Source organism: Pogoniulus pusillus, chromosome 15, assembly GCF_015220805.1.
Source record: "Pogoniulus pusillus isolate bPogPus1 chromosome 15, bPogPus1.pri, whole genome shotgun sequence".
Taxonomy (NCBI): Eukaryota; Metazoa; Chordata; class Aves; order Piciformes; family Lybiidae; genus Pogoniulus; species Pogoniulus pusillus.
The window spans coordinates 78,384-347,028 of NC_087278.1; the positions used below are offsets into that span (position 1 = coordinate 78,384).

General features: G+C 50.8%; 3 protein-coding genes across 4 annotated transcripts; 2 read left to right on the forward strand and 1 right to left on the reverse strand.

Moving 5' to 3' along the window:
- Window positions 1-9,090: 9,090 nt before the first annotated feature.
- Window positions 9,091-213,734, forward strand: ITPR2 (inositol 1,4,5-trisphosphate receptor type 2). The gene is given in 64 exon segments (XM_064154862.1): window positions 9,091-9,316; window positions 34,557-34,627; window positions 39,970-40,085; window positions 41,284-41,370; window positions 41,923-42,081; window positions 48,015-48,113; window positions 48,593-48,676; window positions 49,701-49,847; window positions 51,042-51,137; window positions 62,736-62,780; window positions 71,576-71,730; window positions 73,036-73,135; window positions 73,281-73,441; window positions 73,795-73,936; window positions 74,688-74,846; window positions 75,681-75,807; window positions 75,810-75,852; window positions 78,611-78,712; window positions 78,714-78,728; window positions 78,830-78,936; window positions 78,939-79,014; window positions 79,238-79,290; window positions 79,293-79,349; window positions 79,352-79,425; window positions 79,427-79,453; window positions 79,455-79,489; window positions 80,447-80,591; window positions 80,888-81,038; window positions 91,088-91,281; window positions 93,684-93,816; window positions 94,541-94,598; window positions 96,366-96,531; window positions 98,380-98,553; window positions 102,890-102,979; window positions 103,126-103,251; window positions 103,410-103,532; window positions 104,121-104,321; window positions 108,394-108,645; window positions 109,324-109,449; window positions 113,584-113,712; window positions 114,260-114,380; window positions 123,089-123,279; window positions 124,496-124,638; window positions 126,453-126,561; window positions 152,896-153,004; window positions 154,625-154,812; window positions 156,341-156,524; window positions 157,084-157,340; window positions 157,896-158,096; window positions 159,724-159,834; window positions 161,854-161,949; window positions 162,951-163,070; window positions 174,489-174,596; window positions 176,710-176,902; window positions 178,883-179,008; window positions 182,180-182,355; window positions 183,460-183,624; window positions 186,199-186,394; window positions 188,260-188,352; window positions 190,976-191,103; window positions 191,457-191,622; window positions 192,722-192,882; window positions 211,199-211,360; window positions 212,662-213,734. Coding segments are annotated over 64 exon segments (8,088 nt in total). The 5' UTR covers window positions 9,091-9,224; the 3' UTR covers window positions 212,749-213,734.
- A 13,766-nt stretch (window positions 213,735-227,500) lies between these two features.
- SSPN (sarcospan) lies at window positions 227,501-242,621 on the reverse strand. Of its 2 annotated transcripts, none has more exons than XM_064154863.1 (3): window positions 242,328-242,621; window positions 234,927-235,013; window positions 227,501-230,809 (listed from the first exon to the last, which is right to left on the reverse strand). In XM_064154863.1, the coding sequence occupies exons 1-3, from the start codon at window positions 242,535-242,537 to the stop codon at window positions 230,444-230,446; spliced, it is 663 nt and encodes a 220-aa protein (XP_064010933.1). In that variant the 5' UTR covers window positions 242,538-242,621; the 3' UTR covers window positions 227,501-230,443. The 2 variants fall into 2 exon arrangements, with proteins under 2 accessions (XP_064010933.1, XP_064010934.1); XM_064154864.1 differs by lacking the exon at window positions 242,328-242,621 and adding an exon at window positions 241,027-241,092.
- A 15,485-nt stretch (window positions 242,622-258,106) lies between these two features.
- BHLHE41 (basic helix-loop-helix family member e41) lies at window positions 258,107-262,115 on the forward strand. The gene is made up of 5 exons (XM_064154865.1): window positions 258,107-258,282; window positions 258,538-258,601; window positions 258,866-258,973; window positions 259,276-259,387; window positions 259,504-262,115. The coding sequence occupies exons 1-5, from the start codon at window positions 258,140-258,142 to the stop codon at window positions 260,481-260,483; spliced, it is 1,407 nt and encodes a 468-aa protein (XP_064010935.1). The 5' UTR covers window positions 258,107-258,139; the 3' UTR covers window positions 260,484-262,115.
- Window positions 262,116-268,645: the final 6,530 nt, after the last annotated feature.

A 268,645-nucleotide genomic window follows, 5' to 3' on the forward strand; every position in this document is an offset into this window, starting at 1 on the left:
AGGGTTAGGCTGGACATCAGGAACAACTTCTTGGCTGAAAGGGTTTTCAAAGCCTGGCACAGGCTGCGTCCCCATCTCTGAAGCTATTTCAGAGAAGCAGAGATGTGGTGCTGAAGGACACGGGTTAGCAGAGGACTTGGTAGTTAGTGAATGGTTGGATGTGATGATGTTAAAAGTCTTTTGCATGTGAAACAATTCTATGATTCTATTTAAATATTATGATGCTAGTAGCTATGAAATTGCATGCTTCGGCCTTCCAGAAGTCAGCTTTTAAAATATTTAAGGAAGACACCCAAATGAGGAACTTTTTTGTCAATAAACAAACCCAAAGAAAGAAAAACATCATCCCCTTAGGGACAAGATATAAACTCAATGCAGACCTTCTTTGTTATCACCTACTTGGTGACTCATGACTTAACACCATTAGTGCAATGTCAGGTATTGGTGTGTCACACTCATAATGAAGAAGCAGCTGGGGCATTTCCATGTAGTTAGTGCAAAGCCTTTTTTATTTAAAAAAAAAAATCTTCCAGATCAGTGTAGCAGCTTAGAGTTCAATAGGCTTTTAGACAAGACTTCTCAATCCACTGCCTTCTAGATCAGTAGAAAGAGGCAAACTCCAGTCTGGGGATTCAAGTGTGCAGTAATATTTTTATGATGACCATAATTCCATTTTTTTCTATTTTATGGTTTAGCACCAGAGTTTGTACACTTAGATCATGGTTAGATAGGACACCATGATCTTAAGGGTCTTTTCCAACCAGAAAGATTCTCTGATTCTGTAACTGCTGTATATTAGCTATGCTGTTTCCATGCTGCAGACACAGCCAGTAAGTAAGTTGATATGAGCTGGCTGGACCCAAAGCACAATTTCTTTGTACCTGCAGTTGCTGCACTGTGCAGATCTGCTGACTTTTCTGTTGCGTATGTCATGGCCAGCAGCAGGTCAGGACAGAAAAAGAGGCTGCTTTGTGGTGCCTCTTTTTTTTTTCCTCTCTGAAGATGATACCTTTTTTTCCTCTGTGTTTTCAATTTTGAAGCTTTTGGAGTCTTGTGACGACGAGGAGAAAAATTCAAATGAAGGGCTGTCTCTATTTCCTAGGGAAAGGCTTCATTTTTACACAGCCATGCAGAAAGGAAACCCCAGGAGACACTGCCTGATTAATAAGTCCACAGGGGCTGGCAGCAAGTTCTGCAAGGTTGAAAGCAAAGCTTGTTCTGCGTAGGAAGAGTAACTTCATTTTTGTGTGCTTCCTGATGCCTGCTCTGTGGTTGCGAGCTGGTAGAAGGCAGTGCTTCAACTTCCTGAGTCCTTTAAATAAAGCATCCTTTCTAAAGAGGTGTTGGCAAAGAAAGGCACTTTGTGCTTTCTGCTTCAGCCGAGTCTTCATGCTCAGCTCTTTGAATGACCAGTTTTGGCTGCTAAACAGTCAGAAGGCTTTAATGTATCGCAAGGAAAAATATCTTGAGCTGCTCTCAAAAGTTTATTTACATAGCTGGTGTACTGTGCCACCATCTGAAGGGCTTCCAGGTTTCCTCTTTAATTTAAACTCCTATTACTTAATTCGCAAATAACTTCAGCTTTGATAATTTCCAAGTTTGTTTTTTTCAAGAGATTATTATAGGAAACCAACAAGACTTACTTACTTGACTTGAATTAAGATCTATATTGTCTTTCGTAAGGAGACATAGTAGCAGCAAGTCAGCCAGACCCTGTCCATGCATGAGGATAGCAAGGATGCAAAGCTCAAACCTTGGCCTAGGGAGATCTCCAAAAGTCACTTGTGACAGCTGTTCACCTTCAGAGACCCCTCCACTGCTGAGAAACATGTGCTCCCCTCCAGCAGGAAGCAAGGTAGGCGTTATGCATTTAGCTGGAATTCTCTGTTCCTACTCAGCCAGGTGGGATCAGGTGGGTAGGCCATCACTGAGTGCTCCGTATTCTGCTTTAGCCATCCTCAATCAAATAACAACACTTGTCTTGTACGATTCACTGCACTCTTGTTTTGCTGTGTTACTAAATCACACCGATCTCTATCAGGCTTCTTTTTCTCCAGGGCATTCTGCTGTTGGTTCGTTGTTTTTTCTTACCAGGTGCTTAGTATTTTGTTTGACACAAACACCAGCATATTGTTTGAAACCATATCAGTTAAGAGTTAACTCCCACAATGAGAAGAAAGGGCAAAATGAGGCTCTTCAGCTCTCTGTCGAGAAATCAGCTAGTGCTCTGGCGTTTGCCATGGGCAAGATAAAGCACTGCCAGCAATAATTCCATTCCTGGAGAGGGGGTATTTTCCAAGCAGGATGTTCTGCTGCCATCCGATCCAATGTGCAGGGCGAGGAATGCTGTCTCTGAGACATCCAAGTGGCTTGAAATGCTTTTGTGCTCAAGGAAGAACTAGACTGTCTCAAATATTAACATCCACTGGGTAATGGGCATCTCTGGCTTCTGTGGGAAACTTCATTACGTGCCTTTATGTGCCAGGCCTCCTTCAAGTGAGCTGTTAATCCTGTGTGGCTTGAGATGAGTATATGTAAAATATTGCAACTGGAGGTGGGATTTTAAATCAAAGTTGGATTTTAACTATCAGAATGTCTGGAATGCTCTTATCTTCCTGCTTGGGGTCCAAACTTCCATACACTTGCATGATAGAGCTCTGTTGTGCCTGCCTGGGTCTTGGCCTGGTCCTGTCTACATCTACTGTACTGAAGAAGTCAAAGGCACTCTTCTCTTTCCCCCTTTCCCCTGCAGCTGAAAAGCTCTATCCTCTGCTTCCAGGAAAACAAACATCAGTGCTGCCTCTTAGATAAGTCTTCAGCTGCTCTGCTTTTTTTGCTGTTTGCTGAAGTGGCCTAACATGTCTCTAGCTTCATACAAGAGGTAGGTTGTGACAATTTTCAAATCCATAGAAAATCTCAGCTTCTGCCAGGAGCCTCCCCTGTTTAGGCAAGATGAGCAGGAGATTCAGGCATCTTCCTAAGACACAAGGGGTAGAAAAGGAGAAAGGAGACAGTGTTGTCAGCCTGTTTATTTGGTGGGTTTTTTGACTGTGAAGTCATTCTAACCTCGTGTATTTCCACATCTGAAGTGGATGCTCAGTGCTGCAATGCGGTGTTTCTGCTGACCCCTCTGTGGATAAAGTGCTTCTTTGCTATGCCTCAGCACTGGAATGAACATCAAGATCTAGGGCGTAGAGATTGTGGTAAAGCTTTCCTGTGCTAAATTACTGCCAAATAGTTTTATATGGAGATCTAATTTGAGATCTAATCACTATAAATGCTTTCTTCCCTGAAAATAAGTAATAGAATAGAATTAAATGTCATGAAAGACTTCTCCAGGTGCAAAGTAACATAAGCACTGGGGCAGTCTGTCAGCACTGGCTGATGGTTTTTGGATTGTAGTCCTGTTTTATGGTGAAGCTTTGGAACAGAAGATTACCAGAGACAGCTGATGGAACACATTTTTCCAGTTACTGACAAGGCAGCCTTGCCCTCACCCTGCAGCTAATTGCAAGGTTAAGAATGGTAGTAAGAATCTGCTATTATCAACCGGTTGGGTTTATTTCTGCTCCAGATAAATGAAGCAATATTCCATTGCCATCTCTGACCATGCTTTCCTTTTTTCCTTTGTAGAACTTGTGGCAAAATCTCTTTCATTTTAATTATTTTTTCCAGATACCATCTCATAAAACTAGAACTCACAGAGACACAATCATTATTTTTAATAGAAGAGGGTTAATGCTTGTTAAAAATGATAAAAGAGCTTTCATCACTAAAGTTTTCTGTCTGCAAGGAGAGAATCAGCAAGGGTTCCTCAGATCTGCTTTTCCAGAGTGATCTTTCTACAATTTGGAGACCACAAAAGTGGGTAAGTGCTCACTTATTTCAATGTCCAAGTAACCTGGCAATTCCAATGAGATGGCTGGGCAGTTTCACAGAGGCAGTTAAACAGCTGACTGCCTTCTGTGTTTGACCTTCCCTGTTTTCCCAAAGCTGCCGATTTCAAACAACTTGTTCCTAGTTGATAGCCATCACTGCTCACAATTGGATCAAGCTCTGCAAGTTGCTTTCATAGATATCATTAGAGAGCTATGAAGTGGTAGCATCTTTCAGCTGCTGCTGTGCTCCAGCCTGAGCCAAGAAGGAGCAAGCCTAGAGATGAAGGGGAATGCAGCCTGTGCCATGATTTTCTGGGGCAGGGTGGGGGTGGTGAAGAGTCAAAGCCTGCTGCAAGTTTAGGATTCAAGCTTTGCAACAGCAAGCAAATGCTAAATATTTTCTGAAGTGACCTGAATTAACCACCTCCTTGTAGTGCCAAAACTGGCAGGCCCCTTTCAGCTGCTCACGTTCAGGAAGAGCTGCCAAAGGCATAGCAGGGCTGCTTCCCAGCTGGTGACCTACACGAATGTCTACAGTATCAAAGGCCACTTCGGATGGCCCCAGTCACCTATGTTTAGGCAAATGTAGTTGAACCATCCCGACAGTGAGTGCTTCCAAAAGGGAATTTGCTTCTAGACACACAAAGAACAGGAACATTTGCTTCTCAACCAAGTTCTACAGGAAAACTCCCACTTGTCTGAGGCATGCCAGGATTTCATTTACTGCTGGGAAACCTGAAACTTTGCCTCTAAAGTATCTTAATTAGACCATTAAAACCTGGTAGAAAATGGCTGAGATAAACAGAGTGGGGGGGGGCAGAGGATTTGACAATGCATTACAAAGCCTTTGACGCTCAGCCCTGAGTTCAAACTGTCCAAAACCACTTTTGCATGGAAAAAAAAACCACCTGAGGTCTCTTCGTGATGGCTCCCACAAGGGACTCTGGGTCAGTGCTCCTTTGCTTGGATGGCATGTGAGCTGAGAGCCTCAGCTTCTCTTTCCCCTTTAGTGCCCTGTGCTGCTTTGGCTTGACTTTCAGTTTCTGGTGCTGATGTGGTTTAATTTAGCTCACCTTTGAGATGTAGTATGGGGGTGCTGATTGATACCCGCCTGAACATGAGCCAGCAGTGTGCCCAGGTGGCCAAGAGAGCCAGTGGCATCCTGGCCTGCATCAGGAATGGTGTGGTCAGCAGGAGCAGGGAGGTCATTCTGCCCCTGTACTCTGCACTGGTTAGACCTCACCTTGAGTGCTGTGTTCAGTTCTGGGCCCCTCAGTTTAGGAGGGACATTGAGATGCTTGAGCGTGTCCAGAGAAGGGCGACAAGGCTGGGGAGAGGCCCTGAGCATAGCCCTATGAGGAGAGGCTGAGGGAGCTGGGATTGGTTAGCCTGGAGAAGAGGAGGCTCAGGGGAGACCTTATTGCTGTCTACAACTACCTGAGGGGAGGTTGTGGCCAGGAGGAGGTTGCTCTCTTCTCTCAGGTGGCCAGCACCAGAACAAGAGGACACAGCCTCAGGCTGTGCCAGGGGAGATTTAGGCTGGAGGTGAGGAGAAAGTTCTTCACTGAGAGAGTCATTGGACACTGGAATGGGCTGCCCGGGGAGGTGGTGGAGTCGCCGTCCCTGGAGCTGTTCAAGGCAGGACTGGATGTGGCACTTGGTGCCATGGTCTGGCCTTGAGCTCTGTGGTAAAGGGTTGGACTTGGTGATCTGTGAGGTCTCTGCCAACCTTGGTGATACTGTGTGATACTGATAGTGTGATACTGTAGTGTGTGTGTTTTGGGCGTTTGTTTTTGCCGTGCAGGGGCTGGTTCCAGAAGAAGGAGTCTGGCACCCGCTGTCTTCACATTCCTTTCCCAGAAATGCTTTCATGACTGCGGTCAGGCCAGGGAGCAGAACCAGCAGTGCCTGGTGCAGCGTCGGGCACCAGGCCTGCGTATGCAGGTGTGCATGAGCAGAATGCAAGCCCAGGTCTTTGATCATGGCTTTGTGTCCTGGTGAGTATGGAAAGGAGACAAATCCAAACCAGTGCTGCTGAAAGAGGGAGCTCTAGAACAGAGCAACAGTTTTTTGTGTGAAGCTTTTTCAGCGTTGAGAACTCAGCATTTCTGAAGTCACGAATTTGTGCTCAGAAGTGAGATAAGACTGGAAGCTGTCCATGTGGGAAATTAAATACAAGTGTGAAACCCTGATCTTATTACTTACCTCCAGCAGTCTGCACATTCCTGCAACCAGATTTATAGTCTTTTCAGAATTGATATTTGGTCAGGCTGTTAGACCTGGATGAGTTACTGGGTTTTTTTGGGTGGGTTTTTGTGGGTTTTTTTTTGGTGGTGTGTTTTGGTTGTTTGCCTGTAATTAGAAGGGTTGTCTTGTGAAGGTAAAATATGGCCGAGGCAGGACATGTGTAGCTGCAGGGCTCTCTTCCAGTGTGCTGGGCAGGGAGTGCTATGGCCCCCCACTCTGCTGTACCCCTTCTTTCCGTGGCAGAAAGGTTTTCAAGTGTGGTCTGTAACTTGAGAGTGTATTTTTGTTAAATTATTGGCAACTTTCTCATGGAAATATATGCTGTGGGAATTCCTGCACAGGACTGCAGCATGGTTAACTTCTGATTAAAACAAATATCTCATAGAACCATAGAATGCTTTCAGTTGGAGGAAACCTTTAAAGGTTATCTAGAGCAATGCACAGCCCTGTCCCAACTTGACCGTGACTGCTATCAGAAATGGAGAACCCAGAATGTTTCTGGGCAACCTGTGCCAGTGTTTCCCCACCCTCATTGGAAAAAGTTTCCTCTTTATATCTAGTCTCTATCTCCCTCTTTTAGTTTGAAGCAATTACTGCTTGCCTTGTGTTACAGCCCTGTGACAGGGAGCAGCTGGTTATCCCTGCACTGCAGGGAATAATTCCTGAGAAGTTTGTGAGGTGTCTCTGGAGCAGCTCTCCTGGCTAACAGGTGAGCAAAGTTGTCCTGACCTGCAACTCTAAGGTATGGCCCCACTTTGGTTCCAATAAAGCCAGATCCATGGGACCCCATGGGATACAGCCATGGGTGCTGAGGGAACTGGCAGATGAGGCTGCTAACCCCCTCTCTATTCTATTCCCAATGTCATGGCAGTCTGGGGCAGTCCTCACTGACTGGAAAGGGGAAACAGCACTCCTATTGTCAAATGGGGTAGGAAGGAGGAGACAGGGAACTCTAGGCCAGACAGTCTCACCTCTGTGCCCACTAAGATCATGGAGCAGATCCTCCTGGAGGCACTGCTGAGACAGGAGAACAGTAAAGAGGCGATAGGGTACAATCAGCATGGCTGCAGCAAGGGCACATCCTGCCTGACAACCTTGGTGGCCTTCTATGAACAGGTCACAACATTCCTAGATGAGGGGCAAGCAACTGATGTAATTTACCTGGCCCTGAGCAAGGCCTTTGGCACTGTCCCTCATCATGTCCTGGTCTCCAAGCTGGTGACACAGGGGTTTGAGGGGTGCACCACCAGATGGATAAAGAACTGCCTTGATGGCCGCACCCAAAGAGTGGCTCTCAGCAGGTGTCAAGCGGAGGCCAGTGACAAATGGAGTCACTCAGGGGTCCTGGGACTAGTCTGGTTCAACATCTTTGTGGGTGCCATGGGCAGAGGCACTGAGTGCAGCCTCAGCAAGTTTGCTGACCACACCAAGCTGTGTGGTGCAGCAGCCAGGCTGGAGGGCAGGGATCCATCCAGAGGGACCTGGGCAGGCTGCAGAGGTGGGCACAAGCCAAGCTCAGGAGGTGCAACAAGACCAAGGGCAAGGTCCTGCATCTGGGTCAGGGCAATGCCAAGCACCAGTGCAGGCTGGGCAGTGAGTGGCTGGAGAGCAGCTCTGAGGAGAGGGACTTGGGGGTGCTGCTGGAAGAAAAGCTCAGCAGGAGCCAGCAGTGTGCACTTCCAGCCCAGAAAGCCAAGCAGAGCCTGGGCTGCAGCAGCAGCAGTGTGGCCAGCAGGGCCAGGGAGGGGATTCTCCCCCTCTGCTGTGCTCTGCTGAGACCCCACCTGGAGTCCTGCATCCAGCTCTGGAGCCCCTGGGACAAGAGGGCTGTGGAGATGCTGGAGAGTGTCCAGAGCAGGGCCAGGAGGATGCTCAGAGGGCTGCAGCAGCTCTGCTGTGAGCACAGACTGAAAGAGTTGGGGCTGTGCAGGCTGGAGCAGAGGAGGCTCCCAGGGGACCTTCTTGTGGCCTTCCAGGATCTGAAGGGGGCTATAAGAAAGCTGGGGAGGGACTTTTTAGGCTCTGAGGGAGTGACAGGACTGGGGGGAATGGAGCGAAGCTGGAGGTGGGTAGGTTCAGGCTGGCCATGAGGAGGAAGTTGTTGAGCATGAGAGTGGTGAGGGCCTGGAATGGGTTGGCCCAGGGAGGCAGTTGAGGCCCTGTCCCTGGAGGCGTTCAAGGCCAGGCTGGAGGGGCTCTGACCAGCCTGCTCTAGGGTAGGGTGTCTCAGGGCATGGCAGGGGCGTTGGAACTGGCTGATTTTTGTGGTCCCTTCCAACCCTGAGTGATTCCATGTTTCTAAAGTTCTGTGTCCTGCCCTTGAATCACAGCAACCCCTTGAATACGCCAGGCTTGGGCAGAGTGGCTGCAAACTGCCCAGCAGAGAAAACCAGAGGCTGCTGTGTGACCGCAGTTGATGGACTAGGATGTGCCTAGGTGGCCCAAACACAGGCCACAGCTTGAGTGCTGGGTTCTGTTTACACTCTGCCGCTCCGCCGAGACACTGAGGGTCTGGAGCAGGCCCAGAGAAGGGCAACACTGCTGGGGAAGTGTCTGGAGAACAGGGCTGGGGAGGGGCAGCTGAGGGAGCTGGGGGTGGTTAGTCTGAGGGAGATTGAGGGGAGCCTTCATTGCTCAGACATGTGAAGAATTCTTTTTCCCCTGAAAGTCTTCTCAAAGCCTGGAACGGATCCCTCAAAGAGGTGGTGGAGTCCTCATCCCCGGAGGTATTTCAGGTATGAGGCTGAAGGGACACCAGCCCCGTTAGAGTTACGAAGTGTTTGGACTTAATCAGAAAGGTCTTTTCCAGCTGAAACAACTCCGTGCCCCGGGGGTTACGACCCCTGTCCGGGGTCGGCTGCGGCGTGCGGGGCGGTGCCGGGAGGCGGGCCGCGGGCGGAGGCGCAGGAGCGGGGCCCGGCCGCCGCGGGCCGCGGAGGGCAGCGGCGCCGCGCTCGTGTCAGACTGCGCCCTGCTGAGTGCGCCGCGCTGTGCGCCCTGTCCGCACGCACCTCCCGCAGCCACTTTGTTTTGGTTTGCTTTATTTCATTTTCTTTGGTAAGGAGAGGAGGTGCGAAATCCAACTGAAAATGAGCCAAAATGACTGAGAAAATGTCCAGCTTTCTGTACATCGGGGACATCGTGTCCCTGTACGCCGAGGGCTCTGTTAACGGCTTCATCAGCACGCTGGGGTGAGTGGGGTCTGAGGTCGGTGCGTGCCGTGTGTGTGGCGGCTGCGGGGCCATGCTGGGCCGTGCCACGCGGGGTCCGACCGCGAGTCGCGCCGGCTGCAGCGCAGGAAGCGGCCGGCAGCGCTACCGTCGCCTCGGCACAGCGGAGAGCAAAGTAGGAAGTGATGGGAGAGCGGAGGAACCAGAGTTGCGCTCAGGGGCACAGGCCTGGGGCCGCAGGACCCGGGCAGCGGCAGCGGCTGGCGGCTTCTACCGAGACTGCAGCTCCGGGCCAGCCCAAACCGGAATGCCCGGCGTCTGACCCCCTGTGCTGTGCCCAAGTGCGTTAGCGCAGTCATCGCTTACGGTCAACTCCTTAGGTTTGAGATTGTGTTTCATGGGGGTGAAGGAGGCAGTGAAACAAACTTCTTCCTTTAAAGAGTTCTCAACCACTGTCACAGGCTGCCCAAGGAGGTGGTTGAATCCCCATCCTCGGGGGGGTTTCAGATGTGGTGCTGTGGGACATGGTTTAGCAGCAGCCTTGGTGGAGTTAGAGAATGGTTGGATTCAGTGACCCTGAAGGCCTTTTCCAGTGGTCCTAGGTGTCTTATTGCGTGTCTGAGAATTCTTGATCACGATGTGAAGGGCAGAGTTTTGTTTTCTTGCTTACATTGTCATTATGCTCCTTAAACATGTATCACTTTTTTCTGTGTTGTGTTTGCCTGAAGTCCTGTCTGCAGTTGTTAATGATCAGTAATTTATAATCAGATATTTAATTTGTTGGGGATGCTTTTTTCACAAACTCTTCTTTTTGTGAGGTGAGGACATGTGGTTTAGCTGTGGATGCTGCACTGAACTACTTGTGCTTGCTTTTCTGTTAGCCTTGACTGCTACAAATCTCCTTTAAATTCCAAAGGAATCCAGGACAGAAAACCATAATTAGTGATTGTAGTGAAACTTGATCTTTAAACCATGTAGCACTTTGGTTGCAATGACATGTCACCAGGCTGCAGCTGATCACTCTGGTGTTCATGGAGTAGCAGCTGAACCTGTTAAGGTCGACCCGCTGCTGATCACCGTGTCTGAGTCTCACTCCCGTCTGTTGTATTAGGATGTCCTGAGATCTGTTCAGTGGGTGATTGTAGGGTGAAGTAAGGCCAGCGTTAAAATGCAAACAGAGACTAAGTTACTTTGTATACTAAGGATGCTTTTTCTAGGGAGGAGTTGGTGCTCCTTGTCTGTCAGATTTTTTTTTTAATCTTGCCGTTACTTGCTGTCCTTGCTGCTCACTCATTTCATCTCTTATCAAGCGTTTTTCACTGGTTTGTTCCTCTATTTGTTAATTATACCCCTTTTCTCTGTGCCTCCTTTGTCTCACATCCCCTTTTGTTTTGCTGATTTGTAATTTTAAATCCCGTCTGAAAATGTTTGCTCTCTACAGCTAGTAATGACTGGATACTTTTTCTTATGCTCTTAACTCCAGCATTTCTTTTTTGTTGGCATAATTTGCTGCTGAGTAGTTCGGTTTTGCTGGTTCTCATTGCTGTGTTCTGTTCTCTGAGAATATTTGCCATGCTTTTACTTTTCTTGATGTTGAGGAATGTTCCTAATTTCTGAGCACAGCTGCTTGTCTAGAGTCATAGCTATTTCTTCTGGGACCAGTGGTTATACAACTGCATGTCACTTGCATACATGTTGGAATGCCTATGGTGTGATCTTTAGGCTATGCTGATTCCCTCTTCTTCTCTTGGAGTTAGGGCTGGATGTTTATGCTCAGTTTTATAGATGGGAAGACAAGGTCAAAGTTTGCTGAAGGTAGGTGGGAACTCTTTACCAGAAGAAATGACTGAACTCAAGCTGATACCCTGCTTGACAGGTATGCATAATCTCTTTTGGCCAACTGCCTCAGCTCAAGAAAACTGAGATGAGACAGGGCTCCTCCGTGTGTCTCTCCTTCAGCAGAAGGCTAGAAGTTCAGGAATGCTGATATAGCTGTTACCTTTTCAATGCAGATGCTTTCTGCTCTGCTCCTTGACATGGGAGATTTGCTGCACAGCCAGGAGGCTTGAGTTTAAGAGCTGAAGGCCTTGAAGGAAATGCGAAGTCACCAGCTCAAAATGTCTATGTCTGCCTAAATGTTAATGCTGACCACTCTGCTGGTGGTATAAGAACTTGGACTGAAACCTAAAGTTGCGATGCTAAGTTGTGTTAGCCGTGCCAGCTCTTGCAGTTATTGTCCATGGACCAAAGGCAGGAACGCAAGAGGCAGAAGAAACAACTGAATGTTCAGGGGAAAATTTTGCCCTGCTGCACACTGGTTGTGCAACCATTGCTAAACTCCTGCATCTCCTGTGTTCTGGCAGATTCTCTGTTTGCAAACACCTGACAAGAAGTAGACTTGTCTTTTGGAGCTCTCTCTTGCCAGTGAGGACAAAGTGGGGTAGAAGCAGGAACAATTGCTTGTTAGCTTCATTTGTCTCATGTGAGTCCTGGCTCTTGCCTGTGGCCCTTGCCTGTATTGTTTAGGGTGCTGCTTTGAAACGTGCTGGACCAGCTAATATGGCTTACATGGCTGAACCCATCGGGCAAGTCTCCTGTGGCTGCAAGAACTTGAAATCCAGCTCAGGTCTAGTGACTGCAGCAGGCAGAGTCCTGTTTATTTTAAGCTGTCAAAGGCTAATTGTTTCTTAAACAAAGCATGAGTGAGGCCATTCTATAAATAAGATAAAATGCACAGCACCTCTCCAAGCAGGGGAGGACTGTCACATCAGCGGACCTTACTCTTTGAAATATGAAACCAGCTCAACAGATGTGTTTTGAGGGGGATTTCCAAGCCCAGGCTGTTTTGTGCACTTCAGAATATCTTGTTTTACTTGCTTGCTAGTGCATACATTTTGACATGTTCAGTTTCCTCAGAAAACATAAAGCCAAGAGAAGGATGTGGCTGAGCTAACCAAGTGTAGTGTCAGGTTAATATCTACTATAACTTAAGTGTGCAGCTTAGGAGGGTCCTAACGTCCCTGTTTAGGAGATGAAGGATTTGTGCCTTTTGGCCCTGTGTCCAGGTGAGCATGTTGAGTGGTACTAGATGAAGGCAGGGGTGCATCTCCAAACCTACTTCTGTAAAAAAGGGTTTGAGAATTGTTGGAATGAAGAGGTTCTGTAAATGTAACCTGAAAGACTGGGGCTCTTCTTTGAGCTGGAAGAAACCCATGCTCCTGCCCTTGTTCCTGGACTGTTTCCTTGCTGTAGATAGCTGTTGGATGTGTGTGTGAGGGCTCTGCTTTCAGATTTGATCCTTCTTAGCCAGAAGAGGAAACTGAACCTCTCTTCTGCAGCTGAGGGTAGTGCTGTAGTGTGGAATGGAGGCTGGAGGAGTCAGGCAGTCCTGCTCCAAATTCTTCCTCCTGTATCCTTATTTTAAGAGAAAGTGGTTGTACTCAGTTTGTGCAAGAAGTATAATCACCTTGTCTCCAGGAGGATGTTCCAGGATGTGGATCCCAAGTGGAGGGGGGCATCTTTGGTTTAGAGCCCAGGAGAAGGTTTTAGGGCTCTGTTGGCTACTGCAGGTCTCTGGATACTTGAGATGCTGAGAGTCCAAGCAGTCCCCTGCTGTCTGTTCTGCTTGGCTTTGGGCTTACTCTGAGTTTGAATGCTGCTCTGATGTGCAATTCCCCCCCCCCCCCAGTGCCAAGGTTCTCTGAGCTTCCTTCTCCCTGCTTTCCTTCTGTAAAGGAGAGTGCTTTTCAACGTGGATAAACAGAAAAGTAAATGTCTGGGAGAAAGTTTACATCCATGGGTAGCTTTCTGCTGTTCCAACATATACTTAGTACTGCATTATGGAATTCTGCTAATAATGTGGGTTTTCCCCCATTTTTGAGCCTTTAGTATGCTTCAGCTTGTGCACACTTGGTGGGTTTGTGCCCCACAGGAAGTATCTACCAATCTAGGCAGTGAATCCAGGCATCTGAAGTTGTCCTAGACCAGTGTATGAACCTTGAAACCACCTTCCCCAGTACTGTGGCTGTAATGTTGGCAATGATGGATCCTGGGACTTAGAGCTGCTATTGGTCACCTACCAGTGCAGTGAGGGGAAGAAGTATTCTTTACTTAAGAGGTGGGAGAATATTACCAACAACAGCCAACATCAGCTGCTGGGAAGTGTGAGGATGGGCTTGTTAGTGACCTGCAGTGGCTGCATTCCTGCCTCACTTCGACAAATGCAGCTCTGTGCCACAGCAGTGAGAAACCTCGTGCACCGTAGTTCATGGAGCATGCAGCAAGGCTTTCCTGCTGGGTGTTGTATGGCTGTGGGTGACGAGGTGCTAAGAGCAGTTTCTTATAAGCAGCAAGAAGCCTGCTGTAGAGTATTTGGACTCATTTTCTTGAGCTTAAGGTTGTTTTTTCTTAACAGCTTCTCTCAGTTTGGAGAAGAGGTTGACAGAACTTTCTTATTTGAAGTGAGTATCACAGTTTTATCTGGGCTCCTTCACTGGGCTGTTGTGCATTAGAGGTCCTACTGAAGTTGAACTTCATACGCGGATTCAAACAGTCGTGCTTTGTGAGTAGATAAGATGAAGTCGAAAGTACTTATGGAGCAGTACAAATCAAAACCTTCCAGATATAGTGAAGGCTAATGTGTTGTCTTGGTGGCCTCACAAATGGTGCTAAGGGAAAAAAAATCTTAGCATTGTTTTGATTGGAAGAGACCTTTAACATCATCAAGTCCAACCATTCTCTAACTCTACCAAGGCTGAAGCTAGCCCACAGCCCTCAGCACCACATCTCTGCCTCCCTGAAACACCTCTAGGCATGGGACCATCCAGAGAGACCTGGACTGACTGTAGAGCTGGGCACAGAGGAACCAGATGAAGTTCAACAAGGACAAGTGCAGAGTCCTGCATCTGGGGAGGAATAACAAACTGCAGCAGTACAGGCTGGGAGGTGATCTGCTGGAAAGCAGACCTGTGGAGAGGGACCTTGGGGTCCTGGTGGATAGTAAGTTAATCATGGCACAGCAATGTGCCCTTGTAGCCAAGAAGGCCAGTGGGATCCTGGGGTGTATTAGGAAGGGTGTGTCCAGCAGATCCAGGGAGGTTCTCCTCCCCCTCTACTCTGCCCTGCTGAGACCTTATCTTGAATACTGTGTACAGTTTTGGGTTCCCCAGTTTGAGGGACATGAATCTGCTGGGGAGGGTCCAGCAGAGGGCTACGAGGATGATGAGGGGGCTGGAGGGCATAGCTTATGAGGAGAGGCTGAGGGACCTGGGGCTTTTTAGTCTGGAGAAGAGAAGACTTAGAGAGGATTTGATAAAAGTTTGTAAGTATCTGAAGGCTGGTCAGGAGTGGGGGGACAGGCTCTGCTCACTGCTCCCTGGGACAGGACAAGGAGCAATGGGTGTAAGTTGCAGCTGAAGAGATTCTGCCTCAACACAAGGGGGAACTTCTTTACTGTAAGAGTCACAGAGCACTGAAACAGGCTCCCCAGGGAGGTTATGGGGTCTCCTTCTCTGGAGACTTTCAAGGCCTGTCTGGATGTGTTCCTCTGTGATCTGTGTTAGATAGTATTGTCCTGCTCTGGCAGAGGGGTTGGACTCTTTGGGTCCCTTTCAGCCCCTAACATCCTGTGATCCTGTGGTGGGGATTCAACCACCTCTCTGGGAACCTGATCCGGTGTTTGAGAACCCTTTCAAGACAGAAGTTTCTTCTAATATCCAACATAGTGCAACTTAAGGCCATTTTCTCTCCCGTCTCTTGTTACTAGGGAGATGAGACCAACACCTCCTGGTCTTTGCTGGGCAGTTTCCATCCATTCTGCCCCTATCCTGGAGCATTCATGAGGTTGTTGTGACCCAGGTGCAGGACCCAGCATTTGACTTTGATAAATCTCATCTCATTGGCCTCAGACCATTGACCCAGCCTGTCTAGGTCCAATTCTTCCAGCTTAGTGTCATTAGATGTAGTGACTGCTTACAGTGATGTTGCTTACAACACACCAATGCAGTATTTTCATCAGTGTGCTTTTTTGTTTTGTTTGCTGTTGTTACTCTAGTCTCCTTCTGTCTGGAACTGTAAGCAATGGTTAAGGAGATTGTGTGTGCTTTAACAGCAGAATTTTCCTTCTCTTGCCAGCTGACCAAGTGGAGTTAGTCAGGAAAGAAGAAAAAGTCTCAAAGTGAAAGTGGCATAACTAGAGTGGCTCAGTTCAGTTGTGGTACATACAGAATCAACACTTAGGAAAAGGAAGCAGAGGTGTAGGCACAGGAATACGGCTGTGCATCTTGCATTCCTCGCCATTCACTGCGCGTGGCAAAGCTCATATCCTCCACAGCCATCCACTCCATTAGCAATTAGGCCCTGCTCAGCTTTGCCGTTCATAACAAACTTACTTTGATGCTCATTTCAAATATTCAAACAGTGCTGGCTTTAAATAAATGAGACAAAAGCTTTCTACAGAGCACCCTTGTGGGAGTGCAGCAAGTAATGAGCCCTGGAGGAGGCTGCTTTGTGTCAGAAGTTTTGCTCACACATGGAGCACAGCCTGGGTGTGAAGGAACATAGGATTAGACTTAATTATGGTATTGTGATTTATGAGACTCTGTTAAAAAGTAATATCCTTGGTTCAAAGAGCTCATTATCAAGCAGAAGTGGAGAGAAGGCTGGGGCTAGGAAAACACCCAATTTAATTTGATTTAATGTCAAAATGCGTTCACTTGTAATCTGTGAGCTAGTAAAAGGAAATAGGAGAGAATCTGAAATTTAAATTGAGATAAGTGGTGTGGCTCTTAGAACTTCTGTAGTCCTCAGCTGGGCTATGGGTAATGCGTGAAGCAGTCAGGAAAGAGAGGGGAGCTTGTTTGACTTGCATGACTTCGAGTCTGATTTCACTTCCTTTTACACCATGCGATTAACTTGACAGTATTTACGTGGTTCTTGGATTTACTGCAAATCAAGGTCCTCCTCTGTTTTAAAAGTGCCAGAGAAGAAGGATTCAGATGAGTCTTTGAGTTAGTTTGGAACACTATCTCCTAAGAAGCACGGGGACCTTTGTTCAGCCAGGTGCTTTACTGCACAGCGATGTATCCAAAAGTCACCAGCCTCTGCTGTTCCTGGTGTGGGCTGCTGCCACTGAGCTGAGGCAGCAGCACCAAGCTATGCCCTCTACACATGTAGCTCATGTGCTGGAAGTCTGGTTGCTTCTTGTACTGAAGGCAGGCTGATGAAGCTCCTGTGACTTTGAGAGACTTGATTAGGGATATTCATGACAAAAAGGAGACAGGAAAAGGAACAGTAGTTAAGGATTTTGCCTTTTTCCTTGTCTGCTTTGTGTTTTGCCACTTATCCAGAGATGCATATTTCAAGTATATTCTATGAAAAGGCCACAACATTAATCGATGAGGGGCCAGCAACTGATGTCACTTACCTGGACCTGAGCAAGGCCTCTGACACTGTCCTGCATGACATCCTAATCTCTAGGCTGGTGAGACATGGGTTTGATGGATGGACCACCAGATGGATGAAGAACTGGGTTGATGGCCATGCTCAAAGAGTGGCTGTCAATGGCTCCACGTCCCAGTGGAGGCCAGTGACAAGTGGAGTCTCTTGGAGATCAGTCCTGGGTGGACCAGTCTTGTTTGATCTTTGTTGACCACATGGGCAGTGACATTGAGTGCACCCTCAGCAAGTTTGCCGATGACACCAAGCTGCATGGTGTGGCTGATAGCTGGAGGGAGGGGACCTGGAGAGGCTGGAGAGGTGGGCACAAGCCAACCTCATGAAGTTCAACAAGACCAAATTCAGAGTCCTGCATCTGGGTTGGGGCAATCACAAGCACCAATATAGGCTGAGCAGTGACTGGCTTGAGAGTAGCCCTGAGGAGAGGGACTTGGGGGTGCTGGTGGATGAGAAGCTCAATATGAGCTGTTAGTGTTGCTCTTGCAACTCAGAGACCAACCAGAGCCTGGTGCTGCAGCAAGAGAAGTGTGGCCAGCAGGGTGAAGAAAGTGATCCCCCTGCTTTGCTCTACACTGGTGAGATCCCACCTGCAGTACTGCGTCCAGTTCTGGAGCCACTGTTACGAGAGGGGTATGGGTGTGCTGGAAGGTGTCCAGAGAAGGCCCACGAGGCTGATCAGAGGGCTGGAGCTGCTCTGCTGTGAGGAGAGACTGAGGGAATTGGGGTTGTGCAGGCTGCAGAGGTGAAGGCTCCCAGGTGACCTTCTTGTGGCCTTGCAGCGTCTGAAGGGGGCTACAAGAAAGCTGGGGGGGGGGGACTTTTTAGGATATCAGGCAGTGACAGGACTAGGCGGAATGAAACAAAGCTGGAAATGCTTATGTGAATTACCTGCCAAAAATTTAGTGGGTTTTTGTTTTGAGGTGCTGAGGAGGTGATTTGTGTCAGGCTGTAGGCGACTGCTATATATCTTTTTACTTACAAAAAATAACTAATAAAGTAGTGGCAAAGTTTCACAACAGTTTCTTTATAGGTGGTCTGAGGTGTGGGTCCTACACTTGCAAAGCTGTGGTGTTAAACACAAATGTGCCACCAGGTAATTTTTTTAAAGTAACCTCCTTGAAGAGGATCTGAGTTAAGACTTCTGCTTCCCTTGTTAGATCTTCAGGAGTACTGAATGATAAATGAGGATTTGATCATAAAATCATTGGCAGGCACCTGGCTTTTCAGAGAGGGACTGCTGTGGGTGCTGAGCAGTGGCAGGGTTTGGGTTAAAAGCTATGCTCAGTTTGCATTAGTGATGGCTTCTCTTCAAAAACATTTAAAACAAGGTCAGGGTCTGGCAGGCAGTGAGTCTTGTCTCTGTTAACTTCTGTAGTTGAACAGGTTTTTCTGCCACTGAATGTAAGCACTAATTGCTGCATTTCTAGAGTGTCCTGTAATGTCTAGGGTATAGTAAAACTGGTACATGTAAAGTTCTGGTGTAACACCTCACCTGAAGCAATGCTGTGCCTTAGGCTGGTGGCGTCAAATGCCTGCTCTGTGGGACCATTTCATCTGGTCTGTTTCTGTTCTGTGGCAGATTAAACTGTCTACTGTGATTATGCTGCTCTTAGTACCCACAGACGCTGGCACAAGCTGCCCAGGGAGGTGGCTGAATCCTGATCCTTGGAGGTGTTTGAAAGAGGCAGAGATGTGGTGCTGAGACATGTTGTTTACCCCAGCCTTGGCAGAGTTAGAGAATGGTTGAACTCAATGGTCTTGAAGGTCATTTCCAACCCATATTGTTCTGTGATCATTACGGTCACTTTACTTGAGCAGAAGTGGAAATGGGATGGTTCTAGTCTGGGTTTTCAACCATGGTTTGGTGAGTTCTTTACTTTGAGGGTGGTGGAACACTGGAATGTTGCCCAGGGAGGTGATAGAAATGCTGTCCCTGGAGGCATTCAAGTTCAGGCTGGATGGGGCTCTGAGTGACCTGAATTAGTTGGTAATGTCCGTGCATGCTGCAGGAGGGTTGTACTAGATGACTGTAAAGTTCTCTTGCAACCCAGTGTGTTTTATGATTCTATGGATCTAAAGTAGGCTTAAGGGGCAATGTTGTAGTAAGGGATTGGGCACAAGCAGTGGTGTGACTTGCACAAGGTCATTGGCAAGTTGTGGATTGGTAAAGATGTTCAGAGTGAAGCTGTAGAAATTAAACTGCTTTATCTTCAGCCTGATGCTAAGTCACTTGTGACAAAAATCAATTTATTAAAGTTTCCACGTGTCAGGTTTGGTTTTAAAAAATATATATATAACTAAAGATGCAGCATAAGGGTTTGCCATTACAAGAAGTGTGCTGAAAGGAATTTTACATTTCCTGGCACTATTGTCTTGTTTATACACCAGGTGGAACCTCATGGACACTGGTAAGCATAGTTACCAATCTTAATTTGTAGTGGATGTGCAAGGTAAAATCCTTCCTCCTTTATGCAAACAGACAGCTGAAGCAGTAGAAGTCACCATCCAAGGCACACAGGCTTGATAAAGTCTGAGTAAAATCAGAGTCCTGTTTCCACAGAAGCTTCTTAGAAAGGAATCCATCATCGATAAGGTCAGCTGGACAGACCTGAGCGAGTAGAGATAGAGAGAACATAGGACAAAACCCAGGCACAGCCAAAGAAAACCTGATGTGTTGGCTGAAGGAGCACAGAAAGGACTCTGAAAACTGTAACCACAGGAACTCCTGATGTTTGGTGTCTATGTCCAGGAAAACAACAACTTACAAATTCTTTCCAAGTAAATGATCAAGAAAATACTTGGAACCATCTCAAGCTTTTCTGTGTAGTGGAAACAGCCCTTGAGGCTCTGGCACTGATGTCATTGCTTGAGACTAAAGATATCCTGGAATCATGAGATGAATCTAACTTCCAAGATGGAAATTTGTGACTGGTCTTCTTGTGGAACTGTGGTGCAAGAAGCAATATGAGCTAAAAAACCTGCACCCTCAAAAGACACCAGAGACAATTTATATGATTTCTAATATATGGAGTTGGAATTCCTGCATAAAATACAAGTGGTAACAAAACTACTGTCTGAAAGAAGAACTGAGTGTATCAGGAGGAGTCAAATTAGAGAGGCTTCCCTTTGAATGATGATTTGCAGGTGAAGGCAATTAAGAAGTGGACAAGGCTGGGAGATAGGCAAACAAGATGCCCACTCTCAAACAGCAATGTGGGCCCATGTGATGGTAAAAAATACATTTGTTGGGGTCCTGGTCTGCTTTTTCATAAAGTACAGATGAGGAAAGCTTTAGATTGTTTTGTGCTTGTGCCTCACTGCCTTACCCCAATGAAGTCTTTCAAGGCTTGTTGGCATAGGCAGAAGATCAAAGGATTATTGAAGGAATGACTCCTGTGAAGGAGATGACTTTTTCTTTCCCTCTCGTAACTTACAAAACCTCACGAATAGGTTGCAGAACTTCCTGATCCACTTGAAGAATGTTTTGTCCCTGGGTTGGACAATACGAGAGCATTTGGGGAGGTAGTTGGCTCTTGTGGCCACCGTAAATGTGCTTCAAACTAGCACAATCCCCTCAGAATGGCAAGATCAAGGTGTTCGGGTCGCACGAGGCAAACTTGGAGTTCAGCAGTGTGGCAGTACCTGAGAAGTTGTGTTCCTTCAGGAACTGTATCATAGCCTTGAAACAACTGCGGCTGGGGGTGCTGCAGGAGTCACAGCTGATCTGGAAAAGTGTGGTTTGGTGAGGTGTAAGTAGGATGTGGAAAATGGTGCAGGAAATGTGATCTTTGCAAGATACATGAGAGGGAGCCTCACTGCAACAGTCCCTTGTGGAGACATCAATGGAGTGTATTGATGAAGAACCTAGGTAGGGTTTTCTTCTGACAGAAGTGGTAGTTCTGACTGCACAAAGACACTGATTTATGGAAAAGTCTCACCTACAGCTTGTGAAGCCAGGCATTGAAGGGCACTGGGAATAGGAAGAACTTGGTTTAATGATTTTTGTAGGTGTAGAGTCAAGAGTAAGCCATCTGTGGATCCAAGGGAACTTTTAAACTCAAAGTATTACACAGAGTCTTTGAGGCTGTAGGCTTCCATCAAAGCTGTGCTGTGTCAGTGTGCTCACAGGCTGGTTGATGAGCGTAGTAGGAAGGATTGTTCTGGACACACACCTTCAATTGCTTCATTGTAGAGACCCCAGGAAATTAGGGCACTAGATCCCATTGCCTTTGAGTGACTTCAGACAGAAGTGGATGTGAATGTGAATTATACTCCAGAAGTTACTTGCTTCCAATATAAAGGAATTATTATAAAGACATTTTGGGGTGGTATGGACAGTGCAGAAGATTAAACACTGGACTGGAGAAGCTCAGTCAGACGTCTTTGCTAACATGAACATCTGTTGGACATGTTTTTACAGGAAAATGTATGGATCCCGGGGACTGACTCTCTGAGTGAGACATAAGGCATCAAGGAGACTTCTGTCTCAGTTGCACTTCGTGCCTCCTTTTTTGTATGTCATTGAGATATGCAGAATAGAATCCTAGAATTGTTTTGGCTGGAAAAGACCTTTCAGATCATCCACTCCAACCATTCTCCTAACTCTGCCACAGCTGGCATGAAACCACAGCCCTCAGCAACCACATCTGCCTTTCTGAAAAACCCCCAGGGATGGGGATTCAGCCACCTCCCTGAGCAGCCTGTGCCAGGCTTTCAAAACACGTTCAATCAAGAAGTTTCTTCCCATAGACAGCCTAAACCTGCCCTGATGCCCTTTTCCAGTCACTTGTTGCCAGGGAGAAGAGACCAGCCCCCACCTGGCTCCAACCTCCTTTCAGGGAATAGTAAAAAGCGAGGTCTCCTCTCAGCCTCGAGACTAGACAACCCCAACATGTGTTATAATAGTGTAGCTTGCCGGGATAAGTGCATGGTCTAAAGAGACCAAGCTACTTTCTAGATCAAAGAATTAAGATCTCCAGGAAGCTGGGGTGAAGGAAGGTGTTTTTTCAGTAACCGATTTTCATCTATTATCTCTCTTTAGCAGAAGTTGTAGAAGGCTTAGATGCATTTTATCCCTTTAGCCCCAAAGGACTGAAAATATCTTGTCAGCTTTTCTTTCCAATCACTTCATTCCTCCATGGATACTGAAGATGCAGTATTCCCAGACTTACCTAAGCGATGGAAAGTCTTCCGGTATCTTCAGATACTGTCAGAGTAGTGACTTGGCTGCAGGTATGGTGGAAGAGTTTTGGAGCTTCTGTATTCTGGCTGATTTTGCTCAAGAACAGGATCTTTTTATGTGATGGTAGTTTGAGGGATCAGATCTGGGTGCTTGTTTTCTAAGAACTGGTAAAGGCAGGCATTGTTTCTGTCAAAAACAAGTGTGGTTTTCTCCCTGACTTGGGCAGAAGAAATATGGCTCTTAAGCTGAGTCTTAAATATCTTACACAAGTTTCATGTTAGGTGGGACTGAATTCTTCAGTGGTAGGTTATTTAGCTGATGAGAAGCAGAGGACAGGCAGTTTTCTTAATGCATACCATGAGATATGTTGGTAGCTCTTTCTGTGCAGTATCTGTTCTGGTCTCTGGGCTGTGTGGCCTGAGGTGGTTCACTGCATTTCCCTGTTTCCAGCATTTTGTCTCTTGTGCTAGGTGTGGTGCAGCAGGAAGCCCATTTCATCCCTGTTACTGAGCTCTGATGTTCTGAAAGAGCAGTTTGTGCTGGCAGTGGCATCGTTTGTGCCACTGGCACTGCCTCTGCTGCAGCAGCACTTGTAGTTTCTGTGCTTGGTGGGAGGACGTTGAAGGGAAAATGTGAGCAGTAAGGTGTTCACACAGCCCAAAGAGTAGATAACAAATGATTATTTGCTGTCACTAAAGAGACAGTCTCATAATGCAGAGTTTCTGCTTCTAGAGTGGTTTGCATGATGAATCAAGTCTGAACATTGAGATGTCAATGAGCCTTGGTGTCCTGCAGGCTTGCAGGATGTTCTTGGTCTTTGCCTACAGCAGACATTTATCTCACCACCCCCTGCTTTGTGGATTGAAGGTAGGGTCTTCTAGGATAGACAGTGCACACGAAGGGCTTGAGCATTGCCTAGAAGAAGATAACAGGGTGTCTATAAACAACTTGAGATCCTTTCCGTAGAAGCTGAACTCTCCAAGGAGTGGTGACAGGTAGGACTTCAGCACTAACCCAGCTGGCTAGTGGCTCTGTTTCTGGTGATGATGTATTTTCTTCTTGGAGGCTAGCAGGGCCACTGGAAACCTCAACCTAACACCTTGTAGGCCAGATGAATTTTGGTGTGTCTGGACTTCTGATTTGTACTAGCCCTAGTGTGGAGCAACTGCTTTCAAAGGAGTCTTGGTTGGAGAGGCTTACAGGGGACTACTGGGGTGTCTTATTTTACTTCTGCCACCTTTGCTGCCATGTATTAAGAGGAGGGGCAGTAAGGTATTTGTGCCATCCCTTGCAGGTGGTGAATTGAGTGCTTGCCCATTGGATGTTTCCTGGGAGCTGCAATACCAGTCACCAGAGAATCTGATCCAAATGCCTGCTCAAAGTTTGTGCTGCAGCTAAGACAAGATCTGTACAAAGTTCACTGGCCGGAACTTGTGAGCAAAGTGCTGTGGTACTTTCTCCTGATTTCGGGATGAGAAGTTAGATACAAACTTCTGGTTTGTATAAACACAGAGCTTTATATGCAAACAAATAATTATTTTTGGTGTTTGTTTTCTAGAAAAAATAGATGTAAAAATAAACCAAAAAAGTCTTCTAAAACCTCTTCAGACTGAAGATCAGAAGAAAGAACTGACAAAGACTCATGCTGGCTATAAATCCCATAACTGCTAACACAGAGCTGTGGAGCAGCCAGAGGAGCTGCACTGTGGCAAGGCACAGGAATAATTTGTACTACCAGAGCAGTGAGCAGCACATGGGTGCAGTGTGATAAATCCTTGCTTCCTTGTCTGTTTATGCCCGTTCAGGTTTAACCAATATCTGTTTATATCTTAATGGATCCCAGATCTTATTTAGGGCACTGTACTGATGGGAGAATTTAGATATGAATAGCCTGCAGCATCACAGGTTACTATGCCTTCTGACTTGAGGGCCAGTGTTTCCAGCCACTGAGGCTGTGGAGATACACTTACCCTGCAAGCTGTTTTTTTATCAGTGGCTGCACATCACTGTTCACTGTCAATACAGTTTATGTGAGTGCTTCTTAGCTCTCTCTAGGCAACATGAGTTCATATACTTAAACAATTTAGTAGATGAGTTGTGCTAAGGGAGTTGATTGTTGCTTAGAGGCAGGCTCAATTTGGAGTTTTTATGGAATCTTTGAATCTTCTAACTTGAGGAAGGGTCAGGCATCACCTAGACACATATTTTATTTCCATGTGTCATAATGGAAAATAATGGAGAGTTCTGCTTCAGAAGTACTTGGAGGAAGGTTGGCAGCTATGGTTTCAAACCAGAGAGAAAGCTTGAGGAGAGAATGTTTGCTTAGCAGGAGGCCAGACCTTCTGCCACTCAGGCTGAAGCATCTCGATGTCCTCTTAAACGGAAGTGTTAATCAAAATATATCAGGCTAATTGTTTATGTCAGTGGGTGAGATTGTCCCAGACAATGAGGTGCTGTTTGACTTGGAGAAAGAACTGTCTAGCCATACACAAAGCTGCACCACAGAGATAGCCAGCTGGCTTTAATAAAATCTGCAAAGGTGATAAAAATGAAGCTGATTTTGGGGTGGAGTGCTGTGCTAATCTGTTCTGATCAGTTTATAGCTGAGCTGTATTGTTCACTATGCACAAATGAACAGAGAATGTGGCTAAGGCAGGGAACAGGCTTTTAATCTTAATGTGCCAGGCAGCAGGTTCTTTTCTTGTGATAAGGTGTCCAAGAGGGCTGTGGAGTGATAAGGAAAAGCTTAGAATAGTTTTACAGTGCTGGATATAATTGCACAATGTTAGCTTGACTTCAGCAGGGCTTTTTAAGTGGGGGTTGTGTACACCAATTAACTTGTTTAACTGGAAACTAAACGTGAACTTTGGTATGCTTTTTAGGGTCCAGGTTCACCTTTCAGGGAAACTGCAGTAGCAGGGCAGCCTTGCAGATGCAGAGAATCATGGAATCACAAAGTACCGTGACAGCTGGAGTGCGTTCTTCCTGGGAAGGATTCCGTTAAGAGAACAGAAAAGTGTAGCCTGAGAGAGCTGGAATCTCCAAAAAGAGAGCTGTGTCTTTCTATCTATTCTGGCCCAGGGGTGGTCATGGAAGAATAAGTAATGATGACTGCTTACTCCCTAATGCACCACATTTACACCTTGTGTGCTCATCCTCAGACCAGGTCTTGTCTTTCTTCCTGCCCCTGCTTACGTTGATTTTCCCCCTCCTCACTCCAATGGTGCAGGACTCCTCTCTCATGCCTCATCTCGCATCCCACTGCCTGCCTTTCTCGCATGTCAGATTTTGTCCCTTCCCCTCTCACCTATTGGTTAAGGGCATGGGTTGGGCACTTACGCTCATCCCAGTCTGCTTATTGTAGCAGGGCAAGCTGAAACTCTATCAGTGGTTCTTCATAGGCTGCCTTATAGCTGTGCTCAGGGTGCAGAGAAGCAGATCCTGAGGTCCTTCCTTTGCAGTGCCTCCTACCAGCCATCACTGAGAAGCTCCTTGCCCTGCTTTGTGGCAGGCTCTGCTGGTGAATAGAGAAGGGGAAATAATTTCTTTGTTTTTTTCCCCTGTGTGTACAATGAAAGGAAGCACTGTAATAAACTGAGTGAGGTGAAACAGCTTTCCTGGCACAGCACTTTCCAACACTTCTTCATCCTGTTTCTCTACTCCAAGCCCCACTCAGTGGGGCTACCCTGTGGGGAGATGCTGGGGAAGGTCACATCCAGTGCCCAGCCTCCAAGCAGCCAGCGGCTGCCTCTGACAGCCCCTAGGCTCCAGACTTCCTCCAGCAAAACAGCTTGGACAACCCCTGCTTGCTGCCAGCAAGGGGCTGCTGGCGTGGTACAGGGGCTGCAGTGGAGTGGAGCATAGTGGGGAGAGGCTTTGATTTCTCAGCTGGTATCGAGAAGGGGCTGTGTGAAAACCTCTCTTGGTCCTGTCGAGGGAAGGGAGGGCCCCTTGTCCTTTGACTTGGGCAAAAGAAGGTCTTGTCTGTCTTAGCATGCTGTAGCTGGTGTGGAGCAGCACTGTTTGATTACAGACACAGCAAAAGGAATGATAAAGTGTCCAGAAGTGAAGTAAAAAGAGGAGGGGAGATGGGTGATGGTGGGGGATAGGTGGGAGGGGTGAGCAGAGGAAATACTTGAAGATGTCTGCAGTTCTTCCTGTTTGTTTCTGAAAATTATGAGTCAGATCCCTCACAAACAACAGAGAGGACCTTGAAAAACTGAGAGGGTTTAATAAAGTGCTCATCCATGCATGTGTTCTCTTGATCTCCTGTCTTAGCCTTCAGAGCAGGAGGCCATTCTCATGTTTTTCACGTTTCTCTGCTTTTCAGTGGAAGTGGAGAGGGGTTTCATACCTGTATTCATACAGCATCAGGAAGTAAACAGGTAGAAAAGATAGCAAAAAGTCACAATTTTTGGAATAAAACCTGTGGTACCACTGTGGCTCTTCTAGAGCTGACTGCTTTGACTCCGATGTTTGCAACGTGAGTTGACAGTAGCCGTCACAGTTTGCCTTTGCTTTGTGAGGTGCACTGTGGCACAAGAGGGAGAAGGGGCACCACAGCTGTCTGCACTGTGTTGGAGAATAGCAGTGCTTTCCAGTCACTGATCCAGGAGGAACCATGCTTCTTTTTCCCAGGTCACACAGAGTCTGCACTTTTAAAGCAGATGGGATTATAAAATGAGCATTAAAAAGTGTGTGTGCAGCAGTAGTGCATGTGGAAGCAGACATAAAACAGATGCCATTCTTCTGCTGGTACCTCCGAGGTGCAGGCTTTTCTAAAGGACGTGGCTCCTTTGTTTCTCTGCCAGCTGATTCCCAGTAACTGTATAAGTGGGAAAGGACTCGGTTCTCCAAACACAGAATGCTTATTTGCCGGTGTTTGCCCTCTGTTCTAGTGTCAGAGTAGAATGGACAAGGAGACCTGGAAGCGTTTCCTGCAGCCGAGGAGAATGCTGCAGAACTGGAGGGCCTTCACATCAAAGGCCAAGCTCATTTTGTTCTAAGAGAGCTTGTTGTAAAGGCATGCCTAGTAGGTGACACAACACTTGGGCAGCTGACAGCACAGCCTGGCCAGTAGGGCCTCAGCTCTGATACCGATGTTGTGATGCAAATCCTCTCCTATCACGGCTCAGCATCGTGTCAGTACTTGGAGCACAGGTGGAAGTGCTAGGTCCAGGATGAGACCATCGTCACAGCATTTCTGCTGTGTCTGTGTTATGGAGCGAGCAAGGTGCTCATGTGTGGTCTGGGGTGCCTGGGTGCCGCTGCCTGAAACAGCAAATTGCTAAGGATGGTTCCTGGTGTGATTTTGGCCCTAACACTGCCTCTGGATCCTGTGCAGTCCTGGAAGTTCCTGCAGGACTGTGCAGCCATCCTGGCTTGAGCACTGTGGTCTGTTGAGGTGAATTTTTCTGTGCCACTTGGACCCTGGGAGTCTTCCAGGGCATGTTAAGTGTGCACTGAAACCAGAGAGGGAGCACCTGTATGGGGGTCAGCATGAGAAAGGTTGCACAACAGTGCACTGTCTCTCTTTCCACCTTTATCTTCATGCCTATAGACCCACATAGAAGCTGCAATTTTGCCATCTTGTGTATGGCTACTGTTTCTCAGCTTTCCTGCTTCCCAACCCCTTGCCCTGTGGAAGGAGCATTCTCAAGCATCTCCTCAGCACAGGTACGTGTGACTCTCTCAATTAGCTTCTACGAGTGTAGATGTGGCATAAGGCTCCAAGAACTGCTCCCAGCAACTGGGAAAGCAGCTCTAAGAGAATCTTGAATAGTTCCCAAAATGATCTCGCCTGGTAGGAAACTGGCTGTGCTCTGTTTGAAAACAAGTAGAGTCACTCATTTTTCAGCTTCCTCGTTGGGAAGGTGTTTTTTAACTTGCTTTAGAAGAAACGAAAAAGCAAAGAGAATATGCAACACACACACACACACAACTTAGAAACATTTATAAGTGCAAAATGAGAACAAAAATACAATCTTTTGTTGAGAGATCTGGGACAGGTGTTGATGTGAAGCTCTCTTATCCTACAGTAACTGTGCATATTTGTCATTAGCAGCAGTGAGAGCTGGGCACCTATTGAAGGGTGAGCAGGCATCATTCAAGGAATTCCTGTAAACCAAGTCACATCCCCTGGGGCAGAAGGAAATGCTGAAGGCAGCAGCAGGCTCTGGGGAGCTGAGTTACCTGTTGGCTACAGGCTTCAGTGGTGGTTCTGCAGTTAAACTGAAACTGAGATGGTAGTGGGTCTATGTTCTGCAAGCCAGAGCTACTTTCAGAAAGCTTTCCTAATAATAATTTTGTCCTTTCATTTTTTAATCTTTAAAAGAATGTCTTAATACAAATTGCATCCCAAAAAAAGTTTGTTTTGCTGTGCAGATTTTCTTCTATTGAAGGCTTTTAGGCTATCACAACATCCTTGCATGATAGTCTTATTTTTTGTAATCTGGTGGGGGGGAGAAGAGAAAAAAGGAAGAAATTACCCATTAGCCATTTCCTTGAGTTCATGGGAGTGCCTTTTGCTGTTCAGAGGAATTGAGACTGAAGCCAAAACAAGCCTAGGAGCAGAGCACCAGAGAGTCATAGCAGGACTCCTTGTAACTGTGTGGGGTGTCCTGGCATATCTCCCAGGTGCCCTCTGACAGCAGGAAGCAAGTACCCTTGGCCCCACTGAGAAGCATCTTGTCTGTAGTATTAGTGCGAGGATCTTGAAATACTGCACTTTTATCAGCACAAATCAGCCTGCCCCAGCTGAGCTCAGAACCATTTTCCTTGCCTAGGAGTAACTTGCTGAGAAAACTGAACAACTGAGACTGAAATGGTAGAACCATGCTTTCTGCCCTCCACTGCTATGTGTGCAGTGATTTGCACAGTGCCTCGAGCAGGCATCCCCTCTGAAGCTTTTACAGGCCAAAAGCGTGACTGGCTGTAATGCAACACAAGCAACAGCAGATTGACATTGAGAGTTTGTAGCTGGCTTCCCTACCTGAGCAGGTCAAGTGCCGTGTCTCACTGTCTGCCTTTCTGTCTCCATGGCGTTTGATATTGATAGCCTGGTGAGAAGGGCTGAGTGTTCCTGAGCTGTGTGGCTGAGACAAAATGCACCCAGTCTTCCTGTTTTGTGCTGTGGGTGGTCTACGGTGAAAGGTGTCTGCTGGTTTAGATGCTGTGAGAAGTGTGGAATGTTTTTGATCCATAGACAGTTGCTTTCCTAGAGTTAGTACTCATTTTGTAGCTTCTGTCAGCTCATGTTTGAAGCAATTAAAATTTGTTTGAAAAGGAAAGGGTAAAATGGCTAACATTTGAGGTGGGAATCAGATTTTCTAGCCTCTCTCTGTGCAGCTGCACCTCACTGTTGTGTAGCACAGTTCTTTAAATGCTGTGTGCTGCCGTGCACCATTCCTGGTAACAGGGGTTTTGACCATGGAGTCTTCCTAAAGGGTACTGCTGTCAGTGCAAGGAGGAGCCCATTTATTCCCTGTGCAAGCTAGGGTTAGTATAGCAGACCCTGAAAGGTCATGGATGTGAAAAGGTGAAAATTGTGGCTTTGAAAAGGAAGGAGACAAGAAAAAGGGCAAATTTCATGCAGTGGAGCTAAATCATAGAGCTGTAAATCACTTGAAGCAGGGACTGAGAGTCAAAAGGAGCATGAAGTCACCTTTGGGATGGGTGAGATGACTGTAGGGTTTTGGCAGGAGACTGGAGCAAGCAAGAAGAGGGCTGACCTAGATGCCTGATAAGAGAGTCGATGAAGTGAAAAGTGGAGGAGAACTGGGCGGACCTGGTTGTTTTGGCATTTAGGTGTTTGGTATTTGATTTCCAGGGCAGCAAAATTCTAATGACCTGTTGTTCCTTATTGGTCGGCTCCTTCATGACATGACTGGCACTTCACTTCCCAAGCAGTTACTGTGTGCTGAGATGTGTGGAATGTGGGAGAAGCTTTGGAAGTGAGAGCTGCAGTTAGGAAGGGAAGAAGTATGCTTCATGGAAGGTGCTCTGATAAGGAGGTTGTGTGTGCAAAGTGATGTCTGAGGAGCAGCAGAAGGGAGGCTTTGAGGCCTGGCGTCATGGGTCTTTGGGATGTAACCTCAGCATGATTTGTCATCTGATGTTGAGCAAAGATACCATTTGGCTCCACTGACAGTCAAAATGGCCAGCTCCTCTTGTCAATACTACCCTGTCTTTCTGCTACTGCCAGGCCTTGGGCTGTGCACAAAAGCAGTCAAGTGCTGAGACTATGAAGAGGGTAAAAGTTGAGCAGTGTAGCTATGTGTGAGAGACAGTCTGTGTGCTTGTATGCTTGCTCAGGTACTGTTTTGCTTAATAATATTGGCTGTGAAAAGTGGAAGTCTGTTGGTAGGAAGAGATAAAAGATGTTTCAGGATGGTGGCTCTTCCAAATCGAAGGCACAAAGCTGGAATACATGGATATATTGTGACTGCTTTCTTGGACAATCTGAAAAGTGTCTTATATTGTGAAAGATCCATAAAACCACTAACTCCATCATCATTCCTTTTCTTACACTGTTTTCTGTTCCTTCACAGTGCAGCTGTGTCTCAGTAGCAAACTTGAAACTGTTGCTAGGGTTATCCTTGGCCCTTGCCCTACATCTGCAAGTTCCTAGGAATCTTTGGTGCTTTTACCTTCAGAAGAGCTTTGTAATGGTTTGGGTGTTGTGTGTGTGTGTGTCCCACACACTTTGGAAATCACCCAGACTAGACTCAGCTGGCTCTGGAAATTGAATTAAGCTTTATATTTACAGCTTAGCACAATATACAAGCAGATATTTACAGTATGCACAGTTATAGGCAGAAATATACAAGGTAAAAGGCAATACAGAAACACAGCAGCCCTCCCAGAAACCTGAGTCCCCAGGAGGGGCTCCCAACCACCCTTACACCTTCTCCCACCCCTCTCTACCTTATCCCAGATGTTGCCTTGTGCCCAGGGAAGATTGGAGGGTCGGCCGGGGGGTTAGGAAGCAGGTGGATTAGTCAAAGAGACGGCAGGTTAGGTTAGAGAGAGAAATGCAGCCCATGGCCCAGACAGAGAGCGTCTGCCTTATCTGTGTTTGGATTTTTGGTCTTAATCTCAGCAAGTCTGTGAATGAAGTAGACATCACCATTGTTTCTCTCTCACAGCCTGGAATCTGATTCTTCTCACCAGAACACTCTAGCTAGCTTCAAACTAGCACGAGCTTGCAGGACATGCAGATTGATCCAGCACGTTGATCCATACCTGTACACCTGGGTGCTGTTGGCCCTTCCTGCTCTGTTGCTACACTGCAGCTGCTCAGTCCTGTACATCCTGCCTCCAGTCTGCCCAGGCACATGGGGAGTCCCCACTGATTCTTCACTGGCTCCTGATGTTCTTTTCCTACAAAAGCTTCTGCTCTGCTCAGGAGAAAGGTTTGGTGGGAATGACTGCAAGCTGATTCCTTGATTCTGCTGAGTGCCTAGGGAGCAGAGCGACACTAGGAGGGGTGTAGGAAGTTGGAAGTCATTTATGTTAGGCAAACTCTGAACACAAATGATGAATGGTATGGAGAGAGAGCTGATCCTGGCCTGTTGTTGCTGAAACAACAGAAATGAGAGGCACTGTTTCAAGCTGCTTCTAAATGCCTTAAACATGCCATTCATTGCTACAGGATATTACTACAGAATTACAGAGTAGTGGAGGCTGGAAAATACCTCTGGAGATCATCCAGTTCAACCACCTGCTTGAGCAGGATCACCCAAAGTAAATCTCACAGATATATGCTCAGGTGGATTTGGAATGCTGCAGAGAAGGAGACTTCACAGCCTCTCAGGGCAGCTTGCTCTAGGGCTCTGCTGCCCTTAAAGTGAAGAATTTCTTCTTTCTCCTTACATGGAACCACCTGGGTTCCAGTTTGTGTCCACTGCCCCTTACCCTCGTCCAAACTATATGTTTGGGTTTTTTTGTGGTGAGAAAGGACAGATTTAGCCCCACCAAATAACGGGAAAAATTAAGGGAGAGGAAGATAGGTGCAGCACTCTGTTTACGTTGGTATTTCGTCACAACTTCACGTGTTGTGGTGTACTGTCTTGACTAATGTTAACACAGTTGAAAGTTGCCTTTACTTTGTTCCCCTGCTTCTGCTGAGAAGCACCCCTTGACTCATGGGCAGTGCTTCAGATAGTCTAAACTCATGTACAGTGTGGCTTTGTACACTGCTGTGTGAGGTCCTAATGGCTTTAAACACTTGGTGATCTGAGAGACTGGCTGTGTGCAGCAGCATGGTGAGAAGCTGCCCTTGCAGCCAGTGGATTCAGTGGGAAATGACTGGGTAGCTCCCACAGGTGGTCCCATCAGTGTTGATCCTGTCACCTGAACACAAAGGGGTGTGCTTGACCTCCAGGGCTGTCATTGTTGTTCTGACTTCTCTGTGATTTATCTCAGCCCCCAGTGAGCTACTGTGCAACTGTGGTACTGTATTGTGCAACTCAATTACTACAGTACAACAATTACTTGGAGGCATAAACCAGCTGCTACTTGTGTTCAGGGGAGAAGTGGCACAAATCAAAGTTCTGTCACACGTGTACACAGAATTTCTTTGTCATGTGTGTGCTGCAGCATATGAAAACCTGAAATGCAGTCATGTTGGATCTGCCAGGCACTGACAGTGGACAAAAACTGTCCGCAGTCCAGCTGAAGAACAAAACCTTTTGAAGTTTGCCAAAGCTTTGATGATACAGTGGCTTGAACACTGGCTTAATAATTTCAGTCAGTACTGTGCTGGTTTGAGGCTAATGGGAATATTATAATGAGGTAAATTAGATCCTTGGCTGTGAGAAGAAAATAATAGTGACACCTATTTGTTCTGCTGAGAGACATAAGCAGTCAAAATGTAAGGTAAGGCACTCCTCCCTCACGTTTCCCTTCTTTGGTGTGTGTCTGATTGCATCTTGCCTTGACTGCTTTGCACAAAACCTGTGTAACCCAATCTAATCTTTCCCTCCTTCGACATCTCACCTCAGATCTCTGCAGATTTATCACGTGAGCTATACGGAGTTTGATCTGGTTGTTTCTGAGATTGGAGTGGGGAGGAAAGGAGGGGGATTGGTTGGGATCCCTCCTTGGCAGTCTGTCTATTCGGGAGGGATTTTGAATTTCTGTTTTACTTTTAACTTGTATATAGTTGTAAATATCTGTATATGTTATATATGTATGCTTGTATATTTGTGCACACTATAAAACATAGCTTCCACTCCTTAACTTCCAGTGGGCTGACAGTCTGGCTAATCTAGTGGGGGCAAACTCCCAAACCATGACAAGTATTTAAGTAAGTACCACATGTGATGGTCTTCTATAATAAATCCTGCCTTTATCAGAAAAGTCATGTCTGGCACACTTGGGCTACCTATGCAAACAAGCAGGCAAGTAATCTTACAATATGCAGTGCTGTGGTCTGATAGAAGCTGCAGGTGCCCAGCACCTTTTGTAGCTGAGCCCGTAGCTCAGTCTTACACACCTCAAGCAGGTTGTTTGCAAGTTACAAAGGTCATGAATTGCTGGTTGTTTAATGCACCCACCCAGCAGACTTCAGCAACAAACCAACAGCTGCCCTTCAGCTTGGGATAAAAAGTGGAATTTGAAGTTTTTGTGTGTCAGAGGAAGTGTTTGAAGAGCTCTTCTGTTGCAGTCTACAGAGCAGGCTGTGCAGTGTGCACCTTAGCTCTCACTGCAGTACCATAACAGCACTTTCACAGTAAACAAGATGCTGCTGTACTACTCAGTGGCCATGCTGGGGGAGCAGAGACTGGTGCCATCGTATGGACATCTCGAGGATTGGAGGGTTGGAAGGCTGCCCTACAGACAAAGCAATGCTTCAGTCAGGTTTCTGGCCTTGTTGTGAGGAGCTTTGTGAAAAGCCAGAGGTCTCCACAGCTGAAGCACAGAGCAAATGCTCCTGGGATGATGTTTCAGGTCTGTCATGCCACTGTCCTGCCACGTGATGATTGATCTTTTTGTACTGTCATCCCCTTGAAAGTCCTCAGTGGGCTTGCAGGTTCTCCATCCCAATGAGGACTATCAAGGAGATAACAGCACAGAAAGATGAATCATTGGGGACAACATGCAAGTGTAGAGCCAAGCTAACTACAGGGCTTTAAATGCCCTTTCTGCTGCCAGATACTAGTGTGCCTTTCTAACATTTTCCTGAGGCCTTTCTCTAGGGCTCATTTCAGTGGATGAGTCTCTATTGATTTTGGTGAATTTTGGAGCCATGGGGTAATGGCTGTGAAAAATCTGAAAGCTGCAGAGAAATAAACTGTTTCTGATTCAGAGTCATTGGGCTCTTAATGGAAGATGACAAGAATTTTACACCTACCATCGATGTGCAGAGTGCAACAGAAGGGACTTCAACAGTATTTAAACAAAAGAGGGTCTGAAACATCTAGGCCATTATTCAGTGCAGCAATAGAAATGTTCATTTCCAAAGGAAAGTACAGAGGTTTTTTTCTTGGCTGTGCTTAGTAGCTGCAAAATAGAGTGCCTAGGTTATGACACGGGGAGCTGTGTGTTGTGGCGTGTGCCTGCCCTTGCACACTGGTGTCACGTCCATGTTCCAGTGGGTGTAACCGCTTTTGTTTTTCCTAGGTTAGTGGATGATCGGTGTGTCGTTCAGCCGGAGGCAGGCGACCTTGCTAACCCTCCAAAGAAGTTCAGAGGTCAGTAAGTGAGGATAATATGTTTTTCTTCATGGCTGATGGATGCATGCTCTAACTCCTGAGGCACTTGGCCTTGCCAGACACTTAACTTCCCAGATGTGAACACATCGCCAAGGTTACAAGCTGGAATGCCAGTGACGTTTTGAGAACCTAATACCAGGTCAGCAAAGGCACAGAGGTGGATGGAAAACGTGGGGAAAGGGACTAATTTGCAGTACAAGAGTTGGTTGCTGTGACCACATCCCTTGCTGTGACCAGCTCTTTGCTCCAGCCCTGCTCTTACTGTAAGTGAGAAACAAGCTTGTGAAGGTTCAGAACTACTTGAGCTGCTGGTTTATGTTTTCAGAGATAAAATAATGTTTTCAGGATTACTCCCAGATATGTTTTGTCAACTTCTTGTTTTGCTGTTGCTTGAAAAAATGTATCTGATTTTTCTCGACTTTCTTAGACAGGGCCTTGTAGGTTTGGATAATTCTGCTGGTTTGCTTCTTGGAAAAAACAACAGTACAGTGACAACATGCAGTTTCTACTACCCAAATGCCAAAAAACACTCCTGTGGCATCAGAACTTCTGTGTGTTTAGATGTAGGGTAGGAAATAAAACCTCTCAGTCTTGTCTGAACTTGCTTTAAGCCATTGGCTCTAGTTGTACCAAAGCAGAGTCTTGCTGACTTCATCCAGATCTCTTTTATCTGGGTATTTTATGTCCAGTGTTTATTATACCATAGTATACATAGGCTATGGTTGCAAAAAAAAGATGTATTTAAAATCCTAAGAGATTGGAGGTCTGTTTTCTCAGTGTATTCAAGATTTTTTTTTCTCTGCTGTGTGTTCAGGAAGCACCAGCAGTCAGTTTCAGTTCCAGCTGTGAGCATTCATCGTGTTGGCAATGGCAAATGAGAAAGTGAGGATGTACACTTAGAAACCAACAGGAGTAAATTTCAGTCACTGGCATGATGTCACGGAGTAACTGCGGCAGTGGTGGAGATAGCATCAGGTTCTCCAGTGTGGCTTTCATGCTGCCTGTGATTTCAGCTTCTCACTGCCTGCGAATACATCTTTAATTTGCAACTTTCAGGTGGAGATTCTTTGGACAGCATTTCTGTCACTTCATCACCCTAGTTGTGTTCCCAAAGTAGGAGCATATCCATGTTTCTAGGTGAGGTGGGGGTCGTCAGAAAAGATTTGCATGTGATGGTGTAATTGCAGAATGCATCCAGATGCCTACAGTCAAGGAGCTGAACAGAGGTTAGAAAGACAATCTTGATTTTCACATTGTCTCACATCTGAGGATTTTATAACTTGACTACAGCAGAGTTCTTTTATTGCAGTTCTTTCCTAACTTGCAAAGTCAAAAAGAAAAAGAGTTGATGGTGTTGAGATGTAAAAAATAAACCAGAACAGCTGAATAGGTGATTTCGAGACCATCAAAAAGGTCTGGGCGCTCTGATCCAGGTTGTGGTATTGTTGACCCCTCAGTGCTAACAGCATGGCACTGTTGTATGGAGAGAAGGTGGCAGAAGGGGACAAGGCACAGACAAGATGTAGAGCTGTTGTCTGCTACTGAGGGACTGCAAGGACTGTGCTCCTGATTCCCATCCCAGTTTCTGCAGGGGAATGTTTTCTGTTAGTCATGGACAGTTTTGGCTCTGCTTCCTAGTGCAGCTTCTCTCTCTTGTTTGCATAACACATCCCTTTTTCTGTAGGTGCCTCTGCTCCTTCTACGCTTCTTGGGGATCCCCTCTTTAACCTTTCTGTCCCTGACACAAAATTTCTTACTAGATACTTTGTGGTAGCATGCAAATATAGACAACTACAGCATCTGTAGGAGGAGCTAAAATAGTGAAAAGGTGAGTTTTGTCACTTTAGGTGATGCAAACCAGCATGCTATAGCATTGTGGCTGTGTTGATCAGTGCTACATCCAGTAGCATTTTCCTGCTGTGTATCATCAAGTGGTATGCAGGAGAACAGCTGCAGCAAACATAAAGGCATAATTTGGTGCTTTTCTCCTTCAATTTACAAGCCACATTCTATGTGTGGGAACAGCAGGGGGTTTGCTGAGAGCACAACAAAAACTGCTTTCTAATTGGGATTTTGTGCCTGGTGCCAGAGGTGTCTGTATTCTGGGAGCAACAAAAAGCACATCTCTGGCACATTTTCTTAAATTTCTTAGCTCTGCTCAAGAGCACTGAGGCAAAAGAGCTGCTAAATCTTGTTCTTACAATGAAGAAACTTAAGCAAAACCTGTATTGCCCCCCTTGTCCTGCCCAAGAATCTTCTGGGAAATAGGATTCCGTTAAAATGTCTGAGTTAATAAAATAAACAAAAACTGCTTTAAGTAGGTTCTTGACATAAAAAAGAAGACTTAGGCATGAGTGATTAACTGAATGATTAGATAAAAGCACCTCAATACAGCATCTAAATACAGCATCTCACAGCAGGAAGAGTAGAGCCTCATTAGTAACAGGAGCTGCTCTCTGCATGGTTTGCAGTTTTGCTGTCACTGATGGCTGAACTGGTGTTGGTTTGAGGTTAGAGCATGACCTGAGAGACAAACAAGCATGAGAAAGGCATGTTTCTAACACGATGTTTAGATTCCAAGGGCTGACTGTGAACTCTCACATCAGACGTTTGCTCTTTTTCCCAGCAGCAGTCCAGAAGGACTGTGTTCTCTTCACTGCTTGTATCCCTCCTACAGCCTTCACTCAGATCAGATTTAGGTAGCGAGGTGCTGGCCTGAACTGAAAGCCTGCGTAAGGAGACGTCTCAAAACAGTAGTTTCAGTTTGGTGTTTACCTTTTTTGGTGGTTGTGGGTTTTTTGAGTGGGTGGGAGCTATTCTAGTTATTTCAGGACATCCTACAAAATGGAGTACTGTTAAACTAAGGAAGGCTGTGGTTGTATTCCATTTCATGCCAAAGAAGCTGTGGCCAGAGCAGCCCTGTGCTCGTCCACAGGTAAATCCAGAGCGGTAGCAGGCCAGATGAGGTCCCACCTGTTTCTTGCAAGCTGCTGAAAGCTTCCCAAAACCAGTGTTTATGTTTTGCAGCTGAACTGAGGGGATGATCAAGACAGGTGTTTCTTGTGCTGCTTCTGACTGGAGCTGGAAAGAGCTGCAGCACTCGTGTTTGGGGGGAACACTTGCCCTGCTGCAGGGCCATGCCATAGGCATTGGGCAGGACAGCGTGTGCCAGAGCAGCCATCAGGAGCAGCAGAACTGCAATTTGCCTTAGTCTGGGACCTTTAACACAGTTCAGCCTGATGCTGTTACTTGCAGTGGGGAACCCTTTCAGCTTCCAGGATAGAAAATGGCACAAAGAAGACCTGCTTGTTGATCAAATTCAGCAGCTCTGGAAAAGGAACACGACTCTTTTCCACTTTAAATATTGAATGATCCAAGTTCCTAAACAGATTTAAGCTTCCTGCACTTAATACCCCTTTTGTTGAGGCATCTGAAGTGAAAATCATGTTTGAGTTCCTAGATGTCTTCCTCTCACCTTTCGATCTTAGCATGTTCTGAACTTTTTCTGACCTTATTCTTTCCTCCTCCCTCCCTTCCATTTTGTTCCTGTGCACTCTCTTCTTTCACTCTCTTCTTTTTCTCAGTCATTTTCCTTTTATTTCTTGCCGCCTTCTACATGATTTGGGTTTGTCCTTGTGTTTTCTTCTTCTCTCTCTCTCAGTTCTGTAATTTCTTTCATTTACTTTGACTCCTGGTAGCTTTTTCTGTTGTTCTTAGCACTCCTCATTGCCCTACTGCTTGCTCACTCACATTCCTCCATTTCCATTCTTACTTAGCTCTTTTACCTTTCTGTATTTTCTCAAAGCATTTAGATTTTTACAACTGTGATTTTTAACAACCCTGTCACTTCCACTTACTCATTTGCCAGCCTGCTGGTTTAAGTAAAGCTATGTGATAATTTCATCATTTCTGTGAATTAGGGTGAGAGGAAATGGCTTGGGATGGCTTCGTGTTGCACCAGGGGAGGTTTATGTTGGACACAAGAAGATACTTCTTGATTTGAAAGGGTTCTCAAAACCTGGCACAGGCTGCCAAGGAGATGGTTGAATTCCCATCCCTGAAGGTGTTTCCAAGAGGCAAAGATGTGGTGCTGAGGCACATGGGTTAGCTCCAGCCTTGGTACAGTTAGAGAATGGTTGGACTGGGTGGTCTTAAAGGTCTTTTCTAACTGAAACAATTCTGTATCATGGAAATCTTCCATGATGAGTTAAGAACCATGACTAACTGAGAGGGTCTGAAGAGATTAGATGAGATGTTCTGGCTCGTGAGTGGGTCACTAGAGTGACTTCCTGGGGGGCCGAGCTTTTCATCTGCTGTGTGTGCTGAGAAGTTGCTTTATAATCTTATGCCTCAGTTTCTCTTTTGTCCTGTTTAATTAAACTACATCTTTTCTAGGGGTAGGTGTTGCTTTTTCCCCTCCTGGATATTTCGGACCACAAAGCTTGACTTTGTGTAGTTGCTACTCTAATCAAAGTCAGTGGGATGAAATCAGCAAAATATAATGAAATGACGTAACTATAATCACTGAATCACAGAATGGTGAGGCTTGGAAGGCGTGCCCGGAGATTACCCAGACCAATCCCTCTGCTAAAGCAGGTTCACCTAAATCAGCTTGCCCAGGATCACAATGTCTAGATGGATTTTGAAAGTTTCCAGAGAAGGGAACTCCACAACCTCTGGTCAGCCTGCTCCAGGGCTCCAGAATCCTCACCGGAAGAAAATTTCTCCTTAAGTTCAAGTGAAACCTCCTGTGTTCTAGTTTGTGCCCATTACCCCTTGTTCTGTCGCTGACCACCATTGAAAAAAGAGCCCAGCCCCAGCTTCTTGACTTCCACCCTTTAGGTACTGATCAGTATTAGCAAGATCCCCTCTCCGTCTTCTCCAGGTTACACAGCCCCAGGTCTCTGAATCTTTCCTCACAAGGTCAGTGTTCCAGTCTCCTTGGTATCTTAGTGGCTCTCTGCTGGACTTTCTCCAATACTTCCTTGTCCTTCTTGCACTGGGGATCCCAGAATGGGATGCAGTATTCCAGATGAGACCTGACCAGGGCAGGATAGAAGGTCAGGAGAACCCCTCTCCCAAAAGGCAGTTGTGTTTATAGCAGGCTCATGGATTGGGACTCTTATGAGGCTTGCAGAGGCTGTACAAAGTTGATGTGTTGGTTAGTGAAAGCTTCACGTTCAGCTGGGATGTTCTGCCACGCTCTCTATTGGTGCCATTGCCTGCAGGCTGTTGGATGACTGTGTTTGGGTACTGGGTGTCCAGGCACAATGGCAAGTGAGGGAAGTGCCTCTCAGAGTACCTCTGTTGCTGTTATGCAGACTGCCTGTTCAAGGTGTGCCCTATGAACCGTTACTCAGCCCAGAAGCAGTATTGGAAGGCCAAGCAAGCCAAACAAGGAAACCACACAGAAGCAGCCCTGCTGAAGAAACTTCAGGTAAAAGACATCTCTATTTGCAATCTTACCTCAATCTGCAGGCTGTAGAGCTACAATAGACTAAGAAAGAATAATATCAAGTGCCTCGGGAACCACCATGATGGGTGTCACTATGCCAGCTTTATGTTCTCCCTAGCTCTCCTACCTTCTGACTAGCATTTGTTGGTCCTGGTTTATGTCTGTCTGTGTGCTGGGGGCAGTGCTTTTACTATAAGCAAAATATGGTTTTCAGAAATGTTGCCACTTAAAAATGGAGTTGTTAATATCAGGACTGGCTCATAGTTTAACTCATGGTATTATTTTAGCAGTCCTTTCCAGGAGTTAGGTAGAGGTGTGGACAAAGAGATGTTTTCTATAGCTTTTGCCTGGAGATTCCTCATATTTACAGTTGTCTTTGCTTTTGGTGTGGGTGGTTCTTCTCTGAATTGTTGGGCAGACTTCTGTTTGCATCCAATACAGTGTGGATGGAGCAATTCCTTCTTGTCTGGAAAAGAGCTAGCTTGATGTTATAACTGAATGCATAAGGCTAGGTGAAAGCTAGGTCCTGTCAAAGCTGGTTGGTAGTTTCATGTGCAGTGGAGGGGCTGCCAGTGCTTCCAGAAGGGAAGGGCCATGGGATGTGGGCACAGCAGCTGGAGCCAGGGGCTGACAGTTTGTTCTGTGGCTGTGTTTGATGCAGACTGTTGTGCTCAGCTTTGATTGCATGTGGCCTGCCAGAGTTCTTTTGGTATGGGTCAAAGTCAGCGTGTCCCTTCACGGGTGAAAACACAACAAGTGGGAGGAATGGTGACAGAGCGAAACTGGACACAGGCCCTTGCTTTTCTACTTGCAGGATTATAGAATGCACTTGGGTGGAAGGGACCCTTTAAGGGTCATCGGGTCCAACCCCATGCAGCAGAACAGAGTGGCAGGATGAAGGCTGAAATAAAGCACTCAGAGTTGCTCTTTGTGCATCTGAGGTGAGATCCATAAGTTGTGACGAGGTAATTAAAGACCAGAGTCATCGGGGAGGTGATGTGAGTTCAGAAAAGGATACTGCAGCAGGATTTGGGTGCTAATGCTTTCAGTGAAATAATAATTGGAGTTTGGAAGAAGCATTTTATCTGTTGTGCTATTCCTTTTTTGCACTTTCTGTTGCAGTAGCTGAAGACAGGTGCTGATTTTACAGAGTTTAAAGCAATAAATGCTTCTCTTGCAGCATGCAGCAGAACTGGAACAGAAGCAGAATGAAAGTGAGAACAGGAAGCTGCTGGGTGAGATTGTCAAATACAGCAATGTCATACAGGTAAGGCCACTGGGATCCACCTGCCTTCCCTCGGGGATGCAAAGGGAGCAGCTGTTCCATCTCAGGGTGCAGTGAAAATGAAACCAGCCACCATAATTTGGGCTGGCAAGGGTCAGGTAAACAGGATGTGGTGAAGTTTACAGTGCTCTGGTTTTCTGTCTGTTTTAAAGCCTGCCAGAAATGCTGCATGTCCATCTTTAGATAATATGTCAGAATGTAAATTCCATGTGTAATTTTGGCTAAATAAAGAAATAAGACAGCAGCTATGTCGTGAAGTGCAGGACGCCCTTCCTGTGCTGGAGAGATTCAGAGACAGTTCGTGGACCCTCCCCTGCCCATGTAGCACATGCTGTAAAATTTATCACTGCCACCTTTCCCTCGAGCTGAGGCACAGCTCCTGTGCTACTCAGCTTCAGTGTGTCTGAGAGCTCTCCTCCAGGTTTGTTTTGTATTTATGAGCATTATCAAAGATCCCCCTGCACCTCCTCTCTGGACTGAAGGGAGACAAAGCAGCAGCCGCACTGATGGCTGGAAATGCTGCTGTGTTCGCAGCTGCTGCACATCAAGAGCAACAAGTACCTGACAGTCAACAAGAGGCTGCCAGCTCTGCTGGAGAAGAACGCTATGAGGGTGTCTCTGGATGCTGCAGGGAATGAGGGATCCTGGTTCTACATCCAGCCCTTCTGGAAGCTGAGGAGTGAAGGTGACAATGTAAGTGGAGATACTGAGTGTGTAAGTGGCAGAAGTGGGGAAGTTTCTAGAATTCACGGGATGTCTCTCCTGCAGGGATAAATCATGATATTTAGGGAAGAAAATAGTCTTTTAAACAGTGCTTGGCACTGGAAGTTTTATGTATAACTAGAAAGTGTTACTAAATTGTATGGTCTGGACTCTGGAATGTTGCCACATCTGTGTCACGTTTGCATCTCCAGGAAGTTTGCAGGTGGCACTAAGCTGAGGAAGAGTTGATATGCTGGAGAGCAGGAAGGCTGGGACATGGCCAGGCTGGATCCATGGACCAAGGCCAGTGGGATGAGATTCAACAAGGCCAAGTGCTGGCTCCTGCACTTTAGTCACAACAACCCCATGAATGCTCCAGTTTGGGGCCAATGGCTGGAACCTGCCCAGCAGAGAAAGCCCTGGGGGTGTTGGATGACAGCAGCTGAAGGTGGGTCAGGGTGTGCCCAGGTGGCCAAGAAGGCCAACAGCATCCTGGCCTGGATCAGCACTGGCGTGGCCAGCAGGAGCAGGTCAGAGATTGTCCTACTGGACTCAGCACTGGTGAAGGCCACAGGTTGAGTGCTGGGTTCAGTTTTGTCCCCTCATTCCAGGAAGGACACTGAGGTGCTGGAGCAGGTCCAGAGAAGGGCAACAAAGCTGGGGAAGAGTCTGGAGAACAGGGCTGGGGAGGAGCAGCTGAGGGAGCTGGGGGTATTTAGCCTGGAGGAGTCTGAGGGGAGACTTTCTGGCCCTCTTCAAGTCCCTGAAAGGAGGTTGGAGCCAGGTGGTGCTTGGTCTCTTCTAACAAGTGACAGGAGGAGGAGAAATGACCAGCGGAGGGGAGGTTTAGGCTTAACATCAGAAGAACTTTTTTGACTGAGAGTTCTGAAAGCCTGGCACAGGCTGCCCAGGAAGATGGCTGAATCCCCATCCGTGGAGGTCTTTCAGCAAGGCAGAGATGTGGTGCTGAGGGCCAGGGGTTAGCCCCAGCCTTGGCAGAGTTAGAGAATGGTTGAACCAGATGGTCTGAAAGGGCTTTTCTAACCTAAACGATTCTGTGATTCACCTGAGCCTTTGCTAACTTGTAGGGGGTCTTTGCTAAATCCACCTGTTGTGTGCAGATTTACAGAGGAGGCAGTAACTCATGGTTTAAGCTGGAGTAACAGTTTTGTTGAAAGTGGTTCTGTGAAAATATTCTGGCAAGGCTCTTTGTTAAAATATTGCTGGTTGTTTTTGAAAACATTGCAGGCACACTTGTTTTCAAGAGGCCAGCAGAGAATGTATCTAGGAGATACATCCCATTTCTTTACATCTGTGCCCCGCTCAACGTGAGAACGGTCCCTGTGCTTGGAACTGGGTTGAGCAGTTTGGGGAGTCTTTTCTGGATAGGTTTCATCAGAATTCTGTTGTGTGCTAGGAGAGGGAATGTGTAAGGGAAGCTCCTTGCTGAGGCTGTAAGTTTTGTGCCGTGATATCAAAACTCTGTTCAGCTGGCTGTGATTTGGTTAAGTGCCCACTGTGGAAAATTCAGATCAGCCTCTAGGAAGGCCATGCGATGAACTGGTGTGGATTTGGACATGTTGAGCCTCTCTGCCCTGTGAAGCAAGCAGCCAAAGATCCTCCTCAGCAGTGCAGACAGGAGCGGCTCTTCTCTCGTGTGTTTTCTCTCTTTCACTTTGTGGTTACCCAGATCCTGGGATGCACTCCAGGAGAAATGTAGTTGGTTGAAGCTCCTTTAGCCACTCCCTTGTGGGGAGAGCAGGGTCTGCATTCCCTGGTCAGGAATCCTGAGGACAGTCTTTTCCTGCTCCATGCAGCCACCTGAAGCCTGCTGTGGAGAAAAGCAGCAAACCTGTGTAGCCCTCTGGGCCACCTGTGCATGGCTTCTCAGCAGGGGAAAGTAAGTGTCATGAATCAAATGTGAACCTGGTCGTCCTCTTTGGAGAGAGAATAGAAAGGGGCTTACTGCCTTTAGATTTGGGCTTAATTTCTTAGAATAACATTAGATCAGCAGCTTCTTAATGTTTCATGCCCTCATGCTTAGGAAGTAGGTGCACGTCCTGCTCTCCAGAGGGGAACTGGGGTGCCTGGATTGTGACCTGCAAAGCTATCAGGAGTCATAAGGGCTGAAAGCAGCAGATTGATCTGAAGCCTTATCAGCCATTCTCAACACTATAGAGCTTTAGATTTACAGTAATGTGGGCACATAAGAGTTTGGAAGTGCATTTTCTGGTCTGGGGAGTCCTCAGATTGTGGCCGGGTTGCCTGTAATGTCGCACTCTGTGGTCCTCGCACCTAGTTTGTTCCCTGTGGGGCTGTATTTGATGGGCTTTGGCCTGTGTGAGAAAGTGGCAGGTTTACTCCTAACTTAATGGCCTCCTTTGGAATCTACCTGCTGCTCAATTTCTGTGACCAGGTGTTGCCTTCCAGAGCTGGGAGCTTGCCATTGTATTTTACAGGGAGAGATGTCCAGATCCAAGTTTTTCCTCCTTTTGATCAGGCTCCAAGAGATCTGATAATTTTCTGTACAAACTTCTGGTGTGAAGCATTACCCATTTTGCAGCTTTCCTGCAACTACTCTGAGAGATGACCTCATTGCCCTTGACAACTGCCTCAGAGAGGTGTGGAGCAAGGTGGGGCAAAGTCTCTTCTTGCACGCAAGCAGTGACAGGACGAGAGGAAACAGCCTCAAGGGAGGTTCAAGTTTGGTATTAGGAAAAAACTCTTCACAGATGAAATTCTCCAGCATTGGAACAGGCTGCCCCTAGAGGTGGTGGAGTCACCACCCCTGGAGGCATTTAAGAGGCAGAGATGTGGTTCTGAGGGATGTGGCTTAGCCCCAGCCTTGGTTGGGCTGGATGATCTGAAAGGGCTTTTTCAATCAAAACAATTCTGAGATTCTAAGTTAATGAAAGTAATGTAAAACTATGGCCCAAATCTTACAATAAACTGGCATGGCTGCAATGTTTTATGTAGGCTTCTGCTCCTCATACAGCAGCTCTTCTGCAGTGCATGATGTGACTGATGAAGGCTAGACTGTGCAGCTCAACTGCACAGCAACACCTGCACTGATAGCACTGGGTTGCATTTTCAGCTTCTACCATTCTAGTGATCTGAAAGGTTGATCTTGTAGCATGCCCAGAGGAGTGGGCTCCGACCTGGGGAGTGCCCAGCCAGCTGTGGGAAAGTTCTGTTCATCTCCTAATCTCTGAAGTGTTGTCAGCAATGCTACTAACAGATGTGGTTATAACATCATAGCAGTGGAGATGCAGTGGCACTGCCATCAGTGTGCCTGGGGACCTGCTAGAATAGTTAGCTGAAGTGAAAGTCATTGCTACTGCATCTTCACACCTACTGCAACCCTTTGTAACTGACAGCTTTGTGATCTGCTACACCTCTGCTAGAGTATTTGCTCCTGCTTCTTGGTTGTGGGGTAGGCGCAGTGGTGAGGTGGGCTGACTGAGTTTCTAGGAGTGGCAGAATCACTCTGGGTGAATGCCAGTGCTGGGCTCTCACCCAGAAGACAGAGTGCAGTCAGCTTTGACTGTGGCTTTTCCCGCTGCCCATGGACCCTCTCCACCAAGACATGGGAAAGTGGGGTTGCATGAATTTAGAAATTACCCTATGTGAGGAGGCACTGCATCCAGGACTGAAGGGCCGTGTAGGTTTAGGTTGAATTCAAAAGCTGATTTCTCATTGGCTTCACTATGAATTTAATCATTGGAGGTTTCTCATCTAGATTAGAAAGGAGTTTTGTCAAAGAAGTCTTATCGCTGTGTAAGGAAGAAGGCCTTGTAAGGGACCTGTCTGCCTGTTGCCCGTTGCTGGTCTGCAGCAGAGCTTGGCAAGATGTGTTTGTGGGTACTTAGGGAAAAGGAGGAGCTGATGCTGGACTTAGTGTTGCAGAGCAAACCCTTGGGAATTCATTGCTCTGTCTTCTACACTCTGTAGGGTTCTACAGGCAGAAATTGGGTCATCTGGGCATGCATGTCTTCAGCCTCCAGAGTTTTAGGCATGCTGGGGCAGTATTTGGAGCCAGAAACCAGCTGGGTAGGAGACAGGAGGCAGTGAGAAGAGCAGACCTGCAGCTTGCCCAAGGCAGTCAGGTATAAGAACAGGATTCCTTCTCTGGAAATTTTGCTTTCATTTGCTGCAGCAGTGTGCAGGAAACTTGTGAATGGGCTCTATCCCTTCCCAACCACACATGAAGGTTTGAAGCAGGAAACAGAAGGCAGGAAGAGAACACAGCATGTCTCATGGCTTCTGTGACAGCTGGAGAGCTGAGCAGCATTGAGAGCAGGTTACTGTGTGGACCTGGAGCAGGATAGGAGACTGAGGCAGAAACTGTCATGCCATGTAATGGTTCTTCCTCAGATGTGTACTTTACAGAGAAGCTCCTGTGTACATGTCATTTGGGTACTGCTGTGGTAGTCACAGGCTTAGTTCCAAAATTCCTTCCCTCTGTCCTTTTCACTCTTTAAATAAGATTCTCAATCATATGCTGTCTTGCTGGTTCCGTTGTTACAGTCCTGAGATACTTGCAACAATGCTGAAGTCCTGATTCCACTTTGCAGGATGCAAGCCTGGTGACTTTTTGATTAATGAATTGTCTGGTCATAACTTCTTAAAATGGGCTGTAAGTAATGTTTGTGTGAAGCATGGCATGCAGGAATGTGTTGCATAAGAGGTGTACTAAAGGCATATTGTCATTATTTGTGTTCCATTAGTGAACTTTTCCTGTCAGATCTCCCTGCGTAGTCTGAGCATGGTGATGCTGCCTTTGGCTGCTCTGTTGGTAAAAGCAGGCAACCTTCTCCTTCCTCTCTGCAGTGAGTGGGCCACATTCACACCAGGCTGAACTGGAGCTCTGCTTTCTTGTACGAAACCTGCTGATCAATGCAGAAAGTGGTTTTGTTACTTCACTTTGCCAAAGAAAGCATGGCTTGTGCAGCATTTCATGGAGCAAAAATCACATGTAGCCACTTGTCTGCCTGTGAGTGTGTGCTTAAAAGTGCTGTGGACCACATACGCAAATGAGAACCCAGTGCCAACCAATCTGTGTGGATTGATTAATAAAAAAATATTATTTATGCTTTTGTCCTTCCAGGTGTGAATTTAATTTTCCATATGCATATCTCAAGCGTTTTTTAGGTCAGATATCTTTATATACTGTTTTTTCCTGTCTTTATAGGTAAAGAATTGCAAGGGCATGAGAATTTGTTTACAGAGTGTTAGCTAGAAATTCCTCTTGTGTAGAGAACATGTCTCAGCTGAGGTACCTGCTGCTGTGCTGACCTCCAACCACTGCTTAGGGCCTGAGAGCAGAGGGAATGAGTGTGCTCACCTCTCCCTGGGTTTCCAGCACTTAATGTTCCTTTTCAGATTGCAGGCATACAGACTGCAGAGCTCCTGACCCTGGCATGACGTTCGCCAGATGTCCCACAGATCTGGGGAGTCATCGGGCTAAAGAAGTCTTGTCACAGGCAAATTAAGGCTTTTGTGAAAGACACATTGAGGGCAGAAGGCTGGCTGCCAGCAACGAAGGGAAGAAAGTCTTTGCTGTCTGACTGCATCTAAGCTTTCTTTGACTTTTGGCTGGCAGTAGGTGTGTGATAAAGTGTAGCTAATGTAACTTCTAGACAAACTGAGCTGCTCTTATAATTTCATGATCTGGAGTGTCTGCTGAATTGGGTGAGAAATTTACTGAGAACAGTTGAATTCGTTAGTACAAAATCTTGAACCTAGGCAATAGCAGAGGCACAGGCAAACAGAGCCCATGTGTGAATTAACTGAATTAACTGCCAATAAATTCACTGAGTGCCATTACTACACCATGCAGTTGAGTAATCTTCTGAAGAGGTTATATTACTTAATTTGTTGGATAGTTACATGGGTCTAAATTGCATTGTATTTCTGACTTCCAGGTTGTTGTGGGAGATAAAGTTGTTCTCATGCCTGTCAATGCAGGACAGCCTCTACATGCCAGCAACATTGAGCTTCTAGATAACCCTGGCTGCAAAGAGGTGAGTTCAGTGTGGGGAGGAGGTGTAATTACTGATCTCAGACATATTATTCATTGTTCTCTACTGGTAACCAGAACCCACCATCAGCCCAGCATAGGCTAGATGCCACTGTTAAATATTGGTTCCAGCTTGGCCTCAAAACACTGAGATATTCTTGGCGTTGTTCTGTGTGGCGCTGAAAGCTTTGTGAGGTTTGCCTGTGTATCTGAAACTCTACTGGTCAGAGTCCTCTTTCAGCAGTTCTTTGGGTCATCTGTGATAGGCTGTCAATAGACGGAATGGCATTTTGCTTATGGAGTCTTCTCCAACATCAGAATCATTCTCATAAACACTTGGAAGCTTCAGTGCCTGTGTCAGGAACTGTACAAGCCACTTCCCTTGCCATCCTAGATGTGGTATCTGAAAAGAACAGAATATCTCCAGAAGAAAAGAGCACACCTAAGACTGTCACTGTGGTGTTTGTTTGCTTTCTCCCAAAGGTGAATGCTGTCAACTGTAACACAAGCTGGAAAATCACTTTGTTCATGAAGTTCAGTAGTTATCGAGATGATGTGCTAAAGGGAGTAAGTATGCCTGAGCTCTTTTAAAATTGCTTTCCAAATCTGAAAATCCATTCTGGATTTGATAGCAGAGAGACATCACACAGTGAGTAACAGAGGAAGTGAGGATTTTGTGGAGCTCTTGAGGATCCCTCACTATTGTCCTTTGACAAACAGAATAGATTTCCTTTGCGTTATTGTCTTGCCAAGCAAAATTGTCTGGATTGTGCTTGCTTCCAGCCCCTTATCCCTCCCAGAGAGAATCCGTGAGAAAAGGTGAAGTTCAAGTTCAGGGTGATGGGGGCTCTGTACAGAATGGCTATGGCACTTCAGTTTGTGCCAAGGTGCTAAAAGAAGGTGCAGCAAACATATGGAAGCTGACAATAGCTGGAATAAGACAGCATAGCTTTAAGTGCTGAGAGATTGCACAGGCTCCAGATTGCTCCCTGAGATAAATTATGCTTTCACTTTACAGAAATACTTTTCATGTGTTCTCATTTGGACCTGAAGTTGTTATCAGCTGGCTATTTGCAGCAGGTATCATGGGTTTTGAGAAAGAATTTGAAAGGGAAAAGAGTCTATCTGTGTAGACCCCCTTGGCAAGGGGCAGAAAGAAGCAGAACTTATGCTTAAGCAGAAGAAATAGAGAGAGCATTGTTTTTGGTTGCAGAATAGAAGAAAGGAAGTAATGTGATGTTAAGAAAAATCTGTTTGCTTTCTCTAAATCCTAGGAGAGTTTAGAAATAAAGAATCCATTTAGTAAAGTTAGTCAGAATGAAAAAATCACCTTTAGGTTTATTGTTGCCCACTGTCCATTGCAGTGCTCTGAAACAAGTTGTGTTTTCACACAAGTGCACAGGCCTGCTGCAGAACTGAATCCTCTCAATGTGCTTCCAGACTCAGGGCCTGCTTTTTCTGCTCTGCCCTTGGCAGCTGCTTCAGCAAAAGCAAACGAACGCTCTTTGTTCACACCACCAGAGTTGATCAGAGAGAGGGTGAGTCTTGTGGCTTTGCCTACCAGCTGATAATGCTGCTTTTTCACTTTCAGGGAGATGTTGTTAGACTGTTTCATGCAGAGCAAGAGAAGTTTCTGACCTGTGACGAGTATGAGAAGAAACAACACATTTTCCTTCGTACTACACTACGTCAGTCAGCCACTTCTGCAACAAGCTCTAAGGCACTGTGGGAAATAGAGGTATCTCTTTTCTTTCTATAAATATTTTAGGGCCTGAGGACCAAGGTTCAGTAAAAATGCTTTACCATAACATGAATAATCACTGTGCATTGCCCCATAGCTATGATTCTTTTTGAAGCAGCTGGTGTCAGATGAGCGCTGCAGAGATGCTTCACTGCTGCACACCTGTGGAGAGGACATTTGCTTACTGTGTCTGCTTGTGCTAAAGTAACAGAGTCAAACTCAGACTTGATGGGAATGGTGTGAAGTTATCAAAGCCAATCCAATGATACTCACATATCCTGACTCCTGAGGGCTTATATTCCAGGACACTGGAATTCATGGCTGACAGGAACTTGCACAGATGTGGTCAAGTCCATTCTTCTGCAGCAGGGCACATCAACAGCTGTCTACAGTTAGGCTGGATAAATGTGTTGCTGCTGAGTGAGGCTGATTTTGAGATGATGACTGGCAAATATGTTTGTTGGGTTTTGCTTAACTGAGGAACATTAAAAACTGGTATGTCCCAGAGACTTGCTATTACAGTAATGCAAGTCCTGTAGCCAGAAGTTCTTACATGCTAAACAAGCAGCTCCAAGGAGTTGATTTTTGTCTGAGGAAGGACTGTGTGGAAGAGAGTATATTGCACTTGTAGTTATCTGAGACTACTCCTTAAGAGAGACAGGTGCTGCTAGGCTTGAAGGTACTAAATGACCTACTGCTAGATCAAAGGGAAAGAGAAATAATCTCAAACATTTCAAATTATATGGAGCAACTGTATCAATTGAATGAAAATTTGTTAGAATCCCCTGGAGTTGTCATGGAGCTGGTGTGAGTGCTGAAACAACTTAAGAGAGTTTTAGTTTTCCTTTCAAGTGGTGCTTGTGTGGGAGTAGAGCACCTCCACTATTTTCTAGAGATCCAGATTCACACCATGTCACTTTAATGCAAATCTTAGCTCATCATATTTGCAGGGGGCAGACTAATGACACCATGGAGAGTAATAAGAGGCAAATTTCTGCCACCTGACAAAACAGTGATGTGAGTGGCTGCTGCCTGTGGTGGGCCTAGTGTGAGCACAGAATTCCTCTCTGGGCTAGACAGTTTGTAATTAGGTAGCTTACATATTTTTTATTCTGAATTAACTGTAAGAAATGCTAATGATCTAAGTATGATCTTGAGGAGCACAACTGAAATCTGTACTACTTCTTCTAGGTTGTCCATCATGACCCTTGCCGGGGAGGGGCAGGACAGTGGAACAGCTTGTTTAGATTTAAGCATTTGGCAACTGGAAACTACTTAGCTGCAGAGGTAAGAATACTAGTTAAACAACTGGTCATGTACTGCCTGTCCAGACATTCTGCATGTCCTGCCAGTTCAGAAATTCTTTAGTAGCTAGGTCCATGATGTAATCCTCTGAAAAGATCTCATATCAGGTGTGAATGGGGAGACCTGGGTGTGCACTGCTGTCACATGCTGTGCTCCTGCAGCAAAACCTTGCAAGGAAAAGTTTTACGAGCTACAGAAATGCTAGTAGGTGACTTCTAGACAGCATCCAGTTCGTCTCTGCTGTTGAATCTTGGATCTGTATACCATTTGGCCTCCTTTGATTCCAGCTCGTACTGGAGTTCCAGCATGTCTGGCACAGCTGCACTCATGTCTGGAGTCACTTCGTTGAGGGCACGGAAGTCTCACCAGCCAGCTTAGGATTGGCTCTCCTGATTCCCTTGAATATTCCTTTCTAACTTCCCTGACCTCTTTGAGGGGACCACTGGAGTCCTGGATATCATCCTTCTCCTCTTCCTCTGGTTGTCCTAGTTGTCCCTGGCCTGGATACAGATCTTTCCAAACAGCACTCTTAAACTCCTCAGAGCCATCCTCCTTCTTGGCAGGCAATATCACATAGCTTTTCTTGTCAGAGTATTGAGACCTGAGTATATTGGTTAAGTCTCTAAGGCTGTATTTCTCCTCTTCTTCCTCTTGTGTACCAGAGGTCCTCTGCCCTAAATTCGCTCTCGAATCACTCTTTGTCAAATGTCTAGTTTTTGCCTGAGCTTTGGCTGGAGCCAAAAGGACAGTAGGTATTCTTTCTAGTGGATCTGAATCACTGAGGGTCTGAGTTGCTGCCTGTAAGTGTGAATTTGATTTAGGGTTAGAAACTGCTGCCTAAGGATTTGAACTAGGTGAAGAAACAGCAGAGACTTGAACAGCTGGACCTGATCTTTAGCTGCCTGCCACGTTTTTGTTAACAACTAAGACTTTGGCAGTTGTATTATTTCCTGACTTATTAAAAACAGAGTTGGTAACAGTTTCAGTAATATTAAAGCCTATCCAACCCAAACAGTAATCTCTGAAGTCCAAGAATATCCCTTGAATCTTTCTCCACGTTAAGTCAAACAGAAGGGAACTAAGCTTGGCAACAATCCAAAGGTGCAAGTACCATAGGCCTAATGGATAGAAAATAATACCAACTAACCAGATAAGCTTCATCATAACTTCCAGACTTAATTAGCAATCAATCAAGTTGAGTTTGCCCCACACTGGGCACCAAAATTAGATGTCATGGTTTGGGAATTACCTGCCTCCCCTGCTCTTAAGAAAATCACCCAGGCTAGACTCAGCTGGCTGGAAGTTAAGGAATGAAGCTATATTTACAGCTTAGCACAATTTACAAGCATATATAGACACAATATACACAAATATTTACAGTTATATATACCAATATGTAAGTTAAAAGTAATACAGAAACACAACACTCCTCCCAGAAATCAGAGTCCCCAGGAGGGACTCCCAACCCTTTCCACCCCCCACTCTTATCCCAGAATGTACCTTACATGCAAGGTGAGTTGTGAGGATCGGCAAGGGGGGTTAAAGCAGAATGGTTAGGTGGGTTACACAGAGCAGCAGAAGCCAGGGAGAAAACACAGACACTGACTCCAACAGACAGAGCTCTGTCTTATCTATGTTTGTGTCCTTGGGTTTATACATCTCAGCAAGCCTATGAATGAAGCAGACATCACCACTGTTTCCTTTTCACAGCCTATAATCTAATTGCTAATGAAAATATTCCAATTAGCCTCAAACCAGAGCATGTTGTCATGGCAGCTGGGGCAAACCCCATTGTTTAATATCCATCATATCCACATTGAAAATCCTTGGATTCCTTGATCTCTGTGCTCTTATTTGCCCTTGATTTGTAGCAAACACTCAGAACTGCTCTAATTCAGGAGTTGTATTCCTTCTTGACAGAATGTCTCCACGGTGCTGATTTCAGTGTACCGATCTCTCTGCCAGCTGCAATGTTGTCCAAAACACCTCTGTTCTGCAGCAGCCTGACAAAATTGTGTGTCGGTGTTCTGACTGTTGGTGTTGTTCTAGTGCATACACAGGGTGCAGCGTTCTGCTGCTCTGCTCTTGTCTTTTGACTCAAAGTTGAATAAGGAAAGGTCTGGGCAAGATTTTGCTTCTTTTGGTGGAACAGAAGGTCCAAGAGCAGAAGTAAGATCTTGCAACTTGTCTGATTATTACCTGTTACTCTATGTTAAGGCAAAATAGTGTTTTAACTTACCAGAAGAGCAGGTTAATGTCATTTAAACCCCTTAATTGTCTTTAGAAGTAAACTAGGGCTCTTGACAAGCTGTAGTAGATCTTATAATAACAAATTTATTAAATGACACCAGCTTTAGTATGGATTAGATATGACTTAAGAGGTTTACAGCTTCCTGCAACTAGGGAGAATCATAGAATCAGTCAGGCTTGGAAAGGACCACAAGGATCAGCCAGTTCAAACCCCCCTGCCGTGGGCAGGGACACCCTACCCTAGAGCAGGCTGCCCACAGCCTCAGCCAGCCTGGCCTTAAACACCTCCAGCCATGGGGCCTCAACCACCTCCCTGGGCAACCCATTCCAGCCTCTTACCACTCTCCTGCTCAACAACTTCCTCCTCATATCCACTCTGACTCTTTCCACCTCCAGTTTTGCTCCATTCCCCCCCAGTCCTGTCACTCCCTCAGAGCCTAAAAAGTCCCTCCCCAGCTTTTACGTAGCCCACTTCAGATCCTGGAAGGCCACAAGAAGGTCACCTGGGAGCCTCCTCTGCCCCAGCCTACACAGCCCCAACTCTTTCAGTCTGTGCTCACAGCAGAGCTGCTGCAGCCTCTTAGCATCCTCCTGGCCCTGCTCTGGACACTCTCCAGCATCTCCACAGCCCTCTTGTCCCAGGGGCTCCAGAGCTGGATGCAGGACTCCAGGTGGGGTCTCAGCAGAGCAGAGCAGAGCAGAGGGGGAGAATCCCCTCCCTGGCCCTGCTGGCCACACTGCTGCTGCTGCAGCCCAGGCTCTGCTTGGCTTTCTGGGCTGGAAGTGCACACTGCTGGCTCCTGCTGAGCTTTTCTTCCAGCAGCACCCCCAAGTCCCTCTCCTCAGAGCTGCTCTCCAGCCACTCACTGCCCAGCCTGCACTGGTGCTTGGCATTGCCCTGACCCAGATGCAGGACCTTGCCCTTGGTCTTGTTGCACCTCCTGAGCTTGGCTTGTGCCCACCTCTGCAGCCTGTCCAGGTCCCTCTGGATGGATCCCTGCCCTCCAGCCTGGCTGCTGCACCACACAGCTTGGTGTGGTCAGCAAACTTGCTGAGGCTGCACTCAGTGCCTCTGCCCATGACACCCACAAAGATGTTGAACCAGACTGGTCCCAGGACTGACCTCTGAGGGACTCCATTTGTCACTGGCCTCCGCTTGACACCTGCTGACAGCCACTCTTTGGGTGCGGCCATCAAGGCAGTTCTTTATACATCCAGTGGATGGTAAGCTTAGAATTTGGCCTCCTGGTTGCCCTGAGGATCTGAAATTCAACTGCTTTGTGGTCACTGCAGCCAAGGCTGTCCCTGAGCCTCACATCAGTCACCAGCCCTTCCCTGTTGGCCAGAACAAGGTCCAGCATAGCAGCTTTCCTTGTTGGTTCCTCTACCATTTGGAAGAGGAAGTTGTCATCTGTGCAATTCAGGAACATCCTGGATTGCTGATGCCTTGCTGTGTTGTCCCTCCATCAGGGACAACAGGGTGGTTGAAATCTCCCATATGAGGGCCAGGGCTTGTGACATGGAAGCTGCTTGGTTTTGCCTGTGAAGGGCTTCATCTGCTTGGTTCTGCTGGTCAGGTGGTCTGTAGCAGACTCCTACTGTAACACCACCCTCTCCTGTCTTCCCTTTAATTTTAACCCATACCCTCTCAACCAGCTCATCATCCTTCCCCAGGTGGAGCTCCACTGATTCTAGCTGGTCAGTGATACAGAGGGCAACGCCTCCTCCTCTCCTTCCCTGCCTATCCCTTCCCCTTTCAAATCTAGTTTAAAGCCCTGTCGATGAGCCTGGCCAATTCCTGCCCCAGGAACTGGGACAAGTGTATCCCATTAGTTGTTTGCAGCTCTGGTGCCTTGTAAACTGAGCCAGGACTACAGAATCCAAACCGCGGCTGATGACACCAGCCCTGGAGGACTTGTTTTCACCCTGAAGAACCGAGCCAGGTTCTCAGTGGAGGTTTAGACTCTAAGCCACCAGCTAAGATCCAGGCTGCTGAGTTTGGCTCTCATCTTCACAGTCAGCAGTCACTTAGAAAAAGTTCTGCAGAAGATTATTTTTTCAGTCCCAGTTACAGCAAAAGGACCCAAGTTATTTTGAAGTTTTGTATTTAGAGAGGTGGCAAGGTCAGGTGAAAAAGGCCTGCTTCAAAGTAACAAAGACATTCCTGATATTTTTTAAAAGTCTTTTCAGCTTGTGTGGCAGGTATAAAACACACCCAGTGTGTCTGTGTGTGGGAGCCAGCTGCAGTTTACTTGAACAGCTTTCAAAGGCTGCAGGTTGGGTCCACACAGCTGAGCATTTCTCATGAACACATCTCACCTTTCCAATGTTCTAATCACCAGGATAAAAGTCTCTTTGAACTGAATGTCAGCTTATTGATTGTGCTGAACCCAAACCTGCACCTTTGGTATTGGTCTACATCTGTGTGGCAGCTCCAGCTCTGTGATTTCTAAGCTGGATGCTTTGTACCATGCTGAAGTGACCAGGTGCCTGGGCCAAGACAGGCAGCACAGCTGGTTTGGTATCTGCAGTGCCCTATGTGAGCTAAGATAAAGCAGGGAAGAAGGCAGGCTTCATCTTTACCTCTGAGTCTGTGAAACAAGAAACAAGCGTGCAAATTCTTGCTGTCCCTTCCAAGCAGCACGTGCAGTACTGATGCTACTCCAGAAGGCTGGCTGTGCCCTGAGGGTCTTCCCCACAAAGGTGTGAAAACAGGCTGCCCATGCCAGCAGGGTGAAGCAAGGAGCTCAGAGATAATAGTGGCAGAACCAAACTTGTGTTTTCTGACTGGTAGTGTGCTTTGTTCTTTAAAGCAAATTGCTGCTCAGGTGAAGACCCTTCTTCAGCCAGGCTCTCAGAAGCAGCCTCATCTTTGATGCCAGCGGAACCTGAGCAGTTTTGGCTGCCTGGATGGGTCTGGACTTTTTCCAACATTTTTTCTCTTGTGCAGCCACCCCCCCTTGGATTTCTTAGACCATTGTAGGACTGAAGCCTCCTCAATAACCACTTCTGACTTCTATGTGTGACTACTTTGTAAGTGGCTTGTACAGGATAGTTTCTTTTTAGAGAAACTTATCAACCTCATTCACTTCAAATTCAGAACTGCTGTTAATCTTGGTTTAATATTCTTCTAAATGGATTTCTGTTACGTCTCAGTGTTAAAAAAATTCACCTGCCATATGATATACATCATCATAATATGCTTTTATGTGAGTGGGCAGAGCCATACTGTTCATAATAAATGTAATCCTGTTGTAATCACTGGAGAATGGATCACAGCGAAGGGGGCTGAGTGCATGTTCAAGTTAACATTGACACTGGGCAATACTCTCCTGCTTTCTGAAGAGGATGCAGTAAAGGAGTGGGACTGGCTGACACAAGAATAGAAACCAAAACATTTCATGGGGTTGGAATGAAAACTGCATATCTATGTGAGCGATAGTATCCTCAGATTAAAAAAAAAAGTGAAAGGGAAATGAGTTCTTAAACTTGATGTTATAAAGCAGGATTAACCCCTTGGAGCAATGCCCTTCAAGGGGCAATGGGTGGAAGCTGAGGCATAGAAAGTTCCATGTAAAGGTGAGGAAAAGTTTCTTCACTGTGAGGATAACAGAGCACTGGCACAGGCTGCTCAGGGGGGTTGTGGAGTCTCCTCTCCGGAGATATTCAAGACCTGCCTGGATGAGTTCCTGTGTGATGTGTATGGGTGTCCTGTGCTGGCAGCTTTCAAGGTCCCAGCCCTTGGCATTCTGTGATTCTGTGAGCCCTGGAGAAGCTTTCCCTGTATTTCCATGTACTTCTTTTTCTTTCATTTTTGTGAACTTTGTGAAAACTGAAGTGCTGCGTAGAATGTTTTGCTGAGGCAGTTGGAATGTTATGTGGAGGCAATTCGAAGGCCATAACTGAAGCCCTTCTGTAGCCAGTTCTTGGAAACTGACCACTGACGGTGAACTTCTGTGCTCAGGAAGCAAAGAGGGATCCCTGTTTGCAGTGTTATTTCTTAGGGTGACATGGAAGCAAGCCTTTGCAGAAAGATTTATTAACCTGCGGATCATACCAGCTCATGCACAGGAGGAAAGCAGGGTGGTGAATGCTCCGCGGCTCCTCCTGCCTGCAGAAACTGTGGCAGACAGCTGGGTGGAGAGGGCCTCGCTTAACCGGAAAGTGCCAGGATTTTGCTGCCCAACACCGATTTGCAATGGGCGAAGGGCCCAGCAGATGGCAGCATTCACCACCGGTGCTGGTTGTGATGGTGCTGCTGGGACCCCCCTGCACCTGCAGCAGCGTCTTTCACCCGAGTGGTGCTTTCACAGCCTCTCCTGTAAATGCTAACACATCACTCGGATGAGTTTGTGTCTGTTGTGCTCGGTGATTAAAGGTTCTTGCAAGAAAAAGGCCCTGCCAAGATGGCAGAGTGAACTGTGTATCGTAAGCCCTACTTCTGTTTTTCTCTCCTAGGAGGAGTGTGGATTTGTTTAGAGCTCTGTGAGGAGTGAAGGCTAATTCACAGCTATGTGTGAAGAGGTGGAAGAGCTCCAGGGAGTGGAAGAGAAGGAGGATATGTTACTGATTTGCCGAGGCAGTCTGACCGGTTCCACAGCCCCCTGAATGTGTTGTTTCACAGTGAGAGCATTTAGAAGATGTCCAATTAGCAAAATCCAAACCTAGATTCTCCAAGGTTTTTAAGAACCTTGATATTGCAGCAAAAATTCTTGGCCTGCCTTGCTTTCACTTTGGTGGTAGTTAGGAACTACATTGGCATCTATTGACATGCAAATACCTTCAGAGGTCTTGGCAGAAGGATGGTGTCCCACAGCCAGCTGGTTTGCAGCAGTGCTCTGTCCTCGGCTTGGCTTTTCCAAGCCTGCATGAATCCCGTTTGTGTGTGCAAGAGTCTAAGGAGGAGGGGAAGTGTGGAGCCATTGATGCATCAGTCGTTGTCATTAGGTAATCATAAGACCTGCTTCTGTTATTAAACAGCCAACGTCTGCTGGTACCACACTTCTGTCTAGCTCAAAACAGCACATGTGGATGTGTGCTCTGATCTTTGTGCATTGGATTTTTGCTTAGTATTTCTATTTCTTAAGCCTCTATTCAGTTATATTCATGCCTCTTTATTTTTTGATGCTCGATGGAGGCTTAGGAGACTTCTTTTTTTTGAGTTGGGAGTTTGTACATGCACAGGGTTTGTTGGTTTGGTGGCTGTGATGGTGGTGTTGGTTTGGATTTCGTTTTCCTATGACACGGCAAATACCTGGGTCAGGAAAGTGTCAGAGCTGCTGGTCTTCCCTGGTTTTGGCTAGCAGGTGATTCTGTTACTGAACAGGGCAAGAAAAGTTCCTCAGTCCAGTGAGGTGCTAGGAAGCAGCATCTCCATATTTTGGTGCTGGATATGTTGGGGATCACTCCACCTGAGTGAGCCAAAGGCAGCAAGGCTCAGAGGATGTCTGCTTGCATCTCAGAAATCATCACCACTGCTCTAAGCAGTGACTGCCATATTCATATTGGCTCATGGAATTCCTTACACAGGCAAACTCCTACATCCATACCTGTTATGTGCTGTGGGGGTCCTCTGGTGGTTTGTGGCATCCATCCTCTTCCTCTCCATGGCCTTTATCTGCAATTCTTTGTGCATGCTCTCTAGGCTGCCTGACATGGCTGATGAGACAGACTGGCCATAGAGTCAGGCTAAACCAGTTTGCTGCTCTTAACTACTTCCTTCTCAAGCTCACAGTTACAATCTCTTATTGTTTACACAGTTAATGAATCTTGGTGAGGATTCCAGATCCCTAAATGTTTCTGGGTCAGTCTGGTACCAGTTCTCCCCAGGCAGGGCTGGCTGTCTCTATACCCTTAAAGCTGCCTGTGCCTCCTGAAAAGACAGAAGCACACACGAACACCTCTCATCTGCTCTGCTAAGGCACCATTCATCAGCAAAAAGCAATCCTGATCTGTAAGACCTCTGAAGACTTAAGACTTTTTAATTTCCCCCTCCTGAAGCTGGTCAGGAGCTTTGTGCTGGTGCAGACTGCAGTTTGTTGGGGTGGAGTCACAGGCAGTCTTTCTCCAGGTAACAAGACAGCAGAAGTCCTTAGAACGCCTTTGCGGTCTTTGAAACTGTGCGAAAGTCCTTTGGATGCAGTGAAAACAAATCACTAGGACATTAACAGAGAGCCTAATAAAATTAAAGATCCAAGAAGTGGATTTTCTCTCTTTTGGCCTGAAAACTCTTGCTCTTGTTGATTGGGTAACATGTTAACAGGCTGGTTATCCAATTAGATGGGAACTGATTACATGTGTTGAGTTAGATTCTTTTATTCTTTGGCTGCCAGGGTTCCCTTCATAAATGCAGGCTTTAACCAAGGCATTAAAATGCTCATTTAGCTGAAATGTTGCAATCTAAATCTTCCTCTGACAAGTTGTTTCAAATACTCTTTACCTAGTGAATAAAATTTAATCAAGATCAACATGAGTGTTTCTCCAAGCTGCTCTCTCTCTCCTCCTTAATTGAGGGTCTGAAAATATCCTGCTTGGGTGCTTTCTGCGCAGGAAAGCAGCATTGGGTGTAGAGATGAAATGTCAAGCTGCCCACAGTATAGACTGAGGTTCAGAATTAAGGCTTTAGACTGCAGAGGACATCTCACCACGGGAAGATGCTAAACAATAGAATTAAAGTCAGTTATATCTTAAAGGTCTCCGTATGTTAGGCTTTAACATGGCTGAAACTCCTGAGATTCTACTCTTGAGCAGAACAACTTCTTACTAATTAGCATCATAGTCTTACTTTCTTAACACCTGCAAAGAGTTCTACTTGATTTCATCGGCAACAAAGGAAAAAAAGTAAAGCTGTTAATTTCAAGGATTCTTTTGTTTCGGAGGCCTGTTGAAGAAGGTGGGAGTGATCTTACAGAAGTCAGGAAGAGCAAGAGGTTTTGGAGTGGTAAGACTGTCACTTTGCTCATCCTGCTTTACTTGGGTGTTGGAAAGGACTCAGGACAGGTGAGTGGCCCTGAAGTGGCAGCTGCTCAGCACAGCTGAAAATGAGGCCATGAACATCAGCCCTAAACCATCATGCCACCATGTTTGTGGTTTAAGGTCAGCATCTCTGCACCTTCTCTAAACATCTTTTTGGGTTTATTATTTGTGTTACAGTGGGGCAAGGAAAAACATCATTAGAGATGTTAGTTTTCATTTGAGCTTTCTGTCTCAGCCTCAGTCTGAACTGTTTTGGAGATGTGAGGACATTTGTTTAGCTATTCTGAAGTGGGCAGAAGAAGTGCAGGAGAGTTTTCTAGTTTCACCTGTTGATGCTGTACGTTTTTTAGAAGCATCACTGAAGTGAAAACAAGCAGCTGAAGAACAGCAGAATTCAAAGCCAAATTCTTGCTCGGTAGACAACTGCCTTTGCTCAGGCTCTTCAGTGGAGCGTCATAGATTTGTTCATGTGAAGACTGAGTCCTCAGCGCTGAGTCTGGTAGCAAGCCCAAAATGACCCAGCGTTGTTCTTGATGGCTTACAACCCACAGAATCTGCAGGCAGGGTAGAAATTAAGCTTCCTGCACCTTCTCTGCCTCTAAGCTGGAAGGCTGCTGTGTCTGGCTGTGACTAAGGAGAGCTGCCTGATGATTTTCTCTGTTCTTCATGGAGGACCAAAGGTAGAGCTCAGCGTAGCTGTTAGAGTGGGCAACTGGAATTACTTTAAGGCGTCAGATGAACAAAGATGATGCTGAAAGAAATGTGAGAACTTAGGAAGAGCCCAAAGCTGTATGAAAAGAGTTGTGTGTGTGTGTATGCATACAGATGTGCACGTGTACCTTCCAGCCACCTGCTGTGAGGTGTCCATTTCCTGTCGCTGCTGTTGTACAACAAGGAGGCAGCAGTTGGGGCTGGGAGACTGTTAGAAAGCCACAGAGGAGCAAAATGTGGGCTTTGGGGTAGGTACTGGTGCAGGGAGGAAAGCAGGCTCTCCGAGTTAGATTTGTTGGAGGAGCACAGCGGCTAAACACTGAAGACAGGAGCATAAACTGCCGGTCACTTCTGTGTTAGCACACCAGGGCAGAGGAAGGGGATTTTCAGCTATTTTAGAAGTACCAGAAAGGTTTTGCTCTTTCCCTCAGGGTGGTGGTGTGGAGGGAGCTGTCTTTTCTCGAGTGAAGGGGCATAAAGGACACAGTATTAATGCAAGCCTTCTGTGCATAGGAAAGCCTCTTTACAGGAGTTGCCTGTGTGGTAGTAGATGCATGATCGTGTGACAGCGAAAGGTTCTGCTGGGTTTGCTCAGCTTGCCCCGTGCAATTCACTTCTGGTTTTGGCACGCTGGCAATGCTCAGTTCCAGCCGGGAGGGTGGCTACTTATCTGTGAGCTGCACGCGTGCCGTTGCTTGCTTAGGAGCTGCATTACCTTACATGACTAACAATGACACTTCAGCAATTGGGGCACTGGGATGGCATATCCTGTGTCAGGGAGCACGGTAAATATTGAGGCAAAGCTGTTTCATTATGTAAGTCAAATCTTGGAAGGTTTCATGGGTGTGGGTGTATATGTTTATTTGAGCATCTCTCCACCTACGTAATCCCTCATCCTCTAGCCTACATATTTCCTTTCTAAGAAGTGAAATCACATTAAACACTGTTAAATAGTAATGCTTTGCACTTGTTAGCATGGAATGTCTTTATCCAAACTTCTCATACTGCTTTAGTCATTAATTAATGCTTGATGTTCTGGGTATGGCATAGAAAATATTATCCCCCATTAATAATGGTTAAAGAGAATCATAGAATCAACCAAGTTGGAAGAGACGTCCAAGATCATCCAGTCCATCCTATCATCCAGCCCTGTCCAATCAACTAGAGTGAAAAGAGAATCAGAATATAGTTAAAGAGAATCAGAATGTAGTTCAAGACTCTAGTGTCATTGCCATTGCTGTTTCAAAGATGTATTTACTGTGAGTTCACTGCCTGCCTGTAAGACCTCAGCAGACATGAAGCACTCAGTTGTTATCTCACTGTACCTGCCCAAGGTCAGTCCTGGAAGCGGTGGTGTGTGTATGGATGTGGGTGTCTGTAACCTGCTGTCTGGGCCTTTTTCATCACTCTTCTGGGTTTGGTTTTTTGAGACCAAGCCCGATTGTAAGACACGCTTTTTAAAAGTGACTTGAGCAGTTACTCAGAAACTGGATCAGGAATTCTTGTACCCTCGTTCTCGTACTGCTTCTAAATGCTCCACACTGCTTTTGCAAGGGAACACATAGAACTGAGTCAAATCTGCTTCTTCAGTTCTGAAATGTCTAAAACCTGTCAAGATAGTATTTGACTTCTTTTCTTTTCTAGCTTAACCCACACTATCCAGAGAGTAAAAATGAAAGGAAGGCTTTGGTAAGTGGAATTTGTTTCATGTAATCTGGGAAATACTGTATCCTTAACCCAATATAGCCCAACACAGAATCACAGAAACATTTTGGTTGGAAAACACCTCCAAGATTATTGAGTCCAACCACCCTCTAACTCTAACAAGGCTGGGGCTAAACCATGTCACTCAGCACCACATCTTTGCCTCTTTGAAACACCTTCCTGGGCAAGTCTGTTCCAGTGCTTGAGAACCTTTTCAGGAGGAAGCTTCTTCTAATGTCCAACCTAAACCGCCTCTGGTGCAAATTGAGGACATTTCCTCTCACCCTGTCACTTAGGCAGAAGAGACTAACACCCATCTAGCTATAAATGAAGGTCCTTCATAGCTTTCATTTTACTGATGTGTTAATGCCTCTGGACTCTTTTCTCTCTCCTGTGAAGCTCGTAACTGGCACTGCAGAAACTTTTCCCTCGTGTAAGGCAAATGGTAGGAAACATTTGGACTCTGCATCAAACTGGCATTAGTGGAAGCTGTTCTGCTTGGTGACTGGAGGCAAGAAATGTATCAATTCTCCTCAAATCAGATGTATTTCTTCATGGCAAAACCCAGCATCCTCTTTAGCAAGAAAAAGAGACAGGCAAGTCTGGTTAGTTCTGTGCCAATACCAATTCAGAGGCTCTGGTTGTGGGGATATGCTTGTCAGGCAGCTGTGAGCCCAAGTCTAAGAATATGCTGAGACTCTGCACTGCCTGTACCAAGTTCATGCAGGCAGATTCTCAGGCACAGGCTGACTCTGAGCCTTGCCACATTTCAGGCAACTCTAGCATGGCATCTTCACAAGATCTGAGTTGTCCTTCTGCAGCGTGGGTAGGTTGGACCAAAGCCTTATGCCCTTTGCCTAGGAGGCAAAAAAGGCATGCTGGCTAATTCTGACTAATGAGGCAAGGCCTCATGCTGGAGTTCATAGCGTGTGAAGAAAAGGGAATTCAAACCCTGGGGGAGTCTTATTGTTACTGAGACAAACAGCCAAAAAAAGAATCGTTCCTCTGTCAGATGAATGAAATTGCCTTGCAAATGCTGAGACCACCTTCGAGACAATTCAGTTCCACCTCTTTCTGTTTGCCTTCTGGCTTTTGTTCTTGTAGAGGACACATTTCCCAGTTTTCCCTCTGCCTGGGGAAGAATCTTTTATATCTTGTGCAACGAAAGCCAAGTTTGTTACACAATCACATGCCTTCAGCACTGAGGTTTTAATAAGCGGAGGCTTGTGCAGGAGTCAGCAGCCGCGGTTTTCCATCCTGCCTGGTGTTCGGTGCTGACGGTACCAGAGCAGTGCTAGCTGAGCTGTCCAGAGAAATGAGAATTCTCTCTAGGGAACACACAGAGGTGCCACCACTTGTTTCTCTTTTGTGTTGGATTGGCCCGGGGCAGTTGGAGCTTTTGAATAGGGGCTGAAATAAATTCTGTAATATTCCAGTGTGCAGTGCTTGCCTGGTGACACTGCAGTTCTGCTCTAGCATCTGCGCCTCTGGAGCAACACTGTCGTGCGCGTCGTGGTGGCACTTCTCAGTCTGATCTCCACACTGTTCACTAATTAAGATGTTTCAGTGCCGTTTGTAGAGCAATCTTGTAAACTTGTATCCTGTTGAATGAAAGTGAGAATATACACACACCACAATCTAGGTGCTGCGGTGGCCCAGAGATCTATGAGGACAAGTCTAGGATAGTTATCTGGTCTCGTTGGAAACAGCATGAGTCAGCAATGGCTGCTTTAAGCCTTCACTCTGGCTTTGAGCAACCCAGGAAATAAGCTTCACGTTGCTGTGCAGGAATTTCTTCTCTGTTACCATGATGCAGTGTTTTGAGTCTTCCCTCACAAGTACAAGAATCTCACGTTTGGAGTTTTCTGGCGGCCTGGCATCCAAGGCACACACAGCCTGGAGCACGCAGGTGCTGCTCCTGTTCCTTCTGTCAGCTGACTGCCTGACTGCAGCAGTTCTTTCTGAAGCATTGCCTGTGAAGGAAACCTGCAGTAGAGAGGCAGCTGGGAGTGGACATACCCCAGCAAAATTTGACCCCTGGGTAGCAGGACAGTAGGAAATGCATTGTTGAGTCTTTTCAACTGAAGGGGAAAGTTGAGCTTGCAGCCTGTGGTTTGCTCCTCTCTGCTAGTCTGTGGCTAAAAAGCTCTCTGGGTTTGGAGGGCAGCACAGCCCTCTGTGCATGTCATGCCAGCCTTCACCTCCCAAACATGTGGCAGGGCTTCTCCTGCACGCTCCCTGCTTGGGTTACAAGCCCCGAGTGCAGTTGCTTAGGCAACTGAATCTTGAGAAGCAGAGCTGGTGCAACAGTGGACATGGGCACCTGGATTCTGCCTAAGTGCCTCTTTTCTGCCTTGCTTTAAGAGACTGGAAAGTCTGGCAGGATTTTGGCTTCAGAGAACATAAATATTTCTGGATGTTGCTGGGAGTTTTGCTCCCAAGTGTTAAGGCTGCATTTGGAATGCAGCTCATTATGCATTTATGGGCTGCTGCTCAAGATTGCAGCCAGGCTGTCTAGTTAAACACTGCTTGGGATTCTGGTAAAATCTGGCCTTACAGTGAGGTGATTCATGTCATCTAGGTGTTTTGTTTTTTTTCCTTCTCACTTCTAAGCTCCAGAAGGTTTATTTATTTACATGTAGCTGGGAAGACCTTTCTGTGGATTAAAGGCCTCATTAAAAAAAAAACAAAACAGAAAAACAACCAAGCTTGCTTCACCTCTTGAAGTTGAGGAGATCATGGAATTGTTTTGGATGGAAAAGACCTTTAAGGTCATTGAGTCTAACCATTATCTAGCTCTACTAAGGCTGTTTCTGCCCTACTGGGCATCAAAATGCAGTGCTCTGTGTTACGGTTCCCACTAAATCAAAGCTGGGTGTGTTTTGTGCTGGAAAGTAGCTTACTCTTTCTAATTAGAGAAATGGACAGCATCCAGAAGGGCACTATAAGCACTGAGGAAGTGGCAAGAGCAGCTGGGAACCTGGTGTTTGTAATCACCTTTGTCTCAAAGGCCATCTTGTGATAGGTGCCTCAAATGCATTTGTCTGCCTTCCGTGAGAGTGTTAACCCTAAACACCTCCAACCTGGGTCTTACTGGTGAGATTTTTATTAGGATGGAGACTGGTATGCATTTCCTTTTCTTAAAAAGAGGTTGGACAGTTACAGAATCACAAAATCTCAGACTGAGGGGGGTTGGAAGGGACCTCGGTAGATCATCCAGTCCAACACCCCGCCAAAGCAGGTTTGCCTAGAGCAGGTTGCACATCCAAGTGGGTTTGGATTCTCTCCAGAGAAGGAGATGCCACAGCCCCTATGGTAAGCCTGCTCCAGGGCTTCAGCACCCTCACACCAAAGAATTTTTTCTCCATGGTTAAGTGAAACCTCCTCAGTTGCCATTTAAGCCCATTGCCCCTTGTCCTGCCACTGGGCGTCATTGAAAAGAGTTCACTCCCATCCTCTTGCCCCCCACCCTTTAGCTATTGATCAGATCCCTTCTCAGGCTGTTCTTCTCCAGCCTAAAGAGCCTCAGGTCTCAGCCTCTCCTCTGGAACTGCAGGGCCTGGAACTGGAGACAATAATCCAGGTGTGGACTTTGCAGGGCAGAGCAGAGGTGGAGGAGAACCTCCCTTGGTCACGGACTGCTAGGTGCAGTTTGAGGTATCTTCTTTGACTTCTGTTTATCTATACTTATTAATTCTAAACAAGTCTACAGTTCAGTTTTCTTTCTGGCTTCCAAGCCAGGTGATTTTTTTCCCTGATAAACACTGTGAATTAAAGGTTCTTTAAATTTTATTTTACCTTCCATCAACTAAGTTTAATTAAAATTTTGTTATGTGAGGCACTGGTGATGCAGTTTAAACAAATTGAATAATCTTGGGACATTTATTGTGGGGTTTTTTAAAGGCTTGGTTAGGAACTAACCTGTCAATAAACAGCCTGGAAATTTTTCAAAGAAAAAAGAAAAGGATCTTCGGCCTTAAAGTGCCAGAGCCTCTGCTTCTGTGAAGCCAGCAGTCAGAGCACTGGGGAGACTGTGGGGAGGAGACACAGATGCCAGCACAGGAACATCAGCCTGCTGTGCACACAGCTCTGAGTCAGCTCTGCGAGTACCTCCTTCCTTACAGAACGTCTGGCTCCTGACAGCAGAGCTGCAACGTGATGTCTGTGCTGGAAATGGGTGACTCACAAATGAGTCAACAGCCAAGGTGCTGGAGGAGGCTAACTGCTGTGCTGGCTGCCAGGGCTTTGCCAACAGCAGGAGCAGGGCCGGCCATTCGTCTATACTACTTTCTTTTCATGCAGGATTTCTAAATCCTCTAACCTATGGAGTTCTGTTCATGTTGCCACTCTGTGCGAGTCTCTTAAACTGGGTTAGCACTGAGATATCACATTGTACTGAATTTAACAGGCATTTTCAGAACTCTGGCTGCTATTAAATGTGATTTCTGCTGAAATCTCTTGTGCAGTCTAATGCATTCATTCAGGAGCACGGCATTATCTGGGTCTGTCTGTGCCACAAGGTGTCTTCCAATTGGAATTGTAGATCGGGCTTCCCAAAAGAAGAGGAATTTCAGCACTGTTGTGTTTCTGTATTGCATTATCACAGTATCATCAGGGTTGGAAGATACCTCACAGATCATCAAGTCCAACCCTTTACCACAGAGCTCAAGGCTAGACCATGGCACCAAGTGCCATGTCCAATCTTGCCTTGAATAGCTCCAGGGACGTCGACTCCACCACCTCCCTGGGCAGCCCATTCCAGTGCCCAATGACTCTCTCAGTGAAGAACTTTCTCCTCACCTCCAGCCTAAATTTCCCCTGGCGAAAGAGGAAGGCCCCTCCTTAAGCTGAACTCCATGGAGCGCAGTGCCCAGCTGAGGTGGATAATGGGGCTTTGGGAGAGGTCACATTATGGGTTTTAACCCACGGAGAAGGGTTGTCATCTGCGGGCTACAAGTCCCAAAAAAGACCACTCCGCACCTGGAGATTTTGTCTGGGATTGTAGGATGGGAGCTGCCTCCCCTCGCATTTGCCCTTCACACTGCAAACACTGCGTGCTGGCTGTGCCAGAGTCTTGAGCTTCTTTGACTCACTGGAATGCACTGCAGTGCTGCTGGCTCAGGATGACGGACTTTGCTGTGAGCCTGGGTCTGTATTTCTTTGCTCACCAAAAGGGCTGTTTGCTTTCACTGGCTCAGATTCCTGCCTTCACCTCTCAGCCTTTGCTTTCCCAGACAAGTGGCTCTGTGGCAGGGGCATCTTCAGAGCTGTTTCTGGTGAGTGGTGAGCTTTGCTGCTGCAGAGTAAGGGACTAGCAGCCCTTGGGCTGGGCAGACACTTAGATTTGTTAAGCAGAAGGGGCTGAGTCTGCTCTGTGTTCTACCTGGAATTTGGGATGGGTCGTTCTTTTGGAAGGTGCAGGTCCAGCTCCTGCCAGGCAAAAGTGGAGCTGAATGTGAGCTTCGTCCTTGGAAGTGATTTTAACTTGGGCATGACAGAGTGAGGTGGTTTCACCTTCTGCACCTTGCACACGTACCTGGTTTGACTTGCTCAGCCTGTCACTGCTTTGCTAATGGGTTTGAGACAATCAAACCAGGTTTTTTCCTTGGTGACTTTACTATTTGCTAATATTGTTTTAGCCACAGTTCTTGCACTGTGAGCGTGCAGTCCACCCACATCTCCTTCCTGTCCTGAGAGTGCCCTCCTTAGCTGTCAGTGGTCGTGTCACTAACATCTCTGAAGCCATTCACTGACTTCCTTTTCATGTTGATCTAAGAATTTCCTTCTCGTATTGCTTGAAGAATTTCCTTCTCTCTGCATCTGAGTCCCTTTCTGGTTCTGTTTCTCCTTTCTGTTCGCTGGATCTGGCTTTGCTGGCTCCATCTGCTCATATGCCAGTTTCTTACCTGAGTAAATGTCACCTTGTTTTCCTCTGCTGTGGAAGGTAGTGCTCCTGACCTGATCACACCACCTAATTAACTGGAAATAGTTGAATTTCACATGCTCCTCCAGACTCACATGCTGATTCAGTGATGGCTTAGCTGAAGGGCAGATTCTGGTGGCTGCTTCCTGAATTTCTTTCATCAGAAGAAGCTTTCCACAGGCACATGTGTCGGTTCTTTCTCACAGACCTTGCACCTCCTTTCAGAAAGAAATTCAGACACAAGTGTGTGTCTGGCCATATGCAATATCACCATCGCTCTCTTGGGTGGGTTGTTTCAGAGCTTTCAAACTGAGGGTTGTTTTTTTAGTGTTTAACACCTATAATCCAGGTTGAGATCCTAAAATTACATTTCCAAAAGCATTCTGAGGTTTGTGCTGAAGTCTGGTCTGGAACAGTTATACAGTTCTTGTGCAGGTCCAGTTTTGCACAGCTGAGCATTGCCTTGCAGTTAGCAGTGCTGCAGACACTGTCTTGCTCTCTGAAGTGGACTGACTTTCTAGAGTGGAAATCAGCTCCTGTTCATATGCTAGGTCTGATTTGACAGATGCTAAGCCTGGTTGGCAGGAGTTTGGTCTGACAACCTAAGTCCATTGCTCTACTGCATCTGTGCAGTTGCTGGGGAGACTAGTGAGAGGATGGAGGCAGCCCCAGACTGAAGGCTGAACTCCACAGAGACAATGTTGGAGTGAACTACTAAAGCATGATGAGACTTTGCCTTTGCCTCCCAGCACCTGTAGGTGCTCACAGTGACCCACAGGGGTGGTCAGAAATCGAGAGCAAGCACAAACACTTCTTCATGACACAGCAGGACACAGGCTCATGTTTTGGTCTGTATTTTCCCCAGAGTCCTGGGGCGGGGGGAGCAGGGAAAGGCATAAAATTACAAAGTGTGCTGGAAAACCATAGCTAAATTTGAATGTAAGATATGAGAAGTACCCAGAAGTGTGGATACTGGCTTAACCTATCCTGTGCTCCCCACCCCTTTACAGACTTCTTGACATTTAAGCTAGCTTTCCAGTTGTCTGCTTCATTTGAGAATGTAGGAAGTAGATTTTAATTTGGTGTTAGACTCTGACCAACACCTGTGAAGCTCTGAAGAAGATTCTCTCACAGTTTGCTTGCCCTTCTGGTCTGGGTCTAATCCTGACTATATAAGCCAGAATATGTACAGAAATCACCAAAAATTAAGCTGTTTTCTCAATCCTTGCATACAGGTTAAGTTTCTTTGTGTGGTTTTGTTTAATATTTTGGGGGTTTGGGTGTAGGATATGGTAGCATTTGAGGGCTGCTGCATGAGACACAGGAGATGTGAGTCCCTTGTTTCGGCAAATTCCCACTTTAAAACTCAATGACTAGATGAGCCTAAGAAAAACTTTAGAGAAGATTGCCCAGAGAGGTGGCTGAATTCCCATCCCTGGAGATGTTTCACAGAGGCAGAGACGTGGTGCTGAGGGCCATGGTTCAGCTCCAGCCTTGGCAGAGTTGGAGAATGGCTGGACTGGGTGATTTTAAAAGGTCTTTTCCAGCCCAAACGATTCTGTGATGTTTTTTAGACATTATAGTGACAAAATGGGTTATGTTAGAAGGATTCAAGAAGTGCCTAGAAATGAGATGATCACTAGCTGCTTCTCCTGTAGTTGTACTCGCCCTTGATTTTGTTGCTCGATCTCAGTTGGCAATAATCAAAGCTTTGCCCTTGATTACCTCTCACAGTTTGGTTTTAATCAAGTCACTAAATGTAACCCAAGTCTCTTTACATTGCTGTGTCCTTCTCTTCCCAGGGGTGTGTTAGAAATCAGTGCAAATGTATTCCAGGTTTGCAGGGCTTGATTTTTTTTTTTCCTTTGGCTTTCTTCATTCCTCTTCCTCTGTGATCTGTATTGTCTATGTGAAGGGTGTGCCCTAGGCTGGCAGCCTTTTAATTGGTTCTTAGCCTTTTGTAATTTGTGTAAAACACCTTGGAGGAGCAGCTTTTACTTGTGCTGGTAATTCTGTTGGTTGCCATGTGGTTACATGCACCCACTCTGAATTACTCCTTCAAGCACAGACAGGTGCTTAGGTAAGGCAGCATTTGGACGCTGTGAAGGCTAAGGCATGTAGGAAACAAAAGATGAAGATGACTGCTTAGTGGTGCTGGATCACAAAATTCCCATGGGCATTCAACAGATGGTGGGAGGAGAATGGCCACTCCAGATTCCCCGCACCTCTTGTGAGCCGCTAACACAACTTTGCAGACATCAGCTGAAGGCTAGGCTTCTTGAAGGGAAGGAGCTTCTCCAGTTGCAATGGGCAAGTTCAGAGCTGTGTTGGATCCAGCCTCCAATGCATGGTCAGCCTTCTGCTATCACTTCTAAGGCAATCTAGCTGGTGCCTTCCAAGGAGAATTTAGTGGAGTGGATATTCCATCTCTTATTGTTTCACAAGTGCACTGCCATGATTCAGACCATGTGAGAGGGAGAAAATCAAACAACAGTGCATTTAGGCAAATGCCTTACTTTCCTAGTCCCCTCCCTCTTTTAAAATAATCCAGTTTTCAGTAACTCTTTTATCTTTGCCCCTTTCAAAACCAGCATTGTGTGGTTACATTTGTTGGGAGTGCAAGGTCTGCAGCTCCTGCAGGCTGTTTGAAGCTGTAGGTGTACACAGTCCTACAAGCTCTCCGCAGCTGCTGTAATGACTGCTGAGACCCAGTGTGCCTGGGGCAAAGTGCACCCTCTGTGTCCTTATTAGAGTATGAGAAAAAAAGGTACAGCTCAGATGTGTTCCTTGTCCAGGAGGTAATTGGAGAGTTTGTAATAGGCCCTGATGCAAGCAAATAACCCTTGTGCCTAATCAGCAGAGAGACGGCGACCTTCCTGCTTCAAAGAAGAAGCGCCAGGCAGGGGAGAAGATTATGTACACTTTGGTCTCTGTGCCGCATGGGAATGACATTGCTTCTCTCTTTGAACTGGATGCCACCACTCTTCAGAGAGCTGATTGCCTGGTTCCAAGGTAAAAAAAAAGAAAAAGGAAAAAAGGGGAAAAAATAGTGCTGCATTGGCAAGGTTTCGTCCTAGCATTATGCTGGTGAGTGAAGCAGGAAGAAATCAAACAGGAGCAAGAATTTTCCTTCAGTGAAAGTGAGGTGTAAACAAGGGATGTATAAAACATGATAGTGCTGCCATGGCTGGGCAAAGCAATTGCAAGGGTGAAACACATGGTGCTTAAAGAGAGCCTGCGAAGAGGAAAGTAATGGGCTAAATACTGCAGAGATCTGTGAGAAGGAAGCTGACTCTGCGTGCTGGTTGGAAAGAAACACCATCGCTAACAGATCTGCCGGGAGTCGTTCCACAGAGGTCAAACCTGTGGTGAGCTGCACCCATGTGTCTCTGACAGCCCATGGCACCACAGAGCACACTGCTCAGATCAATTCAGCAAGTGGCTTCTGCCTTTTAATCGTGAATATTTGACGTTTCCGACGTGTAGCCTGGCTGAGATTGGCTGGAGAAGTCCCATGGTGTTGGTTGTGACTAAACAGTTGTGAGACAGAAGGGCAGGTTGTGATGAGGCTGGGTTTTAGAGCTGGGTATCTGCAATACTGATGTGTGCAGCTTTGAAGTCTATTTGCTATGCGAAACTTTTCCAGGTAATTTGCTTACTTGAATACTCAAAGCCATCAGCGTGAAAGGGTGAGTGTGAATGAGGTCCACAGTGGAGCTATTTCAAAAGTAGAATTCAGAGTACAAATTGTAGTTGATTTCTCAGCTCTGCTTTTTGATAATACCACAGATTATCATATGGAAAGGATGTTAGAAAGAAACTCATATCTGCTCTTTGTTCACTTCATTTTCAGTTGAGAACTGGTACTGTAAATGCTTGCTCCCTGGAGCACTCACAATGGTGAAGCTGTGAAACCATGGCACATTTTACTTTCTGGCTTTTATGCTGTGACAGCTTGAAAGGTTTATTACTCTGCAGAAAAAAAAATAAGAATTGGGTGTTGTTTTTTTTCACTAGATGTATTTCTATTCAAATGGGTAACACCTTCCTTTTACATTCTTTTTCTTTAAGGAATATTTTACTCCTAGGCTTATATGATGCTTAAACCCAGCATTCTGCATAATCCCAGGATGCTGTTTGTTCTTGTTGCATCTCTCCTCTGGATGAGAAGGGAGGCCTGGAGGAGAAAGAAGTGACCAGTGTGACTCATGCCCTCACGCCTCATGCTGTGTTCATGTTGTGCTCATGTGTTGCACTTTGCCCACTCTGGGCTGGGAGTGATCCATCTCACCTGCCATGTGCTTTCCTCTCCTTTAGGAACTCCTATGTCCGGCTGAGGCATTTGTGCACCAACACCTGGGTCACTAGCACCAGTATTCCAATAGATGCTGATGAAGAGAGGCCTGTCATGCTAAAGGTAAACATCTGGAGGAGTTTGACCTCTTAGACTCCTTCCTGAAGCTCTGCACTGAGGATCTCAGTTCTAACACACAAAATACCAGTAATAACTAGGATACAGGTAAGAGGATTGCTCACTCACATTAAACCAAACACTCTTGCAGATTGGGACGTGCCAAACAAAAGAGGACAAGGAAGCTTTTGCTATTGTCTCTGTTCCTCTGTCTGAGGTTAGAGACTTGGACTTCGCCAATGATGCAAACAAGGTTCTAGCATCAACTGTTGCAAAGCTGGAGAACGGGGCAATAACCCAGAACGAAAGGAGGTTAGTGAGTTGGATTTTCACGCACTCCTAAGCTGATATTCCCTACTCCCTACCTGCTCTTCTGTTGGCATGGATCTGGGATTTCCGAGTACTCTGCATCAGAGCAGCATCCCACATTTTTCTTCTTTTTTGCCTTCTGGCTGTTGTGCGACAGCAGATGTTGGTAAACACCTGTGTGATGGATTTGAGCTTCTGCCGAGCCAAGGTTTGGAATCCTCAAGCTGAGCTCCCTGGTGGCTGAAGTTCACTGCTCTAGATAAAGTTTGTTCTGAACGGTGGCTTCTTTCTGATGCGTGCAGCGAGTGCAGAGGCACTGCCTGCAGGCCTGCAGCCTGCTTTTCTCTCCGCTCCAGGTTTGTCACCAAGCTGCTGGAGGACCTCATTTTCTTCGTTGCCGATGTGCCCAACAACGGGCAGGAAGTGTTGGATGTGGTTGTTACCAGGCCGAACCGGGAACGGCAGAAATTAATGAGGGAACAAAATATATTGGCTCAGGTATGGCCTGGTGTGTTGGTCACTTGCTACTTGTTAGAAACAGAATGTAGGAGTGCTTAAAAAAAAATAGTTTTGGCTAACTTGCCTTATGCCATGTTCGATTTGTGTCTGGTTGCATTGGATAGGTAGACAGGACTTAGGCAAGGCTCACCCCTTGGTCTGTGAATCAGATGGATGCACAGGGGGTAGCATCTGATAGCTCTTTAGTTTCCTGTGATTCTGATGCCTTTTAAGACTATATTTAATAGTTGATGAAGTCTGAAACAAGCTTGCAACGTGGTTGCAACCCTGTAAGTGTTTCCCCACATAGGAAAAATTCTAACGCCTTTGTAGATGCCTGACACTCTTCACATGAGGGCAAATTTGCATGTAAATAAAAATTAATAATCACTTTAGCCTGCCAAAATTTAAGAATGCAAAAAGGGTGAGGCTGGGCAGCAGCCACCACTGTCTTCCATTTTCATTCTTGATTTATCCAAAGTTAGGCACTAAAGCAGCATTGTTTGGAGCCTGGGGAGAGCAGCAAAGAGAAAGCAATGTCAGCCAAGGCGGTGGGAAATGTGAAGCTGAAGGCACAAAGCTGTGAGTCTGAGGCCATGCTCCCACATGTGTTCTGTCACATGTAAGTGAGTGCAGGGACTCACTTCAGACCCTGTGCTGTTCCTATCAGAGAACATTTCCATTGCCTGCTGGAAGCTAAGCAACAGCCTGAGTTTGCTTTTTTGTTCTTAGTGGTGTTGGTTTTGAACAGATCTTCGGCATCCTTAAAGCTCCTTTTAAGGACAAAGGAGAAGGATCGATGCTGAGACTTGAAGACCTGGGTGACCAGAGATATGCCCCATACAAATACATGTTAAGGCTGTGTTACAGAGTTCTCAGACACTCCCAGCAGGACTATAGGAAGAACCAGGTTAGTGGTGATCAAGATCATTTTTCTGCTGATTTCTGTAACTGTAAATGCTGGATTTGACATGACTGCACTTAGAAGTGGGATTCTGTGGTCAAAGGACTGGTTTTGGTGTAGGTGGTAGTAAGAAGTCAGTGTCCTCTACTGCCTCATGCTGAGGAACAGTGGCTTTGCTGTATAGGCGCTCCTGTAAGAATTGAGTGGCCAGCAATGACTATCAGTGGCTCCCCTTGCACTTCCACAGCCTCAGACTGAGTGGGCCCACTGCTTCTGTTATTAACAGATCCTCTTGGGCACTCTGGGTTATCAAGTGGGAAGTCTGAAAACCCAGCCATATTCCCATTGCTCAGATGCTTGTGGAGAGATGGCAGGGAATCAGACCAGAGGTTATTCTGTCACACAGCCTGAGATGTCCCACTGCCGGGGACTCTCTGTGAGTGAGAAATGTTTCAGAAGATGATGCTGATGCTTGGCACATTGCAGCAGGGAAAACTGTGCTCATGTCGTAGGACTAAAGGGTCTAGATAGAAGAGGGAACTGCCCTGTGTGGCCTCTTTGCTTTCCTTCTAGAGTTTTATAGGAGTATTCTGTCTTGCAGAGGGAGGGCTCAGGAAAGCATCTTGGAACATGGTAAAAACCAAGAAATTATCATTCCTAATACTGAGTCTGTTTATTGGGGTGCATACTTCAGGTCTGCAGGTGTTGCTTTGTTCAGGCCAGTTCAAAGAAGACAATTCTGAGAGTGACTTTGATTGCTAAGTGAGCTGGATGCTCCTGGTTCTGAACGAACAGCTTCTTTAACAGGTCATTGTGGGGAACGTTCTTGTTCTCTTTCAGGAGTACATTGCTAAGAACTTCTGCGTCATGCAGTCCCAGATTGGTTATGATATTCTGGCAGAAGACACCATCACAGCTTTGTTGCACAACAACAGAAAGCTCCTGGAGAAACACATCACAGCTAAAGAGATGAGACGTTTGTGAATTTACTCAGGAGAAATCGAGAGCCAAGGTTTGAAATGGCCCAGACCTGGTTCCTGCTCTGTGTTGACAGGCTTTGCTCCTGCAGTAGCACTGCATCTGCCTGCTGCGGCATTGTTCTGCTGTGTCATGCTACAGAACACCAGAATTACCTGGAGTTCTCAGGACATGACCATGGCTGCCGTTTCAGAACTGGAGCTTACTGAGAAGAGGGCTTACGCCTCTGCAGGGCAGTTCTGAAACAGCTTCTGTGTCAGATAAGAACAAATTGCATCACAGAAAGGTAGGAGTTGGGAGGGACCTCTGGAGATCATTGAGTGCAGTCCCTCGGACAAAGCAGGTTTGCCTAGGTCAGTTGGCTCAGGATCTCATCCAGGTGAGTTTGAAAGTCTCCCAGACAAGGAGACTCCACAAGCATTCTGGATACTCAGCTGCAGTGTTCCAGCACCCTCAAAGTGAAGAATTTGTCCTTATGATTAAGTGAAACCTCCCTAGTTCCAATTTGTACCTGGTTGCCCCTTGGCCTATCACTGAACTCCACTGGAAAGCGCCCGCCCAGCACCATCCTCTTGACCTCCACCCTTTTGATGTTGATCAGCACTGAGAAAATTTCTCTCAGCCTCAGGTCTCAGTCTCTCCTTGTCAGAGAGACACTCCAGTCCACTCATCATCTTTGTGGCCCTGTGTTGGACTCTCTGAGTTCCCTGATTCTCTTCAACTGGGGAGTCCAGAATTGAGTGTAATACCATAGGTTTGGCCTCAGCAGGACAGAGGAGAGGGAGAGGAGGAGAACCCTCAGCCTCCTGGCCACACTCTTCTTAATACATCCCAGGACACCACTGGCTTTCTTGGCCACAGGAGCACCATTCCTAATCCAGAGAGCTGCTTCCTAGCAGGTTACTCCTCTTGTGTACTGGCACACAGGGTTGTTCCTCCCCAGGGACAGGACTCTGTACTTGCCCTTTTGAGCTCTCCAGCCTAGCCAGGTCTCACTTGGATGACAGCACAGCCTGATGGGGTGTCAGCCACTCTTCCCATTTTGCCCTGTCAGCAGACTGGTGAGAGGACGCTGTCCATCATCTGGGTCATTGATGAGGATGTTGAATGAGACTGGGCCCAGTACTGACCCCTGAGGAACACCCCAGTAGCCACAGGCTCCAAGCCAAAGTGAAATATTAATCTCTCCTGGCTCTGCAGTTCTGCTGCTCTCTAGCTAATCTCTTGGTGCAGATGTTCCATTTTTCAAAGCTTTTGTTACCAGTTTTCCTGCAGGTTCTGGTTTCAGGTCAGACCTGATGAAAGGTGCCTAGGGCAGTGGAGATCCCAGGGCACATGTGTCCTAGGCCAGACCTTATGCCCAGTGGAAAATGATGGCCTTGAAATCACTCAGTGTGAATTTGTTTTAAAACTAGCTTCAGGTCAGAATGTAAAGGAAATGGATCTTTCAGTGGAAAATCTTACCCCAGTTTTGTTCTTTGGATTTTCATTTGTAAAATTACTGAAGTGTCAACAGTCTAAGGAGTGAATGTGCCAAGGGCCTGCCGTGTGCTCTGCGACTGTCAGCAGTGTTCTGTTGATGGGGAAGGGTCTTGCTCAAGACACTGGTTCTTCACAGCTTCAGTTGCTCTCCATGTCTGCTGCCACTCTGCCCTCACTCTGTAAGCTCTTTTTCCTCTCCCCGTGCTAAACCGTTTCAGACATACTACTGAAGAGGGAACTACATGAGATGGGCTCCTTCTGAGTGCTGAAGGGTCTTGGTCTTTGCTGACAGTGCCACACCACTGCTCTTGTGGTATTTGCTATGTAAACACATTGTGCAGCTGCTCTGCGTTCCCTTCTCTAAAGGCGAGGTCCAAGAAAGCACAGGACAGAATGTTAGCATTGTTTTTGGCTGGAAAAGACCTCAGGATCACCCAGCCCAACTGTTAGCTAACTCTGGCAAGGCTGGACCATCTTCCTCAACACATCATCTCTGCCTTGTGAAACACCTCCAGGATGGGGATTCAGCCACCTCCCTGGGCAGCTTGTGCCAGGCTTGGAGAACCGTTTCAGAGAAGTTTCTCCTAATACCCAACCTGAACCTCCCCTGGTACAACTTGAGGCCGTTTCTCCTCCTCCTGTCACTTGTTACTGGGGAAAAGAAACCAACCCCCCACCTCACTCCAGCCTCCTTTCAAGAAGCTGTAGAGAGTGAGAAGGTCCTGTCTACAGATCCTGCCAGATCTCCACTTCAGTAAGTGTTGGCCATGTCACTTCAAAGATTTTTAAGTGCCTCTTTAAAAGGTGGAGGCATGGGATTCTGCAGTTTAGTGGAGCTCCTCTGAGGGAACGTGGCCATCTTCCTGCATATGTAACGTCTCTGTGGTACTTGGGTTGGGGAACAGCTGTAACCTAATGGGGAGGAAGGAGGAGAATGTGGATTCCTACTTTTGATTGCTGACAAGGGTGAGTGCCTTCAATGGAGTTCCTCCGCCAGACAAACTTAATACAGCCTCAGGCTGTTCCTAAGTTCTGGCACAACCCTCTAGCCTTTGATGTGCTGGGAAGTGGCACACTTGGGATGTTTTTTCTCTTCTACTGCCTGATAGTTTAACACCATTGAGGGTGGCCCTTGGAGCTGTTACTCTTCTTTACCTGCTGTGAGCCCGCAAAGGTCCTGTGCTGATAAATCTCATGATCAATGCTCCCTTGAGTTCCTTAGTGATAGATGCTGGAGGTTCCTGCTGTGGTGTGTCTGTGTGGAGGTTTAAATCTCATATTATGTTGCACCTGTGGTTTTCTCACTGCAGATTCTTGGATTATCTGTCAGACCTGTGTGTATCTAACACCATGGCCATTACCAGTAACGCAGAACTGATCTGCCAGTTTATGCTGAGCCAGGGAATGCTGACATCTCATCCAGACCAAGTGAGCATCCATAGTCAGAAGATGCTGTTTTGTTATCTGCTGTGTTGTGTTGTTTGCAGTGCTTTGCTAGTGACTCCCTTGTGAATGCTCTGTGTTTCCAGGCTGGTTTCAACACAGATGGACAGCCTTTTCGAATGTTCAGCTATCTCAGAAGACATTGATGAGGAGGAAGTGTGGCTTTACTGGATCGACAGTAACAAGGAGCCTCATGCAAAGCTATCAGGCATCTGGCTCAGGAGGCAAAGGAGGGCACAAAAGCAGATTTAGAAGTTCTTACCTACTACAGGTAAACCTACTCATTTTAATGGATGGAAAGACTTGCAGAAGATTCTGGTGCTTCAGAGGGAGCCCAGTCCTCAAGTGAGAATTTCAAAGGGCAAGCTGACCCTTGCTCAGCAAAGCTGCTCTTGGGTTTAGAGTCTATCAGAAAGGCTGTGAGCTGGGGTTCTGAGGTGCACTGCTTCACACCCAGGAGCCTTCTGTGTTCCTCATGTTGCTGCCATTTTAAGGTACCAGCTGAACCTCTTTGCACGGATGTGCCTGGACCGCCAGTACCTTGCTATCACCAGATCTCCGCACAGCTGTCGGTGGACTTGATCCTGCGGTGCATGTCCGACGAGAGCCTCCCTACGACCTCCGTGCTTCCTTCTGCCGCCTGATGCTGCACATGCACGTGGACAGAGACCCCCAGGAGTCCAGTGGTGCCTGTCAGATATGCCAGGCTGTGAGACTGAAATTCCTACAAAGATCACGATTCATGAGTGAGTTGACAGTGTTTCAAATGAGAGTACAAACACTCTTTGGGGGGTCAGTCTCAGTTGCACATGTCTACTCTGATAAAAAGCATGTGTGAGTGTGCTGTGTTGTGAGCACAGAGCTGTACTTTATGGTTACTTTTGGGTGGCTTTAATGGAAAGATTTCAATTTCAGTTTTCCACTGTGTTCTTGTGGGGAACAAGCTGGGATAACGAAATGGCCTTTTCCCTCAGACCATCTGACCTTAGAATAACCCAGTTTTGTGTTAACATCACAGATGTGCTAGCTGGAACTGGTTTTTTATCTTTCAAGACTGAACAGAAAGACACAGTTGGAAAGTCAGAATTTGCAGTTAGGTACAGCTGCTGCCCCTGAAACAGTTCACAGAGGCTTTGGCCCCTATCCAGCAACAGTACTTAAGCACATGTTAAATTTTGAGCATGGGAGAAGGGACCTATTGACTTGAGTGGAACCCTGTCTGGCCTAATTGATTTGATGGAGCAGTGCCACTGGGTAGAACCAGGCAGGGAGAATCTGGCTGAAGAGGCAGAGAGGAACAAGTGCAGCTAGCAGGACTGCTTGTGCTGGTGAGAGGCAGGAGTCTCGTATCATATCTGAAACGTCAGCCCTAGGTGGTGGTGCAGAGGAGGAGCTGACTGCCTAGCACTGCCAGTCTTCCTCCTAGAAGCCAGTAACTGGCCAGCTCAGACTGAGCACCTTACTGAACTGCCACGGCAAGATCCCAGGGCGCTGCCTGCCACAACTGCAGCATTTCCCTGTCGCCTTGTTGGAGGGGAGGTTTGTGCCTCCTCTGTGCCTTATCTTTAAAGCATGAGCTGGCCTCTCCCCCTTCTCCCCCCTGACTGTCAGTCCACAGCATCAGCACTGCCTGGGGTTTCTTTAGTGGCAGCTGATCCTGATATAGAGCTAATTTTCACATCTTACTGTGCCTTGTGTTGCAGGTATGATTCTTTCACAGACTCTTCAAGGAATGAAATGAAGAGGAAGTTTGCTCTAACTATGGAGTTTGTAGAAGAGTACTGAAAGAGGTTGTCAATCAGGCCCTTTCCTTTTGGAGACAAAGAGAAAAACAAACTTACATTTGAGGTACTACTTGGCTCTCTGCATCCCACATGCTCTATCCTTTCAGACCTTCCTAACCCTCGTGTTGGTTTCTGCTCTCTGTTGTAATTTAACTGGCCAATTGTTTTGTCTGTCTCTGAAAATCATGCCATGTCACTGGCCTTAGTGCAAGGCCTGTCTTTAGATCAGTGGATCTAGATTGTTCTAATCTGAGTGCTCTCTGGACCTGAGTCTCTGTGAAAGTTGCAGTGTGCCTTGCACAGTCCAGTACCACAAAGGTTGCCGAGACTTCCTTCATTTTCCATTTCTCTTTCTCATAGGTGGTGCACCTGGCTCGAAACCTCATCTACTTTGGCTTTTACAGTTTCAGCGAGCTGCTCAGGCTGACCCGGACACTGTTGGCCATTCTGGACATCGTTCAGGTTCCTATCTCGTCGTACTTCGAACGCCTGAGCAGGTTTCAAGATGGAGGTGAGAGGAGCAGCCACCTTTGTTGTTCCAGTGTGCAATTCATTATTTGGATTGGAAATAGGTTATGGAATGTCTCACTGATCTTCCAAGGGTCTTTATTCACACCCAAAACCTCCTACACAAATATGTGACAGGATACATTAAGATGGTCAGCTGAAAAGGAGCCTCTTTGACCAGTGTCGCCTTCATGACTTGTGGCGGTGCAACTGCTCCTATGCTTGTTTGGAACTGAATTTCAGATCTGGATCTAAGTCTCGGTGTCCTTTGTGCTGAACCTTCCAGGCAAATGCAAACAGCATTTACCTGGGCACAGCAATTTATATAGGCTCCTGTGCCACAATCATTAATTTGTCATCTTAGCACTCCACACAGTGAACGTGGTGTTATGGTCCCACAGCTGCAGAAGCACTGGACACAAGTCCAGATGAGGCCACCCTCTGTGTGTATTTATCAGTTTAGAATATTCTTGACCCAGAGCAGAGTGCCTGTCTGAAAACCTCAGGACGCTACTGTATGTCCTACTGCCTTTCCTGCTGTGGCTTAAAGCTGGTTGAAGAGTGAGCATGCCAGAAAGGTGCTGAAGCACAGCGGTTTGGCTTTCCTGTCTGTGTGCAAGGACAGTCCCGTGGGTTGAGGGCTCAGGAGGCTGATTGATGGCAAAGTCTGGTTTGGTGTGTGGCTGCTGTAAGAGTCATTACACTGCCAGCTGGCCCACAGCACCTAAAAGGATGACTTGTTTTGCTTGAAACAACAGTTCCTTGGTATTTGCTCTGGAGGCTTTTTCTGTGATGTGGGTTTAAGGTGTTTCAGGACTCCTCTAACCACCGTTTTTGAGCACCCTGCTCTTTACACCCCAAGAGCATATTTCACATCTGGAAACTCCATTACTCAGTCCTACCAAGGAAGTGCTCTTCATTTTGTCGAGTCAGACAAGCCCAAATATTTCCATTAAGAAAAATCACGCAGAATCCAATCAACAGTAACATCAGTTGCAGAGAATCTTAGAAAGGCAGCTCAAGAAGAGAACCAGGTAGGGCAGTTGCTGACACTCTGAGACAACTGCTGTGACTGAAATTCCTGCTGCTGCCCTTCAGTGTTTCATGTGGAACCTTGCTGATGTGGAAGGAGAACCAGATAGCAGGGGCAAGAGTTTGGCTGGCATAAGTTGCACTCATTCCTGAGACTGAGAATTTATTCCAGCTGAGTTTTTTGATCCACTCTTCTTCCTTTTCCCTCCAGTTTTATGTTACAACACCCTTTTATCAGGCAGCTGTCCTACAAAATCAGCCCTGTGATTGTCCTGCACTCACACTCTGGTGTTGCTGCAGGGTAATGAGAAGGCTTGAACGGGTGCCCGACCTGCTTGTGTGCTCTCTACCTGTCAAGTATCACTCAGCTAGCTGTAGCTGAGGTGTGATGTGTCCACACTAAGCTAGAGAGAGCTGAGCTCAGGGAATCCGTGGGGCTGCTGCTGTAGCGTAGTTGGCTGCTTCTGTCCTTGGTCCTTTCAGACTTCTTGAACTTGTGCTTGAGCTTTCAGTAAGGTGCATCAAGTACCTATGTTTTGTATCTGAGTAATGTTGGTGGGCTGGGAATTCTGTGCCTCTGCATGGTGCTGGACTACAGATGATGCTAAGGAAAAGTGAGTCCAGCACTTGAAACTGGCCTTGAGTCTGTTTGACAGGGAAGTCTTGCTGTATCAAGGTTGCTGAAAGAGGCCTGTGAAGGAGATGATCACATGTCTGATGTTCTTGGACTTTTTTATCTTCTGGGGAAGGCGAGAGATTAGAGATGTGATTCTTCAGAGCTTTACACATGCCCAAGCAAGTCTGACCCGTAGGTCCTGTGGAGTTTGGATCTGCCTTGTCCATGATCTGCTAGGGATCGTGGGAAGTGAACAGGCCAGCAGAGAAATTTGGCTTGTGAATTTCATCTGGATCCTCCCTGACTCTGACATCAAGGAGTTAGGCAGAGCTGGAGATGTACTCACTGGTTTTCCAGCTTTAGAGTGCTCCTAAGATTGGTGCTCAGACATGCCCCTTGCCCTTTTCCACAGCTGTTCTCTCTCTGTTCCAGGCTGAGGTGAGAACACGTCTGCTGTTCTGTCACTTGCCTGCCCTTGGCTTTTTCAGCCCCTTCTCACTCATGCAGCTGCTCTCAGGCTGTTCATTACAAATGCCTGCAGAGAAGGTAGCTCAGCCTGGCTTTCTGGTGCTTTTTGGAGAACACGTTGGCATTTTCTGTTACTGGGGTGGCCTGCTGACATCTTCTGAAAGGGATTGCTGTTTGCTGACTTCCACAACACACAGAGAGGGGTTGTTCCCTCTTTTTGTGCACGGTGTCTGCTCACTTAGATTGGAGTCCAGCATTGAACAGACTGTGGAGACAGGCAGGATTGAGCTGCCTTTCCACTCAATTCCAGGTCCACAGCAAGCAAAGCTTCCAGCATCTGCAGCATTATCCCTGTAATATTTTAGGGAAGTTTTAGGGAACTGGTGAGCTTGGCCCTTTACTGTTTTGGCCACTGCTCCACATCATGAGAATTCTACCCAGGATTTTGAGAATGGGTGGGAATGTATTAATGATGGGTGAAAGAGTGAACTGGGTCTTGGCTGTGGGAAGCCTGCTTGGAGTTGAGCACCACAGAACTGAAGCAACTAAATTTAAAACCAGCAATCTGGCGCCTTCTTCCCTGTTTAATGTTTATCTCTTGAACAGACCCACTTATTTCAGTAGAAGTCCTTGCTAAGGAAGGAAACAAAGCTGACAAGTGTTGAACTGTTTCAGCAAATCTGCAGAGTGGGAGATACTTTAAGACACAGTAGAAGTTGCATGGAGACTTAATTACACTTTTACCTCAAGATGTTCTTTTCTGTCCTTTGCTTACGTTTTGAGTCACCTTGGTGGCTGAGGTAGCCCATGATGTTGAGTGTGAATTTCTCAGTCTTGGTTCTGCAAAGATGCGCGGAAGCTCCTGGTGTTACTGCAAACTTCATTCCTTACTCTGTTCAAAGTGCTTGGTTTGGATGCCATTGGCAGCTGCTTTGACCAGATCTAAGTCAGTGTGCTGAGACCTGGGCAGTGCAGCTTTCAGTGTCACCTTCCTCGGTGAAATCAGGTTAGGGGAAGTTGGCTAGAAGCACTGGTGGAATAACAAGAGATGCCTGGTTCTGGAGATGCTTCTTGCCTGAACTGCAACCTGAAAGTGAATTGACTTTTGGTTTTCTATTTGATTTGTTTGGGTTGTTGTGTTTGGTTTACAGTCAGAATGCACTAACTTTGAATTGATTTTAGAGGTTATTTGAAGCTTTTTCTGGTTGTTTTTGGTTGGTTTCTTGGTTGTTTTTTGCCCCTTTTGGATTCTAAAAAAATATGGGGTTTACAAATGCACTGCCTGTACCCTAAAGAGACATTTTCTCTTAAGGGGGAAGCAGGGACTTCATTTAGCAGTGCTGTCATTGTGGCACCTTTGAAGAGCATTGTAATCTCTTGCAGTATTAATTAAAGGGTAAATCATTGCTTCCCTATTAAGTGCATCATTCTATGCTGCATCATCCTGAGCCAGGGAAACAATCTGCCCTGTCCCATACTGGACATTTGTTCCATCTGAATTAACACCTTTCTCTAGATGCAACTTGGTGTTCCAGATAGTCAAACCATGCAGCTGCAGCATATGCCAGATCTGAAAGATGAAATGACATGGTGGCATTGGCAGGCAAACTGCAGATTTGCCATGCAGCTTAGAGCTACTTAGTTAACATTGCTTGGGAATTGGAATGATGACTTCAAGGGAATGCATCCTTGAATTTACACTGCATGTGTCTTAGGATGCAACTCCAGTGCCATATGTCAGTTTGACATAGTCCTTGTTGATCAGGTGGCTCAAGGCCCCATCCCACATGGCTCTCAACCCTTCCAGGCTTGGAGCCTCTAGAACTTCCCCGGGCAACCTGTTCCAGTGCCTCACCACCCTCATGAGGAAGAATTTCTTCCTTATGTCTGGTGTCAGTCCAGCCTCTTCCAGTTTGAAGATGTTACCCTCATCCTGTTGCTCTTTGCTTTTGTCAGCATTTCTACTCAGCAACAGCAGGTAGCTGCACCCGATGTCCTCAGACTGTGAAATGGATCATGAGACATCTGATCCCTGTGTCATGCTGCAGGCTCGGTTGCTTTGTTGTACTGTACCCCAGAGGACTTGACCTTGGCAGGTGTCAGGAACCCTCATTCTCTCCTGATGGGCTCCTCTCTCTGCAAAGGAGTGCTTGTACATAAGTGTCAGGGGACTCGCCCAGGTTCTGTCCCCCTGGTTATACCTGCCAGTCTGCTTAGTCCCTCAGCTTCCCCTCAGCCAGAAGATAGGTGATGTTGTCTTCCAGCCCTCTGGATGACAAGCAGAGATGCACGCCGCTTAGAAGCACAGAACAGAACAGAGCTGAGAACAAGGCTGCACCTGCTGTGTCTGTTGTGTTTGTGGCTCCTCTGACCAAGAAGAACCAGGTTTCTTGGCCAGGGTTGTGGCATTTCTCAGCCTCTCATCTGTGTCTGTAAGCTGCTTTTCTGTCTGGCTACCAATCTCAGACACCTTCTTGAAGCACCCTTTGATTAGCAGAGCTAATGAAACAGTGGCTGCCTGGCAGGCTGTGACCCTTGGCAAAGATACGTCAGCGAGCAGCTGCTGCTGGGTGCAGAATATTGTCAGGCCAAACAGGCAGGGCAGTCTGAGAGTTTGATTCTCCAACATGGACCGTTTCTCCTTCCTTCTTATTCTTTCTTCATCTGAGACCTGTGCATTGCTGTTGATTCCAGAGGCCATTGCTCTTCTAGGAATCAATATCCAATTCAGAACTGTAAGTCATTGAGGATCCTCAGGATATTTCTTACCCTCAAGGCCAGCATGCTGATGTGTGGCCTTTTTTTAATTCATCTAACATCTGGGGCAGGAAAGCTGCTCTGTGGTTTTGGGGATAGGCAACATCGAGAGAACCTGCAGTCTGTCAGAAGGTGAAGCTTGGTGGAGTTTCACCATGGCTGGCACCAGTGAGCTGGTGCACAGAACTGGGAGGGCTGGTGGCTGTGCTGTAGGTAAGCAGAGGTGAGGGTGGCTGCGTTCATCCTGTGAGTGGGTGGCAAAACTGTCTAGTGGGAACTGTGGGCTTTTGGGGTTGCTTTGCCTCATTAGATATAAGGGCTGTGTGAAATGTAGAAGTGATCTCACCTGCTGCCCATAATGTCCTGCATTAAGTTTTCTGTGAGGCTTACCTGAGGTCATCTAGTTACTGAGCTCTGAAAAATGGCTTAAGGAAGAAATAAAGTGTGGTTCTTGGCCTGTTTGTGGTAGCTTCTGCAGCCTTTACGAGCAAATTCTGTAGAGAACCTGTAAAAATTCATACCTTTTTCACAGAGAGAGCTGTAAGGTTTAATGCCTGTGGCAAGTAATAGATGGTTCTACAGGGTTTGAAAGGAAATGTGTTCCTTCAGGCACTGAAGGGTTGTTATATGTCTCAAAAAATGGCTGTAACTTCTCAGGCAGACAAATGAGACTGCATGGAGCAGTGTACTTAAATCAATAAAAGCAGGGACATGTAGAGCCCCAGGGCAATGATTTCCTGCCAGAGGGGCCCCAGGGACTGCCACTGTAACTTCTTAAGAGGACACTGACACTTGAAGAAGCCTGTGGTGGAGCAACAGTGTGGTTTTCACTGGAATCCACGAATTCAAGGCAGTTTGAAGTCCAGGTTCCCATTCAAGCACACATCTGGAAGTGTCTTGTGTTAACTGCTGCCTTAAAACCTGGCTGAGTGCACTTACACTGAGGCAAGGTCAGGTTTGATGAGTTCCCTCAGCTGCTGCTCCCCAGCTCTGCTCTTCAGTCCCTTTTCCAACTTTGTTGCTCTTCTCTGGACCTGCCCAGCACTTCAGTGTCCTTTTTGTAGGGAGGGCCCTCAAAACTGAACCCAGTACTCAAGCTGTGGCCTCTCTACTGCTGAGTCCCAGGCCACACCAGTGCTGATCCAAGCCAAGATGCTGGTGCCCTTCTTGGCCACCTGGGCACACCTTGGCTCATCTTCAGTGCTGTCAACCAACACCCCAAGATCTTTTTCTGCTGGGCAGTTTCCAGCCATTCTGCCTCCAGCCTGGAGCATTCATGGGGTTGCTGTGACCCAAGTGCAGGACCCAGCACTTGGCCTTATTGAATCTCAACCCACTCGCCTCAGCCCTGCAGAGCCTTCCTGTCCTCTATCAGATCAGCTCCCTCCCAGCCTGGTGTCACCTTCAGACTGATGAAGCCTTGATCCCCTTGTCCAGATCATTGATAAAGATGTACTGAGGTGGTGGAGTTGCTGTCCCTGGAGGTGCTCAAGAAAAGACTGGATGGGGCACTTAGTGCCATGGTCTAGTTGATTGGACAGGGCTGGGTGATAGGTTGGACTGCATGATCTTGGATGTCTCTTCCAACATACTTGATTCTGTGTTCCCTGGTGTCTTGGGTATATCTGTGGAGTAGAGGGCTACTGGCTTTGAGGGTATCTGCTAGCCTTTGAATCTGTCCATTGTGCATGGTTCTTGGCCCTGGCACTGGAGTGCTGAGGACACTGAGTAGGAGGAACAACCTGAAGGAAATGGATAAATTGCCAGCTGCCTTTGCAGTTGCTTTGCTTCCTCAGCCTGGTGTTCTGTCACTTACCATCCATTCTGCTGTTGGAAGTTTTGCAGCCAGTAAATGGCTTAGCAAGAGAATGTTTATGTAGAAAACGAAGTCTTAGATTATCCCCTGCTTTGATAATTTGGGTGGTTGTTATTTCCCTCCTCATAACCGACTCTTCCAAACAGTCTTTTCTTCCCAGAGAGGATGCTGTGCTGTCAGTTGTGCCAGATTGTATGAGATTTTGTGCTGGAAACTGATACTCAGTAGGAAGTTGTGCTGAGTGTAATAAAGCAATGGAAAGGAGAGGCACAGTTGTCTTTTCAGACCATGACAAGCATTCTCTTTTTCACTCTTCCACCAGTGCCCATCAGTCTGCAGCCCCTTTCAGTTACCGCTAGTGCACGCACACCATGACTGCACTTCCCCTGAACAGCCTCTGATGGCTTCCTTGCTATGGGGGGTTCTTGGCATCTGACCTGTCTTGGCAGATTGAGGAGCAGAGAGAAAGGGAAAACTGGAAGAGTGGAAGAAGATTCATGGAGATTGCCTCATGTTCTCCTCTATTGGTCAGCCACAGCTCTGAGTACTTGTGCAGTGCTTTGCTGGGCAGAGAAGTGGTTGGCCACGCTCTTCGTGCCACACTTCTCAGCCACATATCCTTTGAGGTCAAGGTATTCCAGTGAAGACAACAAATGGTGGAGGTCAGCAGGTTAAGGGTGGTAGGACCATGTGAAGCACAGTTCAAGTTTCTCTTCACTTGTCTCTAGCAAGAAACACACAAAAGCAGACAAGGACCACACCTACTTACTACCAGTCCTGGTTTAGCTCAGCTAACTCACTGAGGCAGCAAAGTCAATTTTCCCATGTTCACTGGTATACAAGAAGTACTTTGGAAATGCAGTTAAGGTCAGAGCCCTGTTACTTTAGTTGTTGTGTGCATATGTGCTAAGAGCTGGCATCTCTTTTACTGAGCTGATGGGGTTTGTCTTGCATTGTTGTAGGCTTAGCTGACATGAAGGCAGTGGCTGTTTAAGCCACAGTAAACTTTCTGCTTGCCTTACCTCAAAGACTCATCCCCTTTTCCTGCTGAAACAACTGTGTTAAAGCCAAGAGAGCACAAAAGCATAGCAAGAAAAAGCAACTCTGCTGCTGGGCCCTGATGCTTGTGAGTGACAGATTTAAATCCATGCTTAATGTGGTCTACACTTCTGAGGTTGGACAGATAACACTGAGCACCATGAGTGCTGATTGCTGGGGGACCTTTTGGAGGAGAAGCTACTGCCCACTCCTTATGTATCTGAGTGATCCCTGAGGCTTCTTCTGGAGAACCTCCCAGTCTTGAGATGCAGTTAGCTGCTTCATGCATGAATGTGTTGTTTGGCTGCTGCCTAACCCCAAGAGATGGTTGCGTTCCATAAACACCCTACAAAAAGTCTTCCATGAAAAGACTGCTGAAGTGCTCCAGATGCTGGATTGTTTTTACTCTGGGAATGTTCTCCGCAAGCCTGCTCCATGTTCATTGAAAACAAGAGTCACCATATCAGGCAGCTGCTTAAAAAGTCACAAACTGGATCATAGGAAGCTCCTCCTCAGCATGAGGTGACACTTCTTTACTGTGATTGTGCTGGAGCCCTGGAGCAGGCTGCCCAGAGATGTTGTGGAGTCTCTCTCTGGAGACTTTTGACCCACCTGGATGTGTGTTCCTGTGTGACCTGCCCGGGATGATCCTGCAGGGGGTTGGACTGGATGATCTTCAGAGGTCCTTTCCAACCCCTACTATTCTGTGATTCTAAGTTCTCCAAGATGAATTTACCCATTACACCTATCTTGCTGCACCTGTTGATAGGAGTCATGCAGTGCTGAGCCACTTCCCATCTCATCTGTGAATTGTAAACTGGATTAAGCAGAATGTTCTCTCACTGAGATCCTTTCCTGTGTGTCCATGAGATGCAAGTGGCAGTGACAATAAGCACCACCTTAATCCTCCTTTGCTGTGCTGACCTCCCTGTTCAGATTAGTTGTATGAAGGTCAATAATGAGGGAGTGTTATGGACAGTGCCATTGGGAAGTGGCTTCATAGCTACTGCTCACTGGTTTGTCCTGTCTGGTGTTTCATAGGTAAGGGAAAAGGACAGTGGCCATTTTTATTTCCCAGGTGCTTTTATAGGCACCCCATCATCACACTCCCTGTGTTAGATCAGGCCTCTCACTGCTCTTTTTAGAGATGGAGAAAGTAGTCTTCTTATTTATGGAGGAGATCCTGAAATACAGAGAGTGGCTAATTCCTTGATCCTGGAGGGAGTTGATTCCCATCCCCTGTGGTACCTGTGCAGCACCCCACTGATAGCTGAGTAGTAAGGAAGATGTATCCTGTAGACAAAACCTCAGCTTCTTTCTCCAAGAACGTGAAGTCCACCCAAAACATTGCCTAAGTCCTTGTGCAGAAGACATTGCCTTTTTGGATAACTTTACCCCAACTGGACTTCAGTCCTAAAGGATGGGCAGGAACTTTTCAAGATAAAATGGAGTTCCTGTCCCTCATCTGGAACAAACTGCAGTTGTGTCCAGTTTTTGAGAAGAGTATCTCCTGGGCTTGTCTTAAACTTGAGTGGTTTGTTATCAGCTGGTAACCCCACTGACTCAAGCTCTTCTAGCAACAATTCCTGAGCTCTGCTTATAGTCACCTCTACAGCTGAGTAGAAGGAACTTTGAAAACAGGCTGAGGGAGAGAGGTTGATGACTTCTCAGCTGAGATGCAGAGCAGGAGCATCACTGTCCACAAAGCAGCTGCACAGCCTTTAGGAGACTTCTCCATCAGCATGAAGGACAGGCTGGTATGAAAGAAGTAATTTATTTCATGGTTTGAAGATGCAGAAGATGCAGAAAGTCACTAACTGAAGCTACTCTATCCTCCACTTAGTGATCTAGCTTGACATGGGTGTACTGGACTGTGGTCAGCGCACACTGGGAGAAGGAGATGCCCATGCTATGCTATTCCCCAGCTGCTTGATGTGGTTTGAAAGGAAAATCTGCTGCTTTCAATTTGCAGCAGAAAGGGCATTTGAAATTATTCCATTTGTCTTAAGCTAGTGTGAGCAGTGAGGAGAACTCTGTACCTGCCTGATGCAAGGATCCAGCCCCTGGTTTGACTTAGAGTTTTGTTTTCTTTGTGTCATGCAAAGGCAGAAATAATTTTTCCCCTCCTTTGCAGGGACTTGAAGTGTTGTTTTCGGCAGACCAGTTCAGAGTGATTGCACACCAGACCAGATACCACATGGGCTTGTTTTTCAATATGCCTGTTAAGACTGTAAGAGGGTTTGGCAACATGCATCTAGGTGTGATATGCAGCTTGGCAAGCAAGCTTTACTCACAGCCAATACACACCTGTTTGTTTCCTGCACAGGGAACAATGTTATGAGGACTATCCATGGTGTAGGAGAGATGATGACCCAAATGGTGCTGAGCAGAGGATCTGTGTTTCCCATCAGTACCCCAGATGTACAGCCAAGCCTTCACCCAAGCAAGCAAACCAGCACCTCAGACAGTGAAGATGTGATTGTAATGGACACCAAACTGAAAATCATTGAGATTCTGCAGGTAATAATGGTTGGTGTGATGTCACACCACGGTCACTTCATGGTGCTTTGCTTATTCACAGTGGCCAGCTCTGTTACCTGCCTGCTTAGTGCTCACTGGGCAGGTTGCTGTGAGATATGAGGAAGAACACACCTCTGTGTGAACAATGCTCCAGCTGTGGTCCTCTGTCACACCTGCTTTGCTTCTGAAGGACAGCTGTAGACACTGCTTTTATAACTGTGCCAATAGAGGCACTTGTCCTTCCAGCTGCCTCTCTGAGGTTTTCTGGGCAGGGTGTCTGTTTCCAGTCTCAGAAGCACTCCTTTCACACTGGGGTGGCTTACTTGGCTACAGGGTTTTACTCTTCTGCTACAGCAGTTTGATGAAGGGCAGAAAGGACCTAGACCCTCTGAATGATACTGTAATGACAGAAGGGACCTCTGAAGACCACCCACTCCAACCTCCCCTGATAGAGCAGGGTCACCCAGAGTAAATCACCCAAGCCTTGCATGCTCTTTTAGAGTCCGTATCATGTTTGTACTCTCAGATTGAGAGCAGCCTGTGGGCTGCTGGGGCTCTGTCCCATCCTGAGATGGAATTGTCACTGCACTGCTGGTGAGTGAAGCAGCACCTGTTGCTCTGACATTGTTCCACAGAGCACATCCCAGCTGCTGCAGTGCAGATGCCCCAGAGGAACGAGCCAGTGCTTCCCATGAATTCTGCAGAGCTGTTGGTACCACTGTCACTCCTGAAGGACAGCATTTGTCCTGCCAGCCTGGAAAGGACTTAGTTCACCTCCTGTAGCTGTCATCTGAAAGGCTGTCAGTTGTGAGAGTTGCCTCAGTTCTGCATACTTGGTTCCAGAGCTCCCTTAGGTGGAGGTTTCTGGTGGAGGACAGTGAGGAAGTAATCCCAATGTGTTAATTTGTAGCTTGCTAGTTATGGTTCAGTAGTGGGGTGAAGTGGCTGTGGGTTAGCAAGCTGCGGGTTGGGTGATGGGTGCACATTTTGTGATGAGTATTTAAAGGACAAAATGAGTCCCTTTCATTCAATGTGCAGTAGAGGATTGACTGAAATCATGTCACCTTTCCTAACTCTGCTGTTACCCTAAAAGGCAAGGGAGAACAGCTTAGATTTGTTATGGTGCCATGCCCAGCTAATGCCACAGTGATTAAAACTATTCTTTTCTCAGAAACATTTCAGTCTACAGTTACAGAATTCTCGTGTGTCCTCTCCTTTAAGTCAGGGCACTTTGTACAGAGGAGCTTTCATTCTGCCACTGGGCAGCTGACTGTGCATAGACTTGGGAACTTTACATGGTAAAAATCTTCCAACTTTGGAGGAACTCGGTCAGGGAACCCAAATAAATCTGCCTTGTTGGTTGTTGGTTTGAAGATTTTAAAGAGAAGGAGTTGCTTTTAACCTGGTGTTTGACCTGCTTTAGAGGGATAGTCCTAGCCAAACCCTGCAACAGTGTTCTGGAGCTGAGAGCTTTGACTTTAGCTAGTGGTCAGAGAAACAGTCTGCTAAGTCATCCTCTGAGTCTTGGTAGCTTAACAAACATGCTTTCATCTGCATTCATTGTAACCTCTGTTAAGTGACCTGAGCCTTGTGTCGCTGCATGGCTGCAGGCAAGGCGCATGCATGTGGGAAGCGCTGAAAGGCAGCTGATGGGCATCCAGCTAGCGAAGTGCCAGTCCTTAAACTGTTTCCAGGCTGTTTATTTCCCTTGCTGTTCCAGTACACAAGCAGCCCTTCCAGCTAGGAGTTGTCCTCTGTGAGTTTCTGATCGACTGGTAAGGAACAGAAGGCAGCAACAATCAGAAGAAAGCAGAGTGTCAGCTGGGGGGATTGCTGCCACTATTGGAGTGGTAGCCTCCAAAGTCAGACTTTTTTTTGGCCACGCTACTAGCAGCTGATGGAGGAGATGCTCCTGACATCCTCATCTGGTCCTTAGTAACACAACAAAAGACACCCCCAGGCTTGTGCTTCACCCCATGGGAGCCTGGAGTTACTGCAGCACTGCAGCCCTTGGCTGTCTAAGAGGCTGAGCCTTGAGTCTGTTGTCTTTATTTTCAGCTCAACTCCACTTCTTGTCTTTATGGGGCATTACAAGTTAAGCTGAAACATGAAATAATTAGTTTGCCTGCAAGTCAGAGCACTACCTTCAATGAGGCCAAAGTAGTGTGCTGAAGGTTCCAAACGCATCCCATCTGGTCCTTGGTACTCAGCAATTGATAGGGTAGAGCTCAAAGTGTCTCAGCAGGGTGGGAGTGTGGAATGAAATCACAGAAGACTGTGACTGTAATAGATTCTAGTTTCATAGTGGACACATTTACTCAAAATAATTTACTTAATAACCAAAACCCACATTACCAGATGGCAGAGGAGACCTTTGATTGAAAACTGTCTGTTTCTTCTAGTTCATTCTCAGTGTGAGACTGGACTATCGGATATCCTACATGCTGTCCATCTACAAGAGGGAGTTTGGGGAAAGCACTGACAACATGGATTGCTCTGCAGCATCCCCACCTGACACACCAGGGACTGCCTCAGGTGGGTGGCACCCTTGTGTGGCTCTGTTAAGTGATTCTGTGCAGGCTGCAGCAAACAAGGAGCTTAGCCAGCCCTGAAAGGTGCATGCTGCCTAAAGCTGAAAAGCTTGTGGAGAAATGGCACTGCTCAGGACAAATGGAGTGGAGGGTAGATCATGAACAGATGTTAGAGGATGTTAAAGTCAGGCGAATGTGGTATGGAAATGGAGCTGTTTTCCCGGGAGCATTCCTGTGCACACAGAGGCACTGCACAGGCTGACTGATGTCTCTGTGGCCACCTGCAAGAAAGACATACCAAAGGGCGGCTAAGGTCTGCTGAAGCTATTCCAGAGCACAAGAGGTGTGCTGGTTTATCTGGGTGATGATAAATGTTCTAAAATCCACCTGTCTGCCTTGTGGGGAGTGGCTCCTCTAGCAAAAAATGGACAAGTTTCATGTTCTGTGTCATTCGTGGGTCATGGCTTGTGGTTTGTGCAGCCCCTGGCACTGTGGGGCTCTGGTTCATCACTGCAGTTTGGGTCTTCTCAGTGACAGTAATGCACAAGCTAATTCTGTCCATGTCCCAGTTTTTCCCTCCTGCTCTTGCAGAGAGTGAATTGCACCCAGCTGAGGATTGTGTGGTTGCTAATAGCTGCTTGAAAAGCAAGCAGAGTTCAGCTTTGCTGTGCTGATTAAACACTCAGCACTGGCTTCCTTTTGAAACTTGTATTTATGTTTTTTTGCAGCAATTGTTCCTGACATAGACGAGATTGCAGCTCAGGCTGAAACCATGTTTGCTGGCAGGTAAATGCTTTGAAGTTCTGCCTCTCTATACATTTATCTGCTTGCTCTCGTTGATATTTCTCATGGACAATCTCTGTTTGTTGTGTGCTTTCACACACTTTTCCTTACTTCCTACATGACACACACCTGGACATAAAAGTGCCAGGAAAGACCTGGATTTCAACAGGCAGACACCCCTGTTGGTATGGATCACAGAATCCTCCCAGCTGGAACAACCCTTTTGGATCATCCAGTCCAACCATTTTCTGACTTCACCAAGGGTGCTGCTAAACCACGGCCCTCAGCATCACATCTCTGCCTCTGAAACACCTGCAGGGATGAGGATTCAGCTTCCTTTTAGGAAGCTGTAGAGAGCAATGAGGTCTGCTCTCAGCTTCCTCTTCTCCAGGATAAACACCCCCAGCTCCTTCAGCTGCTCCTCTCCAGACCCTTACCCAGCTTTGTTGCCCTTCTCTGGACCTGCTCCAGCCCCTCAGAGTCTTTCTTATGGTGAGGATCCCAAAACTGGACCCAGTACTCAAGCTGTGGCCCTCCCAGTGCTGAGTCTAGGGGGACAATCCCTGCCCTGCCCTACTCCTACTGGCCACACCAGTGCCAACCCAGGCCAGGATGCTGTTTGCCTTCTTGGCCACCTGGGCACACCCTGGCCCATCTTCAGCTGCTGTCACCCAGCACCCACCAGGGCTTTCTCCACTGGGCAGTTTCCATCTACTGCCCCCAGCCTGGAACATTCATGGGGTTGTTGTGACCCCAGTGCAGAAGCCAGCACTTGGCCTTGTTGAATCTCATCCCACTGGCCTCAGCCCATGGATCCAGCCTGGCCAGGTCCCTCTGCAGAGCCTTCCTGCCCTCCATCAGATCAACTCACCCAGCTTGGTGTCACCTTCAGACTGAGGGAGCCTTTATCCCCTCCTTCATCTCACTGATAAAGATGTACTGATAACGTCCCCTGGTGTCTTTGGGATAGTTACAATTACAGCAGTAAAACTGAATTCCGTTTAGACAAGGCTGCAAGCTTTTTCTGGAGCTAGGGAGAAGGATCTGCCCCGTGGGGACTCTGATCTTTTCTCTCTCAGTCCCTTATGTGCTCCCAGTCTTTACCAGCACAAGCAGTGCCTGCAGTCTCTCTCCCTGAACTCCCTTAAGGTAAACCAACACACAGCCCTTGGCCTGCCTTTCAAGTGAGAAGAGAGACCCAGTGGCTTCTTGGAAACATTACTTCTGCTTTGATATGTTAAGTGTAAAGCTGCTTGCTGCCGTTCCAGATTACGAGTACTATTGCAGAGATAGGATGCTTTTGGCAATTCTCACTATTTTTGAGCTTATTTCTTCTCAAATGAAATGTTAGTAGCAGCTGAAGAGGGAAGGAGTGAGAAGGGCCAAATTAATCTCTGATGAAATTTTGTTCACTTGAATTAATGTGGACTGGGGATGAGCTTGGTACCGTTTCTAGGAGGCATAAGCGTGTCTTTGTGGTGTGCATTTTCATCGCAGCGCCTGACACCTCGCACACATTTCCAGCTGCCTTCCAACCCCTAACCCAATGTGATTCTGTGCTGGTCATTCTGCTACCAGGTTGCTGCAGCAGCAGAGGGCTGTAGGACTGAAGCCCTTATAAAACATTAAATTGGTGCTCACAGCTTCTGTCCTGCAGCATCCCTGACTTGATTTTAGGAGCTCTGTCAAATGAGGATTGTGTCTGGAGGCATACTCATGTCAAAAACCTCTTTTACTTGATTTGACCCTTTTTTCCAATATGTGTTGCAGAAAGGAGAAGAATGCAGTTCAGCTGGATGATGAAGGGGGCAGAACTTTCTTACGTGTGCTGATTCACCTTATCATGCATGACTACCCCCCTTTGCTCTCAGGAGCTCTTCACCTGCTGTTTAAGCACTTCAGCCAGAGAGCAGAAGTTCTGCAGGCATTCAAACAGGTACGGATGAGCAGAGTGTCACAGCAGGCAAAGGGTTTCCAAAGGCTGCTTTGCTTACCTCAGTTGGTGTGTGTAGCATGCCAGTGATCTTCCTTCGAGGCCTACATTCAGCAGAGGATTGTGTTTGTTTCCTTAGCTGAACACGTGTGGCAGTGTGTATGATAGCTGTGGACCCAGAAATGCTTCTTTCTGGCACTGCATCCATGACTCCTGAGATGGGTCTGTGGTGACAGTGGGTTCACACCCACCTCCCAGCAAGATGTGGTGCGGTGAGCCCTCAGGGCTGTTAGCAGCCCATGTGCTGCAGAGTCGGCAGCCAGACTCCCCAGCCTTTCAGGACTACTGAGGCTAGGTATAGAGTTCTCCTGTTATTCATGTGGTGGTTTTGGTTCCAATTCATGTGTCTCTGCATTGTGCTCTGCTGTCTGATACTGATATGCCCAAAGAACAGGAAGGCAGGAACAGAGCCAAGCCTGTTATCAGCTTGTTTTCTTTCTTCCTGATGTTGGTGCATGTGTAGGCTCCATGTGTCAGTGGATTAGGATGGGGGAGCTGAGTGAGAGACCTCTTAGTTATGTAACCCTGGGTAGCATATGTTGATAAGACCATCTGATGCTTGTTTCAGGGGTTTGATTGCTGCTTCTCTCGTTGTTATATAAGATGTGAAGGTTTCTCTTGTTTAAAAACAGCTGAATGAGAAGGACCTGGAAACCTTCACTTAATGGTGCTGCAGAGCAGCATCGTGGCCTCCCACCAGAGAGGGGGAGCTAGGCCATGCTGGGTGGTTGCACAAACAGCTGCTGTTCCCAGGGAGGCATGGATTCAGTAGCTGACCATCTCTTCATGAAGCATGCAAAGGTTAATTGACAAATAAACAAAAATATGCTGTGGAGAACATGGAATGTGAATGTCTCAGTTCTTGTCTGCCATGTAAAGAGGCAGAGGAGTAGTTTAGCACCAGCCTTGGGAGAGTTGGAGCATGGTTGGACATAGGCTCTCAAAGGTCTTTTTCAACTAAAACTGTTCTGTGATTCTTTGTCACTGTCACCTTCTACGTAAGTGTCATTTCTTACCTGTGCTCATTGCTGCCCTGCAAAGACTGCTGTTGGGTGTTTTGTAATATTATCTTCATTTTGCCTCAGTAGAGCAGAGAGCACTGCAAAGAATGGAAATATGTAGAGCATGCTAGATCAAGAACTACAAGCAGCAGTGAAAAAAAACATCAAATAATGTCAACAGTGCAGAAAAGTGAGGTTAATCTTAGTGAGAGGCAGCAAGTCAGGCGGTGGGAGATGACATGAAGCCAGGAGTCAGCTGGGGAGCTATATTCAAACATGCTTTTCTGTCTGTTACTCTGCAGTGTACTAGAGGTGAGCAGCAATGCTGCAGCCACCTGACTTCTCTTCTGCTGCCCTGACTGCTTCTCATATCATCTGCTTTTGGGTCTGTTCTGTGAAGCACTGTGTCAATGGGATAAGCTGTTTCTATCTGATCTGCTTTCACACCATTCAACTGCATAGGCTCGATACCGTGAGGATCTCAATCAGTGCATAGAGCTCAAGAGCCTGTAAAGCTGTGCTAGCACAGGAGAAGTTTCACAGTGTGCTGAAGGAGAGAGAGTATTGTGAAAGTTGTAACCTGTTTGGGGCAAGAACAGCCTCTGACTCTGTTAAAGGTTCTTTTGATGAATACGGACTAAAAAGGCTGCATGTGAGATGTTTCAGTTTCACAGAGGAGGTGACATAAAGCACCTGAGAAGGGCTCAGAATGGAAACTGTCAAGCAGACTGCCCAGGCATAAGTGCTGGTGCTACTGCTGTAAGAACTTTACAGTGTTCTCTATTTCCAGGTCCAACTGCTGGTATCTAATCAAGATGTTGATAACTACAAGCAAATCAAGGCTGATCTTGATCAGCTACGTCTGACTGTAGAAAAATCAGAATTGTGGGTTGAGAAGAACAGCAGTTATGAGAGTGGAGAGGTGGGTGACAATCAAACCAAAGGGGGAGAAGAGCCAATAGAGGTGAGTTTAAAACCTTTGCTCTTAGAACTGCTTCAGCATTGACAGGTCGTTTAATGAACAACTGCAAGTTTGTGGCTAGGTCAATCCAAGTAGCAGAGCAAGAATATGCAGTGCTCCAGCTGAGTGTCAGAAACAGACAGAATAGGAAATTCAGCCTTTTCCCTCAGTGCATTCAATGTTCCAGCTGCCTGCCCACGTCACAGAGCTGCCTGCCTGGCTAGGAGCAAGGCGCCGTGCTTGGCACATCTATGTGACCAAGGAGGTGATCCAGGGAACACAAGCTGCTGGTTGTGTTGACCTGCTGGAAGAAGGGAGTAGACAGTATCTGTTCCTACAGCTAAGGGAGAGGAGCACAATCAAACCTGCTTCTCAGACATCACAAGGAACTGCACAAAACATGAGACTGATCTGAGGACACTGGAGTTTTTTGACCCTTGCTGTACGACACTCCTGGCATGTGTTGTGGTTTCAGAACTTTAGAACTTGGATCTGGAACCATGAAGACCTGATTTTTAAAATAAAAATACTTAGTTTTGTTTTTCAGTGACAGGTGAAGGCTTTATACAAGCGTATGAAAATGAAAGAGTTGCCGTGGCCAAGGTGTGCACCATAACTGTAGATAGGTTTTTCCACCAATATTTAGTTCCACTTTTTCATCAGAGGAAATGGGGAGAAATGAACAACTGTGATTTCTGACACAGCACTTTCCTTATTCTTTTCCATGGTAGAGTCTTCCTTGGTGGCAAGAAAATGGGGGAAGTTTAGCAGGAAACCAGTTGGAGATTATGCAGCATTGCAAAGCCAATGCATTGAGGAAAAGTAGGAGCCTTTGAGAAGAAACAGGATGTTTGCAGGTATCTGTGACACATGCTTGGCCTTTCAGATGAGAAAGCAGATTTTAGGTGGCTTTATATGGTAGGAAATGCAGAGCTCCAAGAGAAATTCCCAATTTTTTGGGACAGTGTAGGTCCTACTCCTTCTCTAACTCATTTGAATTTAGTGGTGTCAGAACTGAGGAGGAATATGGACTTTGTGACGCTAAGTCTGTGGGATTTCCTTAAGCATAGCTCAAGTAAGAAGGAAAATGTTCCTTATAACGTTTAGTGACTGGAAAAGGAAATGGGGAAGCAGGACATGGGATTGTGGCAGGATGTTCACGAGGCTTTTTAGCTCTAACACGTTCCAAAGCGCAGTGAGACCCTTTGCGTTCCCGCCAATAGCAAAGAAACTCCATGAAGTGGGGAGAAACCAACGTGCTAGGAACAGAAGCATCTCCAAAGGGCAGTTTTCAGTGTTTTGTTCCTGTGAGGCATCCCTGTGCCTGCAGGGATTAGAAGATGCACAACATCATCTCTAGCAGATCACGAGACTTTTGTCTCAGGTCAGTAATCTGTATAACTGCATGGATCATCTGGTGGTGACTCAATCAGCTGTATTTCCAGTATTTTTTCCCACTGTGACATTATTCTTTTACACTCAGGAAGTGCTCTTACCTAGCAAAGCCACTTTGGGTAGTGAGTATTTTCTTGGAGATCTTAAGTCAAACGTAGGAGGTGAGATGCTGACCATAGCCTACACTGTGAGAAGCAGGTAGCTACCTTCCAGCAGATAAGCACCTCTGTGAGATTTGCTTTCTTGGCATGCATGCTGGCTGTTCATCACTGAGCTGGATCAGCCTCTAAGTCTTTAGGGAAAATGCTTCATATGCCTGGGTTTAATTTTTCCCAAACAATGTTAATGTGCACACAGGAGCTTAAATGGCATTCCAGAGCAGTCTTACATAAAGACCAAGATTTCGTCCTCTCTGAAGCCATTTTTGTCCTCACCGTTGCAAGAATCACATAACAGTTTAAAAAACAGATATATTTCTTTGCCCTTAGGCTTCTGAGTCTTTTCTTTCCACCTTTCTGTCACAGCCTGGTGGGGCTAGACACTCAACTTTTTTTTTCCAGTTGTATGACTCCAGGAATGGGATTTACAGAAGAAAAAGGCCATGTTCTTCTAGATAAAATATCCACGATTCTCCAGAGGAAAACCAACAAGTCTTACAGCCATTCAGGATCATCTTGACAGGAAAGAGTGCTTGGAGTTAGGTCAGACATAGATTAGACACCATACAGGATTAGGAAGAGATGGGAAAATTGGTCTGGCATACCTGGGCCTTGTCTGAGAAGGGAGAAGCAGCTGAAGCCTGTTTGCTTGGGTATCTCTAGTAAGGGAGTTATGAGTCTCTCTACGTGCCATTGGCCAGAGTGTGGTGTTTATTGTCCTGTCTCTGAAGAATGCATTGGTAGTGTAGCACTAGAATTGGATCTTAGAAGGAGAAATAGTCTTAGTGGAAGGACTCTCAGATGAAGCTGGAGTACAGTGGCACGTCTGGAGCTTCTCATCTTCACCATCCACCCTGAAAGGTCAGCAAGGTTTCAAGGAGTTCAAAACTTCAGCACCCTGAAGCGTGTGGTGTTCTCTAGCTCTCCTCCTTTGCTGGTCTGTGGCAGCTTGCTCTTATTCTGGCAATGTTTAAATAAACACCTCCTTGAAATGGTGACCTGGAGCTTCTGAGAGGAGCCCTCATTCCCCTAAGTAAGGAAATGCAGCCTGGGGAGGGCAAAACTGTGCTCGCATGGCACCGACTTGTGCCATGCTCAGCTGAGATGAGCCAGATCGATTCAGCAGCAGGAGCTGCTTGGGCTGGATGGTGGAATCTGAGCATCCACGTATTTCTTTTCTGTTGGCTTCCAGAAAACACCATTTCCTAAGGTGGGATAGTGAGATGAAAACCTTTCTCCTCACGATCTCCATGGTCCCTGTCCCCTACAGAAAAGTCTGTCATGGAGCGTAACTAGGCAAGATATGCGACTGAGTGTCTCTGGTGTCTCAATGGTGACATTGCCTCTTGATGACTACCTCCCTGGCATACTCCTATGGATTCAGTAAAGAAGGTTTTGCTTTGTTAAAAGAAAGGGTAGATTCAGCAGTTTAGTCCTGATTAGCATGTCCAGATAAGACATCATTCATGTGGATTATAAAACTACTTTGATCACGGAAGGATGCTGATAAAAGTAACAGGTAAATTAATCTTGGTTAACCCAAAGTCTCAGAACGAAAAAGGGTGGTTAATTATAGCAAAGAGTCTGAAGTGTCTTCCAAAGTACTGATTCCAGCAGCTAGAGAGAAGGCAGTGTGCATGCTAGCAACCTACGTGAGCAAAAAGCTACCGCTGTTGCTCAGATCAGGCTAAAGCAGTGGTGCTGACAGCCTCAGAAACAGCTTCCATGGCCAACTGGAAATTCAGACCAGATAGGATTTACAGAACTTCTCTTCTCCATCGACTGTCAAAGTTCAGAGAGAGGTTTCAGGAGGTACCAGATCAGTCTGGGCGCTTTAGCACAGTCCTCCAAATCAGCAGGGAGTGCAAGGGCCCAACAGAAACCAGAAGCAGACCTGGCTGGTCCTTTCCCACACTGAAACACTGGTTTGCAGCCTTGTTCTTACACTATGAGGCAGTCTCCAGGTTTACTACAGTTTTGCTATCTGATTAGTAATGTCAGCATTCAAAGCCCAGTCTTTCATTTCTTTGTGTTTCCAGTCAAGCCTTACCACAGAAGGCTGCAGAAGAAACCCACCACTGTCAGCATTCAAAGTTTGTGTAGAATTTTCCTCCTTGTGTTGACTGAGGCATGGTGGAAAGGTGTGGAGGTGTTGCAGGTACTTGCTGACTTTATTCATCATGCCCAGCCGAGGCTTTCCAGGAGTCGAGCATGCAGAGTCACAGCTAGATGCAGCAGTTTAACAGGAGGTTCCCATTTGTGTTTAAATCCTTTCTGTCATCATCCAGAGACACGGACAGAAGTGTCCTCTGCATAGGGGAGAATTATTCCTATTGTCCATGTGCTTCTTGTTCCTGTACAGCTGAGAACTCCACCCTACTTCTCTCAGATACAGAGGTCACCTTAAGCTATTTCTCCAGACCTCTGAAATGCTCCCACAGACTTTGTCGTCTTTCCAGCTGCATTAGAGAGTTTTGGAACCGAGCTACTGAAATTCACTTACGGGCTCTGCTCATCCTGTATCTAAATTCTTGTCTGATTTAGGGATTGTTCTCTTTTAGGAAGATCAGAAACATGAAGACACAGGGCAGTTTCCTCCAATCACACTGGAAATTTGAAACAAAGGAAGGACTTGGATGTGGTTGTTCAGACTGGATGGATGGCTGCACAAAGAACAAAGGAGTCTTTGTTATCTGTGTTATGTCTGTTCCCTTCACTTGCTGTTTTAAAGATACGGTTCATGTTCAGGCAATTGCAATAGATCTCTTGTTGTGTGTTTGTTACAGGAGTCAAACATTCTGAGTCCAATACAGGATGGGATCAAAAAGCCACAGATAGACAGCAACAAAAGCAATAACTACAACATCGTGAAGGAGGTGGGTACAGCTGCCAGGAAGCCGGCTTGACGCGCTTGCTTGATAAGTAGATTTAGTAATTAATTTGAAAGGAATGTTTTGCCTTGTCTGACAGAAATGGTTCTTTTCTTGCTTGCAGCCTTATTTATTTGTTCATTCATTTACAGATTTTGATTCGACTCAGCAAACTTTGTGTTCAGAATAAAAAGTGTCGGAGCCAACAGCAGCGACTGCTGAAAAATATGGGTGCCCACTTGGTAGTCTTGGACCTTCTGCAGATACCCTATGAAAAGGTTAGTCTCGTTGCTTCGGTGGTCAAGAAGATGAACTCAGTAAGGGGAAAGGCCTCCAGAGGCCCAAGAATCAATGTGTGGTTGCTTTTTAAAAGCTGAATTCAGTCAGCTCTTGTCTGCCTGGACATGCTCAGCTGACTTGGTCTGTCCCTCTGCAGAGTGATGAGAAGATGAATGAAGTCATGAATCTGGCACACACTTTCCTCCAGAACTTCTGTCGAGGAAATCCTCAGAATCAAGTTCTCCTCCACAAAAATCTCAACCTGTTCTTAACTCCAGGGGTAAGAAGTGCTTTTCAAAGAGACTGCTATACCAGGAAGTGAACTGGGACTTAGTGACAAATGATAGTGCTGAATAAATGAATTAATGAAGCTCCCTCTCTCTTCTCTGGCCCTGACTTTGTTCCCTCACTGTCTTCCCTTCTCTCTTCTGTGTTTTCTCCTTTGTCGTTGCTCTTTATGTCATTGTTTTTGATGTTGCCATTTAAGAGGTGGGCCTCCTGGGCTTTCTTTTTTGTTGTTGATGGAGTTGTAAAAACCTTTTCTGTTACCCCTCACAGCAGCAGCTGGGCTGAGTTTTAGCTGGCCTTTTGCCTTTTTGATGTTCTCTGCATGACCTAACTAGATGCCTGAACTCTTCTGGAGTTGCCAAGGGAGGTTAAGTTGGATATGAGAAGAAACTCTGTAACTGAAAGGGTTCTCCAAGCCTGGCACAGGCTGCCCAGGGAGGTGATTGAATCTCCACCCCTGGAGGTGTTTCAAACAGACAGAGATGTGGTGCTTAGGGCCATGGGTTGCCCCAGCCTTGGTAAAGTTAGGAAATTGGGTGATCTTAAAGACCTTTTCCAACCACACTTTTAATCCACGTAGCTCCTGGAAGCTGAAACCATGCGGCACATCTTCACCAACAACTACCTGCTCTGCAATGAGCTGAGTGACAGAGTGGTGCAGCACTTTGTGCACTGCATCGAGACCCACGGCCGCCATGTGGAGTACCTGCGCTTCCTGCAGACCATCGTGAAGGCAGATGGCAAGTATGTGAAGAAGTGCCAGGACATGGTCATGACAGAGGTGAGTCAAAGGGTCCAGATGTTAACTGCTTGTGTGCAGTCTGCTTAACACACAGGTGTTTTGAGGTTCTCTTTTCTGCTCTTGGTGCCACTGGGATGTAATGACATCAGCACATCAGAGTTCTGGGTGATAGCACAAGTGATGAATGTTTCAGCAGAGGTTTGGGGGAGTTCAGTTTTCTAAGGCCATATGCATACTTACTAGAAAGAAAACAGGAGTGTTGGCATGGTGCTAGAGAGGTGTCTATTTGTAGTTGGTGTAGCATGGGACTATCAGAGTTACATAACCCTAAAGTGTCCTCTGCTGTAGTTCAGGATCCCATCTATGCAGTGATCTTGCCACGCTGCAGCATGGGTTTGCCATATAAGAGGCTCTCCCCTCTATGGTTTGATTAAATGGGGCTGTAGCCTTTGGGGTTTTGGCACACAGCCATGTAACAATTCTAGGTATCAGTTTCTGCTTCTCTTTCTTTGGTTCAGGGCATTTATGTGAGTCAGTAAAACTACTGTAGCTTAAACAAGCTAGGTTTGGAGTCTGACCCAGTACACTCTTCAGAGAGGCTCATGGACAAACCTTTATGCCAGTAAAGGTGCTGAGAAAACACATAATTAGCTTTGAGATTTGGTACATAGAGTGCATGATAAATGAAGTCTTCAGACTGCATTTAACTGTGATTATAACAACAGCTCAGTGAGATTCATAAGTGGACAGAGATAAGTTCTAGTTGTGGTCACAGTATCACCTAAACCCTGTGTGATGGTTTGGGGGTTACCCCGCCCCCCACACTTTTGTATTTGCCCCAGCTAGCTCAGACGGACCCTGGGAATATAGATGAAGCAATTTATTTACAGCTAGCAGAATTTACAAGCAGCTATTTACAATATATACAGTTATATACAATTATATACAGAAATATACAAAGGATAAACAATATAAAAGCACAACTCCCCTCCCAGAAACCTGAGTCCCCAGGAGGGGCTCTCAAACCACCCCAACACCTCCCCCCGGCCCTCTCAACCTTACCCCAGTTCTCAGGAAGAAAAGAGGTGCAACCAAGAGGTTAGGGAGCAAGATTAGTAGGAGCAGGGTTAATGAGATGTGACCAGGTCTAAGGCAAAAGCAAGAGTGAGAAACAAAATGGAGAAAAAGTCTTTCTTCTTCCCAGAGTTCTCAGCAAGACTATGAGAGAAGTTGACACAATTGTTTTTCATTTCACTGCCCGTTATCTAGTTCTTCTACCAAAACATTCCAGCTTGCTTCAAACTAGCACACCCTGCTGAACTTTTGCTCCACAGCAACAAAGAATAAAAACTTCTAATTAAGAAAATACAGCTTCAGCTTACATGGATAACCTTTAATGGAATCCACCTCAACCTTTTCAGTTTGATTGAAGTGTTTTAACATGCAGCATCAATTTCAAGCCTTTGAAACAGTTCTTGTATCTTTGTACTTTTACATTTGCCCCCTTCCAGTACAGCTTCTTGAAGGCTTTTATTTTCTCCCTGAACAAATTGCTTAGATTTTTCTCAACTTAAATACTGTTACTGACCTATGACAGCACAAAGGTAAGTGGTCGTGTTACATTTCCAGGCTGGCCACATGATGAAAATCAAAATGAACTCAGATTTGGCATCATGAGTCCTACAGGATTGTGCAGGAGGAAGGGAGTGCCTCTGCATATCAGAGGGGCAGGATGCTGTAGGAAGTTTCAGGCAAGTGACTATGACTTGCTAGAGAAGGATGCCACCAGTGACCTTAGAAAGGCACCTGAATGGCAATCCAGGTACAGAGAACAGCGTACCCAAATGGCTGCGACTTGCCAAGGGGTTGGGAGAGTTTCTCAGCAGACAGCTGAGATGAGCTTGGTGACCTTAAACACTGTGGTGTAACTTTTTGTGTGCCTCCAGATGGGGCACATAAACAATTTACGAGGAGACAAGGCAGCCTGAGTGTACAGCTTGCCTCAACTGCTCCTATATTTTCTTTTACTCACGGGAAGTATATTGAAACATTCCTGTTTACTGGGAGCCAGGCAGAAACTGACCCTATTGACATGGTTTGGGAAGTGCACACAGATGGAGCACTGCTGCAAAGCTGTCCTTTCACAAACTGCATTCAGCACTCCCAGGCTGACCTATTCCCTCACTCTCATGTCTTTGGCCACCCTGTCTGCAATGCCAGCAATGATGTTTACTCACCTGAAAGATTCCTTAGGGTACTTTTTCTCCTTACAAGCATGCTTTGAGGCTCCTGGTGAAACAGTGCTTACCAGCGCAAGCATTACTGCAGAGAGGAGGGCAAGGTTTACCTTTGAACTAGACTAACGTGGCAGCAGAGTTCTGTTACCTGTAGTACTCTGGAGTGATCCACTGCAAGATGTCAGCAGCTGCTCCAGTGCTGACCAACCTTCGTTACTGTTGCACAGGGTTCTTAACCTGTTGAAAACGTACTGCAGTGGAAGAAAAGGCTGCTTTTTTTTTAGTTGGGGGGTTGTTTGATTGTCTTAAATTTCATATTCCTCATCACTGAGCACAGTCAGAGCCTTGGCTAACACTGGATGCTTCTCAGTTTCTCATTTAAAGGGACATTTTCCCTGCTACAGGGGTCACTGTTTGAATGCCCTTCAGAAATCACATTTAAAAGTGTTGCACAGGCTTGGGTTCGTCGGGGCCTCAGTGGCAGAGCATACAGGGCTGCTGTGCTGCAAGTGTTTTCTGGACAGGGAAGGGCTTGTGGAGCTGTGTTCCACCCACCCTCTATGCACTCAGAAGGAAAGAGATGGGAGAAGGCAGGGGCACTGTCCTGTCCCAGCTCCTGCCCAGCTTACTGAGCGGCGCTGGCAGTGGGTGTATTCAGGCTATGGGCAGTCAGAACAGGGTCAGAGCAGAGCTTCCTTAGGAGGTCTGCTGAGATGGAGCTGGCAACGTCCACCTCCACCCAGGGTGAACCATGGGCTTGCAGCAAAATCCAATACTTAGGGCATCCCCTGATTTTCTGTCCAGTGACACTGGCAATGTCAGGATACACCTGCCAGATCTGCATGAGTTGGGAAGAATCATCCTTTGCTTACAGTGCTGAGCAAGGACATAGAAGAGGTTGTTTGCATTCTGGTTGAGCCCCAGGTTTTTTTGTGAGGCAGCATAGAAGATTTAATCTCTCTATGCCTCAAGTCCCTGCATGAAACAGGAATGATGATGCATCCTGGTCTGACAAGAGAGGGGTGAAGGTAATTAGTTAACTCTAAACAAACACTGAGGTGGTAGAAATAAAGATGGCAAACTGGCTTAACAGAGAGCTATGCAGGAACTGAGATTGAAATTCACCTTGCATCAGAATCACAGAATCATAGAATCAACCAGGTTGGAAGAGACCTCCAAGATCATCCAGTCCAACCTATCGCCCAGCCCTATCCAATCAACGCCCAGCCCTATCCATGGCACCAAGTGCCTCATCCAGTCTTTTCTTGAAGACCCCCAGGGACAGTGCCTCCACCACCTCCCTGGGCAGCCCATTCCAATGGGAAATCACTCTCTCTGTGCAGAACTTCCTCCTAACATCCAGCCTATACCTACCCTGGCACAACTTGAGACTGTGTCCCCTTGTTCTATCAGCTCAATACTTGCTGAGTGGATCCAGGTTTGCAGTACCTGGATAAGAGCAGGAGCTGGCCTTGGGTGTTGTTTTCCCACCAATGCCTGGTAAGGCAGCGAGCACTCTCTAAGCAATTGGGAAGGCAGGGAGCACTTGATGAGCACTTGGCGAGCACCTCGGGAGTCAGGGAGCGCTTGGGGAGGCAGGGAGCACTTGGTGAGCACCTGGGGTGTCAGGGAGCGCTTGGGGAGGCAGGGAGCACTTGGTGAGGCAGGGAGTGCCTGGTGAGCACCTGGTGAGTACTTGGGGAGGCAGGGAGCGCTTGGTGAGCTGCTTCAGCAGGGGTTTTCTGTGGTGTGGTTTTTAGCTAGACAGTCTTTGCATGCTTAAAGATCAGACGAAGGAATGGAGAAGAGCTTTGGGATGCTTGAGCCTCGGTGAGCATGGCGCAGGGTGCTGAGGGGCTGATGGTGTCTTGCAGCTGATCAACGGCGGCGAGGACGTGCTGGTGTTCTACAACGACCGCGCCTCCTTCCCGCTGCTGCTGCAGATGATGTGCTCCGAGCGCGACCGCGCCGACGGCAGCGGGGCCCTGGCCTACCACATCACGCTGGTGGAGCTGCTGGCGGCCTGCACCGAGGGGAAGAACGTGTACACGGAGATCAAGTGCAACTCCCTGCTGCCCCTGGATGACATAGTGAGAGTGGTGACCCACGATGACTGCATTCCTGAGGTGAGAGTCCCTGAGGCAGCAGGCATGGCACTTCCAGAAGCTCAGGAGCTGGCCAGTCCAATAGTGTTGGCCAACAAGTTTTCCAGGAGCCAGCAATGTGCCCCCATGGTCAAGAAGGCCAGTGGCATCCTGGGGCACATTTCAAAGACTGTGGCCTGCAGGATGAGGGAGGTTCTCCTGCCCCTGTACCCTGCCCTGGTGAGGCCTTCTCTAGAGTACTGCATCCAGTTCTGGGCTCCCCAGTTCAAGACGAGCAAGGAAGTTCTGCAGAGTCCAACAGAGAGCCATGAAGATGCAGAGGGGACTGACAAGGAGAGACTGAGAGCTGTGCCAGCTGTTTAGCCTGCAGCAGAGCAGCCTGAGAGGGGATCTGATCAATAGCTAAAGGGTGGAGGCCAAGAGGATGGGGCTGGGCTCTTTCCAGTGGTGCCCAGTGACAGGACAAGGGGTGACAGGCCCTCCACTGGACTTTCTCCAGTAGTTGCCTGTCTCTTCTGCTTGGGAGAGTTTGTTGCTATACTCCATAATGCTCAGAACCAGACATGTGCGTGATTGCTGAGTTTGGTGTTTGTACTTGAAGGATCACCTTCATTGTTCAGTATTTTTGCAGACAGAAAAATTCACATTAATGGTTGCTGTTATTCCACTCCATACTGATTGCTTTTACTGTTCCTGCAGGTGAAAATTGCTTATGTTAACTTTGTTAACCACTGTTATGTGGACACTGAAGTGGAGATGAAAGAGATCTATGCCAGTAACCATATCTGGAAGCTATTTGAGAACTTCCTCATTGATATGGCAAGGGTAAGCTTCACGAGACATTAAATACTCCAGCAGACTAATTGATACATCAACCACAGCTGCAAGGGGATGACAACAGCTAGGACTGCAGGCATTCAGTTTCTGTGGACCCTTGGGAGGTCCATGGTGTCACTACTTGTTGAATTAAATTCCAAGTCAGAGGTTGAATTAAGGTCCCATTCCCTGGCATCTCAGAGGCAGGACTTCCAGGAGGATATAGTACAATGACAGAGCTGTGAGAAGCCAGAGTGACACAGTGATTGCTGCTTACATTACATGCCCTGTTCCAGGAGGTTACTGCTGCTTGGAAGAGCCTGATATTGATACCGCCTGATGGAGTCCTTCTTTCTGCTTGAGAAGTACAACAGTAGCATTTTGGTGGGTGGTGGACTGTGTTTGATCCTTGATGATGCAAAGTCTTCTGGAACTTGCTTTTGGTAGCATGTGCCTGGCTTTTCCCAGCCCACAGCCCATTAAAGAATCATTTTGGTTGGAAAAGGCTTTTAAGATCCTTGAGTCCAACCATCAACCCAGCACTGCTGGGTCACTACTAAACTGTGTCCCTCAGCACCACATCTCCAAGGCTTTTTAAGCCCTCCAGAGATGATGACTCCACCTCTGCCCTAGGCAGCCTGTTCCAAGGGCTTGACAACCCTTTGAGGAAATAAATTTTTCCTCATGTCTTTTGATTTCCTGTGAACAGGCTGACAGGGATGTTTGTGTTCTCTTTTCTTCTGGTGGTAGCCATTGTCAGCTGTAATGAAACCTCTGCAAACTCTCTTCTGCTGGTTGTCTTGTCTCTTAGGTAAACAAAGTTCACTTGCAGACTTAAGATCAGAAACCTCCTTGAAAGGGGATTCCGATTTTGAGCATTGCTGATTTTGCCCCAGGAAGTATTTCCTGCTCTTTTATTCCCTTCTTGGGTTGTCCTTTCTTGATGTGTCCTGGCTATCCCGTGTAGCCCTTGGACATGACCTGTTGTCTTTGCTCTTAAGCTAGAAGCAGATATGTAGAAGAGGGACTGTGCCCACAGTTCCTCTCCTGATCTGGGAGACAAACCATTCCGTCAGATGATGTGGGGCTGGCCTGATGCTCATGCTCGCAACTACTGAGGTTGTTTCCACATACAGAGAAATTAGACTCCTGGTCTTCATGCCAGGTTTTGTCTGGGCTCTTGGCACTGAATGGCAAAGTGCAGGTTTGTTTTGCTCTCCTGCAAAGCCCTATGGACAGATGCCTAATTAGTCCTCTGAATTTCCTGGGTAACAGCAAAAAGCAGTGCAAGAGGATGTCAGAAGTGCTCTGGCCTGGCCTGCTCTTTGGCCAGCTCCCTGTGGGCAGCGCTTGCTGACAGGTTAGTGAGTATATTTGCTCAGAATTGGTTTTCTGGGCCCAGACAGAGCCCCTGTATTGCAAACACAGCCGTGTTGTGAAGCTCTCAGGATGGCTAGAAGGCTGTCAGCCTGGTGAAAGGCATTACAATAGCTATAAAAGCAGTGAGGAGAAGAGCTCTTTGATCCTCGGTGTTCCAGGGAGCTACAAGGGATGGTTTGGCTGAGGGAAGGGGAAATGCTTTTCTACCAGCTGCTGCAAGTGCCTGTCAGTGGTGAGTTTGTGAGCTCTGTTACTGGACAGCACTAAAGTGACAGAGAGTGTTATCCTCAGTTACCATCCCTTCCCTTTTTAAAACCACTTTAAAAAAGGAACCCTGTTTTCAACCCTCTGTGTGTTGAGGAAGAACATGGTCCCCAGATGTCAGCTCTTCTAGTGTGCTGCAGAACAATGCTGAGGCAGGCTGCCATACTCAGCCAGGCTGCCAAGGCAGGTGAGCTTCCAAAGACACCATGGTCCTGCAGCTTCTGCCAGCTGTGTTCTCTCCTGCCTGTGGCTTGCAGCATTGCACTAAGCAAAGGGCTGCTGCTGCAGGAAAGCCTTCCCTCTGCTGTGTGTGGCCCAGCCTGGGAGTCAGCAGCTGTAGTCTGAGCAGGATTAAAGAGGGCCAGTGTCTGACAGCTGTAAAAGTCATCCTGGCTTTCTCTGCAGAATTTTTGAAGTGTTATTCATGTGAGTTTTGGCCCCAAAGCCTCTTAAGGGGTTTTCAAGCCCTGCTTTCTCAATCCTCATCTCCATTTCATGCGTTTCAGTTTTTTCTTCCACAGGGAAACATCTTTTAGTCCCCAAAGAGCAGAGGGATAAGAACAAATGAGAGGATTTCCAAATTCCTTCTGCACTGGGAATTCTTCAGACAGGAGGTGGAGCAGAGTAGCACCCCCACATATGGCTCTGCCTTTTAGAGAAGCAAAGGGGAAAGCTTTAAGGCTTTGTGGAATTTAGTTTTGGTGATTTCTGAACTGCCCATGCTAGCACTGCACAGCTCCTGTGTTCCCATTGGAATCACAAGGGCTGAGCCTCAGAGCTACTGGTTCCAGCCAAAATTGGCATGCAGATTAATTAAAGGCAGGAGAACTTCAAGAGGTTTTTATTTATATGATTGATTAAAGTTTTGCTCATTAACTCCATGAAAACTGGGAGAGAGCTGAGAGTGGAGATGGAGACACACTGTTACAAGAACTGAAGGGCTGAAGAGTTTGCTATTTCAGTTTAGCCACTGTTCTCTGATCAGAAATCTTTCCTTTCTGAGGTGATATAAAATGCACTGTGAGGGGGCATGACTTGATTGTCTGACACATTTTAGGAAAGCAGGCAAGCAAAGCTCCTCAAGATGTCTCATTTCTGGAGGTCTCCAGTTCTTTCAGTTTCTACCTCTGCCAGCCATGTGTTTGTGCTTATGTGTTAGGCTCCAGATGCTTCTGTGTTCCCTTGAGCAGGAGTGCCTTTGGATGGCATGTCAGTAACCTGCCTTGAAGCACTCCTGGTGAGCTTTCTGCCTTGCAGAGTCCAAGTGTGGCAGCAGCAGTGTGTAATTGAAGAGCAAATTTGCCCTCTGTCAGATTCAGGATGATCATTTTGATCCTGTCACCAGCTTGCCTCTATGACCCTGAGCAATTCACTCAGCTTCTCTGGACCTCAGTTACCCATCCAGAGAGTGATGCAGTGGTGAGTAGGTAGCCCACAGGTTCCTGAATGTGTTTAATGCTCAGAGGCAAGGAAAAGGCTACCCCAGAGATGCTTTTATGTAGATTCCCTAGAACACAGCAGCAGCCTGTGGCCTGCAGAGGTGAAAGGACAGCTCTGCCTTCCATTTCTTGCTGAGCATGACTAGAGCTGCCTAGTTAAAGGCTCCTGAAGAGGGGAGTGTGGCTCTAGAGTGTGCTCCTTGTTTGTCCAGTCTTGCCTTTCTCACCATGCTTGGCCCTTCGTAGAGTCCTTTCACCAGTGCAAAGTCAACATGACTGTAGGTGTTCACTGGCTTTGAAAAGAGGTCACACAAGTACTGAAGGATGAACCCACCTTGCTGCTCTTTTCCTTTTTTTAAGCCTGGCATCTTTATGCAGCAACAGACTTTCAGTGTTGTACCAAAGGGCCTCTTCAGGGATCTTTGGTGCAAAACTTCCCCATCCTCCCACCATTTAATCATCCTCCCGTGCTCCAGAGCTGTCCCAGTACTATTCATTCTCTTTTTTCACTGTTTCTAGCTTGTCTTTCAAGTTTTCCCCACATGGCTCTCCTGCTTTACAGCTTACAACCCTAAAGGCTGTTGGTGTTGACTCTGCTCCATCTCCTTTCTTTGCTTTTTTAAGAACAGCTTTCCTGCAAATGAGCTTTGCCTTTGCCACCTACCTGTGGTCACTGATTTCAGGGAGAAGTTAAACCTTACTTGAAGTGTTTCTGTCTCATCTGCCTCTCCCAACCAGCCCCACAGTGGGAGGAGAGGCCAATTTTATTGAATCTCTCTAAAGGTGCAAGTGGCAGCAATGTGCTAACTGAGCCAGGAGGAATAGCCAGCCAGAGAGCTGGTTCAGAGAGAAGGTACTCAAAAGACACTGTGGGCTGAGGAGGAAGATAGGCTATGGCAAATACAGCTTCAGCTCCAAGAGAGGTCTCTCTGGTGGATTTTATGTAAAAGTAATTTGGGTTTGCATCAAGAAGAAATGCTTCTGTGTTGTAATAAATACAAACTAATGAGGATGGCATGTTGGAAAGAGCTGAACCTCACTGCTTCCTCCCTCCCTATAGGTTTGCAACATGACCACAGATCGTAAGCATGCAGACACCTCTCTGGAGAAATATGTCACGGAGCCTGTGATGAGTATTGTGAGTGGCTTCTTCAACTCCCCGTTTTCAGATAACAGCACCAGCCTGCAGGTGAGGAGCAGAGGCACAAACAGGCAGGTTGGCCCATTAATGAGAGCCCTTCTGCTACCCAGACAGGAATGCTGTGTCTTTGCATACTTCTCTCATTTCTCTGTCTCCTCACATGGCACTGGCTTGCAGGCTAATTCCTCTTTCAAAACACTTAACTTTTATTACTCGCAGCTCTGAACCTGCAGATAGCTCCGAATGGTGAGATGTACTCCTGACTCTTGTGAACTCATTGGAGGAGATATCCTTGCAGAGCAATAGTATAAGAAAACTGCTGTGTCCTGAGAACTGGAGGGGATCAGCAGTCCTGCTGCTCTCTGCTGTGTTTGCTGGACACCAGTGATGACATGAGGAATGACTGCATGCTTTGGCCCTTTTGGAGCTGCAGCATGGATTTCTGTTCCCTCCAGTCCTGAAGAGCCAAATGAAAGTAACGGAGCTGTAACATGACTCTACAAAGCCAAAAACCCCTTTCTTGCGGTTTGCACCGTGTCAAACCCTAGGGCAGATGTGGGGAGATTTCAATCCCATCTTTCTCTTTTTATTTCAGACACACCAGCCTGTTTTTATTCAGCTTCTGCAGTCTGCTTTTAGAATTTACAACTGTACCTGGCCAAATCCAACGCAGAAAGCCGCAGTGGAGTCGTGTATCAAGACTTTGGCAGAAGTGGGTAGGTGCCAGGTTTTGCTTTCATTGTTCTTCTCTGTGGTTTAACATCAGACTTACACAAGGTTTAACAGATTATAATTTAATCCTGCCACCCAGAAATTGTGACACTGAGGATTTCAGAAATCCCACTTTCTGAGGCTAAATTCTTTCTCTTTTTAGAACTCCTTCCAATCTGCCTCATCAAATGCAGTCTTTGGGTGAAACCTGTAGGTCAGACAGACCTTTGCTGAGTGAGCCATGCTTGAACTTCACCCTTAGTCAGTGATGATGTTAAACGTAGCTCACGTTGTGCCAGGAGGCAGCCTCAGCATTTCTAGGTCTGCAGGGCTGGTGGTCTTTGGTAGGTGTCTTTTGTGTGCCTCCTGCTCCTGGGGAAGCCAAGGGGAAAGCCTGAATGGAAGGCAAGGCTGATGTCTGGAATTCTCTTTGTGACTTTCTTCCCTCTGTGCTGAATTTGCTTTCTGCCTCTACTTTTCTTCTTTTCTTTCATTCATTTATCTGGGTTTTGGAGCAGGTTTACAGTTGGGGTTTTTAATGAGTATGCTTTTGTACTGTTGTATGGGTCCAAGATTCTTGCTACTCTGGCTTACCATCCATGGGATCCCAGCCGTGCTTTAGGCACTTTCAGGAGTGGCAAAGTGGAGCTGAGCTGTCAGTGAGGGGCATCACCTCATATCCTTTTCCTGGAGTTTTCTGCAGTGGCAGCAGGGCAGGGAAGCTTTGCATCACCTAGGGGTGCCACGGGCCTTGCAGCCTCAGAGCTGTCCCCTGGTGCTGCTTTGATGACAGCCCTAACTCTTCACACCCCTGAGAGCAGGTGCTAGCAGAATCATTAAGGCTAGTAAAGCCCTCTGAGGTCTGCAGGTGCAGCCCTGGCTGCATGCACAGTGCCCAGTTCCTCGCCCATGTCACAGGAGCTGCTCAGAAGCTCCCCAAGGCAGAGAATGGAATGGGGAGAGTTGTGTTGTGTCAGCAAACTCCCACACGGCCCCCTTGGGGTCTGGGAGGGTGAGGGACCAGCCGAGGGTGATGTCCACAAAGAACAGAGCAACCAGAGAAGAGGGGGAGCAAAGCTTCCATCAGACTGCCTGTGCAAAGGCTCCTGTGGCTTGGGTGCAGGTCACTGCCCTGCTCTGCAGGTACCCAGTGCACACCACAGTGCATCTCGCTGGGTACCAGTTTCTGTTCCTCCATGACACAAACCAGGCAGGGTTTGCCTCTTTTGCTGGTGCTGTGTGTGCACGAGGGTTGGATTTTGGCTACCCATCTGTGAGCACCCTTCTGCCTCTTTTTTGTTCGACTTGAGAGTCTGACAGCTTTAATGTTAGGGCCTTCATGTTTCACAGCAGGGATTAAAAACAGACTTCTAGAAAGATTGTGTCTGTATCAGAGAGAGGATTGGACAGATTTACAGCAGGGACCAAAGACTTTTGATGGATAATAAATGCAGTGTGGAGTTGAAAGAACAAACATGGTTTTTTCTGTGTGCTAGAGCCCTAGATTTAGGCACAAATCTCAGGAGGAAGAAAGATCATAGACAGATTTCCTGGGATATCAAAGATCCATATAATAATGCACTTCTCAAATACCCCTCTCAGAGCAGATTTAAGCAACATGCGTTCTGCTCAGTGCTTGCTAGCATCTTGCTGGCAGGGGGATGTCAGGCTTGCCTCAAGAGCTGGAGCTATTACATCTTTCTTAGGAGTGCTGGAAGAGTGGGCATTGCCTTACAGGTCACAAAAAGAAACTAAATTCTTATAACCCTGGCACTTCAACTGTACTCGACCACTAGGGAAAAGCTTGATAAGCTTTTCAGGCTTCACTTGCTGCTGTGTCTCCAGGCAGTTGTCTGCCTCCAGTTGGTGGACAAGCATTGAGGCTTGCTGCTTTTCTTCAGCAGACCCCTCTGTGGCTCCAGAGATTTGGAGCACGCAGACACCCAATGCTGTCAGGGTTTTATTGCCCTGTAAGTGCTGGGCTACCTGGCACGGACAGAAACATACAGGAGATAACACATATTTACAGGGATCTTCTGGTTCAGGAGCAGATTACCAGGATGATCCATTAATATCTTCTGCCTTGCCTCTGCTGTGTACAGGGATGAGCCTTTGCTTGTAAACAGAGTCTAAGATATGGATGATAAAACAGCTTCCATCTCATTGGGAAAACAGCCACAAATGAAAAATGCTTAAAAGGCCCCCTGAGTTTTGTGAAAACAGAGGAGCTAAGATGTCTTAGTGGTTTCATTTATTTCAAATTACTTATCAAAGGCCTTTCAGTTCTAGCCTTGTATAATATTTGCAAGATTGAGATGGATGGAGACCAGTCTCAAAGCCTGGATTTTAAACCATCTGCTGTCTTCCACACAGGAAAACTGGGGAATATCATCTGTCCTCAAAACTAATAGATCTAGACTGTATATCTTAAATCATCCTAGAATCATCTCTGTTGGAGAAGCCCTTTCAGCTCACCCAGACCAACCCCAAGGCTGAGGCTAAACCATTGCCTTCAGTGCCACATCTCTGCCTCTTGGAAATACCTCTAGAGATTCAACCAGTTCCCTCTACAGCCTGTTCTTCCAGGCTTTGAGAACCCTTCCAGCCAAGACAGTTCTTCTGATGGCCAACCTAAATCTCCTCTGGTGCAACCTGAGGCATTTCCTCTCCTCCTGTCATTTGTTACCAAAACAGGCATAGAGGAAGGTCTCATGTGGTGGTCAGGGGAAGGGAGAAGTGGATTATAAGAAACTACAGAAGCCCCACAGCCAGTCTTGTTGCCCTTTAAAAAGGACTTAGGTAGATAAACAGTCACAAAGGAGAGACATTTAAGCTGAAAGAGGACAGTGCCAGCTCAGACAGCCAGATGTCAGTAGACAGTCTGAGGAGCAGAGAAGTCCTTTCTGGCTGCACATTTATTGCCCAGATCCAGCTCACCAACAGCCCTTTGTGCAGAACCCAAGGCACTCCCCTGTGCCACTCCTCACTCACTCACTCTATCCTGTGCTGCTCCTCACCCACCCTGTCCTGCCCTCTGGAGCCCTTTCCTTTCCCTGACCAGTCACCACAGGAATCATTGCACAGCAAATGTGGGTTACATTTGACTGCTGCCTTGGAGTTATTGTGCCTATTTGAACTTTTCTATAACAATTTCTCCAGCCGTGAAAATACTTTATTTCATTTCCCATTTGAGTTTTAATTTTTTCCCCTGTTCTATGAAGAGCCAGACCTTCATTTTCAGTTTTTAGTTCAAATACAGTAATTACCCTGTTGTTACTGCTTTGACAGCCAGAAGAATACGTTCAGATGAAGCACATATTTTATTCTATTTTAACTATTTGTGTTTCCCTAATTGCAAGGAAAATTGAGTGATGATCTTTTTACAGGCTGATAAATATTTTACTGTAGATTTTGTGCTGGGAAAAAAACTTCCAAGTGAAGGGTGGCAGATTGGCGGGGCTGTCTCTTGCCTGCAGAAAGCTGTTCTTGCCTGAGCAGCCTGGCTGTTGCCAGCATTTGTGTCTCCCCATCCAAAGGCATTTGTTCAGCAGTCAGGAAATGATTAAGGAGCTGGAGGGGCTGATTTATGGAGCAAAGTTAATTGAACTAAATACGCATCACTCCGTTAAGTGACAGCTGGACGGGTGGGGGAACACCACAAAGCTATCTGCAGCTGTCTGAGGGGCAGCAGCAGGGAGAAGGGGAATGGCTGCATGGGGCAGGTGTGACCCAAACTGCCTACCACACCCCTGCAGGAGGGGCTGGCTCTGAGGGGCAAAATGCCTGCGTGTCCCCCAAGAAACACGCACTAGGGTTGGCTTAAGGCACTGTAGAGTGTACTGGGAGTGCTGGTCAGCAGCCGCCTGAAGATGAGCCAGGGTGTGCCCAAGTGGCCAAGAAGGCCACCAGCAGCCTGGCCTGGATCAGCACTGGTGTGGGCAGCAGGAGCAGGGCAGGGACTGTCCCTCTGGACTCAGCACTGGTGAGGCCATAGCTTGAGTACTGGGTTTGATTTTGGGTCATTCACTCCAAAAAGGACGTTGAGGGGCTGGAGCAGGTCCAGAGAAAGGCAGTGAGGCTGGAACACGTTTGGTGAGGAGCAGCTGAGGGAGCTGAGGTCATTTAGTCTGGAGAGAAGGAGGCTGATGGGGGATCTCATTGCTCTCTACAGCTCCCTGAAGGGCGGCTGAATCCTCATCCCTGCAGGTGTTTCAGAGGCAGAGCTGTGGTGCTGAGGACCATGTGTTGCTGAGGACCGTGGTTTAGCAGCACCCTTGGTGAAGTCAGAGACTGGTTGGACTGGATGATCCAAAAGGGTTTTTCCAGCTGGAAGGATTCTGTGATCCACACCAACAGGACTGCCTGCTTGTTGAAATCCAGGTCTTTCCTGGCACTTTTATGTCCAGGTGTGGGCTGTGTAGGAAGTAAGGAAGAGAAAGGGGTGTGAACATAAGCTTCAGTAAGCATTCCTGAAATAGAACCTTCTCCTTGCAATTCACTTCAGTGACGAGAGCTGCATGCAAGTGATGCAACTAACTCCACCTGAGCCCATCCCAGCTCTTCTGTGAGCAGCTGCCTTGTGCTCCTGGGGCTTCGGTGCAGCCCAGCCCCACCACGCAGAGCGCCTCCTTTGGAGTAAATTCTTGGCACTCCTGTTGCCGCTTTCTTGTGAGTCCCCATCTCAGAGCACTTTTGGATAGTTTAAGCAGTGAAGGAGAGGGAAGCTGCTGCTGCTGCTGCTGCTGCTGCTGCACTGGATACAGATAGAGCTGTCCAGCCCAGAGCAGCTTTGCTGTGTCCTGGCTCTGCTGTGCTGACCACTTCGTGGGAGCCATGGCTGTTCTGATGGCGCAGTTGTGAGCAGGTGGAGGGCTGCTGGTGCAGAGAACTGCCCAGTCAATTCTATCTCCTCTGACCCTACCCAAGCTGTGCAGTGTCCTTGGGCTGTGATAGCCCTGTGAAGGCTGTCTTGGGTAGGAGCTGGGCAGGAGGTCATCCTGGGCTGTGCCCTCCACTGCAAGGCAGAATACACCTTATTTGAAAGCACAGAATCACAGAATGGTGAGGGCTGGAAGACACTCTGGAGACCATCCAGTGCAACCCCCTACTAGAGCAGGGTTACCCAGAGTAAATCCCACAGGAATACAGCCAGGTGGGTTTGGATTGCTCCAGAGAAGATTCCACAGCCTCCCTGGGCAGCCTGCTCCAGGGCTCCTATGCCCTCCTTATGCTTTCCATGAAACCTCCTATGCTTCTTGTCCTGTCACTGGACACCACTGACAAGTCAGGACTCCACCCTACTGACACTGCCCCTTTAGCGACTGATCAGCATTGATCAGGTCCCTCAGTCTCCTTCCAGGCTGAACAGCCCCAGCTCTCTCAGCCTCTCCTAAGGTGGACGTGTAGACATGTTCTAGTCCACCCTGGTACCTCTGGTACCATACAGCCACCTAACAGCCTAACAGGCTTTTGTCCCATGTTCACCAGTGCCAGATGAAAGACAGAATGTTGCCCCTTCCTGACTCCTTTGTCTCCCAGATCTAACCCTGCTTGGTAAGTTTGAGGGCTGTCCAAAAGTATTTCTAAGTAGAACAAAAACAAACATGCTTTTAAATATTTTATGTTCAGATTTTAAGGGAGATTGACACATTTTGAAGAGGAAAGCAGCCTACAACACCTAAATCAAAAATAAATATTGATGTTCACATTTGTTCATCAGCTTTTCAAAGTGTAAAAACATGTTTCATGTTGTTTTAAATAATGAAATGTGAAACAAATGAAAGATAAACTTTCTACAAGCTGCAAAGGAAATCAGAAGACAAAGGCTTTGTTTACAGCTTAGACTTCAACAGTGGCCTCTGACAACCAATACAGATCTTAATTACAAATGGAATTATACATGTAAGGACTCTTCAGAACAAGGCAGGATTTGTGTCTCTCTCTCTCTTTGGTTTTCTTTGTGATAGTTTTAATTAGCTGCAACTCTTTGAACAGTCATGGTCCTTGACTGCTCCTCAGGCTCTGATGGAAGCTGTTCACTTCAAATGGCATTTGCAGAAGGCTGCCTTTGCCTCTGAACAGCATGCTCCCCGTGGCTAAATTTATTCTTGGATGGCTCAGGACTCTGCATACACACCACTTAATTGAGAAGTGAGCATTGTCCAGCAGCATTCTAGTGACTGACATTAGGACACAATAAATTGGATTAATGGGCTGCAGCACCCTGCACAACTGGCAAGACTTTAATGGACTTCTGCAGCAAAAGGAGAGGTGACAGAGCAACTGTGTTTGGAAAAACAGCCCAAATAATCTGGGCAGGTGGTCGTTGGAGATGATGACCATGTGGGCATGGTGCTCTCCCCATTGTAACCAGGAGCCTCGCCTTCAAAATCAGTGGAGAGTGGAAAGGACAAGGTGCCAGCAAGGAAGCAGCTACACATCTGCTGCTGATGATTTGTACCTGGATTCAGCACTGATGAGGCCACACCTTGAGTCCTGGGTTGACTGTGGGGTCCTTACCACAGGAAAGACATTGAGGTCCTCAAGTGGGTCCAGGGAAGGGCAACAAAGCTGGTGAAGGGTTAGGAGAAGAGGGCTGGGGAGGAGCTGAGGGAGCCGGAGTTGTTCAGTCTGGAGAAGAGAAGCCTAAGGGAGACCTCATTGCTCTCTACAGCTCCCTGGAAGGAGGCTGCAGTGAGGTGGGGGTTGGGCTCTTCTCCCTGGCATCAGGTGACAGGAGAGGAAACGTCCTGAAATTGTGCCAGGGGAGGGATAGATTGGAGATGAGGAACAATTTCTTTGCTGCAAGAGTCATCAGGGATTGGAACAGGCTGCCCAGGGAGGAGGTGGTGAAGTCCTCATCCCTGGAGGTGTTCCAGAATCGTGTGGCCATGGCACTTGAGGACATGGTTTAGTGGCTATGATGGTGTTGGGTTAATTGTTGGACTGGATCACTTTAGAGGGCTTTTCCATCCTCTGTGACAGTACAATTCTAGATGGTTGTGGGGAAATGTGTCTTCCCATCCTGACCCATGGAATGTTACTGTTTTTCACTTCCCTGTGGTAGGTTGTTCCAAAGCAAGTACCTACAGAAACAGAATGAGACTTCTCTCTCTTCCATCCCACTTAAACAGCCTCACCTGCAGGTGGAGGCTCTGGTCCTGCAAGAAGGTATTCAGCCCTGCAGTGGGAAGAGGGGATTGTACCCTGCACCTGTGGGAGCTGTGAGAGGCATGTGGACAGAGCACACTGTGACTGGGGCTGAGGTGTCACACCTACATTTAGGCTTCTGACAACTACTGCAGTTACAGTGCAGAGCTGGGGGCAGAGAAAGCTTCAGCCTGGGGCCTGTGACTCACTCTGCTTGGCAGCAGCCCAGCCACTGTGTGTGCCCATGCTGCGGTGGGGGTTGACACCTGAGCTGTCTGGGAAGGAAGTGCTGCCTCCTCAGCTTCAGCTTGGGAGATGTGCATGGCTGAAGAACTGAGAAGAGGAGTGGAACAGTTTCAGTTCCTTCTGCTGTCAGCACAGAGTGGTGGGGCAGTGCCTCAGTGCCATGCTGAGAGGCACTGGAGTGTGGTCTGATGCTAGTTTCAAAAGTCACCTTGTTTCAGCCTGGAAAACTGCAGAATTGGTTGTGATTAGTCATTGTCACACAGGAACTGAAACTGTTCTCCACTTCTAAGTTTTTATTAAGCACAAGCTGTGCCATGGAAATTCAGTGGAATGACTCAGGATACAAACCTGATCACTCCAGTGGGACCTCATCCTTCAAACAGACACTGCTGCATCCATCTCTTGCTTGTCTGCAGACAACTCATGCTGAGCCATAGGAGAATGTCACTCTGATCTCCATTGGAATGGAGGGGTGCAGAGGTTGTTGTGGAGGAGAGGGCAGATGCCTCCCAACACTCTTTCCAACTTCCTTTCCAAGCAACTGTGCAGGAGGCAACAGCAGTTTAGTAGTGGATGCCGTGTAAGATTTCATGCATGTCTTAGCCTTTTTTTTCTCTGTTGCTCTCTCCTCTGTCACTTCCTGCCCCTGAAGTCTGAAAAAACCTGGAATTAAACTTGCCTTTTTTAAAGTGCTGGTTGCATCTGTATGCCTCTCAGCCTAGTAGCCAGGTTCACTGCAGTGGTACCCAGGAGCCCTGCGGCTGACCAACCCCAGCTACAAAGAAAACCCAAGTGAGGGAGCAGCCATTTGTATGCACTTGGGTCCTCGAGGTCTTCAGAGGAGAAACACACAGCAAAGCAACGCAGAGCACTTGGGCTAGAGTGGTTGAATGTGCAAATATCCACTGGAAAGAGCAACTGCATTCAGTGCTGAGCACTCAGGCTGGCTGTTGAGAGAACACTGTATGCTCTTTGTAACTCCTGGTAATACCTCTGGAGCAGATTTGGGTTTAGGGTGGCTTTTGAGCTAGTAAAATGTTTTAGAAGCACTGTACAGATGGTACAGATACTAAACATCTGCCCCCATGAACACTGATAGTGGCAATGATCCTGCTCTCCTTTGCAGAGCCTGCTGTCTGTAGCTAGGTTAGGGTGATTCCTCCTATCTTAGATTCTTGGTCCTGGTTTTAAGAGCCTGTTGCTGGGAGATCCCTCTGCCTCTTAGCCCCAGCAGCAGCACCTTGCACGCCATGACCTTCACCAGAGTTTCGAGATGATGCCACTGTAAATGTCTTTGTCTCTTCCCCTCCCGTTGAAGCGAAGAACCGTGGGATCGCCATCCCGGTGGATCTGGACAGCCAGGTCAACACCTTGTTCATGAAGAGCCACTCCAACATGGTGCAGCGGGCGGCAATGGGGTGGAGAATGTCAGCCCGCAGCGGACCCCGCTTCAAGGAGGCCCTGGGTGGGCCTGCCTGGGACTACAGGAACATCATAGAAAAGCTCCAGGTATGGAAACAGGACAGGCTTGGGCAGTGGTGGTGGCAGAGCTTTTGTGTGCCAGATGTGGAGAACCCAGAGGCTGACTCATGGCACTTTTACTGCTGGATTACAGACCTTTGCACTTCCAGGAGGCAGGAGCAGAGGTTCTGACCTCTTCTCTGGTGTGTGTTCAAAGTGAAGCCAACACACAGGGTCTTTTGATCCCTGACCTGGATTTGGCTGCTGCAGAAGGCAGTAGAGAAGGGTAGGAAGCATGTCCTTCAGCTCAAATGGTGCACAGAGCAGGATCCTCTCCTATGAGGACAGACTGAAAGAGTTGGGGCTGTTCAGTCTGGAGAAGAGGAGGCTCCCAGGTGACCTTCTTGTGGCCTTCCAGGATCTGAAGGGGGCTACAAGAAAGCTGGGGAGGGACTTTGTAGGCTCTCAGGGAATGACAGCACTGGGGGAATGGAGCAAAGCTGGAGGTGGGGAGAGTCAGGCTGGAGGTGAGGAGGAAGTTGTTGAGCAGGAGAGTGGTGAGAGGCTGGAATGGGTTGCCCAGGGAGGTGGTTGAGGCCCCATTGCTGGAGGTGTTTAAGGCCAGGTTGGCTGAGGCTGTGGGCAGCCTGATCGAGGGTAGGGTGTCCCTGCCCACAGCAGGGAGGTTGGAACTGGCTGATCCTTGTGGTCCCTTCCAACCCTGACTGATTCCATGGTCCTATCTCCTGTCTGCTGCTTGGTGGGCACATGCCCCGCTTTGGATGTGGAGGGGCTGCTGCAGGGTTTAGAAGCCAGGTTTGTGCCACTGGAGATCTAAGGTGGAGATCACCATGTGCATGTAGTGGGTAGACAACATCAGGACTTCATGAGCTAAGAGCAGGACCCAGACAAGTGGAGGAGCCCTGAACACCAAGGAAGCAACACCTCAGGCAATACCCCAGTACATGCCTGACAAGCAGAGTTTTTCCAGCCCACCAGCATCTGGGCTGCTGCTGTGTGTTGTGTGAACATTGCTGCAGAGCAAAGCAGACAGAAATGGGCACCTCATCCCTCTTGCCCTGCTTGAGAGGTGAAGAAAGGCTGGATATTGCTTTGCTGGCACCTAGGCTAGCAAGGTCTCTTGCAGCTGGCCATCAGCAGCGGTAGTCCTGCACGTGGTGCTGTGCAGCTCCGCAGCACTGATATTCTGGGGTTCCTGTTGTTATGGATGTCCTGCAGGTCATTCTTCTTTCTTCTTCCCTAGGATGTGGTGTCCTCCTTGGAGCACCAGTTCACTCCCATGATGCAAGCAGAATTCTCGGTGCTGGTTGATGTGCTGCACAGCCCAGAGCTTCTTTTCCCTGATGGAAGCGATGCCAGGATACGATGCAGTGCTTTCATGTCCAAGTAAGTGGCAGCTGGAGAGACCTGTTTGCTTGGGAGAAGATGGCAGGGAGTTCACATCTGCAGCAGCACTTTGATTGTCAGCAATGACCTGAGCAGGCAGGTGACTGAGGTCAGCCTAAACCCAGGCCTGCTGCATTACATTTTTCAGCAGTTTAGGAGTCTGGAAAGGAGCAGAGAGGCTGCTTGCCCTGTCTGTCTAGCAACGGGATGTTGGTTGCTTGTTCAATTTGCAGCAGGCTCACCCTGCTTTTCTGTCCATGAGGTTTCTCCAAATCTCCATCAGAAACTAAAGATTTACCAAGGCAGACTTCCAAGAATTCATAATGAGGTGGGGTGCTCAGGCCCACTGTTTTAGAGGGGTTTTGTTTTCAGTTTTAAACTGCCAGCAGCTCTTTTAAAAATACCTTTCATGACACCCTTGGTCGTGAGTTATCAGATGCCTTATTTGCAGGCTGTGCATTGGAATAGAGTCTTGCCACTTTTTTAATGTGTCCCCAAGTGAGATACCCTCTGCCCTTGACAAACATCACTTCAGCCAAGGTATCCTGGGGGCAATGAGTGCCTTTGGCAGCTCTCCTGATTATTTGGTGGTCTCATAATGCTTTATATGGTTGGGAAAATTAAACTATATTTTGAGTCTCATCCCATGCCCTCTGTCCAAATTCCTGTTTAAAGCCAGAATCAGGTCAAGCCCAGGGCTACTGGACACGGTCCATGCCATGCCATAAATGGCTTGCTGGTTTATTTCATTATCTTCTGAGGAAGTGATGCAGCAGTCTTGAGGTGAAGGTTAACTCCTTTAAGAATACTGCTAACAGTGCAAGCCTGAGGGCTGCATTGTTCTGGACTCGTAGATCATGAAACTGGTGAAGATGACAGTGGAGAGTCCTGCACAGTCTCTCCACTGAGCCCAGGATACCTTTAGGGCCCTAATCCCTGGGGCTACTGAAAAGCTGTGTAGCTGGGGCACCTGGGGACATGGTTTAGTGAAGGACTTGGCAGTGTTAGGTTTACACTCAATGATCTTAAAGGTCTTTTCCAACTGAAACTGTTTTATGATCCCACCTTAGCAGTGATCTAAACATAATCAGTCCTGTTGGATTATGGAGCACAGAACTAGAGGATGCATTGCCAGCTCTCCCAGCCCTGCTTTTGGTGACTGTGATTTAGAACCACTAATGGTGCCATCTTTCAGTGTAAAGCAATGGCCACAGCACCTTTGCTGTAATGCCCTCAGATTTCTTTCCATCTTGTGTCTTCTCAAACGTTTCTCCAGCAGTGTGTGAGGCAGTGCAGGTTGCTGCTCTGCACAGAGATCTCTGAGCTGACTGAAACCCAAAGGCCCATCACAGAGCCAGCTGGAGTCAGGGGTGTACCTTGTTTGGAACAGTCCTGTGAGGCTGCTGGGCCAGCGGGAGCCACAGTTAAGGTCCACCAAAATGGCTGCATTTGGGAACACTTCCCCGTGAGGGCTCTGGGTGTCCTTTTGGCTGTTTGCTAACTATCATAAACATACTGTAGGGGTACAGATTATAGCTTCAAAGCTTGCAGGATGCATGGTGAATGCTGGTTACCTTTAAATAAAGGTTACAATAAGTTATCCGTAATAAAGAAAGGATTAATAGCAAGTTTGGATTTCCATCTCACAGCACCTTCAAAGTTCCATTTCCTTTTTAATTCTGATTTCTCCTGTCTGCTTTTATTGCCTTTCTGTGAGGAAAAATACAGCAACAGGCAATTTTTGCATAAAGAAGTTGTAGCATGTCTTAGCAACAACGTGCAATGCTCTTTAAGGCTTAATATTTTACTTAAAGGTTGATTAATCACACAAAGAAGCTAATGGAGAAAGAAGAAAGGCTCTGCATTAAAATTCTTCAGACGCTACGGGAGATGCTTGACAAGAAAACGAACTTCGCCGAAGAGGTACTGCTCCCACCTGCGTGCCTGGGGCCCTGCCGGGGGCAGCCACGGCCTCGGTGCGTGCTCTAAGGGCAGCTGCTGCCTCAGCAGCAGCGCAGCCAGGTAGGAAGTGAGACTGACAGAAGAAATGGCCTGCCTTACACAGAGAGGTTTGTACCAGGGTGCTTGACAAGAGCCAAGGTAAGGACCGTGGGAAGAATTAGCAGCAGCACTGCAGTGTGTGGTGGTTATGGACCCCTTGTATTTCTGGAGACAAGTCCCCTTGTGCTACCCCTGCCTGTACAGACCAATCAGAAGTGCAGGTGTTTTAACTGCAAGTGTACAGCTTTGCCCTGCTGCCTCTGGTGCCAGGCTCTGGCACACCAGTCATTTTCTAATGCTTGGGAATGTGTGATGGGAAGAGGCAATGTGCTTTGGGCAGAAGTGGCACAGTCTGTACCCTACAAGTGTCTAATTATTTCTTGCACACACTCCCCTCTCCTCGTTGCCCAGTTTCCTTTGGAAAACGAAGTTTTTCAAATGCCTCTTGCCTGAGCCTTGGGCTATCAGCAGGAGGTGCAGATCGACATCAGCTGTCCCTTCTTTTTGAGCCTGGTCCCTGTGCCTGTTGTGTGATTTTCTCTTTTAACATAATCCCAGTGTGGTGGGAGTTGGAAGGCACCTCTGGAGACCATCCACTCCAACCCCCCTGCCAGAGCAGGGTCACCCAGAGTAAATCCCACAGGAACACAGCCAGGTGGGTCTGGAGTGCTCCAGAGAAGACTCCACAGCCTCTCTGGGCAGCCTGCATCAGAGCTCTGCCTCCCTCAAAGTGAAGTACTTTTCCCTTATGTCTATGTGGAGCCTCCTGGGTTTCAGTTTGTGTCCACTGCCCCTTGTGCTGCCAGCGGACACCACTGAGAGCCTGGATCCATCTTCCTGACTCTGCCCCTTTAGCTGTTGATCAGATCGCACTCAGGCCGCTCTTCTCCAAGCTGCACAGCCCCAGCTCTCAGCCTGTCCTTGCAGGATGGATGCTCCAGCCCCCCCCAGCATCTTAGTGGCTCTCTGCTGGAGTCTCTCCAGTACTTTGTTGTCCTTCTTGAAATGGAGAGCCCAGAACTGGATGCAGTATTCCAGATGGGACCTCAGCAGGGCAGAGTAGAGGGGAAGTGGCCGCACTCTTAACCACATTGCTAAGCATTCCCTGAATTCTGTTGGTGTTATTCACTAGGAATCACAGAGCTTTCTCACCTCCCAGGGCCCTCTTTTCATCTCTCCACAGCTGACATGTTTAGTCAGGGATGTCCATGGCTTTCACTTTACCTTGTACTGATTGCAGCCCATCCTCTGCTCTTTCACTGGCTTAGGCTTTTGCCACCAAATACTAATTAACAGCACTCACCCATGTTGCTGTCCCTGGCAAAGAAAGAGAAGGTCTGTGGTGATTAAGGTGCCCAGGCCTATGGCTGGTTATTTGGGATCTGAATTTAAAGTGGAAAGTTTTGCTCCTGTGGTATGACATGGTAAGGATCAACACCTTTTTTCTCTGGCTGTAAGCTAGAAATAGGAAACAACCACAGCCTCTTTGTTCTGTGCTGCTTGTTCTGACTGCAACATGTGGACATGGGAACATATTGCCCAGGCCTCTAAGCAACCTGCTAGACAGCACAAAAGAAACCTCAAGGCAGAGAAGTGAGATGAAGACAAAGGCAAGAGAGAAGATCAGCTCTGCTGCTTTGTGCAAAGACAAGCAGCATGGGCAGGGAAACCCAACCCCCTCTTTACGCCCTGCCAGCAGCAAGACAGGCCTAGGCCTGTGCAGGTGCACCTGTTGTAATGTCACTCCAAGGGCATCATAGGTGAGGCAGGTATCAGTGTTCTTAACTATCATTCATACTTACTCTGTCAGCTTTCTGGGTCCAGGCACAAACCCTATGGCACTGAGCAGCATCCTTTGTGTGAAGAACAGCAGCTAGGTTTTAGTTTTGGTGTTGTTTTTGAGTACAGGTGTGGTGAATTTCACTACAGGCTTCAGGTTCTCTTCAAGTTAAATTCCAGGCTCACTGTAGCCATTTGAATCAAATTCTACAGCACAGAGGCATCAGGATCAGGGTTTCCTTGTTGTCTGGTTTTATTCATATCTTTTAAGTAATGAATAAAGCAACTGAAGGTTTCTTGGACTTGAACAGAAGGTTCTGGCAGGGGCTGGGTGACTGCCCAAGGAGATGCTGCAGGTTGGTATGTAAAATGAGTCAGCAGTTTCATGGCGCACATCTCCAGCTGTGTGGAGTTTTGCCTGAGGAGATATTCGTATGCATGACTATAAATACTTACTTCTGATTAGGTATTCCTATTCTATCTCTCTTCTTAATGAGCAGCAGATAACCTCCATGGTGGAGTCCTGTACTGGAATGTGTATTCTGTGTCCCACCACTGTATGGTTTGGGCTTTAATGGAGCAGATGTTTAGGACATCAAGTGGCTGAGAGACATTAATGCTCCTGGAGTTACTTAACTTGAGGAAAATCATCACTCTCATGGGCACCCTAACTGTAGTGGTGCTTGTTTCAGGTACCCAGCTGATATCCCAAAAGATTTGTATCTGTGCTTATCCATGGAGCAGGAGCAGTTCCCATAGGGGCAGCAGGAGTTTTCATACCCTGGGAGGAGCTACAAAGAAGTGGGAATTCAAAATAATCTCTGATTAATGAGTCTGGGGAGAGAAACAAGTTGCAGGTATGCTGAAATTTGGGATGGTTGCAGTTGTTCTTGAGAGTGTGGAGAAGAAAATTGCACAAAGCTGTTCCTGGCTTAGGCTGGAGAATGCTTCTCCCTCTACACCTCCCACTCCCTTTTCAGGGCTAGTTGCTCTACAGACAGCCCCACTGCTGAGCAGATTCTGTGCCACCGCTGGGTAAGGTTTGTCATCTGCACTGGTGAGCCTGGAGGGCTGCTGCAGTATCACAGACACCACTGTGTGGCAACTGTGGACTTCTGTCTGCTGTCTGTGCGAGCAGGTCAGCTGCGGCTCCTTCTGCACAGCTCCGTTCCCCCAGCAGCCAGACATCTGCACTTGTGGAGGGGACAAGAGAAAATGGCTCCTTCAGTCTGGAATTTCCCTCCAAGGGGAAAAGGCTTCTCGTGTTTCCTGGCGGGTGTTTTTTGTTGTTTTGGTTGGGACTTTGGGTGCTGTTGGCTGTCACAAATGTGCTGTTGCTTTAGTTCATGTGAGAGCAGCCAGGCCCAGGGAGAGCAGTGAGCAGAATGCAATGAGTGGTGTTAGGGAGGGCCAATGAATATTTATGGCAGACCAGGGAGCCAGTCGTGAAAATGAAACTTGCCTGATGCCACCAGATCCAAATCTTTGATCTCTGTCTTGAGAGCAAACACAGTGAAGCAGGGGCTAATGGGCTCGTTGTGATGCAAGACTGGACTCTAAGTGCAGGGTCTGTGATCCAGCAGTGGGCTTCAGCAGCCCAGTTCCCACAGACAGGCTCCATGCCTGGTGCTGTTTCAGCTTGGTCAGTCCAAACACAAGAGCTAAAGGTGTCTCTCTGGGACGTTAGGGTGGGCTCTGCACCTGCCTTACTGAGGGAAACAAAGGCAACGAGAGCTGGCCAAGCCCTTCCACTCAGCTTCTAGCACCCTGTGAGCAACTAGGGAGGGTTGAGCATTGCAGGAGGGTGGGAGTTAGATCCCGCTCCCTGACCAGGCTGTCTTGCCACTCTAAATGTGAGAGGATACTTGGGGGGAAGGTACCCGGGTCTGTGTTACCCAGGAGGAGGCAAAGTTTGTGGCTGCAGATGCATGCCTCACCTTGGAGCCACCTACCTCTACCAGGAGCAGGGAAAAAACACTGCAGTGTGCTGGAAGAGTTTGGGGGAAGCCTGATGAAGGAGACAGCATTTGGTAGGGAGCTTGAGAGAGCAGGCTGTTTTCAATGGTTGCAATTACTTGCTCGCCACCCCTGCCACACAAAGCAAGCGGCAGAAGAGGCTTGATTGCAGGCCAGATGGAAGCTGGTTTGGCAGTCTCTGTCTAGCCAGCCATGAGCAGAAAATGGAAACTCAGCCTTCTCTGATTGCTTTCATACTGGTGCCATTTCTAAGGGACTTCATCACCAATGACATCTGGCCAGGTTCTAGTCTGTGGTATGGTCCCTCTCCTCACTTTCCCCTTTTCAGGAAAAAAGAGAGTATTTGTTATCCTGGGCTTTGGAAGCAGCTCTTAAGCAACCACAGTAACAGCTTCTGATAGGACTTGATGATTTTTCCTGCCTGATGAGGACTTCATCCAGCATGTTTGGCCTTGGAGTAGTGCCTGGATGGCATTGCCAGCTGGAATTGTCAGGGCTGCTTTGTCTTCTGTCCCAGGCAAACAGAAGCCTGCCGGGCAGGCACTCTCGCTCTTACTTCACATCCCTGCTTAGTCAGAGTTTCCAGCTCCGGGCACTGAAAATCCTTAGTCAGGCCACAAACAAATCATGAGATCTGGCTTGGAAATCACAAGATTTTTTAAATTACAAGCAGTTAATTTTGGATTTCTTTTGAGTCTTTTGAGTGTTTGTTCTTCTAATTTTATTCCACAAATCCCAGAGCGTGAAGTATGCTTTGGTGAATTCTGAACATGTTTGTTTATTTAAACGAGAGCCAGGTTCATCTATGGTTACCTAACCTCTGGAGCTCACAGGGAACAGACCACAGTATCTAAAAGATCTGCACTGACCATGCTGCTCAATGAGGAGCCTGTTCTGCAGCTGGTGATTGCCCTAAGGATTATGAGCTTCATTATCTCGGTGTCACTTTGACCCTTTAGGCTTTTTGCAGAGCGCTTTTTCTGGTGGGCATAGCCTGAAAGTGTTCTTTCAGTTGGTGGCAATGAACACTGTGCAGGTTGTGCCTTTTTTACCCTGCAGCAGCTTTCCACGGGCAGCACGTGGCACCTTGCCAGGGAGGCCCCGAGTCACCGCTGCAGCTCCGCGCTGGGCTCTGCCTGGCAGCGCACACGTGCGAGCGCCGGAGCGTGAGCGCATGGCCCCGGGGCTGGGCTGCCGCTCGCCCGGCGGCGACTCCGGGCTGCCCGCTCCGCCCGCTCTGGGCTGCCCGCTCGGCTGGCTCCGGGCTGCCCGCTCGGCCATTCAGTGTGAAATGTGCTCAGGAGGCTGACGCTAGCGAGGGTAACTCCCGGTGCAAAGCTGTCACTTGGGGTTGGAGAAGGGACCCCAGTCCTTTGAAAGTTCCTCTTGGCAGTTGTTCAAAAGGCTTTGTGCCCGAGTCCTCAGCAGCCACGCCTGCCACACCTCGGGTTCCTGGTGCCTGCAAGTCTTGTATTCCCCTCCCCTTTGGTTTTTCACTTCCTTCCTCCTCTTTCACGGAGAACATCCAATTTTTGGGGACTCCTTAGTTGTGTGTGGTAGTGTTTGTGTCCCATCAGCCCCGCACCCAGGAGGGCTGGATGCCAGTTTCTCTAGGGTGCCCAAACCTTTCAGCCTGGACTCTCAGGCTTTCCCGAGTGAAGAACTCCTGTTGACTCTGGGGGAACACTGGGCTGTGCTGGAGGCAGGTCTTCTCTAGTCTTATGGCCAACTAGAGGTCCTCAGTTCTAGGGTTCCCCCCAGGCCACTGGGAGGAAGTTTAAGCCCTCGGGAGTTCAGACTCTTCCAAATATACGACTATTTGCCAGTGGCTATTTGCAGGGAGTGCTGCACATTGTGGGGCCACTTTTCCCCTGTTCCTTGTCAGGGCAGGCCTGTGGAGCCTTCTGGCTCAGCGAAGGCACCCGTGTGGGTTAGGCTGCTTTTGCTCGGCAGAAGGCGTGCCGGCGGCGGCAGTGCCGGCGGGCGGCGATGGTCAGTCGCTGTGCTGTGGGCGGCACTAAGCGTTGTTCTGGGCGTTCCTCGCGTTTGCCCTGCTCGGTGCTTTGCGTGGTTGGCTCTGCAGAAAGCCACCTGGCTGAAGGCAGCCGCTTCCGTGCTCTGCTGATTTCCATCCCCGCGATGCTGCAAGAGCTTGTTTTAGCTGAGCCACAGGTCCTAACCTGCCAGGCAATCCAGACATGGGTCTGCCACTGCCCTTGGTCGGTTGTTTTTTCTGTAAAGAAAAAATGAGGAAGTCACCTCGCTGATAGAGACTTCCCTTTCACAGGGCTTTACCCTGACTCTTTAAACTAATCAGCTTGCCACTGGAACAGTTCTCTTGACTTTCTAAACCATCTCCATCTTTCCTGATTTTTGCATGTTTTTTTTTTTTTTTTCCTCTTCTCTGTGTTTTGTTCTGAATTTAGCTGAAGAAAGACTACTTGGTAAGTGTTGCCACGAAGAAGTTTTCTTCTGAACTAGCCAACAGTTTATGGCTTCTGTGTCTCCAGTTCAGTACTTTGATCCATATCTGTGTTTTGCTCCTCAGCGCTGCATGGTGAGATTTCACTGGTGAGCCAGCTGGGGCTCTGCCACTCGCAAGAGCCGTGAGGTAATGAAATCAGAGCCAGTTAGAAGTGTTTTCTCAAGCCTTCGACACAGTTCTGAGCTATTAATTTCCCACTGCAGCTCTGCCAGCTGAAAAGTAGCTGCTGTATTACCCCAGACTACACATGCACATAGAGCACCATCTTCAGCAGGAGCCTCCAGAGCTGCAGAAGGTGGCACAGCAGTGGCAGGGCAGCTGCAGCAGGGCACAAAGGAGCTCTTTTGGATGTGTTCTGGCCAGGGAGGCACACATGCAGCTAGGACCAGTCTCAGGGCCTGTCCGACTGGAGCAGGAGCCAGCCTGAGGAAGCGGCTGTGGGTCTTTCTACAGTTGGTGAATAGACAGATTGTCCCAGTGCTTGTTTCTGCACTGGGCCAGCACATTGCTCATTCTAGATCTTCCTGCTGTGAGAAGGGATGCAAAAGGACAAGGGAAGGGAGCTCATCTCACTCAAATATAGCATCACTTTTTTGCCCCAAGTCTGCTGCCCAGTGATCATGGAATCACAGAATCATTTCAGTTGGACAAGAGCTCTGAGATCCTTGAGTCCAGCCATCAACCCAACATCTACACGGAACCATGTTCCCGAGTGCCATGTCCACACATTTCTTGAATACCTGCAGGGATGGTGACTTCACCACCTCCCTGGGCAGCGTGTTCCAGTGCCTTACCACTCTTGCAGCAAAGCCACACGTTCAAGACACGTATGGCCATGACACTTGGGGACATGTTTTAGTGGACATGATGGTGTTGGGTTGATGGCTGGACTGGATGATCCTGGAGGTTCTTTCTAACGTCACTGATTCTATTTTCTGTTGTGGTGAAACCCTCCCTGTGTGCTTGCTGTGGGTGTGTGCCAGGCAGGAGCAGGCTGGCAGCCTTGTTTCGTGCGCTCGGATGTGTGGGATGAAGGCAGGAAACGTCTGCAGCAAGTGGGACACACTGGAGTGACCCAGCCTCTGGCAGCCTGCAGGGCAGGAGGGCTGGGTGCAGTCAGCCAGCCCGGGACTTGCTGGGTCCCAGGTGCATACAGCGAGCAGGAGGAGCCCGTGGTGTGTGGCTGGCTGCTCCCTGGCAGGGGAGCAGGCTGCGAGCTGCCCTTCCCTGGCAGCCCAAGTTGGTGTTAGTGCGAGAGCTCTGGGTGCAGGACGTGGCTTTGGATGCTCTGCATCACACGGGGCCTCCTCGCCCTTGCCCGGTTGCTGCTGTGCTGTGGCAGGGTCCGGGCCGCGGTGCGGAGTGGCGGCGGCCGTGCGCGGGCGGCCCGCGGTTATGTAAGGCCGTGGCGCCTGGCGGGGCCCCACGTGTGCCGCCGAGCCGCGGCCGCGGATTCAATTAAGGCTGCTGCCATCGGGCGTGAGCCCGCATGAGATCAGCGCTGCTGCTCGGGCACCAGGAAGCAAATGGGCTGATTAGCTGCACATGAATTGATAAATGGCTCTGCAGCGCTGGCGGCTGGCGGCTCCCTCCCCGTGCCGCCGAGCGGGGCTGGCATTAAGCATTATGTAACCTGGCTCCAGCGGCAGCCGCGGCGGAAGGAAACAACCAACCACCTCGCCCCGTCTGCCCCTCGGCCGTCCCCCTGCTGGGACATCACGGAGCACTGTCTGGTCGGGCCTGCTGGGGTGCTGTGGTCCTCTCTGGCTCTGCCCTCTGCCTTCAGCAGTCTTGCAGGGCAGCAAAGCTGACTGCCGGGTGGGGGTGGTCGGCAGACCAGACATTAGAGGTCCAGCAGCTTGGGCAGAGGATGCAGGTTAGCAGGCGCTGAGGTTGGTGCATGCAGGTAGCCTGTAGGGACTTCTCCTGGACTCCTGTAGATGGGGAGACACCGCAGCAGCATCAGGCAGGGATGTCTGTACAGAGTTGCAAATGTTCTTGCTATAAACCTCTTGTTTTTCTCCAACTCTGCCAAAAGAAGGTCCTGTGACTGCAGGGGAAACCCCCCAAACAACCCAAATACACATGGAGAAACAGGGATGGCTTAAAATGCACACATCGACTTGTATTAGAGAGCAGCTGACGAGCAAAGTGATGCCAGAGAGCTGGAGGGCTCCATCCCCACCCTGCAACCTTCACCTCGTCTTTTCTCCAAAGCACGTTTTGGAATTCCATCATTCCTCCTCTGATGGAAGCTGACATTCATTGTCTTGCCCTTGAAAAGAAGAACACTGCTGCCCAGAAGCCATGAAGAAAGCAAACCCTCTGCAGTTCTGAGCTGCCTGTGTCCTCTGCTGCTGAAGGGCCCGGGTGCACTGTTTGCAGGCAGGCTGACTGCATGGCACTCAAAACAGTTTATTTTTCTTCTTAAACATGTCCCCTGCCACCACTACAGTGAGCAAATGGGCACTTGTGAAGCTGTGCTGCACCAAAAGCCAATGTTGTTTGGTAAGATCAGCTTTGCTGGCTGTGCGTCTGGGGAGCATTCAGCCAATAACATGCTGCTGGCCAGGCCTGATCACATTGGCAGCAGGAAGCTGTGCTTGGAGTTGCTCTTTTTGTTAATAAGCATCAAACCCCGATCTTTTTCCTGGTGGGTAGAGATTTTTCTCTTCTGTTTGCTCTGTTCTTTCAGTCCATGTCTCCATACGTGGTTGACACAGTGATGCTTACAGTTCCCTTGTGCTGGAGAGTTACGCAGCTCTGCCTTGCAATGCTGACAAATGAGCCCTGCTTTCTCTTTGGACTCTGTTTTCAGCACAAGTTTTTGTGTGCAACTTCGCACTGTCAGAAGGCAGAAGGAGGTGTGCTGCAGCTGGACGAGGGTGGCTCTCCACCAGTTAGGACAGAATAATACAAATTATAGAATCATAGAATCAACCAGGTTGGAAGAGACCTCCAAGATCATCCAGTCCAACCTATCACCCTGCCCTATCCAGTCAACTAGACCACGGCACTAAGTGCCTCATCCAGTCTTTTCTTGAAGACCCCCAGGGACGGTGCCTCCACCACCTCCCTGGGCAGCCCATTCCAATGGGAAATCACTCTCTCTGTGAAGAACTTCCTCCTAACATCCAGCCTATACCTACCCTGGCACAACTTGAGACTGTGTGCCCTTGTTGTATTGCTGGTTACCCAACAAGCATCCTGTGCTGTGTTCCTGCAGGAGCTTGAAGGAGGCTGTGTGGCTGTGCTTGCTAGTGAGTGGATGCTGAGTTAGTTTAACGAGGCAGTGCTGCAGCCAGGGACTGCTCATTACCATCACAGTAATTAACCTGCTGCAACAGCTCAGAGATAAACAAGTCCAGCTCAGACTGGGCTGTGCTGGGATACAAACCAGAGCTGTTGCTCTACAGCTTTAGCAATCCTCGCTTTCTCCTACTACATATGAGCCATTCTGAGCTGTATGGAGGATCCCTTTACCATCCCTTGCTAATCCATCCAAGATAGGGTAAGGAAGTGGTCCCAGTTGCTGCCTCTCATCAATAGAGGCAGTGCAGAAGCAGAGGTGTTAACATCTGGAGATGAACAGTGTGTTGCCTCTCAGAACAAATGGCCGTTCTTCTCACACAGAGAGAGAATGTTAGGACTCTGGCTACCATCTAATCATACAGTCAAGGTTGGAAAAGCCCTCTTAAGGTCAACAAATGCAACTGTTAGCCCCTAAACCTTGCCCCAAAATGCCACACTTACAGGCATTTTAAACACCTGCTGGGATGGCGACTATCTAACAGGCACTGCAGGAGGATAAGAAGCTTGAGGTACAACTGGGGCAGGGCAGGTGACTTGTGAAAGAGAGAAAGGCAGGAGCTCTGGTCTGGTGTCAGACTGGCCACACAAAAGCAAGTTGCTGAGCTATCACTGTGGAAAGAACAGAAGGAAAATCTTCCTGTTTTGATAGTTTTTGAGGAGCTTTATTGCTTAGGTACGAAGGTGCTCTCCAAGTTGTGGGTTAGTGGATACTGCAGGAGCAGAGCACAGCTGCAGACAACCAGTGTCCCTCTGGCTGAGGGTATAAACCCAGCAGAAAAGGTTTATGTTTTGCCCTTCAAACAAAAGTTTTTTCCTTACAACGTGCAATTAAAGAGGACTGGTTGACTTCCCCCTGAGCTGCAGAGCTTTGCCGCCTGGTTCCGACTGCCTGTGCTTTGCTGCTGTGGCACAGTTTTCACGCGGTGCTGGCACTCGGAGTCGTAGGGAATGAGACCTTGAAGCAGGGTGGAGTTTAGGAAATGTTCACCTGTTGTTTTTTTTTGAAGCCAACCTGCAGGGAGTTTTAAAAATAGATCTGGTCCTTCTGGAATTCAGTTACAGATGCCCACCAGCTGCCTCGCCTGCCTGGCACCTGTTATTTCTAGCTTCTCTGTTCTCTGTTTCTTGCATCCCGTGTGACACGAGTGATGAGCGGACAGGTTGGAGGCAGAGGTGCTGGGGTGCAGACTGCCCTGCCGTGCCCCCATCCCACTGCTGCTGGGGCTGCCCTGTCATGGTCACGACGTGTGCTGTGCAGGTGCTGCACGCTTTGTTGCCAGCTGTGTGCTTCCTGCAGGGGCTGGCACTTTGTTCAGGCCATGTGCAATGACTGTGAGCAGCTCTTTGCTCAGGCCCTTTAGCACTGCATCCTGCAGCAAAAGCCAAGTGTTCTAAGAATCCCATCTCCTTGGATCTGCGTTCTGGCTGAGCTCACAGGCACACAGTACATCCCCCATTTGCTAAAACACTGAACCCAAACTGCAGGCTCCATTTCCCCAGAAAGTCCCTGCAGACTGGAATAGATTTGCCCATAAATGCAGACACTGGGTTCTCACCTAACATGGACCTTGCCTTAAGGAACTGCTTTCAGAGCTGCCATGCAGGGTCAGAAGAAAGCCAAACAGCTCTGTGGTTGTTGCAGTGCACGTCCTGCCTTCTGTGCTGTGTCACCCTCTTGGGCCTGCTCGCAGATGGTTCTGCTGTCTGCTTCCAGGAGAATGTTTTTCTGGATGTGTTGCTGGGCTGTGATCCTCTTTCTGGTGCTGTCTTGTTTTACCCCATTGGCTCTCTGAGCCTGTGTGCCCATCTGTGTGTGGCTGGGGCAGCAGTCTGCTTGCTGCAGGATCTCACTGGTTCTCTGCTGTCCTGCTCTCTTGGGATTTGTTTTACTCTTTGATTGGAAAGAATATGGTTTGAGGGTTTGTGGCAGAAATTCATTTGCTGAATTCACAGGGGAGGGAAGTGGGGCAGGGAAATAATTCTTTGGTACAGAACAACAATCCTCCAAGGAGGTAGTTACAGCATTTCTTGTTGAAGTACAGCCTGCTTGTTTTCAAACCCTGGAGAAAATGCAGCGGTCCTGTGGCTCAGGCTGTTGCATTCTTAACACACAGCAATGGTGCTGGGGCAGATACAAGTGGTCCTGGGCTGAGCAGTTCCCTACCCTGTGTCTGGTGGCACTGATTTCAGGAGAAGCTGCTTATTCACAGGTCTGCATTAGGCATGCTGTCGCTGCCTGACAGCTGGAGCCACGGAGCTGAGAGCTGTGTCTGAGTGAGGAGTTCTCAGAGACGGTTGAAGCTGGTGCTGGAATGCCAGCATTTAATGAAGAGCCTGATCCATCACTCTTAGATTGGACAATGGGATGTGCCTGCTTACAGCATGCAGTGCTTGCCTTGCATTAGGGCTCTCCAGGCATTAGCATCTCGAGTAAGTAATTAGCTAACTTCACTAGCAGGATTGTGCAGTTTCCCTCTCTGCTGTTGTCTTCTGTGGTGGTTTCCAAGGTTCCTCTCCATGTTGTTGCTTGGATGCACTCACAGGCTTTCAGGAGCTGAGCCCAGACCTGGTGTTAACTTGAGCAGTTGTCTGCTGTTTGATATGTAGATCTTTTTTCCTTAATAAGACTTTAAGTTAGGTAAAGTTTGATACTTCCAAATTTTTTTTCCTTTTTTTGAAGGAGCCCAGTACCTGTGTGATGTCTGAGCAGCAGAAGTTCACAGAGTGCACTGGAACTGATGGGTTTCGGAGGGCTGCAGCTGGGTGTGTAAACCATCAGCTCGAGGGTTTGATGTAATGCCGCTTCCAGACGGAGTGGGGACTGCATGTGCCAGGGCTGCGTGCTGCCAGACAGCAACCACAGCAGCCCCCTCATAGCATCGCCACCTGCGGCGCAGCTGGCAGCCCTGGCAAGAGGAGGAGTGGGGCTCTGTCTCTGATGAACACCGAGGGGACTGACTTGCTGCAGATCTACCTGAGCTCTTCGTGAGAGGGGCAAAGGGCAGCGGCAGCTCTCATCCGGCGCCGCAGGCAATGACTTGCTCTAAACACGCTGTCTGTGGGAGGAAGCTGCAGCACAGGCGTGGCCCAGAGCCGTCAGGGGCACTGTTCACAGCTCGCACGGTGCTGCCAGTTCTTCGGCTGTGTGATTCTGGTGCAGTTGAGGCCTTAAAGTGCATCTTCAGCTCCTTGCTTCTCTCTTTCTGGGGACCGAGATAGCACTGTTGTAATTACAACTCTGACCACTTACAGCGTCATTTTGAATGGTTGTTCCCTGGAGATACCCAGGAACATTGTTAGAGGGGGAATGCCAGTTAAAAGCTGTATTTGATTCTTCGCTTCCTTTTCTTGCTTCACTGTAGCAGTATGCAAAGAATCAAACTGACTTCAAACAAATGACCGTTGAGGGTGCTCGTAGGAGGGTTGTGTCCTTCACGGAGTGAAGACAAGCAAACCTCCTTGGTTTGGTTGTTTTGCTATGCTGATAGGAGCAACAGGTCAGGAAAATGCAAGGTGGTTCCTTTGCACCTGGTCCAAATCCCAGCAAAGCCAGTGAGAATATTTCCGATAGCAGAGCCACAATGGGATCACTGCAGCCACATGTTCCCTTGCTGCCAGCACTGCCTGCTTCATGTTCAATGGGGCTGGATTCCCCTTCTGTGTTAACTGAGCTCCATGAAAGGATCAGTCAGACAACTTGCAAGTTTTGCAGCCCTGCCCACAAAGAAACTGGTCTTTACTGGCATAGAGGCTTCGTAGTGATTCCACTAGCTCCTTGCTGGTACAAAGCTAAGGTTACTGTAGCTCAAAACTAAGGATTGTTTTTAGTCATAACTCTGACTGCGTGGGGTCACCTGAGAACTGCCATTGGGAGCTGTGTGAGCCCTTGGCACCGAGTTGCTCTTCCATCTGCTTGCGCACTTTGCATATGGGATCAGTTACTTGGGCAGTTACGTGATCTTTGTTACACCTTCTTGTCATCGTGGGCCAAAGAGGGGCCTCCTGTGGCACAGATGTAGGGGGGCAGTTGTGTGGATGAAGAGAGTTCAGGTTTTGCATTTGTGCAGGGTATGCCATGAGGGAAGATGCTGGAGGGGCCTTCAGTGTAAAGGTCATTGCAGCCTGTGGGAACTGGCCCAATACCAGACACGGAAGGAGCCCACTCTGCTCTGCTGGACAGGTCTGCAGAAAGCTGGAGGAATAGGTATTAAAGAAGGTAGATTAAAACTAGGCAGAAGGAAGATGTTTCTCCAGCAGGAGTAGTGAAACAAGGGCACAAGTTGCCCAAAGAAGTGGTGGGTTTCCAGGTGGCGTCCCTGGAAACATTCAGGGTCAGGTTGTACATGACTCCAAGCAACCTGATCTAGTTGAAGGTGCTCCTGCTTACTGCAGGTGGGTTGGACTAGGTGACCTTCCAGCCCAGCCTATGGTGCTATGTGATTTCTGCTGCTGCATACACCTGGCTGCTACACCTCTCTGCATCTGAGAGATGGAAAAGTCCTCTAAGGTTGTCAAGTCCAAGCATCAACCCGACAGCAGCATGGTCACTAAACCACATCCCGCAGTGCTATGTCACTGCTTACTTTGTGGCTCGCACCCAGCAGCTCCTGCAGCATGTTGTTGTTCAGTGGCTGTGCCTTGGGGCAGGGTTTGCAGCTTTGCGATAACCCATCCAGAATCTTGCTGTAGGAGCACCTGAGCTGGTGCTGTGAGAGCCAGCTGTGTATACCGTGTTGGCTCCATGGGAGCTCCTGGTTGTGGGATGGTTTATGCTGTCATCGGTCTTCTTGAGATGGGCTTTCCATCTCCTGACACCTAACACTAGTCTCACCTGCACCTAGGCTGCTTTCCATGTTGTTTAATATCAAAAGCAGGAGTAAGTGTCTCAGGTGATTCCCTGGGAACCTTAGCTCTGGGTGAAGGAGGAGACAGCAGCCTTCACTGGCTGATAGTTGCTTGTTGGATCAATAGCTCAGAGGCTTAGTGGGCAGGGGGGATATCCTTGCCAGTGTTAGCAGTATGAGACTGACTTGCTGTTCCTCTGGAGAGAGGCTATCTTCCAGGAGGTTGGTCAGGCAAAGAGCTGGGCCTGCAGTCATAGAATGATGGAGTCATTTTGGCTGGAAAAGACCAATCCTTATCAAGTCATGAGCCAAGCTTGCCCAGCTGAGAGACCTATGGCACTTCTCATCTCCTGAAGGCATTTAGGAGGCACACCAGCACGTTTAACAGCTCCCCACAAGAACCCAGTGGTCTGTGAAGGATCTGGGAGTATGGAGTAGCCTTTTGTGTGCAGTAAGTGTCCTTTAATGCAGCCAGGATGAGCCATGGGCCCTGTGGCAGCTTTATACATGAGAGCTTTGCTGTTCTAGGGAAGCGTTGAAGGGCACCTGGTTTGTGATCAATAATTGAGTTAGCTCAGCTCTGCCTGCATCTCCTTCTGCTTGTCTTGTGTTGGCACCAGCCTGGACCCTCTTTTAGGCAGAACTTGAGCCACGAGGACAGCCCTCTGAGACAAGCTGCCCAGCTGCAGGTCTCATCATTACCAGTGATGGCCTGGGGGACTGCAGACTGCCCATTGAGACCTGGCTGTTTGTTCTCAGTCCTGCTTTTGTCTTTTGCCTCATCTTATGAGATTTGTGTTCACATGTCAGGATACAGACCACAGCCATTATCTCAGGATTGGTGGTTGTTTGGCTCTGGCTTTATGAGGCCAGTGGCTTAATGCTTCAGAGTTGTTTGTAATGTTAAGCTCCTACACCTAAAGCAGTGAGGTATCCATGGCAACTGTCTTGCTGTACCCCGGGCTGCCTTTGCACGCAGGTCAGAGCACGCACGCTCTGAGACACTGCCTCACTTTGGTTTCCCCCAGCCACCAGGGACTTTTACAAAGACCCTGGCTCTGACTGGTTTTTAACAGAATTTTGTCTTTATTTAGCCACTGGGGCCTCTGCAGTGGAGGCAGCACAAAGCCTTTGCGCCTGCAAGTGGAGCTCTTGGCCAGACCTGTTCACAAGGAACCTGAGCCTTGTGCTGCAAGTGTTAAGAGCTTGCAGCAAGGAGACTCCAAATTGGAGTTTCTACTGCTCCACCAGACAGTCACCCTAACGTGAGGTTTGTAACAGCACAACTCCATCCAGGTCACCAGCAACCAGGCTGCAGCCATCCTCAGTTTGCTCTGTCCCCGTCCCTTTTCTGGACAGAATTTTGCTTCATCTGGGTTTGTTGTGTTAGTTCAGAGCTTCTGCTGCAGTGAGTCTTCTGAGCATCCAGGTTAGGTGTTTGAGCGTGGAGGTGGCAGAGCAGGCTCTGCCTTTGTCCTGTTGCTGCCTTCCCAAGTGCTCACTTGCCCTGCTGTAGTCTCCTTCGGAGCTCTTCCACCAAACATGGGGGCACAATTACCAGACTTACTGAGGGGAAAAACTGCAAATCAGGTGTCATGTGGATCGTCATGTGTCCTTGGGACGGCCAAGGCACAGGCAGGAGAAGGGAAATTCAGAGGGGACAAGGAGTCCGATGAAGTCCCCATCCCTGAAGGTGTTTAAAAAGCGGGCTGACGTGGCACTTGGGGCCCTGGTTTAGGGGGAGTGGTGGTGTTGGGTTGGTGGTTGGACTGGATGGTCTTGGAGGGTCTTTCCAGCCTTAATGATTCTATGACTCTCTTCTGTGAGTCAAAGAAGAAAGGTGGGAAGACAGCAAAGCAGGAGAGAGAAAACCCAGATGCTAACCAATGTTCTGTGTCATCCCTCCAGTGCTGCATAAATCTGTCAAGCTTTTGGCCAAACTCAAGCAGTCTGGGAGCCACAGCTCCAATAATAAGGCCAAGGTCTATATCTAATGACCTGGGGCCGCCAAGGGACACTAAGTGTGTAGGTGGGAGCATCTGCGTGACACTCAGTCCTCCACAGGCAAAAAGCCATTGCATCATGGTGTGGACTCACAGGGGGACAGAAAGGCCTTTAATGTGTACAGGAAACCCAGCTGTGGAACAAAGTCGTTGCAATGTGGTCATTAATCAAGGGAGCTAAATAATGGTGACATTCTGGGCAGTGTCATTTAGGGCTAAATGAGGGATCTGGTGTTGAGAGGCTGTCATCAGAACTGGGGAGCCTGATGCTGTGGCTGCCTCTGTCAGGCAAAGGCATTCTTGGGTGTCTCAGAGGATGAGGTAGTTTGGGCTTTGTTAGGAGAAGAGCAGAAAAGTCATCCCTGGGAGGCAGAAGGGCAGGATTTGAGTTCCCTGGCTGAGTGCTCAGCTGGGCAGCAGAAGTGTCTGGCTGGAGAAGGGAGCCATGAGCTTCTTCACCGGCAAAGGTGCCTCTTCCTAACCACTGCGGCTCTGCTTAACGCAGCGGAAGAAGAGTGGCACCCAGACCTTGCTCAGGTGGCACGCAGGGACTTTGGTAACATTGTCTCTTGTTACAGCAGTTCTGCTTTTGGTCTGCTGAAGGCAGGGTTCCAGCTGATGTTTTGGGTCACTTCAGTGCTCTGCTCTGGCTGTCTCCTCGTTGGAGGTTCTGTAGAACCATTTTAGCACTTGAGCTGCTGTTGCACTGCACTGGGTCGTGGATCCAGCACAGACAGCCTTGCTATGCTCCATGCTCTCTTTTGAGCACATCTGGATTGCCAGAGGATGAGACCGGAGGTCTGAGTGCTGCCTTTCTGTGTGGCCATCACCAGATGCTTCAGAAGGTTTGAAAATCCTCATTCTAGGCAGAGCTGAAGTTTTCTGTTCTTCCTGAATTCTTGGGATAATCCTGGACAGAGAGATCATAAATCTGTGGCCCCTAAAGCTGCAGACTTTGGCTTCTTTCCTGAGGCTGCTTTGGTTATTTTGCGTTTGCTATTGTCGCTGCCCATAGAGGGCTCAACCCCCGCAGGAGTCTTGCTGAATGTGGCCTTAACGACTTCCCGCAGTGGAGAGTTTTGCCCTCTAATGATGTGTGGGTTAACAAATATTTCTTTATCACTTTGCCGTTGACCACTTTTCTATTCCATTGGAGGTCCCTTCTTATGTGTGGGAGCAAAGAGGAGTTCCTGACCCCCCCTTCTCCCCAGCACTCACTTTTCCGTGCCGCTGTCACCTCTTCTCACCTCTTCTCCGAGGCCAGAGATCTCAGGCTTCCCACAGCTCTCTGCTCCCAGCATGCTGAGAGATGGCAGCCTGCGGAAAACACAACTGCAGGTGAAACTGCTGTTGGTCTAACGTGGGGCACTGCCTTTGCTTGGACTTGATGATCTTAGAGGTCTTTTCTAACCTAAATGATTCTGTGATTCTGATGTCATCTTGTTTCCCACTCAAGTTTTTCAGAGATGGGCCACAGAAGATAATTTTACTGTTAACCAGAATGCCTGAACTGGGAATTGTGCAGCCCCTAAGGCTGTTGGTGGGTTTTGTTTTGTAGCCGTGCTCGGCCCTGGCCGGCTGCTCTGCCTTGGCATGACTGGAGCTGTGAAGTTGTTCTTGGCTTTCACAGTGCCTTTGATCCCTACTGTGGGGGTGCTGCATGGCATTTACCAGAGAGATGGCATTAGTGGGGACATCTGGACAGCAGCAGAAAACTGCAGTCAGTCAGAGAACCTCCAGAGCAGGTTTTCTGCAGGCTCACCATCAATCTAGGCTATGATTTGCGTTTCTGAAAAGCATCTGGCATTGCATTCCTGCAGCTGCATGCTGCGTGTGCAGCAGCCTTCCAAGGAGAGAGCATGCTCTCTTTGGGAGCAATGGAAATGAGGACATGGTGATGGCAGCAGCTTCTTCCTAAATGTGCCCTAAAACACAGTGTGGTGGAACAGCCACAACACCTGCAGCAGCCCTCTCAGGGACAGAGAGCACTCAGCAGCAGAGATTAAATACAGAAGGGCAGCTTGCCGTCCTGGCTGAGCGGCTTGCAGGTTGGATCTTAGATAAAGAAGGGTTTCAGGGGTGGAGTTTGAAAAGCTGAGCAGCCTCACAAAAACGTGGATTCTCCTGCCCCTTGTCTCTGTACAGCTGATTACCTTGCAAGCAAATTGTGCTGATTCCTCCAACCAACTCTAGAGTGGCATCAATTTGTTGTGGGGTTTTGTGTTTGGGGCTTTTTTTTTTTCTCCATCCTAGAAGAGAACTTTTCCCTGATCTTGTGAAACTTAGCCTACAGAAATTGCTGTTGTTCCTAGAGCCAGATGACATCTAGGAAAGCTACTGAGCCGTGGATGTAACAGCTAATATACCGTCAGAAGCTGTTAAACCCAGAGCACTGCACCCTCACCATTCCCCTTCCGTTCAGCAGCGCTGGCTCGGAGCAGGGGTTTATGAAACTTGTGCTGCAGTGTTATGCAAAGGCAGGGTCATTTCCATGGCACTCTGCAAAGGACACGATGAGGTTTGTTTGTTTGAGCCGATGACGTCTTCGACTCCAGCAGCAGGAAGCTGATACTGGCCTCTCGTTTGAAAGGGGGGTGCTGAGAGCTGCTTTGAAAACAGGTTTTTCTTGATAAAGGATGCCTTTGGAGAGCAGAGTGTCTGGTTGTCACTTGGAGGAACCCTGGAGTCATTCTATCTTGAAAAGGCCTTAAAGATCATCCAGCTCTCCAGCTCTGCCAAGGCTGGTGCTAACCCATGGCCCTCAGCTCCCCCAGGTCTTTCTCTGCTGGGCAGTTTCCAGCCACTCTGCCCCCAGCCTAGAGCATTGTTGTGACCCAGGTGCAGGAGACAGCACTTGGCCTTGTTGAATTTCATCCCATTGGCCTCTGCCTGTAGATCCAGCCTGGCCAGGTCTCTCCACAGAGCCTTCTTGCCCTCCTTCAGCTCAGCGGCCTCCCAGCTTGGTGTCATCTGCAAAATGACTGAGGGAGCTTCAGTCCCTTTGTCCAGGTCACTGATAGCTGTAAATGTAAAGATCTCCTCTTTGGACCCCAGGATGAATGTTTGAAAACTGTCAATATTGATACTCCACCAAATCAGCCTCTATTTTGAAAATGCCTTCTTCTCAGCCCAAGGGTGAATGCTGAGCTTTTCCATCAAAATCCAAACACTTTTTCTCTCCTGCTGCATTCATAGCAGAGATACTTTAGAGATGCTGCCAAAAAAATCCTTTCTTCTAATATGACACTTTCCTGAGTTGTTTCAGGGTGCAAACCTGGGCAGTCACCAGGCAGAACCTGGTTTCCTTGCAGTGTGCCCAGTGCTCTTTTGCTGCCCATGTTGAAAATGGACAGGCAAGAGCATGTGTTTTGCAGTGTTTTGGCCCTTAGGCTTCCAGCTTCTGTAGAACCTGGAGCTGCAAAAGAAAGAGTTAGAATACTGCTAAAGCACCCAAACAACTGCTGCTTGAGCTGGGTGGTAGGGAAGGGCTGTATTTGTAACTCGATCTTTCCTCTGAACCTGTTGAGGAGTCTTTGCAGCAGCTCCAGGCTCAGGTTTATCGCTCAGCTGCTGTGCTGTGGGCAGGCTATGTGAAGAGGAGTGGGACTGGCGCCAGACTTGTGTGGGGTTGAACAATGGCACATTTCAAGTGGGGGTGTCTCTGCCTAATGAGAGACAGCTGAGAGGTGTGGGTGGCCGGTTCTGCTCTCCCAGGAGAGCTGTCTCATGGTCTGGTGAATATTTTGGGTTGTTGGTGGGTTTTTTATTTTCTAGAGTTGTGTGAAGACTTCTGCCAGGCAGAGTACGTGTCTGTTCCTTCTCCTGCTGGAGCTGCTGGCAAACCTCCCGCTGATGTGAGTGGAAGCAGAGCTGGACACCAGCTGGACCCAGCCTCGTGCTGAGACGTGCTTCTCCCTGGGGTGAATAAATGCCCTGGTGTGCAACTGGCTCTGCCTGGGAGTCATATTTTATGGGTGGAAAGATATCAGTTCCAACTATCAACTGCCTATGAAGACATCTTGCTGCAAAAAGATCAAAGTCAGCAGAAAGCTCCCTCTGTGTGAAAACAAACAACCAACCCCCAAAACCAAACAGCCTCCCCCAGCCTGCGAGCCTTCTGGAAGCTGCTGGCATCATGCAGGCAGAAATTTTCCACTTTGTGGACGTGGTAGTAGTCAGGATTCTGGGGCCCTCCTCCATGCCTGTGCTTTCGCAGCACTGTCTGCGTGGTGGCTCCGTGCCTCAGCCGATCCCGTCTGAAGATGAGGTCTGAGCCATCACGCTGGGTACGAACATGTTGATCACAGCCAGGAGGGTGATAAAGCTGTGGTGTCTTCACAGCAGCCACTCGCACCAAACTTCTGCTGTTGCCAGATTCTGTCTCCAAGGGAAATAAAGGAATACAATAGTTTGAAAATGGGTGAAAAACAACACCCCAGAAAATGCTGCAGAAGCAGACCCTGGGCCCAGGGAGTGGAAATGTAATTTTGAATGATGAGAGGCAATGTGTAGAAAGAGCTGCTCTTGGGACAGCCTCCAGAGAAAGCAGGCTTCTGACCTCAGCTGTATTTGCTACAGGAAAAGGCTCCGTGATGCCTTCAGAGAGGAGGGGAGGTGACATACTGTTGTCACCCAGCTTGTTGTCCTTGTGCAGACCACAAGGGCTTCAAACAGTTTGAGAAGCTACCCAGCGATGATTTAGTAGCTGCCAGCAGCAGACCATCACCCCTCTTTAGGCTGTCCCAGGAGCTGAATGCCATCACTGTTCTAGATCACAAAGCTAAAATTCATGACCCACAAACCAAACAGCACAGCTGCCTCTGCCTCTTCTCTGGAAGACTTTCTCTGTCTTCAGCTTCTCACCAGTGGGTCTTAGAATCACAGAATGGTTTAGGTTGGAAGGGACCTCAAAGATCATCCAGTTCCAACCCCCTGCCATAGGCAGGGACACCTCCCACTGGAACAGGTTGCTCAAGACCTTATCCAACCTGGTCCTGAACGCCTCCAGGAAGGGAACAGCCACAGCCTTCATGGGCAACCTGTGCCAGTGTCTCATCATCCTCACTGGAAAGAACTTCTTCCTAATATCCAGCTTCAATCTTCCCTCTGCCAGTTCAAACTCATTCCTCCTCTTCCTGTCATTACCAGACCTTGTCAGTAGTCTCTTCCCAGCTCTTCCGTAGCCCCCTTCAGGTAGTGGAAGGCCACTCCAAGCTCTCCTGGAAGCCTTCTCTTCTCCAGGCTGCACAGCCCCAACTCTCTCAGCCTGTGCTTGTAGCAGAGCTGCTGCAGCCCTCTCAGCATCTTGGTGGCCTTCTCTGGACTGGCTCCAACACTTCCATGTCCCTCTTGTGTTGGGGGCTGCAGAACTGCACACAGTGCTCCAGGTGGGGGTTGAGGAGAGCAGAGCAAAGGGGCAGATTGCCTTCCCTTGCCCTGCTGCCCACACTGCTCTTACATATTTATCTTGTAGACTGCAGTCCCCCATTACTGAGTTTCTCATGTAGATAGTCAGAAAGAGGGTTCAAGTAGTTTGTCTTTAGACCAAGAAGCTGAGGGGACTGCAAGCCTTGGATTTCTGATGAAAAGCCCTGTTTTGGCATGGAGCTTCTCCAAACCTGACCCAGCTTGTCAGCATTCTTCTTGAATTGTGGGCATCAGTTCGAGATGCCCCAGCACCTGAAGGCCAATGGCATCTTGGCCTGTATCAGGAGCTGTGTGGCCAGCAGGACCAGGGATGTCTTTCTGCCCTGTGCTGGCACTGGGGGTGTCCAGGCTGGAGAAGAGGAGATTCGGGGGGGGGGACCTTATCGCTCTCTACAACTACCTGAAGGGAAATTGTAGTCAGGTGGGGTCAGGCTCTTCTCCCAGGCAACTTGTGACAGGACAAGAAGGCATGGCCTGAAGCTACACCAGAGGAGGTTTAGGTTGGATGTCACTTTGTCACAGAAAGGGTGATTAGGCACTGGAATGGGCTTACCCAGAATGGCCTTGTGAGAGCAGAGTGAAGGTGGAGAATCCCCTCCCTTGCCCTGCTCCTCTGTTCCTTGTGCTGCATTTTATGGTTGTGCCGAGGTGTGGACATGGTGAGGCACAGGGGTTGCTTCTAGGCAGTTTAATGCATGACACTGAAGTTGTTATTGGTGACTTGACCTCATCCCCTTTCTTTGGTGCTTTCTAAGTGCTCTCTTCATAGAATCAAGGAAGTGCCAGGTCCTGCACTTGGGTCACACCTGTGCATGTGCTCAGGTGTCCAAGAAGATATCCTGGCCTGGATCAGCAATAGTGTGACCAGGAGGACTAGGGCAGGGTTCATCTCCCTGGACTTAGCACTGGGGAGGCCACACCTTGAGTTCTGGGGTCAGCTTTGGGGCCTTGTCTGCAAGAAGAACATTGAGGGGCTGGAGCAGGTCCAGAGAAGGGCAATGAAGCTGGGGAAGGGTCTGTAGAACAGGGCTGGAGAGAGGCAGCTGAGGGAGCTGGTGTTGGTTAGTCTGGAGAAGATGAGGCTGAGAGCTGACCTCATTGCTTTCTGCAGCTCCCTGAGAGAAGGCTGCAGTGAGGTGGGGTTTGGGCTCTGTTCCCTAGGCTCAGGTGATGGAAGGAGAGGAAATGTCCTGGAATTGTGCCAGGGCAGGGTTAGGTTGGAGATTTGGAAGAGATTCTTGACTGAAAGGGTTCCCAAAGCCTGGCACAGGCTGCCCAGGGAGGTGGTGGAGCCATCATCCCTGGGGATGTTGAGAAGCCACATAGCCATGGCACTTTGGGACATGGTTTAGGGGCCATGGTAGTGTTGGTTTGATGGTTGGACTCTGTGATCTTAGAGGGCTTTTCCAGCCTGTAGGCTTCTGTGATCCTGTTCAGCATACTGAACACCATAAATATCATCCCAGCTCCTTAGGATGTGGCCAGACAGGTTTGCTGGCGTGCACACTGGGGGCTGGTGCTGCTGCAGGGGCCTCTCCCACCAAGGCTCCCCTGAGCAGGACACCACAGCCTCCCACGAGACCAGCCCCGGGCCAGCTGGGGAAGGGAAGCACAAAGCCCTTGTGTTGAGTGTAGAGCCCAAGTGGTCTGATGGCAAAGACCACTTGTCTGTCTCCACCAGTTCCTGCTGGAATCATTTCCCTGCTGCAGACTCCTGTCCCTCAGTGCCTAGGTATTGAACACTGCACCAGCAATGACCAGTTGTGACCAGTTGTTGCTTCCTTCTGCCCTGCTCTTCACCCTAGCCCTTGTTGGGGACAAAGCAGTGGCATTCACGGGTGACAATGAGGCTGTTGTGCTCCATTGTGGGGGCTTTCCGGGGTGTACAATGTCCTAGCCATTGGAGAGGCACTGCAGTCAGCTGAGGGATGTTTACAGCCACCTCCATACCTTGAACCAGAGGAATAAAGAAAGTGTTGAAGGCAGCAGGGGAGAGGTTCAGCTTGGAAGGTCAGGACTCCTGCCATGTGTGTAGGGAAGTGATCATGCACCTAGGACTCAGCAGTGATGAGACCACACCTTGAATTCTGGGCTCAGTTTTGGGGCCCTCCCTTCAAGAAGGACACTGAAGGGCTGGAGCAGGTCCAAAGAAGGGCAGTGAAGCTGGGGAAGGGTCTGTAGAACAGGGCTGGGGAGGAGCAGCTGAGGGGGCTGGGGGTGTTCAGCCTGGAGAAGAGGAGGCTGGGAGGAGACCTCCCTGAAAGGAGGTTGTATCCAGGTGAGGGTTGGTCTCTCCTCACTAGTAACAAAGGATAAAACAAAAGTAAATCGTCTGAAGTTATATTAGGGGAGGGTCAGGTTGGAGATGGGAAGAACTTCTGTGAGGGTGGTCAGAGATATAACAGGCTGCCCAGGGAGGTGGTGGAGTCCCTGTCATTGGAGTTGTTCATAAAACACATAGAGATGGTGCTTGGGGCCATGGTTCAGTGCACGTGGTGGTCCTGGGTTAACAGTTGGCTTAGGGGTTTATTCCAACCATAGTGATTCCATGATTCCATGTCTAGAAAGCTGTCTAGGGAAGCCAGCACTGCTGCTTGGTGCTGATAAGGCCCGAGAGGCTGCAGAAAGTGTTCCCCTGCTGCTGTCAGCAGGAAGTTGGAGTTCCTGGTCCCTGTAGGTGCCCTAAAGCCTGGGTTTTTTTATGATCCCATTACAGAAGCCAGGAGAGGTTACAGGGTGGCTCCTGGACAGCACATTTTGCTCCCTGCAAACCAGTGGAGTAAAGCTGTGCTCTGGTGTTGAGTTATCTCATAGCATATCAGCAACAGCTGCTGCAGGCTGCTTACCTCTGCTGCTGCTGCCTGGCCTTGGGTCTGGAGCAGTATTCACATTGTGCCTGGCCCAGGTGAGGAAAGCCTTCAGGAGGACATCAGTGGCATGGCTCTCACTTGCCCTGGCAGCAGCTGTTTCATCTGCCTGATGAGGCTGCCCTTGGCTGTGTGTCTCTGGGACACCAGACACCTGGCCGGCAGGGGCAGCACTCTTCTGGGAGTGGTTCCTAAGGGGTGCCTCACACTGCTGTGTGCTGGAGGTGATGGGGTGGGCACTGGTGCTCCAGGTCACGCTGCTGGGCTCTGCTCTTTGGAGTGGCACCTAATGTGATGAGGCTTGGGAAGTCATGTGGCTGCCCATGGTCATCACAAAGGGGCTGAAGATTCTTGCTTGTCAAATACAGTGCCCCTGACTGCTGACACTTTGGCTTCTGAGAACTGTGTTACCTGTGTTCCTGGGAGGTTGAGACGGGGGGTGAGACAGAGCAGGGATCCTGATAATCAAACCGTGCTTCTTGGGACAAGCACTGCAATTCATGCCTTAGCCTGGATCTGGATGGAGCAAGATTCCCCTTTCTCTAGCCAGCTGGAGGAGCATCCTCCCAGTGTCTTTGAAGGTTACAAGGCAGGAAGAACTGAGGTGTGCCAGCACTTCCTTGCTTTTATGCCTCAGGGTCTCATCAGAGACCTTGCAGTGCTCTTTTCCTTACAAACCCTTAGGTTATGCATACAGCTACAGCTGTTGTCACCCTCCTCTGCCTCTGTGAAGCCAGGTGTGATTGCAGGCATTTCCAAGAGACTGGAGGCAAACTGAAAATACCAAATAATTGGTACCCCCAGGTCGTGTTGCAGAACAGAAGCAAAATGAAAGTGTAGTTCTTCAGAGTCAAGTGAAAGATTTGACTGGTTGTGGTGTTCAGAAGTGAGGGAAGAAGGAGATGCAGAGAATGTTTTTTGAGCCCTGCTATCAGCTGTCACATTTCTGGGTCAATATTTCATGTGATGCGGCTGAGGGATCTGAGATCAGAGACACAAGGAGCTGTGCTGCTCCACTGCACGCAGCAGGCAGAAGGAGATGGCAGGGCACAGATACTGACTGCACAGCATGGCCCTGGTGGAATCTGTAAGCCAGGATGCCCATCTTCAGACAGCTGTCACCAGCACCCCCGGGTCCTTTTCTGCTGGGCAATTTCCAGCCACACAGCCCCAAGCCTGGAGCCTTCATGGGGTTGCTGTGACCCAGGTGCAGGACCCAGCCCTTGGCCTTGTTGAATCTCCTCCCATTGGCCTCAGCCCACGGATCCAGACTGGCCAGGTCTCTCTGCAGAGCCTTCAGCAGGGGGCCTTCTGTATTTTCTCTATAATCAATATGTTTGGAAGGGATCCCAAGGCAAGGTCATACAGCAGTGTGTCAGAACTGCTTCCTTGGGCTTGGTTAGCTCAGAGCACGAGGCACTGCTTTTCTGGATAGCTTGGCTGCGTGCTTGCTGGTTATGGTGGAAAGACCTAAGAAATGATGGCTCTGTGGGAAAGGGCTTGCTTTCAACCCAAGCAAATTGGCCACAACTCTTAATTTCTTCTCTTCTTATCTTTCAAAGGGCAACACTTTAAGGAAAATCCTCCTGTATCGCTACTTTAAAGGAGAATATGGAAGTGGTGTGCCCGGGCCCCTGTCTGCCAGCTACAGCAAAACTGCGCAAGTGGGAGGTAACTCGGTGTGAACCACTTAGAGAGTCCAGAATTAGCAGCACTGGTTCCTCTAACAGGCATTTGGGAAGTGCTCCAGAGATTCAGATGCAAACTAATCAAGCATGTTCTGTAAGCAGCTGGAGGAGAGGTGCATCAGCCTTCTCCTGGGTGGTACAGCTTGTCTGACAGGGCTGGTGTGTGTTTGGTGCTTCCAGCACAGGGACCTGCTTTGTGCCCCACAGTCAGTTCAGGTCCAATTGGCAACAGCTTTTTAAGTTGCCAGCAGATCCATCTCCAGAAATCAGGCAAAGCACAAAACGTTGGGACAAAGCTGTTGCCGTTGCTGGAAATTGGGGTTAGACTCAACGATCTCTTTGGATCCCTTCCAAGCCCTGACTCCCCGTGAAATTAAAAAAACTAAAACGAGATCAAGTCTCAGACCCAGAGAGAAATAGGAGGAAAGATTTCTCGCCGAGACTGAGGTTAGGCAGTGGAACAGCCTGTCCCGAGAGGCTGCAGAAAGTGTCCCCTTTCTGCTGTCAGCAGGAAGTTGGAGTTCCTGGTCCCTGTAGGTGCCCTACAGCCTGTTTTTTTTATGATCCCATTACAGAAGCCAGGAGAGGTTACAGGGTGGCTCCTGGACAGCACATTTTGCTCCCTGCAAACCAGTGGAGTAAAGCTGTGCTCTGGTGTTGAGCTCTCTCCCTAAAAGGTGTGTGCAGATCCATGTGCGTGCATGGCTTCGTCACAGAGGAGATCTGAACCACTGTAGTCAGTGGCAGCTGCAGTGACTGACCGCAGCAGTGCTTTCTGCTCCTCAGCAGTGCTTTCTGCTCCTCAGCAGTTCAGGCTTGTTCTGTTCAGAGCAGTGTCAGGTTGCTCTGATTTTCCTAAGGCAGTGACATATGTGCACAAGTGACTGTGGCGGGCAAGATGCTAATTGGTGCTAGTTAATGACTTAAAATAATTTAACAACATTCCTTAAACCTCGTACTTGTAATGTGGATCACCTCGAGCCTTGAAGAAGGTCATCGTGCTGTGCATGGGCTAGGAGCCTGACTGGCCAAAGCATGAAGGTGGAAGCCATAGCCAGAGTGGATTCACCAGCACGTAGCCCTCGTGTAGTCCTGATCTGAGAAGCAGATTGTAAAGTGGTCTCGGAGCGGTGACCAAACGCATGTGGGGTCAAAAAAGGGGTTCAGTGGGCAAGTCAGAGTCATTGCATAGAATCACAGAATGGCTCAGGTGGGAAGGGACCTCAGAGCTCAGCTGCTCCAACCTCCCCACCGTATCTCTCAGCTAGGCTCAGCTGCTGAAGGCCTTAAACACCCCCAGGCAGGAGGCTGCCACAGCCTTCCTGTGCAGCCTGTGCCAGATTCTCACCACCCTCCAACTGAAGAACTTCTTCCTCAACTCCAGTCTGAAAATTGTGACAGAAGAAGGATTCAGGGTTTGGGTTTATTTCTCACTCTTCGAGCCCAGCACTGCAGTTTCACAGAGCAGTCTTGCATTGCATTCCAAGGTGAAGTTTGTTACATTGCTCCCGTGTGCACAAGGCAAATTGTTGTCACTAATGGCTTCATTTGCACACACTCCTGTGAAACAAGCACAAGTGGTGTGGTTTTGTCTAATTTGCAGGTGGATTTTCAGGACAAGACTCAGATAAGTCTGGGGTGACCATGTTTGATATTCAGTGCCTTCTGGACAAGGAAGGTGCCTCGGAACTGGTTATAGATGTCATCGTCAACACCAAGAACGACAGGATCTTCTCAGAAGGCATTTTGCTTGGGATTGCCTTGCTGGAAGGTGGAAACGCCCAGACACAGGTACTCAGTCGCAGCCTTGGCCAGGTGCTTGCCCTGAGCTCTGGGGAGCTGCTCGCTCGTCACAGGGCATGGGGCACTCCCCGTGGTGCTGTAGCCCCAGGCGCTGGCTCCCCAGCAGGAGCCTTTCTGGGCAGCACAGTGCTTCTCTTGATCTGGTCCTTGCCCCGTGGGAGGTCTCTCCAGTCTCCAGTTTGTGCCATAAAACATGGCAGCGCGTTCCAGCGTACGTGCGGCAATTAACAGCAAGTTACTTTCTGGAGAGGTTTGGGACGTTTGCCAAAGAGAGGAGAGCTGGCTGCTGGAGAAGAGCAGGCTCCCAGCCCAGAGAAAACAGCTGCTTCAGACTACAGATTCTAGCTTTTGTGAGTGATGTCCCCCTCAGCTAGCTTTAGCTAGGTCAGAGATGATTGTCTGTTCTTACTCTCTGGTCAGCAGAGTCACCACCAGGGAATCACAGAATGGTAGGGGTTGGAAGGGACTTCCAGAGGTCATTCAGTCCAACCCCTCTGCCAGGGCAGGTCACACTAGAGCACATTTAGGCATATTCTGGATGTCTCCAAAGAAGGAGACTCTACAGCCTTTCTGGGCAACCTGCTCCAGGGCTCTAGCACAATCATAGCAAAGAAGTCTCTTCTCAGGTAGAGGTGGCACCTTTTGTGTTCCAGCTTGTGCCTGTTGTTCCTTGTCCTATCACTAGGCACCAGCAAACAGAGCCTGCCCCCCTTGTCTTGCCCCCCACCCCTCAAACGTTTATAGACACTTACCAGATCCCCTCTCAGCCTTCTCCTCTCCAGGCTAAGCACAGGAGCGGTGCTGTGAACCTCTTCTGCATATCCCATATCTCATCGTTGAAGGGAACCTAAACCAGACAGCTCTCAGCCCATTGCAGGACTATAGGTGTTAGATGAGAGGAATCCCATCCTCTGTCTTTATTCTGAGAAAGCACAACACCATCTGTTACCCTTAGGGAGTGGCCACGAGATGTTAGAGTGCAGTTTTGCTGCAGCTTTCTCAAGTGAATTGCTGGGAGTTGCAAAAAGCTTCTGCTTTAAGATGGAGTTAGTGAAGTGCTGGGAGTGGTGCTCAGCCTGCTTGGCAGTGCTGCTAAAGGACTGGACTTCACAACCTGAAAGGTGAATTCCGTTTGTGTGTGAAGCACAGTGTCTGTAACCTAGGCTAGACACTGCAGGTCAGATACTCCAGGCTGCCTCTTGCTAGGTGCCAACACTCACTTCTCCCTTACTTGCTGGTGGGATATTGTAACTTTAGAATGCCAGGAGAAATGGAGAGTGTCACAGAGTGATCCAGCTTTAATACTGTGACATATTAAAGATTGCAAATGGGAGTGTTCACCATTTTATCCCAGTTTAAAACCAGTCTCACATTTCACTTTATGGAAGAACTGGTCGGGCAGTGGCCAGCCCATTTTCTAAGTGCAGTAACTGTTCATGTGTTTCACCAAAACTGCTGTGGTTTTGTCTTCCTTCTTCCTTAGAGGACTGATCTTTAAGGAATGTATTTTTTGCAGTACTCCACATACCAGCAACTGAAGGAGCAGAAGAAGTCAGAGAAGTTCTTTAAAGTCCTGTATGACCGCATGAAGGCTGCTCAGCAGGAGATCCGCTCCACAGTCACAGTGAGCACTATTGACCTGGGCAGCAAGAAGAAGGATGAGGACAGTGACCTGACCGCATCTATTCCCAAAAAGAGAGGTAAGGAGGCACCCATGTGCACATGGGGAGGTCTGCACTGTGCTCCAGCAGCACCTGCTGCAGCAGCAGGCTTTCGTATTCACCTCTGCCAATTCTCATCTTCCGCCTGCTTGTCTCTGCGCTGGAAGCTGTCTCCTGAGTCGGCTGCAAGGTGTTCAGTGAAGCTGTGGCAGCTTACACCAGCAGAAGATACATGACCATGTATTAGAGCACCAGCAGCAGAGGCTGCTGCTAATGGAGCTATTGCACAAGAGCAAGACCAGGAACTGATTTCCCACCCTGTGGCCCCTCCATTGTTCTCATCGTGTATTGTGTATGGGAGAGAACTAGTAAAGCTTTTTGTCTTTGTATTTTGTTTCACTCTGGCTTGTGGTTGGTTTGGAACATGCTGTCCCTGCATGAGTGTTGCTTTGGTACTCTTTGTAAGTTGCCTAGAGGTCTTTGAAAAGTTAGCAGCAGCAAAGAGAAAAAGAGCTGCATTCAGTGTGATTGCACCCTTAGTGTTTAATCAACCAGGGGAACGAGTTTCCGACATTAAGGAAAATTATCCTCTTTTCAGTAAAGGATTCAGCCCTGCACCTGAAAGAGGGCATGAAAGGACAGTTAACAGAGGCATCTTCTGCAACATCCAAGGCTTACTCTGTGTACAGGAGAGAGATGGATGCAGAAATAGATCTCATGGGCTCAGGACCAGATGCTGCAAATGCAGAAGAGAAGTCTGCAGAAGAAGCAGTCATGAGCCCTACCATTGCCGTCATGCAGCCAATACTGAGGTTTCTTCAGCTGCTGTGTGAGAACCACAACCGTGAGCTCCAGGTAAAGGGGTTCTCTGAGCTGAGCTCCAAAGGAAAGGCTGCAGGGGCTGGAGTTCCATAAGGGAAGAATAACACCCTCATGCCTGGCTCCTGTTACAGAACAGGCCTGGCTGAAAGGCTGCTCTTCTCTCAGTCCACGGGGTGAGACAGCCCTGGTCAAGAACAACCTGTACCTCTGGTTGTGCTTTTGTCTTTGTCCTCTGAACTGCATGGAGACCACAGCATGGCCAGATGGAACTGGGAGGTGTCTAAACATGTCTGTCTGTACAGTTCCTGTGCACACCTGGTGGGTCACTTGCATGGGCCTGGAGACCATGGGAAGTTTCTGGGCAAAGTCTTGGTACTTCTCTTTTCCCTAGGCACTATGATTGAAGGCTTGAAGATGTTACATATGTCCCTGCTATCAGTTGCTCTGTTAGGAACTGCTGTCCCTGGCAAGATGAACTGAAAATTGTCCCCTTCCATATGCGCATGGGGAAAGGCTATGTTTGACTCTAACACTCTGCCTTTGTTGCTCTTTGGTGTTTTTGTAACGTTCCTTTTCTTCATCCACCAGAATTTTCTGAGACATCAGAACAATAAAACAAACTACAACCTGGTTTGTGAGACCCTCCAGTTTTTGGACTGTATCTGTGGAAGCACAACAGGTGGACTGGGCTTGCTGGGGCTTTACATCAATGAGAGGAACGTGGCTCTCGTGAACCAGACGCTGGAAAGCTTGACCGAGTACTGCCAAGGCCCGTGCCATGAGAACCAGGTATGGCTCAAGGACTGCCGGGTGCTCCACGGGGTGCCTGGATGCCTCTGTGCCTGCAGGGAGCCCTTCTGCGGTCTTGAGAGCAGGAATTCACTCACAGCTGCTGTGACTGAGCTTGACATGTTTCACCTGAGCAATCCTTCCAATGAGAACTCAAAGCAGATTCTTCGGGTAGTCTGCCTGCTTCTGCAGAAGCTTTCCAGGCCTGTTGGGGACAGTTTCATGTCTGGTGTTGATGGGTCTGTGGCTTAAACCTCACTTTGTAAGATGGGGTCTAGAGTCACAGTTATGGAAGCACAGTGTGAGCACAGTTTCTCCCTTCTCGTGCATTCTGCTTTTGCTGGTGTTGGTGGAGGTTGTTAACATTGACTCCCCTTAATTCACAGCACTGCCCCTGAACTTACTACCTTGTTCACAGCCTAGCAGCATCTTTAAATATGGTGTCAGCAGTGAAATGGATGGAGACCAAGGACATGCTTTGAGTCTTCTGCACCTTGCTTGATGAAGGCTCCTTAAGTCCTGTAGCTGTGACTAGGGAGATGTCTCTTTAGTGCCTGCTGAGGCACACAGGAAGGTAGAGAATGTGGTACCTGCTGCTGTGTCTGATCTGAAGGGAACTGAGGTGAAGTTGTCACAGTGGATGAAACTGCACAGTTTTTGCTACGGATTAGTAATGGGGAAATTGTGGTGGGTGAAATTAGAGTGGCAGCCTGTTGTGGGCCCTAGAAATAGCTGAAGAAGCACGGGTCAGTGTGAATGCTGCTGCCTGAAGGTGCACCAGTGGGAGTGTGAGTGCTGTTGTTGCAGTTGCTGGTAATCAGCTGCCTTCACTTGGTGCTTTGAAAGCAAGCAGATAAAAGTGCTCTAGTGGACAGAAGGTTAAAAAGTTATGTTTGATCCACTGACAAATGTGGAAAGCATCTGGGAAAGAAAAGCACAATTGCAGGACTAGAGGTAAGAAAGATAAATAACTGTATTTCAAGCTAATGTGTTCTCCAGAAGCTACCTTGAGGAGCACTGGAGGAAGTTATACTTTGTTCCTTAGACCTGCCTGATGGAGAGTCACTTAAGTCTGTGGTGTACACCAGCTGCAGCTGTGGTTCAGAGGCAGATGCACTATGTTGCTGTTGTCATTTTCCCCTATGTCTTTCTGGAAAGAGTGGTTTGGCACTGCCCAGGGATGTGGTGTAGTCTCCATCCCTGGAATGTGTTCAAGGAACACGTGGCCGTGGCTATGGCCATAGGGGCATGGTTTGGTGGCCAAGGTGATGTTGGGCTGATGATTCAACTGGATGATCTTAGAGGGCTTTTCCAACCCAACCAATTATTGATTCTACATTCAAGCATCTTTGCTGTTTCTGCATGAATGTTCAGCTGCACCTGGAAGTGCTGCTGTGCACTGCTCTATGTGGCTTTTGCCACTTGGTGCCAAGCCTTGCAGTCATGGTGTAGCTTGTGCCACCTCTGCTTTACCTGGGAGGTTTGCTGCTGTTACCAGGCCTTTCAAGCTCTGGGTCCTTGTTTTGGGTTTACTGATGTGCGTGTTCCCTCCTGCCCTTCCTCTCACTCCCCTTTTCTCTCTCCTCCTACTCCTGCCCTCCTTCTCACTCCCTCTCTTCTCTTCCAGACTTGCATAGCCACCCATGAGTCTAATGGGATTGACATTATAATTGCACTCATCTTGAATGACATCAACCCTCTTGGCAAATACTGCATGGAGCTGGTGCTTCAGCTGAAGGTATGAATCTGTGTATTTAAATTTCAGCAATAGCAGAAGGCAAACCTGAGCAAGAGCTGTAGGCAGCCTGACATTTACTCAGTCTTAACCCAGAGCAGAACATCCTCAGCAGCCTTTGCAAACAGACATTGCAATGAGTTCACCTCACCTGGTGAATCCTTATCAGACCCTCTGCCAGAGGCTGGATGGGTTCCTAGATGAGCTTCTCCAGTGTGTGCTGCTGCATGCAGAGGGGAGCTCTGCAGCTGTGCTGTCTGCCAGGCAGAGTAGAGCTTGTCCAGGAGCAGCCTTGGCTTACTGCCTTTTCTTGCCTTCCAAATGAAGTATGGAGAACAAGAGACGCAGCACTCTGAATATGTGCTCCAGATGTGGATCTGCATCACTGCAGGCAACTTGTCTTCTAAGATGAGCATCCAAAGCTTTCTGAACTGGCTGGGTTGTGCCAGCCAGACAAAAGAGTCACTTACTCTTCACTGTGTGAAGTGGACCACAGGTCCAGGGTAAACCTGGGACGAAATTCGACTGCTTAAAAGGAACGAACCTTGGTTGGAACCAACAAAAGGTTGGTGAAGAAGGCAGAAATTAGCTACTTGATAGTGTGCATGGACAAGCACCTTCTACATACACAGCATAAGAGTATCTGGAAGATGCTCAGCACAGAGCGCAGGTGGAAGCAGTTGCAAGTGGGCATTAACTGGCTGCAATGATGCTAGCATGGGAAAGGGAGAGCTACATCATGGCTGGACTCGAGGATCTTGAAGGTCTTTTCTGACTGAAAGGTTCCTAGGATTCTTCCTCTTTTCAGTGCAGATGGTCTGCCTCTTCCCCCAGGCCAGCAAATGCTTTGTGGTAGCTGCATTGCACCCTGCTGGCAGCGTGGCTGCTGTCTGGTCAAGAATGAGTGCAGCTGTGCAGTGAAACCTTGCAGCCAGAGTGCTGCAGTGGTGGCAGCGGTGCAGTGTTCAGCTCCAGCAGGCACTGAACTGGCACTGAACTGTCCTGAAGCCCAAGCTTCAGTCCCTGTGTCCACCCAGCTACAGTAACTGCAGTGCCATTTTGACTTGCCCCGGTCATGAGGCTAGCAAATGCTTCTGAAACATCTTTCCATGCAGTAACCAAAAGGGAGTGTAGCCATTGCTGCAAGGACCACTTCTGTTCTATTCTGTTCAGGAGGCTTCCTCCTTCACTTGCTTTTGCTTAAATGGCAGCAGTTGTGGTGAATGATACCAAAGTTTCACACTGGGGGAATGATTCTGATTTTACAGAACCACAGAGTCGTTTGGATTAGGCACTGTGGCCTGCTTCCAGGTGTTCACACAGCTCCATCTGCAGTAGGGGATGATGAGGGGATGCTGTGGCAGGTGAAGCAGGGCAGCCATGTTATGCCAGCAGGGACTCAGACATCCAAATCCACTCTTCCTCCACAGCATCTGACTGATCTGGAAGCTAGACAGGTCTCCAAAGTCTGAGGCACTGCTAGGTTACTGCTGCTGAAGCTGGCACTGTGTAATCTTGGGAGCGGTGTCAGTGAAAAGCAGCCAGCTCACAAAATTCCCCCTGGAATGTTTGGTAGTGAAACAAAATTCCAGAGATGTATGAAAGCAGTTTTGGTTTTGTTTAACACTTTTTTATTTAAGTAATGACCACTCAGTCTTCATGAAAAACAAAGGGGAAGGAAACCTGCCTGCAAGCTGAAACCTCTTCAAGTCTACTGAGTATTGTTCTAGCAGAGAGCTGTGACAAGAGCTTCTAGTTGGGCAATAAGGAAGGGAACTGGGATTTAGTGTCTTGTGCTGTCTGCTTTCCAGTAGTTAGAATGCTTCTTCAGCACAGTGTGCCATGCCTGTGAGCTTCACAATGTGCCAAAAGCCCTCTGAAATGCATCAGGAAAAAATCCAAGTAGTTTCAAACCTTACCTGCTGAAAAAGTGGCCCTCATCATCTCAGTTAAAACAAATGCAAAGGTTGCTAATCCAAGGAGGAGACTGAAACTTGCACTAACTCGGGTGTGTATCTCCAGAACAATGCCTCCAAGCTGTTGCTGGCCATTATGGAGAGCAGGCACGACAGCGAGAATGCAGAACGAATCCTTTTCAACATGAGACCAAGGGAACTGGTGAGAAAACTTCTGACTATTCACACATCTTTGGGCTGACAAAAAATACAGACCTGTGTTTGGAACATTGTTCAATGCTGTGCATCTGAGCTTAGAAGTGTTGGCAGTCTGCAGTGGCTCAGTGCATCAGGACAGCCCTCATGCACGTGGGCCCTGGCAGAGGATCTAGCCTGCATGCTTCCAGGCTCTACAGCTTGGGTGTTTTTGTCCCTCCCCAGCACTTCCCTGCACCTGTCCCTTAGCTAAACTACCAGCTCTGCTAGACTATCTTTCAGTGCACTTTGTCAGGGACTGGCCAAGCCAGCCTGGGCAGCTGCCACAGCACCGACAGGATGTGCCTGCAGGGATGTGTCCCCTGGCTGCTGTGCTCTGGAGCAGCTGTGATGCCTCTAGGTCCCCAGGAACTGCAAGTAGGTTGGAAATCTGGAGAAATGGTTTCCAGTCCAGCTGACTGTCAGCCCTGCCCTTGGGCACAGCCCAGTGGCCTGCTGCTCTGGTGGCATTGACTCCAAGGCAGCCTATCAGCACAAGGAGGCCCTAAGGTACAGCTGCAGGATCAGGCCTTGTGTGGGGAACAGAGAATTTCTCCACCTTGCCCTGTGGGAGGCTTTTGAATGTTCTGGGGTTTCTCCAGCACCCTGCCCAGATCTGTGTCTTTCCTTTCCTCTCCTCTTTGGCTGAGGTATTTTTTTTCTACTAAGGGAGTGGGGAAGGCTGGGTGAGGTTGCAGCCAGGAGATGGAGGCTGCTGAACACCACCTGCCCTGTCTGCTCACAAGGGCTGGACGATCCCACTCCCTTCTGATGACTGCAGTTTTGCTGAGAGGTGTGGCACTTTGGAGCTTCATAAACACTTCAAGCTTGTCTCTGTTAGGTGTTTCTCTGACTGCTCACACCTCTTGCAGAACCATAGGGTACCCATCCAGAGTGTGTGCAAACACAGTGTGCCTGTTCCTCCAGCACTGGTGGATTTCAGCTCTCCCTGCCTGGCCTCTCTTGCAGGTAGATGTGATGAAGAATGCCTACAACCAAGGCCTGGAATGTGACCAGGAGGAGGAGAATGGAGATGATGGCATCTCCCCAAAGGATGTTGGTCATAATATCTATATTCTGGCACACCAGGTAGGCTTTGTTTGGGGTGTGATGGCTTTGGTGTGTGTTGGCTTTGTTTGGGGTGCAATGGCTCTGTGGCACAATGGCTTTGGTGTGTGATGGCTTTGGGGCACGATGGCTTTGGTGTGTGATGGCTTTGTTTGGGGTGCAATGGCTTTGGTGTGTGATGGCTTTCTTTGGGGTACAATGGCTTTGTGGCACAATGGCTTTGGTGTGTGATGGCTTTGTTTGGGGCGAGATGGCTTCCACAAAAGTGTTGCAAGGTTGAGCTCCACGCAAAATCTGCCTGATCAGAACTGGAAGCTTTCGCTTGTGATTTCTGACTCGCCCTTGTGTGCATGATGACTTTGGAGAGCTGCTGAGAGCAGGCCCAGCGAGCAGTGTCTGGGTAGGCACAGGCGCTCTGCAGGGCTTGGTGGGCTCTGTTTGTGTCAAGTGACAATGTGGAGCAGGGCAGCTGATGTCCCTTTGGCTCGTTTGTATCAGTTCATAAATGTTGTTATCATAGAATAATAGAATGGTTTGGACTGGAAGGGACCTCAAAGATCACCTAGTTCCAACCCCCCACTATAGGCAGGGACACCTCCCACTAGAACAGGTCTCTCAAAGCCTCAGTGTATCAGTGTAGCCTCAGCTGTGGTACCAGGTGAGCCTGAGCTGAGAAAGTCCCTGTGATTTGATTTCTTTAGCTACCCAGCAAGAGGAACTGCATGTTTTGACTCTTTCCCCCTTCCAAATTCTGTTGTGCAGCTCGTGAGCCTTTTTTGGTCATTTTGTTTCTCTGCTAGTAGAGGTAGGATGCAGGTTTTGTTGAATGAGAGGTGGATTCTTCGGAGCAATTGGTGTCAAGAATCATTTCAATTGTGTCAAGAGTAGTGACAATAATTTTTACAATCAGAAGAGTAAAGATGGATTTCTGGGTTCTGTCACCAATGGCAGCAGCTGGTGTGTCATGAGGGACGAGTTTTCAGGAGATGCTTGTACTAAATACAAAGAACTAAACAGATGGGGACAGGGAGTGTCCTGCATTCACTATGCTAATTAAATGTTGTTAGGACTTTAATGCCCTATGGGAAGAGTGTCCTTGCACTCGTGTTGGGCAATGTTTCTTTGAAGAAGGGAATGCAGAAACAGTTGCTGAGCTCTGCTCTGCCCTTCCAGCACGCTTCACTAAGTCTGGTTCTTGGAGTGTGGTGGGGGTGACCCTTAGCTTCTCCTGCAGCCAGCGAGGCTCTTCAGCCACTTGCCTGACACTTGTGGCTGCTTGCTCTCGTTACAGCTCTTTGATGCCACTGTAACAGCAGAATTGAAAGCAGAAGATCCTCCTTTTGCTGTTGCAACCTTCAAACACAGTTTATCTCAGGGAGGTCAGACTGCAGTGTTTGTCTTTGAGCTCCTCAGGGTGATGCTGGCTTCTGCATTTTGATGCCACTGCATCCTTCCTGGCCCTTCCTGTGGTTGAGTTTTACCAGAAGTAAAAGACATTCTTCTAAATGGTTGGCCCACAGTGCATAGAAAGTTATAAATGTCACAAGCAAGGCTGAGATTTCTGGCACCACATCTCCTTCACAGCCTCCCAGCTCCTGCCCCAAACACAGCACAAAGCCTGCGAGTGTCAGTGCACACTTGTGCATCACAGCTACAGCTGTGTGAGCACCCTGAGACATGATGGCAGGACTCTGGCTGGTGACTGTGCCGTGTCACGGCAGCTGTCTCACTTCTGCCACGTGTTTCTCTGTCCTCTACTCATCCCTTTACTTCTTCGTCTAGCTCCAGTGCCAGTGGTGTGTCTGGGCAGTCCTATCAGCTGTCTGCCTCTTCTCAGGCTTTGGTGACAGCAAAGGGATGTGTTGCTCTTATTGCTGTCCTCTCAAAAGATGGTGTTCGAGCAGGCTGCACTTTGCTTTGCAAGATAAATAAGGCTGTCCACAAAGAGGCTTCATCTTGTGTCTCTGTAGCAATTACCAAAGCTTTAGACATCTTCGCTCCAAAAAGCTCCATATTTACTCGCTTCCTACATGCAGCAGCATTGCTGCAGGAGAATCAAGTTTGTAAATGGTTACCCCAAAGAGAAGAACTCATGAAAGGCTTTTCAGGTAACCACTTCAGCTTGCTGCCTGTTAGTTCTAACAAAGTGTTGCAGCAGATTGTGCTTGGAGCCAGCAGTGTTTGTGTCAGCTTCATGAACTTGTGCATTTGCTATGAAGATTGCAGGCACCAGCTCCTGCAGTCCCCAGGGCTGTGTGTTTGCTCCCCTGGCCCGGAGTGCTGCTCTGGGATTCCCAGCTGGATGCAGACTGTCTCAGGCAGGCAGGAAGCCCAAGCTGATGTGCTGTACCTTTCAGCAGGGGCTTTATTGGTGAGGCTTGGAGGAACATGAACCAACTTTGTTAGCCAGCATGTGGCGTGGGAGGGGTGTACCTTGGAGACCTGTGGAGGCAACTCCTTGATCCAGAAGGATGTGAGTGGGCATGGAGCAGGGGAGTAAATTCTAATACTGTAACCTTTCCAATTTTCAGTGATTTGTGTGTTCCTCCCTCTGGCTCCCAAAGCTGTCACAGGAGCATGGGGGTACTGACGCCTTTTGGGGTGCATCTTCTGTGCTCAGCTGCTCCACTTAATGTGGATGCTGAAATTCCTTGCTGGAGAAGTGGGCATGTGGCTTGGAGATTCACAATACCTTTGTAACCTCCAAACAAATAGAAGGGCTATTTTGGGTTATTTTAATGAGGTTAAGCTACAATCTCCTTTAAATCCCAACAGAGTACCAAAACTACCTGTACTTAAACCATATCCTCATGGCATGAAGACTTAACAAGAAGTCACTTCCTCTACCCCTCAGGTTGGAGGATATTCACACTGCTTGTCGGCAGTGTAGATACACAGCATAAACAACACAAGTACAGAAAGATTGGAGCTTGTCTGCTCCCAGAGTCACTGATTCCAGTGAATGAAAACGCAGGTCTGTCACGTTTGGAGCCGCAGGGCCCATGCCTGCAGTTGGCAGCTGGTGCTGGGGGCTGTCTGCCCTGGTTCCTGGTGGCAAGTGGAGAAGGGTGCTGTAAGAAATGAACAGGACAGCATCCTGAGAGCAGAAGTTGGTCACATCCATCCTGTAGCATAAGCCCAGCCTTCAGGGTGAGTAGCTGTGAGTATGTGCAGTAAGGATGCTCCCTTTCTGCAGGGAGGGCAGAGTGGTTTGAGCTGAAGGATCTCATTGTTTGCAAGGCTCTGCTGCGGTTTGCAGGGGTTTGGGGTTTTTGTTTTTTTTCTGTTTGTTTGCTTCTCTCTCCTTAACAGAGAAGCTCTTGCTGGTAGCAGTGCCAAAACAAAAAGCTAATGGGGACCAGTCCTAAGCACTGCGACTGTCAGGGGACTCATATGCTTGGCTGCCAGACCTGCAACTTCTCACAGAAGTTTGATGCTCCCCAGGTTGTTCTGTAGTTATCACCCTGGTGAGACAGGCTGTGGCATCAGAGTGACACTGGCTAATTAAATGTCAGCAGAGGCAGAAGCTGTTGCAAGGCTTTTACACTGAGATTGCCAGGACTGAACCAGAAGCCAGTGATGCACATCAGCCTCCTTGCAGCTCATTAGGATGGTAGAGAATAGTGTGGGATGCAGTGTGGAGGCTGCCACAGGACCTTGGTGCTAATGAGCACCTGAAACATTACACAGATGTCTCTGGCTGTTGTTAGGTCTGAAGTTAAAACCTTGGCAACTTGTCCTTCAAGGTTTCTTTTTCTCCCCTTCTCAGAAGCATTCACCTCAGAATCCTGTCATGGGCACCTCTGTTTTCCGTCTGGTGTCCTGTTGACTTGGGAAGCTGGGAGCTAGGATGCAGCCTAGAGCTTTTTCCAGCAGGTTGGCCACGAAGGCTTTAGCTTATTTTCATTTGTCTGGTTCTGCTTCTCTAGAGCAGGTCTAAGCTCCGAGCTGAGGGGCACCTTATTTCTCTGCACAGCTGCCTGAAGGGAGGCTGGGGTGAGGTGAGGGTTGCTCTCTCCTGCCTGCTGATGAGGGCCAGAATGGGATGGGCCTCACAAGAAATAAGTGATAGGCCTCAGGTTGCACCAACAGAGGTTGAGGCTGGAGATGAGGAAAAACATCTTTGCTGCAAGAGTGGTCTGGGACTGGCACAGGCTGCCCAGGGAGCTGGTGGAGTGTCCATCCCTGGAGGTGTTCAAGAAACCTGTGACCGTGGCACCTGGGGCCATGGTTTAGTGGCCATGGTGGTGCTGGGTTGATGGTTGGACTGGATGAGCTCAGAGGACTTCTCCAGCCTCTCTGGTTGCATGATTCTGTGTTAAGGGTCTGCTGTCTGCCTGCTTTACTGCAGGTGGTGCGGGCTGTCTCCTGCGTGGCTGTGGTGGCTGTGTCTCACTGGTGCACAGGGGGCCTCAAGATTTCTGCTTTCTGGGCTGCTTCTCCTGTCTGGCTTCTGCAGCCTCTGCCCTCGTGCTGTGTGCTTTGCAAGATGTTTTGGTCGTTGGGAAGTGTGTCGCTGTTACAGCAGCAGCAATCTGGGTTCTCTGAGGGATGTCCCAGCTGTGAAATGCCCACACAGGCTGTGGCTTTGCTGTGACAGGGGGCGGTGGGACGGTGGCAGGCTGTGGAGGCAGCCTCTGTTCCCGGGGCCTGTTGGCACTCCTGGGTTCCTCTACAGGTTTGTGTTGCCGTCTGAGGCAGCACAGGCTGGGGGCCCTGACTGGGCTCTCCTTTGGTTCTGGGTCATTGTGACAGTTTGGGTGTTCCCTGACCCCCCCCCCACTTTAGAAATCACCCAGGCTAGACTCAGCCTGCTCTGGGAATACGGATGAAGCTTAGCAGAATCTGCAAGCAGATATTTCCAGTATGTGCAGTTATAGACAGAGGTGAAAGGTAATACAGAGACACAGCAGCCCTCCCAGAAACCTGAGTCCTCGGGAGGGGCTCCCAACCGCCCTTCCACCTTCCCCCTGCCCCTCTCAACCTTACCCCAGCCCCAAGGAAGAGTGGAGGTTCGGCCAGAGGTTAGGAAGTGAAGTGGGTCAGCCCAAATGGAGGGTGAGGTTAGAGAGATGCAGCTCAGCCGGCAGCCCCAGCGAGAGTGGTGCCGAGAGTGTTCTCTGATGCTGTTGTTTCTTGTTCCTATGCATCGCAGCAAGCCTGTGAGCACTGCTTTCCTTCACAGCCTGTCATCTGGTTCTTCCCACCAAAACATTCTAGCCTGCTTCAAAGTAGCACAGCCATCGGCAGGACAGTTGCTGAACTCCCCACCTCAGGAACTGGTCATTGTTCAGCCATCGCAGACAGCGAGAGCTCCACTCTGCCCTGCTGAAGCCACACCTGGAGTGCTGTGTTCTGTTCTGGGCTTCCCAGTTTGAGAGAGACAGGGAAATGCTGGAGAGAGTCCAGCAGAGGGGCACAAAGATGAAGCCCTCCAGTAGAGGGCTTCATTTCCTTCTGTCTAAAGCAGGGTTGAAACATTTTACTTCAAGCGAGGAGGAACTTGCTCTGTTTGTTTCGAGGGAATGAGGGTAGCCTTGGAAATGCCATGGAAGCGAAGTCTGGCCTCACTTGATGCTGTCAGAGCAGCTCCTCACGCACCCTAATTCAGAGAGGGCATCTCTGACACGTACTGAGCCCTCTCAGCTCTGGCAGGCGCCGAAGCAGTCGCAGGGCAGCAGAGATAGAGCAGAAAGCAGAGCAGCAGAGCATGTCTGCTCCTCACGCTGCTCAGCCTTCGCTCCCGCCGACACCACCCTGTCACCAGAGGAGACGAGGCCTGCCTCGCTCTGGTCCTCTTGATTGCACTTAGTTAACACAGAGCAGGAAACCAAAAGGAGGTCACAGAATCACAGCATGGTAGGGATTGGCAGGAACCTCTGGAGATCACACAGGTTTGCCTAAAGGTTGCACAGCAATGTGTCCAGGTGGGTTTGCAAGCTCTCCACAGAAGGATACTCCACAACCTCTCTGGGCAGCCTGCTCCAGGGCTCTGTCACCCTCACACCAAAGAAGTTTCTCCTCATATTGAGGTGGAACCTCCTGAGTTCCAGCTTGTACCTGCTGCCCCTTGTCTGTCACTGGGCACCACTGAAAAGAGCCCAGTGCCATCCTCTTGACCTGCATCAAGCTGAAGGAGTCTCGGTGTGCAAAAGACACTGTGGCTCTGCCCTGCAAATGTCCAAGGTGAGACTTTAAGGGTGAGGAAACATGAGGAGGGAGCCAGCAATGCAGGTCTCACACTTGGGGTCAGGGTCTGGGCTGGTGCTTGTGTAGCTTAGGTAGACTCTGAAGAAGAGGATGAGCCTGTTCTTGGAGCACCAACCCATAACTTACTTTATTCTCTACTCTTGGTGCCAGAGGAAGGGAGGTTGACTGCCAGTCAATGACTTCCAGTCTTATGGCTTACAGAAGGAAGTCTGTAAGACTTACAGATGTAGACCTGTGGTTGCCCTCCCCACAGTGCCCCCAGAATAGAGTCATAAGCAGTTCCTCCTTTTGGTGTGCTTGCCTTCATTCTCTTCAGAAGGCAAGTGTGGACAGCAGCAGATGACTGCAGAGCATCTCTGCTCTGAATGAGAAATGGGGCAAGGTCCTTGGTAGCCAAAGGATGCTGAAGGTCTCTGAAGAGCAGCCCACAGCTCTCTTCTCTCATGGATGGGGTTTGTCTATGTACAGCACTGCTGGTCTGAGGGGTGACAGTTCTCCCACTGTGTGGATTTGGGATCCATGTGCTTGTTAGTCTGTTGCTGGTTTGGGTCTTTGTCAGCCTGGGGCTCTGCAATGTTGGTGAGCAAACTAGGTGAGGTCCTACTTTGGATGCAGTGTTTTACCTGCCTTTTGCAGGAGTTGCCTATGGCTAGGACCTTCCTCATGCTGTGAAGAGGAAGGGTTGCAGAAACTGCTCTCTTGTTCTTTCTTCTCCATCCAACTTTCTTGTTGTGGTCCCAGAATCATGTCTGACTCTTCCTTCATCTCCTCATTTCCTACTATTTTGTACTCTCCAAGACTTGGCTTGCAGTAATCATAGGAGGCAGCCAACAGTGCAGCTGTGCCATGCATGGGACTCTGGACTGGCCACATGCTATGGTCAGTGCACACAAGAATGCCAGCAGGAGCGGTGTGTGCCTGGGGTGGTTTGACTCGCCTGGGCACAACTGCCCATGGTGGTTCAGCCTGCAGAGGTTCCACACACCTGGTGCTCAAGCTCTTGCTGTTTTGCTGCAGCACATTTAGCTGCCCTCAGCTCCCCACACACACTTCAGGTTTTGCAAGAGAGCTCTGCCTGCTAGAGACAGCAAATGGAAGTGAGGCTCCTTGAAATATCAGTGAGGCATTTTGTCTTCTGCTGGCTTTCAGCAGAGATAAAAGAACAGCAAACCCCCAGCAAAAACAGCAGTGGAATTACTGCGGGGGTAGCAGACAGCACGGTGACAAAGATCACTGCACTGTGATGGCTTCCCTGTGTGACAATGCTGAGGCCTCTCCCCCCCCCCCCCCCCCCCCCCCCTCCAAGGCTCAGCACTATTGCCCACCCTTGGCAGCTCCTGAAGGCTGGGGTAGAGGAGGCCACGGCAGAGCCAGCAGAGCACCTGGACTGCCCAGGCCCTGCTCCTGCAGCACAAGCTGCTGGGGGAGATGCGCTCTGAAGCTTTTTGCTTGCTCTGTAGGTGTGACCAGTAAATTGTATCAGTGAGTCCTGGACTGGAGAGGCTCCCACTGCTCCATCTCTGCTTGCCCCAGTGTCTGGCAGCACGTTGCTCTGTGGTGGTGAGGCAGAGGTGCTGCTCTGTAAAAGCCTGGTGGGAATTGTCCCGTGCATTGCAGAGAGCCCTGCTCAGCATGGATCGGAGCGTGGGCCATTGGGAGGTTGATGTTGGGGTGGGGAAGTGCCTGCTCAGTTATGGCCAAGGTGACATTTCCCTTTTCCTTGTTTCCTCTCTTCCCTTGTTTGCCAACAGAGGAGTGCTCCCATTTGCCCTGGGCAGGGAGCTGCTGTGTGGGAAGGCATTGGCATTCCAAGGCAGAGGATATAATTTTCTCTTTCCTGTCTTCTGCCCTCACCCATTTGCTTTGCTGCTCCCTTTCTCTTTGCTGTTTTTTTCCCTCTTGGTCCTTGGTGTTTTCCTTGTCAGTCCCCAGGAACCTCTTTTGTTCTTTCTTGTTCTCTAAGCATGAAATGAAGCATTTAGGTGAGATCAGAGAATCATTTTGGCTTGGAAAGCCCTTTTGGATGATCCAGCCCAACCATTCTAATTGCCAAGGCTAGGGCTAACCTGAGCACCACAGCTCTGCTTCTCTGAAACACCTCCAGGGATGGGGATTCAGCCACCACCCTGGGCAGCCTGTGCCAGGCTGTGAGAACCTTTTCAGTCAAGAAGTTTCTTCTCATAGCCAACCTAAACTACCCCCAGTGCAACCTGAGGCCCTCAGCCTCCTCTTCTCCAGGCTAACCCCCCCAGCTCCCTCATTTGCTCCTCCCCAGCCCTGTTCTCCAGACCCTTCTCCAGCTTTGTTGCCCTTCTCTGGACCTGCTCCAGCACCTCAGTATCTTTCTTGCAGTGAGAGCCCCAAAGCTGAACCCAGCACTCAAGCTGTGGCCTCCTCAATGCCGAGTCCAGGGGGACAATCCCTGCCCTGCTCCTGCTGGCCACAGCAGTGCTGACCCAGGCCAGGCTGCTGGTGCCCTTCCTGGCTACCTGGACACATCCTGGCCCATCTTCACCTGCTGTCATCCAGCACCCCCCAGGGCCTTCTCTGCTGGTCAGGTTCCAGCCACTGCCCCCAGCCTGGAGCTGGCTGGGGTTGTTGTGACCCAAGTGCAGGGGGCAGCACTTGGCCTTACGGAATCTCATCACTCTGGCCTCAGCCCATGGATTCAGCCTGGCCATGTCCCTCTGCAGAGCTTTCCTGTCTTAAGGAAGAGATGGAGCCAAAGGAAAGGGTACTTGGAGATGGACAAGGGAAATAAGAGTCAGAGACTCTTCTGGCTGAGGAGGGGTGAGTGGGATAGAGATTAATGTAAAGAAGAGGCAGATCAGAGAGAATGTTAACAGTGGTGTACAGGATGATGAGAGGTGCAGAGGAGATGAACTGGGTGCTCTTGCTTGGTCTTTTATCAGAGCAGAAGCAGAGGAGCACAGATAGAGCTGAAAGGCAGGAACAGAGCACAGTAACTGCCTTGCTTCCACAAGCTCATCTCCTGTGGACATCATGGTCTGGAGTATCTCCTTGGTCAGCTGGGGTCAGCTCTCCCAGCTGTGTCCTCCTAAATTCTTGTGCAGCTCCAGCTGGTGGGGTGGGATGAAGAGCAGAAAAGCCCTTGACTCAGTGTCAGCTCTGCTCAGCAGTGACTAAACCAGCCCTGTCTTAGCGAGGCTGTTTCACCATAAATCCAAAACACAGCCCCACACCAGCTGCTGTGGAGGGAACGAAGTCTCCCTCAGCCAAAAGCAGCACAATGATCACAGGCTCACAGATGTCAGGGGTTGGAAGGGATCCAAACAGCTCATTGAGTCCAACCCCCCTGCCAGAGCTGGGCCATACAATCTAGCTCAGGTCACACAGGAACACATCCAGACAGGCCTGGAAAGGCTCCAGAGAAGGAGACTCCACAGCCTCTCTGGGCAGCCTGTGCCAGGGCTCTGGGACCCTTCCAGTCAAGAAGTTCCCCTTGTGCTGAGCTGGAGCCTTCTGTGCTGTAGCTTCCATCCATTGCTGCTTGTCCTATCCCAGGCAGCAGTGAGCAGAGCCTGTGCCCCACTCCTGACCCCCAGCCCTCAGAGATTTAGAGACATTGATTCAATCCCCTCTCAGCCTTCTCTTCTCCAGACTAAGCAGCCTCAGGGCCCTCAGCCTCTCCTCACCAGGCACTGCTCCAGGCCCCTCAGCATCCTTGTAGGCCTTTGCTGAGATCTCTCCAGCAGATCCCTGTCCCTCTTTAACTGGGGAGCCCAAAACTGAGCACAGTACTCAAGATGAGGTCTCCCCAGGGCAGAGTGAGGTGCGGGAGCTGGTATTGAGGGGGCACAAAAGAGCCCTGGCAAACAAATCTTTGAGAAGATAAAAACACATGCAGTGGTGCAGCAGCTAGGCAGCTGTGCAAGGCAGCAGGCTGCTGTTGATAGAAGGAGCATTGCTCTGCAGCTGCCCCCGTGTGAGTTTTTATCTCCCGAGGTTCTGCTCAGGACACTTTCATGAAAGGCTGCTCCTTTGCCACCCTGTCTGAGGGCTCTGCTGGCAGGGCCAAGCAGACTTCTGCCCAGCAGCAAGTTGCAGGAGGTGCATTTATTCTTCCTGACTATTCCTGTCTAGTATTCTCTTGGTTTGGAATGTTCCATTTATGTTTGACCTTCAATTACTATGTTGGTATCAAGATCCACAATAAAATGTATCTCAGTCAGTAGATTCTAGGGAACACAAGCAGAGCCCCCGCAGAGGACGTTGTGGGTGCACCTGCTGACATCCTCAGAACGAACCCAGTGCTGCTATCAAGCAATTAAAACATCTACTAGAGCCATAGAATCGTGAAGCTGGCAAAAGCCCTCTAAGATTATCCAGCCCAACCATCCACCCAGTGTCACCATGGACATTAAACCATGTCCCCAGGTGCCATGCCCACACGTTTCTGGAGCACCCAGGGATGATGACTCTGCCACCTCCCTGGGCATGCTGTTCTAATTCTTGACCACTCTTGCAGAAAAGTGGCTAAGAAGGGATGTGTTCTGTGGCTAGCACAGGTGGCCAAGAGGAGCTGAGATGTGTTCTGTGGATGGCATGAGTAGCCAAGAATAGATATGTTCTGTGGATGGCACAAGGAATGCAGCTGGTAGAGGTTTGCAGAGACACACATTAGTGGGTACATGTGTGCTAGGAGTGTCTCCTGTGCTGGTGAAGGATATGTGTGCCTACCACTGCAGTCTGGCTGCCTCTGAACTAGTCATGGACAATGTCTTGGCAGCCCTGAAATGCCAGCTTCTATCATGCCAGAGAGCAGCTCAGCCATTTCCAAGGGCTGAGGAAAGTTGCCAGCACAGCTATGTGGCCAAAGGTGTGCAAGGTTGCTGCCTGCATTTAAGTGAGGAGAAGCTTTCGGTTGGACTGTATGATATTAGAAGTCTTCTCCAGCTGAAGTCATGCTGTGATTCAGTCCCATTCCTTTGGCACTGTCAGCAGCCCTGCAGAAGCCATCCTGGCTGCAGGCTAAGCTGCCTTTCATAAATCTCAGCTGAGGCCTGGCTGCTCACTTCTGAAGTCTAAATGATTTCTGTTATTCTCAAGGCACTGCATTCTTCTTGCTTTCTGTGGAAAGAGCCCCACTGGGCTGAGCATGTACGTACAGGGGGCCGGGGAGGAGGGTTTGTGTTGGTTAAGTGGAGGTGATGAAGCTGGAACCATCGTGGCAGGATGTCCAGCAGATTCATGGTTTGCTTTTTCTAGTTGGCTCGTCACAACAGAACACTGCAGCAGATGCTGAAGCCGGGGTCAGACCCAGATGAAGGAGATGAAGCCTTGGGGTATTATGCCAATCACACAGCACAGATAGAGGTAAGGGATTGCTCACCAGATCAGTTTGCTTCTGTGCAGGCTGGTACCCCCTCTCTGTAACAGCAAAGCTTCCTCAGATGGTGCAGATGATTTGTGACAACAACAACTACATGCCTTTGATTGTAGGAGAAGAGGAGTGCACCTGCCTTAAGAGTAGCTCAAGTAATCATTTTGCTGTGTTACCAAACATGTCTTGTTAGTGAAACAAGGGCTGTGCCATGAAGTCCAGAACAGTCTTGTATGTACATCAGTCAAGTCACCAGTGGTGATAACTGATCCAACTAAAGTTCTGGCTGAAGTGGTCCAGACATTCAGTATGGCTTTTGTTTAAAAACCCAAGGCTTGGCTTGGATCATCATTCCTGTTCTCAAGTCTGACCTTCACCCCTGCCAGGACTGGATTTAGATCAAGATCCTCAGAGGTATTTAGGTTCTTAACTCTGGTATCAGTTCCTCTTACAGCTTTCATGGGGTTCCACAGGCATCGAGAATCGTAACATTTGCAGTCCTTAGTGGCTTTGTAAGGGCAAAATTTCTAGGGTGCAAAGGCAGCTGCTGTGATAGACTGCAGGAGGAAGAGGCATCTGGATCCTCTTGGACACGCTCTGTCCAGTCCAAAACTGCAGTGTGGTTGCACAGCCCCAGCCTGAGTCTGAGACGGTAATTTCAGTGCCAGTGGGCTGCCAGGCTCCATCACCTACCACTTGCCTTCAGGGGACAGTCTTGACACAAGCATCTCAGGTCCACATTGTCCTAGCTGCCACCAAGACTGTTCTGTTTCCCACCATCCATTTTGCCTGTTGTTGATCACCACAAGAAAAGTGGAAGCTCCACAGCTGTGGCTGTCCAGAGAGGTGCTCAGTGCTCCTCTTAACCCATTTTAATGCTTCAGATGCTCCTGAGGTATCTTTTAGCAGTTGCCAGCTAAGTTTCTGTGTAGGCTGCAATTCCAGACCTTACAGACTGTGGTCTGTAGCTTCTTCCTGCTGTAGTTTCTGAAATGCCCCAAAATCTTGTGGTTGCAAAGTCTGCAACTTGAGCAGATCTGAAGGCCTCTGTCCTCAAGGAGGCTTTTTAGATGCCATTCTGCAGAGCAGCACTGCAACTCAGCTCTTTGTTTGAGACCCTGAGAGAACTGAGGATGTATTGTTGGTTTCCTTGGCTCCCTTTGCCAGGTTGCTTGCACAGCTGCTGGCCTGAGACACAACTCCTAGGATGCTTCAAAAGTACCTGTTGAGGTTTCACATAGTGCCCATGGGCAGGCAGGAGCATAATGGTTCTCTGTCTCCCACACAGATGAGCTGGACTGTGTACTCCTGAAAATTAAGACAGTTTTTAATTATGTTCACAGAATGAACACGCATGAACAGAGAGAAGGGAGGGTTCTTGCCATCAGGAGTGTGGCTGGCACAGGGAAGCTGAGCTGTGTCAAGTGGCTGTTTGCTCTGAAAGCAGGCCTGGACCTGTTTGACACTGTATCAGGGCATCTCATCTGTGTGATTGGAAAGTCAAATAGTGGGACTCCTCACTGGTGGCTGTGCACAGACACAGCTCTAGTAGCCAAGGTGAATGTTCTGCCCTGTGTCTCAGTACTGCAGAGTCCCTGATCAGGCTGCAGAGTCCCTTGCCAGGCTGACAGCAGCCTGGCAAGGTGGAGCAAAATGCAGCTTGCTCCCCAGTCTGGGTAGGCTCTGAAACACACACTGTGCAAAACCCTGGGGGTTGTCAGGACAAGACTTGAGTGCTGTCTGAGCAAGGTGCTGGGTTTGCATGTTCATCTCCACAACCTACCTTGTCACACAAACAGGCTCTAGCTGACAAAAGAATTTCATCGTCTGAGCAGAAAGCCCCTGAACGTCTGCACTGCTCCCAGGAGAGGTTTGCCTCAGTTTCTTGCAAAATGGAAGCTTTCAGAAGAACTTTTCTATGCTAGGCAGAAGTGTGGGCATAGGTTTTGCTCGAGACATATTTGCCATCTTACTTTAAGGCAGGATTTTGGAGTTCAAATCACTTGTGCATCAAGCCATGAATCAAAGGGGAGCTGGGAACAAGAAAGGGTGGGACTGAGCAGTGGGCAGCAACTGATCCTGGGGCAAATGTGCCCCTTGCTGCAGATTGTCCGCCACGACAGGACGATGGAGCAGATTGTCTTCCCCGTGCCCAACATCTGCGAGTTCCTCACACGCGAGTCCAAGAGCCGTGTGTTCAACACCACCGAGAGAGACGAGCAGGGCAGCAAGGTCAATGACTTCTTCCAGCAGACAGAGGACTTGTACAACGAGATGAAGTGGCAGAAGAAAATCAGGAGTAAGTATTGCAACTGCCCCAAACGGCTTCATTGTGCTAACTGGCTAGGTGAAGCCTTTGGATGCTTTCCTTTTGGTAACACCCTTCTGTCTGCCCACCCTGAGAGTGCAGCAAGCAAAACTGGGTCAGGGCTTGGGAATGCAGGACAGCAGGCCATAGGGCAGCCGAGACACTTCTGTGCCACCATAAAAGAGGCATAGTCTGGAGCAGTTAGCAATAGCAGAAATGTGTTCAAGATGATGTCTTGGACTCCAAAAGTCAAACTAAGGGATGGAGGAACTGGGCATAGTGCTAAACTCAATGGAGTTGCACTTAATTAAGACAAGGTCCTTAATATTTAACAAAAACATGTGCAGCTGCATAGTTGAGGTTTGGAGATTCCTAAAAGGTCATTAAAAAGCTTGTAAATGTCAGCCACTTAAAAACATCTCTCGCCAGAACCTCAGCTGCTTTAAGTCTGCCCGTCTGCTGTGGAGCCCTGCCAGCTCACATCAGCCTTGCTTGTCTGGGCAGCAGTAGGGGTCAGTCTGTCAGCCCATACTGGTGCATGTGCCATGGTAGTGGGTGAGGCACATGCACCACCTTCAGCTGCTTGCAGACCTGACAGGCAGTCAAGAGACCCAAGCAGGGACCCAGAGAGGAGGTGCAGTGACAGGGTTCTCAAAGCCTGGCACAGGCTGCCCAGGGAGGTGGCTGAATCCCCATGCCTGGAAGTGTTTCACAGAGGCAGAGATGTGCTGAGGGCCATGCTTCAGCATCAGCCTTGGCAGAGTCAGAGAATGGTTGGGCTAGCTGATCTGGAAGGACTTTTCCACGGCAAGTGAAACGATGCTCTGTGTGTGCCGAGGTAAGGAAGCGCAATCACTCCATTCCCTGCCCAAGGGCAGGTGCTGTGGGGTGGCACACATCAACTGCTCAGAGCTGCTCCATTGATTAGGAAGGAAGAGTAGGATCCGTGGTCAGAGCAGCAGGGAGTTTGGATAGTCAAAGCAACAGGCTTTAGTGCAGCATCCCTTATGTGATGGAAACATGAATGTTGGTTGTGTCAGTTCCCAAGCTATAATTTCCAGAGGCAAGAGTAAGTCCTCAGTGTGAACTTCTCAGCCCAGGGCCACTTCCATTGGTAACACTCTAAGAACTTGTCTGTTCTGACAAGCTGACCAGAACAGAAGATGAAAAATAAATTATCCCAGAACAAGTCCCTGTCTGCACAGCCTGGTTGGGAATAAAATGTATAGCAGAGGAAAACGACTCCAGTAACAAAATCAGATCTGTGGAGTTTGCTTATGAAAGACAAATATGAGAGCCCAACTCTACACCGCTAGAGACCAGAGCTGCCTAATGCTATAACAGAGAAAATTGGTTTGTTTTTATTCAGAACAGAAATTCCTTTCATCAGTGCAATGTCCCACAAGGCTTTCTGGTGGCTTTTTTTTTTTTTTTTTTTTTGGTTTGAAAAGATGATAAAGGTGGAGGCTGGGTTAATTCTTCAGCATGCAGGCTATGGTGCTGCAGTTGACAGATGGCTTTTGCAGTGGCTCCAAAGGCTTCCAGCTCAGCAGTCGATAGCATGAGGTTATCACAGTGAAATCTGAATATTTATCTAACCACAATTAAACTCTGTTTAGGCTAAAGCCTGAGGCAGGCAGCTGTGGCTTGGGGAGGCTGCAGGCAAGTCACACCTGCAGGAGGTCCGTGGCATGCTGAAGTCGCCCTAGCGGGAGAACACCACGGCTGGGGCTGGCTGCAGTCTGCTCACAATTTGCACGCAGCGGTTTCACTGGGGTGGGATCGCTGAGCTAAAAGCTCCGCTTGAAGCTGTTTGGTGGCACATCTGGGTGTGGTGCCTATCTGTTTGAATCCATTTTAAAGACATGCATGTTTTCTTCATTCATCTGCATTGTCTTACTTTCTTGAGGCCATTACTGATTGGTTTGCTGCCTTGTAATTCACTGATTGCTTCTCTTCTCCCCTCTCTAGATAACCCACCCCTGTTTTGGTTCTCCAGACACATCTCTCTCTGGGGGAGCATTTCCTTCAACCTTGCTGTGTTCATCAATTTAGCAGTTGCTCTGTTCTACCCCTTCGGAGACGATGGAGATGAAGGCAAGTGGAGTTTGGTTTTCTTTTCCTTTTTGCACTGTAGACGCTTTCAGTTCTGAGCCAGCATTTACACAGCACTGCACCGCGGCTGTGCTCCTGCCTGCAGGAGCATCTAAGCAGGTACCAGATGTTGTCTGAAATGTGGTGGGTGGTCGTCTGGGTGTCTTGTGGCTCATGCAACGTGGAGTAAAATGGACAGAAGATAGCTACTAAGCTGGAGGTTGTCTAGATGTGCTCAGTTGATTTTTTATGCTATCACACTGCAATGAGCTCCTGCACACACTCAGTTACAGCTTCTGAGCTGAAGAAGGCTTCCTGGTGTCAGAGGGATAGAGATTCCTTAAAACTGAGCAAATGGAATGACTTGCATTCCTAAAAACGTATGGAACAGGATGAGCTGGAAATGAGCTCGTTGGCTTTTGGTCTGTTGTTTGCTGAGATAAAAGATAACTGCCGCAGAGGATAAATGCATCACAGAACAGTGGGACAGAACCTGTGGCTTTGCTTCAGCACTTGGCATGGGAAATGCAGCCAGTCAGAAATGGCATTAAATGAAGGCAGCAGACTAGCAGGAGGCCTCTCTTCGAATCCAAAACAAGCTTAATTGAGATAAAGTAGACTGAATAGTTGAGTGCACTGGGAACGGGAGTGGAGCCATTCACCTCTGGATCTTTGATTCAGGTCCAGGCAGTAATGTGACTGCAAGTGCCCTCGCTCTGGTGGCATGTGAGCCGGGCTGGTGGAGGCAGGCCAGCTTCTAGTAGCTACATGTGCTGTTCACAAACACCAGAGCTGGCACCAGCAAACATTCCTCTTGGCTGGCTCAATAGAGAGGCAGCAGATTAGAATGCACTGGCCCAAGGAGCAGGTTACTCTTCCAGCCTGTGGAGTGGCCTGCATGGATCACGGCTGCAGGGCTGCAGACCTCTGCCCTGCCAAAGGGGGGCTTTGCAGCTGGGCTCTCCTGGGGGTGCACACACATTATAGCTCATGCAGGGTGAGAGAAGTCATGCAGCGCTAGAAGAGTCAGCCGTGTAAGGCTCTGATCTTGAGCTGACCCATGCTGCCGGCAGTCTGCAGCCAGTGCCGAGCAGCTCCCCCGCCGATCCGCAGGTGGCCTTGGTGTGAGCGGCCCCAGTGGCTCCAGCGACAGCAGCTGCAGGGCTCCAGCTCCTACTGCTTGTGAGAGCAAAGGCTGCAAGGAGCAGCAAGCACTAGATGTGCCCGGATGGCACTAGCAGCCTCCCTGCTCTCAGCCTCCTCCGCCACTGAAATGCAGTCCACAGCTGGAGTTTGTCTCCCATATTTCCCCTTTGCCCTGTCAGTTTCCCCCAGACTCAGAGGTCTGAGGTGCTGGGCAGCAATGCTGCCTTTCTGCAGGTCCCACACACATGGCATAAGCAAAACTGTGCTCTAGATGAGGACTCCACGCCTGCAGCATTCACATTTGTACACCTTGCTGGTGTGGGTCCTGCAGCATCAAATTGTTTGACCTGCAGAAGGAGTAAAAGTGATCTGTTAAAGAAACATGGACTGCCTTGGCCTCACCTTTCAGACCCACTTGGAAGTTGGTTTTGTAGGATCCATTAGAAGTTTCCCTATCTTGTGGGTGAAGAGACTGAGAGAACCAACCCTGAATCTGCCAAGGAGGCCAGTGGGCTCCTGGGGTGCTTTAACCAGAGTGGGCAGCAGGTCAAAGGAGGCTCTTCTCTCACTCTACTACCCTGCTGAGACCACACCTGGAATATTGTGTCCAGTTCTGGGATCTCCAGTTCCAAAGAGAAGGAAACTACTGGAGAGACAATGGGGGCACAGAGATGCTGAGGGGACTGGAACGTCTCTCTTACAAGGAGAGGCTGAGAGACCTGGGACTCTCTAGCCTGGAGAGGAGAAGGCTGAGAAAGGATCTAATCAGTGTGGATCAGTAGCTAAAGGGTAGGGAGTGAGAGGATTAGGCCAGACTCTTGTCAGTGGTGCCCAGTGACACACAAGGGGCAGCAGGTACAAACTGGAACCCAGGAGGTTTCACCTCAACATGAGGAGAAACTTCTCTGATGTGTGGGTGGCAGAGCCCTGGAGCAGGCTGCCCAAAGAGGCTGTAGAGCCTCCTTCTCTGGAGCATTCCAAACCCACCAGGCTGTGTTCCAGTGGGATTTACTGCAGGTGATCCTGCTCAGGCAGGGTTGGCCTGGATGGCCTCCAGAGGGCCCTTCCCACCCCTGCTGTGCTGGGATTCTGTGGTACAAACCCTCCTAAACTCAGAAGAAGTTGGGATGCCATCTGAACATTGAGGCAAGGGCCTCACCTCATTGTTTCCTGCTCCCACTGATGCTGCCCAGCAGCGTCCCTGTTGCCAGGGACAGCAGGGGTTCTGCAGTGGCTCTGGATGCATTTCTGTCCCTTCTGCCCTCTCACTGCCCTCTCAGTTTCCCTGCCAAGAATGGGAGCCAGTGTCCAAGCATGGCGGGGCCCTGGGAAATGAATGTGCTGTTTGTGTCACAGCAGCATGGCTATTTCCAGGCTCTGGTGGAGCAGACAGGGGCAGGCAGGAGCACCAGATCCAAGGAGAGCCTGGAGCCAGCCTCTGGCAGAGTGGCAAACAAGCTCTGAAGGCAGCAGCTCCTGTGCCCACCAGAGCTCAGCCAAATCTGGGCCCTGCTGCAGCCCTGGCAGCCGGGCACAGCCAGGGCACAACCACTGCATGGTTGCAGGCACTGCAGATGCTAACTCACCCCTGACCAGTGCCCTGCTTGTCTGCTGCAGTGCCCCACTCCTTGCAGAGGGACGCTGCTGCCCTGGCACCCCGCAGCTGCAGCAGTGCCACCCATTGCTTCCACAGAGCCCTAAGCAATCAGGTGCATCACACCAGAGGAGCCCTGCTGGTCCCTGCGGAAGGGAGCTGACCAGCAGCTGGCCTCAGGAGAGGGCAACCTGTTGCACCCCAGCACTCCCTGGCTGTGGGTGGCACTGCCTTGGTTGCCTGTGCACAGCCTAGCACCACCGATGCCAGCAGCCCTGGCTGCACTTGGGGCAGGGTCTGGCCAGCAGCCATGGTGAACAACTTGCTGTCTGCTGGTTGCACTGGCAGAGGGAAGGGATCCTTGGCTCTGTTTCTTGGTGAAAAATGGAGCTCCAAAGCTGCCTATGTCAAGGCTGCCTCTCTTCTCTCCACAGGCACGCTCTCTCCGCTGATCTCAGCCCTGCTGTGGGTAGCAGTGGCCTTCTGCACAGCGATGCTCTTCTTCATCTCCAAGCCCGTGGGCATTCGGCCCTTCTTGGTGTCTGTTATGCTCAGGTCCATTTACACCGTGGGGCTGGGGCCTACCTTGATACTCCTTGGTGCTGCTAATGTGAGTACTTCAGAAGTATCCTGGGTTTCCCTTTCTGCAGAAGCAGAGATTTTAAGGGTCTCCTATTTGAAAAGAGACCAAACCAGCACAAGCCCTCTGTGCAGGAGCTTCCTTCTCTGGCTCGCTGGTTAAGCTGCAGAGGTGAGTGCTTTCCAGTCAGCCTGAGACAGCAGTGTCAGCAGAGCAGGGAGCTGAGCAAAGAGCTGGCCAGAAGCTGCTGCGCGAGGGCCGTCAGGCTGGCGGTTTCTGGTGCTAAAAGAAGTTTTCTCTCCCAATACGCTCAGCAATCCTGACATAAATTAGTGCTGTGCTTCTGTGAGCCTGAGCACACTCGTGAGAAGAAAACAGCTTTCAGAATTAAAAGCTCTTGGCCCCTTGCCAGCTCTCCTGACTCAGACCTGAGAGCCTTTGCCGGCTGGCTGAGCTAGGCAGGGCAGTCTGCTCCCTGCCGGTGGCCTGGGACACTTTCTCGCCTGGCACTGCCGGAGGCAGGTGAGCAGAGCTGTGGGAGCACAGCGTGTGAAAGGAGAGGCCCGCGGGGTCCTCACTGCTCCTCCTGGGCTGCCGGGCAGGGAGCTTAGCTCCTTCCCCCTCGGCTTCTGCGCCACTCTGCAGCCGCGGGCAGAGCTCGGCAGCAGCGGGCGATGTGATGAAGCTGACTAAATGCTGTGCTTCACAAATGCCCCACGAGTGCTTTTTCAGGGACTCTGTGTTGAGAACCATGAGGTGGAGGGAGCAGGCCCTGTGCACAGCCTGCCTGCTTCCTGCTGGCAGTGCCCTCTGCAGCAGCTGTTGGCACACAGGCTTGGCTCCAGACCCACAGCTGTTAGGAATTCACTCCCCGGTGTGTTTTCAGATGCCTTATGACATTAATCCTGCCCTACCCACTCACTGCAGAAATGAATCACCATGCAGTGAACTGAGTGCAGTGCTGAGGGGTGATGTCCTTCCACCCACCCTCATTCCCTGGATTTCTCTCGTCTAGCTCCCTGCAGCTCACTGAAAGCTGTGTTGTTCAGCCAGAGCAGCCCAGCTGCAGCAGTGCAAACAACTGAGAGCAGGGTTTTCCTGCTGGAGCAAACCTGGCCTGTGTTCACCCCACAGCTCTGTAACAAGATAGTGTTCCTGGTGAGCTTCGTGGGGAACCGTGGGACTTTCACCCGTGGCTACAGAGCGGTCGTCATGGACATGGCTTTCCTCTACCACGTGGCCTATGTGCTGGTCTGCATGCTGGGCCTCTGTGTGCACGAATTCTTCTACAGCTTTCTGGTGAGTGTCTGCTGCTGTGGAGAGCAAAACCTGCACAAGCAGAAAATACCCTCGCCCAGGCAGCTGCCTTCCACCTCTGCCTGGCAGGCAAGCCAACACAGGGTGTTCTCAGCAGGCTGTTGCACTCCTGCCCCTTGGAAGCTGCTGTTTTCATTAGAACATCACCAACCTGATAGCCTTTGATGAGGACATCACCAGGTGGATAGATGATGGCAGAGCAGTGGATGTGGTTTATCTTGATTTCAGTAAAGCATTTGACACTGTCTTCTACAGCATCCTTCTGGCTGAACTGAGGCAGTGTGGTCTGGATGATCAGGGAGTGAGGTGGATCGGGACCTGTTTGAAGGAAAGAAGTCAGAGTTGTGGTCAATAGGTTGGAGGCCTGTGACTAGTGGAGTTCCTCAGGGGTCAGTACTGGGACCAGTTCTGTTCAATATATTCATCAATGACCTGGCTGAGGGCAGAGAGGGCACTGGCAGCAAGTTTGCTGATGGCACCAAGCTGGCTGCCACAGCAGAAGGCTGTGCTGGCATTCAGCCAGACTGGGACAGGCTGGAGAGGTGGGCAGGGAGAAATGGAATGGAATTCAGCAAGGGCAGAGTCTGGCACCTGGCAAAGAGCAACCCCAGGGATCAGGGTAGGCTGGGGACTGACCTGCTGGAAGGCAGTGAAGGGGAAAAGGCTCTGGGGGTCCTGGTGGATGAGAGGTTGACCAGGAGCCAGCAATGTGCTCTGGGGTCCAGGAAGGGCAATGCCATTCTGGGGTGGGTTAGAAGGGCTGTGCTCAGTAGGCCGAGAGAGGTTCTCCTGCCCCTCTGCTCTGCCGATGCCACATCTGCAGTACTGTGCCCAGTTCTGGGCCCCCCAGTTCAGGAGGGACATAGAACTGCTGGAGAGAGTCCAGCACAGAGCCACAGAGATGCTGAAGGGAATGGCACAGCTCTGTTAGGAGCACAGCCTGAGGGAGCTGGGGCTGTGTGCTGGGAGAGGAGGAGCTGAGAGGGGACCTCAGCAATGGTTATCAGTGTGTGCAGGTGAGTGGCAGGAGCTGCAGCCAGGCTCTGCTGGGGGATGCCAGTGCCAGGACAAGGGGCAATGCTGGAAGCTGAGGCAGAGGAAGTTTCATTTAAACATGAGGAAGATTTTTTTCCCTATGGGGGCGACATAACACTGGAACAGGCTGCCCAGGGGAGTTGTGGAGTCTCCCTCTTTATCCACCTGGATGCATTCCTTTGTGATCTGGTATAGGTGATCCTGCACTGGCAGGTGGTTAGATTGGATGAGCTTTGGAGGTCCTTTCTGGGCCCTGGCATTCTGTGATTCTGTGACTTGTTTTGTCACTTGTAGAGGTGAAAGCTAGTCCCTTTCTTTCCAGACCATCATCATACCGCCCACTCCTTCCCTCACTTCCCCAGTGCCCATTGTTCCTGTCTTGGGTCAGTCACAGCCTTGTTGGGAAGGGATTTGTCCCCTGGTCTGTGCATCATGCCTGTGCCAAAGGGTCCTGTTCCTAAGTTCATCCTGCAGCCCTAACCAAATGATAAAAAGAGTGCCCTGGGGAAATGGGGATGGCTCTGGTGCAGCAGGAAGATTCATCACTTGGAATGATGCCAGTCTATTGTCCATAGTGCCAGTACCCAGGTGGAATGGCTCTGGGGAATGGGAAAGAGATGCAACGAGAGTAAATTATGCAGAACTCTGCTCAGCTCTGCTGAGCTTCCTCCACGCTGAGCAGCAGTGAGAGGTGCTTCACTGCTCTTGTTTCTAAGTTTTCCTCCCTGCTGGCTCTTGGGGACATGGTTTAGTGGCCATGGTGGTGTTGAGTCAATGGCTGGACTCCATGGTCTCACAGGACTTTTCCAGCTGAAGGGTTTCTGTGACTCTCTGTGTCAGAGGACTCCTCCAGGGACTGGCTGACCTGTGGTCACTTGCAAGGCTCCGCTTTCCTCTGGTACTTTCCTGAGCTTCCTGAGCAGTGGTGACCTTCCAGCACCCCATGCTAAGGCACACTTAGTGCAGCTCACAGGCTTAGTCCTTCCTCTGGTAGAATGGCTGTTAGAGGCAGGCTTTCCAGATCTTGGCATTAAAGTGAGCTTCAGAGTTTGGGCAGCTTTCAAAGGAGCCAAGCTTTCGTGGCTGTGCCTGCAGGACCCTTTTCCAGTGGCAGTAGCACTGCAGGATAAGAAGTGCGCAGAAGGAAGTGTGCAGAGCTGCAGTCTGAGTGCGCCACTGTAGCTATCCAGAGATCGGTGACACAAAAGCAGTGGCTTTCAGCTCCAGTCTAGCCTGCTTCAGAACCTGGGGTGCCACTGGATCTCAGTGGTGGCTGTCACTGCTGTGGCTCAGGCTCACCTATAGTTTGTGACTTTGGATTTTGTTATAACCTGTCTTAGAGTTTCAAGTTCTGCCCTAGGCTTTGTCCTCTGCCAGCTCCCACTGAAGTCCGCCTGTACTCTGTGTTTATGAAGCTGAGGGTTCAGGCCACGGCTGGATGTTTCAGCAGCTGTTATTGCTTCCCTGTTCATGCACTGCCTCATTTGTGTTCATGTTTGCTGCCCTCCATGCCCTCCTCAGCTGTTTGACCTGGTGTACAGAGAAGAGACCCTGCTCAATGTGATCAAGAGCGTGACCCGCAACGGCCGCTCCATTATCCTCACCGCAGTGCTGGCCCTCATCCTGGTTTATCTCTTCTCCATCATTGGCTTCCTCTTCTTGAAAGATGACTTCATCATGGAGGTCGACAGGCTGAAAATCAGGAGCCCTGCTGCAGGTGTGTTTGTTCTGCTGAAACTTCCTACACAGAGCTTTTCAGGCTGCCCAGCCTGGCATTCACCCAGGGATGTTCTGAGAGCAGTATTAATTCTGTGCCACTCAGAACTCTAGTCTCTGGGTAAAATTCCCTGTGGATAGATGGGGTCTTAGGCCAGCCTTAGCTAGCAGAATGATAAAATCTAACACTCACATTCATTATGTTTTCTTTTCAAATTCTTGCTAAAATGTGTAAAGATAAACTCTGTACTTCCTAAGTATTTGGAAGACAACTCCCAGTGGATTCTCCCTGCTCTCATCCCACCTTGAAAGCAGCCTGGAGTGTTTTCAGTGTAGTGTCTGAGCTGTGACCTTAGCCTCTTCTCAGTGGACAGAATTGGGGATTTATTACAAAGCCCACACTTTTACTGGTAGGAGGTTTCCTGGATCTTTGAGGTTCAGTGTGCATCTCCATCAGTGCACAGTCCTAGCTTCAGTAACGTTGCTGGGAGGCCTTCCACCACTTTTTCCAAGGCCAGGATTTTAGCTTTCTGGAGTGAGAGATTTTGCCCATAGGAACAGGGAGTTACAAGCCTCCTAGGCCTGGTCTGCTGAGATCTTTGCATGTGCTGCCAGCCAAGCACAGGCAGAGGAGTAACTGCCTTGCACAGACATCCCTGAAAAAGGCTGGTTGAGGTTCTAGAGGCATGAGTCTCCCCACTTGCTGAGTTCTTCAGCCCCGTGCACAGGCACAGAGTGAGAAGAATCCACCATGGACTGTGTGCAGCTCTTCCTACCTTGGTCACTTCAGGGTCTCAAGCAAGGCAAAGAGCCCTGAGGACTCGTGGGGACAGTGCACTCAGGTAGCTGCTCTGAGACCATAGCATTCCTTATTTCTTTTCCACTGGTCATCTGAGAAGGACTCCATTGCCATATATTTGCCTTGTCATTCGTTTCTGGGGCAGAACCTGTGGTTGGAAAGGTAACTGGGACCACTTTAAGCTGCACGCAGCAGTGGCTTGGTCCAGGGCAGCAAGGCCTGGTGCTTGTGTCTCTTCTGTCGGGTTCTTGGCAGGTGTTTGTGGGGTGGGTATGTTTCGGCTGGCTTTAGACATTGCCCATCAGGAAGATGTGCTGACCCTGCACAGAGAGAGCATGCTGCACCCTGAGACAAGTGCTTTGATTTTTCTTTCTTGAAGTCACAGAGAAAATCAGAGCAGAGCTGTTCTGTGATGCACAGATTGTCTTAGGATGGTACTTCTGTTGTTGGGTTTTGCCTTCACTTTTTTGCCTCCTTAAACTTTTTTGTACCTCTGATTTGAAATGCAGAAAATGGTTGGGGCTGCACAGGCTGGAATTGGTTTGATAAGATCAAGCTGTACACATTTCCCCACCTTGGAATGCTAAATTAGTGTTTTACACAAGCCCATACATATTTACAAATGAGCATGAAACTGTGTTGTAATCCTTGAAAACTCCTAAACATTCTGCATGCAGGAGAGCTCAGCACCAGCTTGGTGTCCTTTCTGTCAGCTTTGGTGAATAATTTATCTAATGGCTTTAAAACTGACATTATTTTCATATCTGACAGTTGCTTCTTGCTTTGAATGTATTTTGTTCTAACCAGAAGCAGCAGCATTTGATGTAGATTCATTAATTTCAGGAGATGAAATGGGAATGGCTGTGAACTACAGGAAGTATAAAGCTCTGGGCTTGTTCCTCTGATTGCTTTGAGCTGTTGAGGCAGTCTGCTTGAGGAAGGAGGAACTGGTGGTGTAATTCAGACTGCTTTTCTCCTCAGTTTCCCAGCTCTAGGAAAGAATGATTCAAACCTTGCCATCACTACAGGATCTGCCTTTCTTTTTACTGCCCTCCTTTTTCCCACAGATACTGGTGAAGTCCCTACTACAACCTTGACATCAGTGATGGGAGCCTGTGCAAAGGAGAACTGTTCCACAAGCATCCCAGCTGTGAACCCAGGTTAGGACAGAAGTTCTCCCAGCGTGGTTCGAGCTGTGCTGCCAGCCAGGCCCAGTCAGGCTGGAGACATGACTTGGTGCCTGCAGGAAGGGGTGAAGGAATTATTTCACAGGAGCACAATCCTACAAGTGTGCCTCTAATTCTGTTTTTGGATTGCTTCTCCTCCCTGCCATGGTCAGGAGCCCCAGCATCAAAGCAGACACCTGACAGGGGCACTTCAATGAGAAGAGGTGATCCCACTGGTAGAGATGGCAGCTCTGGGTCATTAACACCATTGGTGGTGGGAGAATTGCTTTGGGTTTGCTCTCTTCAGGCTCAGTCTGCCTGCTGTGCCTGAGTGTGTCACCAGCTGCAAGGTGCACATGGATGGGGATGATCAGAGAAGCTGTGGCTGAAGATGTGTGTGGGCTGACACAGTCATTGCTTTGGAGTGCTCACAGAGTCACCCAGAATGGTAAGGGACTTCTGGAGATCATCTAGTCCAAGTCCAGTGCAAAAGCAGGTTCACCTAGGTCAGGCTGCACAGGCACATGTCCTCTTGAACTGGGGAGCCCAGGACACAATAATCCAGGTGATCACAGGATTACACATGTCAGGGGTTGAAAGGAACCCAAGAAGATCATTGAGTCCAACACCCCTGCCAGAGCTGGGCCATACAATCTAGCTCGGGTCACACAGGAGCACATCCAGACAGGCCTTGAAAGGCTTCAGGGAAGGAGACTCCACAACCTCTCTGGGCAGCCTGTGCCAGGACTCTGGGACCCTTCCAGGCAAGAAGTTTTCCCTTGTGCTGAGCTGGAACCTCCTGTGCTGCAGCTTCCATCCATTGCTGCTTGTCCGGTGCCAGGCAGCAGTGAGCAGAGCCTGTCCCCTCCTCCTGACCCCCAGCCCTCAGAGATTTAGAGACATTGATTCAATCCCCTCTCAGTCTTCTCTTCTCCAGACTAAGCAGCCCCAGGGCCCTCAGCCTCTCCTCACCAGGCACTGCTCCAGGCCCCTCAGCATCCTCACTGCCCTGCCCTGGACTCTCTCCGGCAGTTCCTGTCCCTCTGCAACTGGGGAGCCCCAAACTGAAGGCAGTGCTCAGGATGAGGTCTCAGCAGGGCAGAGCAGAGGGGCAGGAGAACCTCCCTGGCTCTGCTGGACACACTCTGCTCAATGCCCCCCAGGACCCCACCGGCTCTTGGCCCCCAGGGCACATTGCTGCCCCATGGATGCTCTCCCCCAGCACCCCCAGCTCCCTCTCCTTGGGGCTGCTCTCCAGCAGTCACCTCCCAGCCTGGACTGCTGCAGTTTATTGCTCCTGCCCAGGTGCAGGACTCTGCCCTTGTCCTTGTTGAACCTCCTCTGGCTCCTCTGTGCCCAGGGCTCTCTGGATGGCAGCACAGCCTGCAGCTGTCTCAGCCAAGCCTCCCAGCTTGGTGTCAGCAGCAAACTTGCTGAGCAGACTCTGTGCCCTCATCAGTGGCACTGGTGAAGATGTTGAACAGCACCAGAGCCAGCACTGATCCCTGGGGGACTCCACTGGTCACAGCTCTCCAGCTGGGCCTGGCACCATTGAGCACCACTCTTTGCACTTTGTCTTGTAACCAGTTCCTGATCCCCCTCACTGCCTGCTCTGCCATCCCACACTTGCTGAGCTTGCTCACCAGGATGCCATGGGAGATGGTGTCAGAGGCCTTGCTAAGGTCAAGGCAGACTACATCCACTGCTCTCCCTGCATCTACCCATTCAGCTATGGCATCCCAGAATGCTATCAGGTTAGTCCTTGGTAAATCCATGCTGACTATTCCTGATAACCTTCTTCTCTTCCAAGTGCCTCGAGATGCCCTCCAGAAGGAGTTGATGGAGGTGAGGTTGCCTGGTCTGTGATTTCCTAGAACCTCTTCCTTGCCCTTTCTGAAGCCCTCAGGCACCTCTCCTGTGTGCCACGAGTTGGCAAAGATGTGGCACAGATGATGGAGAGTGGCAGAGTGACAACCTCAGGCAGTTCTCTCAGCACCCTTGGGTGCATCCCATCAGGGCCCAGGGACTTGGGAGTGTTCAATGTGTGTCATTGATCCCTAACCCAGTGTGCACTGGCCAGTGGGGAGCACTCCCTCCTCCAGGCTTCCTCTCCTTCATCCAGGGTCTGGAGCCCATAGGGGAGTTCAGCCTTAGGTGTAAAGACTGAAGCAAAGAAGGCATTCAGCAGCTCTGCCTTCTCTGTATCTCAGTTCTCAGGCTGCCTCCTGGCTCAGCACTGCCCACACCTTCCCTGGGCTTCCTTTTCCTGCTGATAGATCTGAAGGAGCCATTCTTGTTCTCTTTTATTTCATTTGAGTCCTCAGTGGGGCAGGAGAACCTCCCTCGCCCTGCTGGCCACACTCTTCTTCATGCCCCACAGGATGCTACTGGCCTTGGCCACGAGGGTCCATTGCAGGCTGATGGTCACTCTGTTGTCCATCACCACTGCCAGGTCCTGCTCTGCAGAGCTCCTTCCCAGCAGGTGACCTCTCACCTGTACTGGTGCAGGGATTGTTCCTCCCCAGGTGCAGAACCGTGTACTTGCCCAGCTCTCCAGCCTGGCCAGTTTGGTTGTTTGGTGCTGTGATTCCTAAGGCTGCTGCTCTCCTGTTTGCAGGTGAAGAGGAGGAGGATGGAATAGAAAGGACCTGCGACACCCTGCTGATGTGCATCGTGACCGTGCTGAACCAAGGGCTGCGCAACGGTGGCGGCGTGGGAGACGTCCTCAGGAAGCCCTCCAAAGATGTAAGTGTTGCCTGTGCTCCTCAGACTTGATTTGTCCCTGTGGTTTTCACTTCCCAGATGCAGTGCTCGGTGAGAAGAGCTAGGCTTGTTGTGATGCCTGCTCTGAGCCAGCCCGCAGCTGCTGCCAGGGTGCTAAAACCCATCCCATCAACGTCAAGGGTCAGAGGAGGCCCAGAGGGACAGGAGCACATGGAGCCAAGTAGATCTGCTTAGTCACAGAGGTGGTCCCCCCTGCCTTTGTGAGTGAGGCTAGCAGAACTTGGCTTGGGAGAAGAAGCTCTGCTTTTCCTGAGCTGAGGTGGAGCTGCTGTGGTATGTTTCAGTGGTGTGCTATTCCTGTGTCATTGCTGCAGGAGCCCCTGTTTGCTGCTCGGGTTGTTTATGATCTGCTGTTTTACTTCATTGTCATCATTATTGTTCTAAACCTGATCTTTGGAGTCATCATTGACACATTTGCTGATCTCAGGAGTGAAAAGCAGAAAAAAGAGGAAATACTGAAGACAACCTGCTTCATCTGTGGTAGGTGTCACTGAGCTGAGGAGACACTGGGTGGGGAAAGGAGCAAAGGGAACTCAGTACATGAAGTGTGTACCTAAGGGGTGGTTACCTTCTGCAGACATGTCCAAATTTATTCCCTCTCAGTAAGAAACAGATTTGCTGTAGGAGTCAAAAGATGCCTTTCCCAAGAGGTGGCTTCACAGTCTGCCCTGGTGGAAGGCAGAAGAGCTGTCTCACACTTGCTTCATCACCACTAGTGAGATGGTGCAGCTGTGACTTCCCGAAGTGTGCTGCAGGTGAACGTCCAGCTGCTGTTCCACAGCACAGTGCATTCCAGAAGGGAAGCATCCACCTGCTCCAGAAGCTGAGATGAAATAGGGAACAAAAGAAAGAAAGGAAAGTCAACCCCATGGATGAGTGGTGCTGATTTTGAGGGGCAGAGCTGCCTCCTGGTTTGGTAGGCTGGGTGTTGCTCCCATGGTAGTCTGACAGGGCTCGATGGGGTGCAGAGCACAGCTGCTTTGGTGTTTGTGGAAGGCTCCCCACAAGAAACTGGAGGAAAGCTGTGATGTGGAGGCAAACATTTGTGACTCTGCCTTTCCTCACTGTGGTGCTTCTCTTCAGAGGTCAGAAGTAGCTGCAGCCCTGGGAAGCTCTGTGAGTGCAGAGCTGCAGAGCCCTGCACACACAGTCCCAGCACAGCTGCAGCTCAGGTGCCTGGTGTTAACCCTGCACATGAATCTTTGCAAGATCAGGACCTGGGCTGCGTGCTGGATGCTTATCAGTGAATACTTAGAGAGAAGCAGAGGCAAGGCTTATGAAGCCCTTCCTAGCCCTCAGCACAGCTGCAAGGGGCTTGTGCTGGTGGTGTTGTTACTGAGAGGAAATGCCATAAAGAGGGTAAGCGCTGCACTGGAGTTCTGCCAGCAGTGCCTTCTGGCCTGCTCTTCCTTGCCTGGCACTTCCTGTGTGCAGGTACAGCTTTTAAATGAAGGTCCTCGAAGTTTCTGCTCCTTGAGATGAAGTCAGGGCCCTTCCTCCAGTGTGCTTCACAGATCTGGGCTCTTTATGACAAAGTTTTTTGTGGGCTTTTTGTCATTATGCCCACATCTTTTTGCAGGGCTGGAGAGAGACAAATTTGATAACAAGACTGTTTCGTTTGAGGAGCACATCAAGTCAGAGCACAACATGTGGCATTATTTGTACTTCATAGTTCTTGTCAAAGTCAAAGATCCAACGGAGTACACTGGACCCGAGAGCTACGTGGCACAGATGATCGCAGTGAGTCTGTCTGGGCACATGCTTTGTGCAGCTGAGAGAGGCTGCTGCAGCCAGAGCAGGGAGTCTCCTTCTCTCTCCCTGCCTCTGAACAATGGGAGGCATTGATCTGTCATTTTAAAGCTCTTCTCACGTGTTTTAGTCTGCAACAAAGCCCAGGCTTAAACGTAATGAAAAAGATGAAGGCACAGGCCACGGTCTCCTCTTTGGTGTTCTTGCTCTCATGCTCTGTGGGCTCTGCTGCCTCATTAGCCAGACCAAGGGCAGGAGAGCACACATCATAACATCTGCTGCTGCTTCAGCTTTGTCCAGCACCTCTGGGCTGCTGTCCAGAGAAATCACATCTCCTGCTGTGCAATGAAAGGCAGGGTCATTGCTGAGGGCCAGAGCTTTTCTGCCGTGGTTGCTCTGAACAAGCTGTTGAGCAGCCCAAAAAGAGATGCTGCGAGGGTTTGAAGAGCTACAGAACCTGCCCCAAGAGGATGGCTTGGACTCAGGAGGCAGCAGTTTGGTGGCAGTGGTGCAAGGAGGTGTTCCATTGCAAATCATTTCCAGCCTGCTACCAATGGGAATTGCTTCTGGTGGCAGAGGGCTGGATTGTCAAGGCTGCCTCCTGGGTCTTCACTTTGGAGGAATTACTTGCTGGGATGTTGTGGTGTAGCATTTCCTTCCCATGGGTGTCCTGGCAGGTGTTGCAGTGCCAGGGTCTGGTTGCAGAGCTGGCATGTGCCCGAGTCTCAGAGGAGGGGTACCCCAGTGAGCAATTTGTGCTTTCCTGGAGCCATGCTTGTTGCTGAGGGTATCTGCTCTGTTATCCCTCACTGTGGAGATTGGGTGATGTGGAGATGCTGGCTGCCCTTTCAGACCTCATTTTAGCCAAGGGGAAGACTCTTCTCCTTTCATTTCAGCTGCCTTCAAGTCAGGCATCTGGTTTAAATCAGTCCCAGCTCCCTGAAAGCCAGATCTATCCTGCCTCAAGACAGGTATCCAGGGCTGACTCACCCCTGGCATCGCCTTTCTCCCTCCACAGACAGCTTGGACAAGATGTCTAATTGGGACTGGCAAAAATTAGAGGAGGCTGCTCCCAGCCACTGTGCTGGCTTGTGCAGAGCTCGCCTTGAGTGTTGTGATTAAATGGAGCCTTTGCAAGTGCTCCCAGCCCTGCCGAGGATGCTGCTGTGGCAGCTGACAGGAACCCAGAGTTCAGGTTGAGCAGAAGAGCCAAGGTCCATGGAAGGTTCAACTCCTCCATCTCAGTGGCCAGCTAAAGGTAGGCAGTGAAGGACCTGCTCCTCTGCAGTCTCAGGGGTGGAACAGAAAAGCTTAACCAAGTGCTTGTTTCCTCTGTTCCACTGCAAGAAATGTTTCACAGCAGCACTTCATCCTCTTACACGTGAGGGTGTTTCAGCTCACCTCAGTCTGTGGAATCAAAAGCCGCTCCAGACTCCAGGGCTTGTCTCATTTGTCTGTTCCTTCTCGACTCTTCCTCTCCCTGCAATTGTTGCAGGATTCTGGAGCTTGTATGTTAAGTGGTGATGTTCAGTTCCAAGGGATGCACCAACACCCACAGTGGGAGTGCTCTGGCTCCTCTGCTGTGCTTCACTGCTTGTTTTGTGTTTGCACTCCCTGTGGGAACTGCTCTTCAGAGATCTCAGATGTAAGCAGGAGAGCACCAGAACAGCAGGTGTGACCTCAAACACCGAGCTGGTCTCTCAGGGCCCTGCTCCCCTGTGGCAGAGTGCTGGTGGTGTATGTGGTTAGCAGCCATCCAGGCGTGGGGATTACTCAACCTTTTGAAGGGAGCTGCTTTGGCCCATGCAGCTGGGTAAAGCTCCTGGTTGTTCTGGACAGTGGACCTGGAAGTGTAAAACTGACATGGAATGGAAGAGCAGGGGAAAGAGGAACAGAAGAGAGCAAATTGCAGGTGGCTGGTGTGGTTTCTTTGTGTGGTCTCAATCCCCCAGCTTAGGAGACAGAGAGCTCTGAGCCTAGATCAGCCTGAGGGGATCTCATCAGTGCTGATCAATACTCACAGGTGGCTGGCAGGAGGATTGGACCAGGCTTCATTCAGTGATGCCCAGTGACAGGACAAGAGGTAAGGGCACAAACTGGAACCTAAGAAGTTCCATATGAACAATGGGAGGGTTTTCTCCTACGGTGGCAGCCACTGGAGCAGGCTGCCCAGAGAGGTGGTGAAATGTCCATCTCTGGAGTCATTGCACACTCACCTGGAGGCCATCAGAGGGGACAACTGGAGCAGTGATGGTCCCTGTCTCCATTTTGAGAGGTCTCTTCTCAGAGGTGCAGTCTGGAGGTGCAGAATTTCCCTCAACTTTGGCAGCTGCAAGGAGACACCGGGACAAAAAAAAGCAGGTGATTAGTTCCTGGATGTACTGCAGCAAAGCAGAGGGCTATGAATCAGGCTTTGGTTTGTGTCTGCAGCCATTTGCAGAAGTAAGAGGCTACTGGCATAGTAATTGAGTTAATGGAGGAGTGAAGGACTTCAGGCCTGCCAGCTCTGTTCTCCGGGGCCCTGTCCACAGTTCTTAGCAAGTTTCATAATGGATTTTATCAGCAGTAGTGCTACCTGTCATAACTACATAATTACAGCACCTAATTAGATTATGACTTATTTACTCTAATTATGTAATTGGCTGTAATTGGTGCAATTACATAACTCCTCAGCCAGCTGAAAACTGCTCTGAACCCAGCCTGTGCTCACGAGTGAAGGCTGCTGCCATGTGCCAGGCCAAGGGAAAGCTTCTCTTCTGCCACTGCTGCTGTTGGAACTGAGCCTTCTCTACTGGCAGCTCCTTCAGCTGTTCCTCTGCACCTCGTTTGCTCTCTAAGTGTCCTTCTGGAAGGGCAAATTCCTCATCCTCAGGCTGCTCAGGGTCCAGACCCTTGCTCTGACAGCAGAATTCTCAGCAGCATTGTGAGGGTGCAGCAGAAGAGGCTGAGCAGCACTGGCCTGGGGTTCTGAGCAGTGCTTTTCTTACTCAGCTCTTTAACAAATCACTTGGAGGTGGCAGCAGTCACCTGGCACTGGTGGTGTGACAAAATATTGTAACGATTTCATTTGAGACATTATTTTGCCCTTTTCCCTCCCCTCCCTTTCTTAAAAGGATGAAGTAAGAGGAGTGTTTACTCCATATCCTGTCCATCCCCACTCCAGAAGGGCAAACACCTTAATCATTATGAACAGTTCTGGTTTGGGTGAGCTTTTTAGACACACTAAAGCCTGCAAATTGGCCTGGGCACAGTGCTGCCCTGAGCTGCTGCTGCTGTCTGAGTGAACCTATGTCAGCAGGGGAGCTGGACTGGGTGAGCTCCAGAGCTCCCTTCCATCCCACACTGTGCTGTCTGCGTCTGTAGCTGAGAGCAGGAGCCAAGTGCAACTTGCAGAGCTCACAGCTGCGGGTGCAGAGCCTGCCCCCATGCTGCCACAGCCTGTCCCATGGTCATTTCACTGACACCAAACCCTGGCATGCTGCTCCCCAAGCCTCAGCACGCCCGGGGAGCTTCCGGAGGGGGCAGGTGCAGGTGGAATGCAGAGAGCAGAGGTGGGAGCAGAGAGGAGGGGAGGAGGAACAGGGTCTGTGGAGCAAGCTGCACCTGCCTGCTCTGAAGAGAATACAGCAGAATAACATGAGCTAAGAAGCCTGGTGACCTCAGCTCCTAAAATAGAACTTCTTCACAGAAGGAAAGTGTTGACATCCAGGGGGTTTCTAGTCCTTTGTCTCTCATCTTTCTGAGTTGTGGAGGCCAAAGTTCTCCCTGGTGTTTTTTCTCTCCAGTCTGCATGTTCTCAGCACACCCAGGACTGCTGTGCACTGCACGGGTGCACAGATGGCTCCAGCCAGAGCAGTGGCAACCCAATGTCATCTGAGTGCTGCAGGAGGACACTCTGGGTGCTTCTCACATGCACTGCAGTGATTCAGCTGAGACCATTTCAAGAGTTTCCTCCCCGAGATGTCCTCCATACCCTTCTGTTACAATTAGCCACAACCACAGCAGAGAGGGGAGGAGAAGTGATGTGAGCTCCTGGGCTTCTGCAGCTCCCAGCCCAGAGCACCAGTGGAGAAGTGGTGCCACTGAAGCCGTGCCCCTCTGACCTGCCCTGCTTGAGGAGAGGGCACAGTGCCCATGCTGCTGCCTCTTTGTAGGGGGGTCACACCCGCAGGGCCACCCAGCTGATAGGGTGGCTCCTTCAGCTCAATCATGGAACTAGAGAACCCTTCTGGTTCCCAGTGTGCCAAGGGAGGGTGAGTTGAGGTTCTTCAGCTGGCTCACTGTAACCAAACCACTCCTCATGACGTGGAATTCTGGTTCAGCGCTAATTTTCTGATCAGGCAGCTCACAGACCTGAACGTGCTGACAGGACTTGTGCACACCAGTGCTCTGCTGCAGTGGGGCATGGGCTTTAGAACTTTTGGGAAGCCAATAATGTTCCCTTGGTTAGGACTGGCTGATTCTACCTTCCACGACTGGCCTCTCTCCAAGCCCTAGCAGCTGTTGTCAAAACCAAGCTTGCCCAGATGAGGTGCGTGGACATAGCACGGAGCTGTGCAACCTCTCCAGGATTACTTGCAGAGTGGTAGGATGCAGTGACCTCAATCCATGTCAGTAACGCCACGAGCACAAAAGCCAACTGCTAAATAAGAGCTGAGCTCTCTGGCAGGCCAGTTTCCTGGGGAATACAACTTGGGCCTTGTCTGCAGATGGGTTTTCACACAATGAGTGGTTAAAGAGTATGCCCAAATAGGCGATTTACTGCTCCCCTTTCTTGCTGCACTCAGAAAGAAGAGCAAGCCAGGATGCAGCACTCTGTGATCTTCCACATGGACTAGGCCCTCTGGAGAGCCCAGGGCTTTGGTTTACAGAATCAGAATTGTTTTGGTTGGAAAAGCCCTCTAAGATCATCCAGCCCAACTGTCATCCTAACCCCACCATGTCCACTAACCCATGGCCACAGGTGCCATGGCCACAAGGTCCTTGAGCACCTGCAGGGATGGGGACTCTTCCACCTCCCTTGGAAGCCTGTGCCAATCCCTGACCACTCTTGCACCAAAGACATTTTTCCTCATCTCCACCCTAACCCTTCCCTGGCACAATTTCAGGCCATTTCCTCTCATCCTGTCACTTGATAAGGAGAAGAGCCCAACCCCCACCTCACTCCAGCATCCTTCCAGGTATCCGTAGAGAGCAACGAGGTCTCCCTTCAACCTCCTCTAGGCTGAATAGGTCCCTCACCTGCTCCTCCCCAGCCCTGTTCTCCAGACCCTTTCCCAGATATTTTTGCCCTTCTCTGGACCTGCTCCAACCCTTCTGTCCTCCCAGCATGCTTGGAGTGAGGGTACAAAATTGAACCCAGCACTCAAGGTGTGGCCTGACAGGTTTGGAAGAAGGTCCTTGTTCTGCATCAGGCTTTGCCTCTAGATTCACAGGTCTCAGAGCTCTCGCGTGCTGATAGTCTCTGAGACAGAGCTGCACTCATGCTTCACACAGGTTCAGCCACTGCTTGGCTCTGTGAGGGGAAGCCTTGCCTAGTTCTAGGTTTGCAGAGTATTTTGAGGCTTTGCTCTTTTTCCTTCTGCTGGCACTGGACTCTTTTGCTCTCGGTGCTTTCCCTGTTGTTGAACAACACCAATCGCTTCTGTAGGTCCATTCCTGCTTTTGCTTCTCTCTGCAGTTTTGCTCTCTGTTATTATCTTTTAAGAAGTGCTGGACACCTCCCTCTCCCCTGCATAACACAAGCAATTCCAGCAGCGTGCCTAATTGGCTGCTCTCCTCCTCATTTTGTGTCCCTCAAGGCATGATAAGTTGTCACTACATGAGGACTTGGCATCGCTGCACAGAGCTCTTCTTCAGCAAGAGGGACCAGCACCTCCTGCTCTCTTCCAGTGCTCTGCATCTCCCAGACATGGGTGCTGTGGTCCACCACAAATAAGGCAGTTGGGCTGCTGGGCTGGGTGATATGTGAGGTGTGGGTAAATCAAAGGCTTTGCTTGGAGCCTTGCAGCCTTAGTGGCCTGGGTTTGTGTGCATTCCTCTCAGACAGCCCAGATTAATCCTCCTGTTGCTGTCCAAGGCTGTGGATCTGATCCTGCCTCTTCAGAAATGATGGCATGAGCTGGTGTGGGATGTAGATTGATGTCAGCAGCAAGTGCTGCAGCACAGGCAGATGTGTAGTGAGGTCAAGGGAAGACCCTCATGCCTCTAGAGCTGGCTTGGTGAGGGAATGGCCCTGCCATTGCATGGTGCCTTTGTCCCTGCTGCCCCTGCACTCAGCCCCTTATGCTCTGTGAGCTCCTAAAGGGACAAGTCCCAGCACCAGCACAACTCTCTCTTTTTGACTCCTTCCTTTGAAGTCACTGCTGAACCCAAAGCTGCAATGCAGCTGCAGGTAGCAGAGTAGAGCCCAAACCTCCCCAGAAGTATTCGTTGAGGTTTGGAGGAGTCTCCCTGCCGAGGTCTGGGAGCAGTGGTTTGGTACCACCCAGCACAGTCTTTTTGGACCCCATGGCATTATAGCCTAAAGCAGTTAGGCTTTGGAGGCTGGTGTTGCTCTGAAGATGAGTTCTGCCCTGGGTGGTCACAGCCTCCTTGTCTTCCTTCCAACTTCTGTTCAGTCAGTTTGCAAATGCAAATGAATGAGCTGAGTCGGGTTCCTGTTGGTTTGTTTGACTCAAGGAGGGGTCTGGCCATGAGGCTGTTCCTTGAAGCTGGCAGATGCCCGGGAGGATGCAGTAGAGGTGTTCCAGCTGGAGCGCCGCAGGCTGAGCAGCGCTGCTGGCAGCACACAGGCTGCGGTTTGCTGCTGGAGCCTGCTCCTGCCTCCACCTGCCAGCGACTGCAGCTGGGAGCGTGCCAGGCAGCCTGCAAAAGCCATCTTTTGTCCCTTGGTGAAGGAAGCATGTGGCCTGAGACAGATCTGTGTGTGGGCAGACCTTTATTCTGTGGTTTCAAGTGATGGGAAGGCTCTCTGAAGCCCTGGATAGACACCCACTGTTGCACTTAGATCCTGCCAGGAACAGAGCCTCATTCTCCTGGGACAAGCTGGGCTTTGCCTAATGGGAAGTGGGCCCTGCCTGGGGTCACAGGCAGAGGTAAGAAGCCCAACTTCAGAGGAGCAAAGTGATGAGCACCTCCCAAAGTGTGACAGTGGCATTAATTTGCTTTTGCTCTAAAGGAGAAGCAACAAACACAAAACTCTCTTGATGCTATTTGAGAGTCTCATTGTGACGTGTGAAAACAATCCTTGGGCTTTGCATCACAGTGGGGCTGAGCTGCTGGCTTCTGCAAGAGGAAAGAGACACCCAAAGTCTCTACATCCAAGGCTGCTAACTGCAGAAGCTGAGTAAAGGAAGGACTGCAGGCTTGCCCAAAGGTACTGGGGTGTTTACAAAGGACAGGGAGATGAGTTTGAGGTTGTTGCCTTCCAGCAACAGCATCTAAACAAAGAGCAACTTGGGTTAGACTCAAAATAACAGCAGTGAGGCTCTGCTCTGAGGAGAACAGAGTAAGGCTACAAAAAATGTAGTTCTGCTTGGAGGCTGGAGCCAAGTGGGGGTTGGGCTCTTTCCTTAGCAACAAGTGACAGGAGGAGAGGAAATGGCCTCGAGTTGCACCAGAGGAGGTTCAAGTTAGACATTAGAGGAAACTTCACTGAAGGTTCTCAAAGCCTGGCACAGGGCAGCTGAATCCCCATCCCTGGAGGTTTCCCGGAGAGGCAGAGATGTGGTGCTGAGGGACCAGAGCTAGAGCATGGTTGGACTGGATGATCTGAAAGGGTTTTTCCAGCCCAACCATTCTGTGATTCTATGGGTTTAGGATTCTGAGTTCTCACAGCTCAGAGGCAGCAAGATTTGGGGAGCTGGCTTGTTCTACAAGCTGCTAGAGATGCGATGAAGGTTCTTGTTTTCTGTCTGTCTGGTGGGAAATCCACAGGCAGAGTGAGCCTGCATGGATCAGTGTCTGCAGTTGTGTGACTTTGGTCTCATTGCGCCTTTGGGGAGCAGCTTTGTGAGATTTGTGTCAGCCACATCTGGCTGCAGATAGCTTTGGTTGTGTCAGTCCTTTGCTGTTTGGTTGCAAAGCCTCGTTCCTGGAATCATCTCTCTCTTTAGGGTGCTGGATGTGTGTGTGATACAAAACTAGGGTTGCATCTTCTTTAATAAGAAAGGTGATGTATAGCCTAAAGAAATCAGATTAGTTGCAGAGAAAGAAATCAATCAGGCTGGCAAATGCTGTCTGTGGGACAGAGTGCAGAATATTTCTTTCATGCAGTATTTATTGAACAAATCTTTAGAGAAAACGGTTAAAAATGCTCTGCAGGGGAAAGAGAAGGAACCATTTTGTTCCATTTAAATGGCACTGATGTATTTTTTACATCATGAAACCTTGCAATATTACCACCAACAAGCCCTGATCAAGTGCTTGACACCATTGCCTCCCGGGGCATTTTGCGAGGGAGGGATCTGCTGGAGGTAGTGTTGTGGCTGCACCCAATGGATATGGGATGGACCCAACTGCAGCCACCCTGCAGAGGCCAGCAGGTCAGCAATCACATTGCACTCCTGTGAGCCTTGGGCAGCAGGAGCTTTGCAGAGCCTCCAAGACAAGCAGGCAGCTCTAAATCCTCTTCAGATGCTTTATCTCTGCTTCTCCTTTCACTGAGTGAAGGAAAATTGCAACTCCAGGTTTCGGCAGGGGATCATCTACTTGTTCTCAAGAGAAGCTGCATTGGGGCTGAGCACAGCAAGCCATGGGTTAGTGCTGGGCTCAAAACACAAAGTAGATCTGTACGGGGGATCCTTGTCAGTATCTTCCCAGCCACTTGAACAAGAGCCCTACATGAAAATATAGCCCAGGCAGGTCAAGGTTTGCAAAGGACCCTGATGACTTTTTAGTGATCAGTGCTTGCAGCCTCTGGAAACACCACCCTGAGCAATTCCATCTTACCCCTTGGGGGCCCAGTGTTGCTGCTTCCCACCCACTGTGCAGAGGGAACAGAATCACAGAACGCTTTTGGCTGGAAAAGACCTTGAAGGTTGTGGAGCCCAACCACACTCTAGCTCTGCCAAGGCTGGTGCCAGCCCATGTCCCTGGAGCACGTGCTCCCATGCACATGCCACTAAAGGTCTTTTCCAGCCCAAACCATTCTGTGTATGGTAGATGTGTGAGCATATCCTTACTGAACCCCCAGTTCGGCAGAGCCCCTGGGGGTAGGGGATCATTCTGCTGCACTGTGAGAGAAAACGAGAAAGGGTTGTTCTCGAAGTTGTCCTTTCTTAGCACACCACATGCAAGATACATCATAGTCAAAAAGGGCCCAAAGCAGGGACATTCAGCTCAGGATTCAGAAGCCTCAGCTCTGGCCCAGCGTCCTGAGCCAGAACAATGGTGCTGCCATCAGGGAGGCTCTGTCTGTGCAGCGCTGAGAACGAGGTCAAGTCCTGAGCCTCTGAAAAAGTAGTCTCCTGCTGAGCCTTTGTGCTTTCCACAGATTCTGTTACACCAGATTGGATCTAAAGCTGGGAAATAGACAATCCTTGCAAAATACAAGGTGCCAGAACCAGAGAATGAGGCTAAATGTGAGAAAACCCACTAGATTTCAATAAGTGTGTGCCCAGCTCCTGTGCTGGAGGAGATAGGTGGTGGTTTGGGGATGGAATTAGACTGCGACCCACTGGGTCAGACCAGCTCTTGTGTCGGTTAAAAAGGGTCAGAAGGTGTGGTGTACCTAGCAGTGGGTGGCACACAGGTCTGCAAGGAGCAGACGTGCCCTGTCCCCAGCAGTGGCAGGACACTGCAGGGTGTTTGTGTTGCAGCAGGGTGAATGTGGGTGGCTGCTGCCCGGCTTTCAGCAGCCTGCCAGCAGGTTCAGCAGAACAGGAGGAGGGGTCCAGCTTGCTAGTGCAAGCAGCATGGCAGGAAAGGCAGGGCCTGCAGAAGCATCACCCTTCTGTGTCCTTTAAGCACAGCCAAAGGGAGCAGAAACACCACTGCCACTCAGCTAGGTGTGTGCCAGCCTGGCCAGCAAGTAGGGAACCTGCTATGGGGTGTTGGGAGAAGCAGGGGAAGGAGAAAGAAGTCAGGGTCAGGGGCATTTTGGTGGGCAGTGGTGGGGCTGCATGAGCAGCTCAGCCCCACTCCCGTGTCACGGTTGCCCCAAGCAGTGCAGCAGGAGGAGGGGACATGTGCCATGAGTGTCACCATATTGAAAGCAGCCTCAGGTGAATAAAGTTAGCGAGGCAGTGATTCATTGCTGCTTCAAATCCCTCTCTAGCCACAGTAAATTCCTGCTCAGCAGTGGCAGCCTGTGTCCGCATGCGGGCTGTGATTTACAGCTCTGCCTTTTGTACCAACAATAGCTGCTTCACAAAAGAAGAGAAAAGCCAAAACACTTCTTGTCTGATCTCTGCAGCAGATGTTTCACTGTGCACGAGATGCAGGGGTTGTATCAGAAGTCATTTAATTGTTGCAAATGAATGAGCTGGTTTTCCTCAAGCATGTCCAGTAACCGCTAACAACATAACAACACAGGAAGGTGGAGAAATAGCCTCATGTTTTGCACGCATCCAGAACTATAGCTGTTATAAGGGCACACATACTGAGCACCAAATCCTTGCTTCAGGCAGCACTGTTGGGGTTCTTGCAGCTTGGCAGAGGGAAACACCAGTGCTATGGGTGAGGGCAGAGGGAAGGTGGCACAGAGCAGCTGAAGGAGCAGCAGAAACCCACATCTGAGAGATGAACATGAGGAAGGGGAGACATGGGAGGCCACCATGGTGGCTTCAAGGAGAGTGGTGCTGAGGTGAACACAAGCCAAAGTCCTCCAAGCACACAGAAGCTGTGCCATGGAACATGGAGGAGTTCTTGTGCAGCTGATGTCCTTGCACACCTGCAGATCCTCCCCTGGCTTCCCACCCAGAGGGCATCTGGAAGGTGCAGTCTCAGTACCCTGGTGACAAAGCTGCTTAGCTTGACTTCTTCTGGACATGATCTTGGGCAAGCTGCTGTGGGTGACCCTGCTCTGGCAGAGGGGTTGGACTGGACAGCCTCTGGATGTCCCTTCCAAACCCCACTGTTCTGTTGCTCTGTGATTCTGCTTTCCATCTTCTAGGGCAAAGCAGGACCCTTCCCTTGCCATGCTGCTTCAGCCTTGCAGCTCTTGCCCTCTTTCACTGCTGCTGCCTCCCACATCCAGCATCAGCTGCACGTTTGCCCACAGCAGCAGCGTGAGGCCACGCTCTGGCCTAGGGTCTTAACTGTAGGAAAACTCTTTTCAGGATCATTCCTGTTGCTGGGATGTAAATACCAAGTCCCTGAGGTGTGTTTGATCAGCAGAGATTCTGGGGTGCCTGCTCTTGGCAGAGCAGGCTCCTTTACAGAGCCCAAGCTGAGTACTGAAGCTGCCCTATCAGAGACACTTTTCACAGCCTGAGGTCCATTACCATCCCTCACTCTAGCTGTGGGGGTAGCATGAGCAGGGTGCTCATGGTGGAATCCCAAGCAGCCTGCACTGGCAGTCTTGAAGGACTCACAGCTGTTGAGAATTACAGCTGTGAGTAATTCTGCTTCAGCCCTCAGTCAGCCAAGTCGAAGTGCAAACGCATCAATGGTGACAGAATCATTAAGGTTGGAGATGCCCTCTAAGCTCGTCAAGTCCAACCACGTCTGCTAATTGATGCCCCAGAGTGCCATGTCTGCCTGGGTTCTGAACACCTCCAGGGGTGGTGGCCCCACCACCTCCCTGGGCAGCCTGTTCCCACACCTGGCCTTTCTCTTGCTGCAAAGGCAGATGGTGGGTCTGTGCCATGGTTCCAGCTGACCAGAAGCAGATTCCTCTGGTTCCCCAGGACCTGTGGCATCTGCAGCAGGTATCTCTGCAGTGCAGACCCAGCTAGACCTGAGAGTGTTCTCCTTGCATAAAGATGTATCTGTAATTGCCAAGGTTTATTTTTGTGTTCCTTGAGCTCCTGTCGTGGATGCATTTGGATGCAGATCAATCCCTGGTTTCCCTCCCTGTATCCCTGCACCAGGCAGGTCGCTCATCAGAGGCATTCTGAGCATTAAAGTGTCAGGGAGGATCTGCAGGAGGCTGCTTGGGTTCAGTTTAGGATGAATGTTTGTGAGCCATGGCTTGGCCAAGTCATGCACAGAGCCGAATGATGAAAGCACAGGGCGGTTACTGCCCTGTGCCACCTGAAGCACTGGAGACTGCACCCTTAGAGTCCCTCTGCGAGGTGGCTCTAGGAGCTGCAGAACTACAGGCTTGCAGGACAAGGCTTTGCTCAGGAAGTGTTCAGGAATGGTGTGGCCATGGCAGCTGGCAGTGTGGTTCAGTGGGCATAGTGGTGTTGGGCTGACAGTTGGACCTGATGATCTCAGAGGCCTCTTGCACCATGAGTGGCTCTGTGATTCTGTGACCCTGTCCTTAGCCAGACTGTGTCCAAGGGCAGCAGATCTGGAAGGGAAGGGGAGGGCTCACTTGCACAGACAGAATCATTTCTTGGTAACTGGTCTCTTTGTACCCAGCTCTGAAGAGTTTCTTTGGAGTGCTAGCTCCAAACAGGTTGGTTCTGATGACTACAGCGGCTGAGGCACAGACCTAGGGCACAACAAAGTCAGAGATGATGAAGCTGTACTGTGTGGCCTGACAGTGCCACTTCTCAGACCTCAGTGGGCACCTGGAATCAGAGAACCATGGAATGGTGGGGCTTGTAAGGCACCTCTGGAGAATACCTAATCCATGGCCCTGCTCAAACAGGATGACCTGGAGCAGGCTGTCCAGGATCGTGTCCAGTTGGGCTTTGAAAGTCACAGCATCACAGTGTCACCAAGGTTGGAAGAGACCTCACAGATCATCAAGTCCAACCCTTTACCACAGAGCTCAAGGCTAGACCATGGCACCAAGTGCCACGTCCAACCTTGCCTTGAACTGCCCCAGGGACGGCGACTCCACCACCTCCCCAGGCAGCCCATTCCAGTGTCCAATGACTCTCTCAGTGAAGAACTTTCTCCTTACCCATGCTCCTCTTCCACACCCTTCAGCCACCACCCAGCTGAGGAGCAAAGAAGGCTTCAGGCAGCCTCTCTTCCTCAGCCTCACTGTTAGGTAACAACCCTCTGATGGCTCTCGCCAGGCCGAGGAGCAGGCAGGAACTGGTGGGCTGAAGGAGGCAGAGGCACATCCCTGCTCTGCAGCACACAGCTGGGGAACTCACAGCTGCAAGTGTCATGAGTAGCATCACCACTTTTCTCCTCTCGCAGGCAGCAGGGAAGCGGTGAAAGTTGTGCTTTGGTGTTGCAATAGGGGTCACAGGAAGAAGGACCAAGGGTTGCTACATGAGAGTCTACTGGAGAAGTGCAGGCTTGGTGCAGCTGGCAGTGGCCTGGCACCCTGGGTCTGGCCCTGGCACCAGGAGAAGGCATGTGCTAGGCTGGCTTCACTCCTCTGCTTCATCCTCTTCGTCCTATTCTCTGACCTGTTTTCCTTCACTCTTACCTGGCAGTCTCTTGCTCAAAGGCTCTCTTAGGTCCCTCCTGCTGGCTGCTCCACGGCTGGTCCCTCCTGAGGAAAGGTGCCCGTGCCAGTTACTGCAACGGCAGGGATTTGGCTCAGCATGAGAGCACCACCAAAGCTAGGAGCTGTGCCAAGGGAGAGAGCTCCAGAGAGTCTTTGTGCAAAATGGAGAAGCTCTAAATGGATTTCTCCACTCTTTCCTCTGTTCATGCTCAGCCACAGCTGGCAGAGTCAGGGAGGTGCCCACGTTTTGCCCAGGAGGGCCTCGGCCCGCAGCTTTGCCTACCCCTTGCAAAGCCCACGGAAGGGATGGAGAAAGCTGCACAAAGAACTCCATGAGGCAAATTCAGACTTCTGCTTTGAGCAGCCTCTCCAGGAAGAAGGGTTTAAGGTTTCGCACAAGCAGGGGCAGCAAACCCTCCCAGCCCTGTGGAGTCCCAGGCGCCTGCCCCACCGGCATCCCCCCGCACCCTCGGGTGCCCACAGAGCCTGGCAGGGCGGCCCGCGGGAGCCCTGCCAGCGGGGCGGGAGCGTAGAGACAGCGAGAGCCTGGATCCCCACGGGAGCCGTCTGCTCTGCTGGCCTGCGGCTGCTTGGCCCAGCGCCTCCTGGCTGGCCCCACCTGCCCACGCTGCCTCCTCCATCCCCAGCGGAACGGGCGGGGAGCAGCTGCAGCTCCTCTCTGTCCCTGCAGCTCTCCTGGCTGCCTGCCTCTGCCTGTGCAGGGCTGTGTGCTGGCAGAGGAGTTCTGCAGGGCACAGCGTGGAGCAGGAAGATGCTGTGATCTGGAGGGGGCTGCTGCAGTGCTCTGCACCGAGCTGCGCTCCTGTGCCAGAGTGCAGCAGCAGGGAAGTGACTCTGGTTCCGTGCCCCTGGGCTCAGCGCCGGCGAGGCCACACCCTGGGGACTGCGCTCGGTTTGGGGCCACTCACTCCAAAAAGGACACTGAGAGGCTGGAGCAGGTCCAGAGAAGGGCAACAAAGCTGGGGAAGGGTCTGGAAAACAGAGCTGGGGAGGAGCAGCTGAGGGAGCTGGGGGGGTTAGCCTGGAGAGGAGGAGGCTGAAGGCCTCAGGTTGCAGCAGGTAACAGTGGGAGACAAGCCCACTGAGCTGGCATGGCTGGCATCTGCACAGGGTCGTGTGGTGTTCCTCTGGATGCTGCAGGGCCATGGACATGCTTTCCAAGGCAGCTTGGAGGTCTCTGCCTTGCATCCTGGAGGAGCCGAGGGAGTGGCAAATGAAAACCAGCAGAGTGACCGTCGTGGTCCTGGCAGCAGAACTTGACCAACACAAGGAGCACAATGATGAGGTGTCAGGGTGCACTCCTGGGCAGCCTGGCTTGAGAAGCTTTGGTGAGGTGAGCCTGCTCCCTCAGCTGGCCCCCATGGCCTTGTGCTTGGTATCTTCAGGTGCTTCAGGCCAGAGAAGCTGTGCTAGGTGCAGATTCCAGAGCTTTCCAGGAAACAGGCACAAGAGCAGCTCTGTTTGCTGCAGCTCCTTGGAATTCACTCTCCGTGCCTGCAGGGCCAGACAGATTTGCTGTCAAACGTGTGGCAAAAAGAAAGGCATTGATCAGGAAGGCCCCGTGCACAGGCAGGCTTGGTGTGGGCGAGCACACCTGTGCTTACCGCTGGCCCCTGGCGAGGGCTCTGCCGGCGCCCAGCCAACGCAAGCGCCAGGGCGAAATGAGTGCCGGACTTGTGCGAGCAGCGGGCACCAGCCAGCAGCGGGGTCACAGCCGCACCGCCGGCAGGCTCTGGTGTGCACGAGTTGGGACCCACTGCAGGTGGCACCCTGCACGCCCACGGCACACTGGCACAATGAGATCACGAGGCCCAGCACGGAGCAGGCAGGAGGACAGAGGCCCCATCCCACCAGCCTGCCTGGCACAAGGGCACGCTGCGAGCCCAGGGCGTCTTGTCACTGGAGCAGCAGCAGCAGGGCAGCACTGCCAGGCACAGCTGCTCACAAGCTTTGAGTTCAAAGGAAGAAAACAACTCCAGTGCTCGTGGCTGTGCATTTTGTCTTGTCCTGGATAACAGGGCCAATGCAAGGAGTGAGCAAGCACCCTCCTCCCTTTCCCTTCCCTCCTTCCCTTCCATCCCCTCCCTTTCCCTTCCCTCTCTCCTTAGAATCACAGAACCATAGGCTCAGTCAGGGTTGGAAGAGAACACAAGGATCATCCAGTTCCAACCCCCTGCCATGCCCAGGGACACCCTACCCTAGAGCAGGCTGCCCACAGCCTCAGCCAGCCTGGCCTTAAACACCTCCAGCCATGGGGTCTCAACCACCTCCCTGGGCAACCCATTCCAGGCTCTCACCACTCTCATGCTCAACAATTTCCTCCTCACAGTCAGCCTGAACCTACCCATCTCCAGCTTTGCTCCATTCCCCTCAGTCCTGCCACTCCCTGGTATTCTGAAAAGTCTCTCCCCAGCTTTTTTTGTAGCCTCCTTCAGATCCTGGAAGGCCACAAGAAGGCCACCTGGGAGCCTCCTCTGCTCCAGACCAAACAGTCCCAACTCTTTCAGTCTGTGCTCACAGCAGAGTTGCTGCAGCCTCTGAGCATCCTCCTGGCCCTGCTCTGGACACACTCCAGCATGTCCACATCCTTCTTGCAATGGGGGCTCCAGAGCTGGCTGCAGTACTCCAGGTGGGGTCTCACCAGAGTGCAGTAAAGGGAGAGAATCACCTCCCTGGCCCTGCTGGCCACACTTCTGCTGCTGCAGCTCAGGCTCTGGTTGGCTTTCTGGGCTGCAGGTGCACACTGCTGGCTCCTGCTGAGCTTCTTGTCCAGCAGCACCTCCCAGATGCAGGACCCTGCACTTGGTCTTGTTGAACCTCCTGAGCTTGGCTTGTGCCCACCTCTGCAGCCTGCCCAGGTCCCTCTGGATGCATCCCTGCCCTCCAGCCTGGCTGCCGCACCACACAGCTTGGTGTGGTCAGCAAACTTGCTGAGGCTGCATTCAGTGCCTCTGCCCATGGCACCAACAAAGATGCTGAACAAGACTGGTCCCAGGACTGATCCCTGAGGGACTCCATTTGTCACTGGCCTCCACTGGGACAAGGACCTGTTGACAGCCACTCTTTGGGTGCAACCATAAAGCCACTTCTTTATCCATCCAGTGGTCTACCCATCAAACCCATGTGTCACCAGCTTGGAGACCAAGCTTCCCTTCCCTCCTTCCCTTCTTCCTTTCCCTCCCCTCCTTCCCTTCCCTCCTTCTGCCATAGTGCTGTTGGGGTGGCATTCACAGTGCAGGAGATGGGCAGAAACTGTTAAGCCGTTTCTGCTTCTCTTCTGGAGCTGCCAAGTGATGTGTCCCTTGCAAAACACTGTGCATGTGACCTGCCCACATCCTGCCATTGCCCAGGGTGGAGGGCAGGCATGCATTGATGCAAGGCATTGCCAGTTGTAAGACCAGTTGCCTTTGTCTCGTGCCTTAAGCTAAACTGGGTGGCTTGCCACATGGTGCCACTCCTCCTGGGCTCGCACACTTGGGTCTGCTCTGGCTGTTCCAACTTGCACGCAGGTATCTGTGCCCCCGGGCCACAGAAACAACACAGGGTGGTGCTGACACAGCACCTCCTGCCTCACAGCTCCCTGTACAGTGTTTCTGTGATTAAGAACTTCACATCCTGAGGCCATGGAACACCCAGTTCAGTGCTGTTGGGTCCTTGGCAGGTTAGCCTGTGGCCAGGAGGTTGTACTTATAGCTACCTAAAAATCTCAACAGCACACTGCAGCCTGAGCCATCCAGGACCCCAAATCTTGTGGCGTGGGCAGCTGGATCCAAGACTCAGCTTTTCTTGGAGACATAGAATTGTTCTGACTGGAAGAGACCTTTAAGATCATCAAGCCCATGGTCCCCCTTCTCCTGCAGTATCACACTCCAGGCCAATCTGAAAAGGATTTTGCCTTGTCTTGTTTTGCTGGTGTTGGCTCCCTGACATTGCCACAAGGACAGCCGAGACAGCTACAGGCCAGCCAAGTGCAGAGGCAGCAGGGAGATGTGTCCCTGCATGCACCTGAAAGCAAAGCACAGGCTCTGCTGCTGCTGGGGTACCAGAGGAGTCCCCCAGAGCTAACCCAGAAGGCATTTCTGCATGCCAGAGCCACGGCTGGCTATGCCAGCACTGCCCATGCTGCAGCTGTGGGCAACCAAGATTTCCCAGGTGATGTCTTCTTTCTGGCTGAGGAGAACCAAAGACAGAAATGCTTGTGGAGAATGCTTGCTGACTGTACTGGTGAAGGGCCTGGAACACAAAGCCTGTGAGGAGAGGCTGAGGGAGCTGGGGTTGTTTAGCCTGGAGAAGAGGAGGCTCAGGGGTGACCTCATTGCTGTCTACAACTACCTGAAGGGACACTGTAGCCAGGTGGGGGTTGGCCTCTTCTCCTGGGCAACCAGCAATAGAACAAGGGGACACAGTCTCAAGTTGTGCCAGGGTAGGTATAGGCTGGATGTTAGGAGGAAGTTCTGCACAGAGAGAGTGATTTCCCATTGGAATGGGCTGCCCAGGGAGGTGGTGGAGGCACCGTCCCTGGGGGTCTTCAAGAAAAGACTGGATGAGGCACTTAGTGCCGTGGTCTAGTTGACTGGATAGGGCTGGGTGCTAGGTTGGACTGGATGATCTTGGAGGTCTCTTCCAACCTGGTTGATTCTATGATTCTATGAAGCTCGTCTCCTGTGTGCCAGCCACTGAGGAGGCTCAGTTTCCATTGCCCAGCCTCAGCAGCTCTGTGTAAGCCCCTGGTAACATCACTCCTGCTCTTTAATCCCCACGCAGGAGAAGAATCTGGACTGGTTCCCTCGGATGAGAGCCATGTCTCTGGTCAGCAACGAAGGCGACAGTGAGCAGAATGAGATCAGGAACCTGCAGGAGAGGCTGGAGTCTACCATGACCCTTGTGAAGCAGCTTTCCAGTCAGCTTGCTGAGCTCAAGGAGCAGGTGAGTGCCCTGCAGTGGCTTCCAGCCAGCCACAGGCAGGACAAGATCACAGAAGATACTTCTGTCCTGGAAAGGGTTTGACCTTCCCTCCCACAAGTGTCTGGGCAGATACACCAAGAGAGTTTGGAATGAAACCAGACCCTGTTAGTAACAACAGGTGAGAAGAGAAGCCAGAGGGCTTAGCTGTGAAATCCTCCGGAGAGCAGAGGGGAGCCAGAGCAGTGCTGGGGGCTGTGCACAGGCAGGTGCTGTGGGACCAGCAGTGAACGAGACACAGGGGCAGCTGTGGTGGAGTCAGAGAAACCTGCTGCACCCCCCCCGTGCTGCACTCCTCAGTGCTATGCTCCTCCCTGCTGCACCCCCCAGTTCTGTGCTCCTCAGTGCTGCACCCCTCCGTGCTGCACTCCTCAGTGCTACGCTCCTCCCTGCTGCACCCCCCAGTTCTGTGCTCCTCAGTGCTGCACTCCCCACTGCTGCAACCCCCGTGCCACTCCTCCGCCATGCTGCCCTGCTAAGGGAGCAGCAGTGCTGGTGCAGAACAGTTTGCTGCTGTCACTCCGCCCCTCCATGGCTGCCCTGCTTGCCCCTGTGCAGGACAAGCTGCTGGCCTGGCCTGCAGCCCAGCTTCTGCCTGAACAATCACCTGAAGTGTTTTGTCTTGCCTCAGGATCAACAGATCAGCTCCTCCATAGGGTGGTTCCCTCTGCCTCCCTCATGACAGTTGCAGGAAGCATCTTTGTGTTTTCCTTCTGGGCAGCACTTCAGTGGCATCAGCAGGGTTAGCTCATTATGCCTCCTCAAATCCCTCCTCAAAAGTCTCTTTCCCAGTGACAAAACCAAAGTGACTTGACAGAGGTTTAGGCTGGATGTGCTGAGGCCTCTGCTTATTGTGCTCACCCAGACCATCCTAGTGGGGCTTTTTTCACCCCACTCTGGCTCAGCCTGTTCTCTTCTGGCTTACACTGGCTGTGGCTGAGATCATCCCCTGATGCTGTGCTTGTTCACCAAGTGCAGGTGCTGAGTCTGTGCATGCTGCACAGCACCATAGAGTGCACAGGATGCACTGTGGAGCCTGCTGCTGGGTGAGGATGATGTACTCAGGGGAATGCAGTGCCCACAGGGTGCAGGGATCAGATCCCCTGCTCCAGAGGCTCCTCTCACTTGTAATGTTCACTGCTGGAGCAGAGAATCCCATTCCCTGCTGTTTTGCTCGTGTGTGCCTTGCTCTGACTTCTAAATATCAGTAAAAAAGGCCAGGGGGGGGAAACAATCTCAACCCCCTCTCTGCTTTTCCACTTTAGATGACAGAACAAAGGAAGAACAAGCAGCGGCTGGGCTTTCTGGGATCCAACACAGCCCATGTGAATCATCACATGCCACCACCCTGATGCCACGGGGAGAAGCCGTGCCTGGCCTTTCATCAGCACCCCTGCTGCACTGCGGAGTGAGGGCAGCCAACAGTGCCTATTGTTGGAGTTACAAACAACCCAGCGCCAGGGAGTTGAGCGCTGGAGCTCTGGGAACAATTTGTAGCTGTTTGCCATGGTTGAACAGGGACCACAGCCTCTAGTGCCAGAGATAGGAGTGAGCTGGTTTGTGTTCCTTCTTGGCTGCCCCGGCACTCTGCAGCGCCACGGCCTCACACAGCTGCCCTCAGAGCTTGGGCTGCACCTTTAGAGCTGCTTCAGACCCCTCCCCAGAGCACTGGGACCACCAGGACAGGCAGGAGGAGGAGGAATGCTTCATTGCTGCGGGCATAGCAGCCTGGGTCAGAGTCAAGGGAGGTCATTTCTGGCTTTGCCAAACAGCAGCATTAGTCACATTTGCTTGGCACCTGTGCTTTGTTAATTGCCTTGGATCTGTCAGCTGCCTCAAGTGACTTCTGCTGGGAGGGAAAGGGGAGAAACCTCAGAAGGCTGGAAAAACAAAGCAAAAATATCAAAATCTAGAAAAAGGCTTGCAAAGAGAAACATTAAGGCTTTGGAACTGTAGCTGTCACGATGCAATTTCTTATTTATAACAGAGCACAGTGCAGCTACAGCTGTGGGAACACTGACAACAGAACTGCAAGTGAGTTCTTTCTCCTGGCTTCTGATCTTCCCTGTTAATGTGGCCCTGGAATTTCACATCCTGAGGAGTTAAACTGTGTTTTACCGCCAAGTTCCAGCGGAGAGCTCAGGACACAAAATATCCTCCTTTCCTAGCTTGCAGCATGCATGGGCTTTAATTCTTCTGCAGAAGCTTACAAGAGCCTGCCTGTGTGGAACTGTAATGTGTCCTTACCTTCCGTAAGCTCCTCTTCTGCAGCAGATGACTGTAAACAAGCCCCATCCTCTGCCAGCTCACGTCTGAGCTGGCGACCGTAGGCTTGTGCCTCTGCTGCCTCCGGGGCTTGCAGGACTGGCCTGGCTGGTGGGGCTGAGTTCTCTGCTCTGCCCCAGGCTCTCCAAAAGGCCAAGCCAACTGCGCAGGTTTCTGCCGTGTCCTGCCCTTCTTGTGATGGCTCAAAGGAAAGTGTCAGGGTCTCCACAGAGCCCAGGAGGCTCTCCTCTCTTTCAGGAGAGAGTCTGGGGGTGCTGATGGGAGCTGTGGTCCTACTCCGCTTGCCTTTTGGCTGGGCTTTTGTCACTCGGTGGTGCTGGGGGCGCCTGAGCTCCGCGCCACGGAGTCGCTTTTTGACCCACTGTGCTTTGGCCATTGTTTCCCCACGTAACATTTCATTGTGTTGCAAAAACCACACTCAGAGCTGCAGACATTCATTGCTGTGATCGGCTTCACCTCGGCTGGTTTCTCCCCGAGGAAATGCCACTGCCTTGTTTAAGGCACAACTCAAATTAACAGCCCTAAGGAAAGGGAAGGAAGGCAGACTGCTGTCTCCTCATCCCAAGCTCAAAGCTGTTCTTGGAAGCTACCATCTCCCGATTTTTGTGCCTGTGAGGCATCTGAGATACAGATAACATACACTAGGGACTGGTTCTTCTTCTGCCATGAAAACACTTCCCATGGGCTGCAGTTGTGTCCTTCAAAAACACTTCATGGAAAGCAGAGCTTTGAGTGGTTTGTGGAAAGCAAATCTGTTGTGGTTGACTTGTCCTTAGTCCATAGGGCATCCTGGCAGAGAAGGGTGATGGCCACTGCCAGCTTTAGGGGCTGTTTCTCCTGGAAGAAGTTCTCCCAGGTTCAGCTAGCACTCTGCCTCCCTGTGCCAAGGTGGTTACCAGGAATGGGTCAAGGCCAGGGTATGTGAACTTTCTGCAGCTCCTCTGTGCTGGGCTGACAGGCTCACCACAGCTGGAGGCAAGAGCAGAGGGAGTGTGTAGAGGCAATGGGAGCTGGGCTGAGCTTTGTTTCCAAGGCTGGAGGTACCTTTTCTGCCCCAAAGAGTGGAGCAGATGCACACTCCCCAGCTTGGGATGCTGCAAAGAGCAGTGTTCTGTGGGATCAGCCGAGGTGCTTTAGGAGCAAGCTGGTGCTGCAGCTCTGCTTCACACTGCATGTGAGATCCTGGTGCCACAGTTCCAGCACCACCACCCTGCTGGGAGCCCCTTCCACAGCCTCACCTGGCACTGAGGTGGGGGCATTGTAGACCAGCTGGTTGTACCAAACATGTCAGTTAGTTCCAGCACCAGGAGACTGGCAGTGCATTTAGTCTGGGCGTTTCTGTCAGCTGCTCACCATGTAGCAACTGCTGTAAGGTAAAGCCAGAGCTGCCCCTGGCAAAACCTGTTGGACATCACCAAGACAAAGCTGTTGCATGCCAGATCAAGTCCTAAGCTGGAGAAGAAGCAGCCCCTGCAGGTGTTAGTGCAGGTCAGTTTCACAGCTTCTCTTTCACCAGCAAGTTTGTTCTGCCCCAAGCAGGGTGCTGAGAAGCACAAAGCAGATTTGATGAGAAGGGGACTCAGTGATGGCCATTTGCTGAAGGTGGGCAGCTGGCTGAGCCTGGAAGTGGCTGGCACCTCTCTTGTTTGCACTCACAAAAACCACATCAAGGGAAATTTCTTCTGAGAGTGGGGCTGGAAAACCCTGGAACTCAATGCATTTGTACCCTGAGCTCAGGCCTGCAGCTGTGTGCTGCCAGTATTCTCTGTCTGGCACCCTAAACGACATCCCCAAGGCTCGAGCACCCAAGTGCCACCCTTCAGAAGGGACAGTGACAGTGTCAGAAGCAAAGAGGTGACAGATGCCAGTCAGCCTTTGCCTTGGTGCCTTTCTGCTGCTTACAGCTTCCGAGAGAGCATCCACAGTCAGTAACAGCAGCAGCTGTTACCTAACCAAGCCTTAAAGAGTGTGAAGCAGCCCCAGCAGCGAGTTTATGCCCGAACCTGGCATCGTGTGTGTGCGCCTGTCTTTGCTTAATGCAGCTGGGGTGTCCTCCTCGTGGGCAAGCAGCTTCTACCCTGCCTATGGCTGCAGAGGAGTTACAAAGCCTGAGAGCTTGTTGTGCCTCAGAGGGATCCATACTGACGAGCTCCTGGCAGTTGCAGTCGCCATAAGTAACTCAGTCTGCTGCTGCTGGCTGTGGCTGGCAATAAAGCCTTTTATACACACCTGCCTCACTGCTTCTCAGTGTGGGAGCTGGGGAAGGTCTGCTGCTGACCTGGAGATGCTGGGGAACCCAGGCAGGTAGCAGGGGGCTTGAGATGGATAATCTCCAGAGGTGCCTTGCAGTCACTGTCGTGTGATTCTGGGCGGTCCAGCTCTTGAGTGATGCAAATGCAGAGGCTAAAGCCTCCAGGCCTGCTGTGACTCCTGCTGGGGGCCTTCGCCTGGGAGTTCGTTGCTGCCTTTTCTGTGTCGCTGCTTCTGGTGCAGGTGGTTTCACTCCAGTTCAGTAGTGGCAGCAGGGTGCTTGGTGCCTTGGTGCCCCCAAGCAAACCCTCCTGAGCCTTCATCTACCCCTGCTCCGGGTGCAGGGTGCTTGCTGTGTGTGAGTGTGTGTGGCTGGCTGCCAGCCTGGGGGTACCTGGAAGCGCTGCAGGAAGGGCTGCCTGGCTGCAGCCCTAAGCAAGCAGAGCAGCGGTGCAGATCCCCTGCCTGTGGCAGGGCTTTGTTGTGAAGGAGAAGACAGGAGACTTCAGTCCTGAAGCTCTCTTGCTCATCCCATGCAGATGTAAACATCTGCCCAGGTTCCTGGTTGCTCGTCTGGGACATGGGAAGCTGCCCGTGGGGGCTATCATGTACCCGAGGTGCAAATGCATGTCACAAACACAGCTCCCCATGGAGAAAACAAAAGGGAGGGAAGGGAGGGAGATAGGACGGTTCAAGGGAAGGTCTGAAGGGTTCAGGGAAATGTCAGAATGGTGATTTTTTACTGCTGGGATTGACTGTAAGTTTACTTTTGAGTTCTTGGGAAGAGTTGTTATCAGATGGTGCATGCCCATGTCTTGTCAGTCTCGGCGCTCTCCAGAAGAGAAGGCTCAGGCAGGAACCTACCAGCCCAGTGACGTGCTTGGGGTCCTGGTCTCTGGAATCTGGGGAGTTCTGACAGCTTGTCCACAGCACTGCACTGGGGATGAGTGCAGCATGCTTGGCACAAATCAAGTAACTACAGAAATACAAACTGAGCTGGAAATTTACTGAGTACAAACTGTCCTGCAGAGCTGCCTGTGTGTGCTGGCTGGGGCTGGGCTGGAAATGCCACAAAACCAGCTTCTGTGGAGCAACGTGACACTGCTGCCTGGGGCTCAGCCCAGGGCAGGAGCTGGAGGCTGGGCGAGAGGGGAAAAGGAAAAGCAAATGATAAACTTCTTTTTAAGGTGTCACCATGGAGCTTCATCGCGACCGTCCGCTGGCGCTCCTGCTATGGTGCATGTCCTAGAGTTTTATCCCTCTGCTTCTCTCTGAGCTGTGGCAGAGAACTGGAAAAGGCAGCTGAGCTGGCTTGGAAGCCTCCTGGTGAGCAGGACGTGGGCCGTGTCTGCTGGCTGCCTGCAGCGTCAGTTCAAACAGACCTGCTTCCCCGCGGGCTGTGCCGGCTCCCATCGCCGCAGGAGAGGAGAGTCCAGGCTGCTGCAGTCTCTGGCTGTGAAGTTTCTGCAGCGCAGGCATCGTAGCAGCAGGTCACATCCCCAACACCTGGCCTCGTGTGCTGACTGCAGCTTCTGGCCTGTGCAGGCAGCAGCACAGTGCCCACGGCCCCCCAGGCCCTTCGCTTCCCGGGTGAGGAGGATGTGCACAAAGTTGTCTCTTGGGCTGCACTGACGCTGAGTCTGGTGGTGCTGTGGTCCCAGACCACCTCCTGCTTTCTGGAAATGCTTTTTGTTTTACCTGGTTTTACTGGTGGCAGCTCCCTTTCTAGTGCCTTTCCCTCAGATGGAGGTCTGCAACCACATCCCCCCCATCCAAGGGGTGACTTATCTTAGGGGGTCCCTGCAAATTTTCCTCTTTGGACAAATGTTTGGACACAGAAGTTGTGCCAGCTGAGGTGACAGGGAAGAGACCAAAGCACCATCACTGCTGGTGGTAGGGGCCCACAGCAGAGGCACCCACAGTGTGACCAGCCACAGCCTTGGGGAAGATGGTTGGGCAGTCCTGTCCCTTGAGCCTCCAGCACAGCAATTCACCTTCCTCCGGGTGAAGCAGAGGCATGGATCCCACCTGCCTTTGGCACCACTCGCACAAGAGCCCCCGGCAAGCCCTTTAGAAGTGAGGAGTGAGGATCTGTCCCCTCCGGACTGCTCAAGTCCTGGGCCCCCGTCCTCCCTTTGTCAGCGAACATCCTTTGAACAGCATCTTTGAGGAGCCGATTGAGTCCACACAAGTCCTTCCAGCCAGGCCAGCAAATAACCTTCAGCTAAGACTGCCCAGGGCTGTTTTGGACCCAGTGATCTGCATTTAGAAGCAGCCCTGGTATTTTTACCTGTAGCCTGCAGCCATGTGGTCCCCTCCCCTCTTTGTGCTTGGTCACCTAGAACTTACAGTACAAGCTGCTCCAAGGCAGGAGGGAAGTGAGCAAGCCCCGACCCGAAGCCCCCTGAAACCTCTGAATGCCCTTCCCTGGCTTCCAAAGGGTTTGGGGCTGGCACTCCCACCGACGGAGCCAGAAGGGTTACAGCTCTGCAGATTGCTGCCTCGGGGGCACTCAGTCACTGCCTCGGCCAGAGCCAGGCAAGCCCCTGACTTCTGCTGGCAGCCGTCTCCTGGTGGCCAGTCCAAGGCAGCAGGAGACGAGCTGAGGGCACGGTGAGGTCACCTGCTTTGTTCAGGAGAAGCTGACTCAGCCCAGAGCCTGCCGCCTCCTAAACCTCTGCTCTAGCTGCAAGGCTGCTGCACGACGCAGCAGGGCTCTAAGGAAGCTGCAAACTGAGCTGTGGCTGGCTGAGGTGCTGCCCACCTGCCCTCTATGGATCTGGAGGAGCTCACTGCTGCCTGGGAACTCGTGGTGGGCTGAGGAAAGTAATTTGATGGTTTTTCTTTGCCCCTCCCAACTCCACAGCAGATTATTTCCACCTGCCGCTTTTCCACCTGACTCCCTGCAAGGCCCTGGGTTGTAGCCCCAGAGGTGTCACCTCCTCTTAGAAACAGGACTGGTTTGTGCTGCCTTAGCTCACTCCAGCCCAGCCCCTGATGGCATCACCTGAATCACAGAATCAATCAGGCTGGAAAAGACCCCTGGGATCGTTGAGTCCAACCCAGCCCTTCCAGTCAACTAACCCGTGGCACCAAGCGCCTCATCCAGCCTCCTCTTAAACACCACCAGGGATGGGGACTCCACCACCTCCCTGGGCAGCACATCTCAATGCCAATTTCTCTTTCTGTGAAGAATTTCTTCCTAATGTCCAGCCTAAATCTGACTCCTGCCCACCCACTGGCAGCCCCAGCAGGCCAGGATGGCCCAACAAAGGCATGGTGCCATGGTGCACCCCAGTGCACCTCCAGACTGAGAGTGACACCTTGCAGGACACATGTCCCACATCAGGCTCAAACCCACCTGCACAGTCCAGCAGTGAGGATCTGCCTTCTCCGTGGTGCATCATGAACCAGCCCAGTCCTGAGGGATGGCCTGGCAAAGGTCCCCTCCACCTGGGAACGATGGGTAAGCTGTGCTGGGAAACCTAGCTCCCCAAGCTCAGACCTAGCTTCCCGAGCTCAGACCTAGCTCCCTGGCTCAGACCTGGCTTCCCAGGCTCAGACCTAGCTCCTCGAGCTCAGACCTAGCTCCCCGAGCTCAGACCTAGCTCCCTGGCTCAGACCTAGCTCCCCAAGCTCAGACCTAGCTTCCCGAGCTCAGACCTGGCTCCCCGAGCTCAGACCTAGCTCCCCAAGCTCAGACCTAGCTTCCCCAGCTCAGACCTAGCTCCCTGGCTCAGACCTGGCTTCCCAGGCTCAGACCTAGCTCCTCGAGCTCAGACCTAGCTCCCTGGCTCAGACCTAGCTCCCCAAGCTCAGACCTAGCTTCCCGAGCTCAGACCTGGCTCCCCGAGCTCAGACCTAGCTCCTCGAGCTCAGACCTAGCTCCCCGAGCTCAGACCTAGCTCCCTGGCTCAGACCTAGCTCCCCAAGCTCAGAACTAGCTTCCCAAGCTCAGACCTAGCTCCCCAAGCTCAGAACTAGCTTCCCGAGCTCAGACCTAGCTCCCCGAGCTCAGACCTAGCTCCCTGGCTCAGACCTAGCTCCCCAAGCTCAGACCTAGCTCCCCGAGCTCAGACCTAGCTTCCCGAGCTCAGACCTAGCTCCTCGAGCTCAGACCTAGCTCCCCGAGCTCAGACCTAGCTCCCCAAGCTCAGAACTAGCTTCCCGAGCTCAGACCTAGCTTCCCGAGCTCAGACCTAGCTCCTCGAGCTCAGACCTAGCTCCCCGAGCTCAGACCTAGCTCCCCGAGCTCAGACCTAGCTTCCCGAGCTCAGACCTGGCTCCCTGGCTCAGACCTGGCTTCCCAGGCTCAGACCTAGCTCCTCGAGCTCAGACCTAGCTCCCCAAGCTCAGACCTAGCTTCCCGAGCTCAGACCTGGCTCCCTGAGCTCAGACCTAGCTCCCCGAGCTCAGACCTAGCTCCCCAAGCTCAGACCTAGCTTCCCGAGCTCAGACCTGGCTCCCTGAGCTCAGACCTAGCTCCCCGAGCTCAGACCTAGCTCCCCAAGCTCAGACCTAGCTCCCTGGCTCAGACCTAGCTCCCTGGCTCAGACCTGGCTCCCTGAGCTCAGACCTAGCTCCCTGGCTCAGACCTGGCTCCCCGAGCTCAGACCTAGCTCCCCAGGCTCAGACCTGGCTCCCCGAGCTCAGACCTAGCTCCCCAAGCTCAGACCTGGCTTCCCAAGCTCAGACCTAGCTCCCCAAGCTCAGACCTGGCTCCCTGAGCTCAGACCTAGCTCCCCAAGCTCAGACCTGGCTCCCCGAGCTCAGACCTAGCTCCCCAAGCTCAGACCTAGCTCCCTGAGCTCAGACCTAGCTCCTCGAGCTCAGACCTGGCTCCCCAAGCTCAGACCTAGCTTCCCTGGCTCAGACCTGGCTCCCTGAGCTCAGACCTGGCTCCCTGAGCTCAGACCTGGCTCCCTGGCTCAGACCTGGCTTCCCAGGCTCAGACCTGGCTCCCCAAGCTCAGACCGGGCTCCCTGTGCTCAGACCTAGCTCCCTGGCTCAGACCTGGCTCCCTGAGCTCAGACCTGGCTCCCTGAGCTCAGACCTAGCTCCCTGGCTCAGACCTGGCTCCCTGGCTCAGACCTGGCTCCCCAAGCTCAGACCTGGCTCCCTGAGCTCAGACCTAGCTCCCTGGCTCAGACCTGGCTCCCTGGCTCAGACCTGGCTCCCTGAGCTCAGACCTAGCTCCCTGGCTCAGACCTGGCTCCCTGAGCTCAGACCTAGCTCCCTGGCTCAGACCTGGCTCCCCGAGCTCAGACCTAGCTCCCCAGGCTCAGACCTGGCTCCCCGAGCTCAGACCTAGCTCCCCAAGCTCAGACCTGGCTCCCTGAGCTCAGACCTAGCTCCCCAAGCTCAGACCTGGCTCCCCGAGCTCAGACCTAGCTCCCCAAGCTCAGACCTAGCTTCCCGAGCTCAGACCTGGCTCCCTGAGCTCAGACCTGGCTCCCTGAGCTCAGACCTGGCTCCCTGGCTCAGACCTGGCTTCCCAGGCTCAGACCTGGCTCCCCAAGCTCAGACCTGGCTCCCTGAGCTCAGACCTAGCTCCCTGGCTCAGACCTGGCTCCCTGAGCTCAGACCTGGCTCCCTGAGCTCAGACCTAGCTCCCTGGCTCAGACCTGGCTTCCCAGGCTCAGACCTGGCTCCCCGAGCTCAGACCTGGCTCCCTGAGCTCAGACCTGGCTTCCTAGGCTCAGACCTGGCTTCTCAGGCTCAGACCTGGCTCCCTGGCTCAGACCTGGCTTCCCAGGCTCAGACCTGGCTCCCCAAGCTCAGACCTGGCTCCCTGAGCTCAGACCTAGCTCCCTGGCTCAGACCTGGCTCCCTGAGCTCAGACCTGGCTCCCTGAGCTCAGACCTAGCTCCCTGGCTCAGACCTGGCTCCCTGAGCTCAGACCTAGCTCCCTGGCTCAGACCTGGCTCCCTGGCTCAGACCTGGCTCCCCAAGCTCAGACCTGGCTCCCTGAGCTCAGACCTAGCTCCCTGGCTCAGACCTAGCTCCCTGGCTCAGACCTGGCTCCCTGAGCTCAGACCTAGCTCCCTGGCTCAGACCTGGCTCCCTGGCTCAGACCTGGCTCCCTGGCTCAGACCTGGCTCCCTGGCTCAGACCTGGCTCCCTGAGCTCAGACCTGGCTCCCTGAGCTCAGACCTAGCTCCCTGGCTCAGACCTGGCTCCCTGAGCTCAGACCTAGCTCCCTGGCTCAGACCTGGCTCCCTGGCTCAGACCTGGCTCCCCGAGCTCAGACCTGGCTCCCTGAGCTCAGACCTAGCTCCCTGGCTCAGACCTGGCTTCCCAGGCTCAGACCTGGCTCCCTGAGCCAGGAGCTGGCTTGCATTTTTGTGAAGACATCACTGGGCAGGCTCAGGGAGTCAAAGGGTGCCAGAGAAGAGCTTCTCTCAGCCCTGCAACAAGCAGCCCAGCTCAGCTGGCACTGATTGGTACTTTCCTTGGGGATGGGTGAAGTGTGGAGGAGACAGTGGGGCCTGGGCCGGTTTCTGGTGCCTGGAGGTGATCCCCAGCGCTGAGACCGAAGCCTGTGGAGAGCACAGGAGGGAGGAGCTGCAGTAGGCTCAGCTCTGCTCAGAGAAGAAAGGAGTTGAATCAGAACAGCATTGCAGAATGGTTTGGTTGGCAAAGCCCTTTCAGATGGCCCGGACAGTTTCTAGCTGCCAAGGCTGGGGCTAGCCCATGGCTCTCAGCACCACAGCTCTGCCTCTTTGAAACACCTCCAGGGGTGGGGACTCAAACACCTTCCTGCGGCTGAATCCCCACCCCTGCAGGTTTTGAGAGCCCTTTCAGTGAAGAGGTGACTCAGTCACCAGGGCTCCAGCCTTGGCAGAGTCAGAGAACGGTTGGACTCACTGATCTTAGAGGTATTTTCTGACCCACACAGTTCTGTGCCACCTGTGGGCTGCATTGCAGCAGGGTTGGTGTGGCTGAGGTCAGTAATTCCATCAGCACCAGGCTGCTGGGGAGAAGTAAATTCATTACTTCTGACTTAGCCATTGCAGCTCAGAGGCAGCATTTCCATTTGAACTTCATGAGCAAATTCAGCTGGGGAAGGGAAGCCTCATCCCTGCTCTCCAGCAAGAAGTGCCCCACACTCACAAGTGCCCTGAGCTTGCTCCTCACTGAGGCTTTGTGCCGCTTTGGGTTGCAGCAGCATCCCAGCAGTGCCCTCGGAACTTCCACATTTAGGTTCTCCAGAAGCTAAGAGACTTTTCTCAGTCTTTTCATAGGGCACAAGCCAAGGCAATGCAGTGATGCTCTTCTTGCTGGGCCCCTGGAACACGAACACACAGCTGAGCTTTGGTGCCTTTTCCTTCAGCACAAACAGCAGAAGCAGCTGAAGGACTTGGAAGCCACAAGGCTGAAGTGCACTTTCAGGACAGTAACCAGAGATGAGGTGAGGGAACATATCTGCAAGCTGGACACCAGCAGACGTGTCCGACCCTGCCCCTGGGGAGCGGAGAGGAGGGGTGCTTCTTCACCCTAGGGGGCCCTCAGTCTCACTGGTGCCAGAGAGCTGCCTCCCTCCACCCCCCCAGCACAGCTCACCCTGGCTGTGAGCTTGCTGCAGCGATTGGTCCCTTGAGGCGGGGAGAGGAGCTCAGCAACCCGCAGGGCTTCACCAGCTCACAGCCTGCCTGCACTGGAGCCTCCAGCCGCAGCTACCAACAGAGGATGGCCAGGTAAGGGCACAGCCACAGAATCACAGGCTGCTGGGGCTGAAAGGGACCTCTGCAGATCATCCAGTCCAACCCCCTTGCTAGCACAGGTTCCCCCAAATCAGCTTGTCCAGGGTCGTTTTGGAAGCTCTCCAGAAAAGGAGACTCCACAACCTCGCTGGGCAGCCTGCTCCAGAGCTCCAGCACCCTCACCCCAAAGGAGTTTTCCCCTTTGTTCAAGTGAAAGCTCTTGGGTTCCAGTTTGTGCCCATTGCCCCTTGTCCTGTCACTGGACACCACTGACAAGAGCCTGGCCCCATCCTCCTGCCCCCACCCTTTAACTCTTGGTAAGCATTGATCAGATCCCCTCTGGGGCTGCTCTTCTCCAGGCTGCACAGCCCCAGGGCTCTCAGCCTTTGCTCCACTCAGAGAAGCTCCAGGCCTCTCAGCAGCTTTGTGGCCTCCACTGGGCTCTCCCCTGTAGTTAACTCTCCCTCTCAAACTGAGGAGCCCAGAACTGGACACAATACTGTGTTGAGGGCTGCCCAGGACAGAGCAGGATACTCTTGGCTCCTTCATGAGGGCACACTGCTGTTATCTAAACACGTCCCTGGGCAACCTGCTGTGGGTGATCCTGCTCTAGCAGGGGCCCCTTCCAGCCCCTATCATACTGGGAATCTGTGATTTCCTCTCAAGGGGGCCAAACTTTTTGAAGCCTTCTGCAAGCAGCTTTCCTGCCAAGTAAACAAACTGAGGCAAAGAGAGAAAGCTGCTGAAGAAGAGGCAGACTGGGTTCTGCCCCAGGAAGGGAATCTGGGGGCTCTCAGCAGAGTTCTGGAAAAACAGGAGTGGTTCTTGAGCTGAAGGGCAGCTGCTAACTGTTAACCCTCTCTTGACATGTCTCAGGCTTGTCTACAGGCAGCCTGAGATATTCAGGGGTATTTGCATGCTGAGCTACAGCTGCTCTGCAGGCAGTGCAGACCAGATCCTTGCATCTTGGTGCTGAGGGAGCCAAGTGCCAAACGTGGCCTCTCAGAGCTTCACCGGTCACATCCTACTGCAACACAACAATTAAGCTGCTTATTCAGATCTGACAGGCATGGTTTGAAGGGGTGGCCACCCTAATCCTCACATGCACCAGCCAGCCCCCCGTGAGTTGCCACAAGCTGATGTTGCAGCTCCAGCCTGGTTTCTGAAGCAGCTGCTGGTTTGGGCGCTGTCACTCACAGAGACCCTCCAAAACAGGGCACTGGAGGAACTGCTGCGCTGGTACAGCCTGTGCTGGAGGCACAGCTATTAATATGTGCTTAAAAAATACCTCCTAGCAGAAAAGGGGTCAGAGAAGGGTTGCTACAGGGGAGTCTCTGTCCCTGGAGGTGTTCCAGAACACTGTGGCCATGGCTCGTGGGGACACGGTTTAATGGCCATGGCGATGTTGGGTTGATGGTCTGAGTGATCTTGGAGGGCTTTCCCAACCACCATGACTCTATGGTCTCCCTTAAAAGAAGAAACAACCAACAAACCCCAACCAATTCCCATCCTCCTCAACCAAGTGTGAACATTACATGAGTCTTTTGGCTGCTTGCTTGGACAGGATCCAGGTACCAAACCCAAGGAAAGATGCACCTGGTCTTTGTAGTTGCTGTTGTTGTTTATAGTATTTGATTGTGGAGCAAATTAAGCAGAGCATAAATGCTCCTGAAGAGTGATTACAGGAGGCAGCAGTGGAGCAGAAAGCTCCCTGGTAGGAGGAAATGCAGAGACTTGACACCATCGAGCACCAAAATGCATCTTCCTGGAGCTTTTGCTCGAGGTGCCACAGTCCGTGCATGGCCACCTGGAAGCGAGCTCAGAAGTTGCCAGCCGAGGCTCGGCAGAAGGCTTACCCCAGCTCTGCCTTGGGGGTCGTGCTACAGGCTGCCAGCGGGACAGAGCGACAGGACTTCGCCGCCCGAGCCCCACGCGTGGGTGCCCCCCGCTGCCTTAAGGAGGCTCAGAGGCGAGCTGCCGCCGTTCCTCCGCACTTCCCTTGAGCCCCCCTAAGCCGCCACCCTTCAGCGGAGACCGAAATCCACTCTGCAGCGGCGGGCGGGTGCGAGCGGGCAGCAGGGCCTGTGCGCAGCGGGACGTGTGACATCCCGGCCGGCTAAAAATAGGGCAGCTGCTGGCGCCCCAGCAGACGGCGGCAGCCTGCGCGCTGCGCCCGGGGCGGCCCCGGCGGGGCGGGCAGGCGAGCCCGGCGCTGCCCGCCGGCTGCAGCCCCAGCTGGGTGCCAGCCCGGCTCCCGGCGGTGCCCACGCAGCGCTGGCCTGGCCGTCACGTGAAGACGGTGGCAGCCTCATCACGGGGCTGGCACCTGGGGGCACTTCCCCTCCTCTTCCTGGCCGCCTTCCCCCACGCCGCAGGCAGTGGCTGCCACTCCAGCGCTGCCGACGCTCTGGCTGCGGGCCGGGCGCTGCGGCTCGGTTCCCTTTCCGCCCGGCTCTGGCTCGGCTGCGTGCGCAGCACAGCGAGCCCCGGAGCCCGAGGAGAGGGCTGCTGCTGCTGCTGCTGCTGCTCCTGCGCTGGGGCAGCACCGCCGCCTGCGTGTGCCCCAGCCCGGGGAGCAAGGGTGCCACCGAAGGGCCAAGGGCCGAGCTGTAAAGTCCGGCAGAGAGTCACAGCCCAGCAACAGACCCCACTAGAAGGGTGGAGCAGTCCATAGAGAGGATCTCCTCTCTATTAAATTCTCTAGGGCTTCAGTTCTCGTTCACACAAAGGGCCTCTTCAGCTGTGAAAAATGGCCATAAAGCAGGTGTAAAAGCGATGGATGTGGTCTCTACAACCCCTTCACTCTGGGAAAACAGTGCAAAGTGGCCAGGGTGCAAATGAGAATCACACCTGGGTTTGTGGGAGTAAATTACATCCAGTCCTTCACAGACTGATCCACACAGGTTTCATCCTGCCCCTTTTGTAGAAGTCACCCAGAGAAAATATTTACAAGATTTTAAAAAATAATTAAAAAGGAATTAAAAGGTTTTTTTTCAAGACCTCCTTTCTGAGCCTTTCAGTCCCAGTCTGCCTCCTGGTGCAATCTGTGTGGCCTCTGACACCAGCAAAAGGCTGAGCACTGAGCATGCTGTGCTAGGTGCAAAGCCTTTAATGAGAGCTTCCCCATATTCCTGATCTGAGAAGAATGGATGTTGTAAAACCATGCCCAGGGGCAAACTGGCTCCAAACCCTCTCGTGTCTATTTCCCTAGCTCTCCTGGTTTGATTTCATGCCCCTGAATGAGGCAAAGAGGAAATACAGCAGTCAGCCCGTGCTAGCTCCAAGTGCCCCGTGTTTATTCATCAGACACCAGCACAATCCATGATGCTCTCTTGCAGAAGCAGAAGGTTAAGCTGCCAGAAGGGATCGGGGGACCAAGCCCAGCACTGGCTGGCTCCCAGGTGAAAGGTGCCCTGCTATGGAGGTGCACAGCTTGCCAACTAGGAGGGTCTCTTTTCCCCTGTCGCCACTGAAGGCCTTTGCAGCACCTCTGTGATCATCACCACCACAACTTTCATGCTCTAGGGGAGTCCCAGCAAACTGAAGCCCTGGGGTGAGTAGGCAGAGGCCAGGCAGCAGGAGTCCAGCCCCATCTAACTAGAGCTGGCCTCTGTGAGCCCAGTGTCTGGGAGGTGATAGGAGACAGGAAGAGAAAGCTCCTGGGTGAGACAGAGGCCACAGGATTAAGGAAACAAAAGCCCTGCTCTGGTGGAAATGCCATTGTGCTGGGCACAGCCAGCCAGGCTCCCACCACAGCTGGCTGCAGCCAGGCTGCAGGCAGCACAGACAGGCTAGAGGGCTTCAGACAAAGCTTTCTTCTGAGCAGCAAGGTCATTTGGGAAAGGGTAGGGTGGGAGCATGGGGTGCAGCACCTGGTGACAAGGGCAGGAGGAAGTCCCAAAGCTCATGTGGCACTCAGGCTCCCCTCAATCCCTTTTCCACTTTTTGTTCTCCTCTTGGCAGGAAGGATGTCCCATGCTGCTGGCCAGAGGGAGGCACCAGTGCAGTAAGGCTGGTGTAGGTGGGAGGAAGGTGTATGGGATCAATCCCAGGACCAGAGTCATTTGGGTTGGAAAAGCCCCCTAAGATCATCCAGTCCAGCCATTGGCCTAACTCCACCGTGGTCACTGAACTATGTCCCCACGGGCCATGTCCATGTATTTCTTGGACACCTACAGGGATGGGAACTCCACCACCTCCCTGGGCAGCCTGTGCCAGGCCCTTACCACTCTTGCAGCAAAGAAATTTGTCCTCATTTCCAACCTAACCCTCCCCTGGTGCAACTTGAGGCCACTTCCTCTGCTCTGTTTCCACAGAGGGCACAGCTGGAGCTGTGCAGGGGAGTGGGGACAACCCAAAATCTGAGCACCACCAGCAGATGAGAGGCACCCTCCATATCCACCTTGGCAGGAGGCTGGTCCTGGCACGCATCCTTGAGCTCTGCTGGAGCCGGGGGAGACAGACCTGCTCCCACTGCCCCACGGATGGCATCACCAGTGCCCATCACCAACCCACGCCCACCCTCCACTGCCGTCCCAGCTGTTCCGAGCGTGCCTGGGAGCTCAGCTTAGGACTTTGGGTGAGTGGCAACAGGTAAGACACAAATGGGCACCCTTGTAAAGGCGTCCTGCAGCCAGCTTACTGGTGGCTGCTGCGTTTAGGTGGGTAACAAAGGCTGTTTGGAAGCTGGTCCCAAAAGCTTTGGTTGTCTGATACTCCTCACTTGGCAGCAAGCACCTTGGGGAGGCTGCATCTGCTGCAGTCACCTTCCATGGCAAAAGGCCAAGCAGTACACCAAGTCCTGCTCTAGGTGACCACAGGAGACATAACTGGGCTGTGATCTTCTGGCTGGAGGTGTGCTGCTCTGGGCCTAGGGTGATGCACAACCACCTTGTGGAAGGCAGTTCTGGGGCAGGATGAGAGCTCCCTAGGCCTCCAGCTCTCTGCCACACTGAGGATTTTTACTCCCGGGTAGCTATTTTTGCTGAAGAACAGTTTTGCTTCTTTGAAGCCTTACAGAAATTTTATTTGCTTCCTCCTTGCTCATGATTCTGGCAGAGCTTTTCTGGCATGTGGTTGCTCCACCTCAGAGACAGCCTCGCTCTGGCTAGGTTGGGCAGTCCCTGGCAGTGGCAGGGTGTGAGCTGCAGCTGCCCCACCTGTGCTCAGGGGGTGGCTGGCAGGCAGGGCGAGCCCTGCTGAGCCCATCCTGCTGCTGCCCTCGAAGTCCCTGCCGTGCGAGAGGAGGTGACAGCTTGGGGGACAAACTGACATACTTGTCTTGGGACAAGGCTACCGAGGTGCAGAGCACTGCCAGAGCAGCACTTGCAGGGTGGGAGGGCTGCATTTGAAGTTAGTCCCCCTGCAGCTGAAGGGATGGGGATCCCTGAGCCCTCACCACCACAGGCCGTGCTTCTGGGAGCCCGGCAGCCTCTTCTTGCTTTCCTCCCTCCACCCATTCTACAAGCACTCAGTGCTGTAGGGATCTGCCTTTCAGAGCTGCTGGCTCAACTCCACCAGCTGGTGTGTAGGATTGATTGTCTTGAGAGGAGCTGCACCAGAACTGCATTTGGCCTTTTGTGCTTGGAGTACAATTGGTGGAACTGGATGGACGTGGAGCTGGCTGGAGGTGGAGCTGGGAGCCTGCACTCCAGCAGTGCCAACTGAGACTGCAGCCTGCCTGTTGACTTAGGGTCCTGAACTCAAGGTGATCTTTTCTCACAAAGTGCCAAGCACTCCTACTTCAGAAACCTGTCTGGGGTCTCAAGCAGGACTCACCAAACCACCGTTCCCCTGCCCACTCCTTCTGCTCCTTATTGGTAATTGGACTAGGTGAACCCTGAATGCAGGCCCTGAGAGGCTGGGGGTGTTCAGCCTGGAGAAGAGGCTGAGGGGAGACCTCACTGCTCTCTACAACTGCCTGAAAGGAGTTAGAAGCCAGGTGGGGGTTGGGCTCTTCTCCCTTGTAACGAGTGATAGGATGAGAGTAAACAGCTTCAAGCTGCACCAGGGGAGGTTCAGGTTGGACATCAGAGGAAATTTGGTGCCTGAAAGAGTTCTCACAGCCCAGCACAGGTTGTCCAGGGAGTGACTGAGTCCCCATCCTGGAGGTGTTTCAAAGAGGCAGTGATAGGTGCTGGCTTAGCCCCAGCCTTGGCAGAGTCAGAGAATGGTTGGGCTTGTTCTTTTCGATCCAAAAGGATTCCAGGATTCTCTTGATCTTATCTACACTTTATGTGGCAGTCACTAGTAGTCACCTGGCTGCCGGTCTCAACCTGCATTTGAAGAGGTCTCAACCCCCCTTATTGCTTTTCCATGTGGCAAACCCCCCAGGTTAGCATGGATTGCACCCAGAGCCCCCAGCAGACAGCACATTCCCTAAGCATGATCAGCAGAACTGTGATGAAGCAGCTAGCACCAGATACTCGTCTGGTAGCTCCTCCGAGGGCAAGGACAGACATCCACCAGTGAGAGAAGCAGAGAGAAGCAGACCCTACCAGACCCTGCAGATGACTTCCCAGTGCTTTCCAAAGCTCTCATTCTGTTTGTGGCTATTAAAAGTGCTCTCTGTGAGCTCTGTGCAGCTGCACCTTTAGGACTTTGTGACCTCTGCCTCATCTCACAGGAGACTTTGGCAGGAGCAGCCACAGGAAGTGCTCCTAAAATTACTGACAATATATTCATTAAAACCGAGAATGGTTTTGCTTGTCAAAAAAACCTTACAAACACTCATCCCCTGGTGGTGTCTACGGTGGCACCGTGCTGACATCCCCCATTCCCTGGCTGCAGCCTCCCCCCTGCCCAGCACCTACACTTTCTGCTGCTGGCCTTCGGTGGCAGTTAGAGGGTAGAACCGAACGCCCACGTAGAAGACCTGGTATCTGTGCTTCCACACCACGAAGCAGGCTGACAGACAGACCAGGGCTGCCACCAGGTTGAGGCCCATCTGCAGAGGCAGGTAGAGGTGGAGCATGCTGGTGAGGCTGCCACAGTCAGCCACGTCCTGGTAGATGAAGCTCCTACTAAGAGGGTCTTCTGTGTCCAGCTTGCAGAGGCAGGACTCGAGGATGGTGTTGCAGGTAAATCTGCTCATCTGCACATAGTGGTGGGCAGCAAAAGCCACTGCCAAGACACAGGCAATCAGAGCCAGGGCACTCAGGATGAAATACATCAGCTGAAAGACAACAAAACAAAGAAATTCAAGAGGAAGCCTCCCTCTTTTAGCCAGGCACACAAAGGAGGAGCACAGAACAATGGCATGCATGTGTCCTGTGCAGGCAGTGTGTGGGCAGTGTCCTACCTGCATGTAGAGTGCTTCCTGACATGCAAGACAGCTGTGAAGTTCCTGGTGAGGCAAAGCTCAGCAGCTCACATCAGGAACCAGCCACTGTGCCTTGCATGGTTCACCTGAGCACCACTTTGCAGTTCTGGGACCTGATGAGAGCACCAAGAGACCTGTACCTGTGTGGTCAGCTTCTACCCATCTTCAGCCAGAAGCTTTAGAGCGAGAGAGTGAGGGAAGGCCAAGGGTCTGCTTGTGACCCACTGCCCCTCACAGTAGTGGCAGCTTGAAAACAGGGTGGCTTTTATCACAGGTAGCTATGCAGAGTCCACCTCACACAGGAAAACCAGCAACAGCTCAGAGCCTTTGCTGCTCTGAGTTCCACCTGAGGCCTCTGGATGCCAGACCATGTAGGCTTCCCTTGCTGGTGCTGTGCTGCATGCAGAGAGGAGTGTAGCTGTCTGCTGAAGTCATGCTCTGTGCTTGGCCAAAGCAGCACTTTCTGGTTCTGCACAGGGCTGTCAAGCTTTGATTGTCTTGGCACCTTGAACGTGGCCATCGCTGGTGGGTGCAGCCCCTCCAGCCAGAGCTGTGCTGATTCGTAACCTGTGATCTGCTCTAGAGGTGGTACAAAAAGGGTTTGGAAGTGGACAGAGTCTGAGGAGTGTTTCTCTTCTCTGAGGGATGAAAGTTGTGCTGTGATGCAGAAGTCCTAGTGGGCTGAAGTCCCTGAACTCAGAGCAGAAGCAGACAGAGTCAGGCATCCCTGATAAATGAGCCATTGAGCCGAGACTGCAGGATGTGCCTGGTTCCCCCTTGGCAGGTATTTTATTGAGCTGCCAACTTCTATTCCAAGTCAGGACTAAAGACCCTGAAACCCACAGCCTGAGCCAGGCTCCAGGTGCGGCCAGCAAGAATCTGCCTGTTGTGTCCCTAAAGACCCTGAAGCTGGGAAGGGGTCTGGAGAATAGGGCTGGGGAGGAGCAGCTGAGGGAGCTGGGGGAGGGGGGGTTGGCCTGGAGATGAGGAGGCTGAAGGGAGACTTCATTGCTCTCTACAGCTCTCTGAGCGAGGTGGGGGTTGGGTTCTGCTCCCTAATAACAAGTGGAACATAGTTTTAATGCCCACGGTGGTGTTAAGTCAAGACCTAAGGGTCTTGTCCAACTGAAACAATTCCATGATTCTATGAAGGGAAAGAAATCTCAGACTCTGACTGCATGGGCAGCTCGTACAGCAGCCCTCAGAGGCAGACAGGGGTGTGTGGGACAGAGGGCAATTCCCAAATCACTCTCACAAGGTGTTTGCAGGGGAATCTCCCTGCCAGCTGCTGGAAAGGAGAACAGTTCTGGATAGCCAAGGGAGGCACAGGCAAGCTGTGAGGGAGCACAAGATCTCATCAACAGGCCCATCACATGCCAGTCCTGGGGGCAACTTCAGCATCACAAACACAGCCCCGTGGTGAGCTCTGCCCAGGAACCACAGCTGGCCACTTGTGACAGCCTCGGAGAGATGTGCCTGTGCCTGCTGCTTGAGCAGGAGAAAAGGGGAGCGGGCAGAGCTGGCGCGTGGTGGGGGCAGCTCATCCTCCCGTCGGTTTGCAAGAAGCACTTCTGCAAGGTTTACCAGCAGCAGTTCTGCTCCATGCGAAGAGACACCGAGCAGGCTGGGGATGGAGCTCCCCGTGGCAAAGGCCTCTCGCCACTGCCAGGTGGTGCTGCCTCAGCCACAGGCCCCCGCGCTGTGGGCCATGGCATGGGCAGGGCTGGAGGGAGCTCTGCTGCTGGAGGAGATGCAATGAGGAGAAGCACAGGCAGTGAGCTGCCAGGAATTAACAGATCTCAGGACTTCCCTGTGTGGTGCCACTGTGGCTTCTTCGCTAAGGGAGGACGACCTCCCTGCGTGGACAGCTGGGCACAGGCTGGGCACACTGCTGTGCCAGGCTGCACAGTGCCCTTCCTGCAGACATAGAGCTGGGATGAGGGCAGAAATTCAGCCTGACTCTGGCTGTTCAGGCCCCAAGGGACAAAGCCACTGTCCCTTCGGGAGGGGTGTCCCTTCCTCACTGGCACGCTGGTTGCTGTGCATACCTGAGGCCGTCTCAGGAAGGGGCTTCTGCTGGCAGCAGCTTTGACTCCCCTTTCATCAGGGCCCCGGGCTCAGGAAAACGTGAAATGAAAGAAGCAGCTGTGCAGAGGGGACTGTGGGGGTCCCCCCCCACGAGCATCACTGACAGCAGTCACAGGATCACCTCCAGAGCTGACCAAACCCCCCAGAACTCTGTGTGTGGTCCTCCTCCCAGAGTAGGCTTAGGCTGTGCAAGGGGTCCTGGGCTGCTTGCTGTACTCCAGGGAAGCTCAGCCACCTTTCCATTGCAGACATGTGGCACCAGCCACCAGCCTGAGGGCAGGGCATGGGCACTGTGCTTGACGACCTACAGAGGTCCTCTCCAACCCCTGCCACTCTGGGATTTCATGCCTTACAAGTTCGTTTTCCCATGTGAGGACACTGCCAGGGTGGGTGCGTGGTGTTGCTGAGGGTGGTGGAGACGTCTGAGCTGCCCGGCCCAACGTGCCGTGCCCAGCAGCAGCCACGACTCCCTTCCTGCTGGGAGGCCAAGTTCAATTTGGTGCCGCAGGGCAGGCAATAAAAAGCCTGGTGGCAGCCACCGCCCAGCCCAGCAGCTCCCTGGGCAGCCCTAGCGTTTGCTGCCAAGGGCACAGGGAAAGAAAGAGAAGGCGCTCAGAGGGCAGCAGCTATTGTTCTTCTGTCGCCTCTCTACGTGTAAGGGTGGGGAAAGCTGGAAAGAAGCAGGACAGACACCCATGGCCTCCTTCCCGAGACAGAGTGGATGTCAGGTCGTGAGCAGCTGCTCCTTCTGCCCTTCTCAGGCGGCAGTCACCGCTCTGTTGTGTGCATGGCTTTGGTGTCTGTCTGGCTTGTGATGCGTCTGCAAGAGATTAAGAGCCCTGAAAATGGTAACAATAAAGCCCAGGGAAAAAATGGTGTTAAAAATGCTCCATCTGGAAGGTGCCAGGCTCTTTATGGTGCTGCCCCGTGAAAGGACAAGGGGCAATGGGCACCAGCTGCAACCCAGAAGGTTCCACCTCAGCATGAGGAGAAAGTTGTTTGGTTTGAGGGTACTGGGGCAGGCTGCCCAGAGAGGTTGTGGAGTCTCCTTCTCTGCAGACTTTCCAAACCCACCTGGATGTGTTCCTGTGTGCCCTGCCTTGGGTGACCCTGCTTTGGCAGGGGGCTGGACTGGGTGCTCTCCAGATGTGCCTTCCAGCCCCACCACTCCGTAGCTCTGTGAACAAGCATTTCCAGCCTTTGCTTCCTGGTTTCCCAGCAGTGTGAGTGAGGCATAGCTCTGGGGACCACGGTGAGGCAGGAGGCATGATTTCTGCACCCTCTTGCCATGCTGGCATGGGAATTTGCCTCGCAGAAGAAGGTTTGTCCCCGTGGTTTGCTTCCCCGTGTTCCCTGCTGTGCGACCCCAACACGAAACACCCTGCACTGAGCCCTGGCTGCCTGCTCGGGTGCAGCTGCCTCCTCTTCAGCCCTGGAGATTTCCAGGCACCACTGTGGTTGGCCTGACCCCTGCAGTTTCTCGTCCCACCGGGAGCTGCACAGCCGCTGGGAGGATGGTGAGATGCTGCTCACATCACATGAAAATCCAGCCCTTCCTTGTCCAAGTGGATCCCATTTTGTCTCACCCAGTGACTTACCTATGATCCCCAGGCTTTCCCTAAACACTTCCCAAATTACTCCAGCTTCTCTGATCTGAATCTCTTGGTATTCCTAAAGTATGGCAAATGAAGTTATCTGTCTCTGCTTTGGAATGGTTGTTACTGGAGTTTCTTTCTTAGCTGCCTAGAAAATACCAGAAAAAACATCCCCGAATTTCAGGGCAATTTTCACTTTTTTTGGTGTGACCTTCCAAACATCCCCAACTTTCCCAAGTGGTTTTCAGGACATGAGAGGAAAAACAAACAGAACGCACTGCAGGTACCTTGGCTGTGAACTGCAGACATGTCTTCTCATCAGGCTGGTAGGAGACACAGAGCATAACGAAGCCCACCAAGGACACCACACAGACCTGAAGGGAAAGAGAGGCAAAATGTGCCAGTGCTCAAAAATCCCACCAAAAACCTCAAACCCTTTTAATTTTGAAGCCCAAGCACTCTGCAGTGTTAGCAGGACCTTAACTCCAGGAGCAGTGTGTAAGTCAACTCGCCTGAGCAGAGGCATGCAAATGCCTCCTATGTGTAGATGCACTTGTGAGAAGAGCTGAAGAGCTTTAACACAGAGTCACGGAGCCATTAAGGCTTGGGGTTGAGAGAAGAAAGGTCTCTCCAGGAAGACCTTAGAGCAGCTTCCCAGGATTTGCAGGGGGCTGCAGGAGAGCTGGAGTAGGAATGTTTGCTTCCCTTTCCATTTTGCTTTGAAGGCTTTGAAGGCTTCTCATTAATCTGAGGCCATCCCAGAGCAGTGAGATTTGCCCTCCCAGAACAGAGCCAAGCTTTGCTCAGGGGCAGGACTGTGCCATGGGGGTGCCTGCAGGAGCAGAGGGCTGCCTAGTCCCCTACTGCTCTCTGCACACAAGGCAGTGCTGCTCACACCCAGGTGTCCAGCTCTGCGGTGCTGCTCACACCCAGGCGGTGCTGCTCACACCCAGGTGTCCAGCTCTGCGGTGCTGCTCACACCCAGGCAGTGCTGCTCACACCCAGGCGGTGCTGCTCACACCCAGGCGGTGCTGCTCACACCCAGGTGTCCAGCTCTGCAGTGCTGCTCACACCCAGGCGGTGCTGCTCACACCCAGGTGTCCAGCTCTGCGGTGCTGCTCACACCCAGGCAGTGCTGCTCACACCCAGGCGGTGCTGCTCACACCCAGGCGGTGCTGCTCACACCCAGGTGTTGTGTCCAGCTCTGCAGGGGATGCTTGGCCTGCACTGAGCACGTGCCTGGCTGTGTGTGAGGTGGCAGCGGGGACCACTGGGGCAGCTTGGCAGCAGCAGTCCTCTCCCTGTCCAGCCAGCCAAGCCCTCGAGAGCCTGTGAGACTGATTGGACTTCCCTCAGCCGGTTCTCTCCCATGCCATTGCAGCAGGAGGTGGGTAGGAAGCATGGCCTGAGAACACTGCTGAGCAAGTGTCAGGATTATTTACTCCCTTCCCTGCCACGGGTATTTATATTCTGGCCCCATGACTTACAGCCTCTCATTTACTTGTTTTCCTCCCTTTATTGTTGACAGCCATAGCTGACAGGGCTGTCATGGGGACAAACAACCTTTCCTGTCAAAGGTCCTTCAGTGCTGGCTTGGGGTTGATGTGCCCCACAGTGCTGCTCTGTACTCAAGCATGTTTTGTTTCTCAGGATTAATGGCTAATGTCCTTGGTCCCTTGCACTGGGTATTAATCTTTTAATTCAATTAACATGCCCACAGAACTTAAATCTTAAGGAGCTCATATCTCCAGTAACATCCGAGTGAGCAGCCCCCCCGTGGCCCAAGGGAAGGGCTTGCAGCAAGATGTCTGTGTGCATCCACAGACCCGTGCTGAACGCTGTGTCCCCAGACTCCTGTGGGACCAAAGCACTGGACCTGAGTGTGTTCAGCATCTGGTGCTGAGGGATCTCGTTGTGAGCAGTAGATTAAGCACTCCCACTTGTGTGACCGAGGGTCAGATGTGCCTGCAGCTCGCTCCCGTGACACGCCACGGGACCCTGCCTGCTCTCCGGTCCTCTTCCTGCTTTCCCACGGAAGCCAACAGACCTGCATTCATTGCTGAGGGCAGAGACAGGCACCACTGGTGACATCTTCTCTCTGCCACCAAGTGTCTCTCACAACCCTTGCTGGCCTTCAGTGCAGCAGGCTCGGCCCTGCCTCTCCCGACAGCTTCCCATGCGAAAGGCTGCTGCTGAAGGCTCTCCATTCCTGCATGTGCTCCACACAGGTCCCCTGAGATTTCAGTCACACACTCAGGGCTCCTTGAAGGGGCACATTTGACTCCCACACTGTGCAGCATGCAGCCAAGCTTGCTCCAGCACCTGCTTGCTACCAGTCTGCTTGCCTCGACTGTGCTCTGCAAATGGAGTGGGTCCTGCAGCAGTGCCTGGGTCAGCTCCTGTGGCTGCTGCCTGGAAATCTGCAACTATGCATTCCTGCGCCGAGCAGATTTCAAGCCAGGCCTGTGTCAGAGTCCTGTTTCAAACTCCCCAGAGCGCCCAGCACAGTCTCTGCTGAGCAGAGCAGTGTGGGAGGTTAGCCAAGGGAGGAATTTAAATTTAGAAGATCCCCGAATGCAGCTCAGATGTATTTAGGGTTCAGATTTAATTCTGGCTGAGGTGTGCCCTCTGCAGCCCTCCTGCTCACAGCTGGGTACCACAGCTGCCTGGCAGAGCTCAGGAGTTGTGCTGCACAACAGTTCCACTGCTGGGAGTTTTCAGCAGTAGGCAGGGACATTTTGGATCTGAAAAGTGGCCTTTTTTGGGTGTCTTTCTGTAAACCTCAAGGAAAAGGGGAGTAGGCATTTCCTGGGTCACCTCCACCCCAAGGAGGGCTAGATCCTGCTGTGGGTTAGGAACTAGATTTGACCCTATAGATTTCAGCAGGAACAGGACTTGCTAGCAAGGACAGTTAGCAGTGGGTCCCAGCTGGTGTGCCTAGGAGGATCCCCGCACTCACGGGGAGCTAGCAGCTCCCCGTGGGCCCTGCCACCAGCCCTCCCTGTGTGCAGAGCCTGGCCAGCATGGGTGGCTACTTCCCTCAGCCCTGAGCCTCAGACTCTGCTGCAGAGCAGGTTCAACAGCGCTTGCAGCTGTACTGCAGCACAGGTGCAGTACTTGCAAGGAGCTTGCTTCTGCAGATCTTCATCATCTTAAACCCAGACTCGAGCAGTACAGATCGAGCCCAAGCTTTGTGCACCCCAAATCCCTCACCGTCAGCATTGCTTCAGACCCTCCTGCCGTGCTGAAGAGCTTCATGCTGAAGCCCAGCAGGCTGCTACCCTGCCCAGCACCATGCCAGTACCCTCTCGCAGCAGCCAGCCCTGTCCTCTCACTACATCTGCTGCATGTATGGAAAGCATCATGAAGGAGAAAAACAGATTGGTCATCTCCAGCAGCAGCAAACACAGGTGGCAGTACAGAAGGGTGCCTGGGCAGCAACCACCAAAACTACCACCCAGTGAGGACAACGAGAGCAAGGGAACTGCTCATGTCTCACTCCTGTCTGGTCATAAAAGGATGAGGCAGGAGGTGAAGGAGGGGCACAAGGCCAGCTCATGGTGATAATGGAGGTGGCTATGGAGTGAAGGTCAGTGGGGGGAAATCTGGTCACTGAGGGGTGTCGTTTGCATTTATCACCTTGGCACACTGGCAGACTAAAGGTTCCCATGAGGTGCTCTGGTGGTAGCAGTTTTCAAATGTCACCTTTTATTAAAATTGCTCAGTCTCCCCAAGCCAAATTAGAGTGAAAACTCAGCAAGGCTGCCCAGGAGAACCTGGCTCTAGCTGGGGCTGATTCCCAGTTATTGACCCTCTCTAGAAAGCTATAAAGGTCACCTCACTTTTAAATGGCCTCAAGTTGCACCAGTGGAGGGTTGGGTTGGAGATGAGGAAAAATTTCTTTGCTGCAAGAGTGGTCAGGGACTGGCACAGACTGCCCTGGAGGTGTTCCAGAAATGTCTGGCCATGGCCCTTGGAGACAGGGTTTAGTGGCCATGGTGGTGTTGGGTTGACAGTTGGACTGGGTGATCTCAGAGGGATTTTCCAACCAAAAACATTCCCTGTCACTTGAGAGCTGGCCCTGAAGAGCCTGAGCAGGGAGAAGTGTCAGAACTCTTGGGCTGGGTGCTCATTCTGTGGCAGATCCTTTGAGACTAGAAGAAATGGCAGCTGGAGCCATGTCTGCAGCCTGGAGCTCCTTCTGAAAGAGATTGTTCTTTTGGAAGGCTGTTTTCAAGCCCAGGTTTACATCCATCCACCCTCACGTGTGGCTGTCAAAGAGCAGAAACCACGAACCCCCTGGGCAATCACTGCAGATGGCACGTCTGCAACTTCCTTCACCACCAGAGCCCTGCAAACCCAGCTGGAGGGGAGCCTGCCTGGAACACTTCTGATGCTGCCTACTTTTGATCACAGTGGAAAGGATCTCAGAGCAGATTTGTCCAGAAGAAATGCATCATTTCTTCCTCGGAGTGTCAAAAGGCCACAAGCTAATGAAAGAGAATGTCAAGAGTGCCATCACTGCTGCCACTCTGCAGATCCCAAAGCAAGGCTGCCAGGCAGCCACCAGTAACCCCACTTTGCAGCAATCACAAGGCCTCAGCAGGGGCAAGGAACCTGCCCAAAGCTCCGTGGAGTCAATGGCAGCACAAAGAGGAAATAAAAACCCTGTGGGCTTGCATGGAGTTGTGAAGAGTTCATACAAGATCTACAATGCAGCAAGAAGGAAGAGGCTGCCGGGGTGGAGGGATAGAAGTGACTGTGGTCTAGGGTTAATTGGGATGAAATTTAACTGCTTTGAAGGCGATGTTGGTGAAGAAGGCAGAAATTAGATACTTGATAGTGTGCATGGACAAGCACCTTCTACAGACACAGCAAAGGAGCATCTGGAAGATGCTTAGCACAGGGGCAGGTGGAACCAGTTGCAAGTGGGCATTAACTGGCTGCAATGATGCTAGCATGGGAAAGGGAGAGCTACATCATGGCTGGACTCAAGGTCTTTTTCAACTGAAAGGATTCTAGAGCTCCAGCCTGGAGTTTCAGGTGCTTGGGACAGGTCTCATAGAGCAGCTGGACAACTGCTTCAGAGCCAGACAGCTTGCCTGTAAGCTGCCACGGGCAGGGGAAACAAAAGCCGCTCTCGTTTTGTAATGGCATGTGGCTGCCTGTGCCCAGGCAACGTGGCAGAGGCACACTGCAGGGAAGAGCTTGCTCAAGCTGAGGCACAAGTGGTGAATCATGTAGACTCTGACCCTCCCACCTAGTTTCTGACTCAGGTCCCATGGATTTCAGCTGAAATGCATCTGAGACCAGTAGGTTTTAACCAGGAGCTGCAGAAGGGAAGAGATGGTGTCAGGCACCTTTCGAGTGGGACCTTTTGGTGATGGGGGCCACCTCTGCTCCTCGTCAGCAGATTACTGACTACATTGCTCCCACAGGCTGAGAAAGCCAGGCCCTGGCCTGTGCTAGCCTCAGAACCCCGGGCAGTCACCTTCTGCTCTAATTCAGCCCACCTTGCATGGACTCTCTTGGTAGCACCTTGCTCAGCTTCTCCTCTAAAGAAGGTCCCTTTCCTGCAGTGTAACATGCCCAGGCACTTGGTGTTCAGCAAGGAGTGGTGCCACCCTTCTGCCACTAACACAGAAGATAAAAAAAAGAACCTTTCAGCCCCCAGAGTCTAACAAACACATCAGCAATTTCCCATCTTTCTGCCACCCTGCTCCAACAGTGACAGGGTCAGATCCAGACCCAGTGTCATCCCGAAGGAGTAACACTAGCCACAAGCTTCCCTGTTCTCTCTGGTGGTGCTCAAAAGGTCGCCATGAAACATGTTTTGAAGTTATTGACTCTGAATACTAATCAAGTCTTTGAAAAGGAGCCCTTGAGTGGGATGCTACTAAGACAAATCTGCTCTGGTATCTTCTCGCTCTGTTGACCATTTCTGTGCCAGTAAATGAGTTTGGGGAAGTCCCTTTCTGCTGTAAAGTTTGTCCTCAAGCAGCATGTGGGTGTCATCCACCCCTACCTCCATGCAACCTCCCACAGCAGCCCACGAGTCAGCCCAGAGGATGCCCAGCCACACAGACAATGCCCTAGCCAAGGGTTCTCCTTCATGGACTGGTTTCCCCCCAGTTCTCCTCATGCTCCCTGCCACAGCTCCCCAGCAGCTCCCTGTCTTGCTGGGAGGCTCTGGGGCTGGAGCATGACATCCACCTCTCCTTCCCAGTGCTGCTTTCCCTTTCTGCTGGCATCAGGCATATGTGGACATCCCAGACGGCCGTTTCCATGGCTTTTCTCACAGTCTTTGCCGTATATGACCTCAGGCAAACCCTTCCTTCCCCCAGGCTTTGTGTGCCAGCTTTGCCTGGTGCAAAAGCTGCCTCATACCTGGGATACTGCAAGTGCCGCCCGGAGAAGAAACAAGCTGACCTCCAGCGTCCCCAGAGAGCAGGAGTGGCAACGTCCCTCACTGCTTCTTGCTGCTCCCTACTCGCCCTGGCCCCTCAGGAAGAAGCTGTCCTGAGCCAGGGCAGGCTCAAAGCTGCTGAGCTTTGCTGAGCTGCCAGGTACCTCTCTAGGTGGAAGAGAAACAAGAAGGGCAAGACGAGCAGGAGGCTCAGGAGCTCAGCTCCTGCTCTTCCCACTCGTTGGAGGGGTGACCAGCAGGATTAACACAGCAAAGCCCAAACAGCTCAGGTGTTCAGACAAATCCTTCACCTGGCAAGAAATGACACTATGGGAGATGCTCCTGTGGGTGTTTAGCACTCCAAGAGTCTTCTGAGCACCTGAACACAGATCTTTTTGCTGGGAGTTCTCACAGTCTGGGAGCACCCAAACCACTGCCCACACCTCAGTGGGCACTTTTCTGGAGCCTGAGGAACAAACCCTGCACACTGAGCTGCCTCCACAGCACACCCCGAGCTCAGGAGCACCGACTCTGTTCCTCAGCACTGTACTGCACCCACGCAGCCACTCCTCACCCTCTGCAGGGGCAGTCAGCTCTGGGCACCACACTGCCAGCTGCCTCCTACAGCCTGGCAGCACCCAGCCCTTTACATCGTTCTCACCAGCCTGCACGGTGGGTCTGGTAGGTCACTCTGGTGGGCCTAGGGTGGGCTCCCTTTCCCTGCCACGTTCCCCATCTGCCAGCACCGGCCCCTCCCCACAGCCAGTGGTAGGGGAGAAGCTGAGGAGCACGGGCACCAAGGGGTTAAATCATGCTAGTTCTTCCACTCAGCAGAGAGAGGAAGCTCCACAGGCAGCCATTGCTCTCCTCTGCACCCAGGCAAAAGTTGCAAGCCACAGTCAGGCTCTGGCGTCCAAACTCTGACTGCTGCGGTTTGGGGGGCAGAAGGAGACGACAGAGGAGACCCCAGGGGGCTGTGTCAGCAGCGCCAGGCAGCAGCTCACTGCAGAACACAGGCTGGTACAGCCAGCCAGGGAACAGCAACCGTGCCTCTTGTTTCAGTTCTGCTAGGTGTTTCAGGGCAAAAAGTTGGAAGCTTCTGTCACCCTGCAGGAGCAGCTTCCTCGGGAAGAGCGCAGGCAGACACCGAACCCCGGGAACATTCAGTTAGCATAACTCAGCTGGTGCTGTGCATGCATCGGGTTAGTCTCAGGTGGAGCGGCATGCAGCTTGCATTAATGCTGGCAAAGGCACCGGATGGAGAAGCAGACTTTATGCTTACAAGTATCCCAGCCCAGTACGGAGTGTCTCTGACTGGCAGAGAGGAGCTGATGCCTGCCATCAGGAAGCCCAGCGCCGTTACAGAGGTGCCCAGTGCCAGCTGCAGGAAAGCGAACAGCAGCGGGAACCGGCAGCCACAACAAGTGTGGGACTCCTCCTCGGGGCCGGCTTTGGGCTCCCCTTTGCTTTGCTTCTGCTTCTGCTTCTTCATCGCCACCCGCTGCGTCCCGCCGGCTCGGTGCTGTCCCGGGCACTCCCCTCCTGCGTGTCCGTGCCGAGAGACCCCACGGCTCCACGCGTCCTGCGCTAAGGGACAGGGCTCCGACCCCCGGGGCTCCGCCGTGTGCTGCCTGCCCTCCTCCTGCTAAGGGGAATCGAAGAGGCTGAACAAATATGGAAAACATTTGGAGCAGATTGTCAGAGCTTGGGAATGCCACAGAGAGTCCAGGGAAGGGGGGATCCAAGGGGGTAGCCAACTGCCAACGCGTGGGCATGAGGCCGTGAGGGAGAGCTGAGTGTGGTGCCAGGCAGGGTGGGCACTCCTGGCCAGGCAGTGGTAGCTCAGCACACCAGCAGATCCTCTTGAACTGGGGAGCCCAGAGCCGGACACAGTATTCCAGTTGTGGTGTCACCAGGGCAGAGAGCAGGGGGAGGAGAACCTCCCTAGACCTGCTGGCCACATTTCCCCGTGTGTACAGGAGAGGAAAAGGTTCATCTGCTGCCAGCCAGGGCTCCCGCAAGGCCAGCAGGCAGATCGCACACGCTGGGAGAGCAACGGGGATGGGGAAGGGCGCTGGGCGCGGGATCGATCTCCTGCAACGAGGATCTGAACCAGGCTGCGTCTCCTGCTCCCTCCTGGCGTTAACAGTGCAGAGTGGAGCAGCTGCAGAAAATCGCAGCACCGGCAGGCAAAGTTAAAAGAGTGACTCCTGTGGGGACTGCAGGAGTAAATGAGGACACGGAAATGACTCCAGATCTTCTCCAGCAATGCATCTTCCGGATGTTGCTTGGCTTTCCTCAGCACAGCGATCGTTATCCTGCTGTGTCCGAGGCCCTCGTTAAGTGTGCCATTGAACCAGCACTGCTTGGATGCCCTTCCTGAGTGAGGACGTGTCCTGCCCGAGCCCAGGCGGCTGTGAGTGGGGGTCCTCCACACAAAGTCACTCTCTGCAGACCTCCATGGCCAGGTGCTATCCTCTGCCAAAGGCTGCTGCTCCTCTTCCTCCCCCAGCTGAAGGCATGGGTGAGGATGGCAGCAAGCCCAGCAGACAGACCACATCAGACAGCAACGGGCTGCAGCTCTGCCATGACACAGCCTTTCCTGTGAGGGCACACAGCATTGCCTGGGACCCCTGAAACCTGGGGTGCATCTCCAAGGACAGTGCTCACACTGGAGGTTCAGTGGGTTTGGTGCTGCTGAATCCACCCAGGCACATGGACCCACCTCATCCCCCCCCACCCCATTTTACACAGACATATCCTCAAGGCATCACCAGCCTGGCCAGGTTGTGGGGTTGCAGCACAGGCCCGGAACAGCACAACCAGCAAGGAACAGAGGCTTGGATGGGGCTCCTCATGCTGCCCCAAGCACTGTGGGGTGTCCCAGAGGCAGCACCACAAAAGGCTGCTGAGCCTCGGATGCCCTCAGATCTGCCAACCTAGCACAACGGCTGGGGTGGAGCCAAATGTGCCACAACCAGGAGAGGCTCAGCCACCTGCCAAGTCAGCTTGAGCTGCGGAGAAACTCAGTCCCTTCCTCACACTCCCCTGGCCCCCTAGCAAGGCGTGAACCAGACTCAGAGCGAGCAGCACCAACACGATGCCAGGTAACCAAAGCCGTGCACATCAGGCAGCTGCCAGGGGGTTCCCTGCCAGCAAAATGACAAAAGAGCCTCTCCAGAGGCAGAGGTCTGGAGCCAGCTGCTGTGTTTGCTGAGGGCTGGTGCCTGCTGACAGCGGATAATCACCACATCCAGCTCCTGAAAGCCCAATTACATCAAAGGCATGGCCAATTAGAAACGGCTCTGACAGCCATCCAGGCTGCCCTCGGATGTGGCCATTTCTAAAGCCTGAGACATGGACAGGTGAGGTTTGTTTCCCATAGCCTCTTCTGAGGCCATTCGCGTGTGTTTGTGTGTCGTGGGCTCTGCTGAGGGCTGGGTTGGGGCTCCACAGGAACTATCCAACCCACATTACTCCTCATGCTTTTTGCCATCAGTAGGGATAAGACCAAGGTATTTTTGCTTCAGCTCTGACTGCTCAGGTGGGACTCGCAGCCAGGGTGGAGGGATCAGTTCAGGCAGGAGCGGAGGAGCTCTCTGCGTAGCAGCAGGTCCTCTAAGATCATTGAGTCCAACCCTCAACCCAGCACCACCATGGCCACTAAACCCTGTTCTCAAGGGCCAAGGCCACAGGTTTCTTGAACACCTCCAGGGCTGGGGACTCCACCACCTCCCTGAGCAGCCTGTGCCAATCCCTGACCACTCTGGTAGAAAAGAAAATTTTCCTCATCTCCAACCTAACCCTCCCCTGGTGCAGCTTGAGTCCATTGTGTCCTCCATGTCCTCAGACAGGTGACCTTTCACACCAGGGTCCTCTGTGCTGCCAGGACTGCCACGTGCTCTACCAGATGGTGAAGAACATTCCCTCCCATACGGTTACCCTGAAGGTTGTGTTCTCTTGCCATCAGACAGCAGCAGGGGACCCTGCAGAGAGGTTCCCTGCAGCTTTATCCACCTCTTGGTGGGGGGCCTGGAGACCCTACCTACCAACAGGAAGCTCAGAGAGGCTTCCTTGCTCAGGCCTGCAGTATTAGAGCGGGCACGACAGGTCTATAAATATCTCCTGTTAAAACAGTGTTGGCAGAAGGACGAATGGGGACAAATGGCCACAAATGGTGGTGGGTGCAGCTAGCCTGGGATGCAGAGGAGGGTTTCTGACCATGGGAACTGCAAGAGCTACAGCTGGCTGTGGGACACTGCTCTGCCAAGGTGTGACTCACACTATGTGCCAGGGGTTCCTGCTCTCCCAAAGCCCCACTGTGGGCAAGCTCTCTGCTCCCTCCTGCTCCTACCAGTGCCCAGCAGTCACAGGAGGGGGCTAGGCTGCCCACCTCTGCCCAGCTGCTTTAGGGCTTGGCACAAACTGACTCCTTCACTTGTTAATGGCACTTCCTTGGATTTCAGGATAAACTGGAGACTTAGATCAGAACCAGCTTTGGGAGGTCTGGCTCTTGTTGGTGTTTTTTTAGGGGGTTGGAGGGTTTGTAGTTAATTCTTTGTACATAAGTAGCACCTTTCATCTTCCAAGTGCTTCACACACATCTATTACTGAAGCGTCCTGCACCCCTTTGATCCTGGCAAGCGTTGCGATGCTCAGCTTACAAGCTGGGAAAGCAAACTGCAGCAGAACCAATCTTTGCTACCGGGCTCATCCCATCAGAGCTGATGCAGCTTTGTGGCTCTGAAAGGCAAGGAGAGATTACAGAATGTGCACCCCGGTCAACAAGTGACCCAGTGGTGAAGCCGTGGGAGGAACTCTTCTGGCTACCCCCTTGCTGCAAAGAGGGAGAGAGAGGCGGTGTGCAGGGCCAGGGTAGGATGCTGGCTGTACAGCAGAGGACCAGAACATTTTGTGTCCTCTCCTCCTGAAGAAGCCTGTTGGAGGCTGCTTTGGAGATTTTACTGCTACATAACGGACCAATTTCTCCTGCAGATCCACAGTGGTGGTGTCTGTGTGCCTGGGCGGCAGTCAGGGTGTGAGGTGCTGCAGCTGCACACTGCCTTGGCCCCAGCACGAGCCTCACATCCCCCCCTGCCCCTTTCACCTTTTCTAAAGGACGTTTCTGTCTTACAGAGGCAAGCAGTGGGGTCTGCTAGGCAGAGCAGGAGCCTGGAAAACCCACACTTGAGGTCCAGCAGCCATTCTGCCATTGCATCGGTGGTTGCCATTGCACAGGGGTAGCAGCTTCATTTCAGCAGGCAGTGCCCAGAGCAGGAGGTAAAAAAGCAGGCTGCTGGTTTTGACAGACGCTAACTCATTTTGGGGCTCTTTAGCACCAGCTCTCTGCCCAGCCTTCCAGGACAACAATGCTGTTTGTAAGGGAGTCCTCTGTGCATCCTTCTCCTGGCCCAGAGCAGCTTCTGTGCTCCCCTGGATTGCTCAGTGCTGCAGCAGAATTGCCTTTTTGGGGGGGAAGGGGAAAGAGGGAGAAGGGCCTGAGTTTGGTGGTATTTTTCCTGCATCACGGTTTTGTCCTGTTACTGCTAGCATTAATTCCCAGAGAAGAACAATGACTAAGGCTCTTTAATTTCATGGTCATTTTGATATGCTAAATGGTGCCAAGGGAGCTCGGTGGAAAATTAAGAGTTCAAATCCCCGTGGAACATGGAGTCTGCAGCTAAAATGCTGCTGCTCAATATTAGTAATTAGTAAAAATCATTTTTAAGTGGAACATTTTAATCAGCTGCAACTGCTGCTCACTTTGCATCTGCATGAGCCACAGGACTGGCTGCTCCTCCAGGAGCAGAGCTCCTCACCTGCACAGAGCAGCACCTGTGACATCCAAGGGGCTGTGCACTCAAGAAGGAAAATGGAACTGAGAAGCAGGGCTGAGAGCACGACCCTCTAGGAGCACAGCAGCCAAAGATAGAGGCGTTGGGACTGTCTTGTGCCACTCCCTCTGCCTGAGTCCCTCTGCATTTCTTGACCAAAGAGATTCCTGCTCAAGAGGATGGGAAATCTGCTGTGTAAGGGTGGGGCAGAGGGTGGAAGGGGATGTGAATAAAGGTGGGACTGATGCAGACAGCAAACCCCGCAGGAGGCTGCAGCAAGGAAGCCCAGGTGAGTGTCCAGCAGGAGGGAATGGGAATGCCTGATGTGGTTTTGAACATGAGCAGGGAAGGGCCAGAGGGAAATAAACCTCCCAAGGGAAGTGGTGGAGTTCCCTACCGTGGACATTATCAAGACTCATCTTTGACAGGCTGCTGGCATCTCAACTCCATCATCACCAGCAAAGGTGGACCAGATGGTCCTTGGGGTTCCTTCCAACCTCGCACTCTGGGGTTCTGTGAAATCAGAGCTCTCCCTGGGACACAGAAAGTGATAAAAGCCTAGGGCTAGGAAAATATTCCCCCATAGGCAAGTTATAGTTGGCCAGCTCTGCGCTGCTCCTTCCAGCTCTGCGCTGCTCCTTCCAGCTCTGCGCTGCTCCTTCCAGCTCTGCAGCACCTGGCAGCTGGGTGCCTTCAGAGGGCAGACAAGCTGGGAGCTGGGCTGCAGGCAGCGAGCCCGCTGGGGAGCAGGCGTGTGAGGAATCCCAATTCCCTGTGGACATGTGACCCAAATTGCAGCGGGATTTGCATTCCTGTCTCTGTTTCACATCTTCCCCCCACGCACAGTTAACACCTGCAAGGGGGCTGGGAAGCCTTGCCGCGAGCAGCAGCTCTGCCACCTTCTCAAAGGCAGAGGAGCTTCAGAGCAAACAGGAAAGTTAAGGGCAGTCAGAACTGTGTCAGGGCAAGGGAAAAGCTCAGGCAGACGAACCCAGCCTGCCAGCAGAAAAAGTCAGCTGCCTGTGACACCTGACACGGAGACTCCAGTGGCAGCCCTGCAGCAGGAGCAGACACAAGCTGGAACCCAGGAGGCTCCACATGAACACGAGGAGGGTGGCAGAGAGGCTGTGGAGTCTTCTCTGGAGCATTCCAAACCCACCTGGGCATATGCCTGTGGGATTTACTCTGTGTGGCCCTGCTCTGGCAGGGTGTTGGTCTGGATGTTCTCCAGAGGTGCCTCCAAGCTCTGCCACCCTGGGGCTCTGTGAGCAATCTGGGGCAAATGTGAGCAGCAGCCAAACTGGCTGCCCTGGGCAGATCTGCTGCTGTCCACCTGCAGCACCAAGCCCGTGGCCGTGCTGGGTCTCTGGGTGCTTGCAGAGGGCCTGGGGTCTGTGGGGAGGCTGCTCCCAGCGCAGGAGCCAGCAAGCCCTCACTAGCAGCAGGCAGGAGACAGGGCTCGGTCAGCCCCTGGGGCAGACTCAGCCAGGAGCAAAGCCTCTGCAGTGGGGAACAAGTCACTTTCACCTCTGCACAAAACAACCAGGACAAAAGTGCCCACGGCTGCAGTTCCTGCCTCAGTGAAGCACTGGGCAGCTCCAGGGCCCTGGCGTCCAGCCCTGCCTGCAGTGCAGCTCCCCTGCAGCCACAGCATGCGGCAGCGGCATCCGGCTCAGTGCAGCTGTGCCCAGGATCCCTGCTTTGACCGCCCTGGCTCCAGGAAGAGGTGCTGGGTGGCTGTGGGGATGGAGAGTGACTGCAGAGGTGGCTTCTGCCCTCACAGAGGCTGCCTTGGCTGCCAGCACCACAGCCCTGCCAGCGCACACGGCTCCGATTGCGACACGGCCGGCCCCTGGCAGTGGCTGCCTTTATTCATCTTCCTCAAAACCTTAAATAAACAACAGGTTAAAAACAAAATCCTGGCCCCAGCCCCTTCCTGAGCTGGCTGTTCCACCATGGCTTCCTGCCCTGTGCATCAGCTTGCCCCTCCAAAGGGAGGAGGCCCCGTCCTGCAGCTGCCTTCAGTGCCCCGCAGGACCCTGTGCCCGGTTTTGATGAGGGTGCCAGGCCATCCATGCTGCCCTCAGCACTCCACCTCGAGTGGGAACTCGAGTGTGCCACTGGGGGCTGGGGCAGGTTTGCCTTCCCTGGACATGGCACAAGGACACAAGGACACAAGGAGGCTGAGCATCAGCTGGCAGGGGGGTTTCCAAAGACATGGATCCCACACAGGTCTCCAAAGCCTTCTCCTGGAGCAGTGATTTTGTCCCACTTGCAACCTGTCATCAACACAGAATCACGGAGGCTGGCAAAGCCCTCACAGGTCACCAAGCCAACACCATGTGCCATGCCCACACCTTTTCTGAACACCTGCAGGCACGGTGACTCCCAGCTGCCTGGCAGCCTGGCCACTCACCCCCACCCAGCTCACAGTGCAGGTCTGGGTGCTAGCACCTCACAGTGCTTGCAACTAAAACTCGCAAAGGAAGTTAAACACAACAAGAAAGGCTCCTTCAGATCTATCAGCAGGAAAAGGAAGCCCAGGGAAGGTGTGGGCAGTGCTGAGCCAGGAGGCAGCCTGAGAACTGAGATACAGAGAAGGCAGAGCTGCTGAATGCCTTCTTTGCTTCAGTCTTTACACCTAAGGCTGAACTCCCCTATGGGCTCCAGACCCTGGATGAAGGAGAGGAAGCCTGGAGGAGGGAGTGCTCCCCACTGGCCAGTGCACACTGGGTTAGGGATCAATGACACACATTGAACACTCCCAAGTCCCTGGGCCCTGATGGGATGCACCCAAGGGTGCTGAGAGAACTGCCTGAGGTTGTCACTCTGCCACTCTCCATCATCTGTGCCACATCTTTGCCAACTCGTGGCACACAGGAGAGGTGCCTGAGGGCTTCAGAAAGGGCAAGGAAGAGGTTCTAGGAAATCACAGACCAGGCAACCTCACCTCCATCAACTCCTTCTGGAGGGCATCTCGAGGCACTTGGAAGAGAAGAAGGTTATCAGGAATAGTCAGCATGGATTTACCAAGGACTAACCTGATAGCATTCTGGGATGCCATAGCTGAATGGGTAGATGCAGGGAGAGCAGTGGATGTAGTCTGCCTTGACCTTAGCAAGGCCTCTGACACCATCTCCCATGGCATCCTGGTGAGCAAGCTCAGCAAGTGTGGGATGGCAGAGCAGGCAGTGAGGGGGATCAGGAACTGGTTACAAGACAAAGTGCAAAGAGTGGTGCTCAATGGTGCCAGGCCCAGCTGGAGAGCTGTGACCAGTGGAGTCCCCCAGGGATCAGTGCTGGCTCTGGTGCTGTTCAACATCTTCACCAGTGCCACTGATGAGGGCACAGAGTCTGCTCAGCAAGTTTGCTGCTGACACCAAGCTGGGAGGCTTGGCTGAGACAGCTGCAGGCTGTGCTGCCATCCAGAGAGCCCTGGGCACAGAGGAGCCAGAGGAGGTTCAACAAGGACAAGGGCAGAGTCCTGCACCTGGGCAGGAGCAACAAACTGCAGCAGTCCAGGCTGGGAGGTGACTGCTGGAGAGCAGCCCCAAGGAGAGGGAGCTGGGGGTGCTGGGGGAGAGCATCCATGGGGCAGCAATGTGCCCTGGGGGCCAAGAGCCGGTGGGGTCCTGGGGGGCATTGAGCAGAGTGTGTCCAGCAGAGCCAGGGAGGTTCTCCTGCCCCTCTGCTCTGCCCTGCTGAGACCTCATCCTGAGCACTGCCTTCAGTTTGGGGCTCCCCAGTTGCAGAGGGACAGGGACTGCTGGAGAGAGTCCAGGGCAGGGCAGTGAGGATGCTGAGGGGCCTGGAGCAGTGCCTGGTGAGGAGAGGCTGAGGGCCCTGGGGCTGCTTAGTCTGGAGAAGAGAAGACTGAGAGGGGATTGAATCAATGTCTCTAAATCTCTGAGGGATGGGGGTCAGGAGGGGGGCACAGGCTCTGCTCACTGCTGCCTGGCATAGGACAAGCAGCAATGGATGGAAGCTGCAGCACAGGAGGCTCCATCTCAGCACATGGCAGGTCTGTGTCTGGGGCCTGGGGTATTTTGAGAAGATGATGTGGGCCTGCATGGGTGTGGGGAATGATGCAGCTGCAGCCTCAGTAATGTCTGCACAGGAGCAGAGTGCCTGCTGAGCAGACTGCCCTCTGGCAGGGCACCCATGCCCAGCCATGCTGCTGGGGACAATGGGTGGCACAGGAGTGTCCCCACAGTTGCTGACCAACCTTGAGCTCTCATTCTGGCATCCCCCAAGTTTCTCCCCAGTAAGAAGGGCTCCTCCCCACCAGTGCCACGGTCACTACTGCCCTCCAGGACAAGGTATTGCTTCTGAGGAGGATCCCAGGTGGCTGCCACCCTCTCAACATGGGAGATCAGGGCCAGAGTGGGCTGGGTGGGCAGGGGCTCATTGTCAGGATGTGCCTGGGGCAGAGTGTTGTGCCCAGCCCTGTTTTCTGACCACAGACGGAAAACATTTGCCTAGCCATGGCCTGGCCCCTCGCCATGCTGGAAGCCTGGCCACCAACAGTGCCAGGGGCTGTGCCAGGCCTCCCTGGCAGCACATAGGGACAAGGCTGGGAGGCAGTTAAATGAGGCTGGCTCTTGCAGCCTTCTGAGAGGCAGCTGTCTGGAGTCCTGCTCAGCCAAGGGCAGAAAATCCTCCCTGGGAAGGTAGAGGCTGGCCAGGCTGCCTACCATGGCTGCCCACAGGCAGCTGGGCACTGGGCACAGCCTGAGGCCGGGACTGAGCTGCTGCAGCTGCCTTGTGAAGCAAAGGGGAGACAAATAACAGGCAGGCAAAGGACCTCTGCCAGTCAGGGTTGGCAAGAGCTTCAGAGCCAGCTACACTCTGGGGCAGCTCCCCATGGCCCTGCACAGGGCAGGGGGCACTGCCAGCACAGGCACCCATCCCTGCCGCCAGCCCCAGAAGCAAAGGGAATTCAAGCACAACGGCTAAGGGGGGGGTTTCCCAGTTGATGCAAGATCCAGAGGTGTCCTGGACACTTCCTGACAAGCTAGGGTGGGCCTAAGGGCTGTCTTACCCTTCCCCATGGGACAACAGGCTTTAGGTGACCATCAGCCGTGCTGGTGCCTAGCTCTGTCCTGCCCTGCCTGTGACCCGGGGCTGGACTGCAGCTGGTACCCCCTCAGGTCAGCAGGGAGCTCAGCATCCTGCCCAGCGCTGTCTGCTCTGCACAACGCAGGAGGCTTCTCCACGTCTGCACTCCAGGCAGACCTGGGGTGATGACAGAAGCAGGCAGGCACTGGCAGATCCCCTGACTTCTCCCCTCGTCCTAGCTGAAAAGCTCAACCCTTGCATACCTGCAGGCCCTTATGTGCCCATGTGGTGCAGCAAGAGGACGGGCAGGGTGGGCTGAGGACAGTTTCAAGCAGGTCTAGTGTGAAACAGAAAGCTCCATTCTGTCTTCTGCCACTAAAGGTCAACCACAAACATGAGTTCTTGAGGATCATCCCAGCCCAGGGGACACACTGTCTGGAATCTTCATTCATAAAGCCCTGGACCTTCTTCCCTGGACCCAGGAGCACTCTGATGACAGAGGCCTGGGTCAGAGGCAGCCTACTCCAGCAGCACTGGTACCTAGATTGCTCACTGGGCTTTCCCCTGCCTTCTCTCTCCTTCCTGCACTTGCCTGCCCGCACCCAAGTGTCTGGAGTGAGATGGTTGCTGTTTCACCAAGGAAGGTGACTGTTCTGTGTCCTGCACCCCTGCATTCAGGACTCACCCCTCTCACCTGCCCCCTCCTTTATCCTGAAGGAGCTCAAATGCTAAGGCTCTAATAAAGTCATCAGGCAAAGGACGAGGGGAAGTCTTTCAAGCAGTGATCAATGACAGGTTCCAACCCACCTGTAATTGCAAGGGGGAATTTTTCTGTCTCTGATCCCAGATATTTGTTCTCCTCTTGCTCACAGCCTTCTGCTCTGTGGTGTCCTTCTAGGCAGCTCGCTGAGTGCTCTCAGAATGCCTTTAGGTGTGCCTGCAGCCTGCTGCAAATCTCTGGTGCTAGCAGAGGGGAAGGGCAGGGAGGTTGTGCTTTGATTTGTCCCTGAGGTTTGGGTTCCACAGTGTGTTCTTCCCTAGCACGTTTCCTCGTGGTCCTCAGGACAGGGTGGCATGTTGTGCCAGGACCCCACTGTGCTCCGTTTGCCAGCAGAAACACCCGAGTCAGCCCCAGATGCCCTGCCACAGTGGGTCCAGCAGGGCTGCTCTAGGGCTACCCTGCCTGAGGTTCTCTGTTCTTCCTAAGACTGCAAAGTGCCCCAGAATGACACTTAAAAACAAATACATAAAAGAGAAGTGCTTCTGTGCCTGATTCCAGACTCTGTTCTTCTCCCAGACTCCATAAAAGGGCACGCTGGAGTCCTTAGGGTTCCATCAGAGTGGTGAGGAAGTGCTTTGCTGCTCCCAAGACCTTCAAAAGGGCTGGAACATGCTGGGTGTTGCCACTTGATGCAGTTCCCAGGAGCAACCCAGCTGACTGGAAGAGTCTGCAAGAAGCCCTTCAGGCCGTGGTCACATGGAGATGGTTTAGGGCTCCCAACCACCTCACAGATCTGCCGAAATGCTCTGGGCTCAGTGTCTCTCCCCTGAGCTTTGTGCAATCCTCCCACACCTCCTAGGACTTGGAAGGAGATGATGCCTTTCACTTGGCCATCTGGCGCTGGTGTCCCAGCAGCCGAGCTTCAGGGTGTCTTGTGAAAGAGTCTGCAGCTCCCAGGGTCTGCTTCAGACAGGCTCAAGCACACGAGGCTGAGCTTCCCTTGAAACACATCCTCGAAGGGAATGTCTGAAGGGAAGGGCAGGGGCTAGGCACAGCTCCTGCTGTTCCCCACACAGCTGCACCCAGGGGGCACTGAGGACACCACCACACCCCGTGTTTCACTCCAGTGCCCCCTTTCCACCAAGCTGACTTCCCTGCTGTGGAAGTGTCTCCTCATGCTTGCCACCATTTCAACCTGATGAGCTAAGCCACCATTAGCCCAAGTGCCAGTCTAGCTTGGCTGGTCTGGCAGACTTTGGGCCATCTCTGTTCCTGTCACTCATTTCACGTGGCTGAGGAGTGCTTCTGTGACCAGCATCACCCTTCCATGGTGTCTGTAACAGGTGCTGCATAGAACTGTGGTCCTGGCTCTGCCCCACAAGCTGGATCTGCCTCCATTTCCCCATCTGCAACGCTGCAAAGGCTTCAGCACACATCGTGCCATGCCTTGGCCCCATCACCTTCCTCTGCAGCTCCCTTGGTTCCTGCTTCTGGACTTGGCTGTCCCACTCGTCCGACACCCATCAGGTGTGTGTGGCCCCCTCTGAGGTGCAGCTTCTCTGTTCTGCCCATGCTGACAGGACTCCTGGTGCTGGACCAGCTTCTCACCAGCGCCTGCTTCCTGGCCAAGTGCTCTGCTGCAGCCCACAGCTGAGGCACCCTGGCAAACCCCTCACAGTGCCTCTGGCTCCCCATTAAACAGAGGGAAAGCACTGCTGGCTCAGGAGACCTCTGCACCACAGGCCACCAGAAGCTGGGAGGCTGGCCTGGGGAGCTTTCCTTACGCGCATGTTCTGTTCCTCTGCTCCTCCTGCTGGGCTCCAGGACAGCTGAAGCTCATTTCTAAGCCAGCTCGGGTTTTTCTCTGCTCTTGCTTCATCTTTGCCCCTGATCTCAGCTTGGCCCTCCCATAATTGAAAATCTATAAAGGTCAACAGCCAAGCTGCCCTGGAAGGCTGCAGTAACATCCAGGCCCTCCAGCTGAATTCTCTTCACAGGTGACCAGCTCGCTGACACTTGACTCTGGTCACACACCCGCCCAGAGAGTTCACTCTGCTCTCCCTGGAAGTGCTGCCAGAAGGGCTGAGCCCCCTCAGCTGGCTCCCAGGCATCTGCTTCATAGCCATTCCCCTGGATAAGGACTGAGCTGAGCCAACCTCCCAGACCCCAGCTTCTGCACCGCTTCCCCTGGGGCAAATGGCCGATGCCTCCCTGCTCCGGCTGCAGAGACTGGAGAGTGTTTGCGAGGAGGTGGTGCTCTGGCTGGTCCTGGTCTACAGCAGGAGGTGCTTTCTGCTTGCAGTGACCTGCAAGCCTCTGATTTCCTTCCCTGAGTGATTTCTTCCAGTTTCTTAACTCCTTGCTGTGGTTGACCCTGGCTGTCAAAGTGGCCAGCACCTGTCTTGTGCCTCTGAGCTTCTGCAAAGCTGCTTTTCCATCAAGCCACACTGCTGATCACCTCCTCGGTTCTAAACTGGCAATCTTCCAGACATTTTGCTCTCTCTCTGAACACCGAGGCCTTTTGCCTCTGTCTGCAGCTGACCTCTTTCAAACTTCTCTAAGAAGCCTCCAGGTGTTGCTTGAACTCCCTTTGCAATGTCTCCATCTGTTTCAGCTAATGTTTTGCACCTTTTGCCATCTTCGTCATCTTCAATTTCCCTTCCCAATTGGTTCCAGAGGACCCCCAGGCTTAGGACTTCTAGAAACTGACTCCAGACATTGTTTCCATGATTTGAAGGTTTGCAGGCTGTTCCCAAGAGGATGAAGCTGGCAAAGATGCTCCAGAAATGCTCCAGGTGGTCCACATAGAGGTGCTCCAGAAATGCTCCCCACTCCATGTATTAGCTACAGGCACCATGCAAAGCCCTGGCTGCCCTTCTGCCCACGGCAGGCATCAGCCCAGGCTCTGAGTCAGCACTCCTCCAAAAGCTCTCCACGAGCTTCATCTTAGGGTTACATTTCTTCTGCTGCTTGAGCTCTGCCTCCAGTTTTCCTGATGGTTCCTCAAAGACCAGGCCTCTCAGGGGGAGAGAAATTTGGTTCTCTTTACTGACTAGCAAGACACAGTGTAGCTCCATCCTAGGTGTCCAGCATGGATGTCCAAGGGCAACCAATGTCCACCCTATATGGCTACTTACTGCTGGCACATTTGAGCTGGAAAAGCCCTTTCAGACCAGCCAGCCCAACCATCCCCAGACTCTGCCAGGGCTGGGGCTAACCCACAGCCCTCAGTACCACAGCACTGCCTCTCTGAAACACCTCCAGGGATGGAGATTCAGCTACTTCCCTAGGCAGCCTGTGCCAGGCTGTGAGAACCCTTTCAGTCAAGAAGGTTCTTCTGATGTCCGACCTAAACCTCCCCTGGTGCAACTTGAGGCCATTTCCTCTCCTCCTGTCATTCGTTCCTTGGGATGAGAGCCCAACCCCCACCTTACTTGCAGTCTTTGATCTGCCTTCCCAAGGGAGCAGGTCTGCCCAGCACAGCCTACTTTTTTCATCATCAGCAGATTCTCCCAACCAGCCCTAGCAGCCCACAAGCCTCTCCTGACAGCCCAAACACAACCCACAGCATGTGGTAAAGGTTTGTGTCGTCTGCTTCTAGCTCCCGCACTGACAGCGTGAAAATGCCATCAGGAGAGCAGGGAGAGAGCTGCAAGAGCCTGCAGTGCCACCTGCTCACCCACCGGGCAGGAGCCTCCAGCACCTCATCAGAACCTGTCCTGCCCCTACAGCCTCGTTCTCAGCCCCGGCTCATAAAGTTCAGGAGTTATCCTGTAAGGCATCATGGGCAGGAAGGAATGATCAGGCCACACCTGGAGTCTTGGGGTCAGTTTTGGGCTCCTCACTTCAAGGACATCGAGGAGCTGAAGCACGTCCAGGGAAGGGCAACCAAGCTGGGGAAGGGTCTAGACAACTGGGTTGGGGAGGAGCATCCGAGGGAGCTGGGGGTGTTTAGCCTGGAAGAGGCTGAGGGAGACCGCATTGCTCTCTACAGCTGCCTGAAAGGAGGCTGAAGTGAGGTGGGGGTTGGGCTCTTGTCCCAGTAAACAAGTGACAGGAGGAGAGGAAATGGCCTCGAGTTGCACCAGGGGAGGTTTAGGTTGGACATCAGAACCTTCTTGACTGAAAGGGTTCTCACAGCCTGGCACAGGCTGCCCAGGGAGGTGGCTGAATGCCCATCCCTGGGGATGTTTCAGCCAGACAGAGCTGTGGTGCTGTGACGGCCATGGGTTAGCCCCAGCCCTGGCAGAGTTAGGGGGCGGTTGGGCTGGGTGAGCTTAAACGGCTTTTCTAAGCAAACGATTCTATGACTCTGCTCCATGGCTGTGTGGGGCTTGCCTCTCTCCTCTGGCCCGGGGGGCTGCTCTCCCTCTCCTGGATAATCGTTCCCCGCGGCTGTGGGAGCCCAGAACTGACCCCCAGAAGCCGTGGGGGCCACGCAGGTCCCAGGAGCCAGCGCCTGCGAGCGGGAGCAGAGCCAGGGGAAGTGCAGTGCAGAGCAAAGGCAGGGCTGGGAAGAGAAGACAAACACACCCCTGTGGAGGGCCTTTGCCGCCGCTTCTCTTTGGGAACGCCGGGAGGGAAACCTGGGGGGGCGGCTGCTGTCCTCCATCGTCTCAGCGCGGGCGGCCGGGGGCCCTGCACACACCCCACACATGCCCCCGTTTCTCTGCGCACGCTCCCCCCATTTCCCTGCACCCTCCCATTTCAGTGCAGACCCCGCAAGCCCCCCCCCCCCCCATTTTCCTGCGTACCCCTGCCCCCCACCCCGCACTTCCCTGCACACCTCACATGTTACAGGGCCGCAGATGCTTATGGACAGGGGCACGGGCAAGCAGGGACACGGAGAGACACAGATACCCCATGGGGGGGGGGCACCACTCCCCCCTCATTTTGCTGACCTGAAGGGTTGCCCAGCAAGGGTTACCCCCTTTGTACCCTGTACCTCCCAGGCCAAAAGGTGCCCAGTGGCTCCTGTTCCCGAGGCGGGGGAGGATACAGCAGAACAAGGCCCTCCCCGGTGCTGCCGGCGGCAGTGATGTGGCAGCAGGTCCGGGTCACGTTGCCAGCCCTGTGCTCGTACCAGCGTGAGACGGGATTACGGAGGGGGCTGGCGGTGCCGGGAAGGGCGAGGGGGGGTTGTAAATCCTGCCCCAGTGTCACACTCCCCACACTACGGGACAGCAGCAGAGACACACCACCACCCCACCCCCCTCCGCCCATCCTCAAAGGCAGAGGAGCTACGGTTGCGGATGGGGGTGGGAGTAGGTCCCCGCTGTCCATCCCGTTAAGCCAGCCCTCCCTCTGCTCGGTCCTGCCTCCCTCCCCCCCTCCCGGTTCCGCCCCCGGTGCGCACCGCACGTGAGGAGGGTGCGGGGCTGGCGGCAGCGGCTTTGCGGGACGAGAAAGGCGGCGGAGACAAGAGGTGGTTTTGGGGGGGGGGGTTGGGGGGGTGGGTGGGGGGGACACAGACGTGGCTGCATGTGCGGCAACGTCGGATCTCCCCAAGAACGAGCTGAGCATCCTGGTGAAGCTGAAGCAGGCGACGGGGAAAGAGCGGAGATGGATGAAGGAATCTCTCGTTTGCCCGAGAGGCAGCTGCTGGAGCACAGGGATTTTATAGGGTAAGGAGAAAAGAGCACTGAAGTGTATCCATCTCGGTGGATTTTTCGCTTTTCTGGATAAAAAAGTGGTGTCAGACGGTTCCCCGGTGATGCGCGGGGCTCGCCCTCCGTGCCAGGATCTTCCTCCCGTTTGCCCACCGGAGGATCTGCCAGCCTGAGCCCTCCTCCCGTTTGCCCACCGGAGGGGATACCAGCCCCGCTCTCGCTTTTGTTACCGATCCTGGATCTTTTGCGTTGCTGTTTTTTCCCCTCCAGGCTGGATTACCCTTCCCTTTACATGTGCAAACCCAAAAGAAGCGTGAAGAGGGACGAGAGCAAGGTAGGAGTAAGTTTTTGGGGCTGTTCTGGCTTCAGTGGGGTTCGCTGAGTCTTTTCGCTCCCAAACGCATCCCGGGGGTGTGGGAGGGTGCTGGGGGTGTTGCGCTTTAAACTTCCATCCATCACCCCCCAGTTACAAGAGGGTTTAGGCGAGCGGCGCCCGGGCGGTACCGAGCGGCGTGCGGCTCGCACGGCGTTTGTTTGGGTTTGACCCCCTCCGGCGGACTCCAGTCTAACGCCCGGCTTCCCGCTCGGGGCTCGCTAGGAAACGTACAAGCTGCCCCACCGGCTGATCGAGAAGAAACGGCGGGACCGAATCAACGAGTGCATCGCCCAGCTGAAGGACCTGCTGCCCGAGCACCTCAAGCTGACGGTGGGTGCGGGGGCGGTGCGGGACTAGAGGACCGGGGCTAGCACCGGACCTGGCGGAGTCAGGTCAGGGTTAGACTCGATGATCCAAAAGGCCATTTGCAGCCTAAACGGTTCCTCTGTGACCGTGTACATACGCCGGCAGTCCTCCCGCTTCACAGCCCCCGGGGTGGCGGGGACGCGGGACACCTTCCGGCCTTGTCCCTCGGCTGGCCATGACACCTCCCGGGGACCCCCTTCTCCGGAGTTACGCGTTTGGTGGCGGCCAGAAATGGTGCCGAGCCGCCCCCTTTGCTGCCGTTGCAGACGCTGGGACACCTGGAGAAAGCGGTGGTGCTGGAGCTGACTCTGAAGCACTTGAAAGCGCTCACGGCCTTGACGGAGCAGCAGCACCAGAAAATCATCGCTCTGCAGAACGGTGAGCGGGGCCCGGGGAGGGGAGCCGCCGCGGGGGCGCACCGGGAGCAGCGGGGGACGCGGAACTCCGCAGCGGAGCCGCAGACAAACGCCGCCTGCTCTGGTCCGACCCCGCAGGGGAGCGCTCCATGAAGTCTCCGGTGCAGGCCGACCTGGATGCCTTCCACTCGGGCTTCCAGACGTGCGCGAAGGAGGTGCTGCAGTACCTGTCGCGCTGCGAGAGCGGGGCCCCCCGCGAGCAGCGCTGCGCCCAGCTCCTCGGCCACCTGCACTCCGTGTCCTCGCAGCTCCTGCCCGGCCCGCAGCTGCTGTCGCCGCCGCCGGGCCCGCTCAGCAAAGGATCCTCCTGCTCCCCGCCCTGCGCGCCGGGACATCGGCCGGAGGGGCACCGGCAGGAGGGCCAGGCCAACTGCGTGCCCGTAATTCAGCGGACTCACGCCGAGCCCAGCGCAGAGACCGACACGGACACGGACAGCGGCTACGGCGGCGAGGCCGAAGCGCGGCCCGAGCGCGGCCCCGCGGCGGCGGGGAGTGCGCTGCCCGCCCTCACCATCAAGCAAGAGCCGTCGGCGGACGAGGCATCCCCGGCTCCCAAACGGCTGAAGCTGGACCGCGGCGGCAGTCCCCTGCCCGGTGTCCCGGGGCTGGCGGCGCGGGGTGCCGAAGCGGCGGCGGCGGCAGCGGCTCTGGTGAGACCGGACGCGGCGCTGCTGGGCTCGCTGATGGCCCTTGGGGCGGGCGGCGGGACCCCCTTCGGACAGCCGGCTGCCCCTTTCTGCCTGCCCTTCTATTTCATCTCGCCCTCGGCCGCCGCCTACATGCAGCCGCTGCTGGATAAAGGCGGCCTGGAGAAGTACCTGTACCCTGCTGCCCCCATCCCGCTGCTCTACCCCAGCATCCCGGCACAGGCAGCGGCCGCCGCCGCTGCCGCCGCCGCCGCCTCGTTCCCCTGCCTCTCTTCCGTGCTCGGCCCTGCCGACAAGGCGACCGCCGCCGGGCTGCCCCCTGCGCCCCACCTCCTGCACCCCTTCGCTGCCGAGCCCGCCGAGGAGCCCGAGCCTGCCGCCACCGAGCAGCCTAGTGCCGAGGGCCCGTGAGCTGCCGCCGGCCGGGAGCCCCCAAGGGGTTCCCCGCTGCCGTTGTTCTCCGCAACCTCGGACTCAGCCGCCCCACGACGGGGCGGGGAGGAGCCGGTACCGGTGCTCCCGGCTTTCCACGGGGGGCAAGGCGGCATCTGCTGAAGCTCAATGGGAGCTGGCGGCGCCTGAGTGGGCTCGCCGGGAGCTGGCGCTGGTCCCGGCGCAGCCACGGGCCGGCACGAATGAAATTGCTACTCAGTATTGTTTTAATGTTCAGCTTTCTGAACGCGTCGGTGTGTTACGGAGGAAGACAAAACGAGCAAGGACGTTCCCGTTGCGCTCGACAAGGTACGGGAGATGTCGCACCTTATTGGGAGGGGGTTGCACAGGGTCCCCGAGTCCCTGCACTTGTTCGGAGGGCTCAGGGTGGCGAGGCGAGGGCAGACCCCAGAACCTCTGCGAGCACTTTACCGGGTGCCCAGCCCTGAGCCATGCCCTGAGCCCCGAGCCTGCAGTGCCTTGAGCTCCGGGGGCCTGGGGGCGCAGGGGGGAGGTCGGGAGTCGCTTTCTATCGTTTTGACCATTTCTGGGTGTTTTGGGCGAAGGGACGTGGCTGTGGCGAGTGTGGTTGTTCTCACCCTGCTTCGCTGAGTCGGGGCCCCAAAGGTATGCCCCAACCCTGCTGTGTGAAATGAATGTTTCTGCACTGAGACTCCCAGCTCCCCTCAGAAAGCACAGAGCAGCTCCCAGCCTCAGCTCCTGGTTTTATCCCAAATTCCGGATGACCCGAGTGGGGGGCCGTGGGTAACACCCCTCACTCTGCAATCATCTCCTGGGTTTACCCCGAATTGCAATGACCCGAGTGGGAGGCGTGGGTTAAATGCCTCAGCTCCTTATTTTACCCCAAATAACCTGAATGGGGGCCGTGGGTAACCCCCTCACCCTGCAATCAGACCCAAGCAGGGCAAGCCCCCCAGGTGGGTCGTCCCCTCACGCCGGGTAGAGCACCCCGCGATTTCCCTTTTCTGGAGACAACCCAGCCGCCAGATAATCACACAGATAAGGCTTTTCTGATGAGGCTTAAAAGCAAGGCCTTGCCTCGGTATTTTTAGTTTGTTGCCAAGGTAGCACTGTGAGGGATCTCACTTGAATGTTATGTAAGAGGTGAGACACCAGAGCCCGGCGAGGAGCGAGCGTCCATCCATGCTGGTGCCTCTGCTGCTGCTGTTGCTGCTGCTGCTGCTGTTTGCCTCACCTCCTGATCCCGCAGCCCGCAGAGGGCTGGGTGTACCCAGCTGTTATTAACACACCCGATTAACGATGTCTGACATGCTATTTTTGTAGGGAGAAAATATCTGTTCTGATATTTTGAGTTAAATATCTTCGGGGAGGATTTGCTGAAGAAGTTGCACTTTTGTTACGATGCTTATGCTTGGTACAAGCTTATGCTGTCTTAAATTATTAAAAAGAATAAATCTTGTCTGCAAGAAACCAGCTGGTTTAGAACACTTTAGTATGTGATATATTAGAAATCAACCTTTATATTCAGTATTTTCCAGCACTCCATGAATTCTATTATCTAAATATTTCCACACTATTTTGTGATTAAAAAAGATTCTTACTAAGGAATAAAAACTTTAATACACCAAATGGGGTTGTCTACTAATTACCCATCCTAGGCTAACACAACATGATGACCAGAAACGGCTTTTCCAGCCAGAGCAATTCTGTAATGGGTGTTTTGGGGCCCCAAAATGTGTGACGCTACAAATTTAATACCTTCTCATGTATTTAACCCAGGCTTGAGTTTGCTTGGCCTTCTTTAGCTCACCTCAGCAAACCCTAGCTAAAGACAGGCGTATTTCCTAGAGCTCCTTGCAAACATGCCTGTGGTACATGCCGGTTCCTCCCTTACGTCTGCTCCTTCCCTCTTCTTTGGGCAGTCTAACTCTCTGCAGCTAACATTTCCCAGCCCCGGTGCTGCCTGCCGACAGCGAGGCAGCCCCAGGCCGGCTCTGCCTGACAATATGACGTCTCTGGAGGAACGGTGTGTGCCCTGCCTTGGAAATCCTCTGAGGAAACGGAGCATTTCGGGGGTAGGGGAAACAAGCATGGAAATGCAGCACTCTGGAGACCGGCACGGGCTGAGCAGGGAGGCGCAGATCCTCCCTTCCCAAAACCAAAGACACAACTCAGGTTAAGCCCCCCCCGCGTTTATGTAAGAGCAGCAGCGCGGAGGCGCCCGGCGCGCCCTCTGCTGGCGCCCCGCGCACCCTGCGGCAGCGCCGGCGCGGAACGGCGCGCAGCTTCCCCGGACTGGAGGGCCAGCAGCCCCGGGGGCGCAGGAGGAGCTCTGCGCTGGCTGAGAAGCGAGCCCCCCTCTTCAGGTAGGCGCAGGGCTTCTCGCACCTGAAACTGGGTCCAGTGAGGCAGAGGGAGGCTACCTGCACAAACACCAGTGGGCACAGAGGCGCTTTTTCCATAAAGCCATGATAGTGGCCCCAAGGCCACTACACTGCGCCAGTACCCGACTGCAGTCAGTTACCTGTGGGCTGAAATCAAAGGCAACAGAAAACAAATACGTCTGCCCTGGGCTGCCTGGGTCCTGCCTGCAACAAAACCTTAATCCCTCAGCTCTTCACCACCTGTCACTGGCACACTCCAACATCTACCATTTGGTATATGGCCAGACTCGCATCAGACAAACCTGGTCACACACTCCAGCTAGTGACAAACGACAGGAGGAGAGGAGATGGCCTCAAGCTGCACCAGGGCAGACTCAATTAGACATCAGAAGAAACTTCTTCCATGATAGGGTTCTCAAAGCCTGGCACAGACTGCCTAGGGAGGTGGTGGAATCCCCATCCCTGGAGGTGTTTCAGAGGCAGAGATGTGCTGACATGGGTTAGCCCCAGCCTTGGCAGATGGAAAACAGCTGGACTCTATCTTCAAGGTCTTTTCCAAGGGGAAGGGGCTGTGACTCTGACTGACTCCCGTCCGCGGCACTGCAGTCTCAGAGCAGCCCCTGCAGAGCAGCAGAGCTGGTGGCTCACCTGTCACGGGCAGCAGCCGAGCAAATCCTGGGCACGTGCGGGCTGGCTGTGAAGCTGAGCTGGCACTGCCACTTCCCTCTCTGTAGCCTTCCCCTGGCCACAGCACATCAGTCCCCAGGGCTGCCACCGTCACAAGCACTAACCTCACCACAGCCGCAGTCCTGGCAGTGCTGTGGGCTGCATGGAGCTGCCCTGGCGCAGGCCCAGCAGCAGAAGCTGGTTTACCTCACTCATGGGGTACCAAGCAGGGCCCTGCCCCTTCCTGCGATGCCAGCACGTCCCTTGCTGCCTGAGGCTGCTGTTGTGCCCAAAGGTTGTGCTTGGCACAGGTAGGGAGATGTCACTGTTTCAGAAAGCAGGGGATGGGATCTCAGGACATGGGGCTGGAGAGAGTTTTTCCTGCCTCCAGAATGGGCTGTGGCTTTTCTTTTGACCTTTATTTTAAAGCTCAGTTTCCCCATCCCTGCCTGTCCCATGTTAGTTTCCAAACAGGTGCACTGATTTTCACTAATTTGTTTTACCTCGCCTGAGGTCTTCCGGGGTCAAACCAGCAATGGAGCTCGTTACTAGAAGCACATTCACACTCCTTCCCCCCTCACAGCTTATCTCAGAAGCTACAGCCTCTGCGGAAGACTGGGAAGAAGGCTCCAGATCAGCAGTCCCCAGGCACTGCTGTCCGCACGACTGCAGCCCTGCGGCCAGCGAAGGGCAGTGGCTCCTGCACACGCAGTGCCGGGAAGGCGCAGGAGCGCGGACTGGGTGCGTTCGTGCTCCGGCTGCGCTGCTGCCCGCGCACCGCCCCCGGCCTTAACGCCAGCGCCGGATACAGGCCGGCGAGCGCCCCACGGCAGCGCCGGGAGGCGGCAGGCCCCATTTCGGCAGTGTTTGCCGCAGAAGGCTGCGGTCAGACGTGCCCGGCGGCGGGCTCGCCACGGGGGAGACCCGGGGCCCGCCGGCCTCAGAGGCTCGCAGCCGGAGCCCGCTCGGGCCCGGAGCCGCAGCGGCTCCCGCCCGCGGCAGCCCTTCACGCGCGCCACCACGTGACAGCCCCGCGCGCACGCTGCCTGGCACGTGCCCGCGCTGGGGGTGAGGAGGGGGCGGGACCGCGGCGGTCTCCTGGCAACCGCGCGGATGCGGCCCCGGCCCCGCCCCTCCCATGGCAGGTTCCCCGACCACGCCCATTCGCTGCAGCCACGCCCCTGTCCCCGCCCCTTCCTGCCTCGCCTTCCTCTCCACCTGCCCACGGGCAGAGCAGTCGCCCTCAGCTGCTTGTCACCCGCGGGTGGCACACCAAACCTCTCTTTCCTGCGGTGTCACCCAGCTGGCAGAGCTGGCTCAGCCCCGCGCCGTGCTAAGCCCTCTTTGCCACCCGAGCAGGACGCAGTGCGGACCCCAGTCCTGCCCCACACCAGGCGGCCGGAGGGCATGAGCCAAGAGTGTCTGCAGCTCACAGTTGGGCAGGCCACAGTACACGGGCAGCAGAGCTGCCCCGAGGTCACGTACGGGACGCTGTGCCAGACCTGGGAAGCTAAAGAGGCGCCTCCAGCCCCGCAGACACACCGGGCACAGCACAAGCTCTCTACTGGAACGTGCCGCCCCGCAGCTCCGCAGGTGTCGGCAAGCTGGCAGACCTGAGCCTTCCTCAGAGAACGGCAGGGATCGCACCCTTTGTGCATCAGCCCCACGCAGGCTACCAGCAGGAGGCGGCTCTTCGGCAGCGCTGCGGTGCCCTGTGCGGAAGAACACGCCTGACCTCGCCGTGCCGCGGCACCGCACGACCTGAGCTGGGGGCCGCCCGTGGCCGGCGCAGCTCCCGCAAGCCGTGTCCGCTGGCGCCCTCTGGCGGGGGCCTGCCTCTAACTGCAGGGCTGCGACAGGCGCTGCGGAAACACGGCTGCGGTGCGTGTCGCACCAGCCCCGCACCGCACGGGCGCTGTCACCTGTCCCACTGCCTCTTCCACGTGTGTTCCGTACACGAGACAAGCTACAGGACAATGGGAGATCCAGGCCGTAGCCCTGATAGCCATGACGGGATCCGCAAGAGAACAGTTAACACAACTTTGAAGCAACGAAGCCCAGTTGAAGGCCAGCTGCTGTTCTCCAGTTGCTCCGGCTTCGCAGCAGGGCCAGTGCTACCGCACTGAGCGAAGCTCACCTCAGCTTGCTGGGCTGCTCAAATCATCCTCGGGGCACACAGCAGCTTGGTGCCCTTGCTAAAGGAAATCTGCCTGTGCAGGCTGTGACTGGTAGCCACCTGTGAGAAGCTTCACAGCAATAGCAAAGACTTTCCAATTATTCCCTGTGTAAAGGCTGCTCTGGATTTTGTTTTAGCAGCAGCTGCCGCTGGCACCCTGTGACACTGTGTCACTGGCTCTAAAGCTGCTGAACAGCAGCAGCAGAGTGTGCTTGGCAGGATCTGAACATGCAAAAGGGTGCTACTGGGGAATAACCCAACTCACAAGCAATCAATAGAGCAATTAGTGTGAGGCAGGGGTGGGACACAGCTTGTACCTGCACTCACATCCAGAAGGCTCTCCTGCTAATCAAACTCCACCTTGTTTTCATCCCTGCTTCTCCCCCACATACCTGTGACTCAGAGATTGGAATCAAGTGGATAGTGGGGGCTGGAAGTGACCTCTGGAGATCCTCCCCTCCAACCCTTCTGCAGGATCGCACAGAGTAAATCCCACAGGAACACATCCGAGTGGGTTTGGAGTGTTCCAGGGAAGATTTCACAGCCTTTCTGGGCATCTTGATCCAGGGCTCTGCCACTCTCCAAAACAAGGATTTCTTCTTTCTCTTTCTGTGGAATATCCTGCCTGGGTTCTAGTTTGTGTCCATTGCCCCTTGTCCTGTCACTGGGCACCACTGACAAGAGCCTGGATCCATCCTCTTGCTCTCCACCCTTTAGTTTTTGATCAGCATTGATCAGACCCCCTCAGGATGCTTTTCTGCAGGCTGCACTGCCTCAGCTCTCAGCCTCTCCTCCTGAAGTGGATGCTTCAGATGAAAGTGAAATCATGATCTCCCAGACTTAACCTGTGTGGACCAAAGCAAATACTGGAGATGAACACTTAGCTGCCAGCTCTTGCAGCTGAAAACCTCTGCTGCTGCTGCAGCTGCCTTCCACCTCTGCCAGCTGCTACAGGACTGAATGAAAGTGTGCTGCTGCTGCTGCCTCAGGCTGGAGAGCTCCCTGCAGCCTCTCCATGGCGAGGGGAATTCAGATAGGAAACTCCAGAGGTCAGACCCCGGTCTGCAGGAGGCAGACATCTGCCTGCAGCAGCAGTGGGTGCAGTGACTAGCACCTTCAGGGGTAAGATGCACCTGGCTGTCTGTAGGACAGCAAGGAGGCTTCTTGCCCAGGGGGACACGGACCCCACCAGCAGTGGCATGAGGACACTGTGTCAGAGTCGACCTGAAGAGAGCTGAAGCTGCTCAGTCAAGTCTCTCATCTCCATTTGCAGCAAGCTCCTTGCTGCACTAGCAGATGCCCAATGGGCTCCTTCCAAGCCACCCACCAAAGTCGGGCAGATGCTGTTTAACAACCACCCCCTTGGCTTGCTGAGCTGATGGCCCAGGAACCAAGCAGCTCTCTGCCCATGACTGGCAAACATCCCACCTGGAGCAATGCAACAGAGAGCAACTTGGACTGGCTCCATCCAGCACTGCTGGGGAGGTTAGTGATGAGGCAGTGGCTGGCCTAGCAAACCCTCATGAGTGAGTTTGAGCTCCACCTCATCACATGAGCTCCACCACCAAAGGTGGCAGATGGATCATTCTCAAGAACAGCAGCAATGGGCCTGTTGCTCACTGTGCCCTGCCTCAGGCACTGGACAACTGACTGGCAACAGTCATTAACAACTGGGATGATAAAGGAACGCCACTGACAAGGGCCTGCCAGGCAGCAGAACTCAGCATAGGCTCTGAAGGACAGGGACCATTGATCTTCCCTAGGTGTGCAGCTCTGCTGAGCCAGGGAGTGCAGCAGCCATGCGCAAGCCAGGCTGCTTTGGCTCTAAGGGCAAAGCAGAAAGATCAGAGCCATGAACTGCACCTCTGGTTTCACTGTGCAGCTGGTTCACCCCCAAAGGTAGCCTGCAAGGAAGAGGCTCCTTCAAGAGCAGAGGTCCTTTGCAACGTGTATGGTCCTTGCCAGCACAAACACCACGTGCTAGGGCTCCAGTGGAGCTCCTGGCATTCCTGCTGCTGTTAGCACCTTTCTTCTCCCAGCTAATGAGATCAGGCTCCAGCTGGCTTGGGAAAAGCCATTTGTTAGGATATTAGCATTTGGGTGGGTTAACCATAAATGCCCTGCCTGGATTAACTCAGGCCAAGACCAGAAGATTTGCAGCACAGCTACGCCTGAAGCAGGCAGCCCAGAGCTGCTCTCTGCAGCATCTCTGCACCTTGTGTTGTACCAAGATTCAGTGCATCCAGTTCCTCCTCCTGATCATCTCCCAGGCAACCCTGGCTCTCTGCTTTAAGTGACAACAGCTCTAGCAGTCCCTCAGCTGACAGCAAGTGACCTCATTCTGTAGCTCCTGGGCTGCTACAGAACCCAGCACATGTACCCTTCATGGCAGACTTCTCTTGCCTGCCAACCAGTAGTGTGGCACTCATCTCCAAGTACATAACCACTTAGAGGTGTGTTCATGCTTGACATTCACAAGGACACTGAGGTGCTGCAGGAGGTCCAAAGAAGGGTAACCAAGCTAGTGAAGGGTCTGGAGAACAGGGCTGGTGAGGAGCAGCTGAGGGAACTGGAAGTGTACACCCTGGAGAAAAGGAGGAATGGTTGAATCCCCACCCCTGGAGGAGTTTCAGAGGGGCAGAGATGTGGTGCTGAGAGTCACGCACTAGCCCCAGCCTTGGCAGAAATAGAGAATGGCTGGAACCCATGATCTTGAAGGGTCTTCTCCAACTGAGGTGACCCTGTGAGAGCCACTTCTGCAAGCATTTGAGCATTGCCCTCTCTTGCTTTCAGCCAAAGTGCTCTTGGACAGGCAGGCCTCTGGCAGCTGCTCCAAGGGCCATGCACCAGCTGTATGCTGCACTCCAGCACCATGGACTGTAAGGGCCGAGAGTTTCAAGAGGAAGCTATTGCCTGGGAGCAAAGCCAAGCTC

Coding starts and splice junctions, on each gene's coding strand:
- BHLHE41 (XM_064154865.1), top strand. CDS start 258,140: ATGTGCGGCAACGTCGGATCTCCCCAAGAACGAGCTGAGCATCCTGGT. Junction 258,283..258,537: donor GAGCACAGGGATTTTATAGG/GTAAGGAGAAAA, acceptor TTTCCCCTCCAG/GCTGGATTACCCTTCCCTTT. Junction 258,602..258,865: donor TGAAGAGGGACGAGAGCAAG/GTAGGAGTAAGT, acceptor GGGGCTCGCTAG/GAAACGTACAAGCTGCCCCA.
- SSPN (XM_064154863.1), bottom strand. CDS start 242,537: ATGAAGAAGCAGAAGCAGAAGCAAAGCAAAGGGGAGCCCAAAGCCGGC. Junction 235,014..242,327: donor CGTACTGGGCTGGGATACTT/GTAAGCATAAAG, acceptor CTTTCCCTTCAG/GTCTGTGTGGTGTCCTTGGT. Junction 230,810..234,926: donor GTCTGCAGTTCACAGCCAAG/GTACCTGCAGTG, acceptor GTTGTCTTTCAG/CTGATGTATTTCATCCTGAG.